Source organism: Cervus canadensis, chromosome 13 (assembly GCF_019320065.1).
Source record: "Cervus canadensis isolate Bull #8, Minnesota chromosome 13, ASM1932006v1, whole genome shotgun sequence".
NCBI classification, from domain to species: domain Eukaryota; kingdom Metazoa; phylum Chordata; class Mammalia; order Artiodactyla; family Cervidae; genus Cervus; species Cervus canadensis.
The window spans coordinates 18,910,053-19,178,956 of NC_057398.1; the positions used below are offsets into that span (position 1 = coordinate 18,910,053).

The 268,904-nt window shown below is 41.3% G+C and overlaps 5 protein-coding genes, 1 non-coding gene and 1 pseudogene across 22 annotated transcripts in view; 3 read left to right on the top strand and 4 right to left on the bottom strand.

Moving 5' to 3' along the window:
• Positions 1 to 6,819, bottom strand: part of CEP350 (centrosomal protein 350) — a 155,555-nt gene extending 148,736 nt beyond the window's left edge. For 3 of the 4 annotated variants that reach the window (XM_043484574.1, XM_043484575.1, XM_043484573.1), the window contains exon 1: positions 6,443 to 6,819. The gene's annotated coding sequence lies outside the window, so the exon portion shown is untranslated. The remainder of the gene's footprint in view (positions 1 to 6,442) is intronic. The other variant, XM_043484576.1, reaches the window with a different exon arrangement.
• Positions 6,820 to 38,437: 31,618 nt separating this feature from the next.
• On the bottom strand, positions 38,438 to 81,834 carry TOR1AIP1 (torsin 1A interacting protein 1). 7 transcript variants are annotated; one of them, XM_043485032.1, is made up of 12 exons: positions 81,033 to 81,829; positions 78,568 to 78,645; positions 71,754 to 71,813; positions 70,641 to 70,685; positions 55,433 to 55,474; positions 54,421 to 54,504; positions 52,394 to 52,450; positions 49,637 to 49,678; positions 49,036 to 49,104; positions 43,291 to 43,335; positions 42,872 to 42,928; positions 38,438 to 40,944 (listed from the first exon to the last, which is right to left on the bottom strand). In XM_043485032.1, exons 1-12 carry the CDS (start codon positions 81,511 to 81,513, stop codon positions 40,157 to 40,159), a joined length of 1,848 nt encoding a protein of 615 aa, XP_043340967.1. In that variant the 5' UTR covers positions 81,514 to 81,829; the 3' UTR covers positions 38,438 to 40,156. The 7 variants fall into 7 exon arrangements, with proteins under 7 accessions (XP_043340967.1, XP_043340970.1, XP_043340969.1 ...); XM_043485035.1 differs by lacking the exon at positions 78,568 to 78,645 and having other exon boundaries at positions 81,033 to 81,832; XM_043485034.1 differs by lacking the exon at positions 43,291 to 43,335 and having other exon boundaries at positions 81,033 to 81,832.
• Positions 81,835 to 87,169: 5,335 nt separating this feature from the next.
• On the top strand, positions 87,170 to 103,138 carry LOC122451879 (torsin-1A-interacting protein 2). 5 transcript variants are annotated; one of them, XM_043484932.1, is made up of 3 exons: positions 87,178 to 87,305; positions 99,235 to 99,328; positions 100,531 to 103,138. In XM_043484932.1, the coding sequence occupies exon 3, from the start codon at positions 101,193 to 101,195 to the stop codon at positions 101,586 to 101,588; it is 396 nt and encodes a 131-aa protein (XP_043340867.1). In that variant the 5' UTR covers positions 87,178 to 87,305; positions 99,235 to 99,328; positions 100,531 to 101,192; the 3' UTR covers positions 101,589 to 103,138. The 5 variants fall into 5 exon arrangements, with proteins under 5 accessions (XP_043340866.1, XP_043340867.1, XP_043340869.1 ...); XM_043484935.1 differs by lacking the exon at positions 87,178 to 87,305 and adding an exon at positions 94,294 to 94,419; XM_043484931.1 differs by lacking the exon at positions 99,235 to 99,328 and having other exon boundaries at positions 87,170 to 87,305.
• LOC122451878 (torsin-1A-interacting protein 2-like) lies at positions 87,176 to 129,157 on the top strand. Of its 2 annotated transcripts, none has more exons than XM_043484929.1 (5): positions 87,176 to 87,305; positions 116,962 to 117,140; positions 119,084 to 119,593; positions 122,633 to 122,770; positions 123,597 to 129,157. In XM_043484929.1, exons 2-5 carry the CDS (start codon positions 117,107 to 117,109, stop codon positions 124,355 to 124,357), a joined length of 1,443 nt encoding a protein of 480 aa, XP_043340864.1. In that variant the 5' UTR covers positions 87,176 to 87,305; positions 116,962 to 117,106; the 3' UTR covers positions 124,358 to 129,157. The 2 variants fall into 2 exon arrangements, with proteins under 2 accessions (XP_043340864.1, XP_043340865.1); XM_043484930.1 differs by lacking the exon at positions 87,176 to 87,305 and adding an exon at positions 94,294 to 94,419.
• Positions 129,158 to 133,309: 4,152 nt separating this feature from the next.
• LOC122452674 lies at positions 133,310 to 133,468 on the top strand (annotated as a pseudogene).
• A 2,351-nt stretch (positions 133,469 to 135,819) lies between these two features.
• Positions 135,820 to 135,926, bottom strand: LOC122452682. Its single transcript, XR_006272830.1, has one exon. It is a non-coding gene; the product is annotated as a U6 spliceosomal RNA (small nuclear RNA).
• A 6,027-nt stretch (positions 135,927 to 141,953) lies between these two features.
• Positions 141,954 to 235,915, bottom strand: FAM163A (family with sequence similarity 163 member A). 3 transcript variants are annotated; one of them, XM_043486225.1, is made up of 5 exons: positions 235,756 to 235,915; positions 153,136 to 153,228; positions 147,160 to 147,180; positions 146,064 to 146,178; positions 141,954 to 145,261 (listed from the first exon to the last, which is right to left on the bottom strand). In XM_043486225.1, the coding sequence occupies exons 4-5, from the start codon at positions 146,154 to 146,156 to the stop codon at positions 144,851 to 144,853; spliced, it is 504 nt and encodes a 167-aa protein (XP_043342160.1). In that variant the 5' UTR covers positions 146,157 to 146,178; positions 147,160 to 147,180; positions 153,136 to 153,228; positions 235,756 to 235,915; the 3' UTR covers positions 141,954 to 144,850. The 3 variants fall into 3 exon arrangements, with proteins under 3 accessions (XP_043342160.1, XP_043342159.1, XP_043342158.1); XM_043486224.1 differs by lacking the exon at positions 235,756 to 235,915 and adding an exon at positions 235,607 to 235,736; XM_043486223.1 differs by lacking the exon at positions 235,756 to 235,915 and adding an exon at positions 235,201 to 235,362.
• Between the last annotated feature and the right edge of the window lie 32,989 nt (positions 235,916 to 268,904).

Below are 268,904 nucleotides of genomic sequence, written 5' to 3' on the forward strand. Positions count from 1 at the left end.
TCACAACCACCACCAAAACCTAGCTTTTTTTTTTTTATTAATTTTTTAATTGAAGGATAATTGATTGACAGAATTTTGCTGCTTTCTGTCAAACCTCAACATGAATCAGCCATAGGTATACATATATTCCCTCCCTTTTGAACCTCCCTCTCATTTCCCCTCCCCATCCTACCCCTCTAGATTTACAAAGCCCCTGCTTGAGTTTCCTGAGCCATACAGCAAATTCTAGCTTTTTGAAGACACACTGTCTTCAAAAGACACCCAAAGGAAAGGAGCACAATCTCAAGCACAGTATCTCAAACTAATGGTTTGATCAGTGGTCTCAAAAATGCCAAATATTCCAAAGATGAGGCTGTGAAAGTGCTGCACTCAATCAGCCAACAAATTTGGAAAACTCAGCAGTGGCCACAGGACTGGAAAAGGTCAGTTTTCATTCCAATCCCAAAGAAAGGCAGTGCCCAAGAATGCTCAAAATACCACACAACTGCATTTGTCTCACACGCTAGCAAAGTAATGCTCAAAATTCTCCAAGTCAGGCTTCAACAATACGTGAACTGTGAACTTCCAGATGTTCAGGCTGGCTTTAGAAAAGGCAGAGGAACCTGAGATCAAATTGCCAACATTCGCTGGATCATTGAAAAAGTAAGAGAGTTCCAGAAAAACATCTATTTCTGCTTTATTGACTATGCCAAAGCCTTTGACTGTGTGGATCACAATAAACTGTGGAAAATTCTTCAAGAGATGGGAATACCAGACCACCTGACTTGCCTCTTGAGAAATCTGTATGCGGCTCAAGAAGCAACAGTTAGAACTGGACACAGAACAACAGACTGGTTCCAAATAGGAAAAGGAGTACGTCAAGGCTGTATACTGTCACCATGCTTATTTAACTTATATGCAGAACACATCATGAGAAACGCTGGGCTGGAAGAAGCACAAGCTGGAATCAAGATTGCCTGGAGAAATATCAATAACCTCAGATATGCAGATGACACCACCCTTATGGCAGAAAATGAAGAACTAAAGAGCCTCTTGATGAAAGTGAAAGAGCAGAGTGAAAAAGTTGGCTTAAAGCTCAACATTCAGAAAACTAAGATCATGGCATCCGGTCCCATTACTTCATGGCAAATAGATGGAGAAACAGTGGAAACAGTGGCAGACTTTATTTTTGGGGGCTCCAAAATCACTGCAGATGGTGACTGAAACCATGAAATTAAAAGACGCTTCCTCCTTGGAAGGAAAGTTATGACCAACCTAGACAGCATATTAAAAAGCAGAGACATTACTTTGTCAACAAAGGTCCATTTAGTCAAGGCTATGATTTTTCCAGTGGTCATGTATGGATGTGAGAGTTGGACTGTGAAGAAAACTGAGAGCCAAAGAATTGATGCTTCTGAACTGTGGTGTTGGAGAAGACTCTTGAGAGTCCCTTGGACTGCAAGGAGATCAAACCAGTCCCTCCTAAAGGAAATCAGTCCTGAATGTTCATTGGAAGGACTGATGTTGAAGCTGAAACTCCAATACTTTGGCCACCTGACGCGAAGAGGGGACTCATCTGAAAAGACCCTGATGCTGGGAAAGATTGAGGGCAGGAGGAGAAGGGGACGATAGAGGATGAGCTAGTTGGATGGCACCACCAACTCAATGGACATGAGTTTGAGTTAACTCCGGGAGTTGGTGATGGACAGGGAGGCCTGGCGTGCTGCAGTCCATGGGGTCGCAAAGAGTCGGACACGACTGAGCAACTGGACTGAACTGAACCTACAGTTGTCAAGTGTAACTGTTTCCCTCAAGAATTTAGAAACATTCCACAGAGCCCATGAAATTTTACTTCGGTGCTCCCAGGTACCTCATAGCATCACGGCACGGCCTGGGGATCCAAGGTTTAAGAAACACTGATCCAGTCTTTGTGCTTACTTTGTAAATTAAGAAATAATAGGTAAGGTCACAAGGTGAGAAGAAAAATAAATACACTCACTAGAAATTTTCATAGATTAGTTTTAACTTTCCATTAATAAAAGTTTTAAAATAGAATCTAATCATGTGATATTCTGTGAATGAACTCTGTAGCTCTCTGAAAAATTATATTCAAAAATACCTTTATATGATTGTATAATAGAGAATTCTGCCTCAATATTATTTTCAGAAAAAAGTTTCAAAAATGATAAAAAGTGGAACTTACAATTAACAACACAAAAATGTCTAAAGGAAAAGAAAAGAAAGTCATCTACTCTCCCAGCCATAAACACACTAATAGTTTAATGTCTATCCCTTACAGAGCCTATGTTTTTACACTATGTTTTGTTTTACACTGTTTTACACAGTTTTAACTGTTCATTCCACAGTTAGTGCAACTAATATTTTTCACTCAATATTATATCATGAACATTCTTCCCTGTCAGAACATAACAGTAACTGCAAATATCTATGTAGGACTTGTGTGCATGCATGCTAAATCACTTCAGTCATGTCTGACTCTTTACAACTCTATGGATTGTGGCCCACCAGGCGCCTCTGTTTATGGGGATTCTCCAGAAAAGAATAGTGGAGTGGGTTGCCATGCCGCCCTCCTCCAGGAGATCTTCCAGACCCAGGGATCGAACCCACGCCTTTTATGTCTCCTGCACTGGCAGGCAGGTTCTCTGTGCTTACTTAGGTCTTAAACATTAACTCATTTAATTCTCATAACAGCTCTGGCAGGTGAGAACTATAATTATATCCACTTTACAGATGAGTTTAAGTAAGCTGCTAATGGTCACAGCTAATAAATGGTTAGGATGTGATCCCAGAAGATAGGCTGCCATGATCCTTGCGCTCAAAGAAACACTCAGTTACTTCTCATGAAGTATCGCTCTCCCTCAATCTGTTAACGACTGTATTATACGACACAGCATAAATATGCTGTAATTTTAACTATTCCCTTAACCAATGGACATTTAGGACGTTTTTGCTATTTATAAATGTTGTAGACATCTATCTGTAATAATACTAAAATGAACATCCTTATAGATGTGTTCTTGTGCTTCTGTATTAAAATTTCTGTAAACTCCTAAAAAAGAAATGACTCTACCAAATAATATGTGCAGCTTTAATTTTGATAGGGAATGCCAAATTTCCTTCCAGAAACAGCTGTACCATGTTAAAGTCCCAACGACAGAGAAGAGGGTTGAGATTCATATTTAAGTTAAAAAATATTTTTGATTCATGAAAAGCGAGACCTCTTTTGAGCCTTCAACTAATACAATTTCTTCTTATAGAGAAGAGATTGCTGGTTGATCACAATTACCCTCTGATTTGATAATCATCTTCATATTAAACAAATATAGTAGAGTCTGCATAGTGGAGTCTTCGGTTATGAAATCAACTATGGGTGAGATATTTCCTCTATATGATCCTCTATTTACTTATGTATAAAACGTGGGAATTGGACTAGCTAGCCTTTAAGATTTAAAACTCCCAATGCTCTAATTAAGAAGTGACTTAAAGTTATTAAAGCCTGTAATTACAGTACTAGTGTAACAGGTCAGGGTCTTAAAGCTCCCATTTCCTTTAAATTACAATAACCACTGCCAGAACATCTAGGCAAACCATTAAAATAGTCAATAAAGTTTTCAGGATCTACCTGTGGCTTATTCTCAGTATCTTTTAATCCCAGGCTGTCATTCCCCTGCTACCCAGCAAAGCTGAATTTACCTGTGGCGTATATTCCTAAGAAGAGCGGATGTGTGCCTAGGAACCATGAACCAGTGTTTTACTTCGTTTATATACTATACCAACACCACTCTCTAGTCAGTTTATTCAGCCAATATTTATTGACTATTTTTCTGTGTGCTAGGCACCGGGTGCACAATAGTTGATAGACAATCTCTGCCATCATGAAACTTACAGACTAGATGAGAAAGGCAAATAACCCAAAGAAACCACTAGCAAATGTGAAGTTATACGTGCTCACGGAACAAAAAAATATTAACACAAAAAAAGAATAATTCAGGTTTGGGAAGCTATTTTGTGACATTAGAAATTGACATGGAAAAAAAAACCAATAAAGAAAATTACTTCACAACTTGCCCCACAAGGCAAAAATAGCAATCACAAGTATAGGTGGCAAGTTAACTTTTTAAATCATCGATTCTATAATAAAATCACCAAGATGTCAATACTTTTCAGTTACGCTGCTTGTGGCTTGAATATCTGTTTCAACTAAACAAAAATATAAACTATCTGAAATACTAAAAATGACAGAACTCTCAGTATCCAAACAAAATGAAAGATGACAAATTAACTATAATTTCTTAAGAACACTGTTCGACCAAAAAGTACATATAGAAGTAAAGCAATTCACTACAATAATTCATGACTTGTTACTAATTAACCCAGTGCTATGAAAATACTAATGTTTTTAAAGAACTGATAGTCATCAATATAAGGAACTTCTGGCTTACCAAAAGGAAGTAAAAATAACTTCTTTTAGATGTAAAAAGATAACAAATCCTAGAAATATCTATATTAATATCCAATTTTAGGTGATACTAATCCTAGGATGTTAACTATATTTATGATCACTTCACAATATATACAAAGATCAAATCACTGTTATACACCTGAAACTAATATGTCAATTATACCTCAATGAAGTAAATAAAAATTTTAAAGCCTTTGATCATCTGTGGAAATAACAGCATCATTCACATAAATAAATGAACTTGTTATTTATTTACTCCCTGTCAATTTCCACAACTGCAAAATAAAAACATTTGTCAAATCTACCTTATAAAATTGCTATGAGGCCTAAATAAGATAATTTATGTGGAAGCACACCAAAAAATGATGTAAGTTATTTTAGCAGCAGCTTCTTTTTGCTCCAACAGTAACTTACAGCTATTTAACTAACAACAAAATTTATTAGACAGTGACTTCATCTTCCTTTCTTCGGTAAAAGTGTTATAAAATGGACAAGAGACTAGCAACTAGAGCATTAAAAAAAAATTCTAAACTTCATAATTCATTGATTACCCAACAAGAGGCTGGTTGTTCAAGTATTAACACTCTTACATAACACTATACTCCAATATCTCTTAGAGAATCAGAGAAATTCTTCTACATATATATGAAATTTTTTTACATATTATAACTAACCATCATTACAAACACATGCCCTGCTACTACTCACTATGCAAAGATGAGATACACATGTATTTATCCACAAATACAATGTATCCTAGTTTTGTGTTTATTTTTCTGATTAAAGTATCTTAAATTGAATGCATTGACAGTTCAACAGTTCAGATTTATTTCATTACACTGAATGGAGTTTGTCAATTTAGCACACCAAAACTAATTATTACATGCCCATGGGCTTAAGGCAACTTCTACCACAGGTCTAACAAACAATCCCCCAAAGTCACAATCTCATGTTATGATTAACAGCAGCACGTTGCCTTGTTTAAAAACAATATTTTAAACTACGAAAATGTTTATTGGAGAGGAGTTTATCATTGCTTCCACAAACCTTTTCCAGTTACTAGATCTGCCTAAAATAGCCATTCTTTTAAAACCTTTAAAAGACAGGACTGGAGGAGGTATCGTTAACATGGCAACATAACCATTAACGACTTTTCGAAACTCAAAACAAGGATCACCATCAAAACAAAACAATCAGGTGGAGTACAGACATGGATACTGATCACTATTCCTGACAACGCATTTTTTTTCCTATATGGAGGACTTGCTGCTACACCAAAACCACATCAAAATCTATACCTATGTGCAAACTTCCTATCCGAAAAGCCAGTCAAAATCCAACCCATGTTTGTGACATTAGTTAAATGTCATTTAGCATGTTAGGCTACACTTAGAAGAGGGCGGGGGAGAATACTGACAATTTACAAAGCGTACAAGCTTTTTAAATCTCCCCCTCCACCACTTGTGAATAAATGAATAGACTACATTCAGCAGCTGCCAGAGAAGCAGAAGATCAAAGTTTTCCCTATACTTGAGAATGTTTATTCCCACCAAAAAGGAACAGAAACTAGTCATCCTTGCCACTGTAGCCAGTTCCCCGGAATTTCCCAAAATATGCCTGATCTCCAAATGAACAAGGGACACTTCTCCGCAGACCAAAGGCAAGAGTGTATCTCACATCTTTCCTGAAGAGAGGAGGGGCGGTGGGGGGGCGTGGGGGGGCGGTCAGGCACTGGAGGGAAAGAAGGAAATCTCGTCCACGGCAGGCACCGGTGGGACCTGAAACCCAGGTCTCAGAATGGCCCTCCTAGCAAAGCTTCAGGACCCAGGGAGGCTCCTTCAGGGGGACGCCAGGCTGGGCCAGGGCTCCCCGCGCCCCGCCCCGCCTCTCTCGCCGCCGCCGCGGACCCGGGACCGCGGACAGAGGCAGCGGAGGCTCAGCGAGCATCCGCGGTCCTAGCCAGGTCCCCCCGCAGCTCACCTGAGAGTGTCGCCTCCGCCCTCGGCCCCTACGGTGCATCCCGCGGGGCCTGGCGGAGGGTGCAGTGACGCCGCCCCGACCGGCCCCAGGGCTGCCCGGCCTGGCCTCCCCGCTCCGGGGACGCACCGGCTGCCCGCCTCGCACCGGCTCCCGGGATCCGCCGGTCTGCAGAGAAGGAAGGAGAGGCAGAAAGGCTGCCTCCCCTCCCCCACAGCAAGCCACCCCCTGAGCTGCGGCTCTCTGCAGTTCCCTCTGGCGCAGGTCTGGCCCGGCTCCCCCGCCCGGGAGTCACTTCGGCAGCGGCGGCCCAGTCGCCATTACAGCCCAACAACTGACACGGAGGAGGAGCGGCGCCGGCGGCAGTGGCTGTGGCGGCGGCGCGAGGCAGGGCGGGAGCAGTCAGGGTCCGGGCAAACCTCGCGAGAACTGTCCCGAGTCGGAGCCAGGGGAATGCAACCTTCGGTTAGGGCCATGTTGAGTGTGGCCAAGAGGCGAATGTGAGATAAAACGAGGAGAGGAACCTCATGGGCGCCATGTTTTGTGTGGCGAAGTTTGAGCCTTGCAGGACCTGGGAGGAGCCAAAGTAGATCCGCAGCGGAGACCTACTTCCCCCGCCCCTTCGTCTCCCCCCTACTCCCATCCCCCGCCCTCTTTCTTCAGAAGCTAATTGGGCCTCTGATTGCAGATTTCACTTTGGGCCGGAAAAAAAAAAAAAAAACAAGCTGGGTTTGTGACAAGGATGAACTGGAAGTCTGAAAATCGCAGCTTCTCAGTTTACGATGTTTCACCAGTTGTCCAAGTAAATCTTCTGTACCCCAGTCAGTTTCAGAGTAATTGCGGCTCTGCGGCTGCCGCAGTTACCCATTGCTGTCACTGTGGCCGTTTTATTCGCGAGGGTTACAATTCTGTTCAGCGTGCACTCTGTCTAGTGGCTTAAGACTCCAGAGCAAGTAAAATGGACTTTTCTCCCGTTAGATGTTGGCATTGTTATAACTGTGCTTTAAGAGACCCTTTGATCACCATATAGTCTAACATTTTTATCCTCTCCCCAGACTCTGCATGGTGAATTCTATGATCTGTCAAGACTTAGCTTAAATGACAGCTATTCTGCCAATAATGCCACCTGCTAGGTGCTCATTGCACATAAGCTCTCCACCCATCACTTTCCTCCACCTTCTGTACTCGTATATCCAAAGGTTGTTCTCGTCTTTATCCTTTACCCCAACAGGTTCTAGCATAGTAACTGGAGCATTGCGGGTGTTCAATAAATGCTTGTCGAGTGGATCTTAATAAAAGCAGGAGGCGGTAACTGTCCCCTCTATGTAGGGCCTATAGCTGTGCCTAAATAAGAGATAAATGAATGTACAAAATTCCTGCACATGTGTAAAATGTGTGCTGTGTCTCCAGGAAGCTGTGCTGGAGGGAAGAACAGGAAATGTGGGTTTCCCAGTAGTGTAAGTGGTAGCAAGAAAAACAACTTAAGGAAAGAGTTTATTAGGTTTCCCCCAACTTTTATATATAAAACAAAGAGATAGATGCTTTTTATGCTATTTTCTGAATGTATTCAACGGTCTTATTGGGTATTATACTTATTTTTTTAAAAAACAGAAAATGAGTTCTGAAACGCTACGTAATTTGCCCAATATTAAACCATTAATAAAGGGCAAATGTAGAATTTGAGGTCTCCTTAATCCAAAGGCTATTTATATTTTTTTCATCCCCATGCTATCCCCTGGGCAATAGAGAAAACGCCAAAAATTCCTGTCACTGTGTGGGGAGCAACATTACTCTCATTTCAGCCTATGCACAATTTCCATCTCTTACAACTTGTACTGATCTTTGGCCTCTCCCTCACCTTGAAAATACCATAAACAAATCAAGCTCTCTCCTTTTCAACATCTCCTAACTCCTACTGTTTATACCCTACAGATTAGCTCCTGAGTGTAAGTTTTATACTATTTGCTTTTCATAAGAGTAACTAATCTCTTAAACAAGATTGGAAGCTTAATGAGGAAACGTTAACCTCCGAGTAGTTTCCACAGTGCTAGGCACATAGTAGGTATTTAATGCAGCTCCGTTTTTTCTTCTACTTCTTAGTAAACACCAAGTCAAATTTTTCTGAACTTAGCTTTGACTCTCAACTCTCTTGAAGAACTGGATCTTAGCCCTAAAACTTCAGACTGAATCTCCAACTGTCTTACCCATCTCCACATAGATACAGATCAGTGCCTCCAACTCCCAAATTAAGTTTATTGTTTTCCCTCTTTTCAGTTCCACAAAACCAGATCCTCCTCCTGCCCTGTATTTCTGTTCATGATCATTGCAAACATGCTTCTGAGAACTGAGAGAATCAAAAGTATTAAAATATTACATATTCTTCTCTATGCCTTGTTCCTACCTAAACAACTATTGTCTCTAAATACCAGTAATACATATTTCTTCTATCTATTCCCTTTCTGTCCAGTTGTACCACTGCTCTTCTAATTCAGGCTCTCATTTCTATTACCCAAATAATTTCAGCAGTCTTCCTAGAGTTCAGCTTGAGTTTTGCCCCTGCCTGCCTATGCCTGCCAAAATAAGTGAAAATTCCTCACCTCAGTCATTAAGATCTTCTCAATATGACACAAACCAAGCTTTCTGTCTTCCTAAAGTAAGGCAGTATTTAAAAAAAAAAACAAAAAACGGGGAGGGGTGTGGTGTCAGGAAGATTCCAGTTCAAATCTTGGCTCTATCACTTGCCCTATGACCTCAAAAACTTTCATTTTATTATCTGTGTGTGCATGGTAAGTCGCTTCAGTCATATCTGACCCTTTGTGACCCCATGGACTATAGGCCACCAGGCTCCTCTGTCCCTGAAATTTTCCAAGCAAGAACACTGGCGTGGGTTGCCATTTCCCATTCCAGGGGATCTTCCTGACTTAGGAATCGAACCTGTGTCTCTGGCATCTCCTGCGTTGGCAGGCAGATTCTTTACCACTGCACCACCTGGGAAATCCTTAAAGATTAGAAATAACATTTGTTAAGTGCCTGCACATAAAAGAAAGTAATAAACAGTGGCTATTATTACTTCCCTAATTGAATGTTATGTTCAAGTCAAATTGGATATCAGACACGGCCTGTTCATTCCTCCTTATAGATTTTTGTTCTATAACCTAGATCACATATCACCCCGGTCTGTAATTTCTGCCACATTCACATCCAGTAGAAGCTCAAAAGTTATCTACTGCAGGAAAAACTCCATGACTGCTCATCTTTTGCCGTACTGAGCACACCCCTGCACTCCACAGTGCTGTGTACCTCCTCAGGGCTATATCTACTATAGATAATTCTGCATTTAGCTTACACATCTTTGTCACATTAGACTGTAAAGCCCTTTGTCTCCTTCATAGTTACTTAAGAGCACAAACTTTGGAGAAGGCAATGGCACCCCACTCCAGTACTCTTGCCTGGAAAATCCCATGGATGGAGGAGCCTGGTAGGCTACAGCCCATGGGGTCGTGAAGAGTCGGACACGACTAAGCAACCTCACTTTTACTTTTCACTTTCATGCATTGGAGAAGGAAATGGAAACCCACTCCAGTGTTCTTGCCTGGAGAATCCCGGGGATGGGGGAGCCTTGGTGAGCTGCTGTCAATGGGGTCGCACAGAGTCGGACACGACTGAAGTGACTTAGCAGCAGCAACAGGCCTGGATTAAATAAAATGATTTTGGTCAAATACTTAACCTCTTTGTGCTTCAATTCCTGCATCTGTCTAGTAGAGATTACAATAGTTCCTGTGTGTTAGTCGCTCAGTCGTATCTGACTCTTTGCGACTCCATGGGGTGTAGCCCACCAGGCTGCTTCATCCATGGGATTTTCCAGGTAAGAGTACTGGGGTGGGTTGTCATTTACTTCTCCTGAGGATCTTCCTGACAGCCACAAGGTTTTGTGTGGATTCCCTGGTGACTGAGATGGTAAAGAATCTGCCTATAATGCAGGAGACCCAGGTTCTATCCCTGGGTTAGGAAGATGCCCTGGAGAAGGAAATGGGTTCGCAAAGAGTTGGACATGACTGAGCGACTAACACTATCACTTTCAAAAGAAACAACACATGTAAGGGACATAGGAACTTACCTGGTGGTACAGTGAATAAGAATCCTCCTGCCAATGCAGGGGACACAGGTTCATTCCCTGCTTTGGGAAGATTCCACATGTGGAGCAACTAAGCCTGTTTGTCACAGTTACTGAGCCTGCCCTCTGTAGCCCAAGAGCTGCAACTATTGAGCCCATGTGCTGCAATTACTGAACCCTGAGCACCCTAGGACCTGTGCTGTGCAACAAGAGAATCTACTGTAGGAGCAGCCCTTGAACTGCAATGAAGAGCAGCCCCCGCTCGCCGCAACCAGAGAAAGCCTGCACACAGCAGCGAAGACCCAGTGCAGCCAAAAATAAATAATACACAAAGGACATGCTCTGTGTATAGTAGGTGCTCAAAAATGTTAGCTATTTTTGCTATTTTTTTATCAGCTGAATATGTGCATGGCATGTACTAGGCACTCAATATTTATTGGATTAAACTGAATGTGTGTTGGATTTAATTAAGTTTGAGGTGAATTGCTACATGTGTTCTCTCCAGAGAATGTAAATTTTGACAATAATCTCTAGACATAACAAATTGAGAAACAGAGAGATACAGCTATGGTGGTGTCATTCACTATTTGAGGTTAATTGAATGAAATTATGTGTCAGGATGGCTAAAGACACACTTCTACTGAAATGTCAAGCGTAGGTATCAAATCTGACCTGTAATCTTGTCCACCACCTTTTCAATAATAAATTCAACCATTCAGACTGCAAATCTCCCTTCAATTCTAACAAATTGTGCAAATTTAGGGATGGGTTTTCTGGTTACTTGCTTTTTCTAGATTCAGTCTTTTGGCTTAGTCTTGAATATTTTAGGGTGCTTGGTGTTCTGATGTGCAGAATTATAAAAAAAAAACTAAAATTTATCAATAAGAAGTTTGACAAGAAAACAGAGACATATTCATTTATCTTCATATATATAAATAGTTGTGTGTATGTGAGTATGTATGCATGAGCCAAGGTAATAATGGTCAGAGAAGTCATTTGACACCAAATCCAGAGAGCAAAAGGAGAATAGGAATGTCTATAAAGGCAGCATTTAACCATATATGATTGTTGTTAACAGAGATATTAAATTGCAATTTTTAATTTTTTCATTTCTTTTTAATTGAAATATAATTGAAAAATAACATTATATCAGTCTCAGGTGTACAGCATAATGATTTGATGTTTGTATATATTGCAGAATGATACCACAATAAATCTAGTTAACATTCACCACCATACATAGTTTCAGAATTTTTTTCTTGTGATGAGAACTTTCAAGATTTAGTCTCTTGGCAATTTTCAAGTTATGAAATACAGTGTTATTAACTGCAGTCACCATGCTGTACATTACAACTGCATGATTCATTTATTTTATAACTGGAAGTTTTATACCTTTTGATTCCCTTCACCCATTTCTTCCACCCCCACTTCCTCATCTCTGGCTTCTACCAGAGATCTATATCTGTGAGTCTAGTTTTTCTTTTCCTTTTGTTTTTATATTCCACATCTAAGTAAGATCATGTGGTATTTGTCTTTCTTGGTCTGACTTATTTCACTCAGCATAATGCCCTCATGGTCCATCCATGTTGTCACAAGTGGCAGGATTTTGTTCCTTCAATGGCTGATATTCTATTGTACATACATAGATAGAGAGATGGGTATCACATTTTCTTTAATCATTTATCTATTGATAAACAGTTTGTTTCCATACCTTGGCTATTCTAAATAATAATGCGATCAACATGGGGGTACATACATCTATACAAGTTAAGTGCTTTCATACTGAGAAGTGGAATTGCTGGATCATATGGCAATTCTATTTTTAACTTTTTTAGTAACTTCCATATGATTTTCCATAGTAGTGGTTGCACTAAATTTACATATTCAACAACAGTGCACAAGGGTTCCCTTTGCTCTACATCCTCATCAGCACTTGGTATCTCTTTTTGATAACAGCTATTCTAACAGGGGTGAGGTGCCAACTTACCGTGGTTTTGAGTTACATTTCCCTGCTGCTGCTGCTGCTGCTGCTAAGTCACTTCAGTCATGTCCGACTCTGTGCGACCCCATAGACGGCAGCCCACCAGGCTCCCCCGTCCCTGGGATTCTCCAGGCAAGAACACTGGAGTGGGTTGCCATTTCCTTCTCCAATGCACGAAAGTGGAAAGTGAAAGTGAAGTCGCTCAGTCGTGTCCCACTCTTTGCGACCCCATGGACTGCAGCCTACCAGGCTTCTCCATCCATGGGATTTTCCAGGCAAGAGTACTGGAGTGGGGTGCTATTGCCTCCTCCATCCCTGATGATGAGTGATACATCATTTCATGTACTTGTTGGCCATCTGCCTATCTTCTTTGGAAAAATGTGAAATTACTATTTTTGACTGAAGCCCTAAGGCAAACTGATAGCAACAACCAGAGTAAATTACATGACGGGCCTCCAAGAAGCACATTTTCAAAGAAGTATTATGATTCTTCACATAACTTCACCAAAGAGCCTTCAACTTGGTCACTGATATGAAGGAATTCAGAGATTGAAGATTCAGAGGCTTTGAGGGAGAGATTTTGGGGGAAAAAACAGGCAGTGGGGTGTAGAGGTAGCTTCTTCCTTACCTCAGGCTAGTGAGAGAGGAGCTCTGAGGAGACAACATGGAGAACTACATGTGTGCTCTGGAATTTGGACGCCAGAGTAGCCTGAGGCTGGAATTGGCCCTGAAAAAAGAACAACAGCTTCTGTGTCTGAGTATCTGACGCTACTTGTGAAATTAAGTTTTCCTTGCTCTGAAAGGGGAGTCAGAGATTAGTGAATCCCAGGAACCAGAGGTGGGACCTGAAGTAGAAACCCATGTCATTAGTATTCCACTATTCAATTTAACTGACTCGACTTAAGAAAAGAGGGGAGGACATATAACATTTGCTTACACACTCATAAACTATTTACAGAGGTGCAGAGGAGAGTGTAACACTGACTGTCAATGTGGAAGGAAACTAATGACAGGGAGTAAGAAGGAGACATATCTGTTGTACTCCTTTATACTTTTAAAATTTTGAACTTTTTTTAAAAGAAAATTTTCATGGTTTTATTGTATCAGGAGGCACCGAAATATCTGAACAAATCAATCTCTGGGTGGTGAGGCAGCTGCTTTCTCCTTTACTCCTTTGGGTTACTAAAGCAACTTGTCAGTAAAAGATGTGAATATACTAATCATTCAAAAAACAAATATTGGGCTGGCCAAAATGTTTGTTCAGGTTTTCCCATAAGATGTTCTGGGGAAATTGAACAAATTTTTCAGCCAACTCAATATTTTAAAATAAAGAATAGTATTTTCCTTTAAAAAAAAAAAAAAAGTGAAGGAATCCTCCTAAGAGGGCAGCCTGAAATCCAGAGAAAAAGAAGAGTATTTGTCCAGGAACTGAAGATGAGGGGATATTAGGAGTGGTCAGCTGAAGGGGACGCAAGACACCCACCCAGGGAGTTGCAGCTATGGTGACCAGGCAGGAGAACCTTTAAAGAAGCCAGGGAAGTACTGCAAGAGAAAGGATTGGCTTTAAACATTTACCTTACAACAGTACCAGTCAGGTGAGAATGTTCTCCTAAGCCTCACAGCTCCCTGCTGCCTCCTTGACTTCCTGCCTTCCTCTCCTGTTTAAGCAGCAAAACTGAGGAAAGGGAGACAGTCCAGATAGAAAAAGAAAAGCACTGTACTCCCTCCCTGGAAGGAGATACCACAAATGCAGGAAGCCCTAGATAAGAGGGAAGTAGAAGTCATATTTTTGAGTAAAGATAGAAATGTTGATTCATAAACTGGACTGGATGTTTTATTATTGAATTAACATTGTTTGCTAGCTTACGTGATTTAAGACTTTTTATTAACTAAAATTGATCAGAAAAGTCATGAGAACTTCCTGAGCTTTATCTAGGAGTGAGAGAAGGATTTCCCTCACAGAATAGATTTAGAAGGACAGTGCAAGAATGATGCTGCTTTTATTACTGTACCCCTAAGTCTTGCTTATTCAGCAGCCAGTTACATGACCTTTACAACTGGAGATAGATCCTGAGAGAATTTGAGCCAGCAAAGAGTTAGAAAAGCAGAAAGTCTGTCATACGTGCATCAGTAATACTCCACAGGCAAGAGTGGAATGATCAACAGTGGGGAAAGAAAGAGAAGGAGGAGATTTAAAAAGCAATAGTGGGGGACTTCCCTGGTGGTCCAATGCAGAATTCGCCTTTCAATGCAGGTGGTGCAGTTAAGATCCCTGGTCAGGGGGCTAAGAGCCCACGTGCCTCACAAACCACCCCCGCAAAAAAAACCCAAAACATAAAAATCAGAAGCAGTATTGTAACAAATTCAATAATGACTTTTAAAAATGGTACACATCAAAAATAAATAAATAAATAAAAACAAGAAAAAGCAGTAGCTGACATAGTTCGTCTTTAGAAAAAGGAACTAAATAAAAATTAAAGATTAGTAGCAACGGTCCAGAAAAATTCAGTGATTTGAAAAACAGCTGAAAACCAATTTTTAAAAGTGGCAGCCATTTGCAATATCGATAGAACTTGAGGACATAATGCCAAGTGAAATAAGTCAAACAGAGAAAGACAAATACTATATGTTCACAACAGATACAAATATCAAATAATAATATTGTTTACCTAAAACTAATACAATGTTATATGTCAGTTATATCTCAATAAAAAAATAATTTTAAAGTTCTTCTAAATGGCGAGATGCCCTGCATCACTAGCAATTATAGAAAGACAAAATAAAACCATAATAAGAAACCATCTGATACCACCAGATTAGCAGAAATTTTTAAATATGGTAATACCACATGTTGGCAAAGATGTGAAGCAATGGGAATTTCTATTCACTTCTCATAGCTGTGTAAATTGATTCAGTGATTTGGGAGAATGGTTTGGAAATAGGCAGTAATGTTGAAGATATCCCTATGAACCAACAATTTCACTGAAAGTGGCCCACATTCTCAAACTTGTTGTTACTGAACCACAATAAGATAAAAATCTTGTGAAAGTGAAAGTCACTCAGTGGTGTCCGATGCTTTGTGACCCCATGGACTGTAGCCTGACAGGCTCCTCTGTCCATGGAATTCTCCAGGCCAGAATACTGGAATGGGTTGCCATTTCCTTCTCCAGGGGACCTTCCTGACCCAGGAATTGAACTGGGGTCTCCTGCATTACGGGCAGATTCTTTACCAGCTGAGCTACCAGGGAAGCCCCAAAGGTTTGTGCAAGGATATAAATCAACTTCATCACTAAGCACAATGCCTAGGTGAGTTGACCTTTTTTTTTTTGGTAATAAAACTTTTTTGATGAAAGAACTGGTACATTGATTTATATTCTGATACAAGTTCCTTATTTCAAACTTGTGTTAACTTCTATAAGAAACCCAAGTGCATAGACAAGTACAAGAGATTTTGTGAAAGCATTGTTTATAATCTCAAAAATGGGAAATAATAGGTCCATTAGTAGGAGAGTAAGCTGGGGAATAGTCATACAGTAAAATACTAGGCAGCAATGAAATTAAATTAAAGGATGAATCTCACAAATATAGTTTTTAAAAAGCAAATTGAAAAAGGGTATATACATAATTTGTTGTTGTTTAGTCAGTAAGTCATGCCTGACTCTTTTGTGACCCCATGGACAGTAGCCTGCCTGGCTCTTCTGTCCATGGGACTACCCAGATGAGAATACTAGAGTGAGTTGCCAGTTCCTTTTCCAGGGGATCTCCCCAACCCAGGGACTAAACTCGAATCTCCTGCATTGGCAAGCAGATTCTTTACCACTGAGTCACTGAGGAAGCCCTTATATACATAATACCACTACCACAAAACTTAAGAACATGTGCAACTTTGGTATAACTTACTTAGGAATACACCCAATTGTAGTGAAATATTTTTAACTATATCAAGGAATGTATGTGCTTAGTTGCTCAGTCATGTCCTTTGCAACCCCATGGACTGTAGCCTGCCAGGCTTCCCTGTCCATGGGGATCTTCCAGGCAAGAATACTAGAGTGGGTTGCCATGCCCTTCTCAAGGGGATCCTCCCAACCCAGGGATTGAACCCAGGTCTCCCACGTTGCAGGCAAATTCTTTGCTGTCTGAGCCACCAGGGAAGCCCGAATATTGAGGAATAAAAAAATACCAAATTCAGAAATGTGATTACTTCTGAGGGAGCAGAAGGAGAATCAATATGTGATGGGGTAAAAACAGGAAGCTTAAACTGTGTTGATAATGTTTTATTTCTCAAGCTGGGTGTGGATATATAGATGTGCTATTATTCTTCAGAGCTCTTTTATATTCAAAATATTAAACAGTACATGCTAAAAATAAAAATAAGCAATTTAAAAATCCTTGTGGGGAATGTGAGGAAGAACAGCACAAAAATGTAATTTCACTCAGTAGAAGTGACATCTTACAAAACTGGGGCTCAAGAAGCTTTTCAACTTTTCAACACTGGACAGAAAAACACAGCCATTCTTTTCATCAGAGTTTAAGCCAAGAAAAGAATTTATATCCAAGAAAAAGCAACAGTAACTTCACTGGGGGTAAATTAGTACCAGTTCAAGTTTAAAATGGGGCTTCCCAGGTAGCACAGTGTTTAAAAAACAGTCTGCCTGCCAGTGCAGAAGATGCAAGAGATGAGGGGTCGATCCCTGGGACAGGAAGATCTCCTGGAAAAGGAAATGGCATATTTTATGTATATATGGAAAGAGAGAAAAAGAGAGAGATTTATTTTAAGTAATTGGTTTGCAGAGCCATGGAGCCTGGCAAGTCCAATATCTGAGAGTAGGCCGATAGGCTGGAAACCCAGGGAAGAATTCAGTTCAAAGGCAGTATACTGGCAGAATTTCCTCTCTGTGGGACCTCAGTCTGATCAGATGAGGCCCACCCACATCATGGAGGGTGATCTGCTTTACTCACAATCTACTGATTTGATGTTAGTCTCATTGAAGAAATACATTCATAGCAATATCCAGACTGCTGTTTGATAAAATAACTGAGCACTGTGGCCTAGCCAAATCGGCACATAAAATTAACCATCACTCAAGTCTTTATGTCACCCCGGCTAACGTAACTGAAACAGAGACAAGTCCTGCCCAATCTGTAGACTTCTGAGCAGTATTTTTACTTAACCTACTAAATTTCCAGATAATGTGTTATGCAACATGAATAACTGGACATTAAATTTATAAAACATAGTCAGTCTACTTGTGTATGAATTTGTTACATCATTCATTTTTATTTTTACCTTTGTTTTAGGTGAGAGTGACATTAAAATTTATAATGTGCAATAAGGTTTGGAGCCAATAAGAATGGAGCAGGGTCACAGTCCACCCCCCCGCAAACCACCTCTTTTGGGATGGGGATAATAAGCTCCTTAGTTGTTAGATCTTATGAATCAGTTTATTGAGGGACAGCAGTTTTTCAGCAACTTGTACAGAACTATTTTAATATTTAAACAACTAAACTAGTACAGACTAGTTAGACATCAGCTGAGAATTAGGTATAATACCTTATGGCAGTGTTTTCAGTGGGTTTTAGCCCATTTGTTTAATGATCCCAACAGCCCTAAAAGAAATACATGGCAAGAATTTGCCTTTGGTAAGAATCTACTGGGTCACCTCAGCAGAATCCATTTTTCACTGGACAAACCTGTAGGCATAAGTCTATGCATTGTGTTTCTCATGGTGGATGACACTCAGTCCTGAGACCATGACTCAGCTCAGAGGAACTGCCCTGGGATTTTGAGATTCTGTGAGAGGGCACACAATGAGGCTTATTGCTGATTAAAATATACATCATGTAAGAATATGTCTTCGAGTTCTCTGAGAATTCAGCCATTCAAGTCACAGATAGAATACACCAATAAGGCAGCAATGTTTGTCTATCTCAGTGAAGAAAGGACTTAGGATTTGAGCTCAGCCATGGCTCAGAATACTCACTCTTCTTAAATGTAAAAAGTTACCTGACCATTGCAAAAAGCCATAGCTTAGACGAAAGAAGTTCTCATTAAATAGGATCTAGTAAAATGACAACAGAGACCTTCACTAAATTTACCTACAACCTCTTGTTGAGTAAATGTTGAAATATTATCTCTGTCTTATTGCTAAGGAAAAGATTTAACCCTGCCTGGGAAAGTGAGACATCACGCTTCAGAAAGAAATCAGAGAGGTTTTCAATGTATGTTGCAGCCAAATGAGTTTAGCAGCAAACAACCCAAATAGGCTCAGATATATTTTTGGATGGTCTGGAAATTTATTTTTGAACTTTAAAAAATATCTTAATAGGAATTTCCTGACTGTTCAGTGGATAGGGCTCAGTGCTTTCACTGTGGGGACCTAGGTTCATTCCTTGGTTGGGTAACCAAGATCCCACAAGCCACACAGCACAGGCCAAAAAAGGATCTTAATATCCCCATTCCAAATAATCTATAGATACAATTAACATTGATTTTGCACAAACCAGATGCTGAGAATAAAAACCTTGTGATAAAATACCTCAGGGTTTACAAGGACTTGAAATTTTAAATAGCAGGGCATTGTTGGTTGTCTGATTCCAAACTCTCTACTCACACAGACTTGCCCTATGATTCTAAAACAAGGAATTTAACCTGGATGGACCTAGTGTTAGCAGGGATTCTGACTTTAGGGTCTATTTCTACTTTTGTGATATAGGATATGACTTGAAGATGTGATGAAATTGTAGAGCAGTTAAATCCGTGGTAGGACCTATACTTTCTCCCATCCTGTTTTTGGGTTATTGGTTCATAGTGGTTGGGAAAGGTAGCTAGGGTTAAGGAAGTACATCCTGTAATGTGTAAAGTTGACGTGAGAAGGACAAACACGCCCTTCACAGAGGGCTTGCCCTTCTTTGCAATCACAAAAAAATGCAGACCTGTTTAACATGGTGCTATGCATTTAGTTCTAACAGTTAATTAAAACTCATTGAATGGATGGATGGATGAATTCACTCCTTTAGTGAAGCAGATGAGGAGAACTAGTTGGAAATCTAAGGCAGAACAAAAACCATTTCTTAAGTATCTTCTCGTTCAGATCAAAGTAGCTTTGGGAGACTGAATTATCTGGAAAATTGCTTCAAACCCACATTCCACTTTTGATGGCTAATCCCTCTCTTAAGATGAATATTAAAGTACTCTTGGCATAGCGCCAGGCAATGGGGTTAGAGAGTTTCTTCCTTCCTCAATTTCTGGTAAGGTCAAAAGTAAACCAGGATATAGCACACATCTGAGGCTGATAGTTTTTTTTTTTTTAATATACAGGATTAGAACCATAGATTCATTTATTGTGACAATTATGAGACATTATAAACAATGGGTGTGTCTCAAAAATATTGTTTAAAAAAAGCATTGTTGGGGGACTTCCCTGCTGGCCCAGTGGTTAAGACACTGAGCTCCCAATGCAGGGGGCCCAGGTTTGATGCCTGGTCAGGGAACTAGATCCCACATGCTGCAACTAAGACCTGGTGCAGCCAAATAAATGAATAACAACAACAAAAAAAGTGTTGTAGGGTGTAAAAAAGCAACTTGCTTGAACAGATGTCTGCACTCTGACTTTTATGTAAATAAAAAACAAAATGATTCTATACTTATTCTGTGGGTACATGTATATATACAAATATGCAACAATATATAAAAATGATAAACTCTGACATTGGGGAGGAGGTATGGATTAGGGTGAGGTTGGCTTTTGATCATTTTATCTCTATGATTTACTTCTATCTTCTTAGTTTTTCTCAACAAGATTTATGAGTGAGACAACTAGTATGTTTAAATCTAAGTACTAAGTCTTTCCCATTTTCCCCAAATTAAATTTTATACTTGTTAAGAACAAGAGTACTTCTGAAACATGTGATTTTGAAATGTTTCTAAGCTTTAAAAATTGTATTTTCCTTTATTTAATCTCCATGAATCTTCAAAGGTTAGTCTCTTTTTTGCTGAGTGCCTTCTTTTTAGTATTTTACCTACTGGCATTGCTTGTAAATAGCTTAGCTAACAGACATGGTAATCCCTTTACTATATATACAAAGGCAAGCCCTGTTTTTTAGAACACCAGAGAGAAGACCATCTCTCTTAAGAGAATCTCTTGGTTTCAGAGCTTATTTATGAACTAATTATACAAATGAAATGTGCAATGAAACATCTGATAGCAAGACAGGTGCAACTGAAAAAAAACAAAAAATGAAGACTATAAGTCTGAATGAGGTTGTATGTAACCAAACCAGGTTAAGTTTTGCAAGGGATAAACCATCCTATTTACAGACAGTGGAAAATTTTAAGCTCTTGACAGGACATTTTCTGTGGCCATTCCAAAAATAGAAAAAGGCAGCTGGGAAGAAGACCCACAGGTTTTAATGAGGCTTATCAGCCACTAAAAACACTCCTGGAATCCCAGGATCGAGTGCTCCCCACCTGTTGAACAAGAAATGAGAACATGTGGGCATTTGGTTACAAATCCTAGAGCATGAAAAGAAGGCCCACAAAATATTATAAGAGGGCAAAAGCAGCTGGAATTGTCTGACAGAAAAAATGACAGACAGAAATGAGAGTGGTGGTGAATAGGTAGCTGCTTTGGGAAATATGATTGCATATATCAAGCATGAATTGAAAAATTTGTGTCAAGCAAACATATATACTGATCTAACATATGTTGACAATTATTTTAAACATATAAGTGGTTACAGTGTAACTATACAACTATTACATATTTACTTTATATAACTAATATTTTACATATATTAGTTATATAAAGTAAATATATAAGTAACTCTTGTATAACCTCCAATAACCTGTTTATTCACACACTGTCTTGTGTAATTCTCATGAACACCTGAGCTGTATTTGCATCATAGAGATGAGCAAAGGTGAAGTGGGGTGCTCTCAGACACAAGCTGGAGAGTGCTAGAAGTGGCACTGGAAACTCCCTCTTCTAGATCCAGAACGTATTCCTGTTCTACTACACAGCATGGCTGTTCAAAGCAGTTAGATGCTCTTTGGAAAGAACACTGGGATGTGAATTTCTGGGCTTTGACTGAATAAAAAGGATATGCGTGACTAAGTGAAAAACAGCTGTATTTGCTGAATTCATGATCCCTCTCTTTCTCGCAACTCGTTGGTCACCTATTATTTCTTTTGTTTTTTTTTTCTCAAATTGAAGTATAGTTTAAGTCACCTTTGGACCCAGCACACACAGGTAATAAAGGAAGTGTGTCTCCTTGCATGTTCATATGCAGCGCCCTGCCCTTGACCTCCTGTCAGTAACTTTAATCCTGAGTTCAGGCCAAAATGAAGGAGAAGTTTATTAGTTTTCCATTTTGCAATGTAGTTAGAGTTTACATGCAGTTAATACTATAAGACTTAATTTTTGCCCTACGAACAGCTTACTTTTAGCACAAGTATTTGATAGTAGTAGAATATAAATAATTTATATTTGTGATTCTTGTCAGAAGTAGCAAATTACACGCTGAAAATTTTGTGTTGGTGAAGCAGACTATGAAAATTTACAGGAGCTTGGAGATTAAGACAAGGGAAAGAGTGAATAACATTCTTGAGAAAGGACAACAACATAAACCACCCCACTTCCCCTAATATGTTCCCATAGAGATTATAGAATTTTCAGGGACAATTCTGAGTTGAGTAGGGTTAGGAAGTATGGAATAATTCCTAGATCTCTCCTGTTCATGCTCTTCCCCACCAAAAATAGTGTATAACACACATACACAATTATTAGGACTTTGGATATTAACTGACATAATTTCATTATGGTTCTGTATTAGATACCCAAAAATGGGTTCTTCTAAGTAACTTTAACTTAATGTGGATACTCTTGAACCTGGGAGAATTTATTTTTAAATTCAAATAACTTCTACAGAAAGCAACCATAACTGAGAACAAAAGCATTTTCATTGACTTGTTTACAGAAGATAACAGTTTTAAAAGTACATTTAATACAAATTTACACCAATAAATGTCTTTTGGTATCTGGAAAGCTGACCTAATGATATGAACAGAAAAGTAGATTAGATTCCTGAAATAAATTTCTGGTTCTATCACCAACTCCTTGTGCATGCTTAAGCAAGTTATTTAATCTCCTAGTATCTTAGTTTCTCCTCCTATAAAATGGGGGTAATAATATTTGCTATTAGATAATGTCAGCAAAGCACTTGAAGAACTCTGATGAAAGGCGCCAGAAGTATTTTGTTATCTGAGGCATGACCTCATACTGTCTGAAGAAATGAACTTCACCAGATTGCTGATTAGCCCAGCACCTTACTTTCGAACTTTTCCTGTTCAATTGCTTTTTCAGCGTCATTCATTTCTATGTATACTCTTTATGCATTTTAATTTCATTGTGCTGCTTGTGTTGTTTTGAGGAGAGTTGATGCTTTGAGGAAACTGTGATTTAAAGTGTTTTATGTTTGGTGTGTTCACTTATGTAAACTCATATGCTTACATTTAAGATTTGAAACAAATCAGAAAGGACTTGAACAACTTTGTAATTAGAGGAGACAACTATAGCTGTGAGAGTTATACTAGCTTTATCCATCTCTCTTATTTGCATTATTTACATTTTATTTCATAATAAAAGGCAATTTTTAGCATACACAGATATATAAGTCCTTCCTGTACACTCTGTGAAAGATTTAAGGGAGATATTGAGATGGCTGTAAATTTTGATGTGTGTGTACCTTTTTTAGAGAAACAAGATAACATGTTGCAAGGACAAAAGATTAGCCACTTAGAACTAAATATGAGCTAAACCTATAGTCCAACTAGCTAACACACATCGATCTCAGGAAAAATGGCAAGGGTAAAAGGTCTCCTTCAGGAGTAACCCACATGACTCAAACAGCAGACTTGCTGATTCAGTAACAATAAAAACTTAGAGGTGAAGACAGAGATAGGAAGTTGGCTGAATTTCCTGAACATGAATATATTTCATTCCCTCTGAGTCTGTCAACCTGCTTATTCAAGGCTAATAAAAATGTTTCAGAGAAGCAAACCTTTGGTCTTTAGAATCCACCAGTTAACAGAAAATCTAAACCTTTGGGATTATTTCCAAAAGGAAAGATTTTACTGGAATTTGCCCAGTAAATTTGGGGTGTTGTATTTCAAGTGGCAAGTATGACACCACCCAAACCCAGCTTGAATCATCTGTTGAACAATGGATAGATTATGCAGTACAAGAGATAAAGACTCTTTCAGAGGTGACATCAAGCAAAATACTTTGGACTTTACAGTATTTTCAGATGTCATAATCTTTGACAAATTTATAGAATCAGCACTGACAGAGATTTAGTTCAACTTACATGAAGTTCAGGCTTCCCAGACGGCTCACTGGTTAAAGAATCCACCTGCAATGCAGGAGACACAGTAGATGCAGGCTCGATCGCTGGGTTGGGAGGATCCCCTGGAGGAGGGCATGGCAACCCACTGCAGTATTCTTCCCTAGAGAATCCCATGGACAGGGGAACCTGGCAGACTATAGTCCATAGGGTCACAAAGACTCAAATGCAACTGAACACACACACGTGCACTTCTAGTTCAACCTACATTAAGATTTTGGAAATCAGAACCACAGTAGGCCTTAGTTATTAGAAAAGTATTCTTCCTAATTAAGTTTCAAAAAAAAATTTTTAAACCAGGTTTTATGTCTATAGAGAGGTAAAAATTTCATCAGATTGTGAAGTAATCTTACAGGTCATGCATTATGTTTTTTCTAACTCATATCCACTATATATTATGGTTTGTAAGACATAGTTTAATATCATTTTCACTTCTTAAGAAGTAGGTATTATGATGGGATAGAATGTAGCATGATGGTTAAAAATGTAGACTCTGGAGTCAGATGATCTGCATTCAAATTCTATCTCTACCAGTTACTAACAATATAGTTTTGTATCTTTGTTTTCTCATCTGTAACAGTGAGATAGTAGTACTATTTAGTTCAAAGGATTATGAAAATTAAGTGAGATACTACAGGGTGGGCCAAAAAATTCCTTCCATTTTAAAGTAAAAATAAAAGATATATTTTTCATTTCATCAAGAACTATATAGAATAATGTATTGACCATTTTGTTCCACTACCTTCTGCCATTTTCCAGGAACTTCGCAATTCCATTTCCAGATGCCTTTTACAGTTTTCCAGGGAATTGAAATTTCTTCCACCAAGAGAATTTTGTAAAGAAAAAAAAAAAAAAGGAAATCCAAAGGTGTGATGTCTGGTGAACACGTGGATGAATCAGAATTTCCCAGCTGAGCTGTAACCATTTGTGCCTGGCTGTCAAAGAAACATGCGGTCTTGCGTTATCCTGATCAAAGATTATGTGTTTTCTGTTGACTAATTCCAGCTGATTTTCATGGACTGCTGCTTTCAGTTGGCCTAATTTAGAGCAGCACTATTGGGATTAATTGTTTAGTTTTCTGGAAGGAGCTCATAGTAGAGGACTCCCTTCCAATCCTACCACATACACATCACCACCTTCTTTGGATGAAGACAGGCCTTTGGTGTGGTTGTTAATGGTTCATTTTGCTTGCCCAATGACTTCCTCCATTCCACATTATTGTACAATAGCCCCTTTTCATCGACTGTCACAATTTGTTTTTAAAAACTGAATGTTTTTGTTATGTTTAAGTAGAGAATCCAATGCAGGAATATGGTCAAGAAGGTTGTATTTTCTGCTTAACTTACGTGGAATCCAAACATCAAAGTGATTAACATAACCAAGCTAGTGCAAATGATTTTCAAGGCTTGATTTGGATATTTTGAATATGTCAACTTCCACCTGAGTGGTATACTATTGCTTGTTCTCAATGTCTTGATTTGATTGCTATCAACTTCAACTGGTCTTCCTGAACATGCAGCATTCTCCAGCATGAAACTGCAAACCACTTTTGACATTTTCAATATATAGCAAAGCACCTTCTCCATATGCTGCACAAATCCTTTTTTTTTTTTTTTTGCATTTCAGTTGCGTTTTTACCTTTCTTGAAATAATAAAACATAATATGCTGAAAATGTCACTTTTTTCCTTCTATCTTCAATATTAAAATGGCTACATAAAAAATCGCCAACTTAGTTTTTTTTTAAATGACAGTTGTTACAATGCAATCTAACAAAATTCCTGTGAATGTAGTTAAAGGTAACTGTTACTAAAGCCAGCTTATGGAAAAAACTGAATGAAGTTTTTTGCCAACCCAATATATTTACAGTGTCAATCATGGTGTATGCTGCTGCTAAGTCACGTCAGTCGTGTCTGACTCTGTGCGACCCCATAGACAGCAGCCCACCAGGCTCCCATCCCTGGGATTCTCCAGGCAAGAACACTGGAGTGGGTTGCCATTTCCTTCTCCAATGCATGAAAGTGAAAAGTGAAAGTGAAGTCGTTCAGTCGTGTCCGACTCTTTGTGACCCCATGGACTGCAGCCTACCAGGCTCCTCTGTCCATGGGATTTCCCAGACAAGAGTACTGGAGTGGGTTGCCATTACCTTCTCTAATCATGGTGTATGGCACATACTTCAGTTCAGTTCAGTCGCTCAGTCGTGTCCTACTCTTTGCGACCCCACGAATCACAGCATGCCAGGCCTCCCTGTCCATCACCAACTCCCGGAGTTTACTCAAAATCATGTCCATCGAGTCGGTGATGCCATCCAGCCATCTCATCCTCTGTCGTCCCCTTCTCCTCCTGCCCCCAATCCCTCCCAGCATCAGGGTCTTTTCCAACGAGTCAACTCTTCACATGAGGTGGCCAAAGTATTGGAGTTTCAGCTTCAGCATCAGTCCTTCCAATGAACACCCAGGACTGATCTCCTTTAGGATGGACTGGTTGCATCTCCTTGCAGTCCAAGGGACTCTCAAGAGTCTTCTCCAACACCACAGTTCAAAAGCATCAATTTTTTGGCACTCAGCTTTCTTCACAGTCCAATTCTCACATCCTTACATGACCAATGGAAAAACCATAGCCTTAACTAGACGGATCTTTGTTGACAAAGTAATGTCTCTGCTTTTTAATAGGCTATCTAGGTTGGTCATAACTTTCCTTCCAAGGAGTAAGCATCTTTTAATTTCATGGCTGCAATCACCATTGGCAGTGATTTTGGAGCCCCCAAAAATAAAGTCTGACACTGTTTCCATGGTTTCCCCATCTATTTCCCATGAAGTGATGGGACCAGATGCCATGATCTTAGTGCTCAGTAAACATTAGCTATTATTTGCTCCATTTATGGACTACACTAAGCTTAGAGCATGACACAGGAGGGGGTGTCTCTGAGAAGCAGACTATGAAACAAAATTTAGTATGCTGCATGTTTACCAGGGAATGTGCTGGGTATGAATGAACACCTGTGGAAGGGTAGGGAAGGAAGCAGGATGTCACACTATGATACAGTGCTATAGCCTCAGCCAAGCTCATGGGGGAGCTCTGGATGCAAATGACCAGTCCTAACTCCATTGTCTTGGGCTGAGAAAGCTGAGTCTATGTATATATATTTTGCCAATCAGCCATGGGATGTGCACCCCCTCCCACTCCCCACCCCCCCCACCTCCCCCATCCCCAGTCCCACCCCCAGCCCCGCTTCATCCTGCAGTGAAAGCCTAATCACTGGACTGCCAAGGAATTCCCAAATGACCAATGCTATTAAAGCAAGTGCACTCTTCCCTAGGAATTTCAAGAAGTGCTGGCTGACATCAAAGGCACATCTCTGTGTTTAACACAGGGTGGTCTGTGCAGCACTTGGAAAATAATCTCAACAAACTACAGCTGCTTGAGTAAAAGTAAGGTCTTTAAGGATTCGAGGACAGTGAAGCTGAATAAGCCATGGAAATATGAAAGAGCTATCAATAATACGTGTGAGATGGAAAGCTTTCTCCTCCTTCATAATCTCCCAGATTCGATCTCTGGTTGGGGAGCTAAGATCCAGCAAGACATGTGGTGTGACAGACAAAAAAAAAAAAAAAAAAAAAATTGGCAATTTCACAGAAACTCTTGGAAAAGGATGATTAAGAGCACAGACCCTACAATCCCAGTTCCATACTCTTTTCAATGAGTGACACTGGCAAATTACTTCTTTGTGCCTCAGTTTCCTCATCTCTAAAAAGGGGGAAGTAATATAGCTACTCCCTTAATGGTATTGTGAGGATTAAGTCAGTTACACACACAAAGCACTTAGAAAGTGCTGAGCACGTCAAAGGGTACAACATTAGCCACTTTTATTCACCTAAATTCTTACTAAGGATTCTCCTTTTCCCCTCTGTGTGGCATCTACTGTGGCTGGCTTCTATTTCTACCTCCTATGTGATCCTTATTACATAGAGTACGTGGGCTTCTTTCCAGCTTATAGCTCCATCACAAACCCCAATCTATTGCAATGCTCATTAAACAAAGGGCTTCCAGTTACCAGAATTCACCCTTCTGGTGAGAAGGGTGGAAGAAGGGTGGGAAATAATCTCCCCAAAATCTGGGAGATTATGAAGTGCTGTCTGACATCAAAGGCTGAGGGCAGGCAAAAACAAAGGCTCTGTGGTATGCAGGGACAGCTAACAACTCGGTTGAGTGTAAGTATTTTGAAAATGATGAACTGTGAGTCAACACTTCAGGTTTCCAGTTAAAAAAGCATGATGTCAACATATGCCAATGTGAGTCAACAGGTAGGACTGTGTGATTGTCTCACTCTACTCAGAATTCTTTAGATCCTTGGTGTGTGCAATATTGAATTCCATGAAGCTGAGTAAGAAGGCAAGAAAGAAAATGGCTTAAAGGAAAATCACAAAGAAGAATCTACAAAATTGACAAACAATTCAATATCAAAGACCCAATCCAATCAAAAAATGAACAGAAGACCTAAATAGACATTTCTCCAAAGAAGACATACAGATGGCCAACAGACACATGAAAAGATGCTCAACATCATGAATTGTTAGAGAAATGTAAATGAAAACTACAGTGAGGTATCACTTTGCACCAGTCAGCATGGCCATCATCAAAAAGTCTCAAATAGTAAACGCCGGAGAGGATGTAGAGGAAAGGCAACCCTCCTACACTGTTGGTAAACTGGTACAGCCACCATGGAGAACAGCATGGAAGTTCCTTAAAAAGCCAAAAATAGAGTTACCACGTGCGTGCACGCTCAGTTGTGTCTGATTCTTTGCAACTCTATGGACTGTAGCCTGCCAAGTTCCTCTTTCCATGGGATTCTCCAGGCAATAATACTGGAATGGGGTGCCATTTCCTCCTCCAGGGCATCTTCCTGATGCAGGGATTGAACCAGGGTCTCCTGCATTGCCAGGCAGATTCTTTACCACTGAACCACATGGGATGCCCCAGTTCCACTACTGGGCATATATCAGAAAAGATAAAAATTCTAATTTGAAAAGACACATATAGTCCAACGTTCAGCACTGTTTATAATAGCCAAGACGTAGAAACAACCCAAATGTCCACAACACTAGAATGGATAAAGATGTGGTACATATATACATTAGGATATTACTCAGCCATAAAAAAGAATGAAATATTGCCATTTGCAGAACATGCATGGACCTGGAGATTACCATACAGAGAAAAACTAATATCATGTGATATCACTTATATGTGGAATCTAAAAAAGGATACAAAAACTTATTCACAAAATGGAAACAGATTCACAGACATAGGAAACAAACATGGTTAAAAAAGGAGAAAGGAAGGGAGGAGGGATAAATGAGAAGTATGGGCTACATACCACTATATAGGAAATAGACAAAAAACAAAGATTTACTGTATAGCACAGGGAACATCTTGTAATAATCTATAATGGAAAAGAATCTGAAAAAAATATATTTGAATCACTTTGCTGTACATCTGAAACTAACATAATACTGTAAATCAACTATAATTCAACAGAAAAAAATTCTACCAAGTTGGAAAAATATTTTGTATTTTTGAAATATAAAAATACTTGAAATACTTGGAGTTGAAATACTCCAACCGGTACAGAGCCTGAATAAACTGGAGGAAAACAACATATATGTCGTTTTAGAGACTCTCTGTACATTAGTAAGGATAGGTGTTTTAAACACAGACTGCCTGTGTTCAAATCTCTGCTTTAATATTTTTTACTTGGGTATTCTTAAGTGTCATTTTAGCTTTTCTGTGCTTCAGTTTCCTGTCAATAAAGTTGGGGTAATAGCACCACCTGGCAGAGCACATCATGTGAAATGCTGGATTGTATGAAGCACAAGGTGGAATCAAGATTGCAAGGAGAAATATCAATAACCTCAGATATGCAGATGACACCACCCTACTGGCAGAAAGCGAAGAGAAACAGAGGAGCCTCTTGATGAAAGAGGAGAGTGAAAAAGCGGGCTTAAAACTAAACATTCCACGTGTCTCTTTCAGATCTGGTTTCCTCAGTGTGTATGCCCAGAAGTGGGATTGCTGGGTCATATGGCAGTTCTATTTCCAGTTTTTTAAGAAATCTCCACACTGTTTTCCATAGTGGCTGTACTAGTTTGCATTCCCACCAACAGTGTAAGAGGGTTCCCTTTTCTCCACACCCTCTCCAGCATTTATTGCTTGTAGACTTTTGGATAGCAGCCATCCTGACTGGCGTGTAATGGTACCTCATTGTGGTTTTGATTTGCATTTCTCTAATAATGAGTGATGTTGAGCATCTTTTCATGTGTTTGTTAGCCATCTGTATGTCTTCTTTGGAGAAATGTCTGTTTAGTTCTTTGGCCCATTTTTTGATTGGGTCATTTATTTTTCTGGGATTGAGCTGCAGGAGTTGCTTGTATATTTTTGAGATTAATCCTTTGTCTGTTTCTTCATTTGCTATTATTTTCTCCCAGTCTGAGGGCTGTCTTTTCACCTTACTTATAGTTTCCTTTGTAGTGCAAAAGCTTTTAAGTTTCATTAGGTCCCATTTGTTTAGTTTTGCTTTTATTTTATTTTATTTTTTTAGGGATTAAACTTCAGTTTAATTACAATTTTTTCGAAGGAAACATACTAACTCAGCGGATCCAACTTTTCATCTTTTAGACCTGGATAAGGCAGGACAAAAATTCTGCTTGTTTATTGAGTAAGAGACACAGTAAACTAACAACCAAACTAGCTCAAAATAAGGTTATTCTTTCTGAAGGCTGCTGAATGCCTGAAGGAAGATGTTCTAGGTCAGATAAGATTTCAATCTAATTTTAGTTCTAGAAACTGCAACTTGTGATGATCCTATTATCCCAGCTAGCTTTAGGCAAAAATTTGTTTCATTTTGTAAAAAAAGCAAATACACTGTAGGTGTCAGGTCCTCAGTTTAGAGTCTTTGTGGTCTTACCTAAATGGCAGAACCACTTCTTAGCAATACTAGCTAGCTTCCTACCTCATTAAGAACTTGTTGACACTATGATTTAAGTGAAGTCGCTCAGTCGTGTCCGACTCTTTGCAACCCCATGGACTGTAGCCTACGAGGTTCCTCTGTCCATGGGATTTTCCAGGCAAGAGTACTGGAGTGGGTTGCCATTTCCTTCTCCTAGTTTTGCTTTTATTTCCAATATTCTGGGAGGTGGGTCATAGAGGATCTTGCTGTGATTTATGTCGGAGAGTGTTTTGCCTATGTTCTCCTCTAGGAGTTTTAAAGTTTCTGGTCTTACATTTAGATCTTTAATCCATTTTGAGTTTATTTTTGTGTATGGTGTTAGAAAGTGTTCTAGTTTCATTCTTTTACAAAGTGGTTGACCAGTTTTCCCAGCACCACTTGTTAAAGAGGTTGTCTTTTTTCCATTGTATATCCTTGCCTCCTTTGTCAAAGATAAGGTGTCCATAGGTTCGTGGATTTATCTCTGGGCTTTCTATTCTGTTCCATTGATCTATATTTCTGTCTTTGTGCCAGTACCATACTGTCTTGATGACTGTGGCTTTGTAGTAGAGCCTGAAGTCAGGCAGGTTGATTCCTCCAGTTCCATTCTTCTTTCTCAAGATTACTTTGGCTATTCGAGGTTTTTTGTATTTCCATACAAATTGTGAAATTCTTTGGTCTAGTTCTGTGAAAAATACTGTTGGTAGCTTTATAGGGATTGCATTGAATCTATAGATTGCTTTGGGTAGAATAGCCATTTTGACAATATTGATTCTTCCAATCCATGAACACAGTATGTTTCTCCATCTGTTTGTGTCCTCTTTGATTTCTTTCATCAGTGTTTTATAGTTTTCTATGTATAGGTCTTTTGTTTCTTTAGGTAGATATACTAAGTATTTTATTCTTTTTGTTGCAATGGTGAATCCCAATGTTCATCACAGCACTGTTTATAATAGCCAGGACATGGAGGCAACCTAGATGCCCATCAGCAGATGAATGGATAAGGAAGCTGTGGTACATATACACCATGGAATATTACTCAGCCGTTAAAAAGAATTCATTTGAATCAGTCCTAATGAGATGGATGAAACTGGAGCCCATTATACAGAGTGAAGTAAGCCAGAAAGATAAAGAACATTACAGCATACTAACACATATATATGGAATTTAGAAAGATGGTAATGATAACCCTATATGCAAAGCAGAAAAAGAGACACAGAAATACAGAACAGACTTTTGAACTCTGTGGGAGAAGGTGAGGGTGGGATGTTTCAAAAGAACAGCATGTATACTATCTATGGTGAAACAGATCACCAGCCCAGGTGGGATGCATGAGACAAGTGCTCGGGCCTGGTGCACTGGGAAGACCCAGAGGAATCGGGTGGAGAGGGAGATGGGAGAGGGGATCAGGATGGGGAATACGTGTAAATCTATGGCTGATTCATATCAATGTATGACAAAACCCACTGAAATGTTGTGAAGTAATTAGCCTTCAACTAATAAAAAAAAAACAAAAAACAAAAAACTAAACATTCCAAAAATGAAGATGATGGCATCCAGTCCCATCACTTCATGGAAGAAAAATGGGGGAAAAATGGAAACAGTGAAAGGCTTTATCTTTTTGGGCTCCAAAATCACTGCAGATGGTGACTGCAGTCATGAAATTAAAAGACGCTTGCTCCTTGGAAGAAAAGCTACGATCAACCTAGATAGCATATTAAAAAGCAGAGACATTACTCTGCCAACAAAGGTCCATCTAGTCAAAGCTATGGTTTTTTCAGTAGTCATGTATGGATGGGAGAGTTGGACTATAAAGAAAGTTGAGCACTGAAGAACTGGTGCTTTTGAACTGTGGTGTTGGAGAAGACTCTTGAGAGTCCCTTGGACTGCAAGATCAAACCAGTCAATCCTAAAGGAAATCAGTCCTGAAAACTGAAGCTCCAATATCTTGGCCACCTGATGCAAAGACCTGACTCTGGAAAAGACTCTGAAACTGGGAAAGATTGAAGGCAGGAAGAGAAGGGGACAACAAAGGATGAGATGGTTGGATGGCATTACTGACTCTATGGACATGAGTTTGAGCAAGTTCCAGGGGTTGGTGATGGACAGAGAAGCCTGGCTTGCTGCAGTTCATTGGGTGTCAAAGAGTCAGACATGACTGAGGGACCGAACTGAACTGAAATGAACCACCTTGCAGGGTTATTGTGAGAAATCAGTTAATACATACAGAGCTGTTGAAACAGTGTATTGAGCATTAATAAGCACTCAATAGTTAACAAAAACTAGAAAAGAATGAGGGACAACTTCATAATAGATCTTTCTCATGTTCATTACAGACAAGGTAAAAGAAAGTGCATTTAAACTTTGAGATAGTGAGAGCACATTAAGAGTTGCTCATCAGGAAAAGGACATAACTACTATATTTAAATGTTTTCTTATGGGCTATATAGAAAGGAGTGGGCTTCTCTTCTTGGGTTTAGCCTAAGAATGGTGCTCTCTAAAAGTGGGAAAACAAACGAAAAATCAAGTTTGAATCAGGAGTCACTTCCTACCTCACTTGCCCAAGAAACAGACTGAAGACTAAAGAATGCTCAGTGTGCTTGTGAGGGACTTAGAACAAACTAATAATAGCCATTATACATTACAATAGTAGCTGGAATTTTTTTACTGTGCCATTCTTTTTTTCAGCATAGGAAACACTGCTGCTGCTGCTGCTGCTAAGTCACGTCAGTCGTGTCCGACTCTGTACGACCCCATAGACAGCAGCCCACCAGGCTCCCGTCCCTGGGATTCTCCAGGCACGAACACTGGAGTGGTTGCCATTTCCTTCTCCAATGCATGAAAGTGGAAAGTGAAAGTGAAGTTGCTCAGTTGTGTCCGACTCTTCGAGACCCCATGGACTGCAGCCTACCAGGCTCCTCCGTCCATGGGATTTTCCAGGCAAGAGTACTGGAGTGGGGTGCCATTGCCTTCTCCTAGGAAACACTACACAGGAGCAATGGGGAAAAATCAGAACACATTTGTAGCAGAGCTACGAAAAGGACTTGCTTAGGTCAAATTTATCAGACAGAGCCATGACCAGGACTCAGATTTTAAAACTTCATTGTTGTTTCCACTACCTTTAATTTCCTTTCACTGATTTTTTTTTAAAAAGGCAAAATGAATGAAAAACGATAGCATCACATTATATGAAGGCCTATAAATTTGAGGATATATTCAGTTGTCCTTTAGCCGTGTCTGCCCATTCCTTGGCCTGACTTCCAACTCTATCCCCAGCCCACAGACCCTATTAAAGGGGTGACGTAGGCAGCTATGTTTAATTATACATTCTTTTCAGGGATCACCCCATACACTAGACCAAGCCAATCAGGTTCACTCTCTTGGTGTGTTTAAGTCACAAGGGGGAAGTTGCTGAGGCATAGCAAGCAGGAAGTAGAGAGGCAGAGGGAACATCCATGAGGAGGTCTCCATGTAGAACAGTCCTCACAGTTCCCATATTTTTCCACCTTGGAGTCTGAGATCTGTATTCTTATAATATCCACCTTACCCCTCCTTTTCTCTTTTGTTGATGAGACAGGATTTTTATTAACAATCAAGTAATTCCTGAATACGGGAGTCTCAACTACAAAATGCTAAAAGCCAACAGAAAGACATGTAGAGATAAGAATTTAGTCTACCACTGTGTACTTAGTATCTGGGGAGAGAAGACAGATGAGCTAAATAGACTGAAGAGGTATTTTTAGTAGTATGGCACTTTGAAGAGTCCTCTGTGAGGTGTTTTTCTCTGTAATATTACATTCAACACCAAATCTTGTCATTTCTACTTCTCAAATATTATTCTTATCTATCTTCCCTCCACATGAATAGCCATCTCTTATCTAGACTATAATTACCATCTTAGGCAACATGAAAAGATGTAAGGAAACTTGCTAGCGCTTTTAAGAAAACTTTAATTCAAAAAGATACATACATACCTATGTACATAGCAGCTATTTACAATAGCCAAGACATGATAACAACCTAAGTGTCTGTCAGCAGATAAACAGATAAAGATGTGAGTATACACATATATTAAAAAGAACAAAATAATGCCACTTGCAGGATAGTGCAAACAAGGATAGACCTAGAATTACACTGAGTGAAGTTAAGTCAGAAAGAGAAATGCAGGGCTTCCCTGGCAGCTCAGCTGTAAAGAATCCACCTGCCAGTGTAGGAGATATGGGTTTAATTCCTGACCCAGAAGATCCCACATACTGTGGAGCAACTAAGCCCATGTGCTACAACTACTGAGTCTGTGCTCTAGAGTTCAGAAGCCGCAGCTACTCAGCCCACTGGCCCTAGAGCCTGGGCTCCCCACAGAAGAAGCCACTGCAATGCAAAGCCCACACGCTGCAACTAAAGAGTAGCCCCTGCTCACCATAACTAGAGAAAAGCCTGCTCAGCAACAAAGACCCAGCACAGCCAAAAATAAATAAAAATTAAATTGTATAGAAAAAAAAGAGGAATACAAATACCGTGTTATCACTTACACGTGGAATTTAAAGTGACACAAATGAATATATCCATGTTACAGAAACACATTTACAGAGAACTGACTTGTGGCAGCCAGTGGGGGAGGAACGGTAGGGAAGGGAAGGATTGGGAGTTTGGGATTAGCAGATAAAAACCATTATATTTAGGATAAAAAAAAAAAACCCATTATATTTAGGATGGATAAACAAGGTCCTACTGTATAACTACAGGGAACTATATTTAACATCCTATAATAAATCATAATAAAAATAACATGAAAAAGGCTGTATACATATCTAACTGAATCACTTTACTGTAGAGCAGAAATTAACACAATATTATAAATCTAATTTCATTGTAAATATGATTTTTTTAAAAAGAGGTATAAAAACATCCACTTCTGCTTCCTTGACTATGGTAAAGCCTTTGACTGTGGATCACAACAAACTGGAAAATTCTTAGAGATGGGAATACCAAACCACCTTACCAGCCTCCTTAGAAACCTATATGCAGGTCAAGAAGCAACAGTTAGAACCGGGCATGGAACAACTGACTGGTTCCAAATTGGGAAAGGAGTATGTCAAGGCTGTATATTGTCACCCTGCTTATTTAATTTACATATGCAGAGTACATCATGCAAAATGCTGGGCTGGATGAAGCACAAGCTGGAATCAAGATTGACAGGAGAAATACCAACAATCTTAGATATACAGATGATGCTACCCTACTGGCAGAAAGCGAAGAGGAACTAAAGAGCCTCTTGATGAAAGTGAAGGAGGAATGTGAAAAAAACTGGCTTTTAAAACTCAACATTCACAAAACTAAGATCATGGCATCGGGTCTCATTATTTCATAGCAAATAGATGAGGAAACAACGGAAATAATGACAGGCTTTATTTTCTTGGGCTCCAAAATCACTTCTGTTGGTGACTGCAGTCACGAAATTAAGGGATATTTGCTCCTTGGAAGAAAAGCTATGACAAACCTAGACAGCATATTAAAAAGCAGAGACACTGCTTTGTTGACAAAGGTCTGTATAGTCAAAGCTATGGTTTTTCCAGTAGTCATGTATGGATGTGAGAGTTGGACCATAAAGAAAGTTGAGCACCAAAGAATTGAAGCTTTTGAACTGTGGTGTTGGAGAAGACTCTTGAGAATCCCTTGGACTGAAAGATCAAACCAGTCAATCCTAAAGGAAATCAGTCCTGAATATTCATTGGAAGGGCTGATGCTGAAGCTGAAGCTCTAAGACTTTGGCCACCTGATGTGAAGAGCCAACTCATTGGAAAAGGTCTTGATGTGGGAAAGATTGAAGGCAGGAGAAGGGGACAACAGAGGTCAAGATGGTTGGATGCCATCGCCGACTCAATGTACATGAATTTGAGCAAACTCCAGGAGATGGTGAAGGACGGGGAAGTCTGGCATGCTGCAGTCCTTGAAATCACAGAGTCAGATATGATTGAGCAACTAGACAACAAATATGGTAGTGGGAATGTGCTAAATGTGGTGTCAGGAGTAATACAGGAGTAATACAAAAGCATAAAGAGGCACCTGCACCGGTATTCCAGAGTAGGGACTTAAGGAAGGTTTCAGTGAATTTCTGCCTAAAAAAATAAAGGCTTCAGAACAAGTAAGAATTAGCAGAGCATAATTAGCAGAGAGAAAGAGAGAAGGCAGGTATATGAATATTTTGGAAGTGTTCAAGAGTATGCAAAAAGACTACAATTTGCAAATTGCCAAAGGTTTCTCCTGTTTATGCTCAGATGATGGGTTATATTTCCCCTACCATCCAAAAGAACCTGAAAGCCCAACAGGACTTCTCTGATTCTAGGCCAAATACAGGCTTAAAGCAGGAGTTTCCTCTTTATCCAAGTCAATGGCAAACAATGGAAGACTTCTCAGTTTGGTTTCCCAAACTCAGGACTTACACTTTCATCCCAGGTTGTTAAGGTCAGTAAAAATCATCATAAGATTTTACTCTGTGGCCTTGATAAGGACAATGTAGAAAAGTCCACTGTTTTTTTTTGGCAGTCAATGAGAAATGCTTCTTCATATTGTGAACATTAAGTCCACTTTCTGATGATCTAAGATCAGAGGTAAATCAGTTTAGGTATTAACTATGCAAATTCTAAGTTACAAATTATAATTTCTTAGAAATTCTAAGTTTCTAAATTCTCTTCATAGAATGAAAATCAGATTTACTTCCAGTTTTTGTTTTGAAGATTAGAGATTTAGAAAACTTTTTACAGGTAATATAAGAAAGTCATTAAAAGATGGGAAGCAAATTATGTTTACAGAAATCTGTAAGGTCAGTATTGCACTGTAGTTTTCCCTGGGCCCATGTAGTCACCCAAAGTCACAATGGCCTAATTTCTAGAGGCCCAAGTTCCTATTTTCAAGCCAATGATTTACTACAATTTCCCCTTCAAAAGTATTATGGTAACATGAACAAAACAATGTTTCAGGCATCAATGATCTAAAATACAGATGTTCTTGAGCATGCATTTTTAGTGAGGACAACAAAATCTTACCCTTCATGTGTATAAAGCATAAAAATATGTGTATGATTCACAGTCTGTATGCAGTTATTAAAATTTCATGGGGGTAGATGATTATGGAAAAAAAAATCTAAAAAGGTTCCTTAGGGAGGTGAGAATGGAAAATTTGAGAAACATGGTGTAGATTTTTACCAAGTGAGGAATACTTTAATTCAACTTTCGTGATAATTCAAAATCCCCAGATGAAAGAGAAAACCACAGTGACTGTATTTTCTACCACGTACTTGTGAGCAGCCCCAGTTCTCTCTGCTCTTGTTTCTCCAAGCAGAAGTCACTGAAATTGTTCAAGTGTAAAGAGAACTCTAGGAATAATTTTTTGAAAGTATAATAATTCTTATATAAATAATATTATAAATATATAATTATATAAATTGTATGAATATAATTATAATATTATAATATGAATATAATAATTTTTTCTACAAGTCATTAAACTTACAACACACAGAGTACAAATCAAAAAAGTAAATTTATTTAAATTACTAAAATAGCTTTTAAAGTCATTTACAGATCAGCTGCTACAATTATTTTTCCTGATATAAGTAATATTAATTATTTTAAAATTTTGGTCAGTGAAACAGTTAATAAAAACATCTGTTTCTCCATATAATACATATATGTATAAAATAAGCCTTTTCAAAAATTCTTGTTTTAGAATCCTCTATAAATCAAGAATATCTGACTTCTGACAGTGTTGGGAACAAATTATAATAAGGAGTATAAATTTACAAATACTGGTAGTCCTAGTGGAAGAAATAAGACCATATTCTACCATCAGTTATGGGGTTCTCAAAAGGTAAATGATAAAGCCACTGACAGGCTCTAGTACTCTAAAAACAATATTATCATTTAAAGGTTTGTAGACAATAAAAAAATAAAGTTGATCCAGAATTTTGAGATTCTAAGAAAACCAAAGCTGTTGACAGATGAGAAAGCTGGTAAGAGATGCAAAGTTAAAACTAAAATACTATGGTAACAGTAATGTACAGCAGTACATCTTAACATCCTTCATATATAGTAAACTTCACTTTCTTTTTGGCTTGAGGCACTCAATAGAATTTATCACGTGCATAGTAAATCTTGTTATAAGAGTGTCATTAAAGGATTTAGACTGCAACAAATGGACATGCAGAAAATCAAATCCCTCTTCAGTCACTGAGGAGACAAAACAATTTACCAATTTCTGACATTATCTTTCTTAACAAAACTTTCAGGATATGAACAAAATAAACTGCCTGAATTTGCCCGTTCTTAAGAGCCAAGTGAGCAAGTATACTAAACCTCATCATATACATGCTTCAGAATCCTTGGGAGGAGTAAAAATTTCTTAAAGGAAAATAAAAGTCCCAACAGAATTTACCGAGAATGGAGTTCATATAGCTATGTTTGATGAACCCCAGGTGGCAGTGACTTTTTTTTAAAATTTCTGAGTGTGCATGGGGCGGCTTGCAGAATCTTAGCCCCCCAACCAAGGATGGAACCCAGGCCCTCGGCAGTGAGAGCATGGGGTCCCACCCACTTGACCATCTAGGAATCCCCCCAGTGACTTATTTTAATATTTAATCTTGAAGACTTTTCCTCCCCTTTCCTTCTCCATTCCACAACTTTTCCCTGGTCTCCTTTTCCCTGCCCTCCAAAGTCAAAGAAAAAAAGAAAGAAATACCCAAACAAACACTTAGATGGCCTTTCATTATTTTTGTTCCTATAAGGAGAAGCTTACTAAGGAATTCAGATCTAAATGATGTAAAAAGAGAACAAAACAGGAAAGCCCACAGTTGCATTCAGGGAGCTGTCTTACTAATAACAAACTCTGTGAAAAAAAATCCAAGTTAAAAAACTGGGGAGGATTTATAGGAAGGAGCCAAATCCCTCCCACTGGTCATACCACAGCAATAACGATTCACTCTGGAATCTAAGTAGATCCTCTATGGGACTGTATGTAATTTATAGTCTGTAGATAACATTAACACAGATCTCAGTGGGAAATGAGTCTTTCAGGTAACAGATAATTAGTCTGAATAAACAATACAGATGTTCCATGTGTATCTAAGAACCTAACCTCCTTTAAAAAGAAACCCGTTCTTTCAAAAAGAGCTCTGAGTGCTGTGTGGTTAGAAAGTTTGAAAAAATTCTCAGCACTTGAGACATAATTTTCTCTTCTGCCTTCCTTTATAAGCAGATGCCCTTTTTCAGGTCATTTTCGGGTTGTACAGGCAGGACTAAGTGAGAAATACGGCTCCAGAGTCCACTCAATTTGTCTGGGTCCATATGTTTGTATGAGTTGGGTGTGTCAGAGTTGGTGAACTTGACTTGGAGGAAATCTCTCACTTTTTCTTCAATTTCCTTTAGGCCTAGACTGGTTCCAAGTGTCTCCTCCTCTAACAAAACAGTTAGGACTAACGCTACATCTTTGAAGGCTGCATTTTCATGGTCACAATACTTATAGAAGATCAAAGTAGAGCCTGCAGGCAGTGACTCAAAGCGGTGGACCACAGCTGCATTCTGGCCATTTCTGAATCCATTGCTCAGTTCCTGATCTACTTCTTCTTTGACAGTATCACTGTCTCGAGTAGCTTTGCCGGCACCATCAATCCGGATGGCAGGAACACTACGAAAGGAAGAGTAGGCATCAGCGATTTGTTCGCTCAGACACCTGAGTGCTTCTTCAGCATCTCGGGCGGCGGTGAGCAGCAAAATCGCAGGCTGAGGCCGAGGTTGGGAACCATTGAGATGTTTTTCCAGGAACGTTTGGCTCCTTTTCCACAGCTTCTCATCTTGACCTTGGTACTTATTCATCAGTTGTTTCATCTGGTTCTGGAACTCTTGAACAGCAGTGGTTTCTGCTTCAGGAGGACGAGTGTACCAAAAACTCCCAAGGAGAAGAGCGGCTATCACAGCAAGGGGCCAATACCACTTTGTCTTGACAGAAGATGCACTTTTGGGTTGCCCAGTCATTTCTGCTCAGGGAAAAAAAAAACATGACATGCACAAACATTATTTTCTGAGATTCAAGAGCAAGTGACTTTTAAAGCCCGTATTAATCTTTACAAATATTAGATAAGAGAGAGAAGAATTTAAAGAAGGGAGCTGATAATTTACTTTCTTAAAGAAATAATTTAACACATGTATTTTAAGTTATCTGTATGAGCATGCATATGTCTCTTCAATATCAAAATGAGGAAAAGTAGAATTTAAATATATGAAATGGCATATGCAAATCAGAAAGAATATAATTTATAAAGCAGAGCTATCATTACTACTGCTAATATTTGGGAGGTAAACAATATTAGAAGACACTTCACAAAATAGTTTTAAATTTAGAAACTAGAAACTAACATGGATTATCCTCCAAGGTGGAATGTTTAAGTATAAAAAGGGATAATCAAAAGGATGCATTATACATGAAATCTTCCATATAATTGCACTGATGCCTATCTTTTGTGGCATGCAGTTGTTAACATTGGCAAAATTTCATTTGTAACTCACTCCTAATTATTATTGGCAATGATATCAATTTATATTTACCTAGTGCTTTGCAGCCGCAGTTTATAAAGCATTTTCTCATATACTTTATCATTTAACCATTTAAATATGACAGCAATAATGTTTTTTCTTTCTATTTATGGACCCTGTAGACCAACAGGTCTCAAAGTACGGCTGGTAGGCTATCTCAAGATTTCTTCAAGGGAATGTTTGAGGTTAAAGCTGTTCTCCTAACACTAAGATCTTATTCATCTCTTCCCGCCATATTGATATCTGCACCAATGGTGTAAAAAGCCATAATAGGAAAAACAACTGACGCTTTAGATCAATCACAGGGCAGTGGCACCACCAAACTATACTAGGACTGTCTTTGTATTCTTCACGGCCATGTATTCAAGGTTATCAAATTCACCTAAGAACATCCTTCATGAAGCATTTAAAGCTATTTACCTTATTAAACCTCAACCCTTGAGTATAACATTCTATGTGAAGAAATGGGAAGAATATATAAAGCACTTTGCACAATTGAGTTGTGAGCTGAACCAGTGCTTTTTTTCATAGAATTTTTACTGGAAAGGACAAGTGACAAACTATGGCTAGTCAGACTTCGTATTTGGGAGACATTTTCTTGAAAAGGAACAATGTGAGCCTCTTGCTTTCAAGGAAACTGACAATCTTTGTTCCCAGTGATAAAATTCAAGGTTTCAAGTGAAAATTAAGAGTTGCAGGATATCTGCCATCATGAATTTAACAGCTCTCAATACTTAAGACTTCTTTGTCTTGAGACTGGTAGCGATCTTAACAAATGTGATCTTTTTATATCATATTAAAAACATGTCAGCATTTGGAAGATCGATATAACTCAGTGAACCAACTTTTTCCAAATGACCAGTGCATGATACTCAAAGTACAAGAAAGACCAATGGGTTTTAATGTAACAGAATACAAAAAGTTCATTAATATGGCTTCAGAGTTCATATTTCAAACAACATTTAGAAGCTAATGTTATCTGAGTTTGGGAGAGTATCAAAAGAGAATATTCACAACTGTCTAAAGACTGTTAAAACATTACATATCCGTACAAAGCTAAATTTTTGCAGATACCTCAACCAAAACAATCTATTGGAACAGGCTGAATACAGAAGCAGAATGAAATTCCAGCTCATTTTATTAAACCAGGCATTAGAGATTAGAGAAAACACAAAATTATTTAAAAATAATTGACAAACATTAAAAAATATTTTTTCAGCTTTAATCTCTAGGTAATTATGGACAGGTATAACCCTTTTTTCCCCCAAATGTCCCTAGGGATACTTATTAAGGGATAATTATTAACTTTTCCAGTGGTAAGTGGTATTGAGACTGAGACTCATTTAATAAAAGATGAATAGACAAACTTACGTTGGTTGGAGGTTGATGGAGATTGGTTTCCAAGCTCTGATTTCTGAACACTGTCATCTAATGATAGGAGTAATAGAGATTATCAATTTATGTTTCATAATTTCAGTATGTCCAATAGAAAAATGAAAATACAAATTTCACCAAGAGAAAATAAGGGAGAGATCAGCCAGAAACAGAAGAAAAAGCAGAAGATTCAAGTGTCTAATAGACTGACAGTGGTTTGAGACACAGACCCATTTCTTTCATAATTATTCATGGCATGTAAGAGTCTAGTACAAAGCATACTCTTAATACATTAGTTTTGTGAGAAAGCCTTGAATTTGACCCAGATTATTTAATGAGAGTGGTGAAATTTCCGGGACAAAGGCAAGAGGACAAAGAAAACAAGTACAACTATAATAAAAGGAAACATATTATACCATCTGAAAAACTGCCATATATTGAACGCTTGCCTGGTGATGATGCTGTAAAGAGGGATAGAAGGACAAAACATGGATTATGGATTACTGAGCTATTTGGGTAAGGGATTTTTAAGGTAAAATTCAATCTTAAATCTTCTTATTTTCTACCTCAAACGAACTCAATACTGCCTCTGGTGCTTCTGACCATTACAAATAACAGTAATATTTTAGAAATTACACTAAAAAACTTTTCACCATTTCTGTTAATAGACAATTAATTCTGTTTTAGCTTTGTGTCTAGTTAAACAATAGATGTCAAAAATAATTTTCTCACAACTCCATCAAATCTCTATTTCCATCATTACTTTAGAAAACAAATAAAAAACTATCCAGCTCTTTCCTTTCCCCCTCCATCTTTTTTGACATGGTGACAGATTTTAACATCTAAGAAAAAGGAAATGGAAAGACAGCGTTCAGAAGGTGAAGAGGCTGAGTTATTCATTTGTATGATCTACATTACCAATACTGTCACCTACCACTTGCCTGGAGTTTTTAGCTTTTATGTGTATAAGTGATCTTTCTAGTATTTACCAACAGTTTTCACTGGAGAAACACTGGACTAAACTGGAGGAATACAATTAGCACTGTTAATTTATGTTGTTGTTTTTAATAGAAATAGCCTTATTTCTGGTCATATGACAAAAAACCTCAAATGAAACAAAATGGCATCAATCTTAACTCTAAACTAATAACTGCTCTGCAATTACTAGTTTAGGCTAGGAAATGTCATCATTTAGAAGCTTCAAAGTTAGGTCACCAAAATTAAAATTAAAATTCCATTAGATAATGTTTATCTTAAATACCTTACTCCCTGACTGCAAAGATCAAATGAGATAATATATGAAAAATCTGTGACATACATGATGATATTAATAATAGAGAATAGCTAAATTAGTTATTATGAAACATATATAACATTTATAACTCATAGAACATAGAATTAAGAAAACAAAGTTAACATAAACAGAACTCCCACTGACAACAGCATCAAAAAGAATAAAATATTTAGGAATAAGACTAATCAAGGAGGTAAAAGAATTATAACTGAAACTTCTAAAACACTGATGAAAGAAATTAAAGCAGATATAAGTAAATGGAAAGACATCCCATGGTAATGGACTAGAGAATATTCTTAAAATGTCCACACTACCAAAAGCAAGCTACAGATTCAGCGCAATCCCTATCAAAATTCCAATGGCATTTCTTTTTTACAGAAAAGGAAAACAATCTTAAAATTCATATGGAACCACAGAAGATCCCAAATAGCCAAAACAACTTTGAATAAGAAGAACAAAACTGGAGGCACCACACTTCCTGATTTCAAAATATATCACAAAGCTAGAGTAATCACAACATTATGGTACCGCCATAAAAAGACATAATAGACCAATGGAAGAGAACAGAGTCAGAAATAAACCTAAGATGTGGTCAACTGATCCTCAATAAGGGTGTCAAGAATACGCAATGAAGAAAAGACAGCCTCTTCAGTAAATGGTGTTGGGGAAATTGGATATCCACTTAAAAAAGAATGAAATTGGATCCATATCATATACCACACCCCAAAATCAACTCAAAACAGACTAGACTTAAACTAAGAACTGAAATAATACAACTCCCATAAGAAACATGGGTTAAAACCTTCTTGAAGTTGGTGTTGGCAATGATTTCTTGGTTATGACACCAAAAGCACAGACAACAAAAGTAAAAATAGACCATGGGATTACATTGAACTTGAGAAGCATAATGACTTATGTGATCAAAATCACAACATCACCTCATATTATCAAATGTAATGTGTAGTTATTATCAAAAAAACAAAAGTGCAAGGTATGTGGAGAAGATGTGGAGAAAACAGAATCCCTGTACACTGTTGGTGGGACTACAAACTGGTACAATCTCTAAGAATTATGGAGGTTCCTCAAAAGATAAAAATGGACAACCATATGATCTTGCAATCCCACTTTTGGATATATATCCAAAAGAATTGAAATTAGGATCTTGGAGAGATATATGCACACTCATGTTAACTGTAGTAATATTCACAATAGCCAAAATATGTAAGCAAACTAAATGCCCATTGACAAATTAATGGATAAAATGTGATACACACACACACACAATGGAATTATTATTCATCTTCTATAAAGAAGGAAAATTTGCCACTTTTGACAACATGGAAAGCATTATCCCAATGAAATAAGTCAGGTACAGATGTGCAAATACTTCATGATGTCATTTATGTGAGGAATCTAAAATAGTCAAATTCATAGAAGCAGGTAGTTTCCAGGGCCTGGGACAGGGGGATATCAGAAGATACCAGTCAAAGAGTACACAGATTCAGTTAAATAAGATGAATAAATCCTAGACATCTACTATATAGTACCTGTATTTATTGTCCTATATATTAAAAACTTGCTGTTAAGAGGGTAGCTCTTATGTTAAGTGTTCTTATCTCACACACATAACAATAAATAAAGAGGGTGGGAAAAAACTTCTGGAGGTGATACATATGTTATGGCATAGATTATGGTGATGGTTTCACAGGTGTATACTTATGTCCAAATTCATCAAGTTGTATACATTAAATACATAAGTTGTATACATTAAATGTATTATCAGTTACAGATGAACTGATAAAGATGTGGCATACATATATATATACATACGCACACACACACACATACATACATAATGGAATATTAGCCATAAAAGAGAATGAAATAATGCCATTTGCATTGGATGGACCCAGAGACTATCAAACTAAGTGAAGTAAGTCAGAGAAAGACAAATACCATATGATATCATATATGTGGAATCTAAAATACAACACAAAATGAACATATCTACAAAACAGAAACAGACTCATAGACAGACAGACATAGAGAACAGGCTGACCTGCCAAGAGGGTGAGGGTGGGGGAGGAATGGACTGGAGTCTGGGATTAGCAGATGCAAGCTATTATGTATAGGCTGGATAAACAAGGTCCCTGTGTGTAGCACAGGGAAGTTTATTCAATATCTTGTGATAAACCATAATGGAAAAGAATATGAAAAAGAATATACACACACACACACACATATATATAAAGCTGGATCACTGTGCTATACAGCAGAAACTAACACAACATTGTAAATCAACTATACTTCAATAAAATATTCTTAAAAGGAAGAAAATCCATCAAGATGTTTATCTTGAATCTCTTAATCCATGGTTGCAAAGATCCAATGCGACAACACGTAAAAATGTTTTTACGCGCCCTTCTATGATGATTTTAAAGATATAGAATAGCTACTATATACTGTATGAAAATTTACTGTAACAGTTACTATACACTGTATGAAATATTTATTTATAGAATTCAAAGGACACAAACTTAGCAAGGCATATACTGTTGAGGCAGCACATTGTTTAAAAGATAAACTCTATCTTTCTTATTAAAAATATTTTTAGACAGTAATAAAAATTCCTTTAAAAAAGATCTTTTTAAAAAGATAAAGCTCAGAGTTATTTTTAGTACGAAGAGTAGGTAAAAATCAATCACTCTATAAAGTCAAAAGCAGAGGGCATGAACATTTCATAGCTATTACCACTGATTATTACACATATACAGTTAATAATAAATATTAATTATATGATACATGGGGCTTCCCTTGTGGCTCAGCTGGTAAAGAATCTGCCTGCAATTCGGGAGACCTGGGTTCGATCCCTGGGTTGGGAAAATCCCCTGAAAGGCTACCCACTCCAGTATTCTGGCCTGGAGAATTCCATGGACTGTATAGTCCATGGGGTTGCAGAGAGTCAGACAGACTGACTTTCACTTTTCATGTGATACATTGAGACCTGGTGGCCCAAATGGTAAAAGAATCCACCTACAATGCAGGAAACCTGGGTTGGGAAGATCCCTTGGAGAAAGGAATGGCAACCCACTCCAGCATTCTTGACTGGAAAATCCCATGGACAGAGGAGCTTGGCAGGCTATATATAGTCCATGGGGTCAAAAAGAGTTGGACATGACTGAGCAACTAAAACACTGAGATTTAAAAAATGTGTTCACATATCTAGCTCATTAGAATAACCTAGCTATAGGTACTACTGTCCCAACTTTTTTTTTTTGTCCCAACTTTTAAGTTAAGAAAATTGAGGTTGACAACAGTTAAGTGACTTTACCGAGATCACTCAATTAGTAAATAGAAGATCCGGGACCACAACCCAATAGCTCTAACTCCAAGCTCCCCTCTTTCCTCTATACCACTCTCAGAGGCAGGCTCCAAAGCATGCATACTGATGAAGCACAGACTGAGAGGCCTGACTTTCCACGGACAGCCTCTCTTACTCTCATTATTTTATCACCTGGGAAACACCAAAAGTAAAGACAGTGGCTCTATCTTTCCCAAAAGGTTTGGATACAGGCAGAAACCTGAACTGGGACCTGTCTATCCAGGAAGCCACGGCTAACAAAGAATAATAACAATCTGAAATCCAAGTTCACCTAAATCTAAAAATGCGTATTTTTTTCCTCAAAGAAGCAGAAGTGCAAAGTTAAGACAATGAGATATGAAACTTGGACACCTAAGGAAAAGTTTTTTCAAATGATCTTAGGTTGAAGAGAAATCTATAAGGCTGCCTGGAAACCACTGCAGTCTTCTACTTTGAAAATTCTTCCTGTTTATTGTTCTTATCTTGAAGTCCTTGTGCAGTCAAAAACCTAAAAAATTTTGTTATCTGCACCTTGATGTGCAAACTTCTGCTACATAATTTCTATTTAATTCTGGAAGTCCTATATACACGGTGGATGGCTATCAATCAGGATGTTTAAGCCACAGCAAATGTACAAATTTAAGACAAAGCAGAAATGCAAACAGAGAATATACTATATAGGAGTTATCAATTTAGCTTAAGGCATGGCATGGATTTTTTTTAATACAAAGTTTAATGTGGATACATTGCTATAGATGTTACGATAGACATTGAATTCAAAGTTTCACAGCACCTATTTATTTCTTAAATAAATATTTCTTAAACTCTATGACATCTACTCTATCCTAAACCTAAACATGAAAATACAATTTGAGGATTTCAGCATTTATAACTTAAAATAATGGGTATGCAAAGCTGGTCTAAGTGTTTATTTACATAATGGTAAACAACTGTTTACCTTCCCTGGTGGCTCAGCTGGTAAAGAATCCACCTACAATGCTGGAGACCTGGGTTCAATCTCTGGGTTGGGAAGATTCCCCTGGAGAAGGGAACAGCTACCCACTTCAGTATTCTGGCCTGGAGAATTCCATGGACTGTAGAGTCCAAGGGGTTGCAAAGAGTCGGACACTACTGAGTGACTTTCACACAAACAGTTGTTAAATATGAAAAAAAACAGGTATTGTCAAAAAATCAGAATTTAATTTTCACGTGCAGACTGTACCACTGCTGGATAGAAGTGACAACTTGTCAAGTATAGACGTATCATCCACTGGTTTTCTCACACTACTATCTACATTTTGTACCAGTCCAGATAGATAGAAATAACTATACTAGCAATCATAAATGTCCTTTATTAATGAGATCACAAACAACTCAAATGCTTATCTGAAGAATTAAACAGCTTTATCTGTTAAATAATCAAGAAAACAGCAAAGAAACTTAAAATTACTTCAATAACAGAGACTTACAAATACTTCAATAACAGGTACAGATTTACCAACTTACTTTGCATTCTAGTCCTTCTTCTTGTGGTTTGTTCAACCCGTTCCTGAGGAGTTTTCTGATATCCTGAGCCTGCGACATATCAAGATATCACTGCACATACTTTGAAAATGTATACTATATCTAAGTGTTATAAGGTACATTTTATCAGAAAGGTAAAACAAAGTTAGGAAGGGAAAAAACAAAAGCAATAGGTTCAGAAGTAAATGATAATGTCAAAAGATCACAACAGTGAGGATGAACTACTTCTCACAGCAAAAGAGGCAACAAATAAATACATAATCTCCTAACAGACAAAACTATGTACAAGTCCTTTGCTATGGTCTAAATGGGATTATCAACACTTGAACTTCATTAACACTTTGGTGTTAATTAAGAAGAGAAAGGTTAACCATTTACTTTTGTAAATAAATGATGTTTGGTAAAGTAGTCCTGAACACATTTCCACATTACAGAGTACCAATACTACATATAGTACCAATCTGTGGTGGATTAAAAGGCAAAGGGGGTAAAATGACTTTCAATCCTATTCAAATTTTTGTTGGCAGAATAAGACTGGGTTAGACTTGGTTAACTGATAAAGAAGAGACAACCAACCACTTACTTTGCATTAACGGTTGCTTATCAAACGCTGTGAAGTCTCCACCTGAAATAGAAAACAGAGATAAGGTCACAGAAACCTTGGGAAAAAAAATAAGATGGTTGGATGCATAGACATTTTGCTTGTTTACTACTGACACCAAAACCAAACAAAAAAATCAAACCTTTCTGTCATTAGTCCCAAACATATACAACCTATATGTGTTTTCCTTTCCTAAACGTCAAAATGTTCAGGAATTGGATAAGAAGAAGCTAGCTTTAAGAGGAACACCATCAAAATAATGACTAAATGTACTGACTGCTTACCAGTACTAAGTATAATTTTATTAATTCTCACACTTTATGTGGTAGATACTATTATTCCTATTTCACAAATAAGGAAACTAAAAATTTTCCCAAGATTAAATATGTAAAGGTAGTAGGACTGAGATATAAACCCAGCAGTTCATACATAACAGTATATACTCCACAAGCAAAATTGAGAACACCACATAAGCAAAGTAGTGCAAGATGCTACTTCATGTTTGGGGATGGTATTTAAGGACAACTATAAAACGATACAAGGAGATAACTAGAAAATGATATTATAATTATAATGTGGTCGATTTCCAAATCTGCCCTGAAGAAACAAGTTACTTCTACCTACTGATACAAGCATCAATATAAATTTATGTTCAATGTAATTTTTTTTCTGACTATAAATGTAATATATGCTGGCTGTAATACAAACACACTTTTCTAGAAATGCATAACCTAAAAATTCATTAAAATCTATTATGTGTCTACTATGTGCAAAACACTGAAGGAAAACTATGATGAATAACACAGACATATATTCCAGGTTTGTTTTCAGTCTATACTAACAACTTCAAAAAAGTACACATGCTTTTTTGTATTCTTTCATTGATTCTATGAAGTAATTTTTAAAAAACACCTTTAATGGCTGATTCATGTCAATGTACGACAAAACCCACTGCAATGTTGCGAAGTAATTAGCCTCCAACTAATAAAAAATAATTGAAAAAATAAAAAATAAAAAACACCTTTGTGTTAGGGCTATATCTTACAATCAATGCTATGACACAGTTTAACTGGATGGTTTCTCAGTGACATGTAAAAGTGATGGCATTTTACATTCAATGAAATATATACTGATCACCTAACTATACAAACAACTCATTTTCCATAACTGAAAAGTATACCATTGCATAAGTATAGCATAATTAATATAGGGAGACACATTTCAGAGCTTCCAAAGATTAAACATTTAGAATAACAAAGGGCAAATATATAAGATGATTCAGAGTAATTTTCCATAAAAGACTGATTTTTGTTTCAGATGCTTTAAATTCCAAACCCAGAACCTACTAAAAACTAATACATGTATGCTGCTGCTGCTAAGTCGCTTCAGTCATGTCCGACTCTGTGCAACCCCATAGACAGCAGCCCACCAGGCTGCCCCGTTCCTGGGATTCTCCAGGCAAGAACACTGGAGTGGGCTGCCATTTCCTTCTCCAATGCATGAAAGTGAAAAGTGAAAGTGAAGTCGCTCAGTCGTGCCCAACTCTTAGCGACACCATGGACTGCACCCTACCAAGCTCCCCCGTCCACGGGATTTTCCAGGCAAGAGTACTGGAGTGGGTTGCCATTGCAACATGCACATATATAAAGTGGAATTCTATGAACATAGTGATTATAAAACAGATTTCCAAAGACTTTCTTTATAAAAATAGTCTCATGACTAGTCTCATGGCTTCACTGGTGGCTCAGCGGTAAAGAATCTGCCTGTTAAGGCAGGAGACGTGTTCAATCCCTGATCCGGGAAGATTCCACATTCCATGCAGCAACTAGGCCCATGTGTCACAATTATTAAGTCTGCGCTCTAGAGCCCAGCAGCGGCAGCTACTGAAGCCCACATACCCTAGAGCCCAGGCTCCACAACAAGAGAAGGCACTGCAATGAGAAGCCTGCGCCACTGCAACTAGAGAGCAGACCCCGCCCTCTGCAACTAGAGAAAAGTCAGTGCAGCAGTGAAGACTCAGCACAGCCATAAACAAGTAAATAAAATTACATATGTTAAAAAAATGTTTCTTTAAAAATATAAAAAGTCTCATTTTTAAAATGGCCATGTGGGAGGAAAACAAAGTCCTTGAAGATTTTACATTCCAGGATATCTTTGATTGATTATTAATTTGAATTCTGGGATTTTATTTAAAAAGGAAAAAAGAAAAAAAGTGTAATTTCTGTTTAAGAAATACATACTCATTGTAGATAATCTACAAAATATAGATAAAAGAAAATGAAAAATGTTAACAACGGTTTTACTGTCCTAAACAAATCATTGTTAGCATCTTCATACTACCTCCCAATCTGTGTTACATTTTCTCAACATTTTATTATGAAAAATTTCAAAGTTGGAAGCAAAGCTGTAAGACTGTTATATACACACCAACTAATGTACCATGAACTTTACTATACCTGATTTATCAACAAATTCATATTGCAAACAAGGGCATTCAACAAGCCACAGAAAGCAGCAGGTTTTTTTTTTTTCATTCAAAATCAAGGTTGAGTACAGAGGTGATTAACTCAAGAAGCAAATTCAAGATGCAAGATGAATTGTTTTTTTTTTTTTAGCATTGACTATACCCTCTTTCAACATTTTACACTAAACTGCAAAAGACAATCTTGAAAAATCAGAATAGCATTTGGCCACAATCACATCTAGACTTTTAAGAGTGTAAATTATGGTTTTACCTACTTTGTGATGAATGCCAAAGTGATTCTTTATACTGACTTGATGATCTGGTGGTTTGGTCTAAAAACAAAAAAGAAATATAGTATATTATAAAGCACATTTAACTTTCTAAGTGCACATTTACCAGAAAATAATGAATAATCAAAAGAGCAAAAATATTCAGATAAACCTCATGGAATTCAACACTTCAATGTGAATGTATAATTTATTAAAATATAGTTTCTAAAGGGTCATGTTATATCTAAAAAATTAATTATCTGTCTTTTCTTTTTAAAGATAAAAGATACAGAACATGGCAGGAGATAAAAGAAATAATGACAACCTGTGAATGGGGGAAAATCTTCAAAGTTTACAATAATGGATCTTCTTGGAATCATTACCATCCCTTTTGCTTTAAATTTTTCTTGTAAATGATCAATATATTATATATTTTAGTCTTCCCTTCTTAAAAATCTTCAACTTTTTTTTTCATTTAAAAGTAGAATTTATAACAAATTATGTTTAAAAACAATCAGATTGCTATCTTGGGAGCAAAAGTATTTGACACATCCAGGCAGTGGCTAAGTAGTTTTGCCAGTGTACTCCTATAACTTAAAAACTTTTGAGCGTCAATCTCCAAAATATATTTTTAATTTATATATAAGCATTACTAAAATAATATTAATGAATGTATTGTACATATTATAAAACAAACTAAAATAGACATTTTAAATGGATGAAATAAAAGCTGTAATACACTAAATTCTAATATTTTCCTCCTGCACTCCAGTGGATTTTCTCCCTCTGTGGCGACAATAGGCCCAGAAGAGAATTGAGAAAGACCAGTATTCTTCCTAATGTGCTTCACTTCTTTGTTCTTTAGCTAGAGTTTTCCTCTGCATGGGGTATATGTGGTTCATTACGAATTTATTAGAATTCTAAAGGGATTACAGAGCCTGTGGTTTATGTGGTTTCAAAGAGTAGCACTGATGGCAATGGTACCGAGCTAGTGGTTATATGAATGGCTTAATCAGTCTCTCAGTTTTAGAGCACAGATGTATGCATATATGAAAACTAACAACTAACAACAGCACGTAACTTGAGTGTTTACTATTTGCCAGGCACTCTCTGAGTATTTTAACCTCACAACAAACCAGTGAGGAAACTGAGGAACAGAAAAGTTAAGGAATTGCCTGAGGGCACAAAACCTATCAATAGTACTGGAAGAGTGAAAGCCAGTGATCTTAACTCAAGAGCCATGATCTTAACCACTATATTAGAGTCTTGCACATCTCCGTTGGGATTTATGTGTCAAGAAAGGATGGGGAAAAAATGACAAAGGGTGGGAAATATAAAGAATATCAAATGCCCATAAGCGGGCTTCTGAGCTCATTTTGAAAGGAGAATGATTAAGTAAAACATAGGAATTACAGAAATTCTCAAAAGGTGGGGAAGAATACGTATAGATTTTATTGTTATTGGGACTAACATATAAATAAAACTACTCATAAGTTACACTGTTTACAAATTTGATCGGCACTCTCATTAAGCCTCAAGCTGGTACTTCTTGTTCCTTCAGCTGATTTTTTCCTTGAATAAACTTAAACATCAATTTTCATGAACAATCAGAAACTATTATTGCTAACTTGGTGTGAATTTGAGCAATTCAGAGATAGAAGTAGTAATCTAAGTTTACTAAAACTTCCTAAAAGCTAGCTAATACTCCTGACAGTACAGTGAGTCTATGCCAGTGTGATCAGTTTCTCTATCAAAGTTTTTTAAAAACCACAAATAGCTTTATTTTGGTGCAAAAAAATATGTTCCACAAATAACAAGGCAAGGTAGAAGTGATTTGTTTGTTTAGATATTATATTACTAATCAGATATGTATGTGGAATCAGTAATTTTAATAAATGTACACTTTTTTTAAAGTACTTTTTAAAAAGTAGCTTTAATACTTTAAAATATTTAGCAAATTCACAGAATACTTTATACTCTACCTAGAACTACAGCTCCTAAGAAAAGAGTCATAAAGCATAAAGCAATGTTACCTCCAGACTCAACAGAATCCCCGGATCTGACCTTAGCAGTAACATCACTGTCAGAGCTGTCTTGATCATTTTCCTCAGTTTCCTCTAAAACAAAATAAAAACACACTATTATAGTCTTTATTCTACATCTTTAAATATCTGGATTAAAAAAATAAAAACAATCTGACATTAAAATGAAGCCTTTTAAATAATCAGATCTAGAATTGCTATTTATTATGCTTACTATCCTGAGTCACAAAGTTCTAAAAAAGCTAAAATTGAGCTCATTTATTTCATGTTTTCTGAAGTTCATAATTATATCCCAAATGAATATTCAGTAAGATTGTATTCTAAGGCTTTAGAGTAAAAAAGTAAACAAACGAACATTAAACAGAAGGAAAGTTTTACCTTATGGTGAGGAAAAGTACACACAATTTAGTGTACAAATTCATAGAAGATTAGTATATGCACTAATGTGTTTGCATATATGTGTGTATGTTTGCGAACAGGGTGTGTGTATACATACACCCGTACATAAACATTTCAGTATGCACAGGACTAATCTCAGATTATGGTGAACTTAAAAACAGACTAACCTAGGGCTGATTCATGTTGAGGTTTGACAGAAAACAACAAAATTCTGTAAAGCAATTTTACTTCAATTAAAAAATAAATAAATGTAAAAAAACCACTAAATTTTACTGTACTATTCAAATATAAGATTTGGAAAACTGGTTACTTTAATACCATAATCAAAGGCTAGCACATGACAGAAATAGAAAATATTAGCTTTTCTTAAATTAATTTCAACAGACAAAAGATGCTTAAAATATACATAAAAGCCATTATCACACATTCTATCCTATTTTACCTGTCCATTTAACAGTTCAGATTTTAAGCATGAATATTTTTTTCCTGAAGAAAAAGGCCTTTTTTTCTGTCCTCTCTCTTAAATACCTACCAAAATTGCTTCTACTCTTAACAACAACAAAAAGATTTAGAATATACTGCATGGTATTTTAAGAGAAAATACCTTCTTCCAAGATATTGACCTTCTGTTGGACACTGGCAGCTTCTAGAAAAGAAAAGCATACATGTTGTATATAACATCATAAGCCAAAGTTCAGGAATAAATAAGAATATTTAATTTAGGAAAGTGAATATTATATCACACCAATTAAACTTTTTTCCCCTTGTTAAATCATAAAAAAGAAAGGATTATTTCCCTTTACACTATTTCAGGAATAAATGTGCTACAAACTAGAATCAGAAAGACTTTATCTTCAGTGAGAGGTCTATTTGTATTATAAAATGTAACCTGTGTTTGTAGAAAATGTGAAGCTCTATGTTGATAAATAGAGTCCCTTAGGTTGGTAAATAGGTTTACTGTATTCTCTTTCTCATTATCTGCTAGATTTCCCATACTCCTTTGAAAAAGTCAACCCCCAAGAGGAGCTGAAAAACCAGTGTTTTAATGCATTGGTGTATCTAAAAAGATTGTAAGAAAGGTAAAGAAACACTCCTAGTTCCAGCAGGTCCACATACACCCTTATTCTCAAGAGTCAGAGAATTTGGACAAAGATAAATGAGTAAAATGTGTCAAAGAAATGCAGTATTTTCACATGGGCTATTCTGATTTTTTGGGGGTTTTTCTGGCCGCGTCACTTGGCTGGTGGTATCTTAGTTCCCCAATCAGGGACTGAAGCTGGGCCCTTGGCATGGAAGAGCAGAGTCCCAACCACTGGACCACCAGGGAATTTCCTGTTTTTTTTTTTTAATAAAGGAAGATATATCCAAATGTAAGCATTGCACAATTGGGCTAAAATATTGCTGAATGATCATATGAGAAGAGAAATGAACCAGACTGTTCCCACAAAAATGAAAATTTGTTTCCTTTCAGATCTTCCTCTGTTGATTGTAACTCCTATTTGCTTTTCAAAAGAAAAAAGAATTGTATTATAGAAGGCAACTACCAACCCATCGTACTATGAATGTGGAAATACTTTTAAAAAATCAGTTTAATTAGACTGGTATAACATCAATACTAGCCAAGCTACTTTTACTTAATAGTGGCAAGTGCAAATCAGCATTTGACATTTTTGCTATAAAAAAAATTAACTCTGAGAAAATTGCTAATAATACTATGCAATTCTTTCTTTGAGTTTCCCTGGTTGCTCAGCTGGTAAAGAATCTGCCCGCAATGCAGCAGACTCAGATTCGACTCCTGGGTCAAGAAGGTCTCCTGGAGAAGTGTTAGGCTATCCACCCCAGTATTCTTATGCTTTCCTGGTGGTCAGAGGTGAAGAATCTACCTGCAGTGTGGGAGACTTGAGTTCAATCCCTGGGTCAGGAAGATCCCCTCAAGGAGGGCATGGCAACCCATTCCAGTATTCTTGCCTGAGAATCATGGACAGAGGAGCCTAATGGGCTACAGTCCATGGGGTTGCAGAGAGTAGGACACGACTCAGCACAGCACAGCATAGGATTCTTTCTTTAGAAAGACTATCTTTTCATTTTATCTTCTCTTTCCCAAGCAGAAACCTGGCAAGTCAAATTTGTCTTACCGCTATTCTATTAAAACGTTAATATTTCCACTCACATTAAAAGGTATTGCCCTCTTTTTGAAATTTTATTTTCTAAATTCATAACCATTAACAGTACTTCTTTTTTATACAGCAGTTTTGCTTTATTCATTTATGCAACTATTTACAAAGCATGCAAACAAAAAAATTTTAAGAGCCAATGGTCATGTCTTAGTTATTTTAATAATAGTAAGTCCTTAATATCTTCATGTTGCTAGTTTTCAAAAAACTTCATGTGTTAATCTGATTCCCATAACATCATAAGAGAACACTATCATAGGTAAGGCTCAAAGACATCAAGTGCCTTGTCTAAGGGTGTCAAGACTAACAAGTGACCAAAAAGGACTTGAATAGACTCTTCTCATTTTGAGTCTACTATTCTCCCACTACATCAGCTTTGTTCATAATAATAGCACATAGTAAGCACTCAGTAATTTAAATTTTTTTATTTTTAAATTAATTTTTTAAAGCCGTTTAAGATTCATGAAACTGGGTGAGGGACAGAGATTTCCCAATATGCTCCCTGCCTCTACACATGCATAGTCTTCCCCATTATCAACATTCCTATCACAGTGGTACATTTATTACAACTGATAAACCTATGCAGATACATCATAACCACCCAAAGACCATAATCTACATTACAGCTCGTTTTTTTATCAGTTCTATCTTGATGCTGCACCTTCTATGGATTTAGAAAAATGTACAATGACATGTATACCACCATTATGGTATTATACAGAGTATTTTCACTGTCCTAGAAAACTCCTGTGCCAGACTTATTCACTGCTCCCTCATCTCCTACCCTCACAACCCTTGGCAATCACTGATCTTTTTACTGTCTCAAGAGTTTTGCGTTTTCCAGGATGCCATATACAGTATGCAGCCTTTTCAGATTAGTTTCTTTCACTTAATAAGATACATTTAAGGTTCTTCCGTGTCTCTTCATGACTTGATAGTTCTTAACACATTATTATCCCATTGTTGGGATGTTTATTTAGCCATTCACCTATGGAAAAGATATCTTGGTTGCTTTTAAGTTTTGGCAATTATGAATAAAAGCTGCCACACACATGTGTACAGGTTTGTGTGTCGATCTAAGTTTTCAATTCCTTTGGGTAAATATCCAAGAGTGTGATTGCTGGGTTGCATACTAAGAGTATGTTTAGTTTTTTAAGAAACTATAAAACTAACCTTAAAGTGGACAACCCTGCATTCCCACCAGCAACAAATAGGAGTTCCTGTTGCTACACATTCATATCAGCATTTGGTGTTGTTAGTGTATAGTGATATCTCATTGTTTTCAACTGCATTTCCCTGATGACATACAATGGAGAGAATCTTTACGTATGTTTATTTGCCATCTAACTTCTTTGGTGAGGTATCTGTTATGGCCTTTGAGCCATTTTTAAATTAAGTTGTTTTCTTATTGCTGAGTTTTGAGAGTTATTTGTATATTTTGGATAACAGTACTTTCTCAAATATATCATTTGCAAATTTTTGCTTCCAATCTATGGTTTACCTTCTCATTCCCTTGACACTGTCTTCTGCTGAGCAGAAGTTTTTAATCCTAACAAAATTTGGCCTATTATTTCTCTCATGGATTCTGCTTTTGGTTTTTACCTAAGAAGGCATCACCAAACTCAAGATCATCTAGGTTTTCTTCTATGTAATCTACAAGTTTTATAGCTTTGTGCTTACATGTGGGTCTGTGATCTATTTTGAGTTAATTTTTGTGACAGGTGTTAAGGTCTATGTACAGATTCTTTTTTTTCATGTAGATGTCCAGTTGATTTCAGTATCATCTGTTGAGAAGACTCTCTGTTCCATTATATTGCCTTCACTCCTTTGTCAAAGATCAGTTGACTATATATGCCTCTACCTATGGGCTCTGTCCTCTACTCCAGTGATATATTTGTTTATTCTTTTGACAATACCACATTGTCTCAGTTATGTAGCTTTAGGTTTAGTTTAGCTTGCAGTTCTGTCCTATTTTATTCTTCCAATATTCTGTTAGTTACTCGGGGTCCTTTGTTCCTCCACAGAAACTTTAGGATCAATTTGTTGATGTCCATGAGTTAACTTGCTGGGATTTGGTTCAGTGTTGCATTGAATCTACTGATTAAGTTGGGAAGAAACGACATCTTGACAATATTGGGTCCTCCTATCCATAAACATGGAATATCTCCCCATTTACTTAGTAATTCTTTTATTTTACTCACCAAGTTTTGTAGATTTTTTTAAATATAGTTCTTGTATATATTTTGTTGGATTTATATATAAGTATTACATTGTATGATATGCTAATGGTAATTATATTGTTTTTATTTTAAAATATCTTGTTCATTGCTGGTATGTAAGAAATTGCTTGATTTTTGTGTATTAACCTTGTATCCTACAAACTTGCATAACTGCTTGTAAGTGCCAGGAGGTTTTCAGTCCATTCTTTTGGATTTTCTACATAGACAGTCATATCATCTGTGAATAAAGACAGTTTTAGTTCTTCCTTCTCAATCTCTGTACCTTTTATTTCCTTTTCTCTTACTGCATTAGCTAGAACTTCCAGCCTGATGTTTAAAAGTGGTGAGCAAGGTCATCTTCGCCTTGTACCTGAGGTTAGTACAGAAGGTTCCAATTCCTTCCCATTATACACGATGTTAGCTGTAGTTTCTGCAGATACTCTCTATCAAGTTGAGACAGTTTACCTCTATTCCTAATTGAGAATTTTTTTTATCATGAGTGGGTGTTGGACTCTATCAAATGCTTTTTCCTGCATCTATTGATAGTATTGTATGATTTTTCTTTACTCTGTTACTGTGATGGATTATATGAGTTGATTTTCAAATGTTAAATCAGGCTTTGAACACCTGGGATAAATCCTATTTGGTTGTAGTGTATTCTTCTTGTACTTTTAGTGTCTGTGTTCATGAGAAATATTAGTCTGTAGCTTATAAAACATTTTCAAATATTTAAGTAACACTGATCTATAAGTTTCATGTATACAGCATTACATATCTACATCTATATACCCTACAATGTGCTCACAAATCAAATATTTGATCTCCCTTTACCTACTTCCCCTTCCCTACTGTTCTTTCCCTTTTGATAATCAATACTTTGTTCTCTATATCTACATGCTTACTTTTGTTTGGTTTGTTCATTTAAATATTAGCTTTTTATATTCTACATATGAATGAAATCATATGTATGTCTTTCTCTGACTTATCTTCCTTAGCATCACGCCCTCAAGATCCATACACATCATCACAAATGGCAAAATGCCATATTTTTATTATTGAGTAATATTCCACTGTATATATATGTGTATGTCTGTGTGTGTGTGTGTGTATATATATATATATACACCACATCTTCTTTATCCATTTATCTGTTGATAGGCACTTGGGTTGTTTTCATATCTTGAATACTGTAAGTAATGCTGTGATGATCACAGAGCTAAGTGGCAATGCAGATATCACTTCAGATTAGTATCTTCATATTCTCTGGATAAATGCCCAGGAGTGGGATAGCTGGATCATACGGTAGTTCTATTCTTAATTTTTTGAGGAATTTTCATACAGTCTTTCAGTCACTGTATCAGCTTACATTTCCACCAATAATGTATGAAGAGTCCCTTTTTTCCACATCCTTGCCAACGCTTGCTTTATCTTTCCTTTTTTGAGAATTCTGACATGTGGGAGGTGATATCTCACTGTGATTTTGATTTGCATTTCCTTAATAATCAGTTATGAACATTTTTTCATGAATCTGTTAGCCATCTGTATGTCTCTTAGAAAAAAACATCTATTCAGCTTCTCTGTCCAATTTTTAACCAGGTTGTTTAGGGTTTTTTAATTTTTGAATTGTATGAGATCTTCATATATTTTGGACATTAACCCCATATTTGATATACACTTTGCAAATACTTTCTCCGATTCAGTAAGTTATTCTTTCATTCTCTTGATGGTTTCCTTTGCTGTGCAGAGATTTTTTTGTTTGATGTAATCTCACTTGTTAAATTTTGCGTTTGTTTCATCATTTACCCAATAGTTGTTCAGTTTCCATATTGTGACTTTTCAAGTTTTCTTCTTGTAGTTGATTTCCAGTTTCATTCCACACTGTGATCAGAGAGGATGCATATGATTTCAATCTTCTTAAACTTCCTGAGACTTGTTTTATGCCGCAACATATTGTCTATCCTTGAGAAATCTGTGTTCACTTAAGAAGAAAGCATATTATGCTGCATTTGGGTGGAATGTTCTTTAAAAATCTATCAAAGCAATCTGGTCTAATGTTTAAGGTCAGTGTTTCCTTGCTGACTTTCATCTGAAAGATCTACTCACTGATGAAAGTGAGGTGTTAAAACGCCCTACTATTATGTTGTTGTCACTTTCTCCCTTTAGGTCTGCTAACAATTGCTTTAATATACTTTGGTGTGCCTATGTTAGATGCAAATATGATAATCATTGTAGTGTCTTCTTGATGGGTTGTCTCATTACTATATACTGCTCATTTTTACATCTTGCTACCTTTTTTGGCTTGAAGTCTATTTTTCCAGATATGAGTATGGAGACACCAGCTTTCTTTTGGCTGCTATTTGCTTCATGTATTATCTTCCATGCCTTTACTTCTAGCCTGTGTTTGTCTTTAGAGCTGAGGTCTAGAGGCAACATGTACTTGTTTTTCAGCCCATCCAGCCACTCTGTCTTTTGACTGGTGAGTACAATCCATTTATATTTATGCTGATTATTGGTAGATACGGACAGTACTACTATTAAATCAATTTTTTTTTTTTTCTGGTTGATCTATGTCTTCATTGTTTCTCCTTGCATTTCTGTTGCCATTTTGGTTTGGTGATTTTCTAAGATATTTTCCACAGGTTCCTCTCATGTTTTGTGTCTCTGCTTAATGGTTATCCTAAGTTTTGTATGAAATATCTCAGTTAAAATAGTCCATTTTCTGCTGATAGCATCTTATCTTCATTCATCTATACAAGTTCTGTCCTTTTCCTCTTCTTCTATGTTTTTGTTGTCTTAAATTATCCCTTTTTAAGTTGTGAGTTTGTTATCAAAGTGAGATAGCTCTATTTATTATTCTTTTTTCTCCCTTTAATCTTCATGAGATAATAGATGGTTTAAAAACCTTTTTTGATAGACAGTTGTAATTTTCTGGCTCTACTTATCACCTTGTTCAAAGTTTTGCACATTTTGGCCACTTTGTTTCTGGTTGAAGAGCCCCTTTCAATATATTTTGCAAAGCATGTTGATGAACTCCTTCAGTTTTTGTCTGGGAGAGTCTTTTTCTCCTTCATGTCTGAATGGTAACTTTGGTGGATAGAGTATTCTTGGGTGACAGTTTCTATTTTTCAGTATTTTGAAAATGTCATTCTATTCCTTCCTGGCCTGTAGGGTTTCTGCTGAGAAATTCACCAATAGGCTGATACAGGTTCCTTTGTAGGTCACCATTTTTTCCCTGGCTGCCTTTAAAATACTGTCATTCAGTTTTGAGTATTTAGGGCTCCTTCATTTTTTTTTTTTTTTTTGACATGGAAAAGGTCTTAGTTTATTCTTTCATGAAAAATCTGCACAAGCACCACAGATACAGTCACTGCAGAATCTTTACTCCTGTTAAACATCTTATTTCTCTTTTCTCATCTACTTGTATTATTTCTAGATTTCTATCTACAAGTCACTACCTCTCTCTTCATTACTTTGACATTACTTTGCTGACAAAGGTCTGTCTAGTCAAAGCTGTGGTTTTTCCAGTTGTCATGTATGGATGTGAGAACCAGATTATAAAGAAAGCTGAGCGCTGAAGAATTGATGCTTTGGAACTGTGGTGTTGGGGAAGACTCTTGAGAGTCCCTTGGACTGCAAGGCAATCAAAGCAGTTAATCCTAAAGGAAATCAGTCCTGAAAATTCTTTGGAAGGACTGATGCTGAAGCTGAAACTCTAATACTTTGGCCACCTGATGTGAAGAACTGACTCATTTGAAAAGACCCTGATGCTGGGGAAGATTGAGGGCAGGAGGAGAAGTGGACGGCAGAGGATGAGGTGGTTGGATGGCATCATCGACATGATGGACATGAGTTTGAGCAAGTTCCTGGAGCTGGTGATGGACAGGGAGGCCTGGCGTGCTGCAGTCCATGGGGTTGCAAAGAGTCGGACACGACTGAGCGACTGGACCGAACTCTCTTCATGTGGCCTGCTCTCATTCTAATGAATTCTTCATCTTATTTATTGTGTTCTTCAGCTCCAGAATTTTAGAATTTTAGTATCTTGGTAAGGTATTCTTTCTGCCCATTAGTTTTATCGCTGAGCTCATTAAGCTGAGTTTTATTATATCTTTGAATATCTCTGAGTATTATATCTTTATTACATCTTTGAGTATCTTCATGATAAGTTTGTAATTCTCTAACAGTCAGATTACAATATTTCATGACTTTTTGTTTCTGGACAACTGCCATTTTCTTTTTGTGGTATACTGTTACTGTGGTTCTTCCTGTTGCTTGATGATGAACTTGTTCCTCTGTCAGCGCATTTGATATTAAATGACAGGTTAGAAGTTAGACTCCTTTGTTTTCCAGCTGGTGGCACTATCACGTGAGTTTTGTTTTTCTTACCTAAGCTGCCACTGGTTACATCTGTCTGAATGGCATTTCATAGACTCTACCTTCTCTCTAAGAGGTGTGACTGTGCCTTTGCTGTAGTTTTTTTCTGCCACCAGGGTCACAGCTCCTTGCTTGTGCTATAGCCTTTGTCATCACCAGGATGGTGGGCTCTTTCCTTTCCTTGCATCTGGGATCCCCTGAGACACAAGCTCCACCATGGGGGAAGACGACGGAGGGGGCAGAGGGACTGGAGTCACACAGGCAACTCTACCTTGTCTGTTACAAGGTTTGCAGGCTCTGCCACTGTGAATGGGGGGTGATGTGGATGCGGGCACCTCAGTGGCTGTTGATTTGCAGTCCCAGGCCCCACTGCTGCCATCGACCAGTTACTTGTGGCCTTGGGTGTTGGTCTGGTCAGTTCGTTCAAATCATGTGTATAGCCTTTCTTGCTGTTTCTGAGTTCTTTGTCTCTGGGCTCTGCTGTTTCCATCAAAGGACCCCAATTGCAGCCCCGTTTCCACTATTACCACAGTTCCTCTTCCATTAAGTGTTACAATTCACCCACCTGTAGATGCACAGATGTGTGGAATTCTCCAGCATCCTGTTGCTTTGAGCAGAGACACCTTTGTTAAGCTGTGAATTATTCACTGGTTATACAGTGAAGGAGAGCGACAAAGGTAGATGTTTCACACTGCTATGTTTCTGACACTGGTGGCCTATAGTTTTTCTAATGTTTTTGTCTGGTTTTGGTATCAGCATAATGCTGGCCTCACAGAATGAATTAGAAAGTATTTCCTCTGCTTCCATCCTCCAAGAGATTGTAAAGAATTGGCATAATTTCTTCCTTAAATGTTTGAAAGAATTCACTAAGAAACTCACTTGGGCCTCATGCTTTCTATTTTGGAAGGTTATTAATTGTTGATTCAATTTATCTAAGAGATATAGAGCTATTCGGATCACCTATTTCATTTTGAGTGAGTTTTGGCAGATTATATCTTTCAAGGAATCAGTTACATCTCATCTAGGTTATCAAATTGGTGGGCATAAAGTTGTTCATAATATTCCCAGGTTATCCTTTTAATTTCCATAGGATATACAGTGTCCCCTCTTTAATTCTTGACATTAGTAACTTGCATCCTACCTTTTATCCCCCTCCATTTTTTTCCTTCTTTCCTTTTTTCTTAGTTAACTTGGGCAGAAGCTTCACCTTTGAAGGTGAAGGTACAATATTCCAGGCTGGTGGGTTTTTTTCTTTGAACACTTTAAATCTTTTACTCCAATCTCTTCTTGCTTGCATGCTTTCTGAGATGTGAGATGCAATTCTGACCTTTATTCCTTTACAGGTCATGTGTTGTCTTCCTCAGGCTTTGTTTAGGTTTCTTTTTTTTTTTCATTTGATATACCCAAGTGTATTTTTATTTTTTGGCATTTATCTTTCTTGGTGTTTGTGAGATTACTGGATCTGAGTTTAGTGTTTGACATTTATTTGGGAAATTCTTAAGTCATTACTGGGCTTCCCAGGTGGCTCAAGTGGTAAAGAATCCACCTGCCAAGGCAGGAGATGCAGTAGATGCAGGCTCAATCCCATGGATCAGGAAGATGCCCTAGAGGAAGAAATGGCAACCCACTCGAGTATTCTTGCCAAAATCCCAAGGACAGAGAAGCCTGGCAGGCTATAGTTCATGGGGTAGCAAAGAGTCAGATGCAACTGAGCACACATGCACACAGTCATTTATATTTCAAACATTTCCTCTGTTCCTTTCTTCTCTTTCTGTTATTCACAGTATGCATACATTTATCTTTTGTAGCTGTCGCACAGTCTAGGATATTCTGTATTATTTAGTCATTGTTCTCATTGCTTTTTGGTTTTCAAGGATTCTGTTTTTTAAATTGAGATATAATTGATATTTAACATTGTGTTATGTGTAAGGTATACAATGTGTTGATTTGCTACATTTATATATTCCTGTATGATTATCATCATAGCACTAGCTAATAAATCATGTCATATATCATTTCTTTGAGAATTCTATTGATATTCTATTGCTAGAGAGCTTAAACCATATCCAGTCCAACAACTCCCATCAAAATTCTTCATTTCTGTTACAATGTTTTTTATCTGCAGCATTTCTTTTTGATTCTTTCTTAGGATTTCTACTTCTTTGCTGACATTGTTCATCTGTTCTGGCATGCAGTCTACTTTATCCATTAGAGTCTGTAGCATATTTGTTTTAAATCAAATCATAGTTGATTTTAAATCATTTAAAATTTGATTTAAAATCATTTGATTTTAAATTTAAATCATTTGATTTTAAATCAAATCATAGTTTAAGTCAAATCATAAATTAAATCATAGTTGTTTTAAATTCCTGATGTGATAATTCTAACATCCATGCCATATCTGGTTGATATTGCTCTATCTTTTCAAACTGCTCTTTTGCACTTTGTCATGTTTTGTAATTTTTTTCTTGATGTACTGGCTAAAAAGAATACTGCTGTAAATAGGTCTTTAGTAAAGTGGTGGTAAGGTGTTGGGAGGGGCAGTATCCTGGGAGAACTGAAGTATCTCACAGCTCTAGGTGTCCATTTTTTAGTAAGCTTATGCCTCAAGACCATGAACTTCACAACAGTTCAAAATTTTCCCCCTTCCTGTTTATGTGGAATAGAACGCTCAAAATGGTCTGGAGTTGGGTATTTCCCATCTCTCAAGTCAGCTGGGCTTTGATACAGTAGATTCAGTTCAGTTCAGTCGTATCCGACTCTTTGCGACCCTATGAACCGCAGCACACCAGGCCTCTCTGTCCATCACCAACTCCCGGAGTCCACCCAAACCCATGTCCATTGAGTCGGTGATGCCATCCAACCATCTCATCCTCTGTCGTCCCCTTCTCCACCTGCCCTCAATCTTTCCCAGCATCAGGGTCTTTTCCAATGAGTCAGCTCTTCACATGAGGTGGCCAAAGTATTGGAGTTTCAGCTTCAGCATCAGTCCTTCTAATGAACACCCAGGACTGATCTCCTTTAGGATGGACTGGTTGGATCTCCTTGCAGTTCAAGGGATTCTCAAGAGTCTTCTCCAACACCACAGTTCAAAAGCATCAATTCTTCTGTGCTCAGCTTTCTTCAGAGTCCAACTCTCACATCCAGACATGACCACTGGAAAAACCATAGCCTTAACTAGACGGATAGGCTCCAGTTAACTAGATTTCCTTGAGGGCTTGTCTTGTTAAGAGGAACAGAATACCCTGGCATGTTTCAAAATGCTGCCTTTCTCCCTTTACCTTGCAGAAGTCTGAAGGGATTTTTTTTTTTTTTTTTTAATGTGAGCCTGGCTGAGCCTCTGGAGGTAAATATCGCAACACAGTAGGGGCCTGCCTTAGATTGGGTCCTCTTGAAATTTTTAAACTCTTCAGACTTGTCCACACAGAACATCCAACAATTCATTAACTGCAGTTCAGGTATTCCTATCCAGCACTACCTCCCGCAGAGGCTTCTACTTGTGAGTCTTGGCTCCAGCAAGCTATGACTTCCTGTATTTGCCCATTTCTCCAACTTTGGGGACAGTGATTTGACCTGTGTCATTTCCTCTCTTATGGATCTAAGAAGAGTTGCTGACTTTTCAGTTGTCAGTTTTTGACTTGTTATTAGGCTCAAGTGGTGACTTCCAAGTTCCTTACACATGGAACCTTTTTAAAAAGTCTCCCTCAATAATTTTTTGAGTAAATGAATGAATGGGGGGAAAGCTGAAAAGTGAATTCTTTCTAAAATAAGAGGTTCCAACAATACCTAAATGTAACACAGTAGCTTTGCTAAAATCACATTTATATTAGGGCATTATGTTTTATATAGTTCAGAAATTATTTGTTGTAGCAAAATTTAAGGCTGAACTGATTTTTGAATCTGTATGTATGGAAGGAAAAGTATGTTGAAAATTTATATTCATTCACCAAACTATCAGAAAAAACAAATAGTACAGTAATCCCTCTTTTTTCATCCTGATATAATGTATTTGCACAATACTTCTGCAAATCTATGTCAACTGTCTAGAGCAAATTACCTAATAATCAATCCTTCCTATACCAGGCTGCCTACAATTCAATCTCCCTTTTTTCTGTTTATGTTAGTTATGTCAATTAGTTTTAATTAGCATGAGGGAGGATTTAGAAGTATTTTTAAATCAGCTTCTATAAGGGAGTTCTGCACTTACTTTTAATACTTTTAATATGAAGTATTAAATAAATCATGGATTTAATCTATTTTTGAACACTTTTAAGACTTTTAATATAGGGTCTAAAAATCCTTTCTTAGAATTCCATGTTCCTAACAGTAAATATTTATCAGCACTATATAAAACATAAATAATAATTTGTCAAGCAAGGCTATCATAGTAACATCACTAAGAACAAAAAACAGTATTATTTTGTGCCTTATAATCCAGCAGTATTTTATGAATTAAGACAACTTAAATAATAATACATTTTATATAGTTGACAAGTACTCTTCATTGTTAATAGGCTTTTGTCCTGGTTGTATACACATTTTAAAACATAGTTCTCACCCTAGAAACCAGCTGAAAATGTCATTCTGAAAATCATTTACCATAAGATAGTTCAAGGAGCCACAGTTAATATGAGTGTTGTTTCTAACGTAAAGGAGTTTCTCATATTGCCTGAATTCTAAATGTAAAAAGAGTAACATTTTATTACAAGACAAACTGTAGTATTTATAACTCTCCTCATTTTGCCTGTTCTGCATCCTTCAAAATTCTAACGCCATCGCCATTAAACCTTCCTGACCTCTTCCACAGAGTAGGGCTCTTCTCTACCATATACATATACCACTATTTTAATACTTATAACAATTTTTTTACCCAAGCTGCAAAGAATGTATAGATAAATATCCAAATACAATCTGATGATGAATCAGCAGTATCTATGACTATATAGCTTTTAATTTCATTTCCCTCTTTTGTCATTTAGCTTCCTTTATTCTAAACTTCTTGGCTGCTACATAGGGGAAGTTAAAACATTAAAAAAATTTTTTTTTAAAAAAAAGTACCACTCTTTCCTACACATATGCGAAAACTTTCAAGACATTAAAATTCTATTTGGAGCAATAATACTCTAACCAAAAAAAGGTTATTTTTAAAAAAATTACAAAGGCTTTGGCTTTTAGACAAATGGCAATAATTAAATGTGCTATTAAGGAGGTGTCACTTTTCTAACAATTTCAACCAATTAGGGAAAGGTACTTTCAGAAGTCTAAGGTCTTTCTGTTTGTTATAAAACACAGATCACTTAAAACCACCTCCTCTGGTGGACATCATCCATTATCTGTATCACTTTCAGTTCACTTTCTTTTGTCTGGTCACGGTTTTTAAGAAAAATACAAAGTCCCAGTATATTTCTACTATAGCCTTTCTTATTCCAAGAGATTTATGGAATGTGCTGGTGTGAGGCGTGAAGGGTATTCAAGGAAATACAAACTTCGTAATTGTGTTGTGTCTGGGGACAAAGGCACGAAGATTCAAAAGTGAGACGATCATGCTTTTTCAAAGAGAAGATAGGAGACACTGTATCTCCTTTTTGTGTTGTCAGTAAAACCTAGTGTGGAATGTTCAATCTGTGTGTGGACATAAATCTATGTCCAGGCAGTTATTTAACTCTCTGAATTTATTCTTAGAACAACGGATAATTTAGGTGATTTGCTGTCTTTAAGTCTGCCATTAATGTAATTAGAGGTGAGTAAACTTTCTCCATCAAGAGCCAAATAGTAAATATTTTAGGCTTCACTAGCCACATAAGGTCTCTGTCATATGCATATTTATATTTATTTATATACAAATATATACTTATTCCACAAAATGTAAAAATTTTTGTTAGCTTACAGGCTGTATAAAAACAAGACCACAGGTCAGATTTTACTCAGAGGCTGTACTCTGGGGATCCCCACTATAGATACCTTTAAGAAAGGTACCTTTTAAGACTATTCAATGCCAATCATGCTTTGGAGAACAAGAGAGTGAGGCAGCAAGAAGAAGAGAATAAAGAATAGTCTGGAAATATCACAAACGTTCAAGCTCCATGAACAGCCATTTTATACATTTCAAGATTTACTAGCATTACTGGTAATTACTAATAAATTACATTGGGGAAAAAAAAAGGGTGTCATTCTTTATTGATCTCACAGAAATTTCCTTTAAGTTGGAAAGTACTTTTTTTAAGTTAGCTTTTATTATAAAGTACTTACAGAAATAATTTCTAAATCTAGCATAGAAAGAACACAAAAGTGCTAGATTATTTCAGCTCCAAGTTTGCTTCTATTTAAGACTCTATGACTTAAAAAAAAATTCCTTTTTAAGTTTTTACATAGAGCATTTGAGAAACTGGTAGGTACAAGTACACATGATAAGTTGCATACTACAAGGATCATTTTCAGTACCCAGACACTATAAATTCTGAAGTCTCTAAAAAAAATTGAGCTTAAGTGGAAGACAAATTTAAACCAAGCTGCAACTATTTATAAAGAAAAATGAAGCTTCTCTCCTTTGACTCATCTCCAAATTTAGAAAATTTGTAACTTAAGACTAAGTCCAACCACAATCAATGTAAGTTCACTTAAAGCCACAGATCTTGCTAGCTCAAGTCCTATATCAAGGCAAATCCTGAAAAGAATATAAACCACTTCAATAAACATGGCAAAGGACACAACTTACTACAGAAAAATTTCCAATTCACTTTCTAAATCAAGAAAAAACTTAATAGGTAAGTTGCTATCTCTTTTCCCGCGATAGTGTGAACTTAACAACTGCTAATAAAAACTAAAATATAGGTTATGACATTTTCTCATGTGAACTTAAACAATAATATAACAAAGGACATAATTTCAGAGAATAAAAACCAAGGCTATTGGTCATAAAGACACTGTCCCTCAAGCTGAAATAATGAACAAAGTAATATTTTCAAGCCAGTGACCAAATGAAAGTACTCCTGTATTCTACTGATTAGAAGCCTCAAAGAGAACCTATAAGAATTAGAGATAAACAAACCTAATTCACTCATTTTAGTATTTCCATTTGTTTTGTGTGCCGAATCTGAAAGAGAGATAGCAATAAAATGATTAGTGCTTAAAATGAAATGCATCATATGGTTCTTTACCACAGGTTCATCATCAAAACCTTAACAGATTTTTATCACTTAAAAGGACAGTTCATCTATCAAGACAAAAAAACAAAAAAAATTCAACCTAACTCTTTTAAAAGAGAATAACTGGGGAGTAGAAACTTCATGTTAAGGTAAATGTTTCCTTTTTAGTTCCCACAATAAAGCGCCCTTATGGGCTGAGAAACTCTAAAAATGAAGTAGATCTCTTGGAATAACATTCCTAGTTTTCTTTCATAGTCATGAAATCAATTTAAGGGCAATACTCTTCTAAGCTCTTAAAGTGAAAGTTGTTTAGTCATTTCCGACTCTTTGTCACCCCACGACTATACAGTCCATGGAATTCTCCCGGCAAGATACTGGAGTGGGTAGCCTTTCCCTTCTCCAGGGGATCTTTACATCCCAGGGATCAAACCCAGGTCTCCTATGTAGAAGGTGAATTCTTTACCGGCTGAGCCACAAGGGAAGAAATGCAGTTAAGGTAGGAAAAATTTATAGCCCTGAGCCACAAAGCCTCAGTCTTCAATTTTTTATTAGCATTATACTGGGAAGAATAAAAAGTCCCTGACATTAATTTAAAACCATTTTGCTAACAAAAAGAATCATAGCAACATACAAGGACATAGCCTCTAAAAAAGAATGAAGAAATTATTTTATACACTTATATGGAAGGATGTCTCAATCTATTTTAAGTAAAAATAAAGAGTAAGAAGGTACAGAAAAGAGTAATTATTGGGCTAAAATGTGAGTTAAAAAAGAGAGGAAACGATAATTTATACATGAATTCCCTTATATCTCCATAAAATATCTCTGGAAGAATATCTAAGATACTGACAACACTGGTTGCTTAAGGAAGCTGGGTGGACAAACAAACGAAGGGAGCTGGGAGACTTTCCATTGTATATTTATAGAAATTTTGAATTTCAAACCATATAAATACATGTAAGTACTCTATTTAAAAATACGAGCAAGCTGAACCAACAGACAAGACAATCTCTTACCAGATCTTGAGCTTCTTAGAGGGGGTCTACACAGACTCATTACAGGATCTTCACTCATCACTAACATGGGAAGACAAAACAATAAAATACATATATAAAGTGTCTAACATATTAGACTTATTATACTATCACCTATTTAGTCAGCAAAGTTTTTTTTTCTGAGCTCTCCATTATGCTAAGTATGGGAATAAAATAGTGAACTAGAGAAAGGTTTGCTGCCATAAAAAATATATGGGCTAGATGTAAAATTTGGCAGTTTTTCTCACCAGACCATATTTGTATAAAAAGAAAGGAGTATCAAATGAAACTTCTAAATTTCTCAATTAAGAACCAAAATCTGTACCGTAGCACCAACTCAATTATGTATTCCATTGTGGCATACCCTCACTGTGGATTATTTATGTCAAACTTTGATTTGAGGGTTAACTTCCTAAGAGTTAATACACTCCCTCCAATTACTTAACCTTGTGTGTTTCAGCAAATACAAACCCTGATTTAAAAAAAGATGTTAATGTTAGCCACAATTTGTTTCAGACTGTCTATAGTTCAATGACACAGGGTGAATGAGGAAGCCAATACCATTAAATAATGTTAATGTTAGCCTAGAAATCCAAGTGTATGTCCTCAAAAAGCCTTGCACAACATAATATAAAACCAAATCTATATTTAAATTTGGATTATATTACACTTAGCTTCATTTGTACCTATAAAAAAGGCAGCATGTTTGGCTCTTCGTGAGAAGTGAAAAAACCATACTCTGAACCAGCTATCACTGACCCCTTCTCCATTATACTGGCTGCCTATGTTTGTTCTCACAAAACTGACTTAACCCCATTTCCTCTTCACGGTATCAAGAAGAGAAATCCTGAAGGGATATCCATTTATTTGTTATAAAAATACTTATCAAGCATGTTTTTGTACATCTTAAAAGGTAGAGAAATAATTGATTTTATGTACCTCGAAAGGCAGAGTCAAGATCAAGGGAAATTTACAGCAAAGTAGCTTTTAGTTCAACGGTAAAAACAAAAGCAACCAAATTATTAGTGTTGTCTCCAAAACAGAACTGATGGTGAGGGAGTGATTTCCACATCACTGCAGATGATCGACAGTGCATGGATGGATGTTAACAGAGGGACACCTACACTGATAGAAACTCTGAGTACATGACTCTCGTAAATCTTCCAGCTCTAAGATTCTATGCAATGTATCAGTTGTTAGCATTCTACATAACACAAATTTAGAACTTACATAAATAGCTTTAAAAAGAAATCTCACATATGTCCATTACTCTTATTATTACAATGACTTTCCTCTTTTTTTCCTCTATATTCCCATCCTTTGCAGGTTTAGTTAAAACCTAAAACTCAACTTTAATCTATAGATATCAATGACTATTTCAGACCCCATCTTTTCATTTAAGCTTTTCTTGTATGCTCTACCAAATACATAGCCCTATGTAAGAGGGGTTGAAGGAGAGAGAGTAGCAGAGAGAGGTATTAGGGAATAAAATAACAAGGATTCTTCTTTAGTAGCAATCTCCTTCCCTTGTTTGCCGCTCTTGCTCACCACTGCACCCCCAGCATCTAGCAACAGCACTAATGTAAAGTAGGTGCTCAATAAACATCTGGAGAATGAATGAATGCTGTCATTACAGCAGTCAGAGACTCAAATGTTCATGACAAAATGTTGTTTAGTCACTCGGTCATGTTTGACTCTTCTGCAACCCCAGGACTGGAGCGCACCAGGCTCCTGTGTTCATGGGATTTCCCAGGCAGGAATACTGGAGTGGGTAGCCTTCTCCAAGGGATATTCCTGATCCAGGGATCGAACCTGTGTCTCCTGCATTGGCAGGCAGATTCTTTACTCCTGAGTCACCAGGGAAGCCCTCATGTTAAACCAGAAGGCATTAAAAATATTTAACAATAATTATTTAACTAGAAACCATAACTACTAAAAATATTTAACGTTAGGAAAAATTACTAAAATTTTCCTACTATATTTTTAGGTTATGAAATTAGTTTCATGAATGGAATGAATCTGGCCATAGAAGAAGTTACATATGTATATATGAACGGAACTGACCGAACAACCTAATTGCTATTTTACTTTGAAAATAATGCAATTCTGAAACTTCAAGCAATAAGCTACTCTAGACTAATACAATCAACATTTTCATGACTTCCAAAACAGGACGACAAATGATGTGGTTGTCTTTACTAGGCTGTTATAGAAAGTGGTCCCTTGGGGTGTGTGTGGGTGTGTGTGTGTGTAAAAGTTGATCAGTTGTGTGTTTGCTACCCCAACGGATTACTAGGCTGTTTTAGAAAGTGGTCCCTTGGGTGTGTGTGTGTGTGTGTGTGTGTGTGTGTGTGTGTGTGAAAGTTGATCAATTGTGTCTTTGCTACCCCAACGGAGTCTCTTGGGGGTGTGTATGTGTGTGTGTGTGTGTGTGTGTGTGTGAAAGTTGATCAATTGTGTCTTTGCTACCCCAACGGATTACTAGGCTGTTTTAGAAAGTGGTCCCTTGGGTGTGTGTGTGTGTGTGTGTGTGTGTGTGTGTGAAAGTTGATCAGTTGTGTCTTTGCTACCCCAATGGATTACTAGGCTGTTTTACAAAGTGGTCCCTTGGGGGTGTGTGTGTGTGTGTGTGTGTGTGTGTGTGTGTGTGTGTGTGAAAGTTGATCAGTTGTGTCTTTGCTACCCCAATGGATTACTAGGCTGTTTTAGAAAGTGGTCCCTTGGGGGGGTGTGTGTGTGTGTGTGTGTGTGTGTGTGTGTGTGTGAAAGTTGATCAGTTGTGTCTTTGGGTGTGTGTGTGTGTGTGTGTGTGAAAGTTGATCAGTTGTGTCTTTGCTACCCCAATGGATTACTAGGCTGTTTTAGAAAGTGGTCCCTTGGTGTCTGTGTGTGTGTGTGAGAGAGAAAGTTGATCAGTTGTGTCTTTGCTACCCCAATGGAATTCTCCAGGCCAGAACACTGGAGTGGGTAGCTGTTCCCTTCTCCAGGGGTTGTTCCCAACCCAGGGATCGAAGCCAGGTCTCCCACAGTGCAGGTGGATTCTTTACCAGCTGAGCCACCAGGGAAGTCCCTTGGTATAGGTCATCATTTTCAAGGACATTTTTGGATAAAGTTTTGTCAGACCACACTAGTGGTCCTATATACAATTATAGCATGATTTTGAACACCAAAGTTGAACTGAAAGTCTGTGATTCTACAAGGAGGAGGAAGAGCCTATATATTTGTTTTAACTGAAGTATAGCTGATTTACAATGTTGTATTATTAATAGTTTCTGGTGTATAGAAAAGTGGTTCAGTTCTATACATATATATACACACACACATATACATATTCTTTTTCGTAACAGTTTATTATAGGATACTGAATATAGTTTCCTGCGTTATACGGTAAGATTTTGTTGTTTATCTATTTTATATATAGTAGTTTATATAGGCTAATCCTAAACTCCTAACTTATTCCTCCTCTACCCTCTTGCCCCTGTGGTAACTATAAATCTGTGAATCTGTTTCCATTTCGTAAGTTGTTTGTATCATATTTTAGATTCTACATACAAGTGATACTATACATCTGTCTTTCTCTTTCTGACTTACTTCACTTTAATATGATAACCTCTAGGTCCTTCTATGTTGCTGCAAATGGCAGTATTTCATTCATTTTTATAACTGAGTATTGTTCCATTTTGCACGTGTGTATACATATATATACACATACATTTATATATATGTACATACACACACACATACCACTTCTACTTCTTTATTCCAGTTATCTGTTGATGGACATTTAGGTGGCTTCCATGTCTTGGCTATTGTAAATAGCGCTGCTAAGAACCTGTGGGTGCATGTATATTTCTGAATTAAGAGTCTTCTCCTGATATATGCCCAGGAGTGGGATTGCAGGATTATATGGCAATTCTATTTTTAGTTTTAAGGAACCTCCTAGTGTTTTCCATAGTGGTTGTACCAATTAACATCCCCTCAAACAAGGAAGGGCCTATCTTAAACTTGCACTTAAAGTAGTATTCCATCAAACTGACTCCTGTTTAAGTAATTCCTCTGCTCGACAGACTTTCAGTTCAGTTCAGTTGCTCAGTTATGTCAGACTCTTTATGACCCTGTGGACTGCAGCACGCCAGGCTTCCCTATCCATCACTAACTCCTGGAGCTTGCTCAAACTCATGCCAACGAAGTCGGTGATGCCATCCAACCATCTCATCCTCTGTCATCCCATTCTCCTCCTGCCTTCAATCTTTCCCAGCATCAGGGTCTTTTCCAATGAGTCAGTTCTTCACATCAGGAAGCCAGAGTACTGGAGTTTCAGCTTCAGCATCAGTCCTTCCAATGAATACTCAGTACTTTACAAAGCTTGTAAAGACAGACTCTACAAGCGTTCATTTAATGACTTTCCTAAATGTTCTCCTTTTTTAAGAGGAATGACAGAGGAGCAGGACAAGTCCTAGATATAGTATGATTTTTTTTTTATAGTATGATTTTTAAAAGCACCTTTAATAGTAAAAGAACCCAGAGTATCTCACATTTCCCCAAAATGCACAGATCTTTATGTCCAGTTATACTGCAGCACAATATAGTCCAGGTAATCTGTGCATGAGTTCCATCAATCTACTATCTACATTGGGAAATGTTCTGTCTTTTCCATTATCAACCATAGCATGAGCTTTGTCAGAAAACGAAATGCTTAAGCAAAATTTTATGAACTTCACACTGCCTGCAAAGTGCTGTGAGGAAAAAAAATCCCACCTTATATCCATATGTTTTACTATATACTAAGTGATTTTGCAAGTACTATTTCACTTTTGCAGTGAGCTTTTGAGTTAGGCCGGGTTAAGTCATACAGATAAAGGCCTGAGGTTTAACATGGCTCAGTGTTCTTGCCTGGAGAATCCCAGGGACAGCGGAGCCTGGTGGGCTGCCGTCTATGGGGTCACACAGAGTTGGACACGACTAAAGCGACTTAGCAGCAGCAGCAGCAGCAGTTAATGTGACCAAGGTCCAGTGCTCTTTGCACAACATAATGCAGCCATGTACCTCAATAGCAGTCCTAAAATACAAGCTTAATGTGAACTCCAAAAGATGTACAAGACATTCTATTGTGTAATAGTTTTATAGTGGTCTGTATGGTCTATAGGCTGGTGCTCAATAGTCTTCATTAAATCAATTTACTTAACTCCATAAATTTTATAAATTTATTGTAGATTTTATTTATTTTTGCTGTAGATTTTAAAAATGAGAAACTTGCTTTTCTAGGCATAAGCGTCATGTAATTGAACCTACTGTAAATAAAATTTCAAGAATACAGTTTTCCCAAATGGCCTGAAAAATGTGATTATAGCGCCTATCACTCGAAGCATTTTTCTAAAACAGTTTCTAATCTTAAGACTCCAGGAACATAGGCTGTTCAAGGAATTAAGCATAAAGGGTGTGTTATTTGGAATTTATCTTCAACCAGATATTTATTTATCCTAAACAGAATAGTTTAAACTACAAAGCATAATCTTATTAGAAGCAATGGGTATGGAAGTCAGTCAGGATTTGGGTTAAAACAAAAGCCACAGATGATCAGTTTCAACAGCTACAGTCATTATTACTGTGGATTTCCTAATGTCAAGAAAAACAAACTGAAAATAAACAGAACTAAAAATCAAAGGATACTATGCATTAATAACTGAACTTAATCCTTTCCCTTGCTTTTCAAAACAGGTTTTAAAATGGCCACTACCAAATGTAGCCTAATGCCACTTGATACTAAGATGCAAATACTTCTACACTTTAACATCTCTAAAATTGGGATGTATTATACAATCTAAGGTACATTACCATTAACTGGCAGCATCTCTTCCTCCTAGGTGAAACTGAAAGTCACTCAGTTGTGTTCGACTCTTTGGGACCCAATGGACTATACAGTCCATGGAATTCTCTAGGCCAGAATACTGGAGTGGGTAGCCTTTCCCTTCTCCAGGGGATCTACCCAAACCAGGGTTAGAACCCAGGTCTCCCGAATTACAGGCAGATTCTTTACCAGCTGAGCCACAGGGAAGCCCAAGAATACTGGAGTGGGTAGCCTATCCCTTCTCCAGCAGATCTTCCCAACCCAGGAATCAAACCGGGGTCTCCTGCATTGCAGGCAGATTCTCTACAAACTGAGCTATCAGGGAAGCCCAAGAGGATGTATCTTACAACTGATGAGATCTTAGATTTAATAAAATATAGTATCAAATTGAGATTGATTATATTGTGTCATGATTTTACTATGCAGACCATTTAATCCATTTTACATGACACATTTATTCATTCAACACTTAAGTTTCACTGAGCAGCTAATTATTCCATGGGAGAGTGACAGTGAGGTACTTGGGGCTTTGGAGTGAAGGGGCTTTGGAGAAGACAAGCCTAGGTCTGAATTTGGCTCAGTTACATAGCAAGTAATCTTAAGAGAAGAGTCAGCTACTCTGAGCTCCAGTTTCCTCACCAAAAAAGTAGGTACATCTATCCTTCATAGTTATGTGAGTGAATTAACATATACCAAGTATATGGTACTTAGAAGGTATTCAAGTATGCGCCCTGTCTTTTCTTGACACATGCTACTATTGCTTAATTCAATTTAACAACCTAAAAATGAGATTCACTGAAACTTTGAATGAGGTATGATTTGGGACCCCTGATCCACCCAATAATCCAATAACCCAATAATTATAGGCTATAATCTATACATAAAAAAAGCTGGCAGGTTAGGGAAAAAAACAAACTCAACCTGGAGTTAAGAACCTCAACTTCTTACCTGGAGTCTCTTGTGTTCTCCTGATAGCTTTCGTTGTGACCGTTTGGCTTAAAACAGTTTGTGAAGGTGGGTCATCCTCTAAAGAACAGACATAACAATTGTAAAATTCAGAATATGCAAAGTGAGTAGGGATTATGTATATTAACAGCAATATATAAACAGAAATGCAAGTAATTCATTGTTATGAAAACTCGGTCTCTCGGTGCACAGATGCCAATTCAAATCCCAGAGACAGAGTTGTGAGCGAAGCAGAGAAGGATAGCTTTACTGCTTTGCCAGGCAAAGGGAGACACATCAGGCTTCTGCCTTGAAAAACTATGTATCCCATCCCCAAAAGACTTGATGAGTGTTTTAAAAGTGGGTCAAAGGTAGGGTGTCTGACAAGATAAGGGTGTGAGCAAGGTACTCTCATCCCTTACTCTCATCTCAGGTGGTCAGTCTCCTAATCCTGATGATTAATCTGGGCCTTTTAATCTTGCATCAAGTGACTTCTTGGTTGTTCTTCCCTTGATTAGCAACAGTTGGAACCTGCCCTTTGGAACTCAGAGGTCATAATGGCTGGTGTACTGCCTCCAAACAATGGGGGACAGAAAGGCCTGGGAGGCTCACAGGGGCCCACTCAGTTTCAATCCCTTCAGAAATGTGTAATTAAGGGGTTCCCTGGTGGCTCAGTGGTAAAGAATCTGCCTGCCAATGCAGGAGACTTGGGTTTGACCCCTGGGTAGGGAGGATCCCCTAGAGAAGGAAATAGCAACCCATTCCAGTATTCTTGACTGGGAGATCCCACGGACACAAGAGCCTAGTGGGTTACAGTCCATAGGGTGGCAAAGAGAGTCAGACATGACTTAGGGGACACTAAACAACACAAAATTAGGTTTACCAAAACTTGGGAATTGAACTAGTGAGAACTATTCTTTAGGACAACATAAAAATACTCACCAATGACGCTTTACAACAAAAACACAGAAATATTACTCCAGAAAATTTGAAAGATGGGCTAAAGAGGAAGAATGAAAAACGTGTAGATTTTCATAGGTTCACTAAAAATAGAAGTAAATCATTTGTGTGTTTAAAATTAAATAAACAACTAGCTTATACAACTGCATCAGCCTGTGTGGGAGAGTCAATACAACTTAGCATATTTCCTTTGCCTTCCAAAGCATTCTTCTAGCTACTGGACATACAGAAAGAACATAAACATTGAAGTATAACATGGTCCCTCAAATATATATGTAGTATCTTTGTCTTCAGAAGTTTATAATCTTAAAAGAGAGATAAAACATGTATAGGGTTAAACAGTCTTGAATTGCTACTCCCAATAGTAACTCACATTATCTTTAACATAATTTCCAAAATCATCAACACTTCTACTGTGTCAGCACTTCAGGCATCAGCAGGTAATGTGCAGTGTATTACTCAGCTCTAAACTGAAAATCCACCTCCTCTTCTTCATATCCACCAATGGTCTATCACCAACTATGTAACCCCATTATGATTCAAACCCCTTGGTTTTACCTCAAAGGTGCCCTACCTGGAGCCAGCATGAAACTCCATCTGGGACTCAGTACTAGATGGGGGAGAAGGGGCAGTGTAGGGGAGGACGCATTACCGGAGTTGAGTCGTCTGTGACTTTCCTAAAACTACACAATCACTTTGTCAGTAATCCTTTGGCTCATTTAGATGAAAACTAATGAAAGTCTTACTTTGTCACGCTACTACTTAACTACTGAGGTTACACTTAAGGTCCCCAACATGCGAATTTCTGGCAGAGACCACCACACTAGAGAAAGAGCGATCAGTTCAAGTTTATCACACACTGGGAAGCTTCAGGTTCAGGATGACTGCCTTGACCCCATTTCAGTGTAAACATGTGGGTGGGATCTCAAATCAATTCATCAACTACGCTAGTCCTCAAAACAGCCACTCACGAAATTCCCCTTCCTTTCTCCCCTCCTGGATAGTGACGGGGAAAGACTGGAAGGTTAGAGGACCAAAATTCTCATTGAGGTACTTCTGGTCTGGGAGTTAAAAGGAGGAAATGGAAGTGGCTTTGGCAGAAACACCCGCAGGGTAGAGAGAACCGACATGAAACCGATGTGAAACTGAACTCGGAGTGATTCAGTGTTCTGCCTGCTGCCTAACTGGCCGCCCCGAAGTGCAGGCCTGCAGAAAACGGGCAATCCTGACACCTCTAAATTGATGCCCAGGGAAGCACGCGGCTCCTCGGCTCTGCTCAGGTCACTAGGCACGACCGCCTTTCCTTCCAGCGCCCCCGCCCTGCCACTTTCCCGCCAGCCGACGGGGCGGCCGGGGGTGGGGGCTCACGTCCATCCTGGAAAAGCTCAGAGGGGATGAGCTCAAGGCAGGCACACACCCGCCCAGGGCGCGCACACCCTTCGCGCGTACCCGCCCACGGCACTCCCTCCCTGACTCGCGGTTGACACCGTTACTTCCGACTGTCTCACCTTCGGATGAATGGGAGTCCCGTAATCCTCTTCTGGTGGTAACCGGAGACGGTCGTATCGGAGGCGGCGGTGAGTGCGGCTGCTGCTGGAGGCGAGTAGCTCTCCGCGTCTGCATCTCCTCGGCTTCGTGGAGTCGGGGCTGCCTTCGCTGCCGAGACCGAAGGTAATAGGCGCTTTCTCTCACTTCCTCTTTCGCCGAATCGGCCCGGAACCCTTCTACCGGAATCTGTCTTCCCACCCGGGCCTTTTCTTTGGCCGCCCGGGGCTCGAAGTCGCCGTACACTTCGGGCGGCTCTTCTGAGAACCTCACTTCCCGCCGGCCGTGGCGCGACGGCGTAGGAGTTCCGTACGCACGCACGTCACTGCTGCCGCCATTTTGAGGGGCGAGCCGGGGCCTTCCCTCCCGTAGCGGAGCCCTTGGCGTGACGTACAGCGCCCATCCTTCCCTCTCCGGCTCCGCCCGCCGCCCCTCGCCTGCCATAGTTGTTGACGTAGCTTGAGTCGATCGCGAAGGTGTTTTGCGGTGCCCTTAAAAGTCTCCTGCCGTTGATGGCGATCGTTTTTCGGGGTGTAGGGCGGTGGTGTCGGCGGTCAGGGAGGCAGTTGAGCGTCGCCGGGGCTGCCGCCTGCGTCGTCGCTGCTGTGCTGCAAACCCGCCTCTGGGCCCATGGTGTGTTCCGAGGGCTGTGGGAGAGGCAGTGCCTGTGCTGGGTCAGCTGCCGCGGGTCACTCCCGCCTCCTGGCTGAAGGCACCAAAGAGGAGGAGAAGAGCGAGGAGGCGTCGCTGTCCTCGGCCTTCGGGGAGGGAGGGAGGGAAGACGGAGAAGGGACAAGTGGCTGGGCAAATTGCCGGTCCTCAGTCCAGCTGCTCCTGGCAACTGTTGCCTGCTCGCAAGAGGCGCCCGGCAGGGCCCCCAGCACAGAGTCGCTGGGAGAGGCGGAGTGAAACGCGGGTGGAGGAGAAGTTTCGGTCCTCAGCTCCAGGCTGTTGCGCAGTTTCCCCGCAGCGTTTTTGATCGACTCTTGCCTTCGCCGTACCTTTCCAGTGTCCCTTTGCAGGGCTGATAAGAAAGACATATTCGCAGGTGTCATCTTTCCCTGGAGAAAATTTTAGTTTCAAGTTCTTTGGGAAGGCAGTTTACCAGTTTTAGGTTTTAAGTCACTTGTTGAGTGTACGAAATCGGATCTATAGGCTTATTTGGGTGGATTTCCATTTACAAAACGTACGCAGCAAACAGTATTACTCCTGATTTCCTATAAAGGCTCTACTCCAGCTGTTCAGAGACATTGTTAGTGCTGTGTTATGGACAGTAAGAAATGAACAAATACTTTGATTAAAGACAGCACTGTAATTTTCAGTTGTGGTCCATTATTTTCACTTTGATTCTGAGCATGATTTGATATACTGCATTTGATACAGGGTTTTTCTGCGCTTTGTTTACTGAATAAGAAAGCATGACAAAGCCATTTGTTTCACTTCTGTGTACCGTATGTGCAGATGTCGAAAATCTGCAAATGTCTAAACTTAGACACACTGAGGGAATGTTATTGAGAAAACGGTTAATCTTGCCTTCACATACACACACCCTCCTCGGACGATTTTCTAGAATTGATTTTAGTGAGTAGATTTTAAAAATTGCAATTTGGATAGCAGTTACAGTGAATGGGCCTGAAAATTTTGAAGTGAAGTGAAAGTAAGTCGCTCAGTCATGTCCGACTCTTTGGGACCCCATGGTATACAGTCCGTGGAATTCTCCCGGCCAAAATACTAGAGTTAGCCTTCCCTTCTCCAGGGGAATCTTCCCAACCCAGGGATCGAACCCAGGTTTCCTGTATTGCAGGCAGATTCTTTACCAGTTGAGCCAGAAAGGTGTTTACTCTTTCAAGTATTTAAAATCACTTTAGAATGTTTTTGAGCAACTCATTTTCCAAACTGGGCACATATTTCATTTTAATGAGATATTAACGATGTCCTGTGTTTTCACTAATAGTCCATAAATTTGGCCACAGACACAAGTAATTACATGCTTTAGAATCACCTAGGTCTTTGCTTGATAAAAGCTCTCCTTTAGTTTTCTGTTCTGGTTTTTTTTTTAATTATATACAATATAGCCAAAGAAACTGAAGGAATAGTAACATGAGAGATGCTACTTTTTAAAGAATCTTTTATCTTAGGGAAAATTAAAAGCATGTTCTCCCTTGTCAGCTGTTAGATAGTATATTTGGAAAATTTGTGGGACTTAACTCTTTTCTGATAAAATGCTGAGTAGTACTGATACTTGGTTAATATCTGGCTTTTACTTGTTTTAACTAGTGCTTTATAAGGTACCTATTATATTACTCTACTAATATGTAACAGTAAAAGTACTGTAATAGATGAAAAGATATAATAGATTCAAGGATATAATAAAGGATATAATAGATTAAAGGATATAAAACTTTATACAAGTAGTATTAATAAAGTTAATATAGTGGTAATATTAATACATATATTAAGCTCTTTAAAACAGTTATGAGGACAGTTAACTATATAGAAATGGATACAGATTTTAAAACAGATTTGGGGGGATGTATTAAAAAAGAAGACAGGAGATTCAATATATTAATACATGTATTGCTGCTGCTAATTTGCTTCAGTCCTGTCCAAGACTCTGCGGCCCCGGACTGTAGCCCACCAGCTCCTCTGTCCATGTGATTCTCCAGGCAAGAATACTGGAGTGGGTTGCCAGGCCCTCCTCCAGGGGATTTTCTCAACCCAGGGAATGAAGCTGCATGTCTATGTCTTCTGCATTGGTAGGCAGGTTCTTTACCACTAGCGCCACCTGTGTCATCTTGTAATTAAAAATGCTTGAAGAACTTAGGAATGGTTTTCAAAATCATGAGAAGCTTGACGCAGAATCAGAGGAATGGTAACTTTAGCATTAAAACATACATTTTTTTAGGGTTTTCCCTCTTTTGTCTAGGTAATAAGGGTACATAATCCTAGTTCTGCCATAAGTGCCTCCCACACTTAGCAACCTTACAAGTACCAACTTTTCATTACCAACTGTGAGGTAAAGCTAAACCCTTGTCGAACCAGATATTCTGCTGTAGATGTTTTCCAAACCCAAGGGTGGCACAAAAGAGGTGACATTATAGAGACGGTAGACTCAGCTAATATCATAAGGGAACTGCTGGACTGCTAATCCAATAGGAAGCATGAGCTCTGAATGTTAAACAGTTATTGTGGGAGTTTGAAATCTGTGGAGGAATTCAGTGAATCGAAAGAAAACAAGAGAAAAAATGATTAGAACAAAGAATAGACTCATTAATTCATGTATTTATTAAACATCTGTGTTGAAACAGAATAGATGCTTAATAAATATATGAATTCAATTAAGAGTATTCTTTACCCTGAGGGAATTTTTCATATATTAGGGAAGACAGAGTTTCAGAAAAACATCTATTTCTGCTTTATTGACTATGCCAAAGCCTTTGACTGTGTGGATCACAATAAACTGTGGAAAATTCTGAAAGAGATGGGAATACCAGACCACCTGACCTGCCTCTTGAGAAACCTGTATGTGGGTCAGGAAGCAACAGTTAGAACTGGACATGGAACAACAGACTGGTTCCAAATAGGAAAAGGAGTACGTCAAGGCTGTATATTGTCACCCTGCTTATTTAACTTATATGCAGAGTACATCATGAGAAACGCTGGGCTGGAAGAAGCACAAGCTGGAATCAAGATTGCCGGGAGAAATGACAATAAGCTCAGATATGCAGATGACACTACCCTTATGGCAGATAGTGAAGAAGAACTAAAGAGCCTCTTGATGAAAGTGAAAGAGGAGAGTGAAAAAGCTGTCTTAAAGCTCAACATTCAGAAAACTAAGATCATGGCATCCGGTCCCATCATTTCATGGCAAATAGATGGGGAAACAGTGTCAGACTTTATTTTTCTGGGCTCCAAAATCACTGTGGATGGTGACTGCAGCTATGAAATGAAAAGACGCTTACTCCTTTGAAGGAAAGTTATGACCAACCTAGATAGCATATTAAAAAGCAGAGACATTACTTTGCCAACAAAGGTCCGTCTGGTCAAGGCTATGGTTTTTCCAGTGATCATGTATGGATGTGAGAGTTGGACTCTGAAGAAAGCTGAGCACAGAAGAATTGATGCTTTTGAACTGTGGTGTTGGAGAAGACTCTTGAGAGTCCCTTGGACTGCAGGGAGATCCAACCAGTCCATCCTAAAGGAGATCAGTCCTGAGTGTTCATTGGAAGGACTGATGCTGAAGCTGAAACTCCAATACTTTGGCCACCTCATGTGAAGAGCTGACTCATTGGAAAAGACCCTGATGCTGGGAGGGATTGGGGGCAGGAGGAGAAGGGGGCGACAGAGGATGAGATGGCTGGATGGCATCACTGACTCGATGGACATGAGTTTGAGTAAACTCCAGGAGTTGGTGATTAACAGGGAGGTCTGGCGTGCTGCAATTCATGGGGTCGCAAAGAGTCAGACATGACTGAGCGACTGAACTGAACTGAGGGAGGACAGATATCTACAAAATTATAATTGGCATTAATTTAAATACCTAACTATTAGGCCTCAGTCTAGAAATCTAATGTTCTTGACTGGATTTCTAAGTAAAGCAGCTATTTTAATAAGATAATTTTTGTACATGAGTTTTTTGTTTGCTTTTCTGTTGCTAAGTCATGTCTGACTCTTTGCAACCCCATGAACTCCAGGAGCCAGGCTCCTCTGTCCTCCATTATCTCCTGGAGTTTTTTGTTCAGGGTAAGCAGAAATCCTGTTATGTAGTGAGAAAGCATTTATCAATTCATTGTATATAGTGTTCACAATTTTGGTCAGAAAAATAACTTTGGGGTTATATCTTAGTAGAAAAAGGTAACATTGTTATTTTTAATAAAAAGATTAAAATATTAAATAAGAGGAAGTAAAGACATAGTAACCAGCTGCATTTATTCCCCATTCTCACAAGTGATAGAAAAAATATTTTGAAGACTATTAATATAAATGAAAATGTCTTGCTGGAAATGAAGTGACTACAATAAATAGCCTTCCACTTATTCTTTGTTGAATTTGAAATTGCAATTAAACATGTAAAAATGTTCCCAAATCCTGCAACTTCTGCCAAAAAAGGATGGTTGAAGACACCAAAAAAATGTTACTTACATGAAGAATCATTAATCCAATAAAATTTTGAGCTTGTGCTATGTACTACGTAAACCCTATTCTAGGTGCTGGGGATATAGCAGAAAAGAATAGACCAAAGACAACCGTCTCTTCCTTCTAGGATTTTATATTCTATGGGAGTCAGATAAAAATCAGTGTAAGTAAAACAGTATGTTGGTCAGGAGTTTTATAGGAAAAAATTAGGAAAGGGGAAGTGAGATTTATATGAGCAGATTTCTTCTCTGTTGTCTTGAATTGGCCCAGTTCAGGAACAGGACTTTTAGACTGACGACAGTTGCCCTTAACCAATTATGTGTTCTTGGGTAAACTGCTTTCCATCTCTCACTTTTCATGTTTATAAAATTAATAGATCAAGAAAACATGTTTTATCCATTTAACCGACACTTCTGTTCATTATTTCATTTACTCACAACCACCTTATGAGGTATGTATGTAGCGTTGTCCGCATTTAACATGGGGGCACGCACCTCATAAAGGTGGCAGGCAGTCGGCTTCCAAATCAAGCCTGACTGGTGCTTGCCATTATCATTGGCTAGTGCCGCTCACTGCGTTGGTTCCATTGGTTCCTCAAGCCTATGAGCCTTAGGTCTTTTTAAGGGCTCAGTTTAGTTCCGTCGCTCAGACGTGTCCGACTCCTTTCTACCCCAACAGCTGCGCCAGGCTTCCCTGGCCATTCACCAACTCCAGGGCCCTCCAATGTGTTGCAGAGATATCTGCCTTCGGGTCAGACAGCAGCGCGACAGCGAGAATGCTGGGAGGCTTTGCGGTCCTGTCCCCGCACTGCCCACGCCTCCAGCCTCCCCCCCGGCCGCCGGCTGGCCGGGGGAGTGGAGCCGGGGGAGTGGAGCCGAGGGTGACGCCTGGGGGAGGAGGGGGAGGGGCCGGCGCCTTCCAGTCCCAGCATTCCGCGGGCGCCTACCCTCCCCGCGGAGGTCGCCATCACGTGGGCAGGGACGGGGCGACGTTCAGTTCTGTGGCGTCCGAGGGGTGCAGCCCGCGTTGTGAACCAGAAAGAACGCTCGAAGAGCTCTCCTGACGTTGACAGTCGACGGTTTAAAACATCGCTAGACACTGTAAGTAAAATGTGTGTACAACTTTCCCATGTTTTAATATTTGCTCTGATACCTTCTTTTAAAATATCTTTCAGAAAAGATCCCTCCCCACCCCCACCTCCTTACCGCAAAAACCTTAAACGGAGCAGGTTGGAGGTATATTTTTGTTTTGGAGTGAAAAAGAAACAGAATCGCGTAAACATTAAACAGGAAGGTGAGAATAAATGTTTGGTTTGGACCTTGAGATGAGAAGCACAATTTCTCTAAGGTTCAAATGTAAACGGGAAATCTACCAGTGCAGGTGTTGATTACTCCCTTACCTCCGTGTTTGCCTCGATTCCGTCATTCGTCGTCTTAATCCTTGTAAGATAGTGCCCCGCCCGCCCCTCACTCCCCCACCCCTGCCTTTTAGCCTTAATTGTGCTAAAAAGAGCGAAGTTTGAAGTTTTAATGAGACCCTGCAATTACCAATTTATTACATATTATGTATGTATTCCCAATTGTATTTCATACCCAGTAAGAAAGTTTATCCCTTTTTCCTTCCTTCAAAAAAACGTACTGCTTACTTAATCAGTAGTCCTTAATTGAAAGATTTTATACACAAGATACAAAAATCAGTTATCTTAATCTGATTCAGTACACTGTTTTTATTTCAATTTTACCTCTCAAGGTTCTAAAACATTTTATTTTGGGTCTCTGTGAGAGATTCCTTCCTTGTCTCTGTTAAGAATTAGGACTGTGACTGTTCTCCATATCTATCAGTTCAGTTTTGTTTTTCAAGCACAGGATTAGTACGTAACTGGCCAGTGGAAAATAATTATAAAAGGAACTTAATGGTAAAGGAACTGAAAATGTTCCTGGAAGCCTTTATGTGGATTAGAATAGTTTGGAAAATTGGCTTTTGCTTTGAAAACTTTGAAAGCGTCTCCTCAGCAATATTTTTTATGCTGAATGCAAGAGTCCAGAGCTTGATTACCAGTTTTGCTTCTGGTTTATCACGTAACCATAAGTGACTCATTTAAGCAGTGTTTCACTTTTTTTTTTTAACTTAAGTAGAGATAATACTAGCCTGAGAGCGTCTATAATTCACAAATAAAGTAACAAGAATTTATCTAATTATTTGGGGGTTATTGGGTATTTTAATAATGCATAGTGTCTTGTATGTAATCTATCTTTGCCATGGAGGTAGTTTTGAAATCTGAATGAGAATCCACATTCCTCTGAAGTGCAACTTGAATTTCCTGAAGGAAAGTTTGCTCAGAGAAGCTTGGTATGCTTTATGCTGTTTCTCATTTTGCATTTAGAAGTTTAATTGTGTCAAAATTTGATTGCTAGGCAATATTTTATGACTATTGTGCCCAACAAGAGATAATTCAGTACACTGATTATACTTTACCATAGGTTTTGGACAGCAAATTAAGCATTTGTGAGTAAAGAAAGATGGCTCCCACGTTGGTTATGAGCATAGACTTTGGAGTCACAGCTGAGCCCATGAAAGCAGAGATTTAGAGTTGTTTGGAACATTAAATAGTTTAAGGACCTAAGTGGAAACAGTTATTGCCAATTGGCTAATTTTCTCTTCACTAATATTAAAATAAGTGGCATATGGTTCTGATAATCAAAATAGAGTGGAGGAAAATTTACCTATAATTTTACTACTTCAACAAATAAAAAATTTTAAATTTTTATACACTCTTCTTTAGCCTCCGTTCATGGATATACATAATGTAAATAACATTTTTGCAAATAGGCAAGTTTAAGACATTAGTTTGTAAACTTTTAAAGGTTTTGTCTTAATTATATAAATAGAGCTTTCTGGTTCTGCCTCTCTGATCTACTAGTGATGAAAGAGCAGAGCTTTCCTTTAGTACAGTTTCCACTTGTTTTTCTCAGTTCGAAAAATAAATATCTAGTTGCATTTTCACTTACTAGTTAGACTAGTAATAAACACTTTCTGAGACTTATTTTGTGGTAAGGACTGCACATTATCTCTTTAACACTCACAATGCTTCTTTCATGTAGGTAGTGTTATTCTATTTTGTGGTTATTAAGAAAACCAGAGAAACAGGGAAGAGTTCACAAAATCAGGTGCTGGAGCAGTCATTCAGGCCTAGGCAGTCTGACTTTAGGGGACTGTGCTGCCAGTCTTTCCTATTTATAGATTCACTATATGGATGTCAAGTTGTATGTGTATGCAGGAGATGATCCTGGAGGCTGACTTACAACTTCTTTGTATAAAAACAACAACAACAACAAAAAAAACAACAAACAGTATTTGTACCTTACTCTTGGTCCTTTAATGGACCAGAACCTGGTGGTCCGGAGTCAACGATGAGAAAGTGAAAGAAGGAAAGAGGCTAATATTCCCTGGGTTACGCAGCCAGCCTTCGCGCTCCAGGGAATCAGCCAGAAATAGAGAGAGAAAGACAGACATGGGGACCCAAGCTCTGATGGAGCAAAGGTGTTTTAATCAACATGGTATGGGCATATATACTGTCTTACAAGGTAGTTATTCTCAGCAGAGATAAAGATTAAAATTCCAGACTTACAAAGCATAAGGCAATCCATATTAAAGAGAAAGAGTCATAAACAATCACTTTTACCGTATGGTTCATAAGAGGGAAGAGGGTACTTAAACCACCGTATTGAAAAACTAACAAAGGAAATGCCTGGATTCCTCAGGAGAGGCTTGCCTCTCTTAATTCCTGAATACTCAGGAATTAATAAGGAAGAGAGGATTCATGACAGATCCAAAACAGCACACAGGAAGCAATTGCTTCCTGACACCTTACAACAACCATGACCACCATATGTAAAAAAAATGTGTAGGAAAACAGGAGTAGGGAGGTGTTTAGTGTCTTCACAGTTGAGGCATTCACCTATAGTTTTAATAGTTGTGGCAGCAAAAAATGTGATTTATATACCAGACAAGTTATTAAGACTAAATTTTCCCTTTTTTTTATTAGAGATAAACATAAAGTAAATACAGGGTTTATAGTGAAAGAGAGCTATGTTTTCTTCATTAAAAGTGTTTATAAGTGTTTTTTAAATTTTATAAGGAGCATCAGAATCATCTGGTGAACCTCTTAACACAGATTCCTGTACACCCTCAAAGTTTCTGTCTAATAAGTCTAGGGTGGGGCCCAAGAGTTTACATTTCTAATAAGTTCCCAGGTGATGCTAATGATTTCCAGCTAATGAATTTAGTAAGGAAACAAATATTAGTGGTGGTTGTCCAAATTGTTGGCCTGATAGTGAAACCTCAGTAGCGTTGAGCAACCAGCTCCTGTTTTAAAATCCTATCCTCTAATAAAAGGAACTTGAACTTTTTTGCCCGGGGGCGGGGGGGGGGGAAGCACTTGAATCTAGGCCATGGGCAGGGAAAATATAAGAGGAGCCTGAAACATTTTGTGGTGCTGGAAATTAGGGAAATGTTCTAAACGGTTTGGGAGCTTGTTGAAAAGACGCAAGAGTGACTTGAAGGAGCTCCTGATTGCCAACGTTGGAACACCTTGAGTAATAGAATGCATAATGGTAGTACTGGATTTTAACTCATAGAATAAGTGGCCATAAGTCCGTACTGACATAGCTGAGTACATAGATAGGATTCAAGGAGGGGCAGCTCTTTATTATAGAAGAATTCCAATGAATAAACACAGCAAGAAGGAAATAGAAAATCACTATTAGGCAAAACAGCAGCATAGTAATTATCGCAAACAAAATGTGCCTGTCATGCTGGTAGGTGAAAGTTTGAGGAAATGCAGGATATTTGCACAGTCTCAGAGTGTCTCCCCAAGATAATTATTAGTAACTTCACAGTGGAGATACCGTGATAACTGACTGACCAAGGTTAAAATCTCCACAGAAATAAGGCATATGGATTTCATGAACCCAGTGATGTGATGCACTTAGAAGGACACATCATTTCTTTGGTGTTATTCTTGCCCCAAATGCATAACGTCTTTATCTTTCTACTCATGCTGCTGCTGCTGCTAAGTCGCTTCAGTCGTGTCCGACTCTGCAACCCCACAGACAGCAGCCTACCAGGCTCCTCTATCCCTGGGATTCTCCAGACAAGAACACTGGAGTGGGTTGCCATTTCCTTCTCCAATGCATGAAAGTGAAAAGTGAAAGTGAAGCCTCGCAGTTGGGTCCGACTCTTCGTGACCCCATGGACTGTAGCCCACCAGGCTCCTTTGTCCATGAGATTTTCCAGGCAAGAGTACTGGAGGGGGGGTGCCATTGCCTCCTCCTTTTCTACTCATGGGTAAACATTATAAACACAAATTGAGGGACATTCTACAAAATAACCAACTGGTATTTTTCATAAGTATCAAGGTTACAAAGACCAGGAAGAGTCACAAAAGATAATGACAGAAACTGTCACAGATTGAAGACTCAGTAGAATTAACAACTAAACGCAATGAGGGATCCCAGATTGAACCATGGAACAGAAAAGGAACATTAGTGGAGAAACTGACAAAATTCAAACAGTCTGTAGTTAATTGACTTGTACCATGTTAATGTCTTGGTTTTATAACAGGTATAAAATTAGTTAAAAATAAAATGTTTAATAAAAACGTGCTGGCTTCATGTAGATACTAAAGATGATTAGTGGACTTGAACTGACACTGGGAATCAGTTGTGCTGCCCACTGTTGGAATCGTAGCAAACTCTCTGAACCTTTGTGCGTTGCTTTTTGCCTCTACATAAGTCTTCTTAAAATTGAGATACAAATCAGAGGAGCTGGGAGGGAGTAGAACAAAGGGTAAGAAGGAAAAGAAAACTTTCTGTACTCAGAAAAGGTATATAACTGAACTGCTCCAGGCTCTTGAAAAGAAACAGTTCCCTAGGGAAGTAAGTGGAGTGCTTTTTGTTTCTAGTGTTTAGTACTTTCTCAACTTGCCTTTTAAAATATGGGATAAGTACTTAGGGAAAACACTGGGAAATGACTTTAAAATTTAAAAATATTAATCCTGACTTATTATGACAATGGATATGGTACAGAGGAGTGGGCAAGACTTAGATACTTAGTTTTCAACACAGACATGCGTGGTGTTGGTTGTTGTTCAGTTAGTCCAACTCTTTTGGGATTCCATGGACGAGCCTGCCAGGCTCCTCTGTTCATGGAATTCTCCAGGCAAGAGTACTGGAGTGGGTTGCCTTTTCCTTCTCTAGGGGATCTTCCTGACCCAGGGATCAAACCTGAGTCTCCTGCATTGGCAGGTGGATTCTTCATTAGTGATCTACCAGGGAAGCCAAAATTGCTGGTACAGATTCAGAAATACCTAACCTTAGCGCTACTAGGTCTCACTATTGAAAACTGCGAATTAACTTTAAAAGTTTGGCCCCTGGTGTTTTAAATTGAAACTGTAGGCAGAATTTGAACCGTGAACTTGTGTCCGTTAGGGCAGAGTAGATTGAAATGCACCAGTAAATGTCTAAACCAGTTGTTCCCCTTTGTGGAATGCCAGCAATGCACAAACACACCTCTTATGTTTGTCAGTTCTTTTTTTTTTGACTGCACCTCTCGAGGCTTGTGGGATCTTAGTTCCCCAACCAGGGATTGAACCCTGGTTCTCGGCATTAAGAGCTCAGAGTCCTAACCACGGGACCACCAGGGGAATTCTCTTTGTGTCAATTCCTGTGCGACTCAGGATATTTTTTGTTCAGCTTACCTTCTTTCAGAGAGGGAATAGTGTCTGTGCCAAATAGTGCTGGAGTGTGCCTTCTCTCTGATCTCACGACTTTGCCAAATTCAAAGTAATTCCTCACAAAACAGACTGAAAACTTCTTTCAGGAGCTTGTATTTTCATAATATATTTTAAGCAAAGAATTATTTTAGGTTATGTGAATTTAAAAAGAAGAGGAATTTTTTTTTGCATACTTTATAATCTGTGCTGTGTGTGCTCAGTTGCTCAGTCGTATTTGAATCTTTGTGACCCCTTGGACTGTAGCCCACCAGGCTCCTCTGTCCATGGAATTTTTCAGGCAGGAATACTGGAGCCGGTTGCATTTCTTCCTCCAAGGGATCTTCCCAACCCAGGGATTGAGGCACCTCTTGCGTCTCCTGCATTGGCAGGCAGATTCTTTACCACTTTACCTGGGAAGCCCTACTTCTTCACTCTCAACATCTAAATTCAGAACTGGTTAATGAAATATGAAGCTTTTGAGATTTCACTTTATATGTGAGACTTAGGGGAAGATACCCTGGAGTAGGAAATGGCAACCCACTCCTCTGTTCTTGCCGGTTAATTCCATGGACAGAAGAGCCTCATGGGCTACAGTCCATGGAATCACAGAGAGTCAGACATGACAGAGCACACACGCATGAGACTTCCAGAGAAGCTCTGTCTCATACAAAAAATAGTTTTGATTATTGATTAACTTTAGGATAAAATATTCCACAGAAGAAAATATTTAAAATGGAAACTCAAGAAAATTTAGAGCATTTGTATTTTTTCCATGTCTGTCTTTTGGTTTATGTATTATATGAGGACCTGGCTGAAATGATATATTTGCCTGGAGAAGTCACCCCAGCTCTACTCAATCTGAAACATATTATCCAGCCTAAAAAGAATAAGGGAGTTTTTGTCTATCAAAGGCAGATGTGAGCTGTCTAACTAACATGCATTCAGGAAATAGCAATTCTTGATATAGACTCAAAATATTTAGAGATGATTATTTAATATATATTGAGCTGCCGTTTTTAGTAGATGTAAATTTAACTGGTTTAAATAGAACTGCATTTTCTATTTTGATGTTAAAGTGCTGTTTTCTAAATTTTCCTCTAATAAAGCTGCAGAAAACATCTCACACACAAAAATTTTGACTTAGGGAGTTCCCTGGTGGTCCAGTGGTTAGAACTGGGCACATTCACTGCCATGGCCCAGGTTCAGTTTCTGGTTGGGGAACTAAGCCTCACAGTGCAGTAAAAAAAAAAAAAAAAAAAAAATTTTATTTGTATTTTTCTTTTGTAGAGTTGGTCTTCTGTATCTACATGTCCTATGTCTGTGGATTCAACCAACCATGAATAGAAAATATTTGTGAAAAAAAATTCCAGAAAGTTCCAAAAAGCAAAACTTGAACTTGCTGTGCTCTGGCAACTATTTACTTAGAATTTACTTTGTATAAGGTATCGTAAGTAATCTTGATATTTGCATAAGTTATATGAAATCCTATGCCGTTTTATATAAGGGACTGGAGTGTTCATCCCTCCTTGCATTTTGGTATCTGGGTGATCCTGGATTGAATCCCCCACTTATATAGGATGACTGTATAGAGTTTATGTGGTAGAGAAGCCTTTTAAACTTTGTTTTTTGCTCACTATTGTTGGCTGGAAGGTTGTTGAAAATAAAAACATTCCAACTTCTTCCGTGGGCCTTCTATAATTTTCTGTGATTTCTATAGGCAGTCTTTTACTATTCATTTGAAAGCCCTTAAAACCCACCCTGGTGGCTCAGACAGTAAAAGTGTCTGCCTGCAATGCAGGAGACCCAAGTTCAATCCCTGGGTCAGGAAGAAGATCCCCTGGAGTAGGAAATGGCAACCCACTCCAGTACTCTTGCCTTGAAAATCCCATGGACGGAAGATCCTGGTAGGCTACAGTCCATGGGGTCGCAAAGAGTCGGACATGACGGAGCGACCTCACTTTCACTTTCAAAAGCCCTTATTTTAAAAAAAAAAAAAAAAAGCCCTTATAAGACCTTTACCTAAAGCACTGGTTCCACTCTGGATTCCCTGGACATCTAGAAGTTCTGTAAGGTTTTTCTCTTTGTATTTATAATATTTAGCATTGTGCCTAGTGCATGGTGGTTTCCTCAGTAACTTAAACAATACAATAATCAGTTGAGTACTGGTTGTTTCCTGGGTATTTTCAGCATTTCTACAAGCATAATGATGCACAGTAGTAAAGATATGGGTTTGATGTCTGGGTCTGAAAGATCCCCTAGAGTAGGAAATGGCAGCCCACTTCAGTATTCTTGCCTGGAAAATTCCATGGACAGAGAAGCTTGGTGAGCTATAATCCATGGGGGTCACAAAGGGTCACATGTGACTGCGCATGCATGCAAAAATGGTTATCATGTATTCACCTCAAATGAACCACTTCTGACTTAAGCTAATGGTGTTGAGAAAGGAAACAAATCCAGAATGTCTCAGTCTTTCCAACTTTATGTTACAGGTGCTTTGAGTATCATCTCTAAAGTATTGAAAATTTCTTAACCAGGGCTATTAACCCTTGGTTTTTACTTGTTTTATTAGAAGTGCTGACTGGCAGAGTTACATGTCTAATTAATAAAATGAGAAAATGACATTATTACAGGAATGGTAGCTGTTCCAGCATCCTTCCAAAGTGAGATCTGAGGGGGGAGTGTACGAATAAAAATTGCCTTTGATAGTGAAATGGTTCGGAACCATTCCTGCTCAATGGTTCCGAACCATTTCAGATTCTTTTGGGAATCTAAATGTGTGTACAGTTGACTTTTGAACAACACAGTTTGAATTGTGTGGGTCAACTTACATGCAGATGTTTTTCAACGATAAATAGTATGGTACTGCATAGTCTGTGGTTGTTTGAATCTTAGGATGTGGAGGAACCCTGCTTCCACTGCAGGGGGGCGCATCCCTGGTGCAGAATTAAGATCCCTACTTGCCGTGCTGTGCGGCCAGGGGTAAAAAAAAGGATTAGTATTCCACAGATGGGGGATTACTGTTGAAGGCTTGGCCAGGTGAGGCCAGTTGAGGTCCTTTGGGCTTCATCTTGCCTGGAAGGAGAGTGCTGCTTTTCTAATATGCACAAAGACACCATATGAAAAAACAAAAAAGTGCTGCACAGAGATTCGTGCCTTTATAAAATATGCCAAGATAAACTTTCCTTTCCATTGGGTAGCTAATGGAGAAATTAATTCCATTAATTAACATTAGGTAGGGTTTCCCTAGTAGCTCAGCTGGTAAAGAATCCGCCTTCAATGCAGGAGACCCCGGTTCGATTCCTGGGTCGGGAAGATCCTCTGGAGACAGGATAGGCTACCCACTCCCAATGTTCTTGGGCTTCCCTGGTGACTCAGACAGTAAAGAATCCACCTGCAGTGCGGGAGACCAGGCTTAGATCCCCGGGTTGGGGAGATCCCTAGGAGGAGAGCCTGGCAACCCACTCCAGTATTCCTTCCTGGAGAATCTCATGAACAGAAGAGCCTGGCGGGCTATAGTCTGTGGGGTCGCAAAGAATCAGACACGACTGAGTGACTGAACAACAACAACAAATAGCTGATTTACAATATTATATTTCCTTTTACCTTGTTTGTAGAAAGAGATAGTTGCTTGCAATATTATGAGAAAAACACAGCTCCATGTCTTTCTATAGCGTTCCTCTTCCTCAGTCACCCACCTTGCCTCTGAACAGAATAATTGCTGCTGATCTTCTTGTCCACAGTTTGAAAGTTTGGTTTTGCCTATTTATCTGTTTTTCTAGCCCACTCATATTTTCTGCTCTGCTCTAAAGAGTGGATATATGTTTAAGTATAACTGATTTACTTTGCTGTATGGCAGAAACTTAACAACATTGCAAATCAATTATACTCCAGTAAAAATTATTTAAAATATAAAAATGAAGATAGAAATAGAAAAAAATAAAATATCAAATAGAGGTTATGTAAATTGTTAGGATTTGTGATACTGTGACCATTCATGTACCTCCAACCATTCAAAGAAAAAATGTTTATAATTATCTTTGAAATACTCTGTATGCCTTTCCTGACCCCATTTACTTCCCTCTCGCATCAAAGGTAGTAATTATCCTTGTGCTTATCTTTTTCTTTTTAGCTTTAGTGCATATTTATTCCTAAGCAATATATTGAAACTATGTAGATGGAAACTATTACATAAGAGAGAGTATTATATCCTTCTGCTACTTGCTTTTTATAAGAATACGTCATTTTTTTTTTTTAGCCATTCTACTGTTTGTGGACACTTTAGCTGTTATTTTGCTATTATACATAGAACTACCATGAATATTTTTATTCATGTTTTTAAATAAACATGTAATTTTCCCTAGGGTAATTACCTAAGAGTGGAATTACTGAGTTATAGGAAACGCACATTCTCAGCTTTATTAGATAATGCCCAAAATGGTTATACTAATTTATGTTCCTGTCATTAGGGTATAAGAATTCAAGTTACTCTATGTTCTCTGATATATATTTAATATATCAAAATGGTACATGTTTTATGGGGAGGAAAAGTAAAGAAGGAGAGGGAATATTGTCTCACTGTGCTCAGAGCCATAGCAGATTAGAGACTAAGGGGATGAAGTATAATCAGGAAGCTCTGGGCTCCATGTGGTGATTGACATGAACAGAGGTACAGGTTTGATGGGATTGGTTTGTCCTCATATTTTCAAGCAGATAATGGTAGTGAAATTGTGAGGGTGAGAAGTGGGAAGGTTTGAGAATCTTTCCAGGAGTATTTTGGGGAAGGCCTCTTCACTCTTTGGTGATAAGGCTGGGAATGAGTTAGGAGGCTGGTAGTACGTGATCTTGTTCTGATCATTTAGTACTTTGGAGCCCCCTTTTGATTCCCTTCTTACCTGTAGTGGTTTGGAGGACCAGGGGAGGGTCAGTTTTGTCTGGAACGTATGGAACACTAGAGTTCTCTTGGTTCAAGAATACTTGGAGCTCTCAGTTCAGTTCAGTCGCTCAGTCGTGTCCGACTCTTTGCGATCCCATGGACTGCAGCACTCTAGGCCTCCCTGTCCATCACAACTCCTAGAGTTTACTCAAACTCATGTCCATTGAGTCAGTGATGCCATCCAGCCATATCATCCTGTGTCGTCCCCTTCTCCTCCTGCCTTCAATCTTTCCCAGTATCAGGGTCTTTTCAGATGGGTCAGTTCTTCTAGTTAGGGGGCCAGAGTATTGGAGTTTAGCTTCAGCATCAGTCCTTCCAATGAATATTCAGGACTGATCTCCTTTAGGATGGACTGGTTGGATCTCCTTGCAGTCCAAGGGACTCTCAGGAGTCTTCTCCAACACCACAGTTCAAAAGTACCAATTCTTCAGCGCTCAGCTTGCTTTATAATACAACTCTCACACCCATACATGACTACTGGAAAAACCATAGCTTTGACTAGACGGACCTTTCTTGGTAAAGTAACGTCTCTGCATTTTAATATGCTGTCTAGGTTGGCCATAACTTTTCTTTCAAGGAGTAAGCATCTTTTAATTTCATGTCTTCAGTTACTATCTTCGGTGATTTTGGAGCCCAGAAAAATAAAGTCTCTCGCTGTTTTCATTGTTTCCTCATCTGTTTGCCATAAAGTGATGGGACCAGATGCCATGATCTTATTAGTTTTCTGAATGTTGAGTTTTAAGCCGACTTTTTCACTCTCCTCTTTCACTATCATCAAGAGGCTCTTTAGTTCTTTGCTTTCTGCCATAGGGGTGGTATCATCTGCATATCTGAGATTATTGATACTTCTGCTGGCAGTCTTGATTCCAGCTTGTGCTTCATCCAGCCCAGCGTTTCTCTTGATGTACTCTGCATATAAGTTAAGCAGTTAATATATAATATAAGCACTTGGAGCTCTAGTGCTTTCTTAACTCTTAAAGTTGGAGAAATGAAGGTTGGGAGAAGGGTGGATCTATCCTGAGCATTTGGAGCTTTACAGCTTCTTCTTGATTCTGCTATAATAGAGATGTGGAGTCATGGGGGAGGGGAAGTCTTGCCGAGGGTATATAGAGCCCACATTGTCAAACTTGTTAATTTTTGCCAGTCTGGTGGAAATGAAATATGGTATCTTGTGGTTTTAATTGAGTTTCCCCTTTTTACTCTAAAAATTCCAAAATTCTCTATCTTTTCAACATCAAACTTCGTCATATAACTACCACTAACTTCTGTGTTAAACCCCACAGTCAATGTGGGTTTTATTCATCATCTCTTTCATGTACCCTAGATTTCCTGATTCAGCAAGTGAAACTTCTACTGTAGTGGCTCCTGACAGTAGACCCTCAGGGAAATCTGCTATACCCTATGTTGCCACCACAAAGGTCAGAAATCCTATTTTGTGTTCATTCTTGCGTGAGGGGCTGGATTGGTAGCCTTCACACATTGTCACCTTACCTCATAAAACACATCAGTGTATCGACTCTGATTCTATCTCACCCCATCTGGAGTCCCCACCAAAATATTCACTCCATGTTGCAGCCCTATCAGAGGTGGCTCTCCAGTTATCTTTTAAAGTGTTCATTTTAAAATCGAAGAATCACAGCTACTATTGATAGTCTGTAAGGAAAATGATTTGGCTGATCACAGCTAAGGATATAACTGCCTCTGCTTTTCAGGCTATGTCTTTATACAGTTTTAACCCTGTGTAAATGGGACACCCATCTTCCCCAGTGTTCCTTAGTGCTTTCACAGAATCAGGCCTCAGAATTCACGAAAGAGTTGCTGGAGAAAGGCAGGCTATATGTCGTATTCTGATGGTCTGTGGCATACTCTAGGTGGCTCTCTAGTTGTTCAGTACATCTTACTCTACCCCACCTTGTTTACTTGCTACATTTAAATGTCATGAAGGGAGTACAAAGATGGTGAAAGTGCCTGTAAATCCCAACTGATTTACTATATATGTCCCAAGGATAGTTCAGGACTTTGCTTTAATTGGCTTAAACTTAAATGCTTATAAGCCTATAAAGACGGATGTGGGCAGTGAGGCATGTCCCTTGTGGTTTCTTTTCCAGCCTTCAAAAGGATTTCATCCAACTTTCTATGGATAGTTATTAAGAATATTATCTAATAATTTTGTAAGGTTTTCCTTGCATTGAAGTCTGTTTTAAAAGGCTGTAACCATTGTTAACATTATCCCACCCATTATGGTAATACTATATATGGCACCCATTTCATGGAAGACAGATAAAAGAAATCTCAAAGTTTTACCATGTATATGATTATACAGACTGTAGTATTCCCAAAGTGCAAAAGGAGGAGGAAAAATAAATACATAGTCCTAAAAAATAAATGAGACTAGTACAAATCTTAAATGAAGCAAAATCTTCCCTGTTGCCCAGTTGAGCATAAGAATAATTCCCAACAGATAAGTTGGTTTGAATCCATATAAAGTTGTCATGGGGAATCCCATGAGACAATTCTTCTGCACCTTGACTGACCCAAATGATTTCCAAATGCATGTTTCTAATGATATTGTGAGCAACTCAAAGCCCATATGAGTTGTCTGAAGTTTTATTATTTACAGGTATGTGAAGCATTCCCAGAACCGTTCAACCAACTCAACAGCAGCTACTTCCCTGTGACTGGGTCCTGATTAAGGTCCTCCCAAGAAAGACTTCATTGGATCCACGCTCAAGAGGACACTGCCAAGTTTTCCTGACCCCTCTACATCGCTATAAAGCACTAAGGCCTTAAGACTTGGGTACTTGTATTACAACGGCAAGAGTGCCAGCACCCACCAAAGACTCACTGGACTGTCAGCTTCTGTTTCACCAAACAGACATAATAACTTACCAGCAAAGCAGAGTAAGCCAAGTGCCTCTGCACATACCACCAGCTGATAACACACGAGAAAAAGTAACTTAGACTAGAACCCTGTCTTTTCTTAAGAAGCTCAGATTTAAAGGCGCTCTTGTGACATCTGTGCTGCTAGTAGTGACTGATAACAGACTGGATCAGTCCCTGAGTTTGGAGACTGGCTACAAGTGAGTGAAAAATAGACAAAGAAATCGTGAAGAATTGCACGGAGGTGCAAGCCAAATTTTATCCTCTCCAAGTAATGGTGGTTGGACTGAGAAAGTGCTAAACCGAAACTGTAATAGGTCTGGTTACTTGGGTGTCTCTCTGTGTTATCATTGTTGCCTCTTACTGTTACATTTGCTGTCTGTATTGTCTCTCCAGATCCCAATGTTTTCAGATAATTCACATTGCCCTGACTGTGGGCAGCAGTGGTTCCCTAGTTTAGAACTAGGCCATTGGTTGTACCAAACTGAACTGGTTGAGAATGAATGTTACCAAGTGTTCTTAGACCGTATTAACAGAGCTGATTATTGCCCTGAGTGTTACCCTGATAATCCTGCTAATAGAAGCCTTGTTCTTCCTTGGTCTTTCCCACTTGAGTGGGCTCCTCAAAATCTTACCAGGTGGACCTTTGAAAAAGCCTGCCACCCATTTCTTCTGGGTCCTCCACTGGTTAGAAAAAGAATACATGACTCTAGAGTTGCTGGTTTTAACCCTGCACTACAGTTAATCCTGACGAGGACAGACAAAACCTTAAACAAAAAACTTGGCCAAAGCAAGTAACTTCTTAAACAGTCAAGATCATGGAGACTCTAGAGGGTTTTGTACTAGTAGCCCAAGGAAGATGGAAAAATGACTCCTTTCTAAATCTGATCCAGACTGTCACTGCTTTGGGAAACTGCTTAAATTGTTGGATCTGCTTCCAGGGTCTATACATCTCTTGTTCAGCATGAATTTAATTATTAGTCCAAGCCAGACTGTTCCTCTGGAACCTGACTAATCCATATTTCCTATGTTTGGGAATTAGCTTGCTCCTCCTAAAAATCTCCACAGCCTAATCATTGACGTTATTGTGACAAGGTAGTCCTGGAGGAGAAGCCTATACTGTGTGTACTTTAATTCTAGTAATAACTTTTGTGGGAAAGCATCCTTGTAGCTGAATTCTAGATTATTCCAGTAAAACAATTAGACATTTAATAAGAATCTATATTCTCAATTCCACCTCTTATATATTAATCAGTGATAATTATATATATATATATGATTTATTCATATCTAACCAAATGTTCATCATTGGCTCTATTTGGTTTATTCTCAGTGTGGCTTTGACCTTCCTTATTAACTGGTCACTGTCAGAGAAACCACATTCAATCAGGCAATACCTGAATAGGTTACAGAAAAATATGCAGAAATGCCACTATCTAGTTACTTGGCTCTACATAAGCAAAGACTCTCCTGTCTTTGTGGTGACTGAACTTAGAATGTCCTCCTCTGGAAATGGAAAAGTACCTGTATTAGGGGCTAGGTGACAGAAGGAGTTATCAAACTTGACTCCATATAGATTATGAACAGTTTAGGGGAAGCATTTTTCTTAGAACTAAAAAGGACTTACCTGACATTGGCCTCATTCTGGCCTTCACTTGTTCATGAGAATCATGGAACCAGAGTTTGAGTTAAGAAACTTGGAAAAAGCAGCTGAAAACATCTCAGAGTCCACCTAACAATTTAAAAATTCCACTTAAGATGCTAAATAATCCATTGCTTATGTAGAAACTCAACAATGGTCTCAAGGTCCCAGGTTCTTTCTGTCTTTCCCCTCTGGGATCCTTATTGTATTGGCTTTTTGTCCACATAGTTGTTTTCTCAGTGAGTACAATGTAGCTTGTTGCTGCGCCAGACATTTCAATCTCTCTCAAAGACTGGAAGTAGAGAGCAAAAAGCTTTGTTCTTTCAAGTCTCTATTTTTTATTTGGGAAGAAAATCTCTCTCTCAAAAGTCCCTCAGATTTTTCCTTACATTAATTACATCAGGGATTTCCCCTTACACCCTTGATTCAGAAGGGAGCCTGGGAAACCTGACAGAGGGGAATGGAGTTGACATTGCCTGGGTAGGACACGTTGTCTCCCCTAATAAAATCAGGGCTCTTTGAGGAAGAAGTGAGGGATGAATGGCTGTTGGTGTGCAGCAAATCATGCCTGCCACATGTTGTTTAAAGTCATCTGTTGGTCTGTATAAAGAGTGTACCCCGAGATCTGCCCTGTATCTGCCTTATGTCTGTCATGATTGACGTTCTCTTCTGTTCTATTACTGAATAAATTGTGTGTGGACTGCTATACTGAGTGAAGACTAATTAGTTTATTAATCAAGCCTTGGTTAAGAACTACAGTATCCTAAAGCTTTATCTAAAAAGTGAAAATTTACTTTGAGGTATTGCTTTTGAGGATGGTATTATAATCAATATTACTGTCTCCTAAACTTTCTCAGACACACACCAAAACACACTGCTTATGTTCAATTCAGGAGAATAGAGAAAGTTTCTTTTGTTTTTGTTTTAACCAATCTCATTCTTAAATAGTAGGACATTAAATGGATTTGTACAGTTGAGTTTCAAGTCAGTGCCTGGGTGAGCTTGTCAAAAATGCAAATTTCCTGATCTTACAGAAATTTTGATTTCCAAGGTTTCTTATGGGGCCCAGGAATCTACATTTTATAAATAGTGCCTCAGAAGATTCTTATGCAGATGCTCTATGAACCATACCTTGAAAAATACCATAGCAGCATATCCATCATATTTAGTTACCTAGCTTAAAAGACTAGGAACCAAGAGTACTCATAACACTGTAAGATGGTGGTAGTTATTGTATTTTGCCAGTGACATATAAAGAGGTTTCATAGCAGCCTGAAGGACTCTGCTGATATTTCAGGTGATAACTCAGTCACATTTTTCTCAACTGTTTGTGGGGAGGGCTCTATTGTAGCCCTTAAACAGTTCTGTAGGGTGTCATTATAAACTTTGTGAGCATATGGGCAAGAGAAAGGAATCAAAAATGCTAATTTTAATACTACATTAAGAAGGGTACTTTGCCTTCATACATGATTATTACCACATACCTGATATGGTCAGCTCTCAGAAACAACATCATGTGGTAGAGGTCATAAAATGGAGCAGGGGAGAAAATTTAGAAAACTGCATAGCTTTTCAGCTTAGGTCTTTAGTAGGACTTCACTGGGTTTAAAACATTGCAGACTATTCTAAAATACTCATTCATGGTTATGAATAATGAATTTGAAAGTATAAGTGTATTCCTAAAATTAATTCTTAACACAGATGATCCACTGTTTTGGATGATGTGAGCCATAGTAAGCTCCACTTCCATCCTCTGGGAGAGTTGATAATATTACTTACATGTAATGGTGGCCATTTCTAAAATGACTTCCAGAAATACTTTCTTTTACTTTAATGCAGACCTAGGAGTAGAAATTTAATGGAAAGTATCTACTAAAGAGAAGGCTGTCTTGGATTGTGGGTGACTGAGTTAAGATTCATCTCTTAACTTGTAGGAGAACATAGTCCAGGCAAGCACACATGCAAGAAAGAATTCCATGACATCCAAAGACTAGGTGGCAGTCATAATACACGTGTCTGTAAAAGTGAGTTGAGAGCCATACCCCTCTGGAGTCTCCGCTGGCAGCCCTTGAGTCTCAGTGCAGTCTTCGGAACACAGCTTGAAAACTGCTTGTTATAGAGGGAAAATAATGGCCTTGCAGCCAGCTGACCTCAGTTTGTCTTCTGACATTAAATGAGCTTGGGCATTTTAACCTTTCTCTGTCCAGTTTCATTTATGAAATAAGTTTTGTAATAATACCTTCTTCATACTGTTGTGAAGTTTAATATGTGGTACATGTCTATCAGTCAGCACCACAGTAAATCTTTAGGATGAGGAGCGGTATAAGAGAATGAGGCAAAAGTTAGAACTAGGGATAAGATAGAGTCTCAGTTTTAGAATAAGGATTAAGGCCAACTGTTAGAACTTGATGCTAAATTATCAAAAATTTCTTAAATCTTTTCTGATGAAGGACAAGATTTGTCTTGTACCTGAGGTCAGGCCTGTAGTCGTGTGAATCACATGGTCTGAGATGAAGATTAAGAGGCTTAGGATGAATGACCCAAGGCAGATCCTTGTCACCTTTTTTTAGGCCCATTTATAATCATAATTGTGGTAGATATAACTAATTTATTTTATGATTTATTATCACCTGAGACTTTAACACAATGCTGAAAAAAGCAGTTAGAGAAAAGTTGAATGTGTGTAAATTTACCCAGGTCATATGTGCTAGAGTCACAATTCAAACCTAGATTTGGAGTGCCTTGTAGTATGTTTACTGTGTGGTTTTATTGTTGTTGTTTTGTTGTTTTAGTATCAACAGTTGCTTTACTTAACAGCTAGGGTCCCACAGTCAGGATACCTGAGTTCAAATCACCTGAGTTCAAATCCTAACTGCCTCTACTAGTTGTGTGTTCTTGGGTAAGATTCTTAACCTTTCTCTGTCTCAACTTCCTCATCTGTAAAATAGAAGGAATATTAAGTCCATACATCATAAGATTGAAGTTTCCAGGATGGAATAGAGGTTAGGTAAGGTCCTACTGCTCTCCCAGCCCCAATTTATTCTTGAGAGTAGCTTTCCTTTGTCCTGTCTCCTCTCAGCTGATTGTGACAAAATGCATAGGAAACTGTTGTTGAAGTGTGCCTTTGTAACATAAGTTCATTGTGTGTGGGCTCAGAGTTAACCCTTATAGGTTTTTCATTTTGATTCTTAACTTTTCCTCACAGAAGCTAATACATTACATTTTATTACTCATTTAAAAAATTTATCAACATCAATCATTTAGAAAAGTGCTGAAAATAGTGTTCACCTATGCACCCAGATCTAAAATACATTAACACAGGAAAGATGTCCTGTGCTCTTGGATTGGAAGAATTAATATTGTTAAAATGTCCATACTACCCAAAGCAGTCTACAAGTGTAATGTGATCCTTACCGAATTACCCACGGCATTTTTCACCAAAATAGAAAAATAATCCTAAACTTTATATGGGACCATAAAAGACCCAGAATTGCCAAAGCAATCCTAAGGAAAAAGAACAAAGAAGGCATAACCCTCCCAGACTTCAGGCAATACTACAAAGCTACAGCAATCAAAATGGCGTGATATTAGCACAAAAACAGACATACATGGGCCAGTAGAACAGAATAGAGAGCCCAAAATTAAACCCCCACACCTATAATCAGTCTCCAACACAGGAGGCCAAATATATACAATGGGAAAAGGACAGTCTCTTCTGCAGGTGATTTGGAAAAGTTGGACAGCCACAGGTAAATCTGTGAAGTTGAAACACTCTCACACTATACAGAAAAGTAAATTCAAAATGTCTTAAAGACTTAAACATAAGACATGAAACCATAAAACTACTAGAAGAGAACATAGGCAAAACATCTGACATAAATCGTTACCAATATTTTCTTAGGTCTGTCTCCCAAGGCAATAGAAATAAAAACAAAAATAAGTGGGACCTATTTAAACTTACGAGCTTTTGCACAGCAAAAGAAACCGTAAACAAAAAGACAACCTACAGACTTGGAGAAAATATCTGCAAATGATGCAACTGACAAAGTCTTAATTTCCAAAATATATGAACAGCTGATACAATTCAACAACAACAAAAAAACAAACAACCCAATTGAAAAATGGGCAATTTTCATACAATAGTAGGATACAAATTCTATTCAAGTTTCTATAAACTAGGAGACACTGAAACATATACAGGAACATAAAACAGTTGCAAAAATTTCATAAACTAAAGATACTGACATCATACACTATAAATCGTAATTATGTTGAATTGGTTCATGGTGCTTTCAGGTCTCCTGTATTCTACTTTTCTGTGTACTCATTCTGATAATTTTTGAGAGTTTTATATTGAAGCTCCAAATAAAAATCTTAATTTACCTACTTAAAAAATAGTGGAACTATCTAATTTTGTTCTGTATTTTCCAAGTCTCCTGTAATTGTGAAAAGAAAGAGAAAAAAAGAAAAATGGGCAGAAGACCTAAGTAGACATTTCTCCAAAGAAGACATATAGATGACCAATAGGCACATGAAAAAGATGTTCAGCGTCACTAATTATTAGAGGAATGCAGATCAAGACTATAATACCAGTCAGAATGGCCAAGATTAAAAAACCTACAAATGGAATTTCCCTGGTGCGCAGTGGATAAGAATCTGTCTGCCAATGCAGGGGACATGGGTTTGATCCCTGGTCTGGGAAGATTCCACATGCTGAGGAGTAACTTAAGACCACGTGCCACAACTCCCGAGCCCACTTACTGCAACTGCGGAAGCCTGCACACCCTAGAGCCTGTGCTCCACAAGAGGAAGCCACCACAGTGAGAGGCCTTACATCCCAAGGAAGAGCAGCCCCACACTCTGCAGCTGTAGAAAGCCCAGGCCACAAAGCAACAAAGACCCTGTGCAGCTGGAAATAAAAGTATTAGAAAAGAAAAAGCAACACTTCTTAGAAAAAAAGTCTACAGATAACAAATGCTAGAGAGGATGTAGAAAAGGGAACCCTCCTACACTGTTGCTGGAAATGTAAGTTGGTGCAGCCGCTACAGAAAACAGTATGGAGGTTCCTCAAAAAAACAAAATAGAATTATCATATGATCTAACAATCCCACTCCAGACAAAACTATAATTCAGAAAGACAGGGAATTCCCTGGTGGGTCAGTGGTTGGGATTCTTTGCTTTCACTACTGAGGACCTAAATTTAATCCCGATGGGGGAACATCCTGCAAGGTTCTTGGCATGGCAAAAACAAAAAGATACATGTACCTCTGTGTTCCTAGTGCCAAGACTGTTCACAGTAGCCAAGACATAGAAACAATGTAAATGTCCATGGATAGAAGATGATATGTAGAATCTAAAATATGACTCTAATGAACTTATGAAACGGAAAGACTCACAGACAGAAGGGACTTGTGGTTGCCAATGGGGAGGGAAGTTAGGGAGAGTGGAGTGGGAGTTTGGGGTTAGCAGATACAAAGTATTATGTACAGAATGGATAAACAACAAGGTCCTACTGTGTAGCACAGGGAATTCTATTCAATATCCTGAGATAAACCATAATGGAAAAGAATGTAAAAAGGAAGATGTGTGTGTATATATATATATATATATATATAACCCAAATCACTGCTGTTTGGCAGAAATTAACACAACATTGTAAATCAACTGTACTTCAATTTTAAAAATAGATAAAGTATACTAACCTTTTGCCACATATACCTCATATTTAAAAAAAATGCTAAAAAAAATGCTTAACAGATGACAGTTGAAACTCATTCTCTTTCTCATCCTCTTCCTATCCTTTCCTCCACAGAAGCAAACATGTATCTTTTCTGATCATGTGTTTAATTTTTATGTACATTTAAACAATGTACACTGCAATAAAATAGTTGAACACTTTGAAATTTTTATTGCTCAGTAACAGTTGTATATAAACTGTTCAGTTCAGTCGCTCAGTCTGTTCGACTCTTTGTGACCCCATGAACTGTAGCACACCAGGCCTCCCTGTCCATCACCAACTCCTGGAGTTTACTCAAACTCATGTCCATCAAGTCAGTGATACCATCCAGCCATCTCATCCTCTGTCGTTCCCTTCTCCTCCTGCCCCCAATCCCTCGCAGCATCAGGGTCTTTTCCAGTGAGTCAACTCTTCGCATGACATGGCCAAAGTATTGGAGTTTCAGCTTCAGCATCAGTCCTTCCAGTGAACACCCAGGACTGATCTCCTTGCAGTCCAAGGGACTCTCAAGAGTCTTCTCCAACACCACAGTTCAAAAGCATCAGTTCTTCTGTGCTCAGCTTTCTTCACAGTCCAACTCTCACATCCATACATGACCACTGTAAAAACCATAGCCTTGACTAGACGGACCTTTGTTAGCAAAGTAACGTCTCTGCTTTTTAATATGCTATCTAGGTTGGTCATAACTTTCCTTCAAAGGAGTAAGCGTCTTTTCATTTCATAGCTGCAGTCACCATCCACAGTGATTTTGGAGCCCAGAAAAATAAAGTCTGACACTGTTTCCACCCATCTATTTGCCATGAAATGATGGGACCGGATGCCATGATCTTAGTTTTCTGAATGTTGAGCTTTAAGACAGCTTTTTCACTCTCCTCTTTCACTTACGTACATTTAGTTCTTTAGTTCTTCTTCACTTTCTGCCATAGGGGTGGTGTCATCTGCATATCTGAGGTTATTGATATTTCTCCTAGCAATCTTGATTCCAGCTTGTGCTTCTGCCAACCCAGCATTTCTCATGATGTACTCTGCATATAAGTTAAATAAGCAGGGTGACAATATACAGCCTTGACGTACTCCTTTTCCTATTTAGAACCAGTCTGTTGTTCCAGTTCTAACTGTTGCTTCCTGACCCTCATACAGGTTTCTCAAGAGGCAGGTCAGGTGGTCTGGTATTCCCATCTCTTTCAGAATTTTCCACAGTTTATTGTGATCCACACAGTCAAAGGCTTTGGTGTAGTCAATAAAACAGAAATAGATTTTTTCTGGAACTCTTGCTTTTTCGATGATCCAGTGGATGTTGGCAATTTGATCTCTGGTTCCTCTGCCTTTTCTAAATCCAGCTTGAACATCTGGAAGTTCATGGTTCACGTATTGCTGAAGCCTGGCTTGGAGAATTTTAAGCATTACTTTGCTAGCGTGTGAGATGAGTGCAATTGTGTGGTAGTTTGAGCATTCTTTGGCATTGCCTTTCTTTGGGATTGGAATGAAAACGGACCTTTTCCAGTCCTGTGGCCACTGCTGAGTTTTCCAAATTTATTGGCATGTTGAGTGCAGCACTTTCACAGCATCATCTTTCAGGATTTGAAATAGCTCAACTGGAATTCCATCACCTCCACTAGCTTTGTTTGTAGTGATGCTTCCTAAGGCCCACTTGAGTTCATATTCCAGGTTGTCTGGCTATAGGTGCGTGATCACACCATCGTGATTATCTGGGTGGTGAAGATCTTTTTTGTACAGTTCTTCTATGTATTCTTGCCACCTCTTCTTAATATCTTCTGCTTCTGTTAGCTCCCTACCATTTCTGTCCTTTATTGAGCCCATCTTTGCATGAAATGTTCCCTTGGTATCTCTAATTTTCTTGAAGAGATCTCTAGTCTTGCCCATTCTATTGTTTTCCTCTATGTCTTTGCATTGATCGCTGAGGAAGACTTTCTTGTCTCTCCTTGCTATTCTTTGGAACTGTGCATTCAAGTGGGTATATCTTTCCTTTTCTCCTTTGCTTTTCACTTCCCTTCTTTTCACAGCTATTTGTAAGGCCTCCTCAGACAGGCATTTTGCTTTTTTGCATTTCTTTTCTTGGGGATAATTTTGATTCCTCCCTCCTGTCCAATGTCACAAACCTCCATCCATAGTTCATCAGGCACTCTATCAGATCTAGTCCCTTAAATCTATTTCTCACTTCCACTGTATAGTCATAAGGGATTTGATTTAGGTCATACCTGAATGGTCTAGTGGTTTTCCCCACTTTCTTCAATTTCAGTCTGAATGTGGCAATAAGGAGTTCATGATCCGAGCCACAGTCAGCTCCCAGTCTTGTTTTTGCTGACTGTATGGAGCTTCTCCATCTTTGGCTGCAAAGAATATAATCAATCTGATTTTGGTGTTGACCATCTGGTGATGTCCATGTGTAGAGTCCTCTCTTGTGTTGTTGGAAGAGGGTGTTTGCTATGACCAGTGTGTTCTCTTGGCAAAACTCTATTAGCACCTGCTTCATTCTGTACTCCAAGGCCAAATTTGCCTGTTATTCCAGGTGTCTCTTGACTTCCTACTTGTGCATTCCAGTCCCCTATAATGAAAAGGACATCTTTTTTGGGGGTTAGTTCTAGAAGTTCTTGTAGGTCTTTGTAGAACTGTTCAGCTTTTTCAGTGGTACTGGTAGGGGCATAGACTTGGATTACCGTGATACTGAATGGCTTGCCTTGGAAACAAACAAATTATTCTGTCATTTTTGAGATTGCTTCCAAGTACTGCATTTCGGACTCTTCTGTTGACTATGATGGCTACTCCATTTCTTCTAAGGGATTCCTGCCCACAGTAGTAGATATAATGGTCATCTGAGTTAAATTCACCCATTCCAGTCCATCTTAGTTCACTGATGCCTAGAATGTCAATGTTATGCATCAATTTTAAAGTTACTGTTACTCTTTTTAATTTTGTGTGTTCCAGGCTGCTAGACTTGGTTTTATTACCGCAGTTCAGAGATCATTCTATGTACCAAACAATGAACACCTACCAGGTTGTCAAAGCATTACCATTGGTTCATTGAGATGGAGCAGAAAGGGTGCACCTTAAAAGACAGAGCCAGGGGACTTCCATGGTGGTCCAGTGGCTAAGACTCTGAACTCCCAAAGCAAAGAATCCAGGTTCAACCCCTGGTCAGGGATCTAGATCCTACATGCCACAACTAAGAGTTCACATGCTGCAACCCCAGTGCAGCCAAATAAATATATAGAAGGAAAAGCCAGGGCATCCAAAACAGAAGAAGCAGTGAGGTAAATCTGTGTCCCTCTTCAGGGAGGTCTCAGGATATTAAAATTCAGTAAGTTGTTATATTCTCCATAGACAATAAAACCTTATTACTTGAACCTGATTTGAGCCCTCATGGAGACAAGTTAAAGGAAAACAGTAAGTTTTGCTGCAGATTTCAGGATCACAGGGAAGCAAAGATACCTACCAATGATAAGGCTAAGTTTTATTTAAGTGGAAAAATGAATCATTGCAACCTCTATAAATGGGGCACTGAAAACCAATATTTCACAATTGAACTTGTAAGGGATTCACTAAAAGCAAACATCCTCTGTGCTAAATGAAGCATGTAGGTCTTCATCAGTTTGTTTTTTTTTTTTCAAGATACCATCAAAGATGGGTTGTTATTGTTATTATTATTATTTTTTTTTGAGATGCTCATGGATGGTTTTTCCTGAAGCTGCAAAAAGTTTTCAACATGTCCATTTTCCATCAGAATGAGGTGCTACCTCAATTCTGCTATGCAATCCAGAGGTTTCTAATGCACACATTTCCTGGTATGGATTAGACACAGTTCAAAAAATTAACCTGCCTCTGGAATCTGCCTCCAGGTCTCCCAGATACCACACCATGTAATTTCTTCTGAAGATACATCAAGGACTTCTGTGTTTATACCATTTCTTCCTTGTAGCCTTGAGGGAATACTGGTTCAGCTATGAACAGCAGTGTGTGTCCAAGGGTCTGAGTGAAATGGGCTATAGAAATGATGTGTGCCTTGTGATAAGAAAGGCATATATTGAGCACTTGTAAGATTATAGATACATCTCTGGTGTTCCTTTGCAGATTGCTTATTGACTGCAACCTAGTTTCCAAGTAATATTTTTTTTTTAAAGCATTCAGTTAGGTTTACATGAAATTAAGTTTATTGAGGATATCCTGCTTGCAATAAGATGCACAGATTTTAAGCTTGATGACAAATGTAACCACCACCTCAGTAAAAATATAGAACACTTTCATTACCCCAAAAGGTTTTCTCATGCCCTTTTCCAGTCAGTAGTCCTTACCCTTGGAACCACTTCTCTGTTTTCCCTCACTGTAGACCACTGGCCATTCTAGAACTTCATATAAATTGGATCATTTGGCATATAATCTTGTGTGTGGCTTTTTTCACTCATCACATTTTTTCAGATTCATCCATCTTATGTATCAGTAGTTGGTTCATTTTTTTTCCATTTGTTTAATTATTTTTTAATCACTCTATAGTATTTATAGGTTTCCCAGGTGGTGCAGTGGTAAAGAATCTGCCTGCCAATACAAGAGACACATGAGACTCAGATTTGATTCCTATCGAGAAGACCCCCTGAAGTAGGATATGGCAACCTACTCCAGTATTCTTGCCTGGAAAATTCTTTGGACAGTGGAACCTGGTGGGCTATAGTCCATGGGGTTGCAAAGAGTTGGACATGACTGAGCACACACACACACACACGTAGTATTTTATGCTTCTTATATTTTATATGAAGGCTTTAATATTGAACATTTATGAATTTTTGATACATAACTAGTTAATTGCTATATATAATATTACATTTAAAGAATATGCCACAATTTAAAACTAGTTCCTTATTTATAGACATTTAAGATTTTCTCAGTTTTTCCTCTTCTTTTTTAACAATGCTGCCACAAACACCATTGGGCACTTTAGGAAAAGTTTCTCTAAGTTACATGTCTAAAAGAATTGCTGATTTGTAGAATGTGTGTGTCAACTCGGTATTGCTGTATTGCCCTCCCAAGTTGTAACAGGTGGCCTCATTGTCAATACGGGTCTGCTGCTGCTGCTGCTAAGTCGCTTCAGTCATGTCCGACTCTGTGCGACACCATAGGTGGCAGCCCACCAGGCTCCCCCGTCCCTGGGATTCTCCAGGCAAGAACACTGGAGTGGTTGCCATTTCCTTCTCCAATGCATGAAAGTGAAAAGTGAAAGTGAAGTCGCTCAATCGTGTCCGATTCTTAGCGACCCCATGGACTGCAGCCTACCAGGCTCCTCCGTCCATGGGATTTTCCAGGCAAGAGTACTGGAGTGGGTTGCCATTGCCTTCTCCGCAATACAGGTCTGGGTATTTCCAAATCCTCACCAACACTTGGTATTACATTTTTTTTTTCCAATCTGGTGGTTGTGAGATGGTATCTCATCATTAATATTTGCAATTCCTTGCCTACATTTCTTACCAATTCATTAGACATTTAGAGTCCTCTTTTTATTTAACTACTTGTTCATCTCTTTTGCCCACTTAAAAAGCAAAATAGCAGTATTTGTCTCTTAACTGATCTGGGGTAGTTTTTATGTATTCTAGATATTAATCCGTTGATGATTATATGTGTTGCTGATAGTTTTCTAGTCAGTGAATTTATCTTTTAACCTTGATTTTGATGATTTGTATAGAGATAACTTTTTTAATGTCATCACATTTGTTCCCCTCATGGTTTGTATGTCTTTTATATCTTGCTTAAGAAAACCTTGAGGTTATAATGGTATTCCCCACTTTCTTCTGAAAATTTCAGAGTTTTTGCACTTTACATTTAGGTCTCTAATCTGCAACTGATTTTTGTGGAGGTAGAAATCTAGTTTTTTTCCCCATTTGAAAAATCAGTTGTCCCATAACTGTTTATTCACTAGTCCATTCTTCTCTTTGTCACTCAGTTTCCTTTACTTAAGTATGTACATATTTCTTGGCTCTCTATTCTGTTATTATGTTTGTCTGTTCTAATGCCAGTGCCCTATTGTTTTTAATATCTTGATATATCTGGTAAAGATTTCCCTCCTTCAGAATTCATTTTTCTTCCTTCAGAATTAGCTTGACTCTTAATTCTTTACTGCTTTTTATGAATTTTAGGGTCAGCTCATTCATTTCATAAGAAACATATAATAAAAAAATTGTCTGAAGATTTTGTTTCAGATTGCAATGAATTTACAGATTATTTTGGAGGGAATTGGTGTTCAGTTCAGTTCAGTCGCTCAGTTGTGTCTGACTCTTTGTGACCCCATTAACTGCAGCTCACCAGGCTTCCCCATCCATCACCCAACTCCCAGAGCTTGCTGACTCATGTCCATCACGTCAGTGATGCCATCCAACCCTGTCATCCTCTGTCGTCCCCTTTTCCTCCCGCCTTCAGTCTTTCCCAGCATCAGGGTCTTTTCCAATGAGTTGGTTCTTTGCATCAGGGGGCCAAAGTATTGGAGTTTCAGCTTCAGCATCAATCCTTCCAAGGAATATTCAGGACTGATCTCCTTTAGGATGGACTGGTTGGATCTCCTTGCAGTCCAAGGGACTCTCAAGAGTCTTCTCCAACACCACAGTTCAAAAGCATCAATTCCTCGGCGGTCAACTTTGTTTATAGTCCAACTCTCACAGTGATTGTGGAGCCCCCACAAATAAAGTCTCTCACTGTTTCCACTGTTTCCCCAACTATTTGCCATGAAGTGATGGGACCAGATGCCATGATCTTAGTTTTCTGAATGTAGAGTTTTAAGCCAACTTTTTCACTTGTCCTCTTTCACTTTCATCAAGAGGCTCTTTAGTTCTTCTTTGCTTTCTGCCATAAGGGTGGTGTCATCTGCATTTCTGAGGTTATTGATATTTCTCCCGGCAGTCTTGATTCCAGCTTGTGCTTCATCCAGTCCAGCATTTCTCATGATCTACTCTGCATATAAGTTAAATAAGCAGGGTGACAATATATACAGCCTTGACATACTCCTTTCCCGATTTGGAATCAGTCTGTTGTTCCATGTCCAGTTCTAACTGTTGCTTCTTGACCTGCATACAGATTTCTCAGAAGGCAAATCAGGTGGTCTGGTGTTCCCATCTCTTTAAGAATTCTCCACAGTTTGCCGTGATCCACACAGTCAAAGGCTTTGGTGTAGTCAATAAAGCAAAAATAGATATTTTTCTGGAACTGTCTTGCTTTTTCGATGATCCAGTGGATGTTGGCAATTTGATCTCTGGTTCTTCTGCCTTTTCTAAATCCCGCTTGAACGTCTGGAAGTTCACAGTTTACGTACTATTGAAGACTGGCTTGGTGAATTTTGAGCATTACTTTGCTAGCATGTGAGATGAGTGCAATTAGCACTAAATGGCCTTGAATCTTACTGTCTATACACACAGTATATTTCTCTACTTAGGTCCTTTTTATGTCCTTCAATAAAGTTTTAATACTTTTCTCCCTAGAAGTTCTTTTTTTTAAAAATAGTTTTATTGAGGTATAATTTATATACCATAAACTTCACCCACTCCAAAGTCCTTGCATATGTGTTGTAGATTTATTACTAGGTACCTTTTAGTTTTTATTATGAGGTGCATGCATGCATGCTTAGTCACTTCAGTCATGTCCAACTCTTTGCAACCCTATGGACTGTAGCCCACCAGACTGCTCTGTCACTGGATTTTCTATTTATTTGTAAAGTTTTACCTCATCTGCCGTATTCACCTGACCTCTTACCAACTGACTACCACTTCCTCAAGCATCTCAAACTTTTTGCAGGGAAAACACTTCCACAACAAACAGAATGCAGAAAATGCTTTCCAAGAGTTTGTCAAATCATGAAGCATAGATTTTCATGCTACAGGAATAAACAAACTTATTTCTCTTTAGCAAAAATGTGTTGATTGTAATGGTTCCTATTTTGATTAATTAAGCTGTATTCAAGCCTAGTTATAATGATTTAAAATTCAAGGACCCAAACTGCAATTATGTTTGCACCAAGTGAATATAAGATATAATTGAGTTTTTATTGCTTATAAGTTACCTCTGGTTTTGATTCCTTTTGTATACAGCTTTTAATAATTTATATATATTCTTCTTTGATCTACAGTCCATGGGGTTGCAAAGAGTCAGACATGACTGAGTGACTAACACAACAACTTCTTTGAGCAGTGTATAGAAGGGGATCATATAAAGTGATAACTATCTCCATATTTTATAAAAGAATACTGTAAGAAAACTACTCTTAGTGACGAAACCCTAAATGTGTATTTGCTTTTCCTAATACCAAGACAGCCATCTTCATCTGTAGGTCACCCCTGTGCATGTTTCTTGTTAATGATAAATGGAAGTTTCTGATAGGCAAACTCTGAGAAATTTATATGGGACAGAAATTGACATAAGGGAAATCTGCAGTGATTAACTCAGCAGTGACTTAAATTTTTACTCTTGGAATTATTTTTATCTCAGTTTCAAAGGTGTTTCCTTCAAGATTCTGGTTACTTGTTCTTACTTTTTACATCCTTCCAGACACACTAGAATGTATTAGGAGGTTATGTCATCTATACAAGGGTTAATAATCTGAAGTTTGTTTTTTTTTTTCTATTTATAGTCTAGGATTTGGAATATGAGTCTCATGAAAGCCAGAAAACATTTTTTCTTCACTAGATAAGTTTCAGCGAGAAAATAGTATTCAAACTAAACAGACTTAGTAAATAAAGCTGAACTAGGCATTTTTCCCATGTATGAATAAAAAAGTCATTTTAATTCTTTTTATTTTGTTTTAGTCACTGTATATATGCCTTGTTTCCTGGGTCCACGGGAAGCATGAGTCTGTTGGGACTTGGGACAAGAAGAAACCAAGACATCTTTACAAGGAAATCCAGATACTAACAGAAAGTATCCCAAAGTCTGAAGAGATAGAACTCAAACATGACTGACAGAGGACTTGGGGATCCTCCAGAGGGTAAGACTCGTTTGTACAGCACGAAGTTTGTGCTGTCGGAAACTAGGGCTGTGCTAGGAGAGAAAGTCTCTGGTGACTAAAACTGAAGTTTGGAAGTAAAAAAGAACTGAATTGCTTAATTTATTATGATTCTTATTCTTTGATATTTACCGAATTTTACCATCATACCAGACCCTAATTATGAAGAAGAGTTAAGTTTTAGAGACTCCTGTAGTATTGGGAAAATAACATCTTAAAAAAAGATGGTAGACAGATCTTTAGAGTTATATTTTTAAAAGTCAAGTTAGCTGTGATATGCTATAAATTTAGAGCAGGATCTTTCAATTATAAGGAAAGATGAAATTTAAATTCTTCATTCTGCTTAAGTGTATATATAGGAAATATAGGCAAAATATGATATTGGTTTTTTGGAAGAGAAGGGCATATTTAAATATTTTATTAAGGATATTTTTCAATATATAAAAATAGCACACACAAAAAATAGCACAGTATAATGAAGTCCCATGTACTCAACATCTAACTTCAACTTTTACCTACATAATGCTACTCTTGTTACCTGCCTTGAAATATTTAAGTGTAAATGCAAGACATGATATAATTTTATTAGGACTTTAGTTTACATCTCTTAAAGCTAGATTAAAAAAAAAAAAAGAACCAAAATAGCACTGTCATACCTAAAAATAAATTGTTATTCCACACTATTCTTCATATATACAGTCAGCATTCACATTTCCCCAAATGTCTCTTAATCTGTTTTCTTTACAGTTAGGTTTCTAATTTTTTTTTTTTCTTTACATTTGGGTCACATACTGCATTTCATTGATATATCTTTTCAGTTGCTTTTAAAAAAAAAACTTTATTATGGAAAATTCAAACATATATAAAAGTAGAGAGATGAAATGAATTCCATGACCCAGCTTCATCTGCTATCAACATATGGCTAATGCTGTTTCATTTATACTCTCTTCTCCTTATACCCATATCATTGTATTGAAGCAAAATCTAGATATCATATAATTTTAGCCAAAATACTTGAACACTTATCTCCAAATGGTACAGATTCCTTTTTAAAAACATTACCCCAATTCCTTTTCATACCTAGAATATGAACCAATAATTCCTTCATCTCATCAAATAGCTGGTGTTCAGATTTTCCTGATTATCTCATCAATACTTCTTTAACAGTTGGTTTGTGGGACACTGGATCTATGATGTGGTCCACACATTGTTGATGTGTCTCTAGTAGCTCAATCAATAGGTCACCCCTCCTTTTTTTATCTTTTATTGCCATTTATTTTTATCTCCTGGTGTTACTCAAGAAACAGTCTTTGTCTCTTAGAATTTCCATCATTTTGGGTTTTTCTGATTACATTCCTGAGGCATAATTTAATGTATTCCTCTGTCCCTGTGTTTCTTGGAAACTGGTAATTAGCTCTAGAAGCTTCATTAGATTCTGCTTTAGTTTGGCAAGAATACCTCATAGGTAGTATAGTGTACTTCCTATTGCATGGAATTCGGGAAGTTAGAAATGTCTGATTTTCCTTCTTTTTGTCGTATTAAGATTCATCAATGGGTTCAGAAGGAAGTTGTCAGCCTGGTTCATTCACTATAAAATTCCTCTTCAGTCTTTCAAATAATGGTTTCAGTTGCTATTGATGATTATTGCCTAGATCTGTTGTTTCATTAGGGAAGAGGGTATTTTTAATATTACCAAAAGTTGGTTTGCCATTCAAAATAGTTTTCAATTAGTATTATTTGTTAGATTAGCATGATAATAAATTTGGGTAATCAGTCACCTTTAGTGAAAGTCAAGAGAAATAATGTTTAGGAAGAGTGCCTCTTAAAGCCATAAAAATCTATATAAATATTTTTATTAATCAGGGATCTTGTTGAAATAAAATATGTAGGGAAATTTTTAAAATTGTAAATTTTTGTCTCAATAGACCCTCAGAAGGATTTGGAAAATGATCCATCACTAAATACTCAGGAGACTACAGTCACTGCAAGTACCACTGAAGAAGCTCACACCCTAGACCCTGCCCCTCGTCTTAACAAAGACCACCAAGAGGTAGAAACAATTGGCCCAGGAAGTACAGATATAGATGCTCAATCAGAAAATCCAGACGAAACAGATTATGGGAAATATCTAAAGGATATAGAAGGTGAGAACAGCCAGAGTTTTCAGGGTGGAGAACAAGGCCATCAGCTCCCTTCAGAGAGTCTGAGTGAAGACCCTGTGGATCCAGAACCCGAGTGTTCTCCAAGTGACAAGGTAGGAAGAACAGACACACACATAGTGGGCAGCTCTGCAGCTCTCCCGGAGCACGTCGGTGACGGACCTGGAGCTTCTCAGGAGCCACCAGTCGTTGACCCTCAGGATGCCCAGAGCCCTGGCCCTTCCAGCGCAGGGCTGGGGAGCCAGCACACACTGAGGAAGCGACTGCTGGCACCAGGTGAGAAGAGCCCTGAGCCCGTCCTGTTGTGTGCTGTTCTGTCACAGCTTAGGTGGGGCCATTCTTTTCAGAGAGCTTCTCTTTACTTCATAGGATTAAGGCCTTTGCATCTTGCCCAAGGTCACAAAGAGATATGACTGCATTGAGATTAAATGAGGTTTCTCATCTCCTAAGACTTCCCTGGTGGCTCAGAAGGTAAAGGCTCTGCCTGCCATGTGAGAGACCCAGGTTCAATCCCTGGGTTGGGAAGATCCCCTGGTGAAGGGAATGGCACCCCACTCCAGTGTTCTTACCTGGAGAATCCCATGGACAGAGGAGCCTAGCAGGCTACAGTCCATGGGGTCACAGAGTCAGACACAACTGAGCAACTAACACTTTCACTTTCAAGCTAGTTCATTCTGCTCACTACATTAAGTTGCTTCCCACTTATACATAAGCTGCATTTTTTAACAGTTTCTATTTATTTACTGTATGTATGATTTTTTTTTTTAACAGGTATGACTTAAAAAATTCACCCCTGGCCTTTTCTTTATTTCTTATATTTTCACTTACACTATTTAAAATCTTTTACTTTGGGGAAAATTAAATGCTACATAAATCGAGAGATAGGTATATTTAAAAACCAGCATCAGTGGTATAGTATCCTTGAAGTGAAATGTTAGTCACTACAGTATGTGTCTGATTCTTTGCGACCCCATGGACTGTTATCCACCAGGCTCCTCTGTCCATGGGATTCTCCAGGCAAGAATACTGGAGTGGGTAGCCATTCCCTTCTCTAGGAGATCTTCCCGACTCAGGGATCGAACCTGGGTCTCCTGCACTGCAGGCAGATTCTTTACCATCTGAGCCAGTATCCTTAACTCAGTCATATTTCAGTTTTATAGGACTTTGAGCAAATCAGTTATTTCTCTATACCTGATTTTCCCCACTTGTATGTTAAGGATAACAGCATCCTGTCTTTCCTCACGAAAAATAGTTGCAGTGTGCTAAGTCTTTAACTGGAACTCAAGAGATATGGATTCTAGTTGCAGCCCTACCAGTTCCTAATTTGGGTGAATTTAAGCAAATCTCCCCAGAGAAGGCAATGGCATCCCAGTCCAGTACTCTTGCCTGGAAAATCCCATGGACGGAGGAGCCTGGTAGGCTGTGGTCCATGGGGTCGCTAAGAGTCGGACGCGACTGAGTGACTTCACTTTCACTTTTCACTTTCATGCATTGGAGAAGGAAATGGCAACCACTCCAGTGTTCTTGCCTGGAGAATCCCAGGGACGGGGGAGCCTGATGGGCTGCCGTCTATGGGGTCACACAGAGTCGGACAGGACTGAAATGACTTAGCAGCAGCAGCAGCAGCAAGCAAATCTCCCAACTTCCTGGTACTTCAGTTTCCTATTTGTGGAAATGAAGAAGTTGAACAAGATGATATCCAGCTGGTTTCTTCCAGCTTTTACCTTTTGTGGTATTATGGAGTTGGATTGTGTGGATTTGTGTTGTATAAGTACTCTGAAAGCTCAGCCTATTTGCCACAGCAAAGGAATATAAAATGTAAGACATTGTTTTTGTTGGACTTGACTGCGAGCTAGAATTCCATGTTTCAGTGTAACTCAATGGCTGATCTCAAATATGTGTTTCATTAGTTTACTATTAACTTGAGTGAAGACAAGGGCTATGTCTCATTCATTGTGTTTCTTTGGCACGTGGCACAGAGAAGTGACTTCATGAATATTTGTTAAATGAGCAAATGATAGCATTTGTATATGGACCAATAATGTGCCATCAGAATTTCACTGTTACGCAGGTTTACTGAGTAGGGGAAGAAAACATTGTTTTAAAAATGCAGTTTCATGTGTGAGAAGCAGCTTAATATAATGGAATGAGCTCATCTAGGAGGTGAGAAACCTCTTTCTAATCTCAGCTTGGCGTTGGGCAAAGCCCTTGACATCTCTGGACCTTTTGTCACAGTAGGTAAGGTAGGGGGCTAGAGTAGATGATCATTACAGATCCTTTCAGTCCTTAAATTCTGTGACATGATAGTTTAAAAACTCACATTTTGGTGTGATCTGATTAACTGTTCTTTATAGGTGGAGATGACTCTACTCCTTTATGTTAACAGAGTATGCTATTTGAGTTATTTCTCTAGTAAGGATTGTGGGCAGTAGTCAGCTGTCATTCTTATATGAGGTACCTGGCTGGGGTCAGGCACACATTTTGACTCTAGAGGGACTTAACTCAGTCTACAAAATACTGCCTCCTTTTCACCAACACATTTTATCACAAATGTGATATCAATTAAGATTGATATCACACCTCATACCTGCGTTTTTATATAGTTCATAAGTTTTCTTAACCTTGTATTCCTTGTTTCATGTACCTCACTTATTAATTTTCAGGCTTACTTTTGTAAGTTATTTTGCAAAGTAAGCTATTAGTGTATAGTAATCTCTCCTGTCTTTAAACTTAGTGTCTGTTATTTGCATATTTGGGAGTTGAGGAACCTTTTGAAATATAAATACTGAAATTAGTGATGAATAATACTCGATGGACATGAGTTTGAGTAAACTCCGGGAGTTGGTGATGGACAGGGAGGCCATGGGGTCGCAAAGAGTCGGATACAACTGAGCGACTCAACTGAACTGAACTGAATACTGAAATTATTGATGAATGCTGAAACCCATGATGTTGAGTCTTGCATATAGCTAGCATTTCTTAAATTCCTTCTTAGTTCTGTATGTTTTGTCAAATCACATTTTAAATAGGTTTGGCTGCAATCTTGTTTCTTTGTCCTTGATATAAGGGCTAGTGAAGAATTATGGATGTATCCTTAAGTGATTTCACAGCATTTTATTTTATTCTTCTAAGTAGAATAAAGTACAATAGTGAGCCTTAAGTAAAAGACAGGAAAAATAATTAGCTTTGTACAAAACAAAATTTTATGAAGTATGGCATCCTCAGTCAAATTCTTTGCTTTGATAAGAAGTACAAAGGTATGCACACTCTCATTAGTGTACACTGTCTAAGAATAATGTTTGTTTTTTTTTCCAGAGGCTGAGAGACATCAACAAGAAACACAAGAATTGGAAGAAAACAAAGAGAAGAATGCACAGGATACCATAAGATACCATATGAAGGATATGAAGGATACCATAAGAAGGACTGATAAAAAGGATTTTTTGAGCTATGGTGAGAACAAAACTGGTTTTACTGCAGTAATTCACATTCAGAAATTCTCAGAGAAATAGCCAGAAAACTAGCAGATTTAACAGTTTTAGCATTGTTTTAATTTTTTTTTTTTTAATGTTTATAGTAATATGAGAATAGAGCAATTGAGTTTTAGGGATTTTTTCCTTTAGGTGTTTTAGCCAACATTTTGCCATCCTTAACAAAATGGGAATTCCCAGTGGAGGAAGGTCTTTTCATAAACCAAGAAACTGAAACAGTTTTTGATTGAAGTACACCTGATTTACAATGTAGTGCTAATTTCAGGTGAGCAATAAAGTGATTAATTATATATATGTATATTTTTTCACATTATTTTTCATTATAGGCTATTAAAAGATATTCAATATAGCTTCCTATTAAAGCTGCCTTTTCAGTGAGAAAGTATTAACTTTTGAAGTGGCTTTTTTACATTTTGACCATTTAGGAAAAAATGGCTTGTAGGTAGTAGATACTTTTCAGAAGGTATTGATAGAAGAATATGCTGATAGTTCATTTCTAAATCACATCATTAGATATAGCAAAAAATATATAAATTAGATTTTACCTTTTAACAAAGATATTATATCTTTAAATAATTTTAGAAGTATTTTTAGAAGTATTATCTTTAAATAATTTTAAGAAGTATTTCCGGTAGATTTTAACAGCTAAAAATTATAAGGGTTTAAGCAAAAGAAACACAACACATCCAGTAAAATCTGACAGTGTCCTTGCCTCTTTTTAGTTTGCCACAGGCTTTATTTCTGACTCATTCTCTAATTTTGTCTTTTATTTTCTTTTTCTCTGACAGGCTCCATCTTTCTTGGCTTCCTGATTCTTACCATAGTTTTGCTAAGTTCTGTTAATAGCTACTATTCGTCTCCAGCCCAGCAAGTCCCCAAAAATCCAGCATTGGAGGCTTTCTTGGTTCATTTTAGCCAACTGAAGGATAAGTTTCCAGGCCAGAGTTCCTTTCTGTGGCAGAGAGCACGTAAATTTCTCCAGAAGCACCTCAACACTTCACACCCCAGTGAGCCAGCCACCATCATATTCACAGCAGCCCGAGAGGGAAGAGAGACCCTGAAGTGCCTCAGCCATTATGTTGCGGATGCCTACACATCTGCCCAGAAGGTCTCTGCCATTCAGATTGATGGGGCTGGGAAAACCCTGCAGGACAGTGATCAGGTCAAGCATTTAGTTGACATGGAACTGAGCTCTGGATTTGAGAAGGGCCAGAAGGCAGCTGTGGTCCATCGCTTTGAATCCCTTCCTGCAGGCTCCACCTTGATCTTCTACAAGTATTGTGACTATGAGAACGCTGCCTTTAAAGATGTGGCCCTGGTCCTGACCGTTCTACTGGAGGAGGAAACATTAGAAGCAAGCGTCAGCCCAAGGGAAACCGAAGAGAAAGTGCGAGATTTTCTCTGGGCGAGGTTTACCAACTCTAACACTCCCAGCTCCTTCAACCAAATGGATTCAGACAAATTGAGTGGGCTGTGGAGCCGTATTTCCCACCTGGTGCTGCCCGTCCAGCCAGTGAGGAGCATAGAAGAATGGGGCTGCTTTGTATAAGCTAAGCACAGAGGTGGTTATGATCGGCATGGGATTATTAAAAAGTCAGTTGAAAAGTCTTTGTGTGTGGAAGGAGGTTGATGAATGTGGGGAAATGCCTGGAAAGCACAAACAAGCTTATTTTAGAAAAGAAATTTTCATTTTTTACATCCTGTAAAATCTTTCTAATCTAAGCTTGGCAAAGCTAAAAGTTGACCTGACTTTCTTTCCTTGCCTTTCAAGTGAATCAGGTATATACAACTGAGGAATTTTTTCCAGTCCAAAAATAGAGCGACAGAATGATTAAGTGGGAAGATAATCTCACAGTAACTACAGAGTGATTTTTGTTTTCTTGAGACTCTGAGGAGCCTTTTGGATAGTATTTGGACTCAGATTAAAGTAATTACAATTATAAAGCAGTTAAAATTTTTAAAAATTTTCTATTACATGTTAAATATTTTAAAAACTCATTTTAATAACCTAGTTGCAGGACTACATCTTATGCTTTTTTGCACTTTTGAATAGTATGAAAAAGGACAAAAGAATTCAAATACTTATTTACCTAAATACTATATGTAAGGCCCTATGTTTTTCTTCCGTTAATGAACTCTAAGGAAAAAGCAGCCTGTGCTCAAGAAATGTTCTTAAAAATTGGAAACGATGGGGGAACTGTTTATAATCATTGCAAATGAATAAATTGCAACTGGCTGTATCTTTGCTTCAATTTTTCTGATATAGAGCAGTGATTTCCAAGCTGTCTACTGGCCCCTCTCCCTTTTGTATCAGAGAAGTTCTGCTTTTGCCATTTTACATATTGAGATCCTACATAAGATTTAATTGGAATAAAGAGTTCTGCTGATAAGTTTGAAAATCACTGATTAAGGGAAAAGACAGCTTAGAAGATAGGAAATGGGTAGAAAGAAATGAATTAAAACTCATGAGTAGGTAGAAGATGAAGTACAAGTTTATCATAGAGACATGCTATTTATGAAGAATATAAAGACCTACAGATGAATAGCAGAATGTGTAAACTAGTATTTACTAGCATATTTCTATGCTTTTGTTGATTTGTTACTCAGCATTTCTGTCTCTCCTGACGGAATTCTGTATTGTCTAAGATGAGTCTGAATGCTTTGTGCAGAACTGATTTTAACAACCACTTGAATAGTAGGTTTTATATTGGGTGCATTGGCATAACTTTACCGTACTGTTTGCTTATTGTACAGTGATGGGACATTATATAATGCAGCTCATTTCTTGACCTTCTAGTTAGAAGTACTAGTAGGTTAACAATTAGAAAAATGCAGAAGCTATTATACTTAGTGAGAGGAAGTAGAAATGGTAGGTAGATTCTAAGAGGTTTTAACAGCTAGTGTTAATTGTTGGATCATGTTCTGTGATTGTAAGAAAGCTCTAGAACAGTGTTTATGGAGATAGTGATTATTGATTTGTATTTCAACCCCTAAAGCAGAAACTTTAGTAAAATGATCTTGACCAAGTGAAGGATCTAACCCATTACATGGCATACCTAGGAACTATTGCCATGAACCTAGAATATTTCAGCTAAGTTTTGACCTTTAAAGTCCAGTGACTAAAGGGTGGAAGGATTTTCAAGAACAGTAAGAAGATATAGGGGTCTTTATTGATGCCTATAGAGAGATAATAAAGATATGGGAGGAAGAAGCCATTGACAGTGTTTGTCACAGGAAAAACATAAAAGTTTGTTCTAACCAAGACCTGACACTGTGCTTAGCGGAGTGTAGGGCCACATACCTAAAGGTACTGTTTTCACTGGGGCCTTGGGGAAGGACTCTTCTGCTAGATTTGAGGCGAGACCTTCCTGAACAAAAAGTTAAAACATAGTGTATATAAGATCAATATCAATACAGTATAAAATCAGTAGAAATGAAAGGAAAATCTATATACCATATTCAATTTTTTTTCAATATTTCTAGATCTCAGATGCTAGCATTACATCACACAAAACCAGTGGTGCCTTGCAGAACTGATGCCTGCTGACCTGTGCTACCTGGGATCTATAAAGAACCAGTGTGGAGTATGCACATGACAACAGTGACTCAGATCATAGACAGAGATCGTTTCTTCATTCAGTTGACTATGGTGTTTCCTCGTTTCCTTTCAGTATAATTTAGAAAAACATTTCCAAATGTCACTTTTTTTTTTTTAACTCTTTGGTCTGTTAAAAACGGCTTCCCTGGTGGCTCAGCTGGTAAAGAATCCACCTGCAATGCGGGAGACCTGGGTTTTATCTATGGGTTGGGAACATCTCCTGGAGAAGGGAACGGCTACCCACTCCAGTATTCTGGCCTGGAGAATTCCATGGACTGTATAGTCCACGGGATCGCAAAGAGTCAGACACGACTGAGCGACTTTCATTCATTCACTCACGTCGTTAAAAAAGTCTCCTCCAATGTATAAGTACTGAAACTGTTGTCAGTTTTCTGGCCACTATTTCAAAAATCATTTTTAAAAGAAGCAGTATGTTAGCTCTGGGTCTTCTCATGAATAAAATGATTATTCTTAAAGCATAAAACTTTATTTTTTAAATGTACAAATAAAATCTATTATATAATGTACTCAAGTTAATTTCTATTCAGTTGTACCTTTTTTTTTTTTTTTTACATTTTTCAAGTTTCCAAATTTTCTTTTATGTTCAGCTTTCATTACTGTAATAGATAGTTTGTCTGACTTCAAACAATGACTTGTGGGCATACGATAACCATGCATGATATCCAAGCATCGCCATTTAATTATTATCACAGAAAATTCTCATTATGTTATACATTAATGTAAGTCACTTCTTTGAGTGATACCAGAGTTCTGAAAGCAACTGGTAGAACTATAGACCATCTCTAGACTTAAGTGTCTTTCCCCATGGGGTAAATTTTGAGTTTCCCAGTTCCCAAGGGTTAGCAGTGAAGTTCTAGAGGATTCATAAAACCAAAGGTAGCAATGCTGTTGTTTCTATTTTGAATTTTTAAATCAACTAAGTAATTTAAATAAATTTCATCTGAAACCTGCCAAGCTTATGTGGTGAGTAAGGTTCAGCAGGCCTGTGACCCACCATCCTCCAGGTGAAGACCCAGGTAAACAGTGTTAGCTGCTGAGGTGGTTTGGTCCCTTTCACAGTTTTTAATTGTTTGATGTATATAGGAAGCATAAGGAGCACTGGTGTTAAAACTACAGTGAATTCAGCATATGAAAGTGGTAATTCAGTGAGGTGGTCTTCACTGGGACTGTGTTTGCCTACATCTGACCAGTTTTTATGCAGCATAATCAGGTGTCTAGTACTTCAAAACCTAAGCAGAAGATATAATCATTATATCTGATTATCATTTAATGGGAATAAATCTTATATCTATATACAGTTTATTGATAAAGAAGGACTTCCAAATAGGAACCTGACACCTTATTTTTATCATCTGGAAATAAATAATTGTAAAAGTAAGACATCTTTATAAAGCCTTCTCTATATCATTTTATAAAAGCCGTTTTTAATCTATTTGTCATTGTTGAATTTGTAGTTAAATACTAATCTTCATTTTAATATTTTGTCAATCTGAGCATAATATATTTCACTTTGAAATTTATTTATTGAAAAGTCATAGTGGTTCTGTTTTCTGTTTGTGTTTTTCCAAAATTAAAATACCTGGGACACTATATCACTTGCTCAATGGGACTGTTGATATTTGTCTTTATATGTGTATTATGATTATTGTTAATGATTACAAATACTATAGTCCATAGAAATATGATGAAATGATTATTTTAAAATATTTCTAAGGGTTCTATGAGTTTATGAAATACTGAGGCTTGTGAGTCACATGGGGAATACTTGTTTTGAATAATGCATTTACAAAGAAGATATTACCAATTCTAGAGAGAACTAACTAAAAATATCTGTGTGAAACAGTTTTCCAGGTGACTTAATTTAAGATATCCCTTATTCCTATTATGTTAAGTTTTAGGGTTTAGGCTTAAAGTAGCTGATGATGGGGGGCCTAAATTTGCCTTATTCAGAGACTGGGCTATTGAAACTTATTTCCAAAATACTGCCCTATCAGATCTGTATATGGCAGTGCTCCTCGACTGGTTTTAAAAATTTACTAACTAGTTAAGAGCACTAGCCTTGTCTAAATGGCCTGAGAACACAACTAGTATCCCGTAATCTGTAAATAATTGGTAAAGATACAAATAATTTAGTCTTCAATGCCTTTCTTCCCAAGGTTACATGCTCTGTTTACTTCAGTTTGTTTTGATGGCTTTAAAAATCCGTAGATTGGTTCCTATACTGAGAAATGCTCTCCCACTTTTCCTTATTGAGGCTCTTAAACTAAATTTGTCCTTGGCTAAGAGCAGTCACCTGAACCAGAAAGAACATTTTGGACTTGGGAAGCAGCGGGCTGAGTAGGTAGGAAGATGTGACGCTTGGCACCCCCGCCCACAGCAGTCAGATCCTTGTTCCTGTGCCCACACTGGCCTCTGCCTTCTCAGCCCAAAGCTTCAGGCAGTTGGTTCTGGTTGGTCAGATTACAGGAGATTAAAATCAGTTTGTCATCCCTGTCATAAAAGAAGCACACATTGACCTTCAAACAACTGCATTTTGCTTTTTTTTCTACTTAACAAACATAAATGGGCTTTGCCCATATTAATGTCAAAATTCTGCGTATTTCCCCTTCCTTATGTAACCATGATTGTGTTTGCATTTGTTTCTCATAGATGTTGACAAATGTGCCTTATTCAAACTAGTTACGTGGTTTTACCAAAAATAAATCTCCTTAATTTTTGTTTATTGACTAATTATTGATTCTGTTTCTCAAAATAGCAAGTTTATAGAAATGGGTGTATTGTCATTGATGATGGGAAGGGAAACTGCCCTCATTTGGTAGTAAGTTCAAGAGCCAAAGAATTCTGTGAATGTCAGGTGGCACTTGGCCATCAGTTACTGGCCTCATTGGGCATTCTGCATGTGCTGTTTTTACTTAACAAGGCTTTCTTGAGTAGGAGAGAAACAGGACTTGCCTTAATAAGCAGACCTCTGGGAACTGCTCCTAACCTAGGTGTGCTGATTGGGAATTGTGTTACTCTTAAGGGCAGACATCTTTCAGTGTGTTGGGGTTGGGTGAACTGAGTTTTGAAAATCTGAGATTTATTCTTGCAGTTCAGAATAATAGAAACTCTTGGGAATCAGCATGTCTTAAAATAAGAGCTTTCCATGGAATGGGCTAAAGTCAAAGGATAAGTCAAGCCTGAAGGTAGAGAGCATATGGTTCTCCAAATAGCCACAGTGGGTTTCCAGCAACATGATTTTTTTATTCTTATTCATAAACTCACCACTAGAGGATGTTAACATATTTCTCCAAATACATTGGAACAGACAGGCTTCAGTGCTGTGAAAATTGTTTAATAAGGAAAAGAGGTGCTGTGAATTATTTGGTTACTGTGGAAATTAATTTTAAACAGTATACTATAAAAATGAAGTCTGAAGTTGCATTCTGGATCATGGTATATTTGATACAGAAGCTGACAGTGATTCTTTGCTTGCCCAAACTTTAGTCAGGTTCCTGAATATCTTCTTAGGCCTATCTGTGTACTTCAGAAAATAACGTTTTCACAAGAATCCCAGTTTAACATCTTTCAGTGTTAAACTGAAAGTGTTTCAGTGTTAAACTGACCCTCCACCCTCAATATCTAACCTGGTTCCTCATCCTTCAGCATCCCTTAGCGGTCTGCAACCTTTTTTGGCACCAGGGACTGATTCCAGGGAAGACAGTTTTTCCACAGACAATGGGTGGGGAGATGGTTTGGGGATGGGTCAAGCACATTACATTTATTGTGCACTTTATTTCTTATCTAATACCACCACTGATCTGACAGGAGGTACGGGTCTGCGGCCTGGAGGTTGGGGACCCCTGCCCTTGGTGATGTCTTATCACCCTGGCCTGCCTTCAGCTAGAATTCTGATAAGTCAGTTTAGTCAGAACCCCTGTTATCCCTGGTGTTTCCTCTCAGTTGTTTTCTATCCCTGCTCCTTGGCTCTAAATTGCTTCTTGCGCAAGATGTATTTGGAGTTGAACCCAGTTCTGTCTCCACACTGTAACATCCCATTGCAGTGGTCTCTAGACCAGCATTAACATCCTGAATGAAGTCTGCCTTATCATTTTTAACATGTGTCATTGAATATTTTTTTCTTTTACAAGTAACTCCATTGAGCTAAACTAGGGAAGGAACTTAGCTACTGAAGTCCTTAGCTACTTTAAGAAAAGGGAACAAATCCTGTTTCATATATGTGCAGGGTACTCTTTACTGAGGAATCCACCCACATGATATATGAATTTAGGGCCTGCAGAAGGCCTTCATACACACAGATACTACAAATGAGACACAAATTACTTATTTTGACTTGTAGCTGGACACCTTTTAGGAGATCTCTAATTTTCTGATATACAAACCAGTACTTAAAATGAACCCTCAACTTGGTAATGCCTTTTATTATAACACCAAAGATGCCATTTTAAGTTCTCACTTTAACACCTTTTTGTAACTCTGAATATGTAACAATAATAGATGAAATAAATTCAAGGGAACTTAAAAAAAAAAACAGAGCCATCATCATTGCTAATTATTAGAGACATGCAAACGTTAACAATTTAATGAGGTACCACTTCCCACCAGTCAGAATGGTCATCATTTAAAAAGTCTACAAATAACAAATGCTGCAGAGGGTGTGGTCAAAAAGGGAACCCTCCTACACTGTTCGTGAGAATGTAAGTTGGTGCTGTATGATCCTGCAATCCCACTCCTGGGCATATACCCAGACAAAACTAAATCAAAAAGACACATGGACCCCTATGTTCATAGCCGCACTATTCACAATAGCCAAGACTTGGAAAGAACCTAAATGTCAGTTAACAGGTAAATGGATAGAGCAGATGTGGTAGATATATACAATGGAGTATTACTCAGCCGTAGAAAAGAATGAAGCATCATTTGCAGAAACATGGATGGACCTAGAGATTATCATACTAAGCTAAGTAAATCAGATGGAGAAAGACAAATACCATATGCTTACCTGTAAAATATAAAATGACATAATCTAAAAAACAGAAACAGACTCACAAACATAGAATACAGAATTGTGGTTGCCAAGGGGGAGGGGGATGGGGGAGGGGAGGATTGGGAGTTTGGGGTTAGCAGATGCAAGCTGTTATATGTGGGATAGATGAAGAACAAAGTCCTATTATATAGCACAGGGAACAATATTTAATATCCTGTGATAAACTATAATGGAAAAGAATATGAAGAAGAATGTATATATAACTGAATCACTTTGCCACACAGCAGAAATTAACACAATATAAATCAACTCTACCGTCAATAAAATTAGAAAACAAAACACAAAGCCAGGTTCAAGAACAACAGATGCACCTTTGAGGATCAGAAATTGTAAAAAAAAAAAAAAAAGTGATAAGTGGGGCTGAAGCCACAGGCCTGCTGGGTCCTGCATCCAGTCAGGCAGAGGCTTCTGGGTGCTTAGAACCAAGTGCCCCATGTGAGGCCCACCAGTTTGGTTATTATCAACAAGACAGCTAATAGGCAAGCCCTGCAAAATTGGTATTGTTATCCACAAAATTCAGTAATTCTTTGTTTCAAGCAGCTTTTTAAGAAAACATCTCGTTTGAATGCATCTTATAAGTGTACTGCAAGTCAGTTTCATAATTTCTTATATTCCATGTAGTTTGTCTGGAGAAAGTTAATTTAAAAAGGCCCCACTATCTTTCTGATTATAGCCAGTAGTTTCATTACTTGATGTGGGGCTATAATTACTCATCAGACACATTACTGAACAGTATGAACTAAAACTACACACTCCTGGTTACTAAATCGCCATCCTGGTCTGTTGTCAGTGATATTGCATGACCATTTTATCAATTTTTCATTCATTTATTTATGAGTTTCACAGAGATGGTAAGCCACATGTAGAATATTCCCCAGGTAAAATCTAGAGCAAATGGTTTTTAGAAGAATGTCAATATGTTTGCTGGAAACTAGAGAAAAAGTAACAAAAACTTCAACAATTACATTTGATTTGAAAATTTTATACAGCAGCAATCAGAATGAACAGGAGCTGGGACTTCCCTGGTGGTCTAGTGGTTAAGAATCTGCTTTCCAATGCAGGGAACATGGGTTCAATCCCTGTTTGGGGAACCAGAATCCCACATGCCACGGGACAGCTAAGCCAGCACACCACAACTACTGAGTTCTTGCGCTCTGGAGCCCCCATGCCACGACTAGAGAGAACCCAGAACACTGCCAGGGAAGATCCCACCTACCGCAACTAACGACCCAACACAGCCAAGTAAGTAAACGTCTAAAAACATACACAGGAGCCACAATAGAGGAGCTGGTGCCATTTTTTTAAAAAAAATTTATATTCTTGGTAGGTACAGGAAGAAAAACTATTCTCCCTCTTTCTTTAATTAAAGAATATCACCCTCAATAATTACTCCATGTGAACTCGAGGTAATAGTCTTTCTATGGAGCTGTCTTTAAACTCCATGCCTGAATTAGCAAATTTAAACAAAGAAGGAAAGTACCTTTTAGAATAGCCAACAGTTTAGTGGGTTTTATTTAGTGATGAAAGTCTGGGGCAGAAGTACCAAGTAGTTAGCCATTCCAATTACAAAACAAAAAACAAAAAACCCACAAAAAACCCAGCATAGATACAATGTATATTTCTTCAATCAGATTTTTACCATAATGCTTCCTGAGTGAGATCAGAAATCCTCAGAAATTTCTCAGAAAGCAAGAGGAAGCAGAAGCACAGATGAGTTCACCATCAGTCCACCATGATGTTAAAACCACTAACAGTTCTTTTCATATGACCAAAAGTCCCCTTGTATTACTAAATGAGTATTATTTAATATTAGTTAGCATTTATATCATACTTCTACCACTTCTTGGCCTTTTGGCTAAGATCAAGTGTATTATATTGTACTTCTGTTCATCATATACTTTGTCTTTTATTATATCTGATTCCTAGCTGTTTTATATATAGTTTTGGAATTATTTTCTTCCCATAATACTTCAGTGTAGCAAAGTTGACATCTTATTTTTAACACATCTGTACAAGATGTGAAAAATTCCTAGTAAGTCTAAAAAAAAAAAAGATTCTTGACCTAAATGGAAATAAATACCTGTTATCCAACTTCATACTTCTAGCTGCATGACAGGCCAATAAGCTGAGAGATAAGCTGTTGGGGCAAGGAACAGTGACTTTATTCCTGAAGCCAGCAGACTAAGATAAGGAACTCATATGGCAAAGAACTATCTTACCTGAGTTAGAACTCAGGCTTCTTTTATACTAAAAAGGGAGGGCGTAAAGTCACGCACTTCCTGGTTCCCATCAGCCTCTGGAGGGAATGTGTTGATTTCTTCCTCCCTGCAGTCATTCACATGTGAACCTGGTCAGGATGATTCCTCTGAGCTAAACAAAGTTGTTTTAGCTTAATGCTCATTACCTGGGAGGCAAGGTTCCCAGAGTTGGACCATTATGTGTATTTAAGCTTATAGGCAACTCCCCTTAGTGACTAGCTTATAAGAGAACACAAAGGTTGTTCCCTACTACATACCTAAAAATTAAATGTAGTTTTTAAAGACTAGGTTGTTAACTAATAGTACCCCAAATAATCATAGGAAGATAGAATATTAGAATTACGATATCTAATCTCTTACCTGCCTTGAATTACTTACATTTTTCCCAGGTTTACTGAGGTACAATTGACAAATAAAATTATATATATTTCAAGTGTACAACAGGATAATTTGATATATGTATATTGTGAAATGATCACCACAATCAAATTAATTAACATATTCATGACCTTACATAGTCACCTTTTTTGTGTTAAGAACACTCAAGATTTACTCTTTTGGCAAATTTCAAGTATACAACGCAGCATAAGCTACAGTCACCATACTGTATTCGATTTCCAGAACTTACATCTTATCGCTGAAAGTTTGTACCTTTTGACTAACATCTCCTCACTATTATTTACATTTTAATAAGTGATGTTTATCTTAAAAGGAATGTAATGTTATTCTCCTAAAGGTTTAGTTCAGTTGCTAAGTCGTGTCCAACCTTGTAACCCCATGGACTTCTCTGTCTATGGGATTTCCCAGACAAGAGTACGAGAGTGGCTTGCCATTCCCGGGAATCTTCCCAACCCAGGGACTGAACCTGCGTTTTCTGCTTGGTAGGTGGATCCTTTCTCCTGCACCACCTGGGAAGCCCCTTAGTTCCCTATGTGTATGTGTGTGTTAGTTGCACCGTTGTGTCCAATTCTTTGTGACCCTGTGGACTGTAGCCCACCAGGCTCCTCCATCCATGGGATTTTCCAGGCAAGAATACTGGAGTGGGTTTCCATTTCCACCTGCACCCCATGCAGTGGAAGTGTGGAATCCTAACCACTGGACTGCTAGGGAAACCCAAAGAGCATGCATGTGTATTTTATTTTGCTGTACCACACAGCATGAGGGATCCTAGTTCTCTAAACAGGGATCAAATCTGTGTCCCCTGCAGTGGAATCACAGATTTTTAATCACTGGACCACCAGGGAAGTACTCCCTGCCAGATGGTTTCTAATGGTTGATGGAAGAAATTTTCACATATTGAGCTTTGAGGAAGTCATTCCAGCTTGTGCATGGTTTGGCTTGAACTTTATGCCAGTTAGGACATACTGTCTGTGGTCCATCACACGTATATTTTACAGCTGCTCTAACCATTAAAGAAAAGGGTGTGCTGTCCAGAAGTAAAGAATGTCTGTTTTGAAGACAGAGATAAATGCCCCCCTTCCTGGGACATCAGTGTGAGTACTCCTTTGATGATAAGGCTCGCTTCCTGGCGCCAAGGTCATACTGACTCACTGGATGTGCTAATCTGTCTTTTTTTTTTTTTTTTTAACTTGAAGGAATGCACCCCTGTCATGTTTGATGTTCTTTGTTCTGATAAGATATAAAACTGCTGAAAACTATGCTTCTCTGGAGTAATTCCCAGAGCTACTGAGAAGCTGTTTCCTGGGCTATAGTTCTCAGTTTGGCTTGAATAAAACTCCCCTCTATTTTTAGATGGGTTATTGATTATTTGCATTGACAGTACATTGAGGTGAGGGTGATTATGTGAGCTCTGACTGCCCTCTATCCCTAGGACTCTGATCCTCACAATGGTATTGACTCTTCGAGTCAATAATTATGTATTTAATAATTATGTATTTAAATAAATTAAATTTATTTTAAAAAATTACTGAGGACTACCGTGGTGGTCCAGTGGCTAAGACTCCGCGCTCCCAATGCAGGAGGCCCGGGTTCAATCTCTGGTCAGGCAGCTAGATCCCACATGCCACAACGAAAACCCAGTGCAGCCAAATAAGTATTTTTTTTTTTTCCATTTATTTTTATTAGTTAAAAATATGGAACGCTTCACGAATTTGCGTGTCATCCTTGCGCAGGGGCCATGCTAATCTTCTCTGTATCGTTCCAATTTTAGTATATGTGCTGCCGAAGCGAGCACCAAATAAGTATTTTAAAAATTGCTGTATTGCATTTGGGAAAGTTGCTAAGAGAACAGATCTTAAAATCTCATCACAAGAAACAACAAATGTGTCACCATATGTGGTAATGGACATTAAATTTATTGCAGTGATCATTTTGCAATATATATAGATATTAAATTATGTTGTATACCTAAAACTAATACAATGTTATATGTCAATTATATCTCAGATAAGTAGGCAAATAAATAAATCCACTATTGAACTAACGCCACTGAATTGTATACCTCGAAATGTTTAAAACTGTAAATTTTACGTTATAGATAATTTACCACAACAGAAAGCAATTCAAAAAATATTTATTTGATATGAACCTATGTGGGTTGACAGTGTTTTTCCCTTTAGTCTTCTGCCCACTGGTCTTGTGAAGAGAAAATTACTCCAAACTTGTAGCACAGAAGTCCCTTTTGCCTGTGGAGAGTGGGCACACACGAGCTGTGACCCAGCCCCAGAGCTGGGAGAGTCCAAACGCGGCAACATCTGAAGAGACTCCTGACCACTTGGCATCTCTTCAGATCTGAGCACAGGCCTCAGCAGGCTTGCCCCAAGGGCTCTGCTCATAGCCTGGTATGTACCTGCATATGACTGCCTGGAGGGTACTTGCTGTTCTCAGACACAGTCTGGTATAATTTAACTGAGAGAAAACACTTTTCAAAATATAAAGTCACCAAAGGAAAATAATATAACCAGGTATATGCTGAAAGAAGCTTCCCAGGTAACGCTAGTGGAAAAGAACCTGCCTGCCAATGCAGGAGACATAAAAGACACGGGTTTGGTTCCTGAATCAGGAAGATCCCCTGCAGGAAGGCATGACAACACACTCCAGTACTCTTGCCTGGAGAATTCCGTGGACAGAGGAGCCTGGAAGGCTACAGTCCATAGGGTCACACAGAGTGGGTCATGACTGAAGCAACCTAGCACGTGCATACATTGGAAAGTTTTGTTCCAATTTTAGTATATGTGCTGCCCAAGCGAGCACACATTGGAAAGTTTTGGTTCTGCCTTCATCTCACTGACTCCCCTCTCCCTTCCAACAGGAAGCCATTTTTCTTTGTGTGTCTGTGTGTGTGTCTGTGTATTCTTCCAGTGTCTGAAATTTTATATTACCACTTTTTTCCCTCTTTGAAAATTCTCGATTCTTAGTTTTTCTCTTTTGGGTTCCTCCTCATTCACTGGCACCAGCTCACGACTCCTTCTCAGATGCGAAGACAAGCGACCACACGCGGCGGGAGGGAGGCAGAGGAAGGGGAGGGTGAGGGGGCTGGTGAGACCCTTGATCTCTATGCAGGGGTCTGGGGTTTGAGGTCTTCTGATCATTCTAGATTCCTTGGTTGGGCCCTACATGTTTGCAGAAAGAACTCAAATGTTGTGAGGTGGGTCAGGCCTCAGTTATGAATTTAGGAGGTTTGATTAGACCCAGAACATGGATCTTCTCAGGGGAAAGATCTTTTGTTAGGAGTAAGGATGTAATTCCCAATGGGTAGAAAGAAAATCTCTGGCCTAAGGTAAAACCCAGCCCAGGAGGATATATAGATACTGTGATGGGTTGGCGTGGGTGTTGGACCTGGCCTCTACCTGCAGGCAGGCCAGCATTGGAGCCCCATGGGCCTCCAGGGCCTCGGGTGCCAATGGCCAGGGCTGGCTGGGCCCTGTCGTCATCTCCACCATGTGAAGACTTGGAGGGGAAGGTGATCTCGGATGTCCAGTCACCCAGTTTCTGGACGTTCACCCCTTGAAGACTGGACCTGTCCTGCCCACTGGGTGGAGCAGGCCTGGGAGCCCGTGAGCTCAGGGAAACGGCTGCCTTGCCTACCTGCCAGCTCCAAGCTGCGGCTGGGGCTCCTTGCTGGTGGTAGTGGTGGTGTGTGTGTGGGAAGGAGGTGGGGGTTGCTTCACGACAGGATGGAGAGGAAGCTGGGGAGTCAAGTGCTCTTCTGGAGACCTGGGCAGATCATCCCCCAGAGACCAATCACCCTTGGAAAAGGACCATCCTGGGAAGCAGGCTCACCTAGGATTGTGGCGGCAGTTTGCTGGAGAAAGGGGGACTTCTGCCATGTTTAGGGCTGGGACCCTGGATGGATGTTCAGCTCCTAAGCTTCAGGAAGAGTTCATGGCTGCCCAACAACTGGATTAAAAGGCAGAAAATATTATCCTTAAGAATATTCATGAGAAGTGTGTTATTCCTGGATGTATTTGAATTTGTTTGTTGGACAATGCTTTCAGATTTGGTGAACGTTGAGATTTTTCATAGCCTGCACGTGGTTGCTTTTGACGATCTTGCGTTTTAGAGATTAGAAGGTGGAGGTGCCATTCTCCACCCTCCTTCCACCCTCCACCAGGGCCCTGCCCTGCTCATGATTCCTGTCAGAAGGGGAGTTCAAGAGACTCCCTCTCTGGGGAGTGAGTCATGGCCTCCTCACTACACTGATATTGCAGGTAACAGCACCGACTGGTTATCTGGAGAAGACCTGTTCCCTGGTTGGGTCCTATGTTTGCTAAGAGTTCAGAGAACTTTGTGAGGAGGGTCAGGCTTCTGTTTAACCTTGAGTTGTTTAGTTAGATCTAGAACAGAACTCATGATTAAAGTGTCAACATTACTTCCCTGGTGGCTCAGATGATAAAGAATCTTCCTGCAACGTAGGAGACCCGGGTTTGATCCCTGGGTTGGGAAGATTACCTGGATAAGGGAATGGTTACCCACTCCAGTATTCTTGCCTGGAGAATTCCATGGACAGAGGAGCCTGTTGGGTTATAGTCCACCTGGTCACAAAGAGTTGGACATGACTGAGCATCTAACACTTTCACTTTTTTACACTCATAGGCTCTCTTTCCTCCCATCTAAAAGTACCCTGTAGGGACTTCTCTATTGATCCAGTGGTTAGGACTCTGCTTCCATTGCAGGGAGAGATGGTTTGATTCCTGAGCAAGAAACTAAGATCCTGCATGCCACATCCAAGAAAAGATAAAAGGTACAGGATCGTAAGCCCCTGATGCAAAGGATGTATCTTTGCTTTACTTTGGCCACCTGATGCAAAGAACTGACTCATTGGAAAAGACCCTGATGCTGGGAAAGATTGAAGGCAGGAGAAGGGGACGACAAAGGATGAGATGGTTGGATTGCATCACCAATGATGGACATGAGTTTGAGCAAGCTCCAGGAGTTGGTGATGAACAGGGAAGCCTGGCATGCTGTAGTCCATGGGGTCGCAGAGTCGGACACGACTGAGTGACTGAACTGAACTGAAGCAAAAGGAAAGGGAGGAAAGGCAGAGGCAATATGATCTGGCCTGATGAAGCCTTTCCCCACTTGCATCCACAGCAAGACACAGAGGAGGGATGAAGGCAGGCGGGGAGGAGGTGGGTGGGTGGTGCTTGGTGGCTGTCTGGATCTGACTGGCCACCCACCTCTAAGGATGCATGTGGAAGCAGGCCATGGGAATGGTTTGATGCTCTTTTACAGAACTAGTACAGTTAGGCCCCAGAGTCTTATTTCCCCGATCTCAGTCTCCTAGTGCCACTCAAGCTGCCTTAGCTCATTTTGAAGTGGAAACAAGTCTGTGGATACATTTCCCCAAATAACTTAGAATTACATGAAAAACTTCCCTAAAGTCACACTTTAAGTGTTATGACAAAAACAGGTGAACAGGAGCACAGCAGGGTTAGCTAAATAGAGAAAGAGGACTTTGATCTTATTTCTTAGGAATTCTCCCCCACGCATCCCCCAGATAGGAGGGAGTAGAAGTGATGATACAGTGGTTAGCCAGGGAAATAGAGTCTTTCGTGGCCTGCGGGTTATGTCATAGAGCTCAGCCATCATTTCCCTTTGTTCTCTGTGGGTTTAGGCAGAACGCAAGAAGGGGAACTCAGAGCCGAGTGAAGGTGGGTCCCGCAGAGCCCACTGCGAGAGGCAGCAGGGATGGGGCAGGTCCCATTCTCCTCTGGTTCCACAGTTCTGTGACAGTGCAGATGGTGTCCTACAGAAGCGCATTCCTGTCCCTCCCAGCCAGATGTTGGGATCCCTCCCTCTACTCTTTCTCCCACCCTCACCTCCCCACCAACATCTGGAGGCCTTCGTCCACTCCTCAACAGAGAAGCCAGAATGTCTAGCAGGTTCCGGGTGAGACTCAGCAGGGCCAGGGATGGACAATATGGGGAGTCCAGGCTCAAGAGGGAGAGCTGGAGGGGTCCCTTGGACCCCTTCTGACCTGACTTTTGAACCCAAGCCTTGGACTTGAACTTGGAAGCCAGTGAAATAAGCACAGAACCCAGCTGACAGCTGAACTCTTGTTTGTATGAATATTCTCTCCCTTAATTGTATAGTTTACTGGGGCAAATGTGAGGCCAAAATGTGAGTCCTAGGTTGATGGGGGCTTCCTAGGTAGCTCAGCTGGTAAAGAATCTGCCTGCAATGCAGCAGCAGCAGCAACGCAGAAGAGCCTGGTTCGATTCCTGGGTCGGGAAGTTCTCCTGGAGAAGGGATAGGCTACCTCCTCCAGGATTCTTGGGCTTCCCTGGTGGCTCAGGTGGTAAATCTGCCTGCAAAGTGGGAGAACTGAGTTTGATCCCTGGGTTGGGAAGATCCCCTGAAGGAGGGCATGGTAACCCACTCCAGTTTTCTTGCTGGGAGAATCCCTATGGACAGAGGAGCCTGGTGGGCTACAGTCCATGGGGTCACAAAGAGTCGGACACGCCTGAGTGACTAAGCGCAGCACAGCACAGGTTGATGGGACCCTGGGTCCCTCCAAGAGTCACAGGCAGTTATGGGAAGGGAAGTTCCAAATGAAGGGAGAGGCAGTAATGGGCAGAGAGATGTTCCGGCAGTGTCTGGGAGAGGTGGCGACGGAGGAGAGGCTGCAGGAAGCTTGGCGGGGAGCAGAGATGAAAATGAGCCCCGAGGAGCCTTTCACCCCGATGCCTGAGCGATCCCAGCTGCCTTCACAGCTCCGATTTGAGTCCCCACCAAATCCTTCTAAAGACAATGGCTCCCGTGTGTGCCAGGCTCACTTACTTTTCAAGGGAATAAGGTAGGCCTCACAAGCTCAATTTTATGGATGAGGAAACTGAAACGCAGAGAAGTCCACCCCGTGGCCTGAGGTGCTGGGGGAGAGGCTGGGGGTGGGCGAGCGTGTGTGTGGCTGCTCTGTGGGGAGTGGAGGAGGTGCTCGAGCCTGGGGTGGGTGCAGGGATGAGAGAGATTTGCCTCAGGCTTTTTGCTCCCAGGGGACGGCTGGTGACAGAGCTGTAGCCAACTGCCCCCCGGCTGAGGGCCAAAGGCCTGCCGGGGCAGAGCACCCTGACTCCAGGGGCCTGGGTGCTGCGTGACTCAGGCCAGGCTGCCCGCTGCCCCGCGGGCTGTTTGGTCCTGAGACCAGGCATGGATGTCTCTCTTTTTCTCTCTCACACACATTCACAGGCACGTGCACAGATCCAGCTTCACTCTCGTCCTCCCGGACCACCCCCTTTCACCCAGAACCTCCGCCCTGGCTCTCTGGTCCTCACTGCTCGCCTCCCCTGATATCACCATCCCTGCTGAGCTCAGGAGCGGGTCCCCAGACTCTCTGGCCTTCCCCCCTCAGGTTGTCAGGGTCTCCTCAGGCCTCAGAGTTAGGGACTTAAGGCAAACTACAGGGGGGACACCAGGGGCCTGGACAGTGAGGCTTGGGGGGGCAGGCTGCTCCCCAGGGAGGCTCCCCACCATTGGCCGAAGCCTCCTTCCACCTCATGGGGCAGCAGCAGCCAGGCTTCAATCCCCTTTCCCAACACATGACACATCCCTCCTGGAAGTAAGCTCTGATCGAGGCAAGAAAAGGGATGGGGGGTGGGGGGGGGGGGCATGGCAGAGGGAAGCCAGAAGGGAGAGGAAGCTGGCAGACCTCAGTGCAGAGAAAGGACACTCTGGGCGCTGAGAAGGGGGCGTTCACTCTTCAATCTGTGCCCCGCTGCCCCTTCCCCCAGGTAAAGCACGGAGGACCCTGCGGGGGTTTCTATTTCAAATTCCTCCTTTATTTTGGACATTTGCTTGGTTGTGACTCCAAGTTATCAAAGATGCAGGACAAGAACTCTGTAGCAGGAGCAGTGGAGAGAAACGTCCGCGAGAGCAGGGGGTCCCCGCCTCTCCGCTTCCTCTTTAGGGTGCAGCTTGAAAAGTGTCCGAACAGTGTCCCAGAGCACAGACTCAGCGGCTAAAAAGTACAGTGCGGTGGAGTGGAGTGAGCTTCCTCTTCCACAGGCAAGGTCCTCACAGCTGCTCGGAGGCTGGCGGGCAACCTCGAGGCTGTGCCCGGAGCAGTGTGGGGCGGTCGGGGCAGGGGGAGCCATGGCCACCATCTCTCCAACGCCCCAAACTCAGATGTTGACTTGTGGGTTGATTGAGGCTGGGGAAGCTCTGGGAGGAGAGAGGGACTGTACGGAGATGCTTTTCACTCTGGGATCTCAATAGATGAGGGCCAAGAAGCACGTGAGAGTTGACTGGGTCTTGACTTCTCTGAAGGTGGGAGGTACTGGAATTTTTGGGGTAAGGAGGGACAGCCCCTGATGTGGTTGTGCAGCTGTAGAATCCCAGGGCAGCAAGGCACTGGGGCTGGTCATCAGGAGGCAGCTAGGGTGGCCAGGCCCAGCAGCTCACGTCAACGGGTGTGCTTAACCCAGGAAGGGCTGGCAGTGGGATGGGTATGGGGATGTGAAAGCCACTGTCCCTAAGCTGGTCCCTCCGGGCTCTCGGAGACAGAGCTGCTTACCCCCACTGAGAGCTGCTTCCTAGTAGCAGAGAACTTGAAGTCACCCAGTAGGAGAGTCAAACATGTTGGCTTTTTTCTGATGTTAAAATTGTTTCACCAGCTAATCCTGCAATGTACTGTGGTCTTGGATCCATCAACATGCATCCGTGCACACAGGATCAGGCAATTGGAAAGTGTATCCAGCCCCCTGCCAGGACTGGGGCGAGAGAGACAGTGGTCTGGTTGGCAGGACTTTTCAGGGAATCCTGGCTTCCTGGAGCACTAAAGAGCCCTCAGAGTCCATCTGGGCGAGTCCCATTTCCCTGGAGGAAATGGGGTCTCAGAGGAGATAAGGGATCAGTCCTCAGAGGACCCAGAGTAACCCAAGTGTGGCCAGACCCCAGCTCCTCTGGCTCTCAACCCAGTGAGCCTTGATTTCAGATTGAGATGCAAGGTGACAAGTGCCCAGAAGGATGCAAAGGTGTGGCAAATTCTCTTCCCCTTCACTCCTCCCCCAGCTGCACCCTCCCTTTCTCAGATGCAAAAATCAAAATTCAACAAAAACCAGGCAAGGGGCCTGCTCCCTTCTTGTCCCACACACTGCAATGACTCAAGAGAGGCTGGGGGTTACTAATGCCCTTAAAAGGGGGGTGGGCAGCCACCCCTTACGGCAACTGGGACACTCATCAGATGCAGCCACACAAACAGCATAAGGCCACAGCTGAGTTATATCTGGGATCTGGACTTGGGGCCAGAGCGACCCAGCAATAAACAGGCCCTCGTTCAGAGACTAGGGGTTGGGTCAGCAGAGGGAATAGTGGCCAGTGTGGAATCTGCTTGCCGAGTCAAATCTGCCCCCATCCTTGGAGCCAGCGCTGCCGTCCCTGGTGGAAAGGCGGGGTGCTGGTCTGTGGCCTCACGGCTGGATGCCCAGGTAGGACACCGGGTCTCTGGAGGGGCTTCCACGCGGCAGCGTCGTTTCATGGGAGACTCCGCAGGCGCTTCCTGTAACCACCAGCTGGCTGCCGTGGCCGCCACCCTGATCACCTGTCACTCCCGCTGTCTGAAGACAGACTTTTCTTTCTAGTTGGCACATCACTCTTCTGCTCTGTGGTTCCTGAAGGTGGCAGAGCCCTGGTATGCGCTGGTGGTGATGGTATGTGTGCATACACCTGGCGGTAACAGGCGTGTGTGTGTGTGCACACACCAGGTGGGGACAGGCCAGTGTGTACACACTTGGTGGTGACAGATGTGTGTGTGAATACACCTGGGAGTGCACAGGTCCTTGCAGGGCCACACTGAGGCACCACACTCAGCATGGCAGACCAGGGCCCCAGACACCATCGGCAGGCTCTCCTTCACTAAGCTACTCAGACTCTAGTAACAAAACTTGGAAAAGTTTCAACAGCTGGGACAGCTGGTTCCCAAGGCAGAGAAAGGATTTGTGGGGAGACAAGGCTAGACGTCCATGTTGGGTGCATTCCCTGCGAATAACCGTATGCCATGGCCTTTAAAGTCCAGTCGCTATGTTCCATGAGGATGGGGGGCAAATACAAGCATGTTCGGGAAGTAACATCTGTGTTGGAACAGCTACAGGGACTGCAGTCTCTAGGAAGCTGAAGTACAAAACTAGATGGTGAACTAGCTCTTGGATTCATTGCGGCAAGCAAGTCCCGAAAAAGCCCTTCAATCCTTCCCCACCCTTCTCGAGTTCTGCCAAGGCCTCAGGTCTGGCCTCTCCCCTTGCCCTCGCCACACCCCCCCCACTTTCTCCTTTCATCCCCCAAGGTCTCGGGAGACCTCCGGAGCCTTTGCTTAGCTGCCCCTGATGCTCCTGCTCCTCTCCTCAGAGTCTGGCAAAGCCAGGGGACAGAGGGAAGTGCAAGGGCTGTGGCCATGCTGGCCTGGCCAGAGGAAAGTCCCAACAGAGAAACCGACAGGCGGCCAATACGACCTGTCAGGCCCCCTTCCTCTGGGCCATGGGGCCAGCCCCTGCCCTGGTACTCAATGCCCTCAACAGCCTGAATCCGGGTGAGCCTTCCACTGTGGGGCAAGGAGAGCCAGAAAAACAGAAGGTCCTTGCAGGCTGTGGGAGGGGTTATCTGCTGTCCCCATTGATGATCCTGGTGGAGGGCAGCAGTGCTGGGGGGGATCGGAGGTGAAAGGGGTTACACGTCTGTACTAATAGCCCTTGGATTGGTGAAGGCCTCGCGCCCAGAGCCTGGCCACGTCACCGGGTAACTCTGGGGCGCTGCCACTTGGAGAGATGGGGGTCCCCCCTCCTTGTAGTAGGTGGGAGCAAAGGAGAGCCTCTCGCCTCCACCCCCATTGGGCACCATGTCAGCCGTCCGTATGTAGAAGGGGGAGCTGTATGGGGAGCAGGCAGTGCAGTGGCCGGCCGCCACCCTGCACGGCTGGCCGCAGGGCTCGCCGGGGACAGGCGCCAGGCTGCCTCGGCCGTCCAGGGCCTGGGAGCTGCAGGCATTGCAGGCGGGGCCTCTGGGGTGTGTGGGCAGGTCGTGCTCCTCCTCCTCTTCCTCGTCTGCATCTTCCGCTCCGCCCTTCTTGCAGCAGTAATACTGGGGAGAGAGAGAGGAGGGCTGCCTGAGGGCGGGTGCCCCGCTCTGGGTATGCGCAGACACCCGCGCCCCTGCTCCGCCGAGGACCCCGCACGGGGCCCTTGGTCAACCCTGGAGACACAAGTCAACACCAGGCGCCCACAGTCCATAGCGAAGTCCTCCCGGCCCCGAAAGATCAGTTCTTCTCACTTCCTCCACCTACTTCCTGTGTATTAACTCCAGGTGGCTGTTGAGAGGCTTCCCAGGTGGCGCTAGGGGTAAAGAAGCCACCTGCCAATGCAGGAGACTTAAGAGGTGCGGGTTCGATCGCTAGGTGGGAAAGATCTCCTGGAGAAGGAAATGGTACCCCACTCCAGTATTCTTGCCTGGAGAATCCCATGGACAGAGAAGCCTGGTGGGCTACAGTCCATGGGGTTGCAAAGAGTCAGACACGACTGAAGTGACTTAGCACGCACATGGTTGAGAGAAGTGGGGAGGCAGAGAGGGAGGGACATGCAGATTCTACTGAGCCCAGGCTGGGGTGCTGGGAGCTGCTTTCAGTTTCCCCACAGCGGTGTCCTTCCCACTAATCCTGAAATCTCAGACCTGCGGGAGACACCACATAAGGACCTGGTGCTTTCCTAGCTCACTCTCTTGGCTGCCCAGAGTGTGCAGGCTGTGAGGGAAAGCTCCCTTCTGACCGCCCCGCAAGGTCCAGCCCCCTCGACTTAAGCCTCCCACTTTCCGGGCTTGGGGCTTTGTCGCCCCCACGGCGGGGAGGTGGTTTGCTGGCGGCCTGTGGCCCCGGGCCCCGGGCACTGACCTGGAGCCTACAGTAGCACAGGACGGCAATGATGCAGAGGAGGATGACCGTAGCTAGGATTCCGCCAGTGATCACAACCGTTCCCGCTGTCATCCGCCCGACGCCCCATCAAACTCTGCAAAGACGTGTGGGGAGAGGTGAGGGCAGCTCACCTTTCTCAGCTGGAGGCGTGGTGGGGAGGGGGGCACCTGAGAGCAGGGAGGGCCCCGGGGACTGGGACGCCAGGAGTTTCCTGCAGACAGAGCCGCCAGGCCAGCCTAACCTGGGGGACTTACAGCTGTGGGAGGGAAGAGAGGCGGCAGAGAGCTGACTGGGGGTGTAATTCTGCTCCCTGTTTCCATCTAGTTTCAAAGGTTCTTGCTGTCTTTCTGCTTTAATTCTCCTCTCCCCTCCCCCTACATCATGCTCAACCCCTGACCTTGGTCCTTCCCCCCCACCACCCCATGGGACCAAGACACAGAGAATAAATAGCTTCTGTTTCTGAGGACTTAGGTGAGGCACTGTGCTGAGCACTCCCTTGGTTATCTCCGTGAACCTTCAAAATCACCTTTCAAGATAGTTGTTAATTATCCCTGCTTTACTCACAATGAGCTGAGGCTCTACTTGATTTGGCCGAGATTCCACCCAGCCTGGTTCACCCCCAGTGGCCAGGCTCTTAACTACGCCCTCTGGGGCACAAACACCCATGGTGCCCGAGCCCTTGACATAGGTGGAAGGCACGGGGTCTGAGCCTCAGAAGTTCTACTTGGTTCTGCCCTGGCTCCAAATAACCCACGTTTGGGTGGCATCTCTCCTCTTCTTCCAACTCTTGTGGGAAACAAGGGCAAGGCGAGCTCAGAGGGAGCCAGCAGGCACATTCTGGCTCCTGGAAGGTTGGGGCGAGGCTGGGGAGACGGGTCCTGCTAAGGGGGGCTGGGTGGGGCAGAGGCATGCTCTGGATGTGAGGCTGTCTGAAGGCTGACTCCCCTTTCAGGTCACTGAACGAAGATTCTCGACCCCCCTGAGGCACACAGGGGCCAAGGCTGGCTGTGCCAATGGAGCAGGAGGGTAGGAGGAGGCTTGGCATCTCGAGGACAGAATGACGGCAAGCACTTACGTTCATAAAGGGAACGGTGGCCTGCAAGACAGCAAAAGAGACGGAGATGGTGTTAGAAGAGCGTCGTCTTGGAAAAGGCCCCAAGGGGGAGATTAGTCCCTGCGCCCCACCTCACCTCACCTGGCTCTCCCATCTTGTGCTCTGTCATCAGCAGGCCCACTGGTCCCAGATCTGAGTCTCCAGCTTGCAGCTTGAACCCAGTTATGACAGTCATTACCCTCTCTTCCAGTGGGCTCCCCAACCTCTGCCGACCTCTGAGTTACTGGTTCTACTGGAGCTGCCACAGAGGGTTTTATAGGTTGTCTCTCTCTCAAAGGGCAAGCAGGGACTGGAACACCAGCTGCTCAGGAAGTCATGTGCCCCACTGTGTTCACCTGGGGAAGGGGCACCTTTCCTCACCCAGAGACACCATCTGCTCCTCACCACTGTGCTCCTAGAGCCCGGCAGGCACTCGGCACTGCTTCCAGCTCACTCAGAGACGCTCACAGTGTGGTCTGTGGACCAGTCCAGGCAGCACCTGGGAGCTGGTTAGATACGTAGCATCTCAGGCCTCTCCACCGGCCAAAGGAGTCAGAACATGTATTTTAACAAGGCCCCGGGTGATTATCTGCACATTGGAGTTTGACAAGGTTGTGGCGTATTCCCCTAGGTGCCCAGAGTTTCTTCTTTTAAAATGTTTATTTGTTGATAAATAAGCATTTATTTTTAATCTTTAAAATAAACGTTAAAGGTTTATTTTAATAACAAATAAAAATAAATGTTTATTTTAAGCTGCGCTGGGTCTTCTTTGCTGCGCACGGGCTTTCTCTAGCTGCGGTGAGGGGTGCACAGGCTTCTCGCTGACACGGCTTCTCTTACTGCAGAGCATGGGCTCCAGGCATGTGAGTTTCAGTTCAGTAGTTGTGGCACAGAAGCTTAGCTGCTCCGTGGCATGTGGATCTTCCTGAACCAGGGATGGAACCTGTGTCCCCTGCGTTGGATTCTTAACCACTGGACTACCAGGGAAGTCCCTGCCTAGACTTTCAAATCCTCCAATTGTGTGGTTTCTTCCAGTCTTCTATTCTTCACACCAGTTATGACTGTGTACCGCATACTTGCACTGGTGCAATGGGTTCCTAAAAGATTTCACTGGTTTTGTCTTCACATCACCTACAGTCAGCCCTTCACCCCTCTTATTCCAGAGCCTTCCTGGCACTGCGTTGCCTTCAGGACACATTTATCTGGGTGCAGACTTAATTTAGACTGAGCTTCAGTGACTTTTCCTTCCCCAACTTCCCTGCATGCTCACCACCAATTTATCTTTCCCTTCTCACTGCCCATTGTCCCCCCTTCCCCCCAGCTCTGCAGGAATCCTCTGCCCATCAGATAGTCCCAATTCTTAAGACACGCATTGCCTAGTGATAGAAAGATACTTGATATACTTTATGAATCAGAGATGCACAGACCAGGGGCTGTGAGAACACAGAGGAGGGGACAGCTACCTACTTGGGGAAAAGTTCCAGAGAACACGTTATGTCCCATGAACAGACTTCCAAATGCTGTATGGGGGCTTGTCCTGCAGACAAGGTGCAGAGGGCAGAATGCCTAGTTCAGGAGTGTGAAAGAACACAGGGGTAACACACAGTTCTCAGGAACCGTAAGGATCCAGGAAGGCTGGGGGTAGGCATGAAGCAGGAGAGGCTGGAAGGCAGGCAAGGACATGGGATTTAAGCTCCATGGAGAAAATGGGGGCTCCTGAAGGGTTTCAGTAGGGGAGACCATGATCTCTCACTTTTTCCATCTGTTTCAATTCTGCCCATCCTTCAAAGCTCTGAGAAGCCTTCCCCAACTGCCTCATCATGATGCAATCTCTCTTTCCGCACTTCTACTGTAATGCCTTTCCAGGTGCCACTTTTCAAATCCTATCTTGGTGCAATGCTTGTCAACTTTCGTGTGGGAACATCGTGACTCCTGCGCTAAATTATGAGTCCTCTGGGGTCAGGAGTTGCAACTTATACTCTATCCTATCCTGCAGCATTATACATAGTGCCTGGCACACAGCAGGCACTTAATAAAAGTAATCACTTCCCCATATGGGCTTTCCTGGTGGCTCAGATGGTAAAGAATGTGCCTGCAATGCAGGAGACCTGGGTTAGATCCCTGGGTTGGGGATGATCCCCTGGAGGAGGGCATGGCAACCCACTCCAGTATTCTTGCCTGGAAAAGTGCATGGACAGAGGAGCCTGGCGGGCTTCAGGCTATAGGGTCGCAGAATCCGACACAACTGAGCGACGAACACATTCATATACATCCTTCCCCATATAGCGTTTCTTTTACAGGCCTGGCAGTAATGACCCTGATCGACCACCAGAGGGCAGTGTATCTCTCCACTCAAGTCTCATCTGCAGTCAGAGCATCCTTGTTGGAAACTGGTTTGACTGCTGAAATGTGTGGTGAGCCATGCTTCAGGGTTCACTGGGGCGTTTGTTGGGAGGTGGGGTGCAAAGGTGAACCTTAGCCTTGGGAGGACTTATACACCATCACAACAACATCACTCCTCCTTCTCCTGCTTCACTGGACTGCTCACCCCTGAGATGGCTCAAGAGACAGAGAGGGAAACAGATCACCAGTCCAGGTTGGATGCATGAGACAAGTGCTCAAGGCTGGTGCACTGGGATGACCCAGAGGGATGGGATGGGGAGGGAGGTGGGAGAGGGGGGGTTCAGGATGGGGAAACATGTAAATCCATGGCTGATTCATGTCAATGTATGGCAAAAACCACTACAATATTGTAAAGTAATTAGCCTCCAACTAATAAAAATAATTGGGAGAAAAAAAAAAAAAACAAAAGAGAGAGACAGAGAGGCCTAGCGAGCGACCTGAGGTTGGAGGAGGCAGCAGTGGCCCACTCTCCTGAAAGTCTTGGCCTGGTCTCCCAGGATATGCCCAGGCTGCTTTAGGAAGCAGGGAATTATGAAACCACACAGGAAGAGCGCCCTTCCTTCTCTGGCCTCCACGCCTGGCCTCCGTCTTTCAGCACTGTGAAGGCTGCAAAGCAGAAGTGGCCTGGAAAGGGGAGCCCGGCAGTGCAGGCGGAGCCATGGGGCTGAAGGCCCCTCCAAAGCCCAAATGTGCCACTTAGCAGGCACCCCATCTTGGAAGCTGGCCTTCTTTTTCATTTGTAAAAGAGAGATTACGAAAAAATGCAGCTTACGAGTATGACTGTGAATAAAATGATTTACATATACTACGGCCCCTTGTAAACTCTAAGATACCCTTCACACATGGTTCTATGTGCAGAAAACAGAGACCCAGACATTCTGTGACCGCTTAAGTCTGGCCTCACAGTCGTAAACCAAGAAGGGACATGTAAAGTGCATGTAGTCAGCTAGCCAAGTCCCTGCCAGCCTCCTGGATGGTCCAGTCCTGGTGGTGCAGCTTAGTATTTCAATTCCCACCCCCACAGGCTCTTTATGATTTCAGCTGGGCTTATTTTCTCTTTGCAAATAGATGTAAATAATCACAACAACTCTGAACCTAAACAGCTTTCGTTCTACAGTTTACAGTAAGTCTGAAATGGCGACCCACTCCAGTACTCTTGCCTGGAAAATCCCATGGACAGAGGAGCCTGGTAGGCTACAGTCCATGGAGTTGCAAAGAGTCAGACATGACTGAGCGACTTCACTTTCTTTCTTATTCTTTTCTCCTACACACGAATGCCTTCTGTTCTAGAGCACAATCATTAAGTCCAATTTGTTCGTTAAGTCCAACAAAGTTAGCCTAGGTACCCAACTAACACAACTGGCTATACAGTGAGTGAGTGAGTGAAGTCGCTCAGTCTTGTCCGATTCTTTGCGACCCCATGGACCAGGATCCTCCGTCCATGGGATTTTCTAGGCGAGAGTACTGGAGTGGGTTGCCATTTCCTTCTCCAGGGAATCTTCCCAACCCAGGGATCGAACCCAGGTCTCCCCCATTGTAGACAGATGCTTTACCGCCTGAGCCACAGTGTACTGCAATAGGTTTATAATACTTTTCACACAAACAATATGTAAAAACAACACAAAACATTTTTAATCTTACACTAGAGTACCTTGAAAAGTACAGTAGTACAACAACTGGCATTCAGGGGCTGGCATTCAGGGAACAGGCAAGAAGAGTTACTGACTGGAGAAGGAAGAGGAGATGGGAGACGGTAGAGCTGAAGGACTGTCAACAATAGGAGATGGAGGGCAAGCTACAATTTCACTCATGCCTGATGTTCATCACACAGGTTTTGGTTCCTTGCTGGATTCAATTCTATCTGTTGTTCAGTCACTAAGTTGTGTCTGACTCCTTACGACCCCACGGGCTGCAGCACACCAGGCTTCCCTGTCCTTCACTATCCCTTGGAGTTCACTCAAACTCATGTCCATTGAGTCAGTGAGGCCATCCAACCATCTCATTCTCTGTTGCCTCTTCTCCTCCTGCTCTCCGTCTTTCCCAGCATCAGGGTCTTTTCCAATGAGTTGCCTCTTTGCATCAGGTGGCCAAAGTATTGAAGCTTCAGCATCAGCCCTTTCAATGAGTATTCAGGGTTGATTTCCTTTAGGTTTGACTGGTTTGATCTCCTTGCTGTCCAAGGGACTATCAAGTCTTCTCCAGCATCACAGTGTGAAAGCATCAATTCTTCGGCACTCAGCCTTCTTTATGGTCTAACTCTCACATCTGAACATGACTACTAGAAAAACCATAGCTTTGACTATATGGACCTTTGTTGGCAAAGTGATGTCTCTGCTTTCTAACATGCTGTCTAGGTTGGTCATAGCTTTTCTTATAAGGAGAGTCTTTTAATTTCATGGCTGCAGTTACTGTCCAAGGTCATTTTGGAACCCAAGAAAATAAAGTCTATCACTGTTCCCATTTTTCCCCTGTCTATTTGCTATGAAGTGATGGGACTGGATGCCATGATCCTTGCTTTTTGAATGTTGAGTTTTAAGCCAGATTTTTCACTCTCCTCTTTCACCTTCATCAAGAGGTTCTTTAGTTCCTCTTCGCTTTCTGCCATTAGGGTGGTGTCATCTGCATATCTGAGGTTATTGATATTTCTCTTGGCAATCTTGATTCTAGCTTGTGCTTTATCCAACCTGGCATTTCTCATGATGTACTATGTGTATAAATTAAATAAGCAGGGTGACAATATACAGGCTTGACGTATTTCTTGACCAATTTTGGGCCAGTCTATTGTTCCTTGTCTGGTTGTAACTGTTGCTTCCTGACCTGCATACAGGTTTCTCAGGAGGCAGGTAAGGTGGTCTAGTAAGAATTTTCCACAGTTGGTTGTGATCCACACAGTCAAAGGCTTTAGCGTAGTCAATGAAGCAGATGTTTTTCTGGAATTCCCTGTTTTTTCTATGATCCAACAGATGTTGGCAATTTAACCTCCAGTTCCTCTGCCTTTTCTAAATCCAGCTTGTACATCTAGTTCTTAGTTCACATACAGTTGAAGCCTAGCTTGAAGGATTTTGAGCATAACAGTGTGTGAAATAAGCGAAATTGTATGATAGTTTGAACATTCTTTGGCATTGCCCTTCTTTGGGACTGGAATGAAAACTGATGTTTTCCAGTCCTGTGGCCACTGCTGAGTTTTCCACATTTGCTGGCATATTGAGTGCGGCACTTTAACAGCATCATGATGACTTGCCTAAAGTCATATAATAGCAAATGTCTGAGTCAGGACTGAAGGGCCAGTGCTGTGGAGTTTCTGCCACATCTCTTGCCTGATTAATTTCCTGAGGGTTTGAGAAGAAGGTCCCTGTGTACCCTCGCAGGGCCTGGACAGAACGGATTCAGTGGGGACCAACTCAGGGGCTGAGGGCAGCCAAAGAGAACAAAAGCTGTTGCTAACTGCAGAGCCCCGGGCCCGCCCTCTGTGACCAGGACTTTCTGGAGCTCCCTTTCCATCAGCACCTCTCTCCACCTAGCATCCAGGCACCTTCTCCCGTGCCTCACACTTACGTGAACCAGCTGGACCAGTGACAAGCCCAGTCACGCCGGCTGTGCCTGAGCAGACAGCAGCTGGGGGCGCATCATGGCCAAGGGCATCAGTTCCTGCCAGAGAAGGGAGGGGAAGAAGGTCAGTGAGAGCTGGAGGGGAGGCTGAGAGGACAGACCGGTACACGCTGGCACCTAGCTGTGACCCCAGGACTCTGGAGTGGACACCCCCAAGGAGGCTTGTTTCCTGACCTCCATGGCTGCCTGGGTCTGAGGTCTCCCCAGCCTGAGGACCTAGGCTCAGACCTCTAAGGCCACATCCTTTCCTTCCTTCGTGTCACTGCCTGGAACCCTCTGCCCGACACAGCATCAGGACAAGAGCAACCTCCTGCTCTGGGGAGCGAGGCTCAATGCGAGAAGGGAGTCCGGTTCCTCCTTCATGCTCCTGCTGGAGAATGCTGCCCTGTCCCCTGGCGGACATGTCCCTTTTGGCTGCATAGCTGATCTCTCTCACTCTGGCCCCATATACTTCTTTCCCATCCCCTTACCCCATTCTTTCCTGGAACTGTCTGTATTCCTAGTGCCCAGAGCTGCTCACACCTTTCTCTTACTCCAATACTCCAACTCATCAGGCCAACATGCCAACCAGACACTTGGATGGATAAGTTCATGCTGACATGCTGATGGAGGTGGAGGAGGTGAGACCCACCGAGGAATCCAGTGCAGGCAAATTATTGGGCATCCCTTCAAGCCAAAATTCTTTATCACTCAACCTTATTTAGAGGAGCATCTGGGCCTGACTTAGGAATGGGATGTGGGGGGCGGTGGGGAGAGGAAGGGCGCCCCCGATGGTGATGCTGGGCTGCTGCTCCCTGTCCCGAGGAGAGCCTGCTGCGCTGGGTGTGTGTTTTGATTAGGGAGGGAACCTAACCATGAATGGGGTGTGCTGAGCCACCTTCCATGGGGACAGAGCTGACAACCCACAGGATCTCTGGCTCAGCAGGAAGCTGGAGGCCAAAGCACAGACATTTTCATGCCTCAATGACTGGCACCTATCTGAGTTCAGCAGGTCTCAGGAACAGAGCTCCCAGAGAAGTTGAGAAAGCAGCTGGTCACCTGCAGAGGTGCTCCATCCCTGCCTTCACCTCCTTCTAGATCTAGGCCTTAACAAAGTCTTCAGTGCCTGCCTTGGATGTTCTGGACACTCAGGCTTTCTCTTCTAAAAGATGTTTTCACTCATATGAAAATGTATGTCGTGTGTAGCTGGATGTCAGAGTGGGACTCTTCCCACCTAAGTGTTGACTGAGATGCCAATGGGTTGACATCAGAAGACTAAAGTGAGTTTGGAATAGGTCTCTCCTCCCTGGCCATGTGCAGGGAAACACACATGGGGATGCAAATCTGCTTCAGGGTTCACGTTGTTGTTCAGTCGCTAAGTCATGCCAGACTCTTTGTGACCCCATGGACTGCAGCACACCAGGCTTCCCTGTCCTTCACTGTCTCCTGGAGTTTGCTCAGATTCATGTTCATTAAGTCAGGATTCATGAGTGCTTTGTAAAAGAGAGATGGGTCAGTAATCTGGTGAAGAATTGGTGAGGAAGATTTCCTTGGCAAGAGCTGTTGCTGAGCCATGAATCTCTCACTCCAACCAGCAAAAGAGACAGGAGGGCCATGGAGCTGGCAGGGCTCGTTGTCTTGAGTCCTGCCCAGTAGTGCCACCTGGAGGCGTGAGAAGACCCCAGTTGAGGAGGCCACAGGTGGCCTCCAGATGCCCCAGGGGCTGAGCAAGGAGTTGCCAAGAAGGCCAGGAATAGAGATGGTGTGTTTGCCTGGGTTAAGCGCCCATCAGGAAACCTCAGAAAAGCCTCAGAAAGCATTCACAAAAGCAGGAACCAGTCTAAAGCTACTCTCTGCTCTCTGCTGCTGCTGCTAAGTCGCTTCAGTTGTGTCCGACTCTGTGCGACCCCATGGACCGCAGCCCACCAGGCTCCTCTGTCCATGGGATTTTCCAGGCAAGAGTGCTGGAGTGGGGTGCCATTGCCTTCTCCCTCTGCTCTCTAACCAGTAAGAAGTCTCCATTTCACAGCAGCTCTTGAGGATAGTGGGAGGGAGGGTAAGAGCAGGAGGAATGTAGACAGCAAGGGATTTTGCCCAATGCTCCAACTACAGCGGATCCAAACTGGAGGATAGAAGAGTAATGCTGTTGGATGGGGAGTATTTTGATTATCACTCATGACTGACACTCTAATTTCTGAGTTGAAACTGTGTCTATAACTTAGAGTGACTATGAGACTATCACCTAGGAGGGAATGAAAAAGCGGGAATGAAAAAGCAATGGGCCTGGCATAAGGGCAGGGGCAGATTTCTCCCACTGAATACATTTTAAAATAAAGGGATACTTGATCATATACCATGATCAAGTGGGATTTATCCCAAGGATGCAAGGATTCATCAATATACATATATCAATCAGAGTGATACATGACATTAACAAACTGAAGAATAAAAACCATACAATCATCTCAGTATATGTAGAAAATTTTTGACAAAATTCAACACCCATTTATGATAAAAATTCTCCAGAAAGTGGGCACAGAGGGAACATATCTCAACATAGTAAAAGCTATATACGACAAACCCATAGCTAACATCATTCTCAAGGGTGAAAAACTGAAAGCATTTCCTCTAAGATTAGGAACAAGACAAGGATATCCACTCTCACCACTTTTATTCAACATGGTTTTGAAAGTCCTAGACACAGCAATCAGAGAAGAAAAAGAAATAAAAGAAATTCAAATTGGAAAAGAAGGAGTAAAACTGTCACTGTTTGCAGATGATGTGATATTATGTATAGAAAATCCTAAAGATGCTACAAGAAAACTACTAGAGCTCATTTACGAATTCGGTAAAGTTGCAGGTTACAAACTTAATACACAGAAATCATTTCTATACACTAAAAATGAAAGATCAAAAACAGAAATTCAAAAAACAATTCCATTTACCAGGCATCAAAAAGAATAAAATACCTAGGAATAGAGCTACCTAAGGAGACAAAAGACCTGTACTCTGAAAACTATAAGACACTGATAAAAGAAATAAAAGATGACACAAACAGATGTAGAAATACCATGTTCTGGGATTAGACAGATTAATACTGTGAAAATGACTATACTATCCCAAAGCAATCAACAGATTCAATGCAATCCCTATCAAATTACCAATAGTATTTTTCACAGAATTAGAATAAACAATTTTACAATTTGTATGGAAACAAAATAGAAGATCCTGAATACCCAAAATAATCTTAAGAAAGAAAAATGGAGCTGGAGGAATTGGCCTTCCAGATTTCAGGCTATACTACAAGCTACAGTAATCAACAGTATGATGCTGGCACAAAAACAGAAATTAGATCAATGGGACAGAATAGAAAGTCCAGAGATAAACCCATGCACCTATGGTCACCTAATCTATGACAAAGGAATCAAGACTATACAATGGACAGAAAACAGTGTCTTCAACAAGTGGTGCTGGGAAAACTGGCCAGCTACAAATAAAAGAATGAAATTAGAATACTCTCTAATACCATACACAAAATAAACTCAAAATGTATTAAAGATCTAAATGTAAGGCCAGAACTATAAAGCTCTTAGAGGGAAACATAGGCAGAACACTCTTTGACATAAATTGCAGCAAGATCTTTTTTGATCCACTTCCTAGAGTAATGAAAATAAAAGCAAAAATAAATAAATGGGACTAATCAAATTTAAAAGCTTTTGCACAGCAAAGGAAACCATAAACAAAATGAAAAGAATAGGAGAAAATATCTGCAAACGAATTGACCAACAGGGATTAATCTCCAAAATATACAAACAGCTCATGCAACTCAGTATCAAAAAAACAACACAATCAAAAATAGGCAGCATTTATATATGGTAGAAACCAACACAAATGTTATAAAGCAATTATCCTCCAATTAAAAATAAATGAATTTTTGAAAAATGGGCAGAAGATCTAAACATACATTTCTCTAAAGAAGATATACATGTAAGCTGAAAATCACATGAAAAGATGTTCAAAATCCTAATTATTAGAGAAATGCAAATCAAAACTACAATTAAAACTATCATCTCAGATAAATTAGAATGGCCATTAACAAAAAATCTACAAATGATAAATGCTGGAGAGGGTGTGGAAAAATGGGAACCCTCCTACACTGTTGGTAGGAATGTTAATTCATATAGCCATTATGGAAAACAATATGGAGAGTATTAAAAATCTAAAAACAGAACTACCATATGACCCAGCAATCCCACTCCTGGGCATATACCCAGAGAAAAGACATAATTCAAAAAGATACATGCATTGCTATGTTCGTAGCAGCAGTATTCACAAAAGCCAAGACATGGAGACAATCTAAGTGTCCATCAAGAGAGGAATGGATAAAGAAGATGTGGTACATATAGATAATGGAATATTACTCAGTCATCTGTTGGTGTTATTTAGTTACTAAGTCATGTCTGACTCTGTGAGACTCTATGGAGTCCACCAGGCTCCTCTGTCCATGGGGTTTCCTAGGCAAGAATACTGGAGTGAGTTGCCATTTCCTTCTTCAGGGGATCTTCCTGATTGAACCCATGTCTTCTGCTTGGCAGGCGGATTCTTTACCACTAAGTCACCTGGGAAGCCCTTACTCAGCCATAGAAAAAAACAAAATAATGCCACTTGCAGCAACATAGATAGACCTAAAGATTGTCATAGAGTAAAGTAAGTTAGACACGGAAAGACAAATATCATACCATGTCGTTTATATATATACTTTTTCTAAAAGAGTGCATACAAATGAATTTAATTACAAAACAGAATCACAAATGTAGAAAACAAATTTATGGTCATTAGGGGATGTGAGGGGAGGATAAACTGGAAATTGGGATTGGCATATATACACTCCTATATATAAAATAGATAGCTAATAAGAACATGCTATATACCATAGGGAACTCTACATAATACTCTATAATGAACTATATGGGAAAAGAATCTAAAGACCCTTTGCTGGAAAAGACTGAAGGCAAAAGAAGAGGGTGGCAGAAGATGAGATGGTTGGATAGTGTCACCAGCTCAATGGACATGTTGCTGTTGTTATCAGTCACAAAATTGTGTCCAACTCTTTGCAAACTGCAGCACACCAGGCTTCCCCGTCCTTCACTATCCTGAGCAAACCCCGGGAGATAGTGGAGGACAGGGGAGTCTGGTAAGCTGCAGTCCAAGGTGCTGCAAAGAGTTGGACATGACTTAGTGACTGAACAATAATAACAACAAATAACCGATTCACTTTACTGTACAGTAGGAACTAACACAACACTGTAAACCAACAATATGCCAACAGAAATTTTTTAAAAAATAAAGTGATAGACCTCCAGTAGATTTTGATCAATGAAAGTGAGACAAAACACAAGTTACAGACTAGGAGAAATGAAAATGGAATATTACCACATATGCTGCAAACATAAGGAAACTAAAGGGTATTAAAAACAACTTTATGCCAATAATCTAAATATATAGGTGAAATGAATACATCTATGGAATAATGTAACCTACCAATATTTCCTCAAGGAGAAGTAAATTACTTGAAAGATCTTATAACGTGAAGAAATCAAACCATCAGAAGTTGACTTTCAAAATAAAGAAGAAAAACAAAAACACGCAGGCCCAGAGAGCTTCACCAGAAACACCTACCAAACATTTAATAAAGAAATCATCCTATCTTACACAAAGCATTCCAAGAACAGAAAAAGAAGAAACACTCTAAGTCATCTTACTATCACTTTTCACTAGCAACAAACAGAAAACATAATTTTAAAGACATCATATAAAATAATGATAAAATTATTAAGTCCTAGATGTATATGATCCCCTGGAGCAGAAAATGGCAACCCATTCCAGTAGTCTTAACTGGGAAATTGCACGGACAGAAGAGCCTGGCAGGCTACAGTCCATGAGGGTCTCAAAGAGTCAAACACAACCGAGAACACACACACACATATAATACAAGCTATATAGGAGACAACAGAGGACAAGATGATTGGATGGCATCACTGACTCAATGGACATGACTTTGAGCAAGCTCCAGGAGATAGTGAAAGACAGGGAAGCCTGGTGTACTGCAGTCCACGGGGGTTGCAAAGAGTTGGACACAACTGAGCAACTGAACAACAACAATATAGGGATTTTTTTAAAAGAAATCTTTACAATTTTACTGAAAGACTTAAAGATGCCTAAATAAATGGAGCGGTATACTGAAAAGATAAAAATAAAATAAAAACTAAAGGGATATTTGAAGAAAAAAATCAAAGTTGCTTTTTGGGCCTCAATCATGCAACATGCCTGCTTTACCAGTTACTTTAGAGAAAAATGGTCCGTGGAAATGGAAGAACTCTAGAAGATTTGCCCCAGCATTTTTACTTCTCTAGAAGAAGAAATCAAGATCAGAGAGGACAAGTGACTTACTTAACCACACACAGCAAGATAGAGATGGAGCTGGAGAAGCACTGGGAGCAGAGCCTCTTGGCCCCTGCTGTCTCTCCTCCCAGCACATCTGCCCTTATCTCACCAGGAGCTAATGTGTCCCTAAAGCTGCGTTTCTCACATTGGTTTGATGGTAACAATCTACCTGAGCCACACATTAAGGCAGAGACTCCAGACCTCCTGAGGCAGCATCTCCAGAGGAAGAACCCAGAATCTGTGTCTTTAACAGGTTTGAATCTTGCCATCTGGCCCTTTCAGGAAAAGATGCAGGAACGAAGGTCTTTGGGAGGATTTCAGGCTGGAGGCAGCAGGGGACCTCCATAAGGGTGACCTTGTGGAGCCTGTGGCATCATCTGCTGCCCATAACAAGGCTGGATCTGGGTTCTGTGTCCTCCGGGCAAACAGGCCAGGAGGAGGATGAAGGGAGTGCGTGGAGAACCAAAGGTAACACAGTGTCTCTGGGTGGGGAGGAGCTAATAGAGGTCAGGATGGGGAACCTTAAGCCCATTCTTCTAGTGAAAGCTGGGGGAACATAAAAGCCATCCTGATCCGATCTCATTTACAAAGCAGAAATAGAGACGCAGACGTAGAGAACAAACATATGGATACCAAGGGGGAAAGGAGGGGTGGGATGAATTGGGAGATTAGGATAGACACAGACACACTACCATGTATAAAAAAGATAACTCATGGGAACCTACTGTATACAGCACAGGGAACTTGACTCAGTGCTCTGTGGTGACTTAAGTGGGAAGGAAATCCAAAAAAGAGGGGATATATGTATACATATGGCTGATTCACTTGGCTGAAGAGTAGAAATTAACACAACATTGTAAAGCAACTCCAATTAAAAAAAAAAAATAGCCTCCCTGATAGAATGTGTTGGAAATGGGTTTCCCAGTCCCCATAAGGCCAGGGGTCTGTGCTCTCTCTGAAGGACCCCTGCCCTCAGGGACTTCAGCACCCAGAGGCGGGGTCATCTCCCTCACCGCCTGGACCAACAGTGACAGGAAACTCCTGCCGCAGCGGGCACCAGCACATGTAATTAACGATCAGCTGCCCCCTGCACCCTGCTTGGCCCCCTTTGGAGCACAAGTTAATTGAGCAGGGCCTAAGCACCGGCTGATCTCAATTTCTTCTGATGCAATTAAGCCTTCTCCAGTCATTTATTAACTCATGAAATTGACACAGCAGGTTAGCAGTTCCTAAGAACAGTTTTTTTCCCCCTCGTTCCCTGTCTCCTCAGACATCAATGCTCTGGCATGGCTGGCGGAGGGAATCAGACAAAGGGGCCTCCTTTTACTCTGATTGTGCTTATGGCCATTACCAAGGCCTGACTCCCGGGATGAGGGTGGGAAGACTTTGTGGTCAGATTGGTCCCTTTGCCCCAGAGGAGGTACCACAGCAGCAGAGAGGTGTGTGTTGTTGAGTAGGGGCCTCTCTGAGAGATACAGGGAAACTCAGCAAATCATCACGGGAAAAGAGAACCTCAATGTAATAATAAACAGGCAGTTTATAAAACAGAATCAAAAGGCTAACAAGAAAATGAAGAGATGCCCAAACTCAACATAATCTAGGAAATGCAAATGGAAACCATAGAAAGCTATTCCTCTACACTGGTAGACTAGCAAAAATTGGTGGGGATTTAGGGGCAATGCTGGTGGGGTATAGTTATGACGGCTGTTGAGGGAGAGACTTGCCACTACTTGGTCATATTAAGTTCAGACCCCATGAGACAGCAACTCTGCTCCTGGGTCTATGTCCCCCAGATTCCTCAGTATATCCATATGGGACCATGTGTGAAGATGTTCATCCCTGCATTTTTTATGGTGGCAGAGAAATGGAAGTAAGATCAGTGATCATCACTGGAAAGTTGGAGAGGTAAAGTCAGGTAGACATATACCTCAGAGGATAATGCAACTGCTGAGAGCAATGGACCAAGGGGACCAGAGTAACACGGAGCGACAGGGATAAATGTTAGCAGAGGGCTAGGTTAAAAACAACAACACAGACAGAATTAGATGTATAAGGATGTATAACACTGCTTATATAAATTTAAAATACAAGCACATAGACCAACAATTTACATTTTCAAGAACACATACTGGGACTTCCCAGGTGGTCTAGCAACTGGGTTAAGAATCCTCCTGCCAATGCAGGGGACACAAGTTCAACACCTGGTCCAGGAAGAACCCACATGTCGTGGGGCAACTAAGTCTATCTGCCACAACTACTGAAGCCCTCAGGCCCTAGAGCCTGCACCCCACAAGAGAAGCCACTACAATGAGAAGCCTGCTCACCGAAACTGCAGAGCCGCCCCTGCTCACCACAACTAGAGAAAAGCCTGAGCAGCAGTGAAGGCCCAGCATAGCCAAAAATAAACAAATCAAACAAACAAAAAAAAAGATCCCACCATCACCAAACTATGCTTAAAAAAAAGAACACATACCAAAACAAAAACAACAACCCCCTCACCCAAGTTCATAGATACAGAGAACAGGTTGGTGGTTGCCAGAGGTAGGGAGTGGAGGTGGGAGAAATGGGTGAAGAGGGGCAAAAGATACAAACTTCTAGTTATAAAATAAATAAATAAGTCGTGGAGAAATAATGTACAGAATGGTGACTATAAGGCAAAACCAATACAATGTTGTAAAGTAAAATAAATAATTAATTAAAACAAAACAGAAAATAATAATAATACTCTACTGTACATGTGAAAGTTGCCATGAGAGTAGACCTTAAAAGTTCTCATCACAAGAAAAACATTTTTTGGCCACTGGTCACGGGTGATAAGTAGACTTATTGTGGTGATCATTTTGCATTGTATACAAATGTGAAATTACTATATGGTATACCTGAAATCAATACACTGTTATCTGTCAATTTTACCTCAATAAAACAAAATTCAAAATACATATCCCAAAATGTATATGCATTAAACATGTTAGAATGGCTGACTGTGGAAGGAGGAGAATGAAAACAGGAATAAGAATAAAAGAGAAAAAAAATAATAGAGAAGAAGGGCCTTGCCCAGATCAGTGATGAATCATATTGTGGACTATCTGAGAAATAATACTGAGGAGTATAATTAACTTAACCTTCTACATCTGGGGTCCAACCCAAACAAAAAGGAAAGGGGTCTCTCACCACCCCCAGGAGGCCCTCTGTGCTGCACACTTCTATCTGACCTTCCTATCTGTTCTCAGGTAACTGTATTATTGCCACACTGGGGTCAAGTGGGTGTATTTTGTTTTCTTCTTAAATGATGGACCATTTAAGGGCACTGAAATCTTGTGTTTTCATAAGGCTCCACTCCAGTGTTCTGCACATTTTAGACCGTGGGATGGCAGATCTAATGGGGAAGCTGCTTTGCATGCAGCACGTGGACTGTTTTATGCAGATGACACTTGTCTCTGCGGCTTTTGGGGTCAGGATTCCCTATTATTATGGGCCTTTTTTCTCTGCATCAGAGAGATGACTGTGGAGGTCAGCAAATGGGTTAAAGGCTTGGTTCACCTTGGGTTCAACTCTCCCTTTCTGCCTTTCAAAACAACATTCATTACTTCTGAAAGAGTTTTTGTGTGTGCATCTTGTTTGATGTTCAGACATGGCAGTTTTTTTATTTCTCTTATTTCACAGAAAACATAAAGCTTAGAAAAGAGAAGTGGCTCAGCCAAGGTCACACAGCTATTTTGGGGAGAGCCAGGACACCCTGCCCTCACCATTCTTCCATGCCCAGTGTAGCTCTTGCTCTGCAAGGAACACATGCCCTCTGCCATAGCCCCATCTCCGTGTCCCCCAGCTTTTCTGACTCCACATTCTATTTCCTGACTCACCACGCACAGGAGGGACAGGCGCACCATGGCCTGTGTGTTGGGATGAGGCATTGGTCTATACGGTTCACTTGGATTTCTCTCCATCTGTATTTGATTTCTACTGGCATTTGGGAGGTGTTCCGAGATCCCTAGGCAGCAGGCCTCCAGCCCGCTATGAACAGGCTTGTTAGGAAAGGCAGAAGCATCTGTGGGGTTTGTTTCTCCTTGCTGGAAAGATGTCAGCAGTCTGGAAGAGATCCAGGTGAGAACCCAGGCCATTGAAAGGACGTAAAGCTTGAGATCAGATGGCAATAAGGAGGGTCAAGGTGCTAGGCTAACAGGTGGATCAGAAGGAGCTAACCTGTGAGGGACGGGTCTCACGACCATAGAGCCATCTAACTCAGAGCAGCAGGAAGGGGGATGCTTGCTCAAGCTGTCCAAGGGGACAGATGTGAAGTAATGGGATAAAAGGAGACCAAGGAAATTGAGACCAAATTAAGGCAAATCTCACAGGACACAAACAAATGTAACAGTGAGATTTGAAATCTGTTAACCTACATTGCACAGGGAGGCCTGGGGAGCATTACGGAGCTGCTCCCTCTCCTGGCTCAAATCTAGAGACCTGGCCTATTCATGCTGCCAGTTGGGTTCGACTGGGCCAGGGTGAGGGTACAGCAAGGATGGGATGAGGCAGCTTCTGGGTTTGGGGGGCTTAACAATTGCACCAGGATTTATTCAGGATACTTAATCATTTTAATGAGAATATTCTAAAATGGGCAAAAGGGCCCTGAGGAGGACTTCCCTGGTGGCCCAGGTATTAAGAGTCCACCTGCCAATGCAGGGGATACAGGTTCGATCCCTGGTCTGGGATGATCCCACATGCTGCAGAGCAACCAAAGACCATGTGCCACAGCTACTGATCCGCGCTCTAGAGCCCCTGAGCCTTTGCTATGGAATCCTGTGTGCCTAGAGCCAGTGCTCCACAGCAGGAGAAGCCACTGCAATGAGAAGCCTGTGCACTGCAACTAAAGAGTAGCCCCTTTTCACTGTAACTATAGGAAGCCCAGACACAGCCACAAAGATCCAGAACAACTGAAAAAAAAGAAACCATATATATATATATATGTATACATATACATATACATACACACACACACACACACACACACACACACACTTATTTAAAGCCCATTTGCAAGTGATAAAGCAATGGAGGCAGCAGGCCTTTTGCTACCTCTGCAGGTGGGGCAACACTTCATGGAAACTATGGGAGAGCTCCTGGTAGAATCCTGTGGGCTAAGTGAGCAGAATGTGAAATTAACACCCAAATATGCCTCCTATTCTTAATAGTTCACACACACTCACACACACTCAATATATATGGCTCCTGTTTCATATTCTGGGTTTGCTAATTCCCAAGTAATTCTTCGGGTGTCTTTGTGGAGTTCCGCTAAACTTTTCTAAAAATTGAACTACATGATTTGTCAATATCATCTTGTGCAGAGGGAGCAAAACTAAGGAAACAGTGTTTGTATCTTGATGAGTTGTATTTCTGTGTTACATGCACTGATTTCTCTGGCTGTGGGAGTGGCCTGGGATGGCTCTTCCAGCTGAATCTTTATCACTTTGTACCCTGTAGATGAGGTAGGGAGGCTTCCCCAAGAAACCTTGGGGCTTCCAGCTCCCCACAAGAAATGGAGATGGAGATAGGAGTTCCATTTCATCCACTGGTCCCTGAGGGCTGAAGAGGGTGAAAACTGCTGTGGCCAGATTACTCATCAGGGAAACCTCCAGAATAGACTGGATACAGCTAAGCCATGCTCTCTCAGAAAACAGGTTACAAGAGAGCAACTTTACACTTTTTTGTGTGTGCAATAGGAAAACATATTGCATAATAGGAAAACATATGCTATTTATAGCTTTTCCCCTTCTCTGCTTTCTGCTAATCTGTGTCTACCAGCTCATCTGGACTGGACAGAGTAAAAGGTAAGTTGGGAGACACCATTCTATTTGAATAGATATGACCTGACCTGAATACACTTAGACAATGAAAGGAGAAGAGGAGAAATTCAAGAGCTGGCATGGAAGGTACTTGAAAAGCATTCTGGAGAGACTGCAAAGAGGAGGAGACTGGAGGTGGCTGCCATGTGCATGAGACACTGGGAGAGGTGGAAATGGGAAAGAGGTTGTTGTTCAGTCACTCAGTTGTGTCCGACTCTTTGCGACCCCATGGACTGCAGCACGCCAGGCCTCCCCGTCCATCACCATTTTTTGGAGCTTGCTCAAACTCACGTCCATTGAGTCAGTAATGCCATCCAACCATCTTGTCCTCTGCATTCCGCGTCTCCTCCTGCCTTCAATCTTTCCCAGTATAAGGGCCTTTTCTAATGAGTCAGTTCTTTGCATCAGGTGGACAAAGTATTGGAGCTTCAGCTTCTCCATCAGTCCTTCCAATGAATACTCAGGATTGATTTCCTTTAGGATTGACTGGTTTGATCTCCTTCAAGTCCAAGGGACTCTCAAGGTAAAGAGGATTTTTGAGTATTTTATATATTATGAATGAAATTTATTCCCTTGAGATTTCCCAAAATCTTCAGTAAAGGTTTACATTGTTTTCCACATAGGTTTTGCATATTGGATTGAGTTTAAATAAGACACCTTGAGGAGACTGAGCCCACAGGGCAACTTTTACTTTTCTTTCACAGGTTGTCATCATAACGGGGGATGACTTGTCCAAAGAAAGATAATTGGTGGAGAAGACTTTTGAGAGTCTCTTGGACTGCAAGGAGATCCAACCAGTCCTTCCTAAAGATCAGTCCTGAGTGTTTATTGGAAGGACTGATGTTGAAGCTGAAACTCCAATACTTTGGCCACCTGATGAGAAGAACTGACTCATTTGAAAAGACCCTGATGCTGGGAAAGATTGAAGGCAGGAGGAGAAGGGGACGACAGAGGATGAGATGGTTGGATGGCATCAGTGACTCAATGGACACGGGTTTGGGTAGGCTCCGGGAGTTGGTGATGGACAGGGAGGTCTGGCATGCTCTAGTCCATGGGGTCACAAAGAGTTGGACACGACTGAGCAACTGAACTGAACTGAACCAGTAACTCTTGGGCTTCCCTTGTGATTCAACTGATAAAGACTCTGCCTACAATGTGGGAGACCTGAGTTTGATCCCTGGGTTGGGAAGATTCTCTGGAGAAGGGAAAGCCTACCCACTCCAGTATTCTGGCCTGGAGAATTCCATGGACTGTAGTCCATGAGGTCACATACAGTCGGACATGACTGAGTGACTTTCACTTTCACCAGTAACTCTCAGAGATGGGAGGATGCCAGTTTAGGTTAAGTTGGAAAGACATATAGAGATTAGTGTTTATGAACTTCCTAAATAGAAAGACAGAGAAGATAGGGATTTGGTAGGAAATACAAATGATAAACAATTCCTCAAAATGTTCCTAGTTAAGAAGTCGCTCTGGGACCAGCCAACATCAGCTCCAGTCTATGGCCAAGCCTGCATCTGGGTCTCTGACCCAGGGCGGCCATGGTGATGTTTTTGAAAAAAATCTCCTCTTGTTTGAATGACTTAATTTTATACACTTTTCATACTTGCTACTTTGTGCTTTTCTTATCAATCTCTTTGAATATTACCAGTTAGGCATATTAACACTTGTGGTGTCAAAACTACTGTAAATATTTTACCCAGTATGAATTCCTTTACAGTGTAAAAGTTTTAAACTTTTAGGGAGCTAAATCTTTCATCACTTTTTCTTCCCTACTTGACTTAGGAAGTTTTGCACACAGGGTTATATAAGAAATGTTTCACTTTAAAAATTTAATTATTCATCTTGCAGGGATCTGTTTTTGTGCTCTTCAGTTCAGTTCAGTTCAGTTCAGTCGCTCAGTCGTGTCTGACTCTTTGCAACCCCATGAATCACAGCACGCCAGGCCTCCCTGTCCATCACAAACTCCCGGAGTTTACTCAAACCCATGCCCATCCAGTCGGTGATGCCATCCAGCCATCTCATCCTCTGTCGTCCCCTTCTCCTCCTGCCCCCAATCCCTCCCAGCATCAGGGTCTTTCCAATGAGTCAACTCTTCGCATCAGGTGGCCAAAGTATTGGAGTTTCAGCTTCAGCGTCAGTTCTTCCAATGAACACCCAGGACTGATCTCCTTCAGGATGGACTGGTTGGATCTCCTTGCAGTCCAAGGGACTCTCAAGAGTCTTCTCCAACACCACAGTTCAAAAGCATCAATTCTTTGGTGCTCAGCTTTCTCCACAGTCCAACTCTCACATCCATACATGACCACTGGACAAACCATAGTCTTGACCAGACAGACCTTTGTTGGCAAAGTAATGTCTCTGCTTTTTTAATATGCTGTCTAGGTTGGTCATAACTTTCCTTCCAAGGAGTAAGCGTCTTTTAATTTCATGGCTGCAGTCACCATCTGCAGTGATTTTGGAGCCCCCCCAAAATAAAGTCTGACACTGTTTCCACTGTCTCCCCATCTATTTCCCATGAGGTGATGGGACCAGATGCCATGATCTTAGTTTTCTAAATGTTAAGCTTTAAGACAGCTTTTTCACTCTCCTCTTTCACTTTCATCAAGAGGCTTTTTAGTTCCTCTTCACTTTCTGCCATAAGGGTGGTGTCATCTGCATATCTGAGGTTATTGATATTTCTCCCGGCAATCTTGATTCCAGCTTGTGCTTCTTCCAGCCCAGTGTTTCTCATGATGTACTCTGCATATAAGTTAAATAAACAGGGTGACAATATACAGCCTTGATGTACTCCTTTTCCTATTTGGAACCAGTCTGTTGTTCCATGTCCAGTTCTGACTGTTGCTTCCTGACCTGCATACAGGTTTTCTCAAGAGGCAGGTCAGGTGGCCTGGTATTCCCATCTCTTTCAGAATTTTCCACAGTTTATTGTGATCCACACAATTGAAGGCTTTGGTGTAGTCAATAAAGCAGAAATAGATGTTTTTCTGGAACTCTCTTGCTTTTTTGATGATCCAGTGGATATTGGCAATTTGATCTCTGGTTCCTCTGCCTTTTCTAAAACCAGCTTGAACATCTGGAAGTTCTCGGTTCACATATTGCTGAAGCCTGGCTTGGAGAATTTTGAGCATTACTTTACTAGTGTGTGAGATGAGTGCAATTGTGCGGTGGTTTGAGCATTCTTTGGGATTGCCTTTCTTAGGGATTGGAATGAAAACGGACCTTTTCCAGTCCTGTGGCCACTGCTGAGTTTTCCAAATTTGCTGACATGTTGAGTGCAGCACTTTCACAGCATCATCTTTCAGGATTTGAAATAGCTCAACTGGAATTCCATCACATCCACTAGGTTTGTTTGTACTGATGCTTTCTAAGGCCCACATGACTTCACATTTCAGGATGTCTGGCTCTAGGTGAGTGATCACACCATTGTGATTATCTGGCTCGTGAAGATCTTTTTTGTACAGTTCTTCTGTGTATTCTTGCCACCTCTTCTTAATATCTTCTGCTTCTGTTAGATCCATACCATTTCTGTCCTTTATTGAGCCCATTTTTGCATGAAATGTTCCCTTGGCTCTTAGGGTTTCAGTTTTAGTTTTTTTTTTTTCTTAGATAGAAAGCCAGTTCTGCCAGGTGAGCTGAATTGTCTTAGACTAAATTATCATCTTTAGTACATATTAATTTCAGATCTATTTATGTGCAGATCTATTTCTAAATTCCCTATTCAATTCTATTTACCTACAATTATTCTTATGCCCCACTGTTTTAATTAACTTGATTTATCATAAATTTTTAATGACTTGCAAGATTATATATACTCTTATTGAAGTATAGTTGATGTGCAATATTATATGTTTCAGGTGTACAATAGTGATTCACGATTTTTAACAGTTATATTCCAATCACAGTTACTATAAAATATTGGCTATATTCCCTGTGTTGTATTATATATTCTTGTAGTTTATTTATTTTATACACAGTAGTTTGTACTTCTTAATCCCCTACCCCTATCTTGCCCCTCCCCTCTGCCCTCTTCCCACTGGTAATCATTAGTTTGCTCTCTATATTTGTGAATCTCTTTCTTTTTTTTGTTAAAATCACTAGTTCGTCTTATTTTTTAGATTCTACATATAAGTGACATCATGCAGTATTTTTCTTTCTCCGACTTATTTCACTTAGCATAATACCCTCCAAATCCATCCATGTTGTTACAAATGGCAAACTTTATTTTTTTCAGCTGAGTAGTATTCCAACACACACACACATATGTGTATAGATATATATATGTATATGTATATACATCTTTATCTCTTCATCTGTAGATGTACACTTAGCTCGCTTCCATATGGTAAGACTACATTTTAACTTATTGCTGTGCAACATATAGTGAAACTGTTAGTTGCTCAGTCTTGTCTTACTCTTTGCGACCCCATGGGTACCCACTAGGCTTCTCTGTCCATGGAATTCTCTAGACAAGAATACTGGAGTGAGCAGCCATTCCTTCTCCAGCGGATCTTTCTGACCCAGAGATCGAACCCAGGTCTCCTGCATTGCAGGCAGATTCTTTACCATCTGAGTCACTAAGGAAGTCTATGTAACATATAGAAAAGGCACAAATCAAATTTTCTCACTGCGAACACATCCATGTAACTTGCCCCCTAGAAGTCTCCCTTAGGGTTCTGGCTTATGGGTCTGTTTTTAACTCCTGGGCAGAGCTCTGTTGATTGACACGTGAGTGTGGACTTTCTCATGACCACTAGCCCCTTTGCTGCTGGCTCTTGGGCCATCGTTTCTTACAGAGTGGCTCGGGGCCTTATAACCATAAGCCAAGGTGGAGAAGATTGCTGTGGCTGGACTATGATGAGGAGAGAGATGTGCACTTCTGCCCCAGAGCCTTCCCACCTGGAAAGGGCACTGAACCATGTCATCCATCAACGAGCAAAGCGGCAAAGCACCTGAAGCCTGAAGTCTCTGCTTCTCACCAACAGCAGGAAGAGCTGGGCCATTCCCTTTTCAAACTCCACTGTCCAGGTGGTGGGGCCGGGAGGATCTGGGACACAGGCCCCTTGAGAGGGTGGGTGCAGGGGCTGCTACTCCTTTCTCTGTGCAGAGAACCCTCAGGGGAGGACATCCCACCCCAAGTCAAGGCCGCCCTGCGTAATACTGTCTAGTGAGTTCTCTTCTGTGGACAGGGAAACTTTTATGGGTGATGCTCTGTTAGGGAAAACTTTTCCTTAATTTGGATTCAGACTAAACTGTCTCAGAATTATTTGGCCTTGGGAGACATGTGGTATGAATGTGCGCGTGTGCACACACATGCTCGAACCAACACCCACCCTCTGGAGAACTGCAGTAGGCAAACCCACACAGCACACTCCCTGCGAGAGACAGAGAGAGACAGACGGGGAGGGTCAAAGCCCAAACTGGACTGACCTGCGATGCTGAAGACTCTCCCTCCCCCTAAATGCCGCTAGGTAACTCTAGATCAGGCAGCTCAGATGCTGGGAAATGGACTGCTAGCATACCGTGTCTCCTGCATTGCCATGGAAAGACAAGGCCGGCAGATCCTAAGGAACAAAGCCTGTGGGTCATGGACCCAAGAATGGTCCCCTCTGAGAAAGCAAGGAAGAAAAAGAGGAAAAGGGAGATAACTCACTTGCTATCTTGCTTGATGCTATAGGACTGGCCAGGCTCAATATCCAGTTTAGAGTTTTCCTCCTGGCAGAATACACCCCTCTAATTATTCCTGACCTGCCAATCAAACCTGTTCCATGCACAAGTCTTGGCAGGGATGGGAGATTGGAGAACTGGGCCACTAAAGGCAAACGTGATTTCTCTATCCCACTGCTCATTGGAAGCTAATACAGAAAGGTCAGCACTCAACTAGAAGGTCAGGGACTCCCAGATGAAAAACAACCAAAGCGTTGCTGAGGGTGGCAGGGAGGGGAAGAGAAGGAGCATACTGTGTAGACACGCTGATCCCTGCAGCTGATTTATGTTCGGATATGGCCTGCTTCCTTGCTTTGTTAAATTTTCTGGAGAAGGAGTGAGGGGTAACGTGGGAGAGGTAGAAAGATGACACTTGGGTAATAAATAATAAAGGAAGAGATGAGCGGAAAGCTGCCTCTGTGTAACTCTCACCTGTTTGAGCTGGTTTGCCTTCAAGGGTCATTTATGATGGATCCCTCTCTCTGAAACACAGTCTTCTCAACATCTCAAGACAGACAGCATGCCATATATCAATGCTCAGTTAGCTGCCGTAAAAGAGAAGTCCCCAAACCTGGGGCCTGGGTATTGGGCAGGGAGCCTTGCATGTGGGGGACCCAGGACCCTCCCATTTTGGGCCTCTTTGCCTCCAGCCATCAGGATGCATGGAGGATCATGGCAGGAAGGGTTTTGTGGGTCAGACCTGCAGGAGTGCTCATCACTTCTACTCCCAGGCCATTGGCCAGACTCAGACCACACCTAAGTGCAAGGGAGGCTGGGAGGCGTAAAGAGCTGAGTGCCCGGTAAGAAGGAGGACCAGGTTCTATAGAGCAGAGTCATCTCTGCCACAGCCCCGACCTTCTAGTCCAGCTTTAGTCCTTGGCATTCTCCCTTTGCACTTGTGCTCCAGTAATACTGAAATGCATGTCTTTCCCTAGTTAAGCCATCCTCTCTTACATCTCTTCATCCTTATATATACTGTTCCTTCATCCTAGGCCACCTTCTTTCCACCTGTATCTATTTGGCAAATTTTTATTACTCCTTTAGGAATCAGCTTGAGAAGACCTCCTGCCCCTTTAGGCATTCCATCACTCCTCTAGGCAGGCTTCACACTTCCTCACTCTGTACCTTATGGATCCCTCCTTTGTAGCACTTGCATAATTTATAATCCATAATTTATCATTGTTTTGCAATGAGCCTGTCTCCGTTGCTAAACTGCAAGCCCAGTTCTGGCAGGAATGGCACCTGCTTAGCAGAATGCCTGGGACAAAAAGCACTCAGTAAACATTTACTCATTGAATGAACAGAAGACGGAGCATCTGCCCTGGTTTTCTTTTTTCCAAGCTAAATGTTCTCATTTCCTTTTACCTTTCCCCAAGTTGCATGGTTTTGAACCTCTTTATTATCCTTGTCCGTGTCTTCAGAATGAGCTCCAATTTATCGAATCCATCAAATTGGGAGTCCCACATCTGAATAGGGCTCTCTGGGTTTGAACTGACAGGTGCTGGCTTCACTGGGCTGGCTTTGCCCCCTTGCTCAGTGGCAAAATTCATGGCTGGCATGGGACAGGGCCTCAGCTATGGTCATAGTCGCTTCTTTCCTTTCGGAATACTTCCCTCCTCCCCAAGCCATGCACATCTAATATTCCACTCAAGAATCATCCCTTCTGATAGGACATTTTAAAGATCTAAGGGGAAGGGCATTAAGTTTAGATGTGTAAGCATTGCTGGGTTATGTGGGGTTTTCAAATTTATCCCAGATGTTTCTATGTCTTTAGATAGGGACAGTCACTGTGCCACAGACTTTCTTTCCTCGCAGGGGAATCACTTGTGTAGCCTCTTTTTGTCATGTAGTTATTAACAACTGGTATGGTGGGTTGGAGTGCAATATCTAATCCTTCCTCCTTTTGCCTGTCTTACTGCATTGCAGAGGCTCGAACTCTAAAAGTGACATTTTCCAGTTTCCCTTTGCAGCCAGGGTTCTGGTCATGATTTAAGTGGGGCCAATCAGATGCATCGCTTCCCACGTGGCTCAGTGGTAAAAAATCTGCCTGCCAATGTGGGACACGCAAGTTCACCTGGGTCCAGAAGATCCCCTGAAGGAGAGCAAGGCAGCCCACTCCAGTATTCTTGCCTGGGAAATCCCAAGGACAGAGGAGCCTGACAGGCTACAGTCCACGGGGTTGCAAAAGAGTAGGACACGACTTAGCGACTAAACAAATCAGATGCATGAGATTCAGAATGTAGAAGAAAGGCAGAAGCTGCTTTTATGCTGGCAAATAGGGTTACTGAGATGTTGAACTTTCTGTAGTAGGGTTAGCAGAAGTCTCAGTGACTGTCAAGAGGCAGGGCTAGTGACATCTTTGTGTGTGTGTGTGTGTATGTGTGTGTGGTAGTGGATCTAGCAGGATCTGTGTGGCTCTGAGCCAGTCATTATGGTGGCAGCTTCCTGACCTCTAGATTACAGCTGAGGCCGTGTGTTCCTACGGCCAGTAGCCACAGTCTTAGCTTTGTGATCCCTCAGCTTCCTGATACAGTGCTATTGTTTCAGGGGTCATTTGTAGGGGCTCAGCCTTGAGCCTACCCCTTAGATCTTCCAAAGGCTTGTAAGCGCCTAATCCCCTGTGTCAAATATACTTATTCTTAACATAGCTGAGAAGAAATAGAGCAAAAATAAAAACAACTAGAAAAAAATAATTTAAAAGATAGAGTAACTTTTAGTATCTGCAACCTGACCAATAAGAGCAGGCACCCACTGACCTCCAGCAAAGGTGATTCAAAGCTTTTGTGGCTTGATGAAAACTGTATTTCTCTTCTTGAGACCATTTGGTATGCAAAGAGCTGAAAAAGTAATGCATGAATTTGTATAAGGATCCCAAGATCCTTCTGAGAGGGCAGAGACCAAGACTTCCACTCCTTCCTAAGATCCGAACTTAGGGAATCCTGGGGAGTGGCCCTGACCAAGATCTGCTGGAAGTAAAGCACTCCAGGGGAGCAGAGGGTACCTGTGAAGGTGATGGCTGGTTCTGGCTTGTCACGTAACTTGAGTCAGAAGCCTCTTCTTTTAATTTCAGCATTATCATTATTATTTTGGAGTACAATTGCTTTACAATGTTGTGTTACTTTCTGTTGTACAGTAAAGTGAATCAGTTATATGTATACATATATCCCCACCCTCTTGCACCTCCCTCCCATCTCACCCATCTAGGTCATCACTGAACTCCAAGCTGAGCTTCCAGAAGTCTCTCTCTCTCTCTCTTTTTAAAAAATTTTTTAATTGGAGGAAAATTGTTTTAAAATATGTTGGTTTCTGCCATACAACAATGCAGATCAGTCATAATTATATATATATATGTATACACACACACACACACACACATCCCCTTTATCATAAGCCTCCCTCCCCACTTCTATCCTGCCCCTCTAGATCATCACAGAGCACCAGACTGGCATAGCGTCGGGCTTTGGGGAGCAGTGGCTGCGTGAGCACCAACAGATATTTAACCTAGGACCATGGGCTGTTTGGGGACCATGTCAGCAGAGAGGATTTTGCTACAGCAGTGGACAAATGTGACAGGGCCATAGCTAACATTCAGTAGCACACCATGGAGACCAACCAAACACAAACAGACTGACCAGAATTTCTAAGTTTCTTTCTCAGTTTTGTACCTGGAAACAAGAGTAGCTTTCTCTGAGCTGAAGATCCTTAAGGTTTGGAGGAAGAGGGTAAAGAGGTCTCAAGAGGGAGACACTGAACTTTTTGCTAATAGGAACCTCTGAGGAGTTTAAAAATTCATTGGAGAAATAAGAATTATGAACTTATTTATACCCCAAACTGGTGAAGTGGGTCACCCAAGTTATAGGCACAAAAGAAAAACCTAGCTACATTCAAAATTAAAATTCTATGTGTACAAGAACCCAGGACAAAAATTAATTAAAAGGTAAATAATAGATTGGGGAAGTACCTGCAATAAATAGGAGAACTTACTTAGATGAAAAAGGAATGTATTAAGATCAAATAGGTAAATAAGCAAAAAACAGAAATGGATGATTTACCATTGGTAAATGGATGAATTGGATGAATTAATAAATGGATGAATTAATAAATGGATGAATTAATAAATATATGTAGAATTATCCAACCACTAATAATCAAAGGAATGGAAACTGAGACATATTTCTTCTTTCTACTAAATTATAGGAAATTATTATATTAATACCTAGTGTTGGTCAGGTTGGGGTTTACTACTCTGTTGCTAGGTGAAAATTTGTAAAACTCTTTGGGAAAATATTTGGCAATATTTATTTTAGAAATGTATATAGCAAAGGTTTCTGGTTTTAAATGGCTTATCAAAATCTGTATTTATCTTTCCTACCCCCACAACATCCTGTTGAAATAATAAGAAACAATAAACACAACTACAGCAGCTCTGAAAAATCAGAAAATTGTGCCTCCAACTGAAGCTTCTGTATGAGAAGAAGCTGTTGAGGGCAGATTCATGATGAACACGAAGAACCCATGGCCCCATAACAGACAGCAGAGAAGACATCCACAATGATAAGTTTTCCTACCAGAAATACACATATGCACAGATACAAGTATATTCTTAGTAGTATTACTTGTGATTGCAAAGATTGGCTACATATCCATCAACAGAGGAAATGTCAAGTGAATTACATCCACAGCAGTGGATGAATACATCCATCGGACAGTGCCAGAGCTTATATTCAATAGCACACTACGTGAAAATGAAAGTGAATTTCGATCGACATGAAAGTCGATCAGTCATGTCTGACTCTTTGCGACCCCATGGACAATACAGTTCATGGAATTCTCCACGCCAGAATAGTGGAGTGGGTAGCCAGTCCCTTCTCCAGGGGATCTTCCCAACCCAGGGGTCAAAGCCAGATCTCCCATGTTGCAAGCAGATTCCTTACCAGCTGAGCAAGTAGGGAATACCCAGCACACTATAGCACCAAACACATGCAAGCAGACTGATCAGAATCTCTAAGTTTCCTTCTCACTGTTGTACCTGGAAACAGTAGTAGCTTCCTCTGGGCTGAATAAGACCCCTAACGTTTGCAGGGAGAGGGTAAAGAGGTCTCAAGAGGGTGATAATGAACTTTTTGCTAATACAAATATTTGAGGGGGGTTGATTAATTAATTAGAGAAACAAGAGTTATGAACTTGTTTAGACCCCAAGCTGAATTACATGTTACATGAATTACAGTTCTTCCATGGAATACTATGAAGTTGTTAAAGAGAATGAGGTAGAGTAAGATTCCATTTATATTAAAAATTGTGTGTATGAAATTAACATCTGAAAATGTTCATTTGTTTAATGCAACATTCCTATTTCTGGTAATATAGTCAGAAGGAAATGAAACAGAATAAGGAAAAAGCTGGAATCAGAGAAATATTCACCATAGTGTTATTTATAACAGAAAAAATAGAAACAAGTCAATTGCTTATGATACAGGAATCATTACTTTATTCATAGTATAGGTACTCAATGACACATTGGATAACCATGATGGTGTGGTCGCTCACCTAGAGCCGGACATCCTGGAATGTGAAGTAAAGTGGGCCTAAGGAAGCATTACTACAAACAAAGCTAGTGGAGGTGATGGAATTCCAATTGAGCTATTTCAAATCCTAAAAGATGATGCTGTTAAAGTGCTGCACTCCATATACCAGCAAATTTAGAAAACTCAGCAGTGGCCATGGGATTGGGAAAGGTCAGTTTTCTTTCCAATCCCAAAGAAAGGGAATGTCAAAGAATGTTCAAACTACCAACAATTGGGCTCATTTCACATGCTAGCAAGGAAATGCTCAAAAATTCTTCAAGCAAGGCTTCAATAATACATGAACTGAGAACTTCCAGATGTTCAAAAAGGATTTAGAAAAGGCAGAGAAACCAGAGATCAAATTGTCAGCATCTGTTGGATCATAGAAAAAGCAAGAGAATTCCAGAAAAACGTTTACTTCATAGACTATGCTAAAACTTTTGACTATGTGGATCACAACAAATTGTGGAAAATTCATAAAGAGACGGGAATACCAGACCACTTTACCTGCTTCCTGCAAAACCTGTATGCAGGTCAAGAAGCACCAGTTAGAACTGGACATGGAACAATAGACTGGTTCCAAATTGGGAAAGGAGTACGTCAAGGCTGTATGTTGTAACCCTGATTATTTAACTTACATACAGAGTGAGTCATAGTCCCTCAGTAGTGTCTGACTCTTCACGTCCCCATGGACTGTAGCTCACCAGGTTCCTCTGTCCATGGAATTCTCCAGGCAAGAATACTGTAGTGGGTAGCCATTCCCTTCTCCAGGGGATCTTCCCAACACAGGGATCAAACCCGTGTCTCTTGCATTGCAGGCAGATTCTTTACCATCTGAGCCACCACAGAAGCCCATATGCAGAGCACATCATGTGAAATTTCAGGCTGGATGAAGCTCAAGTTGGAATCAAGATTGCCAGGAGAAATATCAACAATCTCAGATATGCAGATGACACCACCCTAATGGCAGAAAGCGAAAAGAAACTAAAGAGCCTCTTGATGAGAGTGAAAGAGGAGAGTGAAAAAGCTGGCTTGAAATTCAACATTCAAAAAACTAAGATCATGGCATCCAGTTCCATCTTCAGGGCAAACAGATAGGGGAAACAGTGGAAACAGTGACAGACTTTATTTTCTTGGGCTCCAAAATCACTGCAAACGGTGACTGCAACCATGAAATTAAAAGACGCTTGCTCCTTGAAAGAAAAGCTATGACCAACCTATACAGCGTATTAAAAAGCAGAGACATCACTTTGCTGACAAAGGTCCATCTAGTCAAAGCTATAGTTTTTCTAGTAGTCAGGTACAGATGTGAGAGTTGGACCATAAAGAAGGCTGAGCCTATGGCTGATTCATGTTAATGTTTGACAGAAAACAACCAAATTCTCTAAAGCAATTATCCTTCAACTAAAAATAAATTAACTAAAAGATTAAAAAAAGGCTGAGCACTGAAGAATTGATGCTTTGGAACTGTGGTGCTAGAAAAAACTCTTGAGAGTCACTTGGACAGCAAGGAGATCAAATTAGTCACTCCTAAAGGAAATCAATCTTGAATATTCATTGGAAGGACTGATGCTGAAGCTAGAGCTTCAATACTTTGGTCACCTGATGCAAAGAGCCAACTCATTGGAAAAGACCCTGATGCTGGGAAAGACTGAGGGCAGGAGGAGAACAGGTGACAGAGAATGAGATGGTTGGATGGCATCAACTCAACGGACATGAGTTTGAGCAAGCTCCAGGAGATGGTGAAGGACAGGGAAGCCTGGAGTGCTGCAGTCCATGGGGGTCAAAAAAGCTCAGACACAACTGAGTGAGTGAACAACAATGACACATTGTAAAATTATTGTTATAATTATGAAGACTTTATCTTATTATGGAAAAACATTTAAGTGGACAAACTTGGACATCAATTCATGTAAAATATGATAACAATCCGGCAAAAAATTGAATGTGCAAGAACAAAGAAATGGACTATATACAGTTCTGGACTGGGAGTGGAAGTGGTATTGAGGATTATAGATAATCTTCCCCTTTACTTTTATAACTTTCTGTAATTCTGTTTTATAGTACATTTTTAAATAAACTCCCCTTTGTTCTTTATCACAATAAACTGTGGAAAATTCTGAAAGAGATGGGAATACCAGACCACCTGACCTGCCTCTTGAGAAATCTGTATGCAGGTCAGGAAGCAACAGTTAGAACTGGACATGGGAAAAAAAAAAAAAAAGAACTGGACCTGGAACAACAGACTGGTTCCAAATAGGAAAAGGAGTACGTCAAGGCTATATATTGTCACTATGCTTATTTAACTTATATGTGAAATACCAGGCCAGATGAAGCACAAGCTGGAAACAAAATTGCTGAGAGAAATATCACTAACCTCAGATATGCAGATGACACCACCCTTATGGCAGAAAGTGAAGAAGAAATAAAGAACTTCTTGATGAAAGTGAAAGAGGAGAATGAAAAAGTTGGCTTAAAGCTCAACATTCAGAAAACAAAGGTCATGGCATCTGGTCCCATCACTTCATGGCAAATAGATGGAGAAACAGTGGAAATAGTGGCAGACTTTATTTTCTTGGGCTCCAAAATTACAGCAGATGGTGACTGCAGCCATGAAATTTAAAGACACTTACTCCTTGGAAGAAAAGCTATGACCAACCTAGACAGCATATTAAAAAGCAGAGACATTATTTTGCCAACAAAGGTCTGTCTAGTTAAGGCTATGGTTTTTCTAGTAGCCATGCATGGATGTGAGAGTTGGACTATAAAGAAAGCTGAGTGCTGAAGAATTGATGCTTTTGAACTGTGGTGTTGGAGAAGACTCTTGACAATCCCTTGGGCTGCGAGGAGATCCAACCAGTCCGTCCTAAAGGAAATCAGTCCTGAGTGTTCATTGGAAGGACTGATGTTGAAGCTGAAACTCCAATACTTTGGCCACCTGATGTGAAGAGCTGACTCATTGGAAAAGACCCTGATGCTGGGAAAGATTGAGGGCAGGAGGAGAAGGGGACGACAGAGGATGAGATGGTTGGATGCCATCACCGACTCAATGGACATGAGTTTGAGTAAACTCCAAGAGTTGGTGATGGACAGGGAGGCCCGGCGTGCTGCAGTCCATGGGGTCACAAAGAGTTGGACACAACTGAGCGACTGAACTGAACTGAACCGATTGTTCTATAAATCCTCTTTAGATTAATTCTTAGGTTTTTCAGTAATTCTAGTCACTCTGATAATCCTCTCCCATGACCCCTTCTTGCCACCTCACCAATTGTTTATCATGTGCAAGCTTCTTTTTTGGCTTGCAGGACGGTGTCCATGGTTACATGGGGACCATGTGGGGAAGGAGCCTAGGCCTGAGCTTGAGGGCCCAGGTGAGATTTCTGGTTTAATGAAACCTTAGGTAAGTCACTTAGCCTCTTTGAAATTCCCATTTCCCATTTCCTTATAGTAAAGCCCTTCCTACTTCCACTGTTATGTAAATATTTCTCTTCAACATTTCCTTGTTACTTGGAGTTCACTTTATGTAATATCTGTCTGAATTTCTTTTCAGACTTAAATTCTTTTGATGGCTGTCCAAATAAATAAGGGAACCATCTTATTTATCTTGTATTTCCCACAGCATCTAGAAAGGTCTGTGTACATTGTGGGTACTCATATTTGTTAAATCAAAGTCACACATATAAAAGCACCATGCAAGCCTTTCATAAAAGCAAAGGATTACTGTTTATTTGCTTTTCAATTGTTTGTAGCATTTTAAATTATAAATTATTCAATTTATTTAAATGAAAAAACAGAACAAAAGTTTACTCATTTCTCCCTGCCCCCAACCTCTGGCAACCACCAATTTGAGCTTGGTTTTGTTTGTTTGGGGCTTCCCTTGTGGCTCAGCTGGTAAAGAATCCACCTGCAATGTGGGAGACCTGGGATCAATCCCTGGGTTGGGAAGATCCCCTGGAGATGGAAATGGCAACCCACTCCAGTATTCTTGCTTGGAGAACCCCATGGACAGAGGAACCTGGCGGGCTACAGTCCATGGAGTCGCAGAGAGTCAGACACGACTGAAGTGACTTAGCCCAGCACACAGCACAAAGTCCTTAAGGCTCATCCATGTTGTGGCAAATGGCAAGATTTCATTCTTTTTTATGGATGAATAATCTCTCTATCCATCTCTAAATCTACTTATCAGTCATAATTTATTTGTCCATTCGTCCATTGATGGACATGTTTCCCTGTCTTGGCTATTGAAAAAATGCTGTAATGAACATAGGCGTGCATATAGCTTTTCAAGTAGGTGTTTTTCTTTTGGGGATAAATACACAGAAATTAGAATTGCTGGATCATGCAGTAGTCCTATTTTAATATTTTGAAGAATCACCCTACTATATATTTTTCATAGTGGCTGCACCAATTTACATTCTCACCAACAGGTTACAAGGGATCCCTTTCTCTACATCCTCACCAGCATTTGTTATTTCTTGTCTTTTGATAATAGCCATTCTAACAGGTGTGAGGTGATATCTCCTTGTGGTTTCGATTTGCATTTCCCTGATGATTAATGATGCTGAGCATACTTCCATGTATTTGTTGGCCATCTGTAAGTTTTCTTGTAATAATGTCTATTCAGATCTTCTGTCCATCTTTTAATTGGATTGTTGTTGTTTTGCTACTGAGTTGTACAATTCTTTCTATATTTTGGATATCAGCTCCTTTTCTGATAAACGATTTCATAATATTTTCTCTCACTCAGATAGTTGTCTTTTCATTTGGTTAGTGATTTTCTTTGCTGTGCAGAAGTTTTTTAGTCTGAATTCATCCCTCGTGTTTATTTTTTGGTCTGATTTCATCGCACGTGTCTTTTTGGTCTGATTTCGTCCCACAGGTCTATTTTTTGGTCTGATTTCATCCCACATGTTTATTTTTTGGTCTGATTTCATCCAACTTTCTATTTTTTGGTCTGAGTTCATCCCATGTGTTTATTTTTGGTTTTGTTGCCTTTGCTTTTAGGTGTCAGATTCCAAAAATCATCTCCGAGACTGTGTCAAGGAGCTTACTGCCTATTTTCTTTTAGGAGTTTTTGTGGCTTCAGGTCTTACATTTAAGTCTTTAATTCATTTTGAATTAACTTTTGCGTACGGTATAAGATAGTGGTCCAGTTCCTTTTCTCTTTTTTTGCATGTGTTCGTCCAGTTTTCCCAACCCTGGTGGAAATCAGCCATCTTGCCTCCTTTAATTCCCTAGTGGGCCACAATAAAGACAAGACCCTGAAGTGACAGGCTGAGCAGGTGGCTACACTCCTTCCACTGTGCTAGGCAGAAGCAGAAGACAGCTGAGAGTCTGACAGCTAGGACAGCTGGTGTCCTAGGTGGGTCCTGGCCCACAGTGCCCTCCTGCCACCTTAATAGCTGCTGGCTGTGGCCACCGTGAATGAAACTGCCAGTGTCCCCCTCCCGCTACCCTTCAAGGACCAGGCTCTTTTCACGCAGAGATGGGGCTTTAAAGGGGACTTCATTCATCCAAATAATGCCCCATATCCAAGAGTGAGAATGAACAGCAGTCAGCAGCCTGGGGCCAACAACAGCCACCTAGTGTGTGGTGAGGCTCTGCAGTCTTCCCGATGCCCAGTGTGGTATTTAAGCAGCAGCACCTCCAACTCCTGTGGCTGGGCTGTCGTTTCCTTCCAGGGGAGCTTTGCTTCTGTTCATTTTGCTTTTCCTTTTAATTTACAATCACAGGAAAGCACTCAGTTCCATCAAAGTCAGTTCTGAGAACTTTGAGCCTAAGGGAGTTAAAAAATGATACCTGACCTAGTCTCTGACCTACCCACCAGGATCCCTTGAGATTTAATAAGACACCATTTAGAGTTGAGGTTTTCACTGTCTCCTAATAACATTAAACCAGCAGTGCACAGAATCTCTGCATGAGCATGAACATGTTCCTATGCCTTATACTCCCTTCACAGACATACTTTTTCCATGTCCATGATACAAGCCCATACATCACTATGTGAATAGAGGATGAGACTTCATAAGTGTAGCTTACAGACTCTTGGAATTTTAGAAAGTATAAATGGCTTTAAAATAAGGTATTGATTATGCTACAGTTAATAAATTGGTTATAGAGATTATGTGACATATGTAGACTTGTAAGCCTAAATGGACCATGTACACAGCCAACCAAGTGAACAATGGTTGAGGACACTGGGCTTGTTGAGTTTGCCTAGGAGAAGATGTTGGAGAAAGGATGTGAGGACAGGCTATGGTAATTTTTTATAAAAATCTGAAGACCTGTCTTTTAAAGACCTGTTTTTGTGGTGTGTTTGTTCCATTAAATGACGTGATTCCACACTTTCTTTTTCATAATATTCCCCTCCCTACTGCCTTCATCTCTTTCAAGTGCCACTTCCGCCATGAAACCTTGCTGAGATAGAGCCAGTTGCCTCCTCCATTAGACTGCCAGAACTTATCACACTATATTCTTTTTTAAAAAATTATTATTATCTCTTTGTCTTGTTCACTAGAATGTGGGGTCCTTGAGGGCAGGAGTCGGGTCATACTTTCCTACTTCAATTCCTATCATAGAGTAGATCATTCATGAATGGTCACAGAATGAATAAGTGAAAAATAATTTTTTGGTAGGAGTTTTTTTAATATAAGAGCTCTGTGAAATGACGGGGCCATCATCAACTCTAGTTGTAAGTGGTGTTATAGACAACGTCTCTGGTCTTCTAGGTTGAATGCCACCTTCTTACCTATGAGAAAAAGTATACTAATAACAAGCAAGCTGCTATTTATTGGCACTAATTATGTCCCTCCTCACTGGGACTGGGCCTTCGGTTAAGATAGCAAGACTGAATAATGTCCTGGTAGAAACTGAACAGATTGGTGGTTGCCAGAGGCATGCATTGCAGAGTGGGAGAAAAGGGGGAAGGTGGTTAAAAGGCACAAACTTCCAGTTACAAAGTAAATAAGCTGTGGAGATGAATATGTAGCATAGGTGACTATGGTTAATACTGTGTTGCAAAAGACAACCCTCAGAATGGGAGAAAATAATAGCAAGTAAAACAACTGACAAAAGATGAATTTCCAAAATATACAAGCAGCTCATACAACTCAATACCAGAAAAACAAACAACCCAATGAAAAAGTGGGGAAAAGACCTAAACAGACATTTTTCCAAAGAACACATACATATTAGATGGCTAATAAATATGTGAAAACATGCTCAACATGGCTCATTATTTGAGAAATGCAAATCAAAACCACAGTGAGATATCACCTCACACTGGTCAGATGGCCATCATCAAAAAATCTACAAACAATAAATGATGGAGAGGGTGGGAGAAAAGGGAACCCTCTTGCACTGTTGGTGGGAATGTAAATTGATACAGCCACTGTGGAAGACAGTATGAAGAATACTTAAAAAACTAGGAATAAAACCACCATATGACCCAGCAATCCCACTATTAGGCACATACCCTGAGAAAACAATAAATGAAAAAGACACACATACCCCATTGCACTGGGGTTCATTGCAGCCCTATTTACAAAAGCTAAGACATGGAAGCAACCTAGATATCCATCGACAGATGAATGGATAAAGACACTGTGGTATATATATACAATGGAATATTACTCAGCCATAACCACAAATGCATTTGAGTCAGTTCTAGTGAAGTGGATGAGCCTAGAACCTATTATACAGAGTGAAGTCAGAAAGAAAAAAACGAATATTGTGTATTAATGCATATATATGGAATTTGAAAGTGGTACCGATGAACCTATTTGCAGGGCAGCGGTGGAGACACATGGGGCTTCACTGGTGGCTCAGACAGTGAAGAATCCATCTGCAATGCAGGAGACCTGGTTTCCATCCCTAGGTTGGGAAGATCCCCTGGAGAAGGGCATGGCAACCCACTCCAGTATTCCTGCCTGGAGAATCCCCACAGAGAGAGGAGCCTGGCGGGCTACAGTTCTTGGGGTCTCAAAGAGTTGGACGCGACTGAGCGACCCAGCAAAATGGAGACACAGACATAGAGAAAAGACTTATGGACACAGGGTCGGGGGGGAGGAAGGAGAGGGTGGGATGTACGGAGAGAAGCATGGAAGCATATACTTTATCATATATAAAATAGATAGCCAGTGGGAATTTGCTGCGTGACTCAGGGAACTCAATGTGGGGCTCTGTAACAACCTAAAGGGGTGGGGTGGGGAGGTGGGAGGGAGCCTAGAGAGGGAGGGGACATATGTATACCTATGGCTGGTTCATGTTGATGTTTGGCAGAAACGAACACAATATTGTAGAGCAATTATCCTTCAATTAAAAATAAATAAACTTAATCGTAGAAAAATAATACTGTGTATTCCAAAGTTGCTAAGAGAGAGTGGATCTTAAAAGGTCTCACCACAAGAAAAAAATCATAACCATGTGTAGTATCGGATGTGAACTACACTTCTTGTGTGATCATTTCACAATCTGTACAATCACGGAATCATCATGTTGTACCCCTGAAGCTAATATATCAGTTTTGACTTTGAAAAAAGGAATGGATAAAGCTGATCATAGATATTCATTACCCATGACAATCCTTTGAAGTGGGAATTATTATTTCCATCTTACAAATGAGGAAACTGAAGGTTAGGGAGACTAACAAACTTGCCCAAAGCCACACATTTCCTAACTGGCAGAATTAGGGTTTGGACCCTGGTCTATGTGGCCCCAAAGCTCATTAACCTCAGCACATAACTGCTTGGCAGAATAAGCCTTTATTTAGGACAACTAAATGTTATTTCTGGAACAGGAAGATGGACTTTTGATGGAATTTTCACCCAGGGGCACTTTTTGGAAGTGAGAAGCTGCTGAAACAGAGAGGTCTAGTGACTCAGGAGGCAGTGAGACCAATATTAGTCATGACTGGAGGTGTTTAAGCATTTGATGGGAACCCAAGCTTGGTGGTTGAAATAGATGACATTTATGGTTTTTATCTTAGTTCCTCCTCCTAACATTTGTGGGGCCCAGGGCAAGATGACAAATGGAGGTCACAGACTATATGTCTAAATACCTCAAAGCTAAAAATCAGGCTAGCACCTGTGAAATAAAGTTTCTATCCTCCTGCCTTGATAAATATACTTTGTAACACCTGGACATCCAGGCTCAATTGGAGACTGCCAAGACTACTTGGAAGGAGAAGGCAATGGCACCCCACTCCAGTACTCTTGCCTGGAAAATCCCATGGATGAAGGAACCTGGTAGGCTGCAGTCCGTGGGGCCGCGAAGAGTCAGACAGGACTGAGCGACTTCACTTTCACTTTTCACTTTCATGCACTGGAGAAGGAAATGGCAAACCACTCCAGTGTTCTTGCCTGGAGAATCCCAGGGATGGCTGAGCCTGGTGGGCTGTCGTCTATGGGGTCGCACAGAGTCGGACATGACTGAAGCGACTTAGCAGCAGCAGCAGCAGCAGCAAGACTACTTGGAACTTCACACTGAAATGAGGCAGCCTGCAGAGAGCTGGCCCAGTAGCCAGTCTGCAGCCCAGTCCCCTCCTCTTTCTGCTGCAGACCTGCTCTGTACCCATGTGGGGCCTCATGTACATGGAGTGTGGACTCTCCAGACTGAAAGTCCAGGCTCCATTCACTGTCCCTGAAGAACTGCCTCTTGGTCACCTGCACAGAAGGATGCACACCTGTGGAAGAACAGACAAGGGAAAAGAGGCCTGAACAGGTCCCAGAAGCACCTCAGGGCTGTTTGGAAAGGGCAAAGGAATGGTTTAAAAGAGAAGGCACAGACCCCTCCTTTTGAGCCCATAGACCTGTCCGCTCATCGGAGATGGCATGGCCGAGGAAACCCAGCACCGGGGCCTCTCTTGCCTGGTCTAAGGGCTTCTTCCACCATGAGAGTTCCATGATGTTAAGTTCCTCGGGTCTTTCCTTTCTTTTGGATGTTTATATTATCTGAGTTTAAGACCAAATCCTCTGTCTGGGACAAAGATATCGAGGATGGATAACTGTGAGCTGGGGATTAGGGAAGCTTTGCTAATGTTGTTAGACTTTGAATGCAACAGCCTAAAAAGAAATATTGCCAGAGAAACCCAGACAAAATAACTGGTGGAAATAAATTCATCTCCTTTTGTTTTTGCTCTTTTCTCCCTGCCTGGCTGCCCATACAAAGTCCTTTACTTATCAGAATGTTTTGGGCTTTCGAGTATTTTCCTCCTCTATCCTACAAGTTTCTCCCACTGATCTCTCTCTTTATTCTTTTTTTTTTCCAATTGAAATATAGTTGATTTATAACGTGTGCCCAGGTCTGCTGTACAGTGGAGTGACTCAGTTATACACATAAATAAATTCTCTTTTTATATTATTTTCCATTATGGTTTACCACAGGATGCTGAATATAGTTTCCTGTGCTATACAGTAAGTAAGACCTGGTTGTTTATCCATTCTAAATGTGATAGTTTGCAAGTACCAACCCCAAACTCCCAGTCCATTCCTCTCCCTCCCATCACCCCTTGGCAACCACAAATTTGTTCTCTTAAGTCTATGAGTTCTGTTTTGTAGTTGGTGTCATATTTTAAATTCCACATATAAATGATATCATATGGTGATATGATATCATTCTTTCTCTGTCTGACTTATCTCACTTAGTATGATCATCTCTAGTTGCATCCTTTCCTTATTCTGTAATGTTCCAAAGGCCACCACCTCCCCAAGTCTGTCCAGGATCTGAACTAGAGTTGCCTTCTCCACCTCCCACCCACCCTGCCTAGACCTTTACTATAATAATCATCTTAAACAGAAAACCCAATCTCCTTGAGGGATGACGGTCTGATCAGCAGAAGGGTAAACCTGCTCTCTTCATGGTGACAGCAGATAGAGTGGCCAGGTGTGCCTGCTCACCTAACCAACTGTCCTTGTATCCCAATTTATATCTGCAGGTGGGTTGAAAGTGCTGTTCAATGCTGGGTTAGGAATGTGGATTCTAGAGACTGAGCTAAACTTGGGTTGAAATATTGGTCCATAGCTTATTAGCTTTGTAATCTTGGGCAAATCACATAATCACTTTGGGCTTCAGTTTTTCCATCTCTAAAATGGGGATGATAATTTTAACTATGTTACAGGGCCAGTAGGAGGACTTAATGAAAAAATTCACAAAAAAACTCTTAATTTTTCAGTGGCTAGTAGATTCCAGCTTCTCAAAAAAAAAAAAGTAAGCTGTTATTAATAATACTTCCTACTTTATTTTTATCATTTTATTTTTATCATTTTTATCATTTATATTTATCATTATTCACAGTACTTGTTCTACCCCAAAGCTTGGAGCCTTGGTATTATTTCTGATATCCTTTAACTGTCTCTTGTATTTAATCTGTCTCTTTCTTTCTATGTCAACTACCCCAATCTGAGTTCAGAGTCACATTTCAAATAGTTTGTCCCCATTTGCAGCAACATGGATAGACCTAGAGATTATCACAGTAAGTAAAGTCAAGTCAGAAAGAGAAAGACAAATACCATATGATATCACTTACATGTGGAATCTAAAATATGACACAAATTAATATATCTACAAAGCATAAACAGGCTCACAGACTTAGAGAACAGACTTGTGGTAGCCAACGGGGAGGGAAGATAGGAAAAAGGATTAGCAGTTAGGGACTAGCAAATGCAAACTCATATGTAGGATGGATAAACAACAATAGTAGTTCCCTGCTGGATATACAGTACAGGGAACTGTATTCAATATCCTGTGATAAACCATAATGGAAAAAGAATATACATATATATCAATGTATAACTGAGTCATTTTTCTGTGCAGCAGAAACTAACATATTATAAATCAACTATGTGTATGTGTGTTAGTTGCTCAGTCGTGTCCGACTCTGCAACCCCATGGGACTGTAGCCCCACAGGCTCCTCTGTCTGTGGAATTCTCCAGGCAAGAATACTGGAGTGGGTAGCCATTCCCTTCTCCAGCGGATCTTCCTGACCCAGGAATTGAACCCAGGTCTCCCCCATTGCAGGTAGATTCTTTACTATCCACCAGGAAAGCCCAAATCAACTATACTTCAAATTTTTTTTTTTAAGAAAGAAATCAAATAGCTCGTCCCTTTCCTACCAATCTCTTCTTTCCATCAATTTTTGTGTGCTGCTACATTCACTTTCCTAAAGCATTCTTTGGTCATGTCTCTTCTCTCCTCTAAAGAATTCTGAGACTCACCATTGCCTGCTACATAAACCCAACCTGCCTGTCCGGCCCTCTAGAATATAGTTCTAGTCCTCCTTTTCACCACTATTTCCCATCATCTAAAATATGAGTCTTCAGTTCAAGCCACTTTGGTCTACTTGTGAATTCTGCTAGCAGATACCTTGGGTTTAAATCCGGTATGTGCCATTTATCAGTTGTGTGACCCTGGACAGGGCTCTTAATTGTTTTCAAGTCCATGTTGTCATCTTGCAGAATGAGGGTAGTGATACATTTTTGTTACTGAATGACTTTACCTTCCTCCTAGGGCAGCTGTGTGGACCAACTACGATAATGTGACAGCACTTTGTAAATTTAAATCACTCTGCAAATATTAAATTTTTAGTCCATGCAGGTCTCGTCCAGGATACTCGTTGTCCTTCTTTTGTAAAGGACAACTCAAGGCAAACTTCCTCCCAGCTGCCTGGTCAATTCAAGACTTAATAATGTCTTAAAATGAGAAAAAGGAGGAGGGAAAAAAAAAAAGGGTGGTAGAAGAAGAGGAGAGAGAAGAATCTGATCTCCTCTCCCAGGAATGCATTGGAAGATTTTTGAGATGAAGTAACTGGAAGTTTTCACATATTTTAAATTGATCTGATGACTGACCAGAGCCATCTTTGGGCTCATAGAGGGGGTTTTGGTGACATAAGTGTCCACAAGGAGGCCATGCTGTCAGGCTGAAGTGTCAGGCCTTGCTGGGAAAGCACTGGCAGAGCCAGACTGCTTTGTCTGCAGACTTTTTGAGCCTTTTCATTTATTGTGACATCTCTCTTCCCAAAAGCTGCAACTCTAATTCCGTATTCCTGCACATGACATGCATCACTTTATTCCATTCTTATATGATCCCTGGGATACAGGTCTTATTTCCCCCATTCTAGAGATGGTGGAATTGAGGTTCAGAAGTTTAAATTTACCCATTCAAACACATGCCAGTGGTAGGAGAAAGGACCTCACATACCACACCAAGTTTATCTGGACTCAGCCCATTAGAGAGCTTGTGAGCTTTGGCAAGTACAAGATAGTAATAGGGTCAGTGGAAGAGCAGGTCTTGGCCAGAGCAGGCTTTCCCTGTGAGGCTTAGGTCAAGGAAGTCCCCGGGGAGGAGGTAAATGGACTCTGAATGGTTAACAAGAGCAGTCTGAGAGTACAATAATAGTCTTGTTTAAAAGCAGAGGAATATCATTTGAATTTCCCAAATACATGAACAGGTGAGTTGGTGGTGGGAAAGAGAGAGGATTATTCACTGTCAAAGTGCTTCCCTTTTTGTATCTCTTGGGTGGAGAAGAATTCTTTTTTTTCCTGGACTGTTACAGGCTGGAGGACCAGAGAAACAGATGCAGTGCCAGAGACTGAAAATCAAGCCTGCCCCTGATTACACACTAAGAGAAGTGAAATGGTGGTATTTGGTAAAATTACTTTTACACAGAAAATCCTGAGCAATGTATTGCTCACGTTTGCATGGCATTTTACAGCTTACAGAGCCTGCATGTTAACTTGTCTCCTGGAATCTCTGAGCTGGAGGACACACAGGCCAGTAGTTCCCAAGGTGGCACTAGCGTCACCTGGAGAGTTTGGTCCCACCCAGGTCCCCAGATTCCATCCAGACCAAAGGACTCAGAACTCCTCAGGTGCATGGTTAAATGCAGCTACAAAGACTTTCCACGGGGAGGTGGGTTTGGGCGCTGCTGATCTCAGCCTGGCCACTGCTGCCCATGTCTCTCACCTGGGCCCGGCATTGCTGGGCTCCTGTCCCCAGTTCTTCTCCTCCCAGTCCCCTTTCCACTCTACCACCAGACTGAGTTCCCTAAAAGCCATCTGATCAGGTCCCTCCCCTGCTTCCATTTCCAGCTCCCTCAGGCTACAGCCTGGCACTTTGGGGGAGCTACAGAGTGGGCATCTAGCCCCCACTATCACCCTCACCCCACTCTGCGTGCAAAGCTCCTCTGTGAAGTGTTTCCTGAGTTCCAGGCTTGCAGCAGGTGCTGTGCATCTTCTATTAGCCCTGCTCTCGGGGTTATGGAGTCATTTGATTACAGATACATTTAACTGCACAAGAATGTGGGGGAGGGAGCCTTTGGTATAAGGGCTGTGCCTGATCATTTCTGAATCCCTCATGCCTGGTTAGGGACTGGCACATGGCAAGGGCTCAATAAACACCAACTGAATGAATGAATAAACGTATACATGCATGCAGATACCTTGAGCTGTCATTTATATTCATCTTAGATCAAGCAAGTTTCAAGAATAGATATGTTTATGAGTTCTCCTGGCTCAAAGACCTAATCACACAGCTAAATAGCTTACTGCATTTACTACAAATTAAGAGGAGCCTTGGGCTAAAGCGATTGCTTAGGAACTGGAAGACTCTGCTTTGGGTTTGATACCACTTGTTCCATGAGTACTTAATGTTTCTGAGATAATCTCATTTCAAACATTATTAATAATATTGCTTTGTAAGTCAAAGGATGTCAAGGTTCGCCTAATGGACTTTATCTAATTCATCCTCTCACAGTCCCGATGGTTACGGAGGCCTCTCTCTCTTTTCCTGGCAGCAGGCCTGACGTGGCTGGGGTGCAAGTTGAGCTGGCACGGGAGGGGGTTGCCAGTAACAGCTCAGGCACCCTGCTTTCCCAGCCAGACCTTCGAGAAAGAGTTCCTGGGTACTGAAATACAAACACATAAGAATAAGGGCAGTGATGCTGAGCTGAGAAATGTCAGGGGCCAGATATGTTATAGGTCACACTGGAAATGTTTAGTACTTTAAAGTCTAAATTTAAATCCTAGTTCTCCTTTTGACCCCAGAAAATTTGCTCAATCTTTCTGAACCTTAATATTTTCTTTTTTTGAAAAAAAAAGAAAACTATGTAATTATTTTCAGCTGCATTGGGTCTTAGCTGCGGCACGTGGGCTTAGTTGCTCCATGGCATGTGGGATCTTAGTTCCCTGACCAGAGATTGAACCTGAGTGCCCTGCATCGGAAGGTAGATTCTGGACCACCAGGGACGTCCCTGAACCTTGATGTTTTCATTTGTAAATGGGATAATTTTTGTATCTTCCTTCATGGCTTGTCTTGAGGATTAAATGACACAGTTATCAATATGTCAAAGGGCTTAGCAGATGGTTACATGCTGCACACACATGTGGCTGATGAGACTGAGCCCCAAGACCCATCTTGGCTGCCGAGCTGAAGGCTCTTCTGGGAAACAAAGGAGCCGACCCTGGGCCTGAGCCCACAGCCTCGTACGTTCCCATTCAGATCTGTGCTTCACTGTGTCTGTGACTCTCAGGCCTGCAGCACAGGTGGATGGCTGGCACTGGAGCATCGTTTTTCTTTGAGATGATCAGGACTGGGACTCTTCAGCCACCCTGCTCGAGATCTGCCCAGGGGGAATCTGGGACCCGGGTGCTGTCACTGCCACTCTTCTGAGAGTGAGGACCTCTGAAGGCCTCCCCAAAGTGGGGGGGGAAGAAGCATCCACTCCAGGCTAAGTTCCTGGTGGTTCTGGGAGCATCTGTGAGGTGTTAGTAGGTGCTAATTGGCTTTTAGATTAAAACCACATGACATCTTTTTTCAACCATACAAAGTGGTCAAGATTTAAAAAGATATCTATCAATAGTCAGGGTAAGGGGCAAGGGTATGGGGAAGTGGACACAAGCATATGTGGGTGAAGTGGAAACAGGTTCAGTCTTTTTCCAGAAGGCAACTTGGTAACATGTACCAGTCTTAAAAATTACAGGTCAAGTAATTTCACTTTCCATATTTACCCAAAAGAAGTCATTAAGGCTCTATGCAAACTTTAAGTCAATGATGTTACCGGCAGCATTATATATGAGGGATGATCTGGAAGCAATCTAAACGCTTAACAGCAGGAGGAAGTTAAATACATTCTGGTACAGAGAATACCAGGGCTTCCCAGGTGGTGCAGTGGTAAAGAATCCACCTGACAATTCAAGAGACACAACAGACATGGGTTCAGGCCCTGGGTCAGGAAGATCCCCTGGAGTAGGAAATGGCAACCCACTCCAGTATTCTTGCCTTGGAAATTCCAAGGACAGGACAGAGGAGCCTGGCAGGCTACAGTCCATGGAGACTCAAAGAGTCACACACACAGAATAGTAGCTTAGCAGGAAAGAATCCATCTGCAATGCAGGAAATGCAGGTTCAATCCCTGGGTTGGGAAGATCCCCTGGAGGAGGGCATGGCAACCTGGAGGACCCCATGGATTGAGGCGCCTGGAGGGTTATAGTCCATAGGGTCAGAAAGAGTGGGACACGACTGAATCGACTGAGCACACTCGCATGGAAAAATACCATTAATATAAATATTGCTGAGCATGCAGGCTCCAAAACAGTATCATTAAATGACACTCTTTAAACACATTTTTGTGAGGAAAAACAAATATGGAGATACATACACATATATCTCCTTATTTGTTATATATATATAGCCAAGGGGGAAAAAGCATGGCATAATATATCCTAAAATGTTAGATTTGTTTTAAGGGGTGAAACTATGGGTTCTTATCTCCCCATTGTGCTTTTCAGTATTTTCCAAGTTTCTACCTTGAGCTTATATACGTTTTATGCCCTGTGAAGAAATGATTGTTAAGAAGAAAAACAAAACTGGGAGTCTGGCTAAGGTGCCTGAGACCTACAGTCCCTCCAGAGCTCAGGTCCGCTCTAGCAGGCAGGCTGCAGAATGAAAACCCCAGGGGTGCCTTTCTGATCCTGGACATGCTCTCGGTTCATCAGAGGCAAGCTTCAGCTGGAAGACGTGGGTGTGGAGGAGAGAATGGGCTTCGGACTGGCTTGCACTCACAGGTTAGAAACGCCTGTATTTATAGCCTGTGCAGTGACCTTCCGAGTCAACCACAATTTATGGTTTCTTAATTGGTTTTCTTGAAACAAGCTGTAGTAACTTATATCCCAAGGCAAGGGAGGAGCGAATCTCATCCGAGGCAGGGGTGAGGGCTGAGGGGGTGGGGGGGAGGGGATGTGGCTGGGGGTGGGGGGAGGCAGGAGGGGTTGGATCTATTCTCTTCCCAGCCTCCCTGACACACCAAATTATGGCATCTTGAATTGATCTGGTGAATCACAGCAGGGCAATGTTGAAGGAACAGGGCTCTAAATGAATAACCCCTTCATGTTCTATATTTATTTGTCCTCCTGCAGTGACGTCCATGGCCAATTTCTAAGGTTGGGCAGCTTTTTATTTCCCCACATTTGGGACCACCTGCCTGGTAGCCAAGCAACAGAAGAGTCCAGTTTGCTGGGCAGAATTGAAGGGACAGGGATGGGAGGATTCAAGTCACTTACGTCAGTGAAATAAAATAATCACAAGGAAAGGAGACCAGAAGGGATGCCCTAAAGCCCCAGCATTGAGTCCCTATACCCTGTGAGTGTCTCAATTCTGGGCTATCTTCTACATCAAAGCATTGCAGTATCTTTTTTTCTTTCTCTGCACATAACAAGAATTGTCTGCATATAACCTATTTTTCTTTCTAATTTTGTGTTTCATATGTGGAGGGTTTTTTTGCCTTCACAAGATGATAAGTCCTTCAAGAGACGATGCCACATCATGTTTTCTTGGGTTTGGGTATGCAGGTATTTGGGGGCAATGCTGGACACAGACTATGCAGACGGTTACAGCAGAGGGATGGCTTTGATGTGCCGGGCACTGCAGTAACTGCAGATTTAGTTTATCCTCACAACAAATCCTGTGATGCACATTTGTCTTTATTTCCACACAAGCATTTCAGAAGGATTAAAGTAACTTTTCGCCCAGATCACTCCACTGGGAAGGGAGCTGGGCTGTGAACTTGGCAGTGAGGCTTGGATCTCACACTTACTCCTCCACCACTGCTCTCAAAGAGGACGCATGACCCGAGGGGAGGACAGGGACATGTAAGTGTAGCTGTGGCCAGGTCGCTTTTGGAGAGAACAGAAGGTTCTGGAAGGCCCAGGGTTCTGGTGGGTATAGAGCGGTGCTGTGTGCTGTGCCGTCACTTCAGTGGTGTCCAACCTTTCAGACCTATGACCTGTAGCCCACCAGGCTCCTCTGTGCATGGGACTCTCCAGGCAAGAATACTGCAGTGGATTGCTGTGCCCTCCTCCAGGGGATCTTCCCGACCCAGGAATCGAACCCATAACTCTGGCATCTCCTGCATTACAGGCAGGTTCACTGAGCCACCTGGGAAGCCTGGGAAATCTGCCCAGCCTTCCAGGAATCCTGCAACCTGGTCACTCCAGACCAGAGCCAACCTCTGGCTCCTCCATAGACGGACAGGCCTTAGTGAGCCCAGAGGAGGTGGGAAGCTCACTTGCACATCTCTCTTTAGGGACTTTCATTCTAAATGTGGCCTTGAGGGTAAAAATGGCCAATGTTTGAGCAAATTGCAAAGTCAGGAAATATAATCAGGGAGATGTTCTTTGCAGCCACCAAGCCTAGCCCATCAGAAAGTACAATTAGGTTTTTTCATATGCTTATTGTAGAAAATTTGGAAAGTATTTTAAAAATGCAAGGCACATAACAGTCCCTCACCATGGTTGAAGGCGCATATGGATTTAGGATCAGACTCTAGATTTGCTACTTAATATTAACACTTAATATCTATGTGAACTTGGGAAAATTTTAAAACCTTTCTGTGCCCTGTTTTTCTCATCTATAAAATAGGATAGACACCTTGGAGCAAAGTCAGGTGGGCCTTAGGAAGCATCACTATGAACAAAACTAGTAGAGGTGATGGAATTCCAACTGAACTTTTTCAAATCCTAGAAGATGACGCTGTTAAAGTGCTGCACTCCATATGCCAGCAAATTTAGAAACTTCAGCAGTAGTGACAGAACTGGAAAAGGTCAGTTTTCTTTCCAATCCCAAAGAAAAGCAATGCCAAAGAATGTTCAAACTACTGACAACTGGGCTCATTTCACATGCTAGCAAAGTAATGCTCAAAACTCTCCAAGCAAGGCTTCAACAGTATGTGAACCAAGAACTTCCAGACGTTCAAGCTGGATTTAGAAAAGGCAAAGGAATCAGAGATCAAATTGCCAAAATCCATTGGATCATAGAAAAAGCAAGAGAATTCCAGAAAAACATCTCCTTCTGCTTCATTGACTATGCCAAAGCCTTTGACTGTGTGGATCACAACAAACTGTGGAAAATTCATAAAGAGATGGGAATACCAGACCACCTTATCTGCCTCCTGAGAAATCTGTATGCAGGTCAGAAGCAACAGCACCAGACATGGCACAATGGACTGATTCCAAATTGGGAAAGGAGTACGTCAAGGCTGTATATTGTCACCCTGCTTATTTAACTTATATGCAGAGTACATCATGTGAAATGGCAGGCTGGATGAAGCATAAGCTGGAATCAAGATTGCCAGGAGAAATATCAATAACCTCAGATATGCAGATGACACCACTCTTATGGCAAAAAGTGAAGAACTAAAGAGCTTCTTGATGAAGGTGAAAGAGGAGAATGAAAACGCTGACTTAAAACTCAACATTCAAAACACAAAGATCATCGCATCTGGTCCCATCACTTCAAAGCAAATAGATGGAGAGACAATGGAAACAATGACAGACTTTATTTTCTTGGGCTCCAAAATCACTGCAGATGGTGATGGTGACTGCAGCCATGAAATTAAAAGACGTTTGCTCCTTGGAAGAAAAGCTATGATCAACCTAGACAGCATATTAAAAAGCAGAGACATTACTTTGCCAACAAAGTTCTGTCTAGTCAAAGCTATGGTTTTTTCAGTAATCATGTATGGATGTGAGAGTTGGACCATAAAGAAGTCTGAGAGCTGAAGAACTGATGTTTTTGAACTGTGGTGTTCAAACTGATGTTTGAACTGTGGAGAAGACTCTTGAGAGTCCTTGGACTGCAAGGAGATCAAACCAGTCAATCCTGATGGAAATCAATCCTGAATATTAATTGGAAGGACTGATGCTGAAGCTCCAATACTTTGGCCACCTGATGTGAAGAGCCAAATCATTAGAAAAGACCCTGATGCTGGGAAAGATTGAAGGCAGGAGTAGAAGGGGATGACAGAGGGCGAGATGATTGGGTGGCATCACCGACTCAATGGACATGAGTTTGAGCAAGCTCCGGGAGATGGTGAAGTGCAGGGAAGCCTGGTGCGCTGCAGTCCACGGGGTCACAAAGAGTCGGACAAGACTGGGCGACTAAAAAACAAATAAATTAGGATTATCTCTTCCCTTTTCCTCTATTATTTCAATGGAACGTTGGGGAATAGGAAAGATAGAAATAGGGAGGCCTGGACTGCAACCCTTCACTGCCTCTATGAACTACATGGTCTCTCAGGCAACTTCCTAAACTTCTCTAGGAAACAATTTCCTCCTCTGTAAAAGGAGCGTGTGCACCCCCACCCCAGGCAGCCCTATCTGTACCAGAGGTGGCTCTGTGTCCCACCCGCACGGCTGTTTGCACAGCTTTCTCGCCAAACGAGGACACATTGAAAGGCAGCCCCTTGACCGCATGGCCAGGCCTCACTGTGGGTCCCTGCCGACCTCCCCACTTCCGGCCCCCATCGCCCCTTCTCCATCCTTGCTCCAGCATCACTCACATCAGCGCCCTTTTCATCCCCCCTCCACTGGCTAATTCAATGAGTGCGGGTCTGTTCAATTAAGCCCACTGCTGCCCCTGCCAGAATCCTCTAACAGCCCTAATTGGAAAAACGCCTCGGCCTCTGACCATCAAAGCTGATTATATCTGCGAGCAGAGGGGCCTGGTCCTTGTCCGCGATGTTCGCTCCACCCAGGCCCCTGAGCTCATCCCGCCAAGTTCCCTGGGGCTGTCTGCGGCTGGCAGGACTCAACCCAGGACAGGCGCCTTCTCCATGTCAATGCGGCGCAGCAGCTGGCCTCCCAAGCCCTGTCTCTGACGGCATAAACAGATTTGTGCTCCCCACAGGGAACCGGAAACAACTTGGCTCTCAAAGCAATGTCATTTTTCTTTAACTTTTGTTCACTCCCCCCACCCCACCCCCACCCTCCCATGATCGCAGTGGAATCTCTGGAACTAGAGGTGAGGATTTACTCCAAGAAAGGGTACACTTGCCTCGGGGACCACAGCCCAACCACATTAATCCCCTGCTGCCTGCTCACCTGAACCCCTCTCTTAGGGGTCAGAGCAGTCAGTCAACTAACAGAGAGTTCTTTGAACATCTACTACGAGCCCCGCCTCAAACTGCAGCTGGATGTGGGAGAAGGGAAAATAAAAAAGAAGGATCCTTACTTCTCCACTCACACCACCAGTTTTTAAAACATATTTGGAAATAAAATTCACGTAACAAAATTCAAATTTTAACCATTTAAAAGTATATAATTCAGTAGTGTTTTAGCAAGGTCACAATATTATGCAATCATTAGAATTACTATCTAATTCTAGAATATTTTCATCACCCTCCAAAAGAAACCTCCTACCATCCTTTTCTCCAGGCCCTGGAAAATCACTAATCTATCAACACTTTCTGTTTCCATTAAATCACTGGCTTTAAGAGCCATCCTGCACACACCCTCCCCATCTCTACATTTCTTTTCATAACTGGATACCAAGAGACCTTCGCATGAGGCATATCGGTGCTTTTACTTCTGAGGTCTCAAGGCACTTACATGCTGCAGGGGCCTGGCCGCACACTGCAATTGACAAGTGCCCTCTATCTTCGCACCACGGCCCTCCTAGGTCTTTGGTGTAAGTCTGGGAATAAAGTTCTAGTCTAGGTGATATCCTTAGTGGTAGAAGTTTAACCAACGTGGAAAACCTCAGTTATTTTGATGTGAAGAATAAGGCATTTTAAGGAAACACAAGAAACCACAAAGATAATTAATGCCAACTGTTTGGGGGCTGGTACCTGTACAGGAATCACACAAACTTTAGCCAACATCAGAGTCCCCTGGAGAGCTTGTTACAAGGCATGGCTGCCCCCAGCCTCCGAGTTTCTGATTCAGCAGGACAGGGGCGGGGCTTGAGATAGTGCATTTCTAATTAGTTCTCAAAGGGCTGCCCAGGTGGGTGAGCAGTAAAGAATCCACCTGCCAAGCAGGAGAGGCAGGTTCGATTCCTGGGTCAGAAGATTTCCCGGAGAAGGAAATGGCAACCCAGTTCAGTATTCTTGCCTGGGAAATCCCATGGACAGAGGAGCCTGGCAGGCTACAGTCCCTGGGGTTGCCGCAAAGAGTCGGACACAACTTAGGGACTAAACAACAACAACAAAATGAGTTCCCAGTGATGCTGCTTGACCAGGACACACTTGGAGAACAGCTGACACAGTATGTGCATGGTTACCACCTCTATGTCAAGTAACGGCCATAGCAAAGAAGAAGAATCACCCATCTCATGCATTTGGCTTTGTTTATATGTCACTCCTTCAAGCTAATTAAGCTGACATCTTGTCTTGCATATAGCCATTGGTGAGTAACATTGTTCACATTTTCATAAGTATGTTTTATGGTCAGAGTTTTCCATTTCACACTAGGCAGCCAAGATTAGCCATTCCTTAATATGCTTGCAAAGGGCATAATCAAATAGCAAATAATTTCCTTTCTGAATAGAAGCATGACTGTGAATTTATAGATTATACTCTCCTACTAGTTACAGCCACCTTTGAGATGTTTACCCATAACATAAATATATATCCGCATAATCCTGGCGGGCCCCTTTTGGCCTATTATCTCCAGGGCTCTCCTTTGAACATGTATGTCACGGCCTGTATCATAACAGCCACGTGAACCTGCTCAGCCTCAGCCCCTCAGGTGTTTTACTTCAGAGATGGAGCCAAGATGAAACTTTAGGTCATGACTAGGCACGTTTAGGGGCATGTACTCTTTGTAAAAACAACTATATTCGGAGAAGAAACAGTAATATTCATAACAGTAACTACACACACATACACACAAACACATGCTTATATATGGCTCTTTATGCAGTATTTTCACATCATCTACTGTAAAGCTCAAGGGCTTCCCTGGTGGCTCAGCAGTAAAGAATCCGCCTGCAATGCAGGAGACGTGGGTTCAATTCCTGGGTCAGGAAGATCTCATGGAATAGAAAATGGCAACCCACTCCAGTATTCTTGCCAGAAAAATCCCATGGACAGAGGAGCCTGGCAGGCTACAGTCCATGGGGTCACAAAGAGTCAGACACGACTGAGCAACTGAACACACACACTATAAAGCTCAAGCAACCTTACAACATAAGGAATGACATTATTATTCTATTTAACACAAAAATAAACTGAAACTCCATCCCCCAGCCAGTGGTGAAGCCAGGCCTCAACACAAGGTCATGGCCACATATCATTGCTTTATCATTCATGTGGACTCCTAGAGTTAAAACTCCACCTGTCATTAAGAAGGCCTTGGGATCTCCACTTGAAAACAATAAAATCTGTTTATCTACAGGAGGAGAGCAAAAACCAGTGGGGGCAGAGATGCAGGAAATGCAAATGCATATTAGTACATGATTTTTAGTCTCAGATGCCCGGAATGCATGAGTATGTTCCCTGGAACATCTCAGTCTATTCATTTAGCTGAGACATCATCTCATCACTGCCCAGGCTTCTTCTCTGAGACCTGGTAACCAAGTCCCACTGGGGCTTTTAAGGCCTTTGGGAGGAAGCGGCTCTCTGGGCCCGCTAAGAGGCACCACAATCCCTAACCCCAGTAATTCTCATTAAAGTCCCAGGGAAGCAGGGGCACCAGAGGGCCAGGGGGGCACCTGGACTCTCCAGAGGCTGCTTTTTCACAAAGGAAAGGCTGATCCTGTCTGCTCCAGCCCCTGTCCACTCATACTCTTTCTCTCTCTCAGCTAGGCTAACTCCCACTTCAAAAAAGGCTCACATCCACCTACTATTTTCTACTTCTGCTACCAATATCCTGGTGTTCAGAGCCTTGTGACCCCTCACAGATTATCATCCATAAAAATATTTTAGGGACTTCCCTGATGATCCAGTGGTTACCACTTCACCTTCCAGTGTAGGGGTGTGGGTTCAGTCCCTGGTTGTAGAACTAAGATCCCACATGCCTCAGAGCCAAAACAAAAAAACAAAAAAAAAAAACCATAAAGCAGAAACAATATTGTAACAAATGTAATAAAGACTTTAAATTTAAACGGTCCACATTAAAAAAAATCTTAAAAATAAAATTTCTCTAAAAAAAAGTTTAAATGCTTAATTTTGCTATAACTTTTACTTACTCCTTTTCTAATAATATAAACATAAGATAAAAAAGTATAAGGAAAATAAAAACACCCAGATTCTTAATATCTGGGATAATAATTGCTGCTAATATTTTTATATCATTTTCAACACATGAATGTATATTAAGAACATTGTTTTGTTACTTTCTAAAATACAACTATATTGCCCTCCTGCCTAAATCTTTTGAAGGCTCCTCCTGCTTCTAAGATAAAACCTAAACATCCCCTGCCTTCCTGGGTCCATCTTATCTCTCCTTATGAATCTCCTGCCTAAGCCCTGTGACCCTAGCCTGGAGCCTGAATCACACAGCCATCAGACGTGTGTCTTGCTGGTTGTTATGCCCCACAGTGTTTGAAAGGACAGTGTTATTAGGTGGAGTGGGTGGTACCTGGCTCCACTACAAGCCCCTCTGCACTTCCTACCACACACACACACACACACACCCCTTATACATGCATGTTAACTGTACGTCCCTGCAGGCCTTTGAGTTTAGTCTGTGCGTCTAGTTACACTGATCTACATAGCTTCTCCCACATCTGCCTATAAGCCTCTGCTCAAGTATTCCCGCTGCTTAGAATGCTACTATCCTTCCGACCACCACTTGTCAGAAAACCCAGAACAAATTATCATTCTTTCAGATCCCATAGTCAGAAAACCCTCTTCCTCCCCTTGCTCCTGGGGCATATAATACTCCACTCCACTTCTAACTACTGACCACAGTCATTAATGCCCACTCTGTCTTGCCCTCTAGAATTCCTAGTGGCCTGAGATCATCCTTATGTTGTCTTTTATTCCATAAAGTGCTGCTCACAAGCAGCTGCCCAGGGGTGGCTGAACAGAAACTGATCATGTACAAGGCCTTGGGCCCACCTACCTTCACCTGATCTGTCCTGGGGTGGCTTCTCCTCCTTGGAGTCAGGGCCAGTGAGGTGCAAGGGAGCTGTTGTGACCTCCTCGTGATCTAACCTTGTGATCTAATTTGGGTTCTAATGAGAGAAGGACATGTATACTCCTGACTACCAAGATGAAAAAATGACTATGTCCTAACCTCAACCCCCAAATGATTTTAAGTGCTTCAGAAATGCATACCATCCAGTAGAATAAATATTAAATAAAGACAGCACAAAGGGTTAGCATAACAATGCCTGACCAATCATAAAATTGATACACGGAATTGTTGGATGTGGACTGCAAATTTACCTCTGAGCTTCTTAGCAACCAAAAAAAAAAAAGGGAAAGAGAGAGAGTTAAAACAAATCTCAGCTTATGTTTCCACTAAGCCTTGAGAGGAGTTTCTTCCAAGGACCCCCTTAAAGGGGAGGCTGAGATCTAGAGTGGAAAGCTGTTATTACCTCATTCTATGTATTATTTAAAAAGCAGCTTCTTGGGACTTCCATGGTGGTCCAGTGGTTAAGTCTCAGTGATCCCAATGCAGGGGGCCTAGGTTTGATTCCTGATCAGGGAATTAGATCCCACATGCCACAACTAAAGATCTTGTGTGCTGCGAGGAAGACCTGGCACAGCCAAATAAATTCTTTAAATTTTTTGAAAAAGCAGCTTCTTACCGTATCTCCTAACACCCAGGGACAACTCTCTGAAAGAGAACATACCTGAAGGTGTTAGTCACTCAGTTGTGTCTGACTTTTTGTCGTTCCATGGACTGTAGGCCTCCAGGCTCCTCTCTCCATGGAATTCTCCAGGCAAGAATACTGGAGTAGGTTGCCATTCCCTTCTCCAGGGGATCCACCTGACCCAGGGATCGAACCCGGGTCTCCTGCATTACAGGCAGACTCTTTACCATCTGAGCCATCAGGGAAGCCTACAGATGGCAGTGTTTAAATCTGCAGCTCTCTGAAGGGGGAGCTTGATCTGGAGCCTCGAGCCTCTGGAGCCACAGTACTGACGGCTGCTGTCCAGAGCCTAGGAGGTCTGGGGAGCCTCCTTGGGTCTCCGGTGGTGGGTGAGGCGCTGTACTGTACGAAGGCTGATCTCACAGAGCCTCTGGTCTCACCTGGCTCACGCAGAGCATCTCTGCTTTTCTGTTTTATTAGTGTTTGGGGTCAGCTGTTTGACAAAAGGATTTCCCATCAAAAAACTGAAGCTTAAAAACCTGTCACGAGTGATATTTCTCTTCACTGAGCTTTTGATAAGCATTTGCCGGCAGATTTTAAATTCATGTTTAACTTTGGGGGCAAAAACTTAGAACAGGGGTCCCCAACCTCTGGACCGCAGACGGATACCTCCTGTCGGGTCAGTGGTAACATAAGATCAGAAAAAAAGTGTACAATAAATGTGATGCCCTTGAGTCACCCTGAAACCACGCCCCTCCCCACCCTGGGTCCATGGAAAAATTGTCTTCCACAAAATCCATCCGTGGTGCCAAAAAAGGTTGGAACTGCTGACTTAGAGGGCTTCCATTACTAGGTATATACCCAGAAGAAATGAAAACAGGTCCTCAGATACGACTGCACATGTGTTCACAGTAGCACTATTCATAACAGCCAAGAAGTGGAAACAGTCCAAATATTCACCAAGAGATGAATGGATAAAAATTGTTCTGTATACAGAATATGAAATATTATTCAGCCATAAAAACTAGACATGCTGACACACGCTACAATATGAGCAAACCTCAAAAACACTATCAAGTGAATGAATGAAGCCAGACACAAGAGTTTATGTACTGCATGATTCCATTTATACGAAATTTCAGAACAGGCAAACCCATAGATGCAGATTGGGGAGAAATTGCTTAGTGGGTACTGGGTTTTCTTTGGGATTGATGGAAATGTGGAATTAGATAGAAGCAGTGATTACCCAACACTGTGAATGTACTAAGTGCCACTGAAGTTTACATTTTAAAATGGTTCTGTGAATTTCACTTCATGAAATTAAATTGAAAAACAAAGAGTAGAGCACCAGCATTGCTAGTTAAAGGCCATTTCACAACTTGCCAATTGACTGAGCAGAAGGCAGGGCTGATAGCCTCAAACAAATGAGAGGGCTTCACCAGGGCCAGGATTCACTACCCTCTTGTAGGGCAGAGCTGAGAGGCAGTGAATGTGAGGGTGGTAAAGTTGGAAATTCTTTCCCTTCCAGTAGCTCCTGCTTTGGGTTTATACTGCTTCTTTCTCTTCAGCACCAGCCCACAGTGAGTACTCCTAAAATGCGGACTGCTTAACTAGACCACAAATAAGTTTGCTTTTGTTTCGAATCCATGGCTCAGCTATTTCACTCACCCTCAGATGTAACTATTTCCCTACTGTTTCCCCATTCCATCAATTTATTCAGCCTCTTCTGCTTTTGAATGTATAACATGCAAAGAATTAATGAGAAGAAATCTTCCTGCCGAGGACCCCACAGGATATATCTTGTAGGTGGAATCAGGCCTCACCTCAATGGAGTTCCTTCACAAAGTCAGACTCATCTTTCTCCTATTCTTTCCTGCTGGGTTAAAGGTCAGCCTCCGCTGTTTTTCTGAGCTAGGGGCCTCAAACTATTCCCTGGGTGTCATATCCTCCCCTGTAAGGCAACACACTCTTACATTTTTATCCATCCACCCAATTAATATTTCCTGAATATTGAGTGTCTGTTATATGCCAGGTGCTGGGCCAGGCTTCTGCTGGGGCTACAACTGTGGAAAAGAGGAGGGCTCCCTGAAGAGGGAATGACAGACCCAGGCACAGTGACCAGTGCTGGGGCTTTGACAGGCAGGTACAGGTGGGTTAGGGATGGTCTTTCAGTGGAACAGACAGGTCTGGGCTCTCAGGGAAGGTCTCCCTGAGTCTGAGGGTTTCACTCTGCTGAGATAAATGATTTGATCAGGAGGAGTCAGCCTGGAGAAGGGCTGCCCCAGGGCCTGCAGGTGGAAGCAGGCTGTCCTGCGTCCTGGCTGTGATTTCTGCCTGGACTGAGAGCAGGTCAGGACGTGTGTCCCCACAGGGAAGTAGGATACCTGTACTGCCTGTACTGACTGCCTATAAGCCACAGCTTAGTACTTCTTTTTTTAACTTTTTATTTTGTATTAGGGTATAACCGATTAACAGTGTTACGATAGCTTCGGGTGGACAGCAAAGGGACTCAGCCGTACATACACACGTATCCATTCTCTCCCGAGGCCCCTCCCACCAGCTGGGACTTTCTCACAGGCTTTTCTGCTCTGGCTCCTTCCCTGTTCCACCTGGCCCTTACCCACAACTTCCTTCCCACTCCTTTCTCCGAAGCTCCCTTTCTTTATATCACTGGTCACATTCTCGGGTCTGAGGGGCATACGGTTGTTTTTTTTTTTTTTGAGAGTCTAATGTAAGCCATGGACACTCTTTCTAAAAAAAAAAGCATATGCTCACACAGAATCATGCCTACCAGCTCAGGGAATTCATGGAACACCCAAAGCCCATCCCCGCACCCTCCTGAGAGTCCGCGGCTCAGGGTCGGGATGCCCTGCCCTGTAGCCCAGGAGGCTTCTCCGGAGCAGGCGGTCTCTGCCTTGTACCGTGCCTGTCCCTCAGGGCTGAGGACAGCTCTGCTAGGCAGGCCTCCAGGTTCTCTTTGCAGGCCCCTAATGTCTCCTCTGCCTGACTCCATCCCTTCTCCTCACGCTCCAGGCCTGTGCCTGCTTCCCTTTATTCTTCCTCGAGGTGCCTGTCCCTCTTTCTCCTCAGCATCTTTCTGCCACTGAGGCAGCCTTTTCCCCCAGGGTGGATCCACTCCAGGCCCTGTGCCCTCCTCCTTCACTCCCTCCTCAGTACCTTGCTTTGCCCCTTTTGACGCAGCCCAGAAAGCTGTTGGGAAAAGCCTCTGGGCAGGATTCTGGTTGAGCAGAAGCTCCTGACAAGCAGCTTAATTCCTTCCCATGGGGGCACGGTCAAGTTCGGCAAAGCTGCCCAAGGGTGAGAAAGCAGCTGGTGCTGGGTAATGCCTTCAGGAAAGAGCACCAGAACATGGAGAAAGATGACAGGATGGAATTCTTTAGAAGTCATTTTAAAATATGCTTCAGTACTTCCTGCTCTCACTATAGTCACTACAGCAACATATGGATCTAAGAAAAGTCCTTCTTTGCTGCTCACTGCCCCTTTAGATCAGATAACAGCCATTTTCATTCTGTCAGGTTGGCAACACACCTAAGAATTTTGGTGCTTTCTCAGAATGGAGGCTCCCCAAGGGGAGAAAAATATCTGCTTCAATGGCTCTAATCAGGATCATGTAAGTGAAGAGATAAATGCTTCATAAATACCCCTGGGGTCTGCTTTCTATTATGTTTTAACACAAACAACATAAACCCTAGTGAAGGAGTTCATGACATGCCACTCTAAAATACGTCACACTGCAAAACTACAGTCATCAAAACGGTATGATACTGACACAAAAACAGACTCATAAATCAATGCAACAGAATAGAGAGCCTAGAAATAAACCTCCACACCTATGGTCAATTAATCTACGACAAAGGAGGCCAGACTATACAATAGAGAAAAGACAATCTCTTCAACAAGTGTGCCAGGAAAACAACAGCTACATGTAAAAGAATGAAATTAGAATATTCTCTCCCACCATATACAAAATTAAACTTAAAATGGATTAAAGACCTAAACACAAGAACAGAAACCATAAAAATCCTTAAAAAAAAAATCAGCAGAACACTCTTTGACATAAATTGCAGCAATGTTTTTTTGACTCAGTCTCTCCAGGCAAAGAAAACAAAAGCAAAAATAAACAAATGAATCTAATTAAACTTAAAAGCTTTTGCACAACAAAAGAAACTATCAACAAAATGAGAAGATAACCTACTGAATAGGAGAAAATGTTCACAAATGATATGTCCAATGCAACTTTAATATCCAAAATATAAACAGCTAATACAATTATTTATATATATCTATATCTATATATAGATATATCTTTTTAAAAAGCCAAACAACCTGACTATATTATGGGTAGAAGACCTGAATAATTTTCCAAAGAAGCCATACAGATGGCCAATAGACACATGAAAAGATGTTCAACATCACTAATCACGAGGGAAAAGAAATCAAAACTACAATGAGATATCACCTTACACCTGTCCTGTCAGAACTACTGTCAAAGAGACCAGAAATGACAAATGTTGGCAAAGATGTGGAGAAAATGGAACCCTGGTACACTGTTGGTTGGACTATAAACTGGTACAGCCACTATGGAAAACATTAAGTTCCTTAATAAACTAAAAATAGAGTTACCATATGATCCAGCAATTCCACTCCTGGGTATATAACTGAAGAAAACTAAAACACTAATTTGAAAAGATACATGTGCCCCAATGTTCATAGCAGCACTATTTACAGTAGCTAAGATATGAAAGTAATGTAAGTGTCCATCAACAGATAAATCAACAGAGATGTGGTACACACACACACACACATACACACACACAATGAAATATTACTCAGCTATAAAAAATAATGAAATTTTGCAACAACATGGATGGATCTGGAGGGTATTATTCTTACTGAAATAAGACAGAGAAGGACAAATACTGTAAGTTCTCACTTATATCTCCTGCATTGGCAGGCAGATTCCCACTGAGCCACCTGGGAAGCCATTCTCTGTTTTCCATTTCTATATTTCTGACATTTTGAGAGTATTATATAAATTGAATCATACAGTATGTAACTTTTTGAGAGAACCTCAATTTTTAGCTCAGCATTTTACCACCCAGAACAAAAACTGTATTTCCTAGCTTCCTTTGTATCTAATATGTGGAAAACAAACTGTGGAAAATTCTTAGAGAGTTGGGAATACCAGACCACCTTACCTGCCTCCCGAGAAACCTGTATTCAGGACAAGAAGCAACAGTTAGAATCAGACATGAAACAATGGGCTGTTTAAAAATTGGGAAAGGAGTACATCAAGGCTGTATATTGTCACCCTGCTTATTTAACTTCTTTGCAGAGTACATCATGAGAAATGTCAGAATCACAAGCTGGATGAATCACAAGCTGGAATCAAGATTGCTGAGAGAAACATCAATAACCTCAGATATGCATATGACACCACTCTAATGACAGAAAGCAAAGATTCCTGAAGAGCCTCTTGATGAAGGTGAAAGAGAAGAGTGAAAAAGCTGACTTAAAACTCAACATTCAAAAAACTAAGGTCATGGCATCCAGTCCTCTCACTTCATATCAAATAGAAGAGGAAAAAGTGGAAACAGTGAAAGATTTTGTTTTCTTAGGCTCCAAAATCATGCAGATAGTGACTGTAGCCATGAAATTCAAAGATGTTTGCTCCTTGGAAGGAAAGCTATGACAAATCTAGACAGCATATTAAAAAGCAGAGACATCACTTTGCTGACAAAGGTCCGTCTAGTCAAAGCTATAGTTTTTCCAGTAGTCATGCACGGATGTGAGACTTGGACTGTAAAGAATGCTGAGTGCCGAAGAATTGATGTTTTGAACACTGGTCTTGGACAGTCCCTTGGACTGCAAGGAGATCACACCAGTTAATCCTAAAGGAAATCAGTCCTGAATATTCATTGGAAGGACTGATACTGAAGCTCTGATACTTTGGCCACCTGACGCAGAGAGACGACTCATTAGAAAAGACTGATGCTGGGAAAGATCAAAGGCAAAAGGAGAAGGGGGCATCAGGATGAAATGGTTAGATAGCATCACCAACTCCATGGACATGAGTTTGAGCAAACTCCGGGAGATAGTGAAGGACAGGGAAGCTTGGTGTGCTGCAGTCCACGGGGTTGCACAGAGTCAGACATGACTTAACCACTGAATAACAGCAGTCTCTGGATAGACAGTGTCAGAATTGGGTTGAATTGCAGGACACTCAGCTGGTGTCTGAGAATTGCTTGATGTGGAAAAACAAGTACCCGACACTTTGAAATTGGAGCAAAAGCAACAGATGTGACAGCTAGAGCTCTAGCAGCCATCCTGGACCACAAGAGTCAGGTTCCAGGAGTTGAAACAGAAAGCTGGGACCTTGGGTTCCTGATGATACCATGGAGCTGCTATATCCCCACACTATCCATGGCCAGGGGTTTCCCAGGTAGCTCAGTGGTAAAGAATCCACTGTCCAATGCAGGAAATGTGGGTTTGATCCCTGGGTCGAGAAGATCCCCCGGAGAAGGAAATGGCAACCCACTCCAGTATTCTTGTGAAATACTGGAAATCCTGGGAAATTTCATGGACAGAGCAGCCTGGCAGGTTACAGCCCATGGGGTCACAAAAGAGTCACACACAACTTAGGGACTAAACAGCAACAACAATCCAGGGCCAGACTTCTTTTAAGTGAGAGAGATGTAAATTTCTATCTTGTTTAAGCCACTTTTTAAAGTAATATCTGGCTAAATCCTAACTAAACAAAATGCTTAGGTTTTTCAGCAGAGGAGAAACTTGCTTAGTGCTATGTTTTTGGTCAGTGGTTCTTTCACATGTAACTTTCAGATATATAAGAATAGCCCCATACTGTTGCTGGGCCCCACCCAGACCATTTCTGAACCAGGAGAAACTGGATCAGAGCCTGAGAGTATGTGATCTGGAAGCTGCTGTTCCGGGGATTGCACCTTGAGAATGACTTCTTCAAATGCATGGACTTGGCAGCGGAGTATACACTGGACTGGAGGCATAAAGACTGGAATAAAAGGATCTAGGGGAGTAGGAAGGGCGACGGTTTCTGCCAGTGGCAGACAGACCTCAACTAAGGTGAGGTAGGAAAAACTCAAAGGAGATGGATGTGGGAACCTTGGGGACAGCATGAATGGCAGACCTAGAGGCTGACTGGATGTGAGCAGAGGACGGTACCAAAGGTGGCTGTGGGTTTTGAGTCTGGGGGATCAGAGAACGACAGTACTGCTGACAGAGAAAGTCCAGAAGAGTTGCCCATTTAGAGGAGAGCAGTTTGAGTTTCGCCTTGTTCAGCAAAGTTGAAATGCAAACCAAGAGCAAGAGAGATGTTTGGTCTGGAGACCACTTCGAGGGGTCTTTTGGAGCAGTTGGGTAGCTGGTGTAGGCAGAGGACAGAATCTCAATAAAACTTACATTCAGAGGTTGGAAAGATGGGAGCATGCCAGCAGATGAGTCAGAAAGTGTGGCCAAAGACAGAAGCCAAGGCAGGCCAAGACCATGCCAGACAGCCGGAAGACAGCGCCCTAGAGAAGAGGCTGTCATCGACATCCAAGGCAGCAGCGAGGTCAAGGTGACCATTTAGGACTTGGGGCTAGATGGGCACAGGAATGGCTTTGGTGATGGTGGTGGGACCAGAGCAGCTGAGGAGTGATTAGAGACCTGTGATGACAGAAGTGGTGAGAAGGCCCTGGCGAGGAGAGGCAGCAGAGAGCCAGGATGTTAACTTATGGGGGTCAGAAGGGTGGGGGGATTTTATAGGAGATGGAAGTCCAAGCACAGGAGTAGACAGGAGGAAAGAACATAGGGGAGAGGGCGGCAGACCAAAGATACTGGGAAAAGGAGGGCAATGATGGGATCAGGTCCTGAAGGAGGAAGGGGAGGATGGGCGGGGGGCACAGGTCAGAGGGATACTTCAGAGTGAAGATGAGAGGACGGAAACTGCAAAGGAGAGAAGAACGGTGATAGCAGCTCCTGCAGAAGCAGTGCAATGAGACCCAGAGGTCAGAGAGTGAAGGCTGACGGAATCTGAGCATCTCAGGGGCAGGAAAGGATCCCACTGTTGGGTGAGGCTCCGTGGCTGCAGTGGCGGGGCTACAAACACAGGAGATGTGTCCAGGCAGGAATCTCCACTAGGGCTGAGGCTCTGGGGCCACTGGGCAGGCCAGCTAGGAATGTCCAGCTCCCCTGGTGAACGGTGGGGTGGCTGGAGGGTGTCGGGCTGGTCTTGCATGGTGGTGGCCTAGAAGTGAGGAGGGCAACAGGCTCTGCGGAATGAATATCTGAAGAGGGTGAGGTCCCACAAGCAGGTCCCAACAGCAGAGAGCGGCACTATGGACTAAGAGGCAACTGGAAAACTTTCAGTGACTGGGGGTATTTGTGGGAATATCAGATCAAGGAATATTTGTGGGTTGATTGAGAGATCACAGAGTGTCTGGGGTTACTATAACCTGCTGATTGTAATATACTATTGTTGTTGTTCAGTCACTAAGTTGTATCTGACTCTTTGTGACCTCATGGACTGTAGCACTTCAGGCTTCCCTGTCCTTCACTATCTCCTAGAGTTTGCTCATACTCATACCCATTGAGTTGGTGATGCTATCCAACATCAACATGGTTGTAATACATGTTTTTATATTTTCCTTTTCTTTCAAATCAAATTTGTTCTGTCAGTTCAAAAAATACTTATAGAATACCTCCAAGTGGAGCTAAGTGCTATGATGAGAGAACTACAGGATGAGCTCAGAGCAGGAGTACCAACTGACTGGGTCAAGGAACATCTCTAGGAAGCAGTGAGGATTAGATGACACCTGAGGGATGAGGAAGAGTTACCCAGAGGAGGGCGTGGGCAGGAAGAGTATCCCAGGAAGAAAGACCAACATGTGCAAAGGCCTGGAAATGAGAACGTGCATGCTGTTTTAAGGAACTGAAAGAATTTCAGGGGGGCTGGGGCACTGGGAAAGAGAGAGTGGGGATGAAAAATGAGACTGGAGAGGCAATTAGAGTCAGGCCCCAAGGTCTCTGTAAGGCATCACTGGGGTTTGTGCTTCATTGCACTGGGAGGACTTTCTGGGTTTTTTTTCCGGGGGGGGGGGGTGTTAATTAGGCAGGATGAATGAAAAAATCTGAAGAACACATGGAAAGGAAATGAACAGGGTAAGAGTGGTGATAAGGAAAGCAATTAAGAGGTGTTAGAATAACCCAGCTAAGGATGACAGTGGGGTAGATGAGGGGCATGGCCATGGCTATGGGTTAAAGTGGGCAGATGGGAGATACTTAGAAGGCAAACTCAAACACAGATAGTATTGCTTGGACGTGGGTGGTTAGAAAAGGGGATGAATTGGAGATGGGCAGATGAATGGATGTGTAAACAACTGAACAACAAACTAACATATCTGCTTCATACCATGGCCAAATATTCAAAAGTTGGGAAGCTGGGGACTGCTGACAGAAGGGTCTGGTGGAAAAGCTCCTCGGGTCCAAGATGAAAGAGCAAAGCCTAGAGCCTGTGATGCTCTGGTGGTGAAATCTGAGCCCCTCATGCCACTGACCCTCAGCCATAGGGCTATTTGCTGGTGTCATCTCCACATCCTGCAGGGCTTGTATGTTCATTTTTACATTATTTGTCCAATGGTGACAGTATTTTATTCTCTGCAATATACCATTGAAAATTGTCAAAAGTGCTATTTCAGTAAGAATCTAAGTTCCAGGAAAGTGGGCATATATCACCCTATCCAAATGTAAGATGAAAAAATGTTTTTTAAAGAATAAAACTTTAAACTTTATATATATAAATATATATAAACTATGGTTATACATAGTTTCTATATGGTTATACAGAAAGCAAAAGTAGAGAGAATGGTATAATGAGCCCCCAGCCTGTCCCATCCATACCTTCTCCTGATTATTTTGTAGCACACCCTAAATCACCATGCATTTAATTTATAAATATTTTGGTATGCATTTCTAAAAGTGGTTCTTGTTAAAACATATAACACAATAACATTAGCACCCCAAAACAAATGAATAATAATTGCCTAATATCATAAAAATCCAGAGTCCATATACATAGGGCATTTGACCACACCAAACTCAAAGCCAAACATTCTCATAGGTTCACAGTCATTGGCCTGGATGCCATTACCTGCCTTGACAGTCTGTAAAAATCCTAGAAGGTCTATCCCAGTAATGCCAGGTTGGACCAGACCTCCCCAAATGCAGATTCCAAAATCCAGAAGACAACAATAAAATCCTGACCAAACAGAGATCTGATTGGTGGTATGGTCGTGGGCAAGTCATTTAGTTTATGTAGGTGACCAGTTGCAAAATAAAGAGTTGAAAACCCAAGAAAGAAATCCAATTGTCTATCAGCAGATGAAAGGATTTAAAAAAAAATGTGGTAGATATACTCAATGGAATACTATGCAGCCTTTGATAGGGAAGTCACTCACAGATCACAATACGGATGAACCTCAAGGACATTATGCTGAGAGAAATAAGCCAGTCACAAAAGTGAAAATACTGCGTGATCCCACTCTTATGAAGCATCCAAAGTAGTCAAAATCATAGAAACAGAAAGTAGAAAGGTGGTTATCAAGGGCTGGGGGTAGGGAGAAGGGGAATTAGTGTACACTTAAAAATGGCTAAGACAGAGACTTCCCTGGGAGTCCAGTGGTTAAGACTCTGTGCTTCCAGTGCAAGGGTGCCGGTTCGATCCTTGGTCAGGGAACTAATATCTCAAATGTTGTGGGGCCAAGAAAAAAATTACTGTAATGGCTAAGACCTTAAACTTTGTTACGTTTTTCCACCACAATTAAAAACAACAACTTCTGGGGGTCCATTCTGGTTGCAGGCAATGGAGGCACATAATACAACTGCTGTTACTTTGATCTGTGTTGGGAGGTGCCTCAGAACACCATTGCTTTCTTCCAGGGAGCCACTCAGGGAAACGGGGTGGGAGGGGAACTCTGAGAAAACTTACGAACTTCTGTGGGATCCCTCAGAAGGCATGTGGCTGCATCCCACCAGGCTGAGGGTAGGGGGCGCCAGGGGCTGGGTCCTGTAAGGTTGGCGTTGGGGGCTGGGGTTCACCAAAGAGAAACAAAGAAACTGGAAGCCGTTATCACCGGTTGGGCTGTCCTCGGGGAACATTCTGGGAAGAAAGGAGAAAGCCCCGCTGGCTGGGAGCAGCCATGCGGGGGGGATCTGAAGTGACAGATACAAATGTGTAGTACACTCGGCAGACGTGTGGGAGATTAAAAGCGCGGGATGCTGAGAGTGGCGGTGGAGGGGGAGGCGCTGAGAAGACTGAATCCCCCAGTCTCTTCCCAGGGCACCGGGGTCTGTGGAGTGCTTTTAAGGCTCATTATCATAAGGCCATTTTTCAAGTTAGCACAAGTCTGGCCTCGGGGAAGCCAGGCAGCAGCCGGCAGATTTGGTATTCCGGCGCCTTTTCTCTGACCTCTCCAGGGAAGGTTCCTCCCTCATCTATAGAGGCGGGGAGCAAAGAACGGATTCACTGCACTAGATCCTGTCTTGGTGCCTGATACAGTCTCAGAGGGAAGATGGAGGGCAACGGGACTCCTGCTCAAGGCTTTGGAGAAGGAATAAAGGTTCCTCAAATGTGAGGGGTATGCTGTTTATGCTTATTTTGGTACTCAGATCCATCTATTTGGATCTCTATCCGAAGTGGAGGTGGAAGATCCGGACTCATGTTCCGAGAGGTGGCTGAGGAAGTTTTAGACCCCTCCCAGGCAAGGTGACTGAGGGGGTATTGGGTGGGACACCAGAGTCCCAGATTTAGGGGCTCCTGTCTCTTTAGGCCAGTAGTTCTGAACCTTTCTGCAGCCCGATGTCACTCACCATGTGTGATTCCTGGGCAGTGGTGGGTTTCTCTACCATTTAAGAGAGGAAAGCCATGGACACAGTGAGTGAGGAGGTCAGATTAAAGCAATAGTCTTGAACCAACTCTGATGCGGAAAATAAGCAAAAAATTCCCATCCCAGCCCTCAGGCTTGCATGCTTAGTTGCTAAGTTTTGTCCAATTCTTTGTGACCCCATGGACTGTAGCCCATCAGGCTCCTCTGTCATGGGATTTCTTAGGCAAGAATACTGGAGTGGGTTGCCACTTCCTTCTCCAAGGGATCTTCCCAACCACAGGACTAATTCTCTAATCTCAGGAATTTGTTGGGCATGAATTTCATAGGCTTGGTTAATTGAAGTGTAATTGATTTACAATGTTGCGCCAATTTCTGTCTGCTGTATAGCAAGGTGACTCAGTTATACACACACAGACATTCTTATACATATATATATTTATATATGTGAAATCTAAACTATGGCACAAATGAACCTATCTACAGAACACAGCATACAGAGAACAGACTGGTAGTTACCAAGCGGGAGGAAAGTAGGGGAGGGAAGGACTGGGAGTATGGGATTAGCAGATGTAAACTACTATGTCAATATATAGGATGGACAAACAACAAGGTCCTATTGTATAGCACGGGGAAATATATTCCTAGGCTTTTGCTCAGACTCATGCAGGCTGACATACGCTGTGGGCTTGCTCTCACAGTGTGGACCTTGGATCAGCAGCATCACCTGGGAGCTTGTTAGAAATACAAAATCTTGGGCCTCACCTGGACCGGCTGAATCAGAGTCCACATTTAACAAGGTTTAACAAGATCCCTAGGTGCTTTGTGTGCACATTCACAATCGAGAGTTACCACACTTAGCCATCACAACCCACACCCCTGCCACCAGGTAAAGCGGCGTGGCATCCACTCAGAGGCTGAACCAACCAACCTCCGCCAGCAGCAGCTGTCACCACCGTGGGGAGACACAGAAAAGGGGCACAGACTGGGGTGGCCACAATGTGTGAATCACATTTAAATTTGGGGGTCACTGAGATGAACTCTTGGGCTTCCCAGCTAGCGCTAGTGGTAAAGAACCTGCCTACCAATGCAGGAGAAGTAAGAGATGCGGATTTGATCCGTGAGTCAGGAAGATCTCCTGGAGGAGGGCATGGCAACCCACTCTAGTACTCTTGCCTAGAGAATCCCATGGACAGAGGAGCCTGGCAGGCTATGGTCCTTAGGTTCGCAAAGAGTTTGACGCGACTGAAGCGACGGCATGTACACACGAGACGAAATCTAGGAGGGCTTCCCATCAATTCTGAGTTCCTGTGACCTTTGACATTTGTTAACAAAATAACTGCAACTAACAGGTACTGTTTTAAATAAAAGTGCTGTACATGTGTTGCTTTATATAATTTCACATAGCAATGCTTTAAGGTATGGATTACCATTATACCCATTTCTTGGGTGAGGCAACTGAGGCAGAGAGATCCAGTGACTTGCCCCAGGCCTGGCATGGATGCGAGTCAGAGCCAGGATGTGCACTCTGACCATGTGCCCAGAGCCCACCCTTTAACTACCACATGAGACCACCTCCAGAAGAAACCTGGAGAAACACTCTCCCTCCACACGAGTTTCTTTTAAATAAGTGATATACCTTTAGGGTGACCAACCATCTGGGTTTCCCTGGGACCGAAAGAGTTCCTTGGAGGTGAGACTTTCGGTGCTACAACTGGAAGGCCTGGGCAAGTTGGTTGCCCTACCAATGCCTGATAACCTCACCACCCACAGAAGAGTAAAAGATGAGAAACAGAAGGAAAGACAAGTAAATGTAATAGGAAAATTTTGAGATTATAGAATTTGAACTGTTGGAATACAATCAGAGTGTAGGTAGCCTGTTTCAAGTTTAGGAACCCCAAAGCCTGTCCATAGGAATTTTTTTAAATATTTATTTTTCTTTGTTTGTTTATCTGGCTGCACAGCATCTTAGCTCAGCACCTGGGATCTTTGATCTTCATTGCAGCATGTGGGGTCTTTAGTTGTGGGATGCGAACTGTTAGTGTGGCTTGCAAACTCATATGCAGCATATGGGATCTAATTCCCTGACCAGGGATCGAACCCAGGTTCCCTGCTTTGGGAGCTTGGAGTCTTAGCCACTGGACCACCAGGGAAATCCCTGTTTGTAGGAATTTCAGCAGGGCTTGTTCTCCATCTATGGCTCACAGGGGTACCCTCTCATCTGCCTTGCCGTCTTCCCCATCTCATCTGCCCAGGTGTTATGAGAATAAGCAGGAGCCTGTTGCTGGTGCATCCAACAGCATCAGTGTCCCGAGAGAAAGAAGGCAGACCAAACCACCAGCTAGTATTTCCCTTGTCAAGGTCACCCCACACCCATGTGGGGGTCTCCATCAGCTCTATTTTCTGCAGTGCTACCAGCCAGTTCTGTGAATCTTGTTTCTTTGGAGGCCCTGGGGAACTTATTTGATTGGTTCAGGTTTCTATTCAGCCCGAGAGTCATTTATGATGTCCCGAATAAAACACAAAGAACTCACTTGGTGTGTACGTGTATGTGTGTGATCTTTTAGAGATAATATTAAAAAGCGGCTCCCCAATCCAAATTGGGGCTCGAGGCTGGCGAGGAAGCACCAGGGAAGATCAAGGAGAGGAATTTGGATTCTCCCATACCCCTGGGGGAGGCCTCCGGAAAACGGCCTCTTGTCCAACAAGGGAAGGCACCTGTCCTGCAGCCACTGCCCAGGTCCAAGCATTAGGATTCCCCTGCCATTCTAGGAGGACACGGGGGAAGTCTAGCCCTTGGTTTCCACATCTGGAAAGTGATACTTGCCACAGCCTACCACCAGAGACTGTGCATCTCCTCTCAGGCTCAGATAAAGTTCTCTAAGTGTCCTATGAGAAAGTGCCCTTTCTCAGAAGTCAGTGCCTTCAGGTCTTCCCAGATTAACCTCATCAGGTTTGTGATTAAAGAAGTTCACATTCTTTTTTTTTTTTTTTAACTTAGCATATTAAATATTTTTTTTTAATTATTATTATTTTTTTCCAGTGGGTTTTGTCATACATTGATATGAATCAGCCATGGATTTACATGTATTCCCAATCCCGATCCCCCCTCCCACCTCCCTCTCCACCCGATTCCTCTGGGTCTTCCCAGTGCACCAGGCCGGAGCACATGTCTCATGCATCCCACCTGGGCTGGTGATCTGTTTCACCATAGATAGTATACATGCTGTTCTTTTGAAATATCCCACCCTCACATTCTCCCACAAAGTTCAAAAGTCTGTTCTGTATTTCTGTGTCTCTTTTTCTGTTTTGCGTATAGGGTTATCGTTATCACCTTTCTAAATTCCATATATATGTGTTAGTATGCTGTAATGTTCTTTATCTTTCTGGCTTACTTCACTCTGTATAATGGGCTCCAGCTTCATCCATCTCATTAGGACTGGTTCAAATGAATTCTTTTTAATGGCTGAGTAATATTCCATGGTGTATATGTACCACAGCTTCCTTATCCATTCATCTGCTGATGGGCATCTAGGTTGCTTCCATCTGATAATGCTACTCATTATCAGAGAAATGCAAATCAAAACCACAATGAGGTACCATTACACGCCAGTCAGGATGGCTGCTATCCAAAAGTCTACAAGCAATAAATGCTGGAGAGGGTGTGGAGAAAAGGGAACCCTCTTACACTGTTGGTGGGGATGCAAACTAGTACAGCCGCTATGGAAAAACAGTGTGGAGATTTCTTAAAAAACTGGAAATAGAACTGCCATATGACCCAGCAATCCCACTTCTGGGCATACACACTGAGGAAACCAGATCTGAAAGAGACACGTGCACCCCAATGTTCATCGCAGCACTGTTTATAATAGCCAGGACATGGAAGAAGTTCACATTCTTAGAGCAAAAAAAGAATAGGAAAAAGCAGAGTCCATCCCAACTGCCTTCATTTTTTCACAAGAGGAAACTAGCCCGTCCAGGGTTCTGCAGCCCCTTCACTCACAGGCTTTTCGTCATTACTCCGATGCCATTGCTCTGTGATCTAAAGTTGGTGGACACTCTCTTTCTAAGGAAGCTCTGAGCTCCTTAGAAGACAAAGACCTTCGTGTTGCCCAAAGTATTTCTTTTCTAGGCTCCCACAGTGGTCTGGATACTAGGGCCTTCGTTCCTGCTGCTAGCTGACAAAGGCAGAGCTGGAAAAAGGAAGGTGTGAGCCTCTTCCACGCAGAGCAAGGAGGATGACTCAGGAGATAAGACCTGTGAACCAACGCTTCCTTCATTTTCTACTTGCTGACCCAATAACTGATGTCGAGCGTTCCTAAAGCTGACAGCACACACATGGAGAAAAACAGCTCTTCACTTGAGCCAAGAGAAAGCTGTCAGTTTGGTACCACCTTGACAAAATAAAATAAAGCTCTGCTTCTTATGAAGCAGTGCTGTCTGGGTCTCCTTACTGCTCTGTGTCCCGAGATCACGAGAATAGAGTAAGGCAGGCAAACTGCTAGAACACAGTAGGACCATAGTAACCAGTCTGCAAAGGAGAACAGCAGACATCTAAGCTTTTACTCACGAACTCGACCAAGCCAGCACCTCTCCTCCCCAAGCTGTGACAGGACTGACTGACCCACATACCCAGCAGGGTCCCATTTCTCTCCAGCATTTGAAAAATGTCTCTCCTGATGTTTACTCCCATTACAGGCATAGACTTGTAAGTCTCTGGTAGAGAACAGATAGACCTATGGTATCCTGGTCACATCCATTTGTGGAAACTGTGAGATAGATTTCTAACATGATCATTTCTCTCTGCCTTTGTATGATTTTTAAAAACCATTCTTTCTTTGTCCATCCGTCCATCCACCCACATCTTCATCCATCCATTCAACAAGAGCATTTGGCATCTACTTGATGCTGAGTAACTTCTAAGCCAAAATCAATGGAAAATTTTCTAAGCTTTAAAATCCCCTGCCTTTAAGCCACATCCATTAAGTAGGGCGGGTTGTGGGGGAGTGGGTGTTTCATTGAAGAAATAGCTGTGTTAAAAATTAAGTTTTTCATTCTCTCTGAGTCTCAGTTTCAGCAGCTCTAAAATGGGAATAATTCCTTATAAAACTGCTGCAAAGGTGACAGAAGCACACTCAATGCCTGCATAATAAAGTCATTATTCGATAATCGTTAACTTAAAGAAAGCGACCCACGGATCCAGTTTGCTCCTCAGCACACTATTCTCCTAACCCCTCACCAGCCCTTGTCAGTATCTTTCAAGCTCATTTTGCTTCCGAGGACAACGTTCTTATAGTTTTAATCCTTGGGTGAGACAGCCTTGCCTTTCTTCTGACAGATGGGCTGTACCATTTTGAAAATGTGATCTGTATCAAAGTCAGCTGTGAGGCTCCTGGAACTGGTGGGAGGATGGATACATAAAGTCCTGTTAATAAATAAACACACAGACATCAAGGCTACTGGCTGTCTTAGTAACGAGACTTTATGCTCTCCTGGTTTCTGTCATCTTCAGGACTGAAAGCACTTAATGAATTAGTCTCGCTTGCAGTCCTCCTGGAGAAAAATACTGCTGTGTCTACAACCAGCAGTCAGGGTAACCAGCCGGAGGTCAGTCACCCCGGGAACATTGCCAGACACGTCCCTAGAGCAGCTTTGTTTGTTGTTTCTTATTGTAAAAGTAATAACTGTGTATTAGAAATTTTTTTAAATATGATACATAAGTCAAAGGACAAAAGTTAACATCTCCTGTAACTCTGTTCGCTTGGAGATAAGACCTGTTGATTTTTCTTGTACTCTCATGCTGACATATACCCACATGCTTACTAGGATTATACTGTGTACATGCCACTTTATAATTTAGCTACAGATCATATGTAATTTTTCATTTCAAGTATGTATCTATATGATTTTTAAAAAAATTTTGGCCATACCCTGAGGCATGTGGGACCTTAGTTCTTCGACCAGGTATCGAGCCAGCAGCCCTTGCATTGGAAGGTGGAGTCTTAACCACTGGACTACAAGGGAAGTCCCTACGTCATTTTAAGTGGCTGCTAGTTTACCGAGGAAATTTCTGATTAGTAAACATTTCTGTCATATTAGTTATTTTACCTGTGATGATAATCTTGTGCTCTCTTTTTAGGATTCTTTCTGTTGTTGTTTAGGATTTAGGGAGCAGCGTGAATGAGGGCACATGGCGTGGAAGAGAGTGGGTTTGGTGAAAGTCACTTGGTGTGGCAGAAGCTGAGTAGGGTGAGCACCCCTGGGAGCCAATGCGGGGACCTCTGCGGGACACAGAGCATGAGAGGAACTTTGAGAGGTCTTAAGCCGATCTAGACTGTAGAGAGAAGGCTCTGGTAGCAAGCGGGGGATGCACTGGGGGAGACTACATTGGGAGCTGGAGAGCGCACGCCTCCCATCTGCTCCTGTTCTCACCTCGAGACCCAGAGGTTAATCCATGGCAGGCTCTTGCCAACCCTGCAGCCTCCTCTCCTGCCCCTGCCCTGGTTTTTATGCTTCTGCCCTTCCGTGCATACTTTGCATCCTCTGGGTTTCTGCTGGGTCATGCTAGGCCTGGCATGCCTGTTCCCCACCCCACCACTTCACTTGGTTAACTTATTTTTTTGTAAATTAATTTAGTTGTCCCCTCCTCACAGTCCTCCCCTGACTCTCCTCCTCCCCCTAGACTGGCTTACCTCCCCCTCCACAAACTTCCATGCTTCTAGAGTCATGGCACCTCCACACTCTGGGATCATATTGTGTGTCTCTTTCCCTACTAGACTTTAGGCTGCCTGGATGAGTGTCTTACTCTTTGGGTGTGCAGCGGGCACTCAACAAATGCTACTGAATAAAGGCAAGGTGGCCCCTGCACCAGTACTGCCAACCCTTGGATATGACCAGAATATGTGAGGCGCCAGGAACAAGCAAGGCAGATCCCAAATCCATCCACACCTCTCCACCTCCATGGCCCTGATCCAGGCCACCCCCAATCTCTTGCCTGGGACCACTGGCATCATTTCCCAACTGGCTGCCGCTCAGTAGACAGATAATCTTCAGATATCAACCTGTGCATATCTCTTGCCTGCTTAAAACACTGCACAGATATTTGGGGTACTCTTAGAACACCATGGTTTATAAGGCTCTCATAATCTAGCTCCTGCCTACCTCTCCTCTCTCATCTTATCACTTTTCCCTTTGCTCCCTAGGCCCCAGTCAACAAGTCTTTTTTTCTCCTGTTCTTCAAACAGCAAAAGCCTTTTGTTCAGCCCCTTATTCTTCATGTGACTGGCTCCTTCTCATCCCCCTTCAATTCAGTTCAGTTCAGTAGCTCAGTTGTGTCCAACTCCTTGTGACCCCATGGACTACAGCACTCCAGGCCTCCCTGTCCATCACCAACTCCCGGAGTTTACTCAAACTCATGTCCATTGAGTCAGTGATGCCATCCAACCATTTCATCCTCTGTCATCCCCTTCTCCTCCTGCCTTCAATCTTTCCCGGCATCAGGGTCTTTTCTAATGAGTCAGTTCTTCGCATCAGGTAGCCAAAGTATTGGAGTTTCAGCTCCAACATCAGTCCTTCCAATGAATATTCAGGACTGATTTCCTTTAGGATGGACTGGTGGAATTTCCTTGCAGTCCAAGGGACTCTCAAGAGTCTTCACCAGCACCACAGTTCAAAAGCATCAATCCTTCAGCACTCATCTTTCTTTGTGACCCAACTCTCACATCCATACGTGACTACTGGAAAAACCATAGCTTTGACTAGACAGACTTTTGTTGGCAAAGTAATGTCTCTGCTTTTTAATATGCTGTCTACAGTTACTATTTGTCTGTCAGGAGGGAAATATTTGGGAAGATGACCTGGATTAGGGAAAGCTCTGACATCCAGATAAGTGTTCTTTCTCAAGGCGAAGCAGCATGTGCTCTGATCCAAGCTTTGTTAATAGAGACGGAAAGAAATACTACAAAAAGCATTCTCAACCAACCTATCTTTTCCCATATGCCCTTTCAACTAACAAAGCATGAAGAGTCCAGTAACAATACCAACATCTGTGAACCCATATCGTTTGGTGCTCAGAGACTCTCTTGCAGCATGACAGTATGACCTTAAAGCTATATATCTGGGCTGAATGCTCCTTGAGTTTCAGACTCACACCACCAAGTGGCTCCTAGACTCTGTATACTTAGCTATTCCACAGGAATCTCTGATTCGAATGCTCCAAAACAGACAGGCCTTATCGTTTTACCAGCTCTTCTCTGCAAAGTGTTTTCCTCTTGCATTTCTCTTCCTAATGAATGGTACCACCATCTAACTGGGCCTCCTGGTGGCTCAGATGGTAAAGAATCTGCCTGCAATGCAGGAGATCTGGGTTCAACCCCTGGGGTGGGGAAGATCCCCTGGAGGAGGGCAAGGCAACCCACTCCAGTATTCTTGCCTGGAGAATCCCATGAACAGAAGAGCCTGGTGGGCTATGACTAAGGGGACACAACTTGAGCAATTAAGTACACATGCACCATCTACCCAGTCCCCATGCCCAGTAACTTGTAAGTCATCCCAATCTCTTCCCTCACATCTGATCAATCACCAAATCTTATCCATTTTTCTCTTAACTGTTTCTAAAGTATGTGACTTCTTCATCTTTTTATTACCATTCCCTTCATTTGGCTCCTCTTGTTTTTTCTTTTTTCTTGAAGGATAATTGTATTACAGAATTTTGCTGTTTTCTGTCAAACCTCAACATGAATCAGCCATAGGTTTACATATATCCCCTCCCTTTTTGGCTCCTCCTGTTTTTAGGCTGTCCTGTGTGGCTTGCGGGATCTCAGTTCCCTAAACAAGGATTGAACCTGGGCCACAGTAGTGAAAGCATGGAATCTGAACCATGAGGCTACCAGGGAACTCACAAAACATCTATTCTTGATGCCTGCTCAGAACTTGCCATTTCATCAACATAGACAAATGACACCCACATCTGTCTCCACCTAAACAAGCCTACAAACTCTCCATTTCCAAATCAGAGGTCTTCATCTCCCCTCCAAGGATTTCCTCTATTGAATCTCCTATCTTTGTGAATGGCACCACCACTTTTCTCAAGCCTCTTCCCTCATCCAAAAATTGGAAGATTTTTTTCCAGATTCCTTGTTTTTGTTTGAAGTTAAGTCGTTCAGTCATGTCCAACTCTTTGCTTCCCCATGGACTGTAGCCTGCCAGGCTCCTCTGTCTATGGGATTTCCCAGGCAAGAATACTGGAATGGGTTCCCATTTCCTTCTCCAGGGGATCTTCCTGACCCAGGGACTGAACCCAGGTCTCCGGCATTGTAGGCAGATGTTTTACTGTCTGAGCCACCAACCCTTGACCAGATAGCTCAGTACCTGTACCTCCTTTCCTGACTGTCTGGACACAGCCTCTTACTACTGCTCTTACTACTCCGGCTATACCAGTCTAACTTTTCTAATTAGAGTGATTCTTGAGAGCATGGACCATGTCTGGTAGTTTTCTGAATCCTCCAATGTGCCAAACACAGCCTAGGTAGAGAGTGGATGCCCAATAAAGACGTAAGTCGGCAATGAAACCCATCTGCCAAGAGAAGACAGGTGTTGAAGAGCCAGCACCTTGAGATGAGGGAGGCAGTTTGCCCAACTCCTTTGCCCCAGTGGGAGGACAAGACCTCAGCAAAGAGACTGGAAATGTTCTTTGAGGGGGCTGGGAAAGGGACTCCACCAAGGATAATATCTTGGCTTGTGGAGTCATCATGAGCACTCAGCTGATTTCTGAGATCTTGAATCTGTAGGTGCCCATCTGTAGTGTTGCATGGTGTCCTCAAGCAGTGGACTGGCACCTTGGAAATATGTCCTGTTTTATGATGGCTGTCTCACCTTGGACACAAGCAACAGTTAAAATCTTCCATGAGTCTATTCTGCTCTCCAGAAGTAGAGTCTAGAGTGTTTGATTTCCATTATCTTGCAAAAAACCCTTATTCCTTTGAGATCTCTATGCTATTTGATTATTCTTCACTCTACTCCCTGTCCCATCACTGATACTCCCTCACTCACTGAGGACTTTAGCAATTGTCTCATCATCTAAGCTTCTGCCATCATCCCAGAAAGTTTCAACTTGTACAAAGATGACCTCTCTAACATCCTAGCCTCAAATTTCTGTGACTTCCTTAATGCCAATGGCTTTTAATTTCTTTTTACTCATCCACTAAGGTGACTATACCTTGGACCCATGTCACTGAAACTCGTTCTCTGGTCAGCCCTCACCTAGACTACCACTACTGTCTCCTGACCAATCACTGCCTCTGTCAAAAATCAACAGTGTCTCCACATCTCCTACTGGTGCAAGTCAAGGTCCTTAGCCCAGGAGGCAGCATGCCAGGCTCCATTCAGTCTCTCAACTCATCTTCATAATCTAACATTTCCTTTTCTGACATTACTGGATTATATGCGGTTTCCAGTTCCTCCTGCTATCTCTTGAGACTCCCAGGCCTCCCTCTGCCTGCAAGGCCTCCCTCCTTGTCTGCAAAGATGTTCCCTTCTTGTCTGCAAAGACACTCATCTTCACGTTCTAGCTCAAACACTACCTGTTCGGAAAGGCTTCCCTGCCTTGTCTGGGCACAACCATTGGCTCTTTCTCCTGTGCTCCCAACATGTGACACAGTCATTATAACATTTTTCTGATCAGATTAATAGGAGGAGAGCAGAAACCATTCCTATTCATCTCTGTATCTCAGTTCCGGATGCAGGCCTGATGAGAAGTTGGCTTCAATAGACATTCTGAAAGGAATGAAGGAATGAGTTCTGCAGATGCTCTGTCCTCTGGATATGAATGAGGTCGGAGGAGATTGGGCTCTTGAATTAATTGAACCTCTTCTCTTTTCACCCTGGCCCCGTGCCCTGTCCATATGATTAAATCCCCTAATAGAATCTGCCCTGGCTAAGCACCATGTACAAATCCCTCAGCATTAAGCAAGTAGAAAAGCTTCCAAGTGCGTGGAGAAGAAAGAGATGGGTGCCCCAGAGATGGCATGTGAGGCAAGCAGGAGATGGAGAGGTGGCCATCTACTTCTGAACTACTAACTACCTGGGAGTATTGATGACTATTTCATACTAAAACCAATTACTGTGCTAGCCACTGACGATAAGGATAAAAGTTAAAAGAGTAGCTTGCATTTATTGATCACTTTCTATGTGCCAGGCACAACTCTATGGAGAAGGCATCATGGTTATTATCCTCATCTTACAGGTAAGAAAACGGGCTCAAGGGCACACAGCTAATAAGTCCTTCGATACTATCCTCTTTCTTTACTGTCATCACCCTTTCTCTCTTCACTGTCCTCATCACGTCTATTCTAAAAGAATGCCCCGTCTCCCCTCTATCCACTCTTTCTTCTCATTATCGATGGCAACATCCCCATCTTGCCACCAGCACTTTCAAGCATTCTAACACCCACTCTTATCCTAGCCTCCCCCTCTCCAGTTACCTCCAAGAGCGGTCCCGCTCCATCCTAAGGCCGGTCCCTCCACCTGCACATTCAGTGCTGTCCTCTCATCTTCTTAGGAACCTCACGTTCTGAATCATCCTTCCTGTAACCTCTAACTTCTCCATTCAACTGGACCCTTTCCATTGGCATTTAAATGTGCTCAACTGCCTCCTCCTAAAACAATGAAACTACCCTCTCTCTCCATCACAGCCAAACATCTGGAAAGACATTTATATAAGCTATGTCCATTTCCTCACTTTCCACTTTTTCCTCCATCAACTACAATCTGACTTTTGTTTATCACATCACTGAAGTTCTTGCTTAAAATCACTTATGATCTCCGTGTTTCTAAAGCCAATGGACCTTTATTAGTGCTCGTGTTAACTCACTTCCCAGCAGCACCTCTGCTTTCTCTTTTCTTCAGGAAACACTCTGCTTTTGGCTTTCGTGAAGTTTTCACCTCCTGGTTTTTATCCTATCTCTCTGGATCACCCTTCTCTGTTTACTTTTCAGGATCATCCTACTCTACTCAAAGTTAGTCCCAGGCCTTCTCTTCTGAGCCCATCTTCAGTCCCTAGGCAGCCTCATCCGTGCCATGGTTTCTATGAACCCCAGATGTTGATGACTTACAAGAGGCGTATTGCCTGCCCAGACTTCTCAAACCTCCTGCTTCATATGATTCAAAGGCTTCTCAAGTACAGCATGGTTGAGGTTGAACTCGTGATGTTTGCCCTGAAGTCTTGTCCTCCCCCACTATATCCTGTCTCAGGGAATGGTACCACCGTCCACCACACAAAACTGGGAGCCTAGGACTTACCCACAATACTTTCCTCTCAACTCTCACATCCAAACCACCACTTCCCGTTCCTTTTACCCTCTAGGCCTCTCAAATCTGCCTACTTCTTTCCACGTCTACTACATACTTCCCAGTCTGTCATCTGTCATCTTTCACCTGGACTACTGCACGAGTCTCCTGACTGATCTCACTGGATATACTCTTGACCACTTCAAACAGATGATCCACATTATGCAACCAGTGAGATCTCTTTGAAATGGAAAATCTGACTATGTTGCCCTCCTGCTTCAGTGACTACCCACTGCTTTAGAAACAGCATCAAATGCCTTACCTGTGACCAGTCAGACTCTGCACGTTCTAACCCCTTTCTACCTCCCTTGATCATCTGATGTGCTTGTCCCTCCCTCTCTCTCTCTCTGCACCCCAGCCCACTGGCCTCTGGCATCTTAACATACCAGGTTCCCGGTAGCCACAGCCTTTCTCCATTTCTAGAACACTCTCTCCCAGTTCCTAAAATCCCCTCACATCCTTAACTCCTGCTCACTCTTCAGGTTTCAGCTCAATCAGCATTCCCTCAGGATGACTTCCCAGGTCCTCCTTGAGTGGCCTCAGACCATCCATGAAACCCTCTTATAATGTACCATGTGTCTCTAGTGGTAGTGGTTTAGTCGCTAAGTTGTGTCTGACTCTTGAGACCCATGGACTATAGCCTGTCAGGCTCCTCAGCCCATGGGATTTCCCAGGCAATATACTGGAGTGGGTTGCTACTTCCTCCTCCAGGGGATCTTTCCAAACCAGGGATTGAACTCAGGTCTCTTGCATTGCAGGTGGATTCTTTACTGATTGAGCCACTAGGGAAGCTCACCATGTGCCTCTACTTTATAGCTTTTATCACCGTGTCACTTTATATTGCCCTTGTGACAAATCTGTTTCCTCCCAATGACTTCAAGCTCCATGGAGGATGGGGCTTTGACTGTTTTGGTTTTTGTCCCTGCTCAACATGGCATCTGGTCCCATCACTTCATGGCAAATAGATGGGGAAACAGTGGAAACAGTGACAGACCTTTTTGGGAGGGGTGGGACTCCAAAATCACTGCAGATGGTGACTGCAGCCATGAAATTAAAAGATGCTTGCTCCTTGGAAGAAAAGTTATGACCAACCTAGACAGCATATTAAAAAGCAGAAACATTACTTTACCAGCAAAGGTCCATCTAGTCAAAGCTATGGTTTTTCCAGTAGTTATGTATGGATGTGAGAGTTGGACTCTAAAGGAATCTGAACACTGAAGAATTGATGTTTTTGAACTGTGGTGTTGGAGAAGACTCTTGAGAGTCCCTTGGACTGCAAGGAAATCCAACCAGTCAATCCTAAGGAAATCAGTCCTGAATATTCATTGGAAGGACTGATGTTGGAGCTGAAACTCCAATATTGGCCACCTGATGTGAAGAACTGACTCATTAAAAAAGACCCTGATGCTGGGAAAGATTGAAGATGGGAGGAGAAGGGGACGACAGAGGATGAGATGGTTGGATGGCATCACTGACACGATGGACATGAATTTGAGCAAACTCTGAGAGTTGGTGATGGACAGGGAGGCCTGGCGTGCTGCAGCCCATGGGGTCACAAAGAGTTGGACAAGACTGAGCAACTAAACTGAACATGGTATCCCCTGTGACATTCAATAAATATTTGTTAATACTCTCGAAAATGCGATCCTCACTTTTCAGTTCAACTCTAACTAGCCTCATCACTGCTCTGAAATTGCCCTTGTTAAAGTCATCCACAACCTTCGAACTGCCAAAACCACGCTCCCGTGGAGGCCTGATGTTCTACCAGCTGGACTGAGGGTTCCTGCACTAAAATAGAAACCTGGCAGTCATTCCTCAATTCTCAGGGAGGAAAAGCGAGCTGACAGAATATTCTCAATTTAAAGTTTTTGTTTCAGAAAGTTTTCTTAAAATGTGACACCAACGATTCTATGCCTGTGATAGAGTCTGGCATAGGATGTTCTCGGATCTAGTTCAAAATTATACATTCAGCCATTATTTTACTATATAAATATTGCATGGGGTTCTTTAAAGAGCACCATGATTCCCATGGGTTTTACTACATGAACAAGTATTTGAGACCCACTGAAAGTTTTTAGCTTTCTGATTTGTTCTCTTGGAGGTATCTCATACAATTTATCAGGTTGGTTATTCATTTTAGCAACTAGCCTCTCCCATTGCCCTTTGTCCTTATTTTTATATTTATCACCTCTTCCTATGATCTCCTCCATGTACTGCAAGTTCCTGGAGGGTACAGGGACCATGGCTTCTCCTTTTCTTTCCCCCTTTCTCTTTCTCTCTCGCCCCCTCTGTACCTTCCCCTCCTTCTCTCTCTCCCCCATTCCGACCCCTCCCCAGTGATGCCAGCATGTGGCCCAGGCACATGGATCATGTTTGTTGAATGAAGGAATAAATGGATGACTGAATAAATGAATAAACAAAATAGTGAGACAGAACCTACATCCTTGGTCCCAGTACTCTTCCTTCTATGCTACGTTGCCTCCCAACTGAAAAACTCAGTGACACAGCGGTGTGATACAACAGAAACGTAAATTTCACATATGGAAAATACCAGCCACTGTATTTTCTTTAAAGTACAATGAATCTGATACAAACCTATTATAGCTTTACAATCTTGTCCTTGTGAGCTTCACTTCTAATATCTAATCCATCATCGAGCCCTGTTGATTTTACCACCAAAAAAGAACAACAACAAAAAAATCATAGTGGCCACCTATTTAATGGGGATATAGAGTTTTATTCTCTAAGTATCTGCAAAAGCTATGTGCCTGAGGCAGAAGCTGGGTAAATCATGACGTTTTACTGATATGAGTGTGTCTCTAAACATTCCACATTCTATCACAATCCTGTGCCTTTGCCCAAGCTGTTCTCTTAGCCACTTCTGCCCTTTCTCCTGAGTTTATCTGTCAAAATCATACTTCACCTTGAAGGCTCGGTTCAAAACTCACCTCCTCCAAAAAGACCTTCATAATCTATCAGAATTACCGTGGCAGCCTGACTCACCCTAGCCCCTGCATGTGACAGCATGTTGCCTGTTCCTCTGCTTGGCGTTGACTTCTTTGGTCTGCAAAGTCCTGCTGCAGACATGAATGTTTCTCTCCCAGATTGCCTTGCAGGCAACTCAGATCTGGGGACAAGGCTGTGCTCACATTTCTGTCTCCCCAGTGCCTTGAACAATCGGCATCTTCTGAATTGAAGTGTGTTAGGCTGATCAACCACTGCTAGTACGTATGTAAATAGCATCTTTGTGTTTGTCATAAGGTGACTTTTTGAAAATATCCATAGATGGGGCATCTGACTTTCCCACCTTCTGGCTGGGTCCTGACAGCCTTAGCTGAGACTCCCATCCAGCTTCTTGCTCTCACCCCTATCGGCAGCCGCAGCATAGAGAAGGAGGCTGTGTGCTCCAGAATTTATTTGGAGAAAAATTCAAACTGCTTCTTTTTGAAGTGGAATGGGAGTCAGAGGTGAGCCCTAGCCAGTGAGCTGCGTGGGAGAAGAAAGGTTTGCAGTGAGCAAGGCTCTCAGCTCTCAGGCTGTTTTTTTTTTTTTCCCAAACAGCAGAGAGACTCCCAGCACAGATCTAGGGCTCAGGGGCCACTCTGCTCATCTCCCTCCTTGACTGCAGACCTCCGGCCTCCCAAGCACATCCTCAGAGCCCTCCACACCACTGGTATCTGGACTAAAGCAGAGACAACCCCTCCTCCTCCTTCCATCCCCAGGGAACATCACACTTGCAGTCCACTCAGCCCAGCCCCAATGCACACACAGATACAGAAACAAGAAAGATGAAAATCCAAACCAAGAGCACTGACTGCTTTGTCCCTGAACCCTGCTTTATACAAACCTATCCAGCCTGCACAGATTCCAGCTCATCCATCAAAGAGTGGAATGCTCAGCCACATGCTGTTATAACCCAAACTGAGTCTGCAAGCGCCTCTGTGATGCCGCCAGGCCTGTGTTGCAGGTTACCGTGCAGAGATCGGAAAAGCCATTGAAAGGAGAGAATAAAGTTGTCGTTGCTTGATGGCAAAGGGTTTTCACGTGTACCTGATCAAGAGGTTAAATGAGATAATGTAGGCAGAGCGCTCAGCAGAGTAACTGAACAGAGAGAGCTCCCAATGAAATCTTCCCACCTAACAGTGCGGGAGGGCCTCTTCTCATGTGATTAGAAGCAAGCCTTTCTTCCACTGCTTCTGCTATTCAACAGCCTGTCCTACCAGAAGGAGGGAAGTCAGTGCCTAATACCTGCCCCCAACCACCTTCGTGCATCTAATGGCTTCCAGGCTGCATGGGGTGGGGGAAAGCTGAACTGCACATCTCTGCAGATGGGGAGCACCCAAAGGGGCTTGATTGATGCACGGACAACTGCATCAATATCTTTCCTTCCTCCTCTGGGTCAATAATATATTCCTAGACCCCAGAACAATTTTCAAAACTTTTCTTTCAAGCGTATCTCCCTTTCTCTCCTTTCTGAGGTCCAAATGCAACACCAGAAACAGACGTCTTCTGCCCTTTCTGAAGTCCAACCACAGTATTCCTCCCCTCCCTTGTTTAATGCGATCCAGGTGCTGATGCTTTATCCTGTATAGAGGAGCAATAGGGCAATACCATCCTGAGAGCTCTCCCAGGTGGCTCAGTGGTAAATAATCCACCTGCCAATGCAGGAGATGTGGGTTTGATCCCTGGATCAGGAAGATCCCCTAGAGGAGGAAGTGGCAACTCACTCCAGTATTTTTGCCGGGAAAATCCCATGGACAGAGGAGGCTGGTGGGCTAGAGTCTATGGAGTCCCAAAGAGCTGGACACAACTTAGCGACTAAACAACAAATACGGCAGTAAAAAGGATAGTTGGTATTTTTTCATCTTGTTTTCAAGGCTGGAGATATCATATCTCCCCTACCCAGTTTAGAGAGGCTAAAACACCTCTCATCCCAACTTTCCAAGCAAAACCTGAATGAAGTTAAAGGAATTTTAGATGGCCCAGAGCCTATGAGCCCTGTGTGGTCTCACAGCACTTTTGCTTTTATCCCAAAGGGAAGCAAGCAACCCAGGGGGAATATTGCCCCACACTGTTCAGCTGGAGAAGAGCTTGAGGGACTATGTCAGACACAGGGCAAGGAAAGAGGTTTTTATTAAGAATAGTTCATGCATTCACATGATTCAAAAGTAAAAATGTATGAAGAGTTTACAGGGCCACTCTCCCTGGAGGCAACAGATATTATTAGCTTTTGTGTATATGGTTATGCAAATATAAGCAAATATCTTGAATTACTTCTTCTTCCTTCTCTTTTATAGCGTGAACAGTAGCATATTATACACACCCTATAATGTTTTCCACTTAGCCCCTATCTTGAAAACTGTCCTCTATCAGTTATATATTAATAGTAAGCTTCCTAAATCTTTTTTTTTTTTTTTGGTGGATGAACAGAACAGTATTCCACTATCTGGAAGTACCACAAGTCCCCCCTTTGATGAGCATGTAGGTTGTTCTTTCACTGTTCAAACAATACTATAATGGATACATGTCTTTGTGGCCACATGGAAGAACAAGGGCAAATCAGATTCCTAAAGTTGGAATCACTGAGTCAGATGGCATGGGCATTACTAATATAGATAAATGCGTCTAAAATGCTCTCCAAAGGAGTACTACCAGTTTACTCTTCCATCAGCAATATATGAAACTGCCTGTTTTCTCAGAACCTCATCGGCAGTTTATCCATCTTTTTGATGTTTGCTAACTGAATGGTAAATAAATGTCATCGCAATTTACACTTTACATACCAAAGAAATTAATCTGTTTTGTATGAGTTAAATTCCTGAGCCCTAGAGGGAGAAAAGAGCATCCAGTTTTACCAGGACAGCACGTCCTCTGAAGTCTAATGGGGTCACAAACATCCCTTGGACCTACAAAAAACAGTCTTTATTCAAAACGTTCTGTATTTTCAGCTCCCACATGTGTGTCTGTTCTTAGCGGGGAGGAGAGTTGCCCTGTGGAAGGAGCAGAGACAGAATCAGACAGACCTGGGTTCCAGGCACAGCTTTGCCACTGACGAGCTTTACAATCTTAGCAAATTGCTTAACCTTTCCTAAATATGAAATTTCATATTTCCATGAAATATGGGGATCATAATACTGATCTTTTGCAAAGCCTTATCTCTGGTACACAGACGGTAGTTAGCAAACAGCAGCAGCTTTCTTTAGTGTTAATAACCATCAGGCCAGATTCTAAACCTCAGGGCGCTTTTCACAATTGACAGGACCTGAACTGCCCAGCCGGGGCAAAAGGCTCTTTTGTTAAATGGCCACCCGGAGGATTCCCAACTCCTTCTGCAAGTCACCCCAGGCTCCTTCCAAAGTTAGCAGGAGAGCTCACTAAAATCCCCTGCAGGGCTTCTGGGTGAGGGGTGGGCTGTTTCTGTGCCAGGTTCCTCTGCTGCCAGATGACGTTTGTATTCAGGCTGAGGGCTCTCTGGTCTAGGCAGAGCTCATTTCCAATTACAGATGGGCAAGTCAGAGACAAAACAGAGATCCTTGAGCAAAACATGAAGGACTTGGTCTCATCAGAAGCAGAGCCCCATCTTAGCTTCCCCAAGCACTATTTTTGATGAGGTCAACTACATGCAGATTTCTAGCTTCGGCAGGAATCTCAGAGATGTTCACAGCTGGGCTTCTATCTATGCATATAATACCCCTTCCTCCCAAAGAACTTGAGACTTTCCCCATTCACACAAGGTCCTGTTTCATTACCCCCCACCCCCAGGATGGCAGGAATTATGACAGTGACAGAACTGTGAGGAGGACCCTGCTGCTGATGTCTAATGCCCCGGCTGAACCTCAGGAAACCACATGAGTGCGGATCTGACCCTGCATGTCTGTATTCCGTTGGCTCAGATCTCCTGCATGGGACCTGGACCCTCCTGGGAGACGTCTGAGAAATTACAATTGCTTTCAGAGAATGTTCCTTTGCTCTTTCCTCCCCCTAGGTTCCACCTCTGTCAGTCTTGAAGGAAAGGGGCAAGATTCAAATGTAATTTCAAGTACTTCATTAGCACAGAAATAAAGCGGCCTTCCAGCACCCCCCACCCCCGCCTGATTCCAGATCCCAGCCGATCGCAGGCAAAGTGAACTTGCTGGATATGGAGTCCAACATCGTTTGTCTCTCACACGGTATAAAACGTGGGTCTGGCTCAGACCCACGGGAGGTGGTGGTGGTGGGGGAGACCTGGCAGGGCACAGAGATCAGTCTGTGTAGACAGTGACCCGTGTCAGTTACTCTGCAGCCTCCTTAGGATCGCAGCGGAGTCCTGCTAGTGGAAACCACCCTCCCCGCAGCCCAGGTCCCCCCCGGTCCGCAGCTGGGCGGACTGGAAAGGAAGAGAGAAAGTGCCTCAACTGATTGCGGGGAGGGGCCCAGCCTGCGCGCTGGACAGAGGCCCCCCGATCCGCATCTCTGCCACATTAAAGTAGTTGGAGCAAACTTTCAGGGCCCCAGAGAAAAACAATGCCCAGATGAGGCAGAAAAGCATGGGTGGTGTAAATAGCCCAAAGACACCGACATAGAAGACAGCTCTCCACCCCTGCCCTCCTTCGCCGCCTTGGGAGGCGCAGAGCAGCCAGGAAGCCCTCCACCCCAGCGCTGAGGGTCTCCCAAGCGCCGCGCTGGACGCTCTACTAGCCCATCCCAGCCGGACCTCCGAGTTACGGGAGCGCGAGCAGCAGAATGGGGGGGGGATCACCCCGACACTGCTTTCCGCTCACCTCCGGATCTCTCTACCCGAGCCAAACCCTCCCGGCCGCTGAGAGGAGCTCCGATGTGGCCGGCGCCTCCAGCCAGACCCGCCGCGCCCTCCTGCCCGCGCGCTGCCCGAGGGATGCGGGGCTGATCGCCCGCCCTGGGGCACAGGACGAGGCGGACAGCCGGCCCTGGTGACAGCCCGATTTCTCTGTCCCCGAGGCAAGCAGGCAGCCCCCGGCGATCCTGGACCGGCGAGGCCGAACCGGCTTCGCGAACGCACCTGCGCCCGACTTATTTTTAAAAACTTCAGGAAAACCATCAGCACATCGAGCCCAAATTGCAAGGCTAGACCGGGGGGCGCCCGCGCGCTGGACCCACCCGGCCGCGCGAACGGACCGTTCCCACCCACCCCGGGTCCTCAGTCCCCGCCCCGAGCCCCGCTCACTCACGCGCGCTGGGCGAGACCTCGGGGCCAGCCGTGTGGCGGGCCGGGGCAGCCGCATGGTCCCCGGAAGCTCGCGGGCGCCGAGGCGCAGCAGTCACGTCCGTGTGGGGGTCCCTCCGGGCGGAAAGCGCCGCGGAGCAGGTCGGCGAGGCCGAGCCGAGGCGGGCAGCGGACGTGCGGCCGCGGGCAGGGACCCGGCAAGGCCCGCCCCGGGGCGGGGACCGCGGGACCCGGGGGCCTGGCCACGAGGCCGGAGACATTCCCCCCACCTCCCATCCCCACCTCCTCGGAGAGAGCTGCTCTGGCTCCGAGAGGGAGAGGCGAGCGGGTGCCCAGAGCCAGCCGGGCATGGCCACCGCCAAGGCCAAGATAGGGATGGGCAGAGGGCAGCGATCCCGGGGCGCTCTTACCCGGCATCGGAGGCGCCCTCGAAAGTACGCGCTGGCCGCGCGCATCCCGGTGCAAAGCCGGGCGCCCCGCGTGGTCCTCCGCCCGCCGCGCGCCCTCCCTTCTGCCTCCTTTGGGGAACCTCGGCTTGGATTAGCGCCTTACTCTTTACCTCTTCTGAGCGGCTCCGCTCCGGCGGCGGCTCCGGGGTTGGGCTCCCACGGGGTCTGCGCGCGTCCTTCCGGGCGCCCGGGCTGGGGAGGCCCACGTGAGGCTCCTCCGCCCTCCCCGGCGCTCGGAGGACTGGCCCTGCCCGGAGCCGAGAACCTCATCGCCCCTCCAGGTGCGGCCCTGGGGGCAGGTGCTGAGCGTCCTGATTGGCGCTGGCCCGCATCCTGGGAGAATCTCCTGCTAGAGAGGCTGCCTGCTCCAAGGCGAAGGGAAGAGATGGAACAGCGCAGGTGGTTGCCTTCCAAAGAGGCTTCCCTGCCTTTTTGCCTAAAAAAAAAAAAAAAAAAGGAAACTCGGAGTCGGGCGCCTTAAGAAGGCTGGCTCAGGGGACTTGGTGTGCTACGTACAAATTGGGTCCAGCGCGGAAAACCATGGGAGAATGACAGTTGTAAGGACCGGGGCTCTGTCCACTGGACTTGGCCTCGAGAGCCGACTGAAAGGCTCACTGTTTTCCTAATTCCGGCCCGCACTGGTCCTCGAAGGCCCAGTGACACCTGATGTCCCCGCCGTTGAGGGGTACCCGGTCCTCGGGGATGGGCAGGGAGGGAGTCAGTGTGTGATCAGAGTTGGGCTGGCAAGATTTGGCAGGAAAAGGCAGGGAAGAAGCAGCAGAGCTGTTTCCCACAACACAAGGAGAAAACGTAAAGGGTGCTCGAGACTCTCGTTAAATCATCCTCTTATAAAGTTTTTATAGAAAAAAAAAGTTTTTATAGGAGCTTCCCTGGTGGCTCAGAGTTGAGATGACGGGCTTCCCTGGTGGCTCAGACCGTAAAGAATCCGCCTGCAATGCGAGAACCTGGGTTCGATCCCTCGGTTGGGAAGATTCCCTGGAGGAGGGCATGGCAACCCACCCCAGTATTCTTGCCAGGAGAATCCGTATGGACAGAGGACCCTGGCAGGCTACAGTCCTTGGGGTCGCATAGAGTCGGACAGGACTGAACGACTCAACACAGCACATAAATCTTTTAAAGTTGCTTCTGTGCTGTACTTCCAGACAGTGAATTCTGACATCAATAGTTCAGGAGATCGGCCTGGAGAACCTGAGGGAATGAGACAGAAGGAAAGTGTCCCTTTCCAGGACTTCCAAATTTGTGGAACTTTTACCTGTTTTGGTCTGTTTATCTTTCTCCCAACCCTGTTCCCCAGTCTTGCTTAAACTGAGGACTAGGGAGGAGAGAGGAATGGGGTCACCCGGCTTCATGCTCAAGGAGGGAGCCTTTCTGCTCCACATGAAATAGTTTCCTCTTCTTGCCCTGGATAGTCTGGTGGATTCAAAGCCAAGGTGAACCAAATATCAGTTTTGGGGGAAAAAAAAACACTATAGTCCCTCAGCTCAAGTCCAGCTTGTAACAGAGGGGAGTGAGAAATTTAGCACTTAGAGCAAACTTTATTATTCCTAAGCATTGAGGAAAAAACAAACAAACAAACCATAGGCAATCTACCCACTTCATCATCCTAGCAGGTTTGCCATTTGCTCAACACTCCATTTTCCCCCCTCTCTCTTCACAGGTTCTAAATTTTGACCTCAGACTCTCCTGTGCTGCCTTTTCTCACACAGTCAAACTTCACACCTACATTCCTCCATCCTCATTTCTTCTCAAAGTCAAGACAGTGAAATATGAAGAGATGCGTTATTTTCTCATAAACAATCACACACAGAGAAAAATACACTAAACCTTGTAATAACCACCAGGACATTGCCATCAACTCAGATCCCATTGTTTTTTATAAGTCCTTCCCCCTAAAGCAACAACTATCCTAACTGTGTGGTAATTACTTCCTGATATATTTTTTATAGTTTTATCAGCTTGTTACTCATCTCTAAACACTGTAGTTTAGTTTTTGAACTTTCTGTTAATGGAGTAATATAGCATGAATATTTTGTTGTGTGTCTGGCCTCTTCTTTCACTGGGTTATGTTTATGAGGTCATCTGTTTTTGTTGCATGCTGTTGTAGTTGAGGTTATTACAAATAATGCTGCCAATAATGTTCTTGCATATATCTATATATTTCCTGGTATGCAAGGGCAAAATTTTCTTTATATATCTTGGAGTAGAATTGCTAAGCTATAGGGTATACTTATACTTAAATCTTTCAGATAATACTAGGTTGTTCTCCAAAGTGGTCATAAAGTTTACACTCCTAGCAGAGATGGATGATTGTTCTAATTGCTCTACATCCTTGCCAAAACATAATATTGTCAGACTTCTTCATTTTTGTCAATCTGGTGGATGTGTAATGGTATCAAAATTGTGATCTTCATTTCATGTACCTAATTATTTGGGTTGGCCAAAAAGTTTGTTTGGGTTTTTCCATCCGATGTTACAGAAAAATCCAAACGAACTTTTTGGCCAACCCAATACTAATGAGGTTGTGCACTTTTACATGTGTTTATAGACGAATCACATTTTCTGTTTTGTTAAATGCCTTTTCAAATCTTTACTCACCACTAGAATCCTTCAGGTTTCCCTATAAAACCACACCTGCTTTTGCCTGGCACCCCTTCCCATCCCTCCTGGAAACCATGTGTCTGTTTATCATTTCTATAAATTGTGTAATTTCAAGAATGATATACAAATAAAACTGTCCAGTACATAACCTTTTGGATTTTTTTTCCTCACTGACCATAGCTCTTTGGAAATTCATGCAGGTTTATTTATTGGATGGTATGAATGTACCATGGTTTGTTTAACCATTCACTCAGCTATTGAGAGACATCTTCCCCCGCCCCCCAGTTTTTTGAGCTATTATAAATAAAGTTGCTGTAAACATTTGTGCACAGGTTTTTTGGTCCAAATAGTTTTCATATTACTGAGATAGATACCCAGGAGAGCAATCAATTGTGTGGTAGTTGCATGTTTGGTTTTTTGAAACTGCCAACCTGTTTTGCAGAACGCTGTTGTTTACTCAGTCATGTCTGACTCGTTGGACCCCATGGACTGCAGCACACCAGGCTTCCTGTCCTTCAGCATCTCCCGGAGTTTGCTCAAACTCATGTCCATTGAGTCAGTGATGCCATCCAGAGTAGCTTATCATTTTTCCACTCCACTAGCAATGTATGACTGACCCCATTTCTCCACATTCCTGTCAACATTTGGTGTTAATATTGTTTTTGAGATTTTAGCCGTTTTGATAGATCTGCAGTGATAGCTCATGGTGATTTTAATTTACATTCCCCTACTGGCTAATGATGTTGAACATCTTTCACATGCTTATATTTCCATCTGTATGTTCTCTTTGGTGAAATGTCTGGGGCATTATATCTTTGGGGCACTTTCTAAATGGATTGTTTGTTTTCTTACTGTTGAGTTTTGAGAGTTCTTCATATACTCTAGTTACTAGTCCTTTTGTGTATATGTGGTTTGAAAATATTTTCTCCAGTCTGTAACTTGTCTTTTCATCCTCTTTACATGGATGCTTTTTTTTTTCCCTTTGCAGAGGAAGTGTTAAATTTTAATAAGGTCGATTTTTCAGTTTTTCCTATTGTGAGTCTTGATTACTGTAGCTATATAAGGAACCTTGAAATTGGGCAGACTGATTCTACCCATATTTATTCTTCCTATTTGAAAATTGTTTTAAATCTTCTAGTTCCTTTGCCTTTCCATTTAAACTTTAGAATAATCTTCTCTATACCTACAAAGAACCTTGCTGATATTTTGATAAGAATTAGGGAGAGAACATTCAATCTTTTCATCATTAAGTATAAATTAGCTGTAGTTATCAACTTGGCAAATTTGCCTTCCGTTCCTATTTTTGTGGAAGTTTTTGTCACAAAAGGGGGTTGAATTTGGTCAATCGTTCTTATACTGTTTATATAACCATGTGATTTTTTTTTCTTTTTAGCCTGTTAATATGGTGAATTACATTGATTGATGTTTGTAAATTGAGCCAGCCTTGCATCTCTGAAATGATGCCTACTTGGTCATAGTATATAATTCTCTTTATACGTTGCTAAATTCTATTTGCTCATATTTTCTTAAGCACATTTGTGTCTATATTCATTAGACGCATTGGTCTGAAGTTTTCTTTGTATGGTCTTGATCTAATTTTCACATCACAGTAATACTGGCTTCATAAAATGAATGGGGAAGTGTTTTCTCCTTTTCCATTTTCTGGAAGAGATGATGTAGATTTGATGTCAAATCTTCTTTAAATGCTTGCAGAATTCTCTAATGAAACTATCTGAGCCTTGAGGTTTCTTTTTTGGAAGTTTTTAAATTACAAATTTAATTTCCTTAATAGTTACAAGTTGGTAAGATTGTCTGCTTCAGGTTGGGTGAGATGTGGTACTTCGTATTTTTCAAAGAATTGGCATTTCACGTAAGTTGTCAAATTTATGTGTGTTCACCATGTTCCCTTGGTATCTTTTTGAAGTCTGCAGGGTCTATAGTATATTTCCTGTTTCATTCTTGAAACATTGGTGATCTATGTCATCTCTTTTTTTTCCTTTATCAGTCCTGCTAATTTTATCAATTCCTTCAAAGAAACAACTCTTTGTTTTCTTGAATTTCTCTATTGTTTTTATTTTCAGTTTCATTTATTTCTAATCTTGTCTTCCTTCTTAATACTGTAGGTTTATTTTGCTCTTTTTCCTAGGTTCTTGAGGCCAAAGCTTAAATCATTGGTTCGAGACTTTCTTCTTTTCTATTTACATGCACTTAGTGAAATAAATTTTTCTCTCAGTCCTGCTTCCTCAGCATCCCATAAATTTTGATATGTTGTATTTGAACTTTTATTTTATTCAATATGTTTTTTTTTTACTTCCCTTAAGTCTTTCTTTTTTGATGAAATGATAATTTAGAAGTATGTTGTTTGGCTTACAAGTGTTTGGAGATTTCCTATTATCTTTCTGTTATTGATTTCTACTTTGATTAATTGTGGTCAGCCTTTTTCACTCCACACTTCCTGTCCTGGCTAGAACCTCTAGTGAAATATTGAATAGCAGTGGGAAGAGCCGACTTCCTTGTCTTGTTCTTGATCTTAGGGGGGAAGCATCCAGTCTTTCACCATGAAATATGTTAGCTGTGGGTTTTTGCCTAGATGTCCTTTATCAGGCTGAAGAAGATACCTTTTATTCCTAGTTTGTTGAATGTTTCTTGTTTTAAAAAAGAATGTTGGATCTTACCAAATGCTTTCTACAGCTATTGATGTGATCAAATTGTTTTGGCTTTTATTCTGTTCAAATAGTGTATTATAGTTGTTGATTTTTGGATGTTAAAATAATCTTGCACTCCTAGGCTAAATCTCACTTGGTCCTGCTGAATAATCCATTTTATATGTTGCCAGATTTGATTTGCTAATATTTTGTTGAGATATTTTGCATCTATACCCATCAGGTATATTTGTAGTTTTCTTTTCTTGTAATGTCTTTATCTGATTTTGGTATTGGGGTAATTGAGAAGAATTCCCTCCTCTTCCATTATTTTGGAAGAGTTTGTGAAGGAGGAATTCAACTTTCAACAATATAAAATTTTTTAGTGAGGCTATCTGGGGCTAGGCTTTTCTTTGTGAGTAGTTTCCTAATTACTAATTAAATCACTTTATTTGTTATAGGTATATTCAAATTGTTCTATTTCTTCTGGAGTCAGTTTCAGTAGTTCACATCTTTTAAGGAATTTGTCCATTTTATCTAGGTTATCTAATTTTTTGGTATACAATTATTCATAGCACTCCTTTATAATCCTTTTTATTTCTGTAACGTCAGTAGTTGATTAGCTTTTATTCTTGAGGATAGTAGCTTGCCATAGGGCTGCAAAGAGTTGGAAATGACTGAGCAAATAGACAACGACAAATAGTAACTTAAGTCTCCTTTCTTTTTTTCCTGAGCAGTCTAGCTAAAGTTTGGTCAATTTTGTTGATTTTTTTCAAGACACAGTTTTTGGCTTCGTTGATTCTATATTGCTTTTCTATTTTATATCACACTTATTTCTACCCTGATTTTTATTATTTCCTTCTTCTTGCTTTGAATTTAGTTTGCTCTTTTTTCTAGTTTCCTAAGGTAGAAGTTTAAGTAATTGATTTGAGATCTTTCTTCTTTGTTAATATATTGATGGCTGTTTATAGGTATGCATCTCTCCTTAAGCACTGCTTTCGCTGTATTCCATAAGCTTTGGTGTGTTGTGTTTTCATTTTCATTCATCTCAAATTTTTAATTTTCCATTTGATTTCATCTTTGACCTATTGGTTATCTTGAAGTATGTTGTTTATTTCATATTTGTGAATTTCCCAAATTTATTTGTTAGTATTATCTAATTTTATTCCATTCTGGTTAGAGAACATGTTTTCTTTGATGTCACATATTTAAAATGTATTGAGACATATTTTATGACCTAATGTATGGGCTGTTCTAGAGAAGGTCATGGAGCATCCTATAGGTGTATGTTATACCTAGCTGTTTTACAGTTTGTTCAAGTCTTCCATATCCTTGTTGATCTTCAGTTTAGAGAACATGCTGCTTAGGGAAATATCAGACAGAGAAAGACAAATACTATATGATATTACTTATATATGGAATCTAAAGATAATGTAAGTGAATGTATATACAGAACAGAAGTATATACAAAACAGAATGTATATACAAAACAAACTTGTGGCTACCGAAAGGGAGAGGAAAGAGAGGAGAGACAAATTACGGGCATGGGATTAACAAACTACTAAATAGAAAATAGATAAGCAAGAAGAATATACTGTACAACACATAGAATTATGCCCATTCTGTTACAATAACCTATATAATCTACCAAAATACTGAATTATTATGCTGTACTCCTGAAACTAATACAATATTGTAAACCAAGTACTTGTTCAGTAAATTTAAAAAAATTTTTAAAAAGAAACCCAGGGGACTTCCTTGGTGGTTCAGTGATTAAGATTTAAGACTCCATATGTCCACTGCAGGGGGCATGGGTTCGGTCGCTGGTCACGGAAGTAAGATTCCCACATGCCATGCACCTCCCATCCCCCAAAAAAGAAAGAAACAGGAATGAAAGCTCATGTAGAGAAAGAGTGTCACCTTTGCCATATACTATTCATGAGAAATGAGTCACTAAATCCAGCCCACACCCAAGTACAAGTGCACTTCCATTCACCCTACCCTAGAGTGTAACTCCTTTAAAATACTCCAAACCAAAACCCAGGGTGGTTTAGGAGCATTCATACCTTTGGTGAACAGTGCATGCCAACTTTTGACTTCTAACCAGGATCATCAAAAGACCCCCAGTGTCCCAAATGCAAGGTTCCATCTCTTTGGATTTCTATCTTCAGGTTGGGTTTAACGCTAGTAATTCCTTATTGTTAGCTCTTTAATGCTTTTAAGATTTTAATCATGTTTTATCCAACCTTTTACTCACCTTCAGCTAACCCTTCAGGAGGGTAAGTCTGCCACTATCAGAAGCAGAAGATCTTCAGTTGCATGCATGAAGGTGTTGCTTTTGTTTTAATCTGGAAGGGCTTATTTTGGGTAAAAATTCTGTCTTTTGGCTAAAGATCTATAGGACTACCTCAAGGAAAAAAAGAAAATTACCTATATCCCTTGCTCTCTTTGATGCATTCTGGTAAAGTAAGTTGTAAAGTGAATATTTTTCTATTGACTTTCACTGTAAAATGAAAGTACCTGAGACTTCATTAAGATTCTGCACTTCCAATGCAGGGGGCACGGGTTTAATCCCTGGTTGAGGAACTAAGATCCCACAGATTAAAAATAATAAAAATAAAAAAAATAAATAAAAAGACCCTTTAGACAAGGACTACATCACCTCAGCCTAGTCTCTTTGGCCAGTGGAAACATCCCCTCCTTTACCTGAGGAGGCTGTTTCTTCCCCAAGCAATCTTGGTGTTGTCATTATAATTGGGGAAATAAAAATTCTTTTTATCTAAAGACAGGTTTTGCTGGGGAAAGTTTCAAAAAGGAGTGTTAGTTTAATTTCTCCCATATGACCAACTCTGCCATCAGGCATTCAAGCTACATATTAAATCAAAGCTAGGGTTTAAGTTTTTCTTTTTAAAGATGTCCAGTACTGTTTAATCAGAGATTAAGGCCACAGATGTCTCCAGAGAAGGGCTAGATTATAAAACCTAGCTCATTGAAACTTCAACTAAAAAATCTTAATTTAGCTACTTAAAAAAATAATAGTTACAGTGGAACTATATGTAACTTTGTTCTGTATCTTCCAAGTCTCCTGTAAATGTGTTATCATACTTTCACAATTTAAAAAATAAAGAAAAAGAAAACCTAGCTCAGTGGTTTTCTTACACAGTTCTACAATCCCTTATCCACAATTTGAAATTCAAAAATCTATGAACCTCAGTTTAGAAATGATTTCATTTGAGAGAAAAATCTGAGCTGATTTGATTTGGTAGCAAATCTCAGGCAATAGTGAGCTCATTTAAAATCTTTATTTATCTCACTTGGTGCCAGTATTTATTCATTCTGCTGCAAAAACATTGATGTATTTGAATGCCACCCCAGTCTCTATTAGGTGAGTGTTATGCTAATACACAGGATATGCACCGAATTTCCTTTCTAAATTTAGGGGGAAAATTGATTCTCAAAAAACTGTCCTCTCTGAGGCAAAGAGAAGACTTTGTTGCTCCTGGGGTGTAAAAAACAAGGAAGATGAGAGGAGGATAGTGGACACAGACATATGTCACCTTTCCTGTGAATGTTTTCCTCCAGATCTTCAGCAAAGTTTCAAAACCAACAATATGCCTTTCTGTGTATGAATTTGTGGGTGTATAAGAACAGGTAAAGAGGGCTGGCTTTTTGCCCGCTGCAATGTGGGTCAGAAAGGAGGCAGCACGTGTGAATATACAAGCCCAGAGAAAGAGAGAAATGTGAGAAAATAAGTTTGGGAAACTCCCAGAAATATTGGGGGATGGGTCTTCTCTCACAAAGCCTGGGAATCAAGATTCAGATAAGGTGTAATCAATTATCCAACAAAAAGGAGTGTGCTACCTCTGTGAAGGTGTGAATTTTATCTTGCATTTAACTGTATTCAACTTTGCATTTTCTTCTGTCTCCCTTTTTTGGTCTTCCCAGTACAGATGAAGCATCTATCCTCTCTTGGGGCTCCCCAGGGGGTGCAGTTGGTAAAGAATCTGCCTGCCAGTGCAGGAGACACAGAGATGTGGGTTCAATCCCTGGGTCGGGAAGGTATCCTGGAAAAGGAAATGGCAACCCATTCCAGTATTCTTGCCTGGAAAATTCCATGGACAGAGAAGTCTGGTGGGCTACAGTCCATAGGGTCCAAAGAGTTGGACATGACTGACCACGCATGTACAATCTTCTCCTGAGAGTGTTTTATAGTTGCTTTTTGGAAATCAGGAATTCTTGGCTTGCATTTTAAATCATACTGCAAAAACAAATAGTACAGTCAATAGTCAAACAAACTGAGTTTGGGTGTTTTCACAACCAGAATAATCTTGGGAAAGTTACTTAATCTTTCTTAATCTTAGTTCCTCAGCTACAGAATGAGAGATAAATATTCTCTGTACTTTTTTCTTTTTATTTAAAAAAATATTTATTTATTTATTTGACTGCAACAGGTCTTCATTGTGGATGCTGCTTCTTTAGTTGTGGCATGCAACTTCTTGGTTGCAGCATGTGGAGTCTAGTTCCCTGACCAGGGATCGAACTCTGGCCTCCTGCATTGAGGGCATGGAGTCTTAGCCACTGGACCACCAAGGAAGTCCCAACTCTCTACCTCTGCAGTGTGCCCACACAAAGATCACCTAGCCCAGTGGCTATGCAGAGTTAGTATGCAATAAAGACAACTTTAAAAAATAGACAGTTGTGGGCTTCCTTGGTGGTCTGTTGGTTAAGAATCTGCCTGCCAATGCAGGAGACACAGGTTTGATCCCTGGTAAGGGACAATCCCTAGACAGCATATTAAAAAGCAGAGACTTGACTTTACCGACAAAGATGTGTATAGTCAAAGCTATGGTTTTTCCAGTAGTCATGTATGGATGTTAGAGTTGGACCATAAAGAAAGCTGAGTGCTGAAGAATTGATGCTTTTGAACTGTGGTGTTGGAGAAGATTCTTGAGAATCCCTTGGACTACAAGGAAATCCAACCAGTCCATCCGGAATACTCACTGGAAGGACTGATGCTAAAGCTGAAGCTCCAATACTTCGGCCACCTGATTCAAAGAACTGACTCATTGGAAAAGACCCTGATGCTGAAAAAGACTGAAGGCAGGAGGAGAAGGGGACGACAGAGGATGAGATGGTTGGATGGAATCACTGACTTGATGGACATGAGTTTGAGCAGGCTCCAGGAGTTGGTAATGGACAGGGAGGCCTGGTGTGCTGCAGTCCATGGGCTTGCAAAGAGTCAGACATGACTGAGCAACTGAACAGAACTGAATTCAGAGGAAGATTCCCACATGCCACAGAATGTCTAAGCCTGCATGGCACAACTACTGGGCCCACGTGTGGCAACTACTAAAGGCCGTGTGCCTAGAGCCCATGCTCTGCAACAAGAGAAGCCACCGCAATGAGAAGCCTGTGCACCACAACTAGAGAGTTGGCCCCACTCACCGCAACTAATGAAAGCCCTCACACAGCAATGAAAGCCCAGTGCAGCCAAAAATATAAATAAATAAATCTTAAAAAACAAAAAAATAGCTGCCACTGACTCCTCTCTGTGCACTTTGTACTCACATCACTATCGAGCATCCCTTTTTTCTTTCACACTCTGGTAGCCTTTCTGAGCAGGCCTCGGTCCCCATCCTCTCCTCTGGCCCCTCACCTGCCCTGGTGGCCAAAACTGGCCCAGACATGAGACTTAGCAGTCACTTCACAGCCAGAGAAACTGCTGTCATGTCTCAGCCTCGATTGAAAGCAGTCAGTCTCAGTCTCTATTCGTGGGGGGGCGGGGGGTGGTACAAATATTACTCATTAAGACAATGTTCTGAAATGTATTATAATCACAGGAAAGTACTCTTTCCTGACCACCACGACGAAGAGTGAGTGCAGCCAAAAATAAACAAAGAATGGTGTTCTCTTCATTGGAAAACTGTGTGAAGACACAGGATTCATGATGAAGCCATTCTAACACCGCAGTTGGGGCAATGCTGAGTCTGTTCAGAGTGGCCTGAGTCCAGAGCATTGTTTACTCAGCCCAAGGTGGGCACCACAAGTCAAAATTTTCTTCTTATACTAGAAGTTATTAAAAAGCGACCATACAAGTTGTTTTCTCATGTGTCACGTCTTGCAGAGCAAACTGTCCTATTTCCTCTGGAAATTTCCTTGAGAATACTCTGTTACTGTTATCTTTACTGTCTAAAGAAGAGCTCTCATTCTTTGTACTTAGCTTAGTGTTGTTCTCCAAGGCTCTCACATCAGAAGTGATTTGCTCATTGTCATCTGGACATTGGCTGCTACTTCAGTCTCTGCTTTGCTACTTCACAGCCAAACTCACATTTATAGCTTTTTATGGTGTATCATCTCATAAGTTTATATTCCTTCTTTTATCTGAGGCCAATCTGTCTGAACTTATCTCAGCCCTCTAATACTAAATATATTTGTTTCACAGATTGTAGTAGAAAAGTTTTTGCTTCAACCTAATGAAGGACAAATAATCATTTCAAAAATGAGTATGTTAGACTTGTATCAATGAAACGAATTATGGGCATTAATATGCAACTTTTTTGCAAATTCAAATTTTGCAATTTTTAATTCCTAATGAGTAAATTAAATTAACATTCTAAAGTAAATACCTGGCTCAACAAATACATTTCTATGTAAATGTTTGAGTTTTCCTTTAAAAAGAAGCACTTATTTTAATAAATAGCTGTGGTAACAAGATAGGGATAACGACTCATAACCTTTCTGTTTTCCCTACAATGATTTTGAGCTTTGCATTTCATCCAGTTTTTCATATATTTACTGAGTTCAAATGAGTGCTTTTTTGTACTAAGGGTTCACAAAAAAATATACAGATTCTGGTTTGAGATCCAGCATAATAACTTGCATAGATAGGCTCTTAACATTTTCTGCTGATGACAATAAAGGTGTTCATTTCAGCTTGAGAAACAGTGATCCCATGAATTCTTTCTAAGGTACTGGTTCCTACTTTATATCAAATGCAAAGAAAGAGAAATCAGGTGGCCTTTTCCTTCCCAGAAACTTGCTGCCAGTGCTCTGAGGCAAGAGTCCAAGTGCCTCTTTGACCCACTGAAGTCACCTCAGAGGCCAGATGTGAAGGCTGTTGGTTGTAACATCTGTCACCCTGTGATTATCAGACTGTTTTGCCTACTTTGGAGGAGAAGGGGGCCCTGCTCCTTCAGCACTGTTCCATGTTCCCAGAAAGAAGAAATCCATTCCTTTTCAGAGGTATGTGAGAGTTACAGAAGCTTAGCCTTGATTCTCTACTACTGTGTTAAAATGATTTTATGGATGCCAACACATGGCATCCTGATGGCTTCCCTGATGGCAGTCAGTGCTTGCAAATGGGAGGATAAATGCCCCCAAGTGATATGAAAGGTGACTGGGTGGTAAGCATGGTGAGTAAGGGCTCTTTGCAAATACCCAACCTGTCTTTCTTCTTGATTACCAGTCTCAAACACCGTCCTCATTTCAGCCAGAGCTGATGGGAGGCCAGTCCCCAAAGGTAGGAGGCTGATGCTCAAGCCTCCTAATGGAGCTTGACAGCAGCGGGATTAAAAGCACAAGTGCAGCGCCCAGAAAGCAGCGCGGGAACGCACACGCATCCTCTCTGTGCCCATTCCCCAGCCATCGGCTCTTTCTTTTAGAGAGCTGAACCGTAAGATAAATCTTTTCATAGAAACAGAAGTTAAAAAAAAAAAAGAATAGTGATGAAAGGGCTTTGAAAGTGGGAAAAGAGGACAGGGGTAAAGTTTGCTGGGAGATTTCTAGGGGCCAGGATGCGGGCTTGTCTGTAGAACAAATCCCTTTTGGGAAGCAGAGAGATCAGTATACAAAAGACAAAACGAGTTGCAGTAATACTAGTAGGCTAGCTGGATTCATTTATAAAACCAACTATTGACCTATTGTCTCAGGGCAACTAAGAGCCTTCTCAGACTGGCTCAGCCTTGTGACTTTTTCTCCCCTGGCATCCTTGCCACTGTGCCTCCTGGGTCTACGTTCCACTTTGGCATTGAGTTGTTCTCTTGCCTTGTTATTGAGCTATTTCACCTGAGTATCCCTTCCCTCCCCAGTGAAATATTAAGATCCTTGAGGGTAAGGAAATGCATTAGAGCTAATTCAAAATTATTTACAGAGTGTTTGTTCTATATACTCAGCCAAAGAGAATTCAAAGAAATTTAAGGGTCTCACAATTAGAGTTGGAAAGATAAGACATACAAAATAACTAATATGTTAATGCAAGGCAGTGACTGGTCACAAATACATGGGGTTATATAATGAACACACACTAAATGGCTTTCAAAAAGGAGACAGTGCTGAAGAGACATCGTGGGAGTTTGGAGGTGGGGGTGGAGGGAGCTTTAAGAAGCCACAGCTCCAAGAGGAGAAGCTCCAGGATGCAGTCTTTCAGCTGGTAGGAAGAGAAACAGAACGGTGCATTCCAACTCTAGCACCTGGAAGATGAGAGAACTGTTCTTGTCTTCCCAGGACAATAGCTACCCAGCCGGGTACCAACAGATGAATGTACTGGGAATCTGGGGTTAGCTGATTCTTTAACAGGATTGACATTCTGCACATATACCCAGGTTTAGAAACAAATATGGAACTACTGTTTGGGACATGAGCAGGTGCCTTGAGGAACAGGACTAGAGTGACTTAGGGTGGATACCACTAGCCCCCTTTCCCTCCTGCTAGGGTAGTTTACCTCGGTTGTAGGTGGTCCAGGTTGCTTTGTCTTTCTATCCTTATGGCCATTCGTGCATGTGTGCTAAGTTGCTTCAGTCATGTCCCACTCTTTGTGACCCTACGGCCATTTAAGTGATTGTAAATAGTGACAATTGGGAACTGTGTCTATATGGCTGACATTTCTCAAACAAAAGACCAAAAGCAGACAAACCACAAACCCACCACCACCACTGCCCCCAAGCCCAGAAAATAGGAAATGCCAGAAAACCTGTCTAGAGACACAGAAAACCTGTCTAGAGAATTCCCTGGGTGCCCTCACATCTGTATTGGGAGAACTGAAGGTGGGACCCAGCAGGAGAAAGAAAAAAAGAGAAAGATCACTTACTGCCTGAAATCTGGTACTTGGCAGCACCCTTCAAAGCACTCTTTCAGGCTGAAATGAGTTCTCATCTGACCTCACCCCGTCAGCACCAAATGCATTCTGACAAACCGCTTAAAACACAAAGCCCTTCCTTTTACAGTTCCTAGAACAGTAACTCTTATCCACAGTCGCTAGAGATATAACCATTCATAATTGTGGATGCTTCTCTGAGTCACTGTACATTCGCAGGACTCAAATAAGACAAGCATAGATTGAAAATACCTTTCAGGGAAAATAATGAGCTTTGAATAGACATAGGGAGAACTAGGCATAGGAAATATAATACAGAGAATAGCCCTGTGCTCCCTCGGCGCCAGGCGTTGGTCTCAGCACTTTATATGCATTGATTCATTTCACCTGCCCAACAACATTCCAGCCAGGGTCCCATGTCTCTGCCCACTCACAGCAACCTCTGGAGCGAGTTAGTACCGTTGCCACTGTCTCACTCACACATTCTTCCATCCGTCTCACTTACACATTCCTCCATCCATCGTAATCAAGCTTCTCTCCCTACCCTCCAACGTCAAGGTGACCAACCAACTTCGTGCTGGGAAATCTGGTAGACACATCACTACATGTAGCTCCATACTCAGCATTTCGGCAGCATTTGGTAGAGCTGACCAAAGCTCTCCTTGAAAGCCTCAAAGGCTAGTCCTTCTCAGGCTATTTTATTTTTCTCATAGGACTTACCAGGACCCTATTTTGTGTCTCTCCACACTAGAATGTAAGCTCATTGAGGACAGGGACTTTGTTAGGTTTGCTGCTCTGTCCCCAGAACCTAAAACACTGCCTAGCACCATCCACGCCCACCCCCATCACCCTCATCCCGGGATAAGACACTGGAGGATTAAGTGAAATGAATTGGAGGGAGACTTTTTCTGTAGATCTTTTAAAATCTTTTAAGTTTTGTACAATGTGTATATTACTAGCTGTAAAAATGATAATTTCACAAAACCCCCCAACATAGGATTGTACAGTATAGGAAGCTAAAGTGGATGACTCTTTAAAAAAGTCATTCATCCCTCTTCCCTATCTTTTTCGAGGCCATATCAAAGTGCCCTACATATTGTTTTAGAGGAAGAGGAATGGAGACAGATGGGAAGTGAGTTTTTGTAGGTCACCTTGATAGTTTTGTTTTCCTGATATCTCACTCAAACCCAGATGTATTAGCAGTTGTTTTATTACACATCATCAGTAGCTATTCAGGAATCTGAGAAAATAATATACTTGGGAAGACTGGCATTTTTCATCAACCCTATAGTCCTCCGCAAGTGTGCAGTGGAATTCTTCAATGTTGACTGTCCTTGGGAACTGGGAGCCATTTCAGGTTTTATTAAACCTGGCCCTGGTATCTGGCCACAGATGCAAACTTCTCCTCTGTAATTAAGCAACTAATAACTTTGCAGGGAAGAAAGGTGATTTGTGAGCCCAAGATAGATTCAAGATGGTACATGCCCCTCTCTCTGCCAAAATGCAAGACATAGTCTCTATAGGTTTGGACCAAATGGTAGGAGTCACCACTGGGGTAAGGGGATCATAAATCATGGAAACAGATTGAAGCACTCCACAGGGTTCTTGTCATGAGTCATACTTCTTTTTCTGGGACCCACTGTGTTTGGGACAGCCCTAGAGAGTTCGTGTCCTAATACTTGCCAAGACTGAGGTTGTGAGCAACAGACTTACATATGGAATGCCATTCAGTGATGAAGGAGATTTCTAATCTTCCCCAGAACTCATATTTCCTTTTAGATAAACCAATATTAATCCTTATCTAAATTCTTTTTATTCTTTCAATACTTCAAGTATTATTACCAAAGCTACTATTCCAAATTCCAAGGCTACTCTTTGAGAAAGCTATTCATTCCTAAAGCTGTAGGGGCTCAGATAAAAGTATATATAAAGAAGGGAAAATACCCTAACAACATTGAGTACCTCTTACATAACTAACACAGTTGAGATACTAGCATGAATTTGGGAAAAGAAATGTAAGTGACCGATATGCTTTATGAATATCTTCATGAGACATAAGGAGTAGACAGCAACCACTCAGAATAGAGGAGAGAAATCTTGCTCTACAACCAAAATGACTTAGAATTGCGACGAATCTGGATTTTCCAACTCTTAATTTCTCCTGCTGTCCTCTAATAACTGGGCAGTCCTCAATATCTAAATCAGGAATATATAAAATCAGAGGTTTGGTCCTATCCATGACCCCACTAAAGCAGAAAATGTAAAAGTGGGCCTATTGTCTGCAGGGTCTAAAAGCTCCATAAATGATTCTGATCCATGTCTGTGATTAAGATCCTGTTCATCACTGTGTCCTGAGACTCCTTTCGAGTCTGTGAAGTCAAAAGCACCCTGGTTTGATCAGATACAGGCTTTTGCTCCTATCGACTTTTTTTAATTAACTTTTTTTTTACCGAGACATAATTCACATGCCATAAAATTCACCCCTTAAAATGCACAATTCAGTGCGTTATTCATAAAATTAGGAAGCCATTGTCATATTTCAGAATATTTTCATCACTCCAAACAGAAACTCCATATCCATTAACAGTTACTCCTTGTTCTCTCCTACTAGCCATTGGTAACCACTAATCTTTTTCTCCCTATGGATTTGCCTATTCTAGAAATTTCATATAAATGGAATCATACATTTGGCCTTTTGTGTCTGGCTTCTTTCACTTACCATAGTGTTTTTAAGGTTCATGTATGTTGTAGCATGAATCATTACTTCATTCCTTTTAGGGCTGAATAATATTCCATCATATGGATATACCCCATTTTGTTCATCATTCATTCAGTTGTCATGAGTCATTGGGTTGTTTCCATATCTTTCTCTATTATGAATAAAGCTTCTATGAACATTCATGTCCAAGTTTTTTATAAAGACATAACTTGTCATTACTCTTGGGTAAACAGCCAAGAGTAAAATTGTCAGGTCATATGGTAATTCTGTATTTAGCCAGACTGCTTGTTAAAACAGCTGCATCATTTTATATTCTCACCAGAAACATATGAGAGTTTCAATTTATCCACATCCTCATAACACTTGTTACTATCTTTTTTTATTATAGCTACAGTAGTGTGTGAAGTATTACTTTGTGGTTTGGCTTTGCATTTCCCTATTTGCTAATGTTTAGTACCTTTTAATGTGTTTATTGGCCATTGGTTTATCTTCTTTGGAGAAATGTCAATTAATATCCTTTGCCCATTTTAATTGAACTAGTTGCCTTTTTACTACTGACTTGTAAGATTTCTTCATATATTCTAGATACAAGTCCCTTATCAAATATATTTATGAAAATTCTCTCCCATTTTTGGGCTATATTTTCATTTTCCTGATGTATCCTTTGAAGGACAAGATTATTTTGATGAAATCCAGTTTATGTTTTTTCTTTTTTTTCCAGTATTCTCAGTGTCATATCCAGAAAGTATGTGTTAGTTGCTCAGTCTTATCCGACTCTGTGACCCCATGGACTATACAGTTCATGGAATTCTCCAGGCAAGAATACTGGAGTGGGTAGCCATTCCCTTCTCCAGGGGATCTTCCCAACCCAGGGAACCAACTCAGGTTTGCTGCATTGCAGGCAGACCCTTTACCATTTGAGCCACCAGGGAAGCCCATATCCAGGAAATCATTGCTAAATCCAAGACCACTAAGGTTTATGCCTATATTTTCTCTTAAAAGTTTTATAGTTCCAGCTTTTAAATTAGGTCTTTGATATATTTTTAGTTAATTTTGTATATATGCTCTTCCCAGAGCATATGCACATCCTTGAAGATATACATGGCTTTCTAGATACCCAAGGAATACACATATCAGAGCTCTCCAACAGTCTATAGGTTGGTGCAAGAATAATTGCAGTTTTGGACCCTGAATTTTAAATCATTATAACTAGGCTCAAACAATCTTTATTAATCAAAATAGGAACCATTACAATTGACACATTTTTGCCTATGAGAAATGTTTGTTTATTCCTGTAGCATAAAAATCTGTACCTCGAGATTTCGACAAACTCTTGGAAAGCATTTTCTGCCTCCTGCTGGTGTGGAAGCCTTTTCCCTGCAAAAAGCTGTCGAAATGCTTGAAGAAGCGGTAGTCAGTTGGTGAGAGGTTAGGTTAGTATGGCAGATGAGGCAAAACTTTGTAGCCCAATTCATTCAACTTTTAAAGCATTGGTTGTATGGTCGGGGCTTGTCCTGGAGAACTGGGCCTTTTCTGTTGACCAATGCTGGCTGCAGACCTTGCAGTTTTCAGTGCAGTGCATCTCATTGATTTGCTGAGCTTACTTCTCAGATGTAATGGGTTTGCTGGGATTCAGAAAGCTGTAATGGATCAGACCGGCAGCAGACCACCAAACAGTGATCATGACATTTTTTGGTGAAAGTTTGAGTTTGGGAAGTGCTTTGGAGCGTCTTCTCAGTCCAACCACTGAGCTGGTCATATACAGTCTGGTTGTCAAATACAATCCACTTTTCATCGCGTGTCACAATCTCATTGAGAAACAGTTCACTGCCGTTGTGCAGAATAAGATGACACTTCAAAACAACGATTTTTTTGATTTGCAGCTCATGAGGCACTCACTTATCAAACTTTCTCACCTTTCCAATTTGCTTCAAATGCCAAATGACTGTAGAATGGTTGACGTTGAGTTCTTAGGCAACTATTTATGTAAGTTGTAAGAGGATCAGCTTCGATGATTGCTCTCAGTTGGTCGTCGTCAACTTCCTACGGCTAGCCACTACACTCCTCACCTTCAAGGCTCTTATCTCCTTTGCAAAACTTCCGGAACCACCACCGCACTGTACATTTGTTAGCAGTGCCTGGGCATTGTTGATGTTGCGAGTTGTCTCCACTGCTTTACAAGCCATTTTGAACTCGAATAAGAAAATTGCTCAAATTTGCTTTTTGTCTAACATCATTTCCATAGTCTAAAATACATATAAAATAAACAGCAAGTAACAAATCATTAGCAAAAAATAAAGCAAGAAACACACATTAAAATGATGTATAACATAACCACATTTATTTAAGAATGTATTCCAATATCAAATGGTAAATTTCAACAGTGCAAAACCAAAATTACTTTTGCACCAACCGTAAAATATGTATATCTCATTCTCCACTTTTAAGATTTTCTGGTTCACCTATTGTCCCAACTGATGCTTTCAAATTGTGGTGCTGGAGAAGCCTCTTAAGAGTTCCTTGGACTGCAAGGAGATCAAACTAATCAATCCTAAAGGAAATCAATCCTGAATACTCACAGGGAGGACTGATGCTGAAGCTGAAGTTCCAATACTTTGGCCACCTGATGTGAAGAACCAGCACATTGGAAAAGACCCTGACGCTGGGAAAGAGTTAAGGACAAGGAGAAGTGGGTAGCAGATGATGAGATGGTTAGACAGCATCACTGACTCAACGGACACGAATTTGAGCAAATTTCAGGAGATAGTGAAGGACAGGGAAGCCTGGCATGCTGCAGTCCATGGGGGTCACAAAGAGTCAGACACGACTTAGCAACTGATCTACAACAAATTGTCTCAACTATTATTCACTGCCTCCGGCATTTATGATGTAAAACAATTGCCTCTGATTGTTCTCAACAAATATACCCAGAGAATAGGTTGTTTGCACTGGTCAAACTCTACATCAGGTAAGTGAAGATATATTTGCATATATCTATTCTTTTTCAGATTCTTTCCCATATAAGTTATTACAGAGTATTGAGTAGAGCTCCCTGTGCTGTACTTGTTGATTATTTTATATAAATAGTGTGTATATGTTAATCCCAACCTCCTAAAATATCTCCCCTCCCCCACATTTCCCCTTTGGTAACCAGAAGTTTAAATAGCTATGCATAACTGCATCACTTTGCTATACTCCTGAAACTAAGACACATTGTAAATCAACTATACTACAACATAAAATTTTTTAAAAAGATATACTTGCTAACTGAGTCTTCCAGGGAACTGCCAGACAGTTAAAAAAATAGAAGTTCTCCGGTAATGGGACTTCGAAGAAGTTCCAATTCTATTGTGTTTCTTACAGTAGCTGCCAGACAGCTGATTTTCACAGTGACTGTTGGTTTCAAGACCACTGTGATGCTGGGGAGAGGGAGAATGGAAATAGGTCAAACTAAAATGCCACAAAGCTTGTTCTTCTTACCAAGTTTTTCTTGAACCAACGTTTTCTGGATTGCTGCAAGCCTTTGGTAATTTCCAGGGTTTAGAACAAGTTGATTCTCACAATCTTGTTAGTGTTTTCTTTGCTTTTATGAAGGAGAAAATTTTGGGAGATTTTTACTCCACCAGTTTCCCAGATGGTTTTAGGTTCCAGGCTCTGCAGATGTTTCCTCATCCTTAAATGACCATTTGAGATCCTAGTCCCGTGTAAGAGATCAACATATCTAATTTTCCATTGCATGCCAAAGAAAATACCAACTTCAGCAAAAGAAAATGATGTATTTTTTTAAGAAAGAGTTTTGATTAGTTATAAGTGATTCACTGGAATTGTGAAAATGAAAAACTTCTGTTTCTAAAAGACTTGAAGGGAGATAACTGTAGTTCAGTGTTTCTCCCATGTGGTCAATTCCTCTCAGGGTGCTCTTCTGAGGGATGTGGGGCAAGTTTCATAGACTCTGAGTTCTTAAATATATATACAGCAAAAGATATAGCTGGAGAGGCCACGTGTGAAGCAGAATTATTCCTGGAACAGACTCAAGACAGATAGAATTCCTGCTTGGAATGTTACTATTATCTCTTTGCTTTCATTCAAACAGATGTGGATACAAGACATGGGAAAGAGTTATACTTTCTGATAAGATCTTTGGACCATTTTCTTTTCAAGGGGAGGTGATCTAATCCTCTCCATTCTCTAGGTCCTCCTTTAGGCCTTCATTACTTCTACATGGATTATGGATTATTGCAGTGACCTCTTAACCAGTGACTGTGTTTCTAATCTTGCCTCCTTCAGTCTATAATTCATATTTGCTATCCAAGTGGTCTTCATAAAGTGCACTTGAAATCCTTCAATCACTTGTTACTGCCTTCAGAAGTCTCCATTCCTTTGCATGGCCTGCAAGGCCCATTTTCATTTGGTTTCTGTCTATTTGGGCAGCTTTATGTCTTCACTGATGTCTTTATTACCTTATCTGCTCCTCAGTGATCCAGTCATACTGATACGCTTGGAGTTCCTTAAATACATTCTTCCCTTTATCCCCACATCTCTAGGCCTCTGCACGTGTGGTCTCTTTGCTTGGTGCATACTCACTCTCTACCTTATTTATCTATATGCCTGTCTCTCAGTTTTTATGCAATTAATTGAAGAAGAAAAGAACTCCTTTACAAATGTTAACCATGAACTAATTTAAAAATTACTCAAGCTCATGTCAAAAGTTTTGGATCTTATGATGACCAGGCTCAGAAGAAAGTCACAGGACTGTGCCACTCCAGCAGGATGTAGGCCGGTTTCCTGGCAGGCACACACTTTCTTTACTGCCTGTTGGTTCCGGTGTACTGTTCTACATGGTTCATTGTTCTGTATGGTTCTGGTGTTCTCAAATTAATCCCTGTAAATGGATATGCTTTTTTAAAGCAAAGGGGGGAAAAAAACCACACAAATTAACATTTCCATAAGGCCCCTAGATGAAACAGTGAAAAATAGTTCCTATTTGGGCACATAGGTGACAGAACAAGAGTTGAGACTGCAGCCTAGATGAAAGTGCTGAGTTTAGAATATTACTGAATATCCCTATTTTTCTTAAGATGGAAAAACAGAGGCAAACGTAGTTAATGAGGGTTGAGTAACATCTCTAAATTCAAAACCTTTAATAAGCACTTTGCATGCAGTATATGTTTTCATAATGAGCTATTTATTTTCTGGTCATACTTACTTATCAAAGCGTAATTCCCAAAATGTTACAAACCTGATTTTTCAACAAAAAATAGCATGCTCATTTTAAAGTTTTATTTACTCTAATAATGAAACCAGCAGGATGGCAAAGGTGTTTTTAAAGGTAATGTGAAAACTTGGGATTTTTATAATTAGTGGAAAAAAGAATGGTGAAATAAATTTGGTAAGTTAGTTTCAAACTGGTTAATGTCCTGCAGGACAATAAACTACAAACCTCGGAGTTTTCTTCTTTAAATTGGCAGAAAAGAAAATCACCTTATAAATTTCACAGACTTGTAAAATGTTTAGGCCATAATCAGTTGTGAAAATGAAATTTGGTAGGCTCTTTAGAAAATGCTGTTAGCTTGACATCAAAGGTCATAAAATCATCTTTTACCTTCTTTAGAAGTTTTGGATATTCTCCCTTATTTTTTAAATCCCCGCCAACCACTGGAATATATCTCCCATACTTCCTTTCTTGGTGCTTTTGAAACACCTTTACTGTGGTTTTTAAATACCTTCTGTGCACTAAAACCACAGACAGGTAGATGACCTTCAAAACTGAGCACCAGACGACAACTTAGAAGAAGCCTTCTCTGCGATGTATACTGCTCGCCAGCCCTAGGCTGGGTCAGGCCTTCTGTGCTGCTGAGGATCCCCAGACACGCTCCAAAGAGCATTTATCAAGCCTGACCCAGGGATCGAACTCGTGTGTCTTACATCTCCAAAACTGGCAGGCAGGTTCTTTACCACACACCACCTGTGAAACCCAGGTCGCTCAGTTGTGACCGACTCTTCAATCCTATGGACTGTTGCCCACCAGGCTCCTCTGTCCATGGAACTCTCTAGGCAAGAATCTGGAGTGGGTTGGCATTTACTTTTTCAGGGGATCTTCCAGGGATCGAACTCTGGCCTCCTGCATTGCAGGCAGATTCTTTACCATCTGAGCCAGCAGGGAAGCCCATCAAACCTGCAATGGCTGCTTATCTGCAAGCTCCCGCCACCCCGCCCACCCTCTCACCAAACTGTGAAATCCTTAAAGACAGGATTTCTGTAGCATTTAGCACAATGACTGGCATATGGTAGGTTCCTGGCAAATACGTGTTGACTGAATGAATAAGCTGAGCTTCAGCCATTCAGGAGCAGTGGTCTAGACACTTTCACACTTGGCTTCAGTGTCTCCTCTTGCAGCCAATTCCTCAGTTTAAAATGGGTCCTTTGAGTTGGGAGAGCTGGAGACTGACTTGTCTTGGAAGAAATCCTTAACAGCCATCTTTCATTTTGCATGTGACTGAATCACACATTTTTAGACAAAGTGATAAAGAAATTTAACATCTTTTCATAGTTAAAATAGTACGACTTCATGTTGCCTTATGTGAGGAATTAGAAACAACCGAACTGGCATTTGTCTGGAAGAGGGAACAGTTGATAGGAATGGAGATGCAGATGTAGAGAACGGACTTGTGGACACAACATGCGAAGAAAAGGGTAGGGTGAATTGAGAAAGTAGCATTGACATATACACACTATCATGTATAAAATAGATATCTAGCAGGAATCTGCTACATAACCCAGGGAGCCCAGTCTGGTGCTCTGTGATGACCTAGAGGGGTGGGATGGGCGGGGGGAGGGAGGGGATAAATATGTATATGTATATATATATAATTATGACTGATTTGCATTGCTGCATGGCAGAAAACAGCATAATTTTACAAAGCAATTATTCTTCAGTTAAAAAAAAATAACTAGAAGTTGTCTCAGTTATGAGGAGGGTCAATGGAATGTTGTCTTCTTGATGTAGTCTCAGAATTATAGTTAATTATAGTTAATTCTCTTAGTACTTTGAGGCATAGCATCTAAGAAGGGCCTATTTGGTCCTGGACATATAGATCCTCGTTTTCTTCATTCATACATTGCTCCTCCAAAAGGCAAGTACTCCAAGAAAGGTCATCTAGTTTTAGCTTAACCTTTTGACTTGATTTCGCCACATCCCCCTGTTAGATGGCTAAGTTCTCTGGGAAGAAGATTGGGTTTGGGATAAAGTTGATAGTGGATCCTATCAGATCCTAGTTTTTGTAGCAGTGGAAATTTTATTAACCTTTAAAATGAAAGTGATGGCAAAACAAACAAACAAACAAAAAATAACAGTGCTGAACCTCCAGCCTGAATGTTCCCAATGGTTGTGGACAGCCTGCCAGGCCTACCCCAAGCATTTTGTTCTCAGGACATGATCTACTAAAATGATTGAAAATAGTGCTCTAACTTTGGTGCTCAAGGTGTAATTTGTCCCAGTAAAGTTATTTTAAACAGTTATTTTTGCAATTTGAATTTTATTGGTCCCCAGATTCCCACTTAATCAACATGACAGGAAGGATAGATGCCCAGTGCCAAAACAAGTTTAAGATAATCCTCGTAGGACGTCATTACCAAAAACCAGAGAAACGTTTAAGTCAAAGATAAAGGACTGATGGGAAAATCTTCATACTGTTGAAGCAAATATGCAGAGCACAGAGTCTCTTCTCTCTACATGTGCAATTGTTTAAAAAAAAAAAAAGAGGGAAGATTTAGCCAGGGGACTAGATTTCACTATGACTAGAAACTAATAGTTTCTAAGAGTGATGGGTTAAGTTTTAAATTACATAGCTAGGGACTTCCCTGGTGGTCCAGTGGCTAAGACTCCTTGCTCCCAATGCAGGGGACTAGGGTTCGATCCTTGGTCAGGGAACTAGATCCCACATGCCACAGTGAGGATCCTGTGTGCCACAACTAAGACCCAGAGCAGCCAAATAAATATATTAAAAAAACATAAACTGGGCAGCTTAATCATGCCTCTAAAATGTGGAACAAGGGCCAACACCACCAGCAGGGCCTGTGTGTGCTGTGATGGGGAAGGGCAGGGCCCTTCATGGGGCACAGTGAACAAAGGTCAGAGAGAGAAGAGTTGACAATGAAAATCCAATGACGCTGAGGATCAATATGACTCCTGCTCAGCTTGGCTGGGCCAGTTCTGCCTTCCAAGATCTGCCAGGTCTAGGATTTCCCTCTAGAACCCTGCGCTGTCATCTAAGGTGTCCCAAGTTCCAGCTAACACCTGTCAGTTTTGACAAGAAGAGAGAACAAGTTCTTGCTACTGGCATGTAGTTGATCCCAAGTCCTACTTGGTTTTACCCTCTCTCTGCGTGGTCCTCTGCACTAGGGAGCCATCTCCTTTTTGTAAAAGATGAGCCCTTTCAGTAAATTTAATACTGTGGAAACAGAAAGTGTCACAGTCTCTGTCAAACAAGCCTATAGTAAATTTTCATTGAATTAGAACACTGACAACCCTCTCATTGAGTGCCCAGTACAAGCTGAAGGCCCATCCAGAATGAAGCGGGAAAGTGAGAAAACCATCCTCCCTCAAAGATACTTCTCCATTGTCTAGCTGATGTGTTACTACTACGTTTCTGCAAAACGCTTTAGAATTTTCTAGTGATTGATTGCATATCAAGATGATGATGTCTCTAATCAGTAATTCAGGAACATAGCAGTGCAGAAATAAGGTGGGTTGAAGATTTATACGACGTTATTGAGTAAACATTATTATCCCAGTAGTAACGATTTTCTTCCCTCTTGGGATGTTCTGGGAGGAAATGATTTTCAGCAGCAAGTCTGCTTCTTGGAGCCCGTGTGTGCGCTCACGCACCCTCCCTCTCCTGCTCCACCTTCCTGTTGGCGTCATTGGACACTGACGCCAACAGGCTTCCTGCACTTGCTTTAATTTATCTCTGCCCAGCGCATCGGGGTCATGGTGAGGTTAGAGCAGATGTTCTTCTCACTGCTTGTGCTTAATATTCGCTCTGTTTTTTCTCTGGGGATTACCAGGGTAGGAAAAACGCTGGGGGGGTGGAGGAGGTGATTGGCTATAGAGGGCGCTTGGAAGCTGCGGTGCTTTCTTTGGAAAGGGAGCAAATGTGGCCAGTCAGGCCCAATTCCCTTTTCTTTTACCAAACAGGCAGGAACCTCAAACCCACCACAGTCTAAGGTCTTTCTATGTAGGAATTATCTTGTTTATTCTCATATCCTTGGAGTTCAGCATGGAGCCTTGGGTATAGAAAATAAGCAACTTTTTTTGTTAAGTAGGGTGCTGAGGGTAGGGGACATGGTCGCTGCCTGGGCAGAGAGATGTGGACATTTCTGTGCCTTGACCCAGAAGGTCCCAGAGAACCGTCACAGCTGGGAAGTATGTGCACTCTCCAAGCTGGCCAATCATCTCTTCTCCAAACTATACACTCTCAGGTTCTTCAAATATTTCTCATGAGACAAGTTGAAACAGAGGGGGTCTAATGCAACAAAAAGGAGCACAGTCCTTTGAGATCATTCAACAAACATTTATCCGGTACCTATGTGCTAGGGCTTCCCTGGAGGCTCAGACGGTAAAGAATTCACCTGCAGTACCCGAGATGCGAGTTGATCCCTGGGTTGGGAAGATCCCCTGGAAAAGGGGATGGCTACCCACTCCAGTATTCTTGCCTGGGGAATTTCATGGACAGAGGAGCTTGGTGGGCTACAGCCCATGGGGTCGCAAAGAGTCGGACAGGACAGTGATTGAACAACAACATATGTACTATTGTTTAAGCCTCTTGGGATACAATAATGAACAAAATGAACAAAAATGCCTGCTCGTGAAGTTCATAATCTGCTTGTTGGAGACAGACAATACACAATAAAAGGTTATATCATACACTGTTGTTGCTTAGTCTCTAAGTCACGTCCATCTCTTTGAGATCCCATGGACTATAGCTCACCAGGTTCCTCTGTTCATGGGATTCTCCAGGTAAGAATACTGGAAAGGGTTGCCATTTCCTTCTCCAGGGAATCTTCCTGACCCAGGGATTGAACCCCAGTCTTCTGCACTGCAGGCAGATTCTTTACCACTGAGCGATCTGGGAACCATAGCATATGTTAGGTGCTATGGAAAAAAAGTAGAGCAGGGTAAGAGGGATCTGGAGTGCAGGGTCAAGCAGTAATTTTCAAAATGAACTCTCAGAGGAGATGCAAATACTGAAAGGACAACAGCCGAGGCAAAGCCAAAGGTGGGAGCTGTGTGTTGACAAAAAGATAGCAAGGTCAGTGTGGGAGCACGGTGAAGGCTGTGGGGGTGAGGGCAGAAGGTAACAGGGGGCACAGGTCAGGTAGGGCCTTGTGGGTAGAGTTGGCAGAGTGTGCAAATAAAAATATGGATTCCAGTTACATTTGAATTTCAGATAAACAATGAATACATTTTGAAAGAAGAGCCAGTAGGATTTTGTGGCTGAATGGGTGTGAGATGTGAGAGAAAAGAAAAGCATCTGTGATTTGGGCCTGCATAGTTAGATGGAGGGAGTTGCAATCACAGGGGTTACATAAGGCTCTGTACAAGGCGTGGTTCTGACTGCAGACAGGCGAAGATCATGAGTTCCATTTCGGACCTGCTAAGCTTCAGAAGTTGTTTGGATATCTGAGTGGAGAGGTCAAGTGGGCATTTGAGTATAGAGTTCAGGAGAGCCTTCTGGGCTGTAGCTATGTGGGAGCATATAGATGGTAATTAAAGCCTTGGGACCGGAGGAACTTGCAAGAAAGTGAAGCCTGGTGCTCTCCGGGATGGAGAGTTCAGGGGAAGGAGAAGCCAGGAAAGCAGAAGCCAAGCATCGACCAACAAGTAGGAGGGAACCCCAGAGAAGGCGAGACCTGGAAAGAGAGAAGGGGAATCAAATGGTACTGATGGCTCAGGCAAGCTGAGCACTGAGAGCCGACTCTGAGGTTTAGCGACGTGGAGGTCGTGGGAGATCTTAACAGGGGCACTTCTGACAGAACGGTTTGGGTGGGACTGGAGTGGGTTTGGGAGAGAATAGGAGAGACATGATGGAAGACAATGTAGACAACTCTTTGGGGGAGTGAGACATTTAGTTCCTGCCTCATGTGAGATGTGACTTTGGATAAATTAATTTTCTGAGCTTCAAGCTTCTCCTCTTGTAAAACAGAAATAGTAATATGGATGCTGTGAAAATCAAATAAAATACGTATATGCATGCATGCTCAGTCGTATTTGACTCTTTCTGATCCCATCGACTATAGCCTGCCAGGCTCCTCTGTTCATGGAATTCTCCAGGCAACAATACTGGAGTGGGTTGCCATTCCCTCCTCCAGGGGATCTTCCCGACCCAGGGATCAAACCTGCATCTCTTGTGTCTCCTGTATTGGCAGGTGGATTCTTTACCATGGAACCACCTAGGAAACTCCAAAGTATGTGCTGGGTGTAGCATATAGTAAATACTTAGTAAATTAATATCAACATTATTATGACACAATTTCTGTGTGGGAAAGATACTTAACCTTTCCACCTCAGTTTTCTTATTTGTAAAATGGGAGTAGAAATAGTCCCTCTCTACCGTGTTACTGAAAGGATTAAATGAGATAATCTGTATAAAGCGGATAATCTGTAACAAATGGCTTGTGGCACATTACATAAGTTTGATAAAGCTCTTATTATTTATGCAATTCTTTTGTGAATGCTGCCCTAACCTCTTTTATAAATACAGTGCTGCCCAGAAGGGGCAGGGTACTGAACTTATTTGCTATCCTTGTATTAACGTGATCCAAACTCATTAACTTTTGATGGCAGCTGTCTCTGCTGCCGGGTGATGTGTAAAGCCCGATGAAGTGATGGTTATTGTAACTGACTCAAGATCTTGCTGTGAGCCAAACCCATTATCCACACAGCGAAGTCGCTTGCCTTCACCTGAGAGTGAAGTCACAAGGGTTAACAGTTGCTCTCCATCTCCTCTACAGTCTTCTAGCACAGGTGGTAGAATTCCTGCAGGTATTCTTCATCATTCTTGAAGATCTGAAGAATCTGGGGAACTTTCCCCAAGAAAACCTGCACACATACAACATTGAAAACCTTGGGATAAGAAAATCCTTTTAAAGACTCAACATGTGCTTTAATTGTAAAAGTTTCCATCTTTTTTAACAACAGAAATTTATAAAAGAGAGAAAAGTATATCTGCTTGGAAAGTCCAAAATAAAGATGGAAAGGTGACTTTTTTTCCTTAGAATTTTTTCAGTGGAGCACGGTAGCATCAGTAGTTTTAGCTTCCAAATGTGATTATGTTGGAGCTTCCCCCATACCTTCACGTGATAAAGATGTACATACAGTGTTAAAGTCCAAGTTCCGTAAAGAGAGCTCTGTGGTAGCTTCTTATGGGGTCAAATTAGAAGAAAGTTTAAACTATGGTAAGGCCCCTCTATGAGAATTACTCTAAGACCCTTACTTCCCAAAGAAGTCACTTATGTCACTTTATTTTTTTCAAGAAAAAAAAGAGAGGGTAGCTGAAGGTGAGCTCCAAGGTCTATCCATTTCCAACACTGAAACTCTACAGTGTATCAATAGAATGTCAAGGAAAAGACTTTCAGCATCAGGGTTGGCAACAGAACTCTTGTCCCAGAGCGCCACCTAGCAGTGAGGAAAGAGCAAAGCCTGATTTCAGAAGAACCATGAACTTCAATTAATTTAGAACACGGCCTTTTTTTTTAAATCCAGCTTTGAAAAAAAAAAAAAAAAAATTCAGCTTTGGTGAAATATTCCCATCACCCGATCTACTCTGAGAGGTAATTCAGGTAGAGAAATCCTGGGTTTATAATCCTCAAGTTAAAACTCCCACGAGGTTTTTGCACACTTTCACTCTTGCTGTCTGTTCCATTTTAGCAGTTGCTGTTCTAAGCTCAGCTATATCCGGTCTTGAAGGAAAGCCTGGGAAGTTTTAGCAACATACCCACAGCTAATGCCTTCTGTGACACCAGACCACCCCAACACTGCTATAGATTTCTTCCAAAGACAGGAGGAAATTGAATTTTGTTAACATTTCATATCAAGTTTCCAATTGTAACAGTTTCTCTTGTCCAATCAAGATAAAATGAGAACTGGTTAACAAAGAGTAAACCAGTTACTACTGACCACCCGTTGGTGGTCCTTCCGTTGGGCATGTCCTTCCCACACTTGTCATGGGGCTGTAACACTTGGTCCTTTTTTCAGATGAGGCAAAGGACGAGGAATCGGGCAGGCTGAAGGGGGTGGCAGGAATAGTTTGAAAAAGTTGAACAACAGCCTCCTCTAAGCCCTCCCATAAGAATCATCATGGTTGAGGGGACCTCCCTCATCATCCAGTGGTTAAGACTCTGAGCTTCCAATGCAGGGGATGTGGGTTCCAACCCCTGGTCAGGGAACCAAGATCCCACATGCCATGTGGCTAAAAAAATAAAAAATAAATAAAGCTCATGGTGAGAAAGGTCAGGACACAGTGTGTAGTTTTTCCTGTAGTTGGGATTATCTTCTTGCATAGTAGTTCTTGGCCCTTCAGCTTATCGGAACACCTGGGACCAATAAAACCAAAACCTTTGGAGGATGCTGTGGTCCAAGCTGCAGACCTTTTTGAAAATCCCCCAGGAGACTGAAACACAGGGCCAAGCTGGCAAATTGCTGCCCTTCCTGTGGGCTTGGAAATGCTGGTAATGGGCAGTCACAAGCACTTGATTTTTCAATGTGAATTTTCAATTTAACCTTTGCATCTAGCAAGCTGAAAGCCAGCGGCAGTTCCCCCGTGCTCATTTCTTTAGCTGCAAATCACTACACTCAATTCAAAACAGAAACCTCACAACATGAACCTCCCAAGTCATTAAAAGCATTAATGACATAAAACAGTACTTTCAAAAGTATTAATGACATAAAAGCCACCAAAAACTAAGAAGCAGTTTCTTGGTAAGAAGAGCAGATTCTCTGGTGTCTTTCATTTTGTTTTTGCCCCTGGAGGCCATTATTTGAAACTATAAGTAGCACTGTCACAATCCTGCCTGTCTCCACCCCCCATTACACAACTCAGTTTAGCCCCAACTGAGAAAGCCCACAAAAACAGCTTACGTCCAAACTAATATATTAACCCCAAAGAACAATTTTAATCAATTTCTTTTGTTTGATCACTGAACTGGGGTCTGTGGTGCTGAAAGGAGTTTCTGGAAAATAAGATGGGACATCACAGGTGTGCCTCCAAGAATGAAGAGCCATAAACTATAAGGAGCCAATCTGGTAAATCAAACTTCTCTGAGAGAAAGCTAAGAAGCTGGTTGCTGAGAAGCTGCAAATATAAAATTTTTATTTTATTTTATTTTTATTTTGGCACTTTCATAAGCCAAACTGGGAAAATAACCAAATATGGTTTGTGCAGAAGAATAATCTAGACAAAACATCTCCAGTCCTTCTACTCAGTTCTCTCATCTGGGAGATGTGCTCCTTATTCAACTCGAAATTCAAAGTTTACATGGGCTATTTGCTCATATTTGATCAGACTCTTCCCACTAAAGCCTTCTGTTTAATAGACATTCAGAATATAGACTAGCAAAAACGAGATCAAGATTTCAACTGACCTGAATTATATCCCATTCTCTGTCCTGTTTACTCATTCACTCACTTGAAATGTATTGAACACCTGCCAACCTGCCAGAAAGGAGGTGACTCTAAGGTGGTGGCCATGCTCCGCCGAGAAACAGCAGGGCTGGTAAGCTATTTAGGAGGTAGCGTTTGACAGGCTTTTATGATGGGTTGGATGTGAGATGAAGGGCAGAGAGCAGTCAAGAATGATCCTACTCCGAGATTTATCTCTCAGGCAACTAGTGGATGGTGGCAGGGACACCAGGGATGGAGGTAGGGCCTGGGTGGAAAAGGGTGATTTTCTTGATCTTTTTCTGTTCAAGAATGTGTAAGGTGGGTTTTAGGAGTCATGGACTCCTAGAAAATTGGGAACAATTTTGTATGAATGTGCACTTTCTGGGGGCTTCCCTGGTGGCTCAGACGGTAAAGAATCTGCCTGCAATTGGGAGACATGGGTTCAATCCCTGGCTCATAAAGATCCCCTGGAAAAAAAAAAAAAGATCCCCTGGAGAAGGGAATGGCTACCCACTCCAGTATTCACGCCTGGAGAATTCTATGGGGTCACAGAGTCATACACTACTGACACTGGATAGTTCTCAGTATTTGACAAAAGTTAATAACCCCATAAAAGGTTTGGGATCAGCGATACACAGCATATAGAACTTGGAAATTCTTAAACATTACATTCACATCAAATGTGATTTTGCCAAGTTGTTCAAACAAATAGTCTTTAATAAAACTATGTCTCAAGAGTATTCCATACTTATGATCTGGTATAAGAACAAAGTAGCATCACTGGACATTAATTTCGTTAAGCTTAGAAGACTTGACAAAAATTACACAGAACTCTAGAATTGATACCAAAAATTGAATGTTGAATAACTTTGTAAATCTGAAGTGATTCTAAGCAAAGCCAGTACAGAATGCAGGTTTATTGATAATTCCATGATGTTTGCTAGAACTGATTTTGGCCTTTATTGTAAAACTCACAATTTTTCTCTTAACTCATGTTTTGAGGCAACTTTATTGAGCCTTATAAATCTGGATAAAGTCAACTGTTGCATCAATTCCATGTAGAAAGTAAATGAAGACCAAAAAGCTTTGGTGAAGTTAAGTTTCTGAGTCCAAATAGTTTATCAAAGATAAATCTGCATTAACTGCAGAAAAGGTTGTTGAAAAACATTCTACTTGATCATAAACAGATGTTCCACTGCCTACAATGTAAGACATAAGAAGGATGTTATCACTTAATTATAGTCAAAAGTTCCACCCCTCTTCTCTCAACTCAATAACTCTACAGAGAACCAGGAGGACTAATGAGACATTTAAGAGGTACAATCTGACAGGCCTCTATTCCACTCCTGATCAGTACAAGAAAAGTTATTGCTTTTAAAATTCAGAAAAGAGAGGATAAACCTGTGATATGTCTGCTCAAGTTTCATCCCTCTAGGCAAAGACCTGCATCCATTAGGAGGAAGGTATCATGAGGAGGAAATAAGGAACAATCTGTGGGGATACATTTTGCCTAGTAGTAGTCTAAATGT

Coding starts and splice junctions, on each gene's coding strand:
- LOC122451878 (XM_043484929.1), top strand. CDS start 117,107: ATGACTGACAGAGGACTTGGGGATCCTCCAGAGG. Junction 117,141..119,083: donor ACTTGGGGATCCTCCAGAGG/GTAAGACTCGTT, acceptor TTGTCTCAATAG/ACCCTCAGAAGGATTTGGAA. Junction 119,594..122,632: donor GAAGCGACTGCTGGCACCAG/GTGAGAAGAGCC, acceptor TTTTTTTTCCAG/AGGCTGAGAGACATCAACAA.
- LOC122451879 (XM_043484931.1), top strand. CDS start 101,193: ATGTTTTCAGATAATTCACATTGCCCTGACTGTGGGCAGCAGTGGTTC.
- TOR1AIP1 (XM_043485032.1), bottom strand. CDS start 81,513: ATGGCAGGCGAGGGGCGGCGGGCGGAGCCGGAGAGGGAAGGATGGGCG. Junction 78,646..81,032: donor GGACTCCCATTCATCCGAAG/GTGAGACAGTCG, acceptor TCTGTTCTTTAG/AGGATGACCCACCTTCACAA. Junction 49,679..52,393: donor ACTTTGGCATTCATCACAAA/GTAGGTAAAACC, acceptor TTTCTATTTCAG/GTGGAGACTTCACAGCGTTT.
- FAM163A (XM_043486225.1), bottom strand. CDS start 146,156: ATGACAGCGGGAACGGTTGTGATCACTGGCGGAATCCTAGCTACGGTC. Junction 145,262..146,063: donor TGTGCTACTGTAGGCTCCAG/GTCAGTGCCCGG, acceptor CTCTCTCCCCAG/TATTACTGCTGCAAGAAGGG.